The following is a 288358-nucleotide window of genomic DNA, read 5'->3' on the forward strand; positions in this document are numbered from 1 at the left end:
CAACGGTGAAATGGCCAAATGCTACTAGAAAACACAAAACGCTAACCCTAAAGAAATATAATAATATTAACAATATCACCACAAGCTCTGGTATGAAACTGAACTTAAAACAATACTGAATATACTTTTATAAAGAGGTTAAGCTAAGCCAAAAGGACAAAAGATATAATTAGACGCAGCATAAAACAAAAATTGACACCAGTTAAACTCAGAAGCATCAGAAATAGCAAAAAAACGCGATAATAGAGAGTGAAACGAAAATAGGAAAAATATAGTGATGTGGTGATGTTAACCACATATAAAACAAATATTTTTTTCTTTTAGCTAACGTAGGTACGAGGGTTCAGCACTGCTTTTTCCATGAAATAAAGGAACAACCTAATTCTTCTGTATTATAGAGCTACTGACCTGTTTTATCGGAAGAGGTATTTTGAGACTTTACCCACTTTAAAGTTTGTTCCTACGACTCTTTTGTGTATTTATTTCAACTATATTTTAGTTTTCACTTCTAATGTCGAGATTCTAAATGGAACAACCATATTCAGCTAGGAAAGTATAAAACTTCAAAGAATGAGAAGAAGGTAGCTAAACTTTTGAAGAGCTTAAAGATGGAAATAGAAGAAGTTTTTTTCAAAAAAGTACTTTTTCCTTTTGATGGTGAGAAACAGCGAAATCCAATAGTTTCAAGGACACAACAAAAACACTAGGAAAGATGGGATGCAGAAAAGGGGGTGATTATTTTATGGAACTGTTTAAAATTACTGTAGATTTACGTGAGATCAATTATGCAGTCATTTATTTTGGTTTGCCCTTTTTACAAAATAAAGCCCTTTATCTTTTCTAATTGTTTTTCAATGGTATTGTGTTTTAATACAAAATCATGATAAGTATGTTAATGAATTAGATATTCTTAGACATGCTAGTACACTTAGTAGAAGTTTTTGTATTAAATCCTTATAAATACTCAAAGAAAAAGAAAATAATGAGCCAGATCATAGCTACGGTCAGATCATTTTTGCTCTTAAAAAGGGTATTGGAAACTATGATTACCAGTCCGATGAGCCCCCTTCGAAGTTATACGACCGCACTTCCTATAAAAACATCATTTTGCCCCGAGGGCATGACTTAAAACCCCTGTCCGGAGGGCTATGGGGGGTTTGTTATCCTCAAAGACACAATTTCCGGTCCTTTCAACTACGTTGAACAAAATTTCTATTTCAAAATTTTAATCAAAAGTGTTTCTGGAAATGATGGGCTCACTGATCATATTTGACTATTAAAAAGGGTACAAGCCCTGTCAATTCAAGTCGAATGAGCGCTTTTTGAAGATTAATTTAAAAAACTTTTTCCGCAGGACAAGTTTTTTCAAAGAAAAGTAAAGAGTTCGATTAAGCAAAGAATAAGCAAAAACAAAGTCAAATAACATTCTAAGCGTAAAACTATCACAAATCACTATCAATAAATAAATGATACTCAAAACGAACAAAAACTAAAATAAATAGCCGTATCAAGCTCAAAATGAGCGAAAATTAACATAGGTAGGGCTGATGACCTTTATGCCTTCTCAAGACCAGAATACATTTTCCGCTTTACTGAAAAAAAAAAAAAACAAACAAACAAATGACCGTGGATTATCAGTTTAATTGACATATACTGAAATTTTTTCCTTAAGGTTTTGATAATTTTTCGCTTATGAAAGTAATAAAGGTGAAAACATTTCATATTATTTTATTTTTTTCAAAGTTTACGCCTGTATGTCCGCACAGTCTGTTGACCAAAAAATTGATATTTTGACAAACATTACAAAAACTTTTTTGCAAAAACACCATTCTTTATACTACAGTATATGTGAGGGAGTAAAAGATTAATAAAGTCTTTATAAGTGGCCAACAAATTCATATAAACGATTCAAAATGTAAGTTTTTAAGAATGCAGGAAAGATATAAGTTTTATTTTTATTTAAAAAAGTGTATTACTGTTGTGGAAGTGCATTAACCTGATTGTGGATGCACCTTTAGCAGCTTCTATTGAAAAGGTGTTTTACTGAGAGTCAACTGATATCTAAAGAATATAAATGTACTTTGAGGAATTTAAATTGTATTTATTATGTGTATTGTAAGATTTTAGAGAAGATAACTTGAGCGAGCAGGAAGAAACGTATTGGTACCAGCCGGCCTTAAGGTCTTAAACTGCGGGGAACACGCACCTTGAGTACTTGCATTTCCCACAAGCCAATCAAATTATGTATCATGTCTTAAACTATGTTTGAATGGTGAATTATAGTTGCAGTGTATTATTAAGTGCAGTTGGAAGCCCAAAAGCAGCATGATTAGGATTCCAGGTGCTTTTCTTAAGAAGAACATGACTGTAATGTTGGACGTACCGTTTTCGATGATGAGTTACGACCACAAATGCTACTGCTAAACAGAATTTGGGCTGTCAAGAAACACGCGAGCCTATGTTGGTAGACGTGACCTGCCCTCGAGCCAATTTTTTACTTTGTGCACTTCATATCTACTTGTACTACGTAGACTCTTATTTAACCAATTGGAAGCATGTTAATTTACGAGCTGCTAATGAGCTACTAGGAGTTCACATTGGCTACTAGGAGATCAAGTTACTGCCAGTGAAGGCTAGGCAGCGCTGAAAGGTTAAACATGGTCAACTACTGATTGTGACAAGTAAAAACTATCTAGCTGACATTCACCTTCCGTTGGTCCCGGATCGAACTGGCCTGCAATATTTCTGGTGGGTAGTTGGAAGTGGCTTCAAAATGGCCTAGGGTGACTGCAGCCTTATCATTCTGAAAAATTAGCAACATAAACTGGAGCTCCAAAAGAAAGTAACAACGCACGGATGACTTCGCGTACTGGCTCGGCTCAAGTCTGTTATGACAATTTTTGCAAAATTCTTTTGATTATTAATTGCATCCAGTCTGGTTTTCTAAGAAATTTCGACTCATATCAATACAATACTTTAATAAAGTCTATTTTATAAGCTAATGACAGAATTTTATTTCAGAAAATCAAGTCTTTTATTTTGATATTATTGAGTAAAATTATTTATCACGTTTCCTCCACGTGCTGCAATACATTTGAAAATAAAACCACCATGTTTTGGGGTATGATATACTTTTCAATTTGGAAAGTTTTCCTGACATTTTCTGTCGATTTTGCTTATACTTGACTAGAAACGTGATTATTGTATAATCCATCGTACATCTTCACACACTTGTTCTACACTGATTTAGGCTATGCAGTCCAGTGGTTTTCAAACTATGGTACATGTACCCCTCAGGGGTGCACAAAATATTTTAGAGGGTACATAGCCGAGAAACAAAAAATAAGACACCCCTTTAACTATAGGACTAACCATTTTGTTTATACTTTAGCAATAGTATACATAGTGGGCCACTGGTAACAGATAAGAGATAGGCCTACCTAAAATGTTTTGCAGCTAAAAAGGGGTAGGCCCTATAGTGTCTAAATGATTTGAGAACCACTGATTTAACCTATTAGCAAGCTTTAAACTGGCAGTTCTCAAACTTATTTAGATGCTAGGCCTACTGCTTTTACCCTCAAAACATTTTAGGTAGGCCTACTCCTTCTCAGTTGCCAGTACTTATTAACTAAATTACAAATAAAGTTGTCAGTCCTAGAGTTAAAGGTTTTTTTTTTGATTGGCTGTATACCCCCCTAAAAATTGTTCAATACCCACAAGGGGTATATGTAGCAGAGTTTGAGAACCACTGCTCTTGACTATTTCATAAGGTAGGCTAGGCTTTCCTATCTATGGCAAGCATTTTTTAATTCAGGGAATTGATCTAGCTAATTATTTTTTTCTCAGTAGAATCATAGGTAAAATTCTTGATGAGGGGTTTTGTCCATCTTGGAAAGTAGTAAAAGAAGGTGAATGAAACTCTGGAATAAATCCTGACCTTGATTCTCTGAGAAGGTATTTTGAAGTGCTTATCTGCACCTCTTCTCCCTCCAAAGAGCACTTAATTAATGTCATTTTCAATCTGTCTGCTTCAAAGAGGAATAACCTAGATGCACAGCTATAATGAGTCACAAGGAAAGTCTTTTGGGCCTCATACCTTTGCTCAATCCTGGTTATTAGGGTTGTTCAAGGCTTAAAATCTACAGTTAAGGTAAAATCTTTTTGTCAAAATTTGGTTAGGCTCTAAGTTCAGAGAATAATGAAACAGTAAAGATAGCCTAATGGCTTGATAACAGCTTCCCCATAGAATAGCCTATGTTAGGCCCAAGAATCATTCCCAAAAGCCACTAAATTAGCCAACTAGTTGGCTATTAATATCCCAGGTATATATTAGCTTTAGCCTAAAATAGCCAACTTGTGAGCTATCAATAAAGTTTGTAATACACAGTAGCCTAGAATGAGCTCACTAGTTTGGTATTAAAGTCTTGCCTATATACACATATTTAGATTAGCCAACAAGTTGGCTATTAAAAAAAAATCCTCTCTAAAAATACCCTTCCCAGTCTCTTTGCACAGCCCTTGCATTCTGGTACTAGAGGACATTCTTTGAAGCTCTCCATGCAGCATTCCACGAGTAGACATAGAAGCCACTTCTTCAGCCAAAGAATCATCAATATGTGGAACCAGCTCTCTGAAGAAACAGTTTCTGCTACTTCAATTGACATGTTCAAGTCCCACCTTGATAGGGAATGGCTCTGCCAGGAGTTCCTTTACAATTGGGAAGCTGCAGAGTCCTCCACAAGAGTCTAATCTAACAGCCACAATCTACACCAAATGAATTCTTTTTTTTCTCATGGAGCATCACAAGGATGGATAATCCTTATATTGCTCCAAGCTGCAATTTAAGGTAATTTTAAGGTTTAAGGTAATAATAGATCTAATAGTATTTGAAGTTTAGGTAAAATAGCAAAGTAGATAGCTATCTGAAGTGCCAATTAATTTAGATTTTCTTTTCCCCATAATTTTTCCATGATTGGCTAGAAGAGGTCAGAGGTGAGGATGTAGAACAGCCTGCTTTCCACTCATCATCTCTACATGATATTTATGCTACTTGGCTAATATCAAACTGCTTTATGTATAAACATCCTAAGTATAGCCAATCAGTTGGCTATTGAAGAACAGCTTAAGTATACACAAAAGTATAAAAGAGCATAATTGGTTGGCTACTGATTTGAGTATGTAAAAGTATGGAAAAGAAATTAGCAAACTAGGATTGTCTGCCAATAAGTGCTAACAATTCTTTTTGGAATTGTTAAGAATTCTTTTTGGAATTGTTAGGGGAGTGGGCAGGGACAGGGTTGTTGATTTGACTTCATTTAAGGAAACAGGGGTTAGGGAAATGGGGTTTAGAAAAGAGATGGCCAGTATTAAGAAAAAATCTGATTATTTTAGTAGAGTACAAATTATAATTGATTTGAAGTGCCCATTCACTTAGATTTTTCTTTCCCATCATTTTGCAATGATTGATCAACAGGGGTTGGGAGTAGGGATGTGGAATATCTTGCTTTTTTTCTTATCATCTCTACATAATGTTTTGACTACTTGGCTAATATAAAACTGCTTTATGTATAAATGTCATAATTATAGCCAATCACCCAGCTATTGAAAAGCAATTTGAGTCTTAACAAAAATCAATTGAGTCAGAAACAGTTTGAAATATGGAATATCTTGTGTAGTGATCAAGATAATCAATTTATTTAGCCCAGGCTCCTATAAGAAAAAAAGCAATATGTAAAGGCAAACATAGCACATGCAGCAACATACTAGAAAGTGCAAGCAAACATTCATAATTAATTACTATACTATAAATCATTACATCTTGCTTTCTTCTTTTGATTTTCTGATAATATTTATTCTATTTGGCTGATATCAAGATGGATGTCCATATTCTTTTTTATGAGGGGGGGGGGTTGACAAGTTAGCAGAATTTAGTTCTGAGAAAGAGAGCTGTAAAAGAGCATTAGCAAGCCAGGATTGCCTGCCATAAAGAGAAAATACACTTGCACATAGTTTTCTTTTTGAAGCAAATGGGGTATTTCATAGTAACCTCACTGATAAGCCACTTCCAGTACTTAAAAAATTAATTCAGCAATAAATCATCTTCAAATCTATCATGCTGGGATATGCATACTCCAAAAATGTTATTGGGGAAAATTGAATAAAAATAGATGATGCACTTTTTACTAAAAAAAAAAAAAAAAAAAACAAGAATGAACAATATTTTGAGATTCTTGCAAACAAAGAACATGTTCGGGAGCAATGAGGTAAATATTGTGCTGGTCTACCCAATTTAAAACTAAGAAAGCCAGGTAATAGTTTTTGTTATTATGTTGGAAATAGAATTGTTGAACAGAACTTTGCCAAGAACAATGTTAGCTAACAAATTCCAGAAGTGTAATAATTGCAAATAGTTTCCTCTCTAAAGGGAAGGGGTATCTGGTGGTATCCCCATTGATAAGCCACTTCCAGTACTTAAATTAATAAATTTAGCAAGAATTCATCTTCAAATCCATCATGCTGAGATATGCATAGGCTACTCTAAAAAATGTATAGGGGAGCATCAAATTAAAAATAATCAAATAAAAAACATTTTTGTTCAAACAAAACAAGAATGCACAATATTTTGAGATTCTTGCAAACAAAGAGCATGTTTGGGAGCAATGGCATAAATATTGTGCTGATCTTCTTCCATTCAGCAAAAAGAATTTGTTATTGGTAAAAAAATTTCTCTTAAATTTGGTCTTAATTTGGCAAGGTTTTTTTTTCTCCTACCCAATTTAAAAGTAAGAAAGCCAGATAATAGTTTTTGTTAATATGTTGGAAATAGGATTGTTGAACAGAACATTGCCAAGAACAATGTTAGCTAACAAATCACAGAGATGTAATAATTTGGTGGGACTTTCACAAAAACAAAGAATAAATTGTGAGATACCCAACTAGTTACCTAATTCTGCTGTAAAAAACTGTATTGACTATTGGCTAACTATTTGGCTACTTCAGGCTGAAAAGTATATGTAGGTGAGATCTTAATAGCCAATTAGTTAGCTAATTCCTCAGGTATATTAGAAATTTTAATGATTCTTGGCTATTTTGCTATTTAAACTGAACTGCTAGATTAGATTAGAACTACTATTTAAACTGAACTTAGATTAGCCAACTGGTTGGCTAATCTAAAAATGTGTATATAGCTGAGTCTTTTATAGCAAACTAGGTAGCTAATTCCACTGTGTATTACAAACTTTATTGATAGCTGACTAGTTTGCTATTTTAAACTAATGTTTATGATAGTCACCTGGTTATTAAGAGCCAACAAGTTAGCTAATGTAATAATTTAGTCTATATAATCATTTTATTAGCTGACTAGTTAACTAATTTAGGTTGACATTTACATAGAGATGAGATCTTATAGGCAACTGGTTGGCAAATTTTAAGGTTGCTATATATACACTTTCATCAATTTCAGCCACATACTGAGCCAAAAAAAAACTTTTATATAACGATTAGCTAAGGATTTTTTACTATTTTGCATTAGTTGTATTTGGACGCCCCAATGAAAAATTGATTATCATTGCTGAATCAGCTACAAACAGCAATTTTTATCAGTAGACAGTTTTTTTAGAAACATTTTTTCTAAAAAATGGGTTATGGTCAGAGTGAGTTCTTGAGCCATTTTAGCCCTTTAAGGACTAAAAACGTAATTCCCCCAGAAGCAATTATTTAATACAAAAGAGCATAAAAAACACAGGAAGTGATGTATTCACTTTCATCCTTGGTATTTATGTTGAAAACTGCATATTTACCCTAAAAAGCCCATAGTAACAAAAAGTTAAAAAAACTGATTAGTGGGAAAAAATCGCCATTTGTAGCTGATTTAAGAATAGCACTTCTTGTTTTAAATTAGTCTCTTAATAGTAAAGTGTCATTTTGAAAACAAATTTGCAGGAATTTTTTCAAAAGAGCCTTAAACCCCTCCAAAATGATTTCAATGTTTTGCTATGATGTCACCTCTGTAGTGAAGGTGATAATTGTGTCACCATGCAATTTAACCCATTACTGGGAGAAGGTTTGTAACTCATGGGACGTGTGGACACGCTGGTGGGCCCTGTTGAGTGTACATTTGAAGGGCCCTCTTCCTCCTCCACCTGTATTTATGGCCCCGGCGAGGGTGCCCCAGTTTCTATTATGGAGCCCCAAGGACAAGGTTCTCCCCTTGGTCCGTGTTTCATATGGAGGTACCCTTTATATCTGTAGGGCACTCACTCATTGCCACCAGGGGAAACTCTGAGTGGCATGGAGGAGGCCCCTAAAGAGTAGTAGACTCAAAACAGCATGTATAGGCAGAATTCACATCCAGAAAATACTTTTCTGGGCCCTACTTTGGAATTTCTGGATTTTGAATTTCTACTTTGGATTTTTTTAATATCTGGAGAAAGAGCATTGAATAGGAGACAAGGAATCAATAGGCTGGGAATTTGCCTAAAGAGGACAGAATTTAGGTACAGAGTGTTTTTTTTTTTTTATAGAAAAATGTGTTCTATGTAAGGTTTTGCTGTTGCATTTTTCAAGAAATGGAGCCACAACATACCTCTCAAGTGCCTAATTGTTTCTAACCTAGTTTTTTTTTAGAAGGAGAGGGTACTTTATACCCTCTGAAAGTTATTTGCAGGGTTCTTTTTGTATAGATTCTATTTTTTTTAAATTCCCCAGAGAGGCCAGCATGCCAACCTGGACAAGCAGATTTGAAATGAGCAAGGGCAAATCTCCAGCATTTTTATTTGGGGGTGGGGGGTTCCATATCCAGATAGTCAAGGGACATGGGATATATAATAATTTTTCTCTCCATATTATTGAGGTGCAACTGCCCCCTCCCCCCAACGACGCCCCTGGAGATGAGGGTAGAAAAAGGGAGTATAAATCTTTATTCATGAGCTTTCATAGGGATACGAGTAAGGAAATAGAGCAGGGATTTAAGAAAACAAATTGACAAAATCATGGATTTAGAGGGGTTTCCTCTCATGTCCAGAATCAAGGCATCCTTTGCAATGTCATTGAGAATGCTCTTAGGGTTATGTATTAAATTTCTATAGCAAGTTTCATTAACCCATAAGGTCATTTAAAAATTTCTATCTGGGGAAGTTATGGCTGGCCTGATATGCTGGCTAAGAGATGCTCAATTACATGCAAGACTTCCTTGCACTTTATTGCCATATAGTCACCAATTCTAGAGATTTCAATATCACTAAATATGTCTTTTGTCATAGTTTTACCAATTTGAAGATTTTCTTAAACAACCTTAAATCACACTTGCTAGCAACAGGATGGATGCTGTGTCTACCTGCTTCAGTGATGATTGTTAGTCTTCTGTGATATCCCAAGCAATGGTCCATGTTTTATTGAGCCATTCTACCACATTTCACCAGTTTTTGTTTGACAATTCCTTCTTACTTTAGATTTTAATTAAATTGAATGTTAGTAAAAGATTTCTTGTCATTTGTTGATGATTAGCACTCAGTTTATTTTATTATAGGTAGCCTAACATTATTTTGAATATTAGAGTGTAGCAAATTCTACTTGTTCTTAAACAATTAATATAAAATCTCAAAAATATTTAAGATTTTGTGGAAAGACATCTTGCATTCTATAGATTAGCTACTTTTTTAAACCCAACCCATGACCATGGTATTTTTAATATGGTATTTTTAATAAAAATACCAAACAAAGCATTTTGGGAATCTAGAGGAAAAAACCCACTGCCCTGGATTCCATCTCCTGATGACAGCACTGGATTCCAATCCTATAAATGTTCCTAATATCTAATACAACACATCTTACTGTGACCCAGTATAGTGCACTTACTTGTACTTTGTTTATGTTTGAGCCTTGTCCAGACCCATCATGGCATCCAGATTTCCCAACAAACATCCCTCCATCATTTCCTTTCAAGCACAACTGACTTAATCAACTGAATCCATTGTCTATTCCAGCATTGCCTGTGCTTCTTGAAACTTCCCATTGGCTCAAGATTGGCTTTAACTGTTGATAACCATGTCTGTTTTCTGTCCTCTGGGCTTCTTCTTTTAGTCTGTAAGGGGTTGGCAGTTTGAGCACTGTTTGCTGAACAAGTCATCTGGTCAGTGCAGTGTATGCCCAAACCACCATAGACGTCTTGGTTTGACAACATCAGAGACAAGTGGTATATCACCACATCTTCTTCTGATGACATCATTAGAGATGTGGTCAGAGAGATGCAGGCCAAGAATACAGCACAGACAACTGTGGTGGAAGACGTTCATGTCATTAGCTTCTCCAGCTCTGAGGGACCATGTTTCACAACCATGAATAAGTACAGAGAGGACCAATGCATTGTATATCTGGAGCTTTGTTTGAAGAAAGATTTTGTTTTGTAACCAGAGACACTTCCAAAATTGAGTGAATGCTGTCCAGGCTGCCAAGGTGCAGCTTAGTATTTCATTTAGAGCTTTGCCATTAGTATTTATTAGGGAGCCTAGATATTTGAAATTTTGGACCTCCCTGATTGGGATGCCATTTGATGTGATCAGAATTTCATCTAGCCGAGAGGTACACTTTGATTTTGTTTTCAGTTGGCTGATCCTTAGTCTAGTAGCATGGTATCTTGCAGCAACATCGTCTATCATGAGCTGTGCTTCTGTTACAGATTAAGCCAAGATATCTACATCATCATTATGATCAAGGTCTATTGTTGGTAGTGTTGAACTGATTGCCACATCTTTGTATTTGTTAAGGTCTTCATGATCTGGTTGATGGTAAAGTTAAATAAAATGGACAATAGGGCACAAACCTGTTGCACTCTCTTGTCAATTGATAGTCCTTTATAGATTTCTCTGTCTGCTATTACAAATGCCCTTGTTCCCATGTAATAAGCTATAATTAAACACAGTTTTTCATTCCATCCCAAGTCAAATGCTGTTACAGAGTTAATAAAGACTTGTATTGTTTCCTGCTGGTGTATTAGGCAGTATTCCAGGATCTGTCTCAGGCTAAAAATGTGATTGCAGCCTCCTGTACCAGGTCTTAATCCTGCTTGATTTGGCCTTGTCTGGTTGTTTCTAATAATTCTGAACCTGTTTAATATTATTATTGTAAAGACTTTTGCAGAAATTGGTATCAGGGAAATTCCTCTATATTTTGTATAATCTGCTCAATCCACTTTCTTAAACACAGAAATTATTACAGAGGTCATCCACTCTTCAGGAATGTATTCGTTTACCCAGACAACCATGAGCGAGTTGTGGAGCTCATTTATAGCTGCTTCTGGAAGGGCATTGAGAAGTTCAGCTGGTAATTTGTCAATGCCAGGGCTTTTTTATTTTGTATAGCTTTATGGCATGGATAACTTCTTCTCTGCTTGTAGGGGGGATATTGCAATCTTCATGCATGGATGGTGACTCAGAACTGTTGTGGGATGGAATGGGTTGGCTGTTGTCATTTTCTGGTGGGCGAAGGAGCTCCTTGAAGTGAGTACGCCATCATTTAGTATGATCTTCTTTGCTTGTGAGGAGCCTCTTGTCCTCACTCAGTAGCGTGGGGGTAGATCTTTGCTTCTTTTTCTCAGTTGATTCACCTAGGAGCTGGTAGAGCTTCCATGGATCATTGCATGCAGCAGCTTTTTCCATTTTACAGGCTACGTTGGACCAATATGCTTATTTGTGACATATATTGTCAAATTTGTGACAATCTTTGCAGAGTGCTTTAAAAGAAGCAGTGTCTATCAGTCATCTGTTTCTTCACTTGTCATTTGTTTCTATTGTATTCTGTAAAATCCATCTTTTGGGTTTTTATCCCTTGCTCTGAGATTTTTCTGTAGCTGCCTCTCTCACTTGATTTTGGAACTTGTTCCAGCACTTTTCTATGTTTAGCAATGGGTTAAAAATTTCTTTTTGGTCATGGCCCTTGTCTTAATCTGAGAAATTGCTTAATGGGTTTTAAATTCTTGGTCATTATCTTGCAATGCTGTAAAATGGTTTGTAAGTTTAAGCATAATGGTCTCTTTAATTTCAGAGAGTTTGAGTTTCTTTATGTCTAAGATGCGTCTAGATGCTGATAATTTTTTGGAGCTGAGTCTGAATCTAACTTGATGTTAGTAAAAAAAATGTCAGATCCCATTTTTGATCCAGTGTCTGCCCCTCTGTATATTCTCGAATTTTCAATCATTGATTTCCAGTGATAAGAAACAAGTCAATAGTCAATTTGGGCATGGGTTCTACCATCTTGGGACCTCCAAGTGTAAGTGTGGCGCAAACATGAGAAGTCTAACTCTGTTAATATAATGATAACCCAAACCATGGTTACCAATGGTCCATTCAGAATTGTTTAATCTCATGCCAATCCTGGCATTGAAGTCACCACTGATTACGAGGATGTCCTTGCAAGGAATTTTGTTCAGAGACAGTTGGAGGCTGCATAGAATTTGTCTTTCAAGTGCTCAGGGATGTCATGAATAGGGGCATATACAGAGAGTATTGTCAGGTTATTACTCTGACCTTTTCAACAGGCCATCACAATTTTGTCAGACACTGCTTTATAGTCTGTGAGTCCTGATGTGACCTTGGGTGTCATGATTATTCCCACTCCTGCGAGGCCAGATCTTTTGAGCCAGAATTGAGTAGAATGGCCTTTTTACCTGAAGGGGCTATTTGGTCAATTGTTGTTTATCCATTCAGTCTTGTCTCTGAAAGACAGAGTATGTTTAGGTTATATAGATAACATTTTTTTGCTATGAAGGCTTGCATAAATGAACATTTGATGGAACAGAGGTTCCAGCTACCAATATTCAGGCCTTGTCTCTTTGATAAGATGGTAGCTCGATCACTTTTTGATGAGGTTGCCAGCCTTGATGCAATGCTTAAAACCAGGAATGCCATAGCCAAATCCACTCTCATATTAGACATATTTGACATAGTTCTAGATGTTTCTTGGGTATGATACCACAGGACTCCCAGTCCTACAAGTCACCCAGAGCATGTTGGCCGTCACTTTGCTTGGCGTGAAGCTAGGTGACGTTTACACCCTCTCACCGCTATGTGGTGTGCGGGTGGATTTACTCTACTGCCTAGAGATGGAAGGGGGGGGGAGCATCCTTGCTTACAATGCCACCACTGCTGTGGCAATTTACAAGCTTAGATTCCAGCTTTACTCCCACCTAGAATCAGCTAAGCCTTAAGGAGATATTGACAGGGTATGTAAGATCAATGGTCCCACAAGATTTAGTTTATCCAAAACCTTACACTCTATAAGTACCAGTCCTGCATGATAATAACATTTCATTACTTTGACATTAATTATGGATGTCACCTTAGTATACATGATCTCATTTGAAATAAAATCATATAATGTAATTAAAAAAAAAAAAAAAAAAAAAAAAAATCAGGCCCTTGTCCCTACAGAGTTTTTGGATTCACAGGCCTCTGATGCCTAATTTGTTTAGATCTTATAGTGATTATATTTTTATAGCGATTTATATTTTATGCAAGTGCACATACAAATGTATTTATAGTGATTTTTTAAAATGTATTTAAAAAAATGCATTTTTATAGTAATTTATATTTTTATGCGACTGTATATAAAAATGTCTTTTGCATTGTCTACAAAATAAATGCTATTTTAGTACCTTAGTTAGCCTGTTTTGCTTATCAAACAATAAGATTAACCTAAAAAAACTTGCATATGAAATGTAGCCTAAATGGATGTCATAGACAAAACTATACAAGCACATCTCGTTTTTCAATTACTAAATGAAAATCAGCTAAAGAAATAATAATTAAAACAAGTCTTTCCTTGGTTTGACCCAAGTCTTACACTGTTTCTAACAGTACTTATTACCTTAAATTGCAGCTTAGAGCAATCTAAGGATTTTTCCTAAATAGTTTTCAGTGTTGTTTTCAGCAAAGTATGCTGTAACTGTATCATCCAAGAGGTTTCTTTTCTAATCATTGACAGTTCTTGAGGAAAAGAATTGAGTGGAGACTCTGGTTATATAAACTGCTTTACAAGTTTCAGCCATTGACCTCTTACCCATATAAAACAAAAGAGTATATACTATGTTCTTTATCTTTTTTTGTGCCTGTAGCAGGACAGGTTCTTTAGCTAGTATTGCATAAATAAATAAATAACTTTATTCCTCACGCCTCTCAATACAAAATTTCTATACAACTGACATATTTTAAAGAAAAATGTTATTACCTTAAATTACCTTAAATCGCATTTGCCAGCGAGATAAGGTGGTAGATCCTCCTGTAGTTCTCGCTGGTGGTGAGTGATGTAATTATGTTGGCTTAGCTTCCCAGTCCAGCCTCCACTCGGCCCTCTCCCAGTCCCTGTCGACTCCAGCCTTGAAGGAGTGGGGTGTCTCAGCTTGGATGGTAGACTCGGATAGGCTATTCCAGAGGGGGACCACCCGAATGGAAAAGAAACCACGTCGCTCCCTTCTCCGACATCCAGGCAGGTGAAGCTTAAGACTGTGACCTCTTGAATTGTTAGCCAAAGAGGGGGTGAAGATCTGGTTCAGGTGACCGGATTTGAAAGTTTTGCGTGCCATGATCACATCTCCTCTATATCTTCGATAGGTGAGGGTTGGAAGTCTCAAAGATCCTAGGCGATCCTGGTAAGGGACATTATTTAAGCCACGGACCAGTTTGGTTGCTCTCCTTTGGACACTTTCAAGGGCTCTTGTGTCCATTTTATTTTGGGGAAAGGCCAAAGTCAAGCCAAACTCAAGGTGGGGACGGACAAGGGATTTATAAAGTTTTATAACCACACATGACTTTCTGGTTACAAAAGAACGCTTAATGAGTCCGAGAGCTCGATTAGCTTTTGCAACCTGAGCCTGAGTGTGGCTGTGGAATTTTAAATCTTTGTCCACAATGACGCCTAAGTCTCTTTCCTCGGCAACTGCTTCCAACTGATCACACCCTATATGGTAGGGATGGTGGGGGTTATTGTGCCCTAAGTGCAGTACCTTGCATTTTGTTGCATTGAATTGTAGGGCCCAAGTTGATGACCAAGAGGATAGCCTGTCAAGGTCCAGCTGAATGCAGGCTCTTTCTTCTTCAGTTTCAGCAGGTCCAATGAGCTTACAGTCGTCAGCATATAATGTTAAAAGGTTGCATAGATAAGTTGTACAGTCGTTAATATATATGCTGAACAATGTTGGCCCAAGGATGGTTCCCTGTGGGACGCCGCTTATAACCGGGGAAGTGGAGGAGAAAACTGGATCGCCATTATCAGTGTAGATCATGACACGTTGAGATCTGCCAGTTAGGAATGCTCCAATCCAATCAATCACATCCTCATGCACCTGATAAGCTCTAAGCTTCAGCAACAGGTATGAGTGTTCAACTTTGTCAAAGGCTTTGGCTTGGTCAAGTAAGATAATGTCTACCGGTTTACCCATATCCAAAATTTTAGTTGCATGATCATATGATTGAATAAAGTTGGTGTCGATTGACCTGCCCCTGCGAAATCCATGTTGTCTATCGCTAATAAGTGTATTTTCTTCTAAATAATTTATAAGAGCATGGTTAATGACACCTTCCATAATCTTGCAAATGGCTGAGGTTAGGCTTATTGGTCGATAATTTCCTGGGTTATCCTTGTCGCCTTTCTTAAAAATTGGTATAATATTTGCTGTTCTCCAATCATTTGGTACTGACTTTTTGGCCAGGGACATGTTGAATATTCTGGAAAGGGGGAGGGAAATGTGAGCAGCAGATTCTATCAAAAGCCGAGGGTGGAGATTATCAGGTCCAGCAGCTTTGTTGGAGTTTAAACTTCTTAGTATTTTAAATACATCTTCTTGAGTAATGATTACAGGGGACATTGGGTTGTGTACTGTTACAGGAGGTATGGTTGGGAGTGTAATGTCAGGTGGCTTAGAGGTGAAGTTTGTGCAAAAGCTGGCATTCATGCAATCAGCGATTTCTTTCGGGTCAGTAGTACTGGAGCCATCTGATTTTTTTAGCCTGTTGGTGCGTCGACGGGAAGGGTTGTTAGCTGTAACATAGCGCCAGAACTTTTTTGGGTTTTTCTTTGACTCATTTGCGATAGATTCTTCATGGTCTTGGATAACTTTTCTTGTCATGTTTCTCAGCTTGTTTCGGAGCATGGCGAATTTGTTGTGATGGTTGTCACACTTGCATTTTAGGTATTTATTCCATGCTCTATTTTTCTTTTTGATAATTTTCTTAATATTCCTGGGAAGGTATGGAAGAGTCTTTGGTTTATCTGACCAATAAACCTTTGTATGCTTCCTACATGCACCTAGTAAAGTAGACTTAAAACGATTCCAACTAGATTCAATGTCTGTCTCATCTGATAATCCCTCATCCCAATTTATATTAGCTAGTTCTTCACGGATTAAAGCATAATTGGTAAAAGTTCTCTTAAGTTTACCATCACGACTATGGTTAATATTAATGTCATTCATTATACATATGTGGTCACTTGCACCAATAGCTGGGAGGTAACAAGTGGAAGTAATCCTCTCAGGGTCATTTGTAATAAGGAGGTCAAGTAATGATGGTTGTTGTGAATGTCTAAATCTAGTGGGTTGCATTATTATCTGAGTTAGGAAGTTGTCAGCAAGGGTTTGGATGGTTGTGTAGGAGGGGTTATTAGGGGGTGAGTACCCAATACCTTCAGACCAACGAACTTCTGGCATATTAAAATCACCATAAAGCACAAGTGATGAATTTAGATTACATAAGATCTGTATTACGTTAGAAACTGCTTGGTGAGATACTAGTTGGTTTGGAGCTGATGGGCTACGGTAAAGCACACCAATATTCACAATTTCAAATCCAATTAGAAGTCTAACTAATACATGTTCCACCCAAGTATTAGTAGGTTGAGAAATAGAAAAATCAATTTTATCTACCTTAATTCCAAGCCTAGTGTAGATAGCCACTCCTCTTCGACACAGGTTACTATCTAGGTTGCTCAGGAGTAAGTATCCAGGGATTTGAATATGTGCGTCTTCCAATTTGGTCAAAGAGTTCTTAGGACACGCCTCACAAACACAGAAAACATCTACATCCTTTTCATAAAGTAACACTTTTAGTTCTGAGAGTTTTGGCACTAAAGAATCAATGTTTGTATATAATATTCTTAGTTGCGTCCGTTTTCTTTGGCCGACTGGGCTGTTGCTAGTTCTGGCTTTTGAACTCTGATATGGATTTTCGTCGCCCGAACTAGCAGTGACGTAGTTGGTCTCAGACGAATCAGATGCAGCACTTGATGGAGAGACAGAGCTCAAAACCGAAGCCGCGGAAACAAAGGTTGAACTTATAGAAGTCTTTCTGGCTAGGCTTGATGCATTATTTACACTATTTACAAGGGATATGGGTAAGTCTAGTGAACCATCGAGCGAGGGGGGGGAAGGACTCCCTCCCCCCGGGGGATCACGTTTTTTGACACGATGGCGCCATCACGGATGACAAGGTTTTTTTCACCGGCTGCTGCACGCCTCTTTATCTCTTCAATTAGTTCTTTCCTTCTCTGGCGGTCTTCATTGGATGCATCAGCAAAGAATGAGATACTCCCCCTCCTCTCTCTTGAGGCCTTCAATATATCAATTTTTATTTTGTAATCATTTATAGAAAAAAGGATTGGGTTGGGTCTGTCTATGGTATTTGCATTCTTACCATTAGGTAGACGTTTCAAGTTTATGGAGAGTGAGCCTTCTTAGAGCTTCGTCATACGGAAGGTTTCTGAATCCTTGAAGTCCTTTTACAAAGTGTTTCTGGACCCGTTCTATTCTGTCAATATCCTTTTTGAGATATGGCGACCAGATGACAGTGGCGTATTCAAGCTGTGGCCTGACGTAGCTTGTGTATGCTGAGATCTTTGAGTGATTGTCAAGGTATCGTAGGGCTTGACTGAGTAGCCAGAGAGTATTCGACGCTTTACGCACAACCAGGCTGATATGCTTTTCTGGTTTGAGGTCCAAGCTCAGAATTACACCTAGGTCCTTTTCACAGGTAGATTTTGTCAGGTCGATACCTTTCATTTTGTATGAGTGCATAACCATATAGTTTTGCTGGATAAACTATATACTAACTTTATTTTATTATGGACTGCATTTATGCTACAGGCTTCTGGACTGCATATATGTAGTACTGCAAAACCATTAGTTTTACTAGATAAACTATGTACTAACTTTATTTTCTTATGGACTCAATATATGTTATAGACTTATGAACTGCGTATATGTAGTACTGCTTAACCATTAGTTTTCCTAAATACACTATATACTAACTTCATTTTCTTATGGACTGCATAAATGTTATGGATTTATGGACTGCATGTATGCAGTACTGCATAACCATTAGTTTAATTGGATGAAGTTTATACTAACTTTATTTTCTTATGGAGTGCATATATATAATGGGGAGGCTTTTGAAATATCTTTCAATGGCTTTTAGCCAGTTGGATTCCTTTGATTTCTTTTCTTCTCAACGTTTTGGGCTGTATTTCTGTTTTGTTTGTTAGATTGCTGTGCACTAACCCTTATGGTTTATTGCATGCGATTACATGATGATATAATTTTGCAACACTGCTGATAAATTTTCATAACTAATAGTCAAAGGAGCTATATCACATTGGAGAATAATTGAATTTTCTGAAACACACTACAAATGACTAGATTAACTACAAAAAACCCAACTAAGTACAAAGGCATATCTTAAAAGCCGCAATCTCAACTGAACAAGCAGTTTCCTCCAGGTGTTTCATATATGGGGGGGGGGGAGGGGGAATGCTCCTCTCTTGTTTTAGCCAGTTGGTAAACATTGTTAGTTGGTAAAATAGTGGCATGAAACACTGTTATTTTACTGACTCAGCCTTTTTTTTTATTAGGGTAAATAGTCTGATGGAAATACATGATGTAAAATCAGTAAATATGACCAACCAATTGGTAAAGTTCCCCCCCTCCCATTCATTTTGGCGAGTAATGCCTCTAATTTCCTCTAATAAACTACTCCAATTATTCCCAACCCTAGAGGGAAGCGAAATAGAAGCACTACTTTTCTTAGGTTTTAGTGGGTACTATGTATATTGTTATTATGATTATATAGTAGATTCCTGTAGGCGGACTCTTAAAGCTTTTAGAAAAAAGTAAATCTGAAAGTAAAGCTTTTAGAAAAAAGTAAATCTGAAAGTATTAATTTGGCTCAAAAATTAAAATAAAAAGATGGAATAAACAAATAAAAAAGGCCTTGAGATTCTGAGATGAATTAAAGTTGTTAAGGCAAAAGGAAAGGAGTTTTGATTTCAGACACTCAAGAAAGCACAAAGTTAGTTTTTAGCTTTTTCTGCTAGATGATGCTTAGAATATATTTCAGAATCAAACTTGGCTTACTCTTGCTTTCATTACTCTTATTAATTTTTTACTTACTTACTTATTCTTACTTATCTTACTAATCACTTATTCTTATTGTTACTTACTCTTATTACTTGTCTCTTTTTGTTATCTATTTTAGGAACTGTTATTGAGCCAAAAACTTTCCAAAAAATTGAGCCAAAAGAGCCAAAATATTTAAATAACAATGATTAATGGTAATTAAATAATTTAGGTGATAAATTAAAAAATAGTTAAAAATGAATAAGTAATAAATTGAAAATAATTTAATAAATGAAAATTCTGAAATAAATTAAATGAAAATAAATACAATAATGAATGAAAATAATCAAAATCACACTTATCAGAATTGTCTCTTTTTGTTCTCTATTATAGGACTTGTTATTGAGCCAAAAAAGAAGTATAGCCAGACTGTACAATCAAGTTTTCATGTGTCTGGAGCAGTTGTAGATCCTGCTTTTAAAGGAGGTATGTATTATTTCTCTAGACTTTAGAAAAGCATTATGCAACCAAACCACTATGCAACTAAAGAACCCTTATGTTCTCTTATTTTCCAATCAAAGGCAAAACCTGTAATTTATTTCCCCCTCTCATCTTATGTCACCCATTGCTTGCACTGTATATACATCAATATCTGTGTTACTACAAAAAAAAGGAAAAGAACAACATAGGCTTTCAGATACATTTTTTTAAAGTTGTCAGTTTCAATAACTCATTAAGCGCTCATGAGCTCAAATTATGCACTAAAAATGAGAAAATCGAGAAAATCTTAGACCTGTTGGGAAATTTTTTGTTTTATTCTTGTGATAAATATATCTTTTGCTCAAAATCAAGAAAATCGACCATATGATTTCTAAATTAAACAATACATCTTATTGTTTAATTCTATCCATTGTTTTATTGAATAATTTTTTATAATTTCTGAATGTCTCCACTATTACCTGTTGCCTTTTAGTCTGTCCAATCCAGATTTAGCCTGAAGCTGTTTTTGCCCCTGCTTATAAAGGAAATATGTACTTTTTTCTTGAGGCTTTTACTTGAGTGATAACATTTCTGTTGACTATAATTTCATTTGATTGAAAATTATGTCAATAAGAGACACTTATAGGAATGAGATTTGAAGAGAGGGGATTGCAGCCCTGTTTTAGTCAGCCTAAGAAGGTACTATACAGATACATTTTACAAAATAGGACATGTCCTAAACTAAGTATTAAATAAAAGCTTTAACCAGACCTCTCGTCACTTCAGCCTTGTTTCTCTTTTCTTTTTTTTTTTAAATCCATTTCAGAATTACTTTCCATGCATTTCTTGTCCAGCATTATTTTCTTCTCTAGTCTGGCCTTTTCTAATTTTATGTTTTTTCTATATTTTTATTTAAATCATTTCCTTTTAGTTTTGTTGAAGAGCTAATTCTTATTCTTGTTGCACCCAACAATTATGAGCCTGTCTATCTGTTGGGTTGGAACTATTGAGTAACAATACTGCCTTATATGTATGAGTTGAGTAAATGAATTAATAAGAGTCATTCTCAACTGAAAATTAATTGATTAAAAGTTAATTAAATTTTTGGGGGATATTGGAGTAGAATTCAACAGCAACATAACCTCTATATTATCATACGGGCATCTGTCTAAACTTGTAGAGAAGAAGATTGCTTGTATTTGAGAAAAAATTCTTGCAAACAATACTTGCTAATAGTTGGGTTGATAGAATACCTGACATTATGTTCAAGCTCCTCATCAGGCATCCACTAGTAACTGACTATGTCTGATAAAAAGGTGGTGAAACTGGGGTCACATGATTCGGATCAGATAAGGCAGACTGAATAACATGTGATGTTGGACTTTTCTGGGCCTCTGGATAGTGGTAGACAATATATCATGCTTGGTCACTGTTGAAATTGAGGCAAGAGTTGTGGCCTAAGCTGTGGCCACCGCTCAACGCTCTATGGTCTCTGGCTCAGGATCCACAGACGCGGAGATCAACCGTTGCTGCCCTTTACGCCACCAACCGTTAGAGAATGAAGTCTACATAAGATTTCATCACAAAGACATATATTTTTAATTATTAAACTCAAGTCATTAGAAACCTTTTCCCATTGTCATATGTATAATTTGCTGTGATCAGGTTGTTTTTGACAAAATAAAAAAAAGCCTACAGTGGACTGGAACAGACACACAACAAAGAACTAAGCTCAAAATTTGGAAGCATCCCAAAAAAATTGTTTTTCTACCATCATAAACAACTGGCTATGATGGCATAAACAAACTTAGCCTAACTTCCATAGACAAGAGGAATCCTTACATCAGGAATGATTCCCTTCAGTCTGAATTTGTCTTTAAATTCTCTCTTTGTATCATTGTGTTATTAACTTAAGCGTGGAAAATAAATAGCTGCAAAAGGATTTTTGCAGTATTAGAATAAGCAAGCTGATTAAATAAACGCAAAAAAAATGATGAAAATGCAGAGCAATAAGAAAACGTAGCAGGAACTTTTCTGGGTCTGGAGATATATATATATATATATATATATATATATATATATATATATATATATATATATATATATATATATATATATATATATATGTGAATATTTAATAATAATAAATAACGCTTTTAGTATAAATCTGTCTAATGACTCTGGGTGTATTTTCCAGCCAACCAGTCAGAGAATTTGAAATGTTTGATTCTTCCATTGCCTCTACCCAAAAATCCATTCTTATAACCACAAATATACAGCTATAAGGTACGTCACAATTTTATTTTTGCGATAGACCTAATCATGGTCACAGAGGTCTGGGATTAATAATACTGAAAGGATATCCATCTTAGTTTAAGCCCTGTTCATACACTATACTGCACCAACTGTTGTTGATTGTTGACCTGGTATATCTGCAATTTTCCAAAATAGAATATTCACGTTTTGAAGTGTAGAACACATTGCAGTAGTCTTCCTTTCTTGTACATGCTTCAGAACAAAACACAAATGTTGATCCTTATGCGCAACAGCCTTTTTGAGCTCTGGGTTCTTTATTTAACAATAAACCTTGTAGCAGTAGTAGCAATAGCAGCAGTATGTACGCAACACCTTTGTTTTGTTTTCAATATCCCCTTTGACACACGATGAAATTTTCAACTTGATACCATCAACCAGTCCTGAAGCATTGCTAATACATCTCCTCAATCTCCTCAACCTATGTGGGAATAGTGTGTCTCGAAAACAGAAATGTTGTTCCTTACGCGCAACACCCTTGGAATTTTGATTATTATTTTTCAATTTTAGATGAAGTCCTTACACTTTTTGTTGAAGTAGAAGATCAAAACTATGCAATAGCAAATCTAAAGAAGGGTGAGAATGTCCACCTAGATCTCAATTTTGAACAAGGGACAAAAATCAATTTTCATTCAAAAGGAAATGGAACTATCCATTTGACAGGTAAGCATTTTCTTATAATCCAGCTATCTTTAAGAGTAGTGTTTGGAACATTAGTAAAGTCTGAAGATTTGTTTCCTCTTTTTGCTTAACCTATTGGTATCTGAATCTGTTCAAAACTTTTTCTTTTTAGGAAATATTCTGTCATGCATGGCTCTGTTGAATGTAACCTCAGGTGCATGCACAGATTTTTTTTCTTTTCTTTGGAAGGGAGGAGGGGCTCAATGGAAATAAACGCAATTTTTTGATTAAAAAAAGTTAAATAAAAAAATTCCCAGGGATCAGACAAATTTAGTACTTAGGAGAATTTCAAACCCCCTTCGCCTTGCTTGCGTATATCCTTGTGTGACGTTATAGTTCATTTATTTATCCCCACCCGACTTAGAAGTAATTAGTTACAAAACAGGTTAACAGTAAGCCTAGAAAAGTAACAAATAGAATGCACCGAATAAAAATAACAATAACCAATAAAACCTCGAGTTTTTATCTCATTCTGGAAAAAAGGCTATGGACAGACGAATTCACAATTAGTGAGGTACTTCCACGTATTAGCAGAAGAGCCTCTCCAATTGTGAGTATTTTCTACTACTGTGATCTGACTTGACTCAGCAATTTGGTACTCTGGATTGAAACTATCCTTCTTCCTAATGCTCTCTCATTGAAATTATCCTATGTCCAAAATGGAAAAAAATGGATTGGTTGTTTATCTTTTGCAAAATTTCCTGCTGAATCTAAATTTGCAGCCAGAATTGGCCACCATACCGCTAGACATCTTATAAATAATCTAGTTCTTCTTATCCTATACTATCTTATTATTCTTTTCTTATCCTGAAACTATTCTTATTCGGATTTGGGATTGTTTCATAGTTAGCCAATAGTTACAAAGGTTACTCTACAGTTCGGTTGTTTACCTATGACCTCTTTTTGAAGTACTGGAAAAACAATCTTAGAAACTTCAAAGCTCGGAAAAGATTTAATTCGGAAAAATTGGAAAAAATGAGGTATTTTTAATTTACCAATGGGTGATTGGATCTTAATGAAATTTGATATTTAGAAGGTCCTCGTAACTCAGCTCTTATTTTAAATCCCGACTGGATCAGGTGACAGTGGGGGGAGCTGGAGGGGGAAACCGGAAATCTTGGAAAACGCTCAGAGTGGAGAGATCAGGATGAAACTTTGTGGGAACAACATGTCCAAAATGGAAAAAAATGGAATAGTTGTCTATCTTTTGTAAAATTTCCAGCTGAATCAGAATTTGCTGCCAAAATTGGCAACACACCGCTAGACGTCTTCTAAATAATCTTGTTCTTCTTATCCTGTTTTGCAAAGTTGCTTTTATCATACCCTGAAACTATTCTTATTTGGATTTGGGATTGTTTCATAGTTACGTAGCCGATAATTACAAAAGAAACTCTACAGTTCGGTTGTTTACGTCTTTAATCTCTTTTGAACCTAAGTTAACCTCTTTTGAAGTACGGTTGTTAACAAGGTTGTTACGGTTGTTTTTTGAAGCACTGGAAACACAATCTTAAAAACTTGAAATAACATAAAAACATGACGAGTGTTCTGCCACACAAATCTCTGTCTAAAAATTTGCTCATGGCTTTTGTTTCATGAACTATTGTCATAACTTGCATCTCACTTTCCGCACAAGGAAAAAGCTGCGTTCCAAGACTGAATTGCCAAGTCCAAAAACTGGGGAGCGAAGAAATGTACCTCTGTTGATACAAGGCTGTCAAAGACAGCTATATCTAGTTTCGCTTATGAGCTTGAATCTTATGCCATCTGTCTTAAATCAGCCTATACACATCTCTCCCCCATCATACCAGTCCCTCCTCTTGAAACACTGGAGAAACTGTCAAGAACCAACATTAGCCAATATTCCCCCATTCTGTCCGGTCCAAACAACCAACGGTTGTGAAATTTTGACGGAATCAAAGATTCACCCACAACTCAAACCCTGCTTTCCAAGTTTTCGAACTTGGAACCTACTCAGTGTGCCGGCAAGCGAATTTAACGTGACTGGCATGATATCATCTCATTGTCTGATGATGACGAATTCGGTGCGACTGGCATGATATCCTATCGTTGTCTGATGGTAACGAATTCGATGTGACTGGCATGATATCCTCTCATTGTCTGATGGTGACGAATTTGACGTGACTGGCATGATATATCTCATTGTCTGACGGTGAATCGTTTGAAAAATATTGTGAAGCTTTCCCACAAAAAAAAAAAAAGTGAAATCTAACAGAAACCACAGATTACTCAAGATATTTCGGGTCTGATAAATTGAGGAATGAATTGCATTTAATGGACCCAAGGAAGATTTCAAAAGATTAAGAAGTACAATTGTGTATAAAAATAAGATGTTCACGTAAGCAAGAGTGAAAAAAGGTTGAAGTGAGAGGCGATAATGGTAAACCCCTGCAATATTGAAGTTGATGATTTTTGGCATCTATTTGTAAAATTCATCCCCGACTAACAATCTTACCACCTAATGATTCAGTTTCAAACATCCCTATCCTAGAGATTAGTTCAGTTGCTAAAAAGTTGAAAGCACTTGATTCTCGTAAATCTAGTTATTCTATATAGATACCGAGGAAATGGATTATTGTGTGTGCTAATCTTTTATCTATTCCTTTAACGGCAATTTTTACCAATGTTTTATTGAAGGTGTTTTCCATAGTATTTTGAAACAGGCACATGTTACCCCAATCTCCAAGTGTAAGGCCGCTAAAGATATTACTGATATGAGGTCGATTTCAAAAACATCGGCTCTTTCAAAAGTATTCGTAAGTTTTATTTTTGAGTGTTTATTTGAGGACAAGAAAGATAATATAAGATTTGACCCGGGCATAGTACTGTTCTTTATTTGGTTGAATTATGAGGTTAATGTTTTTCCTTAAACATTAAAAGAATGGGGGATCTATTAATGTATTATTTGCTGATATAGTTAAGACTTTTGATAGTCTTGACCTTAATGTAGTAGTGAAAGAAGCTAAGGTTATGGGTGCCGGTCCATGTGTTGTACGTATGCTTGCTAGTTTTCCTTTTAAGATATTTGAGTGTGTCCAACTCCCTGATCATAAGCCCCCTGGATTTTTGGATATTTTTTATGGTTCGCCACAAGGGACTAAATTAGACCCACTTTCTTTTCTGATGGTTTTTAACCGTATTTTAGCAACTATTTGTGATTGTTCCAAATTTGCCGATGATTTAATTGTCTTATCACTGCGACTAAGCCCTCCGACTACCGAACAGTCTGACTTGACGAGAATCTTAAATGATCTAAAAGCTGAATTAGGAAAGGTTAAACTGAATGTCAATGAAACTAAGAGCTCATATATGACTTTTTCTTTCCTAAAGGTCGACATACACTCTTCTGTTTGGTCTTTTGAACGTTTGCTGTTTTTTTTAGCCATTTTCTTTGAATTTTTTCAAAAATTTTGAATTTTTTTATTTTGAATTTTTGAAATTTTTAGCCAAATTTTTTTATTTGGTCTTGAATTTTTTAGCCAGGGGGGGGGGGGTGTTAGTCCATAGGCTTGATTGAATCTCTGACAGTGTTTTTGTCTGGGTTATTGGGTGCTAGACTAACGTCTCGGAATCACTGTAGTACAATATCGATCCAATATTGATCCAAATTACTTGACATCTTGCAATAATAGGTTTGAGATTCAATTTCTCTTAGTATATTCCTAGCAATGGACTCCTTTCTAAAATTCTTTATCGTTTTCCTAGTGAAGGGCTTCCTCCCAGGAGAAAGCCCCAGAAATTTCAAGCTGATTGGAGGCAATGAAATTTAGGGGGAATTATCTTTTGGAGTAAATTGAAACATGAGAAATAGTCTATAAGACTAGTGTTTGTTATTTGAATTTTTAGTATTTAAATTTGTATGTAGTACCACGTAATTAGATCAAATTTCCCTTGAGATAGGGGTAGCTTCCCTGATTATGGTGGTCAGAACAGTGGTCTGTTACAATTTTTTGCTTTTTATTTGCTGAGGAGATTGTTTAGTAAGTTGTTTATCAAATGATTCTTGGTGTTTGGTGTTTTAAAAAACTCGTGGTTGAGAAACTGCTATACTTTGAGTTTCAACTAAAAGAAAAAATTGTATGCATACAGCTTTTCAAAAGACATATAAGAAACATCAAAGGTAGCACCTTTTTATAATTACAAGACACATAATTGAAACTTGTAAAGCAGCTAATTCGATTCAAATTAATAGGCTAAGTACCTTTTTAAGAGTAAAAAGAGGTTGGAGAGCAAGTAGCCTTACTCTCAAGCCCATTCATTTACCAAACGCATCCATTCAAAATTTTGAGACAACCACTTTGTTCAGCATAGTAAAATGGTCCAGCAACTGTATCGTTAGGGGTATTGGGCCTGCCAACCCCCCACAATTATGCAATTGGCCCACTATGCTTTGAAACTAAATGTCGCTTTAAATTAATTCAAAAGATATTGTGTTTATGGTTACCAATAAGACAACTCAGCAATATATCAAGAACAATTGAGGCTGAAACTTTAGGGGCTATTATTATTATTATTGCTTCTGCTCTTACAATTTAGATAAATAAGAAGAGTGTAAGTGTATCCAGGTTATCAAAGATAATAGATCAAATCTTTTGGGAATGATATTAAGTTTTAAGAAACTTGTGGTTGAGAAATCAGCACGGAAGAACCTATAGAGAAGAAGAAAAACAGTTGTTAAGAGTTAAATGCACTATTTTCATCACTGGCATTACATTTTTATTATTCATGTTTTAAATGGATGCTTAAAGAGGAAGATTCAAGGGATCGCAGTTGGAAGGGGGAGGAGCTATTGTCCCATCCTAGATTTTGGAAAATGGCTTTTTTGTATCATCATTTAACAAAAATAAAAACCCAACAAAAATGTCCCCCCTACTTAGATTTTGATAAATATCTCGTTTTGTATTTCATTAAAAAGTTGAAAAATTCTAAAAATCCACTCTCCCTCCCCCTGCATTTTCATTAATTGACGCCCCAGACGATGCATTGGACGAAGCCATCAAGAAGCCTATTTACTGAAATTGGTAGAGTATACCAACCTTTATATAAAATAGAAGCTTCTATATAAAACCTCTACAGTAAATTTTCCCTTATTGCTAAGAAAATATCGAAGAAGATAAAGGGCGTAACAATTGTAGCATTTTCTGTTGCTTCATTTCAGATACAAGATTTTGTACAAGTTTTGTCGTCAAACTGGTTTTTTCGCTGATGGGAAGCTTTTCTCTGATTACTAAGTTTAACGGAAAAGGGAACAGTTACCAAGACTGTCTCCTTATGGGTGGAAAAATTCCTGTTAGAAAATGTTGATCGCTTTGCGATTAAAGGAACCAAATCCAGTGGTTCAAAAAAACAGGCAGTGCCTCCTCGCTTTGTACAGCCAGGAGCTGTGATGAGGAATGACGGGGAACTCCGTGCCAATGGGGTGCACCCAGAGACATCTAGTCAAAAGTAAAAAATCCAGTTCAATTACTTTCATTTTATTTATGTTAAGCCAGCGTGAAACTCAAAACGAGCATTAATCTAAAAAAATCCATAGTTTGAATGATTCCGTAAAACACGACCGTATTGAATAAATAAGGCCTTTTTAAGTCGTGAACCTAGCCTTATATAAGCTTGGAAAACCTTGCCTGCCTATCCCTTGAAAACTTGTTTTTTCCTTGAGTCCAGATAGTTGTGTTTTAGAGTCCTATTCTTTTGTAGGCTATTTAATACCAGACGAGGTAGACGAGGCAGATTCTTTCCTGGACTCAGAAGCTGAAGAAGAGGAGGAAGAAAGTGCCGAAGAAGAGGAGAAAGGTTAGTTGTAAATCCTTGTTTGCCTTTTATTTTCACATCCATTTTTCTGTCGTTCAACATATGTTTATGTCGTTCAACATATGTTTATGTCGTTTAACAATATGTTTATGTTTGATGGCCTGTCAGCAGCCAAACCGGTACATTCTGCCCACGGGAAATATAAATTGTCCCAGGGCCCGCGATGCAATTTCATTCAGTAGCACCCATTCCTGAAAATGTAGAGGGGGTTAATATGTTGTATATGGATCTACGGAAGGTGGCAATTTCAAGTTTTTTGTATGTTTTCTTAGAAAATACCAGTTTTTTGAATCTAGGGAAGTGGGTGATTTGCCCCCCTCCCATTGCCGCTCCTGATTTTTGCTATTTGGGATCTAGTATTTGAAGGTCATTTTTAAGAACCTGCTTCAAAAAAACAGTTGGTCAAATTTCTCAAAATCTAGTACTCTTTTTTGTGTTTGTAGGAACAATTCAAATTTGATGGAAAATTTTAAATTGTCTCAACATAAATAGTATATAGTGTATGATATAACTATTTTTTTTTTTTGTATTTTTAGTGTTGAAAATTACTGTAGTAATAGTGAAGTATGAGACTACTATTTATTACTATGTTAATACAACAATAATAATTAATTTTTAGGGCGCCTTTTTTAAGGGTAGAGGATGGGGTCCGTCGGATCAACCGGGAAGTAATTTGGATTTTTTTTAATTCCTCCTTTGATTGTTTTCTGTCGAATACTTAGTTGTTTGTAATGCAGGTAATTGTTTAAGCTACCTTTTCTTTTATATTAAAATAATAAAGAAAGAATATAAACAAAGAAAAAAAGAGGAATAAAAAAAAGAAAAAAAAAATGAAAAATATTGAGGAAAAGAAACAAAAGGATACTCAAGCAGAAGAGAGCACTGATCAGTTGTGAAAATGACGGGTTGATTACCCAAAAGTAAAAAAACAGGCAAAGTATTTTAGAAAGATGGAAAAACACGAAAATAAATCGTAAAATCTTGATATAGAGGTTAATTTCTTGTGCTTTAACTACTAGATGACTATCTATTAGTTTAATAACGAAAAACAAAATGGATCACTTTTTGGTTTGAGTCAGTTTTTCTTCGGTTAACTTCAAGCGGTCAGTTTTTCTTTTGCACTGGTGATTGCTTGGTGGACGTTTATGCTGAAACATCTATTACCCCTACCAACAGCTCACTGCAGCACCATGCCGAATGAGGCCAACACAACTATGCACGCTCCTCCTCCATCCCAATCTATTCAAAACCCCCCTCGTTCACCCTCCCAAGAAGTTCTCATTTACCTCAAATCTCTCCTTATGATATCCTTCCATGTCATTTGGGGACGACCAGCTTTTCTTTTGGCCCTAGCTTGTTGGCTGACAAGGATGATCTCTGGCAATCTGTCATCCTTCATCCACAGAACGTGTCCTTGCCATCCCATCCTTTCTCTCATTATGGCAGGTCTTTCTTAAAGGATTTTTATAGCATGCCTCTCATTATAGCAGGGCTTCCCCTAGTGTTGTAACTGGTAAAATTGGGTATTTTATGTGTTTTACCGTAATTTCGAAGACCCATGTTAAATTGGTATTTTACCTATTTTACGTGATCTCCGTATTGTACCAGTATCTTACATGTTTTACGACGCCTTGAAATTTTCACAGCTTCAAAACATGCTATACTCTACATAAATAATTTCTCATTGACAGGTTGACAACAACAGGTTCGTATATGATTTATTGATTCTCTTTGTATTACGTCAGTTGTGTTAAAAGGTCGTTTTTGTGACTTCAACCCTTGTTATCAAAACAATAAAGTGCATTATAGATTATGTTATAATAAAGAGCATTATATGCAGAACATCATCTTCCTTATCAGTAGAAGCAATTCTTCCCTGTCCCGTACAGTTCAAAGGGCTAAAAAAGTTTTCCTTGATATTGGACTAAATCTGAATCTTGAAAAATGCGAGTATATTTGTTTTAACGGTACGTTGCCAAATACTCCTCTTCAAATTGAAAATACATCCATTCCCTATGTTGAAAATTTTGGTGGCTTGGTTTAACAATTTGCAAAAATATTTTGTCCTTCCGCCAGACTGCAGTACCTGAAGATTGTAAAAGGTCAGATTTGGATACCCTAAGATTGTGTCAAACCGGTCTAAATAATCGAAAGGATCTGGTTTCTTTGTATTCAGTTTTTTGTGATCACTCTGTACTTTATCTGTCTGGGACCTTCATTCTACTGAAAAAGAGTGACTTATGTAAACTACATAGATTTTACTATAAATACTGTAAATACCTACTTTACCTACCTCTATCCTATCGCAATCGGAGAATAATCTGAAAATACAAAGCTCCCTATGTAACTGCAAAACTACAGGAGCTTCATGATAAGTTATCGGTACAAGCATATCGATGGCTTACCCCATATCACGGGCTCATCAGTTTGTTCTGTTGACCTTTTTCCTTGTTGATTTTGTTGTACTTGTTGTGTTGTACCTTTGTTATCATCCGTTTGTTCTATTGATTTTGTTGTACTTATGTATTGTTTTCTTTTCTTGTGTTATCTTTTATGATGTTTATTTTGTTTTCTCTCTTTTTGCTCCACTATCCTCACAATGTTTTGTGCAGTGGGTAATAAATAAATTATTATTATTTTATTATTATTATAGTATAGGTAATTAGAATTTTGAAATGGTGAAGTATTAACTAAAATAAAATTATATTCTTTCTATAAGCTGCCACAGAAAAGGCCACACGCAGAATTGACATGTGGCAAACAAGAACAAAAGATTAATAGCCCTGAAAAAAGAGGGTAATTTCAGTCAGTCAAAAGTAGATATTTTGTTTGGAACTTCCACCCTGCCGTCTTCAGTGCTCAAAAAAAAAAGAAAGAAAATCAATTTTTTTGAAGAAAATCTAACAGAGCAGAAGAAAGACTGAATCAAACAAACCAAAAATCAAAGCTAGATTAAATAAAAGACCATTAGCCAACGAGATTGGGCAAGAATTTTTTTGCACTTCTTAATTAGCCAAAAAGTACTCAAATTTTGATATGTAAGATATGAGAAAATCGGTAAGAAAAGTGATGGGTGACAGAATGCACTAGTAAGTATTACGCCACTAGACCCCCGAGGTGCAAACCGGCGTTGCTGATCTCCGTTTCATGGCCCTTCAGCCAGAAAGTGCAATAATAGAGGGGGGTTAGGTGCCAGCCATCCTGTGCCTTCACACGCCCTTCCGGCTTACCTTCCCCAGACTTCTCCAAGGCACGCATTTAGATCTGGGTCGACTCTGGCTGAGCTTACAGAATCGCACCACTGACCACCGTCTCAAACCAAATAACTGGCCACACCAGGGATAAATTTCTGCTCTCCTTTTTAAGTCAGAGGTAATCTTATAGCGTTACCTATAGTAAAGACCCTAAGGGTTCAATGTAAGGGGTTCTATGTCTAATAACTTTGGAGGGGGCTCAGCCTCATTGAATTGGAAATCGAAAGTTCCGGTGCCCTTTTCTAAGACTCAGTCTGCTTTTCAACCAATTGCTATCGAATGAGTTTTTACCAACTGCAGTGTCTTTAGCAAATTCTTATTCTAGTTTTAATGTTATTAACGGGTTTTATTTCGTTTCAGTCTACATTTCTTCTAATTTTTGGCTGATTTATTTTTCTTCATTTGCGCTTGAGGGCTTCCCCTCATTATAGCAGGATAGAAAGCAGGATTTATTCACTGACTGAGAATCTTCACTTTAAATACACAATTTTTATTTACCGAGTTTGTATTTTACGGTGATTCTACAACACTGGCTTCCCCTTATTATAGGGGAAACTCGCAATCCTGCAGTATAGAAAGCAAGATTTATTCAGTGGCTGCAAATCACCTTCGTCTGGTTTTTTGTTTCTTAATTATTTTTCTTGATTCCTTTGTTAGCTACACATCATGTATAGCCACAATATATACGTTTTTATAATGATTATCTTTTTATAAAGTATTGTTCCTTTTTTCATTAAAAGATCAAAATCAAGTTCTGCTCAAACTTTTAGTTCTCTGGGGATTTTAAGATAAATTCTATCTAAATCGTTTTAAAAAGCCTATAAAATTGCTTTAGCTCAATCTAATGCCTAATGATCTATAAAGACGCGGAGTAAAGAAATGTTTTTATTTTAACAGATAGTATAATTATTTTTATTATTAAAATTTTTTGTTAAAATGTTACAAAGATATTTTTTAACAATTGCGTTTTTTGTAAATTTTGTCTAAGATTATAAAATTAAATACTGCTTAACTTGTAGGAATTCTCCCCAAACTCTAAGGATTATGTACTAAATTGTCAACCATGGTCTTCTCCTTTCTGCCATTTTGTGACGATTTTGAAAGAAAGGGCCAAGTCGTGGACAAAAACCATGTCGCTGACAGTCAACATATGTATGAAGTCTCTGCTTGAAGCGTTTCCTAGCGTGTATGTTTTTCTTTCTTAATATCTTAAAACTTGAAATAATAATTACTTATTTTAATTTTCAGTAGTTTCACCACAGAAAGATGCTGACAAAAAAAAGAAAAAAAAGAAAGCAGAAGTAGAAATGGAGAGTGATGAAGATGAAGAAGACCAGGAAGGAGAAGAAGAGGCTGGGGACGAAGAAGAAGAGGATGAAGAGGTGGAAGACGAAGAAGCTGAGGATGAAGGTATGGGGGGATAGAAGGTGATTAGTACAGCAAAAATCTAAGGGACAAATGGAAAGTAGTGTCAAATCTCGGCTATACCTATTCGAAAGCATAACTGACCCAGAATTTTGTAGATATTTCAATCAGATGGTGTAAGTGGATTTCAAGAATATCCTTGCTGTGTGCAGACATCCTCTAATTTGACTCTGGGGATAGGGGGCTTTGACCCCAAGCTTTTGTTTCAGGGAGAAGGGGGGCCATCTTCCAATTTTGTGTAGCTTTGTTTTGCATTTATTTCGATTTTTCAGAAAAGTAATCAATTTAAATAGTTACTCAAGTATGAATTACTAAGTTGTACATTGGGAATTCTCGGACAAAAAAAAGATAATGTTGACATTACATTGTATTCCGGTTGTCACAAAGCTTACCTTGTCGGTCCAGAATCATAAAACATTCCTACAGTAAAAGGACCCCTTATTGGGGAGCCTCCTTCGTTCGGTACGACTATGGCCTTCGTAGCTGAATATTTTTGGCTTAGTTTTGCGTCATACCGGCGGCATTGGTTTCTAATGCTGTATAAAAATAAATTAAAAACAGTCCTTTTTTTCTATTGGAAGTAAGGAGCAACATAAAACTTAAACGAACAGAAATTATTCTGTTTACAAGGGGTGCTTCCTCCTACTCAATCCCTCGCTCTTTACTTTAAAATTTTACTTTTTGGCTCAATCCTTGAAGAACGACTCCTGAAACACATGGGTTGTAATTGGAGTAAAAAGGTTGGATTTTAAGATAAATTCTATCTAAATCGTTTTAAAAAGCTTATAAAATTGCTTTAGCTCGATCTAATGCCTAATGATCTATAAAAACACGGAGTAAAGAAATGTTTTTATTTTAACAGATAGTATAATTATTTTCATTATTAAAATTTTTAGTAAACATATTTACTTAAAATTTCACTTTTTGGCTCAATCCTTAAAGAACGACTCCTGAAATACTTGGGTTATAATTGGAGTAAAAAGGTTTCTTAAAGCACCAAAAAACTTAAGCGTAAAGTGTTTGAGATTCAGGAAGGGGAGTTACCCCTCATATCAGTTATGGTCAGAACCTATTTTACCAACGGGCTAAAAACTTGGATTGGAACCTGATTTCATTGATTATGTTCAGCTTGTTGTCTGTCAGACCTGCCCACACGCGCAGTGGCGTAGCTAAAATATATGTATCAATGGGCATCTGAATTTAATATTTTTATTGTACAAGGAGAAACATTTAATTGCCACGAGATATTGAATGCATTTAATATATACTATAAGGAGTCTAAAGGTTTAATTATAATTTAATAAATAAAATCGAAAAAATAAAATTCTTTTTATAATAAATGTAACTGAATAAGTAAAATTTTAGGCGTAATATCTATTTTCATTTCAATGCTGTAATAACTGGAAAAGAGAATATTGTAATATAATTCGCGTTCAGTGAAGCGCCAATGACGAGGTAGGCTTTCGATTTCTTAAGTTAGGAAAGGAGGCAGTAGCTAAAACTTTGTTTGTAGTGAAACTAAATTTGTGGTGAACGGTTTTTAGAAGAAATAAGGTTAAACTAGATAGTCGACATATAATCATATGAACTGAAAAGCCCATCAGTTCAAAATTAGATTTTATTGTATTTTCATTTTTATTTGCAATGTTGTAATAAGTACGTAAGAAAATGTTTGTAATAAAGCGCCATTTTCAATAAAGCGCCAATGACGCAGTAAGTTTTATACTTTTACATTAAGGGAAGGAGGCAGTGCCCATACTCTTCTTTGAATTGATTTTTGTTCATTTCAATCTTGGTTCGCGTATTTAATTAAAACTTAAATCGAAAAAATTAGAAAAAATGAGGTTTTTTTTAAATTACGAAGGAATGATCGGATCTTGGTGAAATTTGATGTTTGGAAGGATATCGTGTTTCAGAGCTTTTATTTTAAATCCTGACTGGATCCGGTGACATTGCGGGGAATTGGGGGGGGGGGATCTAAAATCTTGGAAAACGCTTAGAGTGGAGGGATCAGGATGAAACTTGATGGGAAAAATAATCACAAGTCCTAGATACGTGATTGACATAACCGGAACGGATCCGCTCTCTTTGGGGGAGTTTGGGGGAGGAGGGTTAATTATGAAAAATTAGAAAAAAATGAGCTATTTGTAACTCACGAACGGGTGATCAGATCTTAATGAAATTTGATCTTTAGAAGGATCGTGTGCTTTAGAACTCTCGTTTAAATCTCGACCAGATCTGGTGACATGGGGGGGAGATGGAGGGGGAAACCGGAAATCTTGGAAAACGCTTAGAGTGGAGGGATCGGGATGAAACTTGATGGGAAGAATAAGCACAAGTTTTAGACACGTGATTGACATAATTGGAACGGATCCGTTCTCTTTAGGGGAGTTGGTGGTTGTTAATTTGGAAAAATTAGAAAAATTGTGGTATTTTAACTTAAGAACGGGTGACCGGATCTTAATGAAATTTAATATTTAGAAGGAACTCATGTCTCATAGCTCTTATTTCAAATACCGACCAGATCTGTTGACATTGGAGGGAGTTGGAGGGGGAAGCCGGAAATCTTGGAAAACGCATATAAATGTCGTACGTGATTTACGTTACCGGAATGGATCCGCTCTCTTTGGGGAAGGTGGGGTTCAGTGCTTTGGCGAGTTTGGTGCTTCTAGACGTGCTAGGACGATGAAAATTGGTAGGCGTATCAGGGAGCTGCACGAATTGACTTGATAAAGTTGTTTTCCTCGATTCGACCATCTGGGGGGCTGAAGGGAGAGGAAAAATCAGAAAATGTTAGGTATTTTTAACTTACGAGTGGGTGATCGGATCTTAATTTTTTTTTTATTTAGAAGGATCTCTTGACTTAGAGCACTAATTTTAAATCCCGACCGGCATTAAGCTTCTGATTTTCCTTTTAAAGTAGTCATTGATTCTTAGAATTTTGCCAGAGCTCATACCATATGAGCTCTTAGTTCTTCCGACCTCGTCACAAGTGCCATATGAGCTCTTAGCTCTTGTTAAAGCTTCTTTCGTACCCCCCTAAAACCTTTGCTATAAAACACCCTTTTGGTGCCTTTTTGGTTGGGAGCTTTTCCACCGAGAAGGGGATTACCGGCATGAGGTTAAGAACAATGAGAAAATAAACATATTTTTTCTTCACGTGAAAATGCGCTAAGAAAAATTTTTCACCCCGGATCATCTGCAAGAAATTTTCTGCGTGGAATGGTCTTGGGGGAATTCCCCTGGAAAGGGGGGAGGGTGTTTTTACGTGAAAACAACTTTCCACGGTGGATTTTTTCTGCGGGTGAAGGAATTTTGCATGGAGGGGGATCGTTTTTTCAAATGATGCCTGGAAATTAACCTCACCCCTCCACGGAAAATCCCCCCAAAAAATTCCTCCATGGAAAGCTCCCCCCGGACAATTTCATCATTGCTGAAAATTCCCCCAGAAATTCTCCTGTGGACAGTTTTGCCTGGAAAGTTCTCCTTAGCCTACTTTCAATTGAAAAAGAAACTTTTATCATTTTTTTGTGATCGTTTTTTAAATCCTGCTGGAACATCCCCTCCGTGGAAAATTTTTGAGGGAAATTCCCCTCCCCCATCGGAAAATCCCCCAGACAATTTAATCCTGCTGAAAATTTTCCCTGGACAAATCCCTCAGAACATCTCCACATGTAAAATTGAGTCGCAAAAAAGAAAGTGAGACAATTAAAGATAATTTCGTTTAGGACTTCTGCCGAATTCCCCCGTATAAAATTTTCCCTGGAAAGTTCACCCTCGGAAACTTCCCTCCCCGTGGAAAATTCTACCCGTTGAAAACACCCCCCTTCCCTGAAAAATATCTGTATTCATCCCAATAACAAATACTATATGTAAATAATCTACAAGTTTCACAACTTATATTCCTTTCCCCAGAAGCTTTAGGGGGTCATATCATCCCCAGTGGCGTATCTATTGGAACTTTCAACTATGCTTAACAAAATGGTTATCTCGAAATCTTGATTGAATGACCTTATGGAAAAGGGAAATTGGGATGGGGGGTAGTGGGGTAGTTGCCCTTCATTCTTTTTCCTCATTTAAGACGGGCAGTCAAATTTTTGATTTCCATTCGGTTGAGCCATCTCCTGATCCATCTAGGACCATTGGTTCGATACTATGACCCTTGGGAGAAAAAAAAACGACAAAAACAAACAAATAAACATGCATTTGTGGTTTTCCTTCTGGCAAAAAAAAATGCAAAATTCCACAAGTTTACAGATCGGAGCTTAAAACATCTACATCAGGGTTCTTCGACATGCTGAATCTGATGGTGTGGTTTTCATTAATATTACTGCACTTTTCGGGTAGTATTCCTCTCCCATCTTTTGAAAATTATGCAAATTCTTTTCCTGTGCTATTTGTGGCGCACAGGACATCGACGAAGCCTCTCCAGTCATCACGCTTGACTGAAGTTGCGATAATCTTGTCTTATTCAGGTATCAGTGAGGCTTCAGCCATCTTCCAATCCCGGTCTAGTGTACTGCATAGCGTATTCTCTGGAAGACACCCTCCACGCCTACCGTCGGGTTTCCAGCTGTGCTCTATGCTAGGGAGACTTTTTGTCCATCCACAGCACGCGTCCAAGATAAGACCTGCGTTTTTTTTCGATTAATGTCCGTGACAAGCGGTTGTCCAATCCTTTGACGAATCTTCTTAATTGATTTTCTGCTGCCAGTGACCCTTAAGAATGCTTCTAAGGTAGTTATTTAACAAAACTACATTTTACGAATATTCTACGAGCTTAAAATACCAATAAGTAAACAGCTATAGGTATTTAACAAGAATGGTGGTAATCAATGGTAATAGAGAAGGTGTTAATGAATTACTCTGAAGTAGACGTAAAAATGGGTTTTGCCTGCCTCAAAGAAACATTTGCTAAAGCCATGCAAAGAAGGATTTCGCAAAACAACTTGACGTTCCTAGTTAAGTTTTAATTGAATAATATTTTTGTTATTAAATACAATGCTTAGTCATTTTATTCTATTATCATATCATAAACTTGAATTTTTTGTATTATTTAATAATAACTAAAGTTGAGATCTCTAAATTATTGTAAGTCGACTAGCCAACGGAGTGGTCGGACGATGTGTATAAAAAGAAAACAAACCTTAGTGTCCTTTGAACACCAGGAAAAAAATTCTCCTTCCTACAAACTTTCAAATCTGCTTGACCCCCCCCCCAAAAAAAAAAAAACAAACTGAAAGTTGTAACTCGATTCCCCAGAAGGGAGACAAAAAAGATATATTTACCAAACTAGGCATATAATTTGTCTCTTCGTTATTTGTCACTCAATTATCAATATTCCTCGCTTGCCTTTAGGCTTTGGGTATAAATAATAAGAAAAATATACACTCTTCTGAGTACTGAAACCTTAATCTCGTATTTGTTTTCAGTTTTATGGCTGGATGGGTTTTATAAACGCTTGCCAATTAAATAAATCAAAATCCGTCTGTGAGCAAGGTTGATAGTCATATATGATTTCTTTAACTCAAAACCTGTTTCTTGGTGGAAGTTCGCTTTATTCTAGGCAGTCTGTAGTATCCTGAAGATTGTTTGCTGTAGCCCATTGGTTGCCGACTGAAATTTTAGAAAAGTGTTCTTGATGCTAGACAGGATTAGTATGCTGAAGGCCTTCCGCTGGAGCTCATTGGGTCCAGAATTATATATGCAGCCAATCTTAATTCAGCAATATTCTATTAGTTATTAAGGTAAAAAGAGTTAAAGAGCTGAAAAATTTTTTAGTCTATATTTGTTTTTTTTAACAAACAAAAATTTTTTAGTCTATATTTGTTTTTTTTAACAAACAAAAATTTTTTAGTCTATATTTGTTTTTTTTAACAAACAAAAGTTTTTTAGTCTATATTTGTTTTTTTTAACAAACAAAAATTGTTTAGTCTATATTTGTTTTTTTTAACGAACAAAATTTTTTTAGTCTATATTTGTTTTTTTTAACAAACAAAAAATTTTTAGTCTATATTTGTTTTTTTTAACAAACAAAAATTTTTTAGTCTATATTTGTTTTTTTTAACAAACAAAAATTTTTTAGTCTATATTTGTTTTTTTTAACAAACAAAAATTTTTTAGTCTATATTTGTTTTTTTTTAACACCATGCTTGCTCACTAATCGCTTTTTACACATTCGTTTCATTTTCTGTCTTCATAAACTTGATATTTTCAGAGCCAGAACCAAAGAAAAAGAAAATAGAGCCAGAACCGAAGAAAGTGAAAAAAGAGCCAAAAGTTGAGGAGGCTCAGCCTAAACTTTCAGAGAATGTAAGTTTTCTCAATTTCTGTTTCTACATTCAATTCTCTTCTATTCTATTCGATTCTATATCAATTCATTCTTATTAAGCCACACACAAGAGATCTCCGCCATACATCAAGTTGTTGTGTTCATGTAGCCACACTTTTAAGAAGAAGAAGAATAAAATTTAACTAAATGAAAAAGTCAGTATCTCAGAAACCAAGCCGAGAAAAAGCACAAATCCACCTTCAAGGTGTATTGCAGACTGACTTGAAATTTGACTAGCTGAAATAGCAACTGACTCTGAACTTACTCAAAATTCACAAAGGAAACCTGTTTTTTCGAGGAGTGCCAGGCCTCCTCGTAATCACACTTTTTAAGGGGAGTAACGAGGGGTTCAAAGAAGAAGAAGTGCATTTTTGCTGATATTTTTCAGTTTGCCGATTTTATATACTTTTCACTTCTGAAAAGCTCAGGAAATCTATAGTATTTTCATAATCTGCATATCCTGGTAACTTATTTTCATATTTCATTTTTTGGGATGGGTTAGGTAACTGGAAAAGAGATTTTTGGCTAAAGTGTTTTATTTTGACTACTTTAAATCTTGGGGAATTGTTATTCGCCTCTTTTCCAGAGAAAAACTTCCAAGAATCTACAGAAAGTAAATATTACTTGATAGCCTATATATTCAGTTAAATCACTGTATGTTATATTTTTTTACTTTGGTGGGCGAGTGTCTAAACGTAAGAAAAAGATTATTTTTGCCACTCCTTTGCTTTACCCTATTTATATATAAAAAATAGATTCAGAAAACTAAGTGAGCCTAACAACGTACGAAAATAAGTACATGGTTTGACATTGTTTCCAGATTTATTTATTATTATTTTTTATAGAATTAGGTGAGAGGGGGGGGGGGTCAGCAGATGAAAACGAATTCTTTGGCACTTTTCAAATTTTGTCTAACTTCTTCGAATAATTATGTTTTTAAGTTTCACACTCTACAATGCTATTAAATTGGTTGCTAACAAAAGCATATAAGTTGTTACAAAATAACCTCGTGTTTTGGGAATATTGTCACGTTTTTGTAGAAGTGTTTCGTTTTAAGACATCCATCTTTATCTTTCTTATATTTTTGTTTTCTTTTTTTCTCTAAGGTAATTTTCCAGTTACCTGTACCTAAAAATATTGTTTTGACTTTAAGTGACGATAGTTTGACTGACAACGTACTAAAATATATTATTGTAAAATGCACACTAAAAATTTCGAAAATGTTTACATAACCAATATTGCTGTATTATTTTTAATTGCCCGAAAGTAGATGTTTTTATTGAACCAACATTCCATAAAACAAAAGAAAAACAGCCAATAATCAACGTTAATTTGTTGATAACGGATAATAAAATGCCAATAAGATAGTGCTGGTTAAATGGTAATATACTATACCTGGTAATATACCTGGTTAACAGGTATATTATCCTTCTTTTTAGGTACCTTTATTTAATTGTAAACAACTATAATATCAAAAGCCCCATTTCCCGACTATTTTTGTGAGTTGGAAATAAGGCTAAATCCCATTTGGGTAAAAACGGAAACTTCTTCGTTATTTGAGGGCAAAGTAAGATACAAGAAAAAGGCCTAGATCAGTATATAGAGCTTTCCTAGCCTTAGGGAATATGTTATGAATTTCTTTCTTGGAAAAAGCAAATGGTAAATAACGCCCTTTGAATTACTGCAGGGACAGTATATTGGCCACTAAGCCTGGCGAGTGGCATCTTTTGTATTTAATGTATGTAAAGTAGGTTTAACAAATGCTGTTCAAGTAAAAAACCACTCAAGTTAGTGGCAACAGAAAATATTGAAGTTGATGTAATTTTTTTCGTGGATAGTAATGCGAAGAATTTATATTAATCTAAACCGTTTTTAAGTGATTTAGATCTGAAATTGAATAGAATTGTCAAATTTATGTTCATAGACTACAAATTTTAGTATTTATGGGAAGGGTATTGAAGTGCATCTCTTGGGGAGGGGGTTAACAAATGCACTTTAAGTAAAAAACCACTCAAGTCAACACAGACACTTATTCTTAAGGATTAAAACCTTTAGTTGGCAACAGAAAATATTGAAATTGTTGTCATTTTTTTTATGGGTAATAGTGCTCAGGATATTTATTAATCAGAACATCTTAAGTAATCTGGATTTGAAATCAAATAAAAACTGTTAAAATTACGTTCATAGATTGCAAATTTTAGTATTTACGAGAAGGTTATTGAAGTACATCTCGGGCGGGGGAGGGATATTATAGGAAGGGTATTGGCACCCACAACGTTATTGTGAGGGTTGAAGGTGAAAAGAGGTTTGTATGCCAGCAAAAAAATAAAAAATCAAGATGGAGGGTTTGTGAAATAGGCATCTTCTCCTTCTTTTGAGAACTCAGGAGGAGACATCAGAAGATTTTTCGCGACGACGATAGGTCCGATGCTTCGGGTATTGCTAAATTATGCATCTAAGAAAACAATTTGAGGAATTTTCCTTTTCGCTAGACCTGTACACTTATTGGGTTCTAATTTTTAGGGAAAAAAACTAACGAAGGCAGAGAAAAAGAGGCTAAAAGCTGAAAAGCTTCAAGGTGCACAACCAGAGTCCCCCAAGACTCAACAGCTGAAAATGGGCGTCAAAGTAACAGACTTGAAAGTTGGACAAGGTCAAACCGCTCAGCCCGGGAAAAGAATTGCTGTATACTATGTTGGTTAGTCTATAACCTCTTTTTTTATATATATATATATTAAGACTGAATGAGAGTGATAAACTGGTAGTGTTAGTGGCCACATGGTAATGGAAATGGTAAGTGTAATTTCAATCACTAAGGAAAATTCTTCTTTGAAATTTAATTACGAACGAGTATCCAACACAAGAATTTTAGTATTCAACCGTGGAGTATTAGTTTGCCTCATTGTTAGCCAACCGTCACTTACCCTTTCACATTTACCATCATACCCAACATGGCTAGGTGACGGCAATCTTACTTTGACCTTGTGTAAACCCGGGAAACTTAATTGTTCGCAAACTAGCTGACCAAAAAAAGATGTTTTTCAATGGGTAACGCGAGATCTGGCAGTTGATTTAAAGGATAGCAAATAGTTTAATATGTATTAAACTTTTTACCGAAAAAGGAGAACCAGTTTATAATGCTACAACCCGATTCAAAATGTCTTGAAGGTGTACCTACTCAGCAACCCAAAGCATAGTATCTTATTTGATTAATTAGGATAACATAGCTCTTTTATTCTTGGTCAATACTGATTCCAAAATTCCAGCCCAGAACAAAAGAGCAGGTTAAACAGACAGTACTCGAAGCCAGTCGATGAGCCTCAGTGCTACCTCTTCCTCCAATGATTAGACCTCTTTAAATAATAATGGAAGCAACTGGTAGTTGAAGCCAGGTCATGAGCCTCAATGCTACCTCTTGCTCCTAGTCTTAGACCTTGTTAAATAATAGCCAGGTGGTGCTATGAACCTTGTGAGTAATTATTGCATACTGCAACTACAAGTCCAATAGTTAATAAACACAGGGATACTTCTATACTAAATAATCTAAATGGTTTCATTTAATTTAATTAAAATCTTATAGCTTTTAATTTAATTTAATTTTATAGCTTATTCATTTGTAATATTTATGTATTTTTTTGTTTTTTTGTTGTTGTCTTGGGGTCACGCAAGGGAGTGTATTGTTTATGTTTTTTTTTTGTTTTTTGTTGATTTCGGTATATGGTCTCATTCTCCATATTTTCTTATTCTCCATATTGTCTCTTTATTTTCTTTGAATTTAGCACAGCCTCGCAAGCTTCGCTTATGTTGTGCTATTGATTAAGAAATGTTTATTTCTAATAAAATTGTTCTACTACTACTACTACTTAATTTAGTTGAATTTTCAGTGTTTATTTCGGTCTAAAATATTCTTAGTTTCTTTTTCCATCTCTTGACGTCATTCTAGATCTAATTAAATTGCAAAAAAAACAAGTTTTTTAAAATTGAAAGTAAGGAGCAACATTAAAACCCTAAACGAACAGAAATTGTTCCGTATATGAAGGTGTCCCCCCCCCTCAATACCTTTCTCTTCACGCTAAATTTTTTAGCACTTAAAAAAGTTTCCTACTCTAACTAAACGGCCCTTGGGTTTTCAGGAGTCGTCCTTGAAAAATGGGGACAAACTGTCAAACTTTTAGCCCCCGTATTTTTTCCGGACAATTCCATCCTCATGAAAATCCGCAAAATTTATTGCAGAAGATTCAGTCTGAAAAATTCTACTTAGAATACCTGCATTTGAAAAAGACTAAGTTCTAATCATTTTTCCGATCACTCAAGAAATCCCCCCTTCCGTGGAAATTATTTCCTATAATTCCAAACACACAGGAAATTTCCCTCGGTCTATTCCCCCGGTACATCTCCACATGCAAAAGTGAATAGCAAAAGAAAAAGTAAGACAAATAATAAAAAAAAAAAAATTCATGTCGGAATTCCGTCAAATCTCTCCAGTGTGAAATTCCAATGGAAAGTCCAGCGCCGGAAATTTCCATCCACACGGAAAATTATCCTGATGGAAATCATCCCAAGCACAAAATCCTCCCTCCCCCAAAAAATGTCTGCATACTTCACAATTACAAATTCTGTACATAAACAATGGTTAAATTTTGTAACTTAAATACCGATCCCCAAGGCTTGTGGGAAGGGTCATATTATCTCTAAAGGTATTATTTTTTGGACTTCTCAAAAAATTTTATAGGGGGGGGGGGAGGTTTGCGGAAGAAAAGTGGCTTGGGTCCTCCAATCTTGAAAAAAAGTACTATATTTTTACTGATAGGAGCTTCAAACCTCTGCCGGGTTCTCTCATAGACTGAATCTGACTGTGCGATTTTCATTAAGATTCCTTGACTTTTAGGGGGTTCCCCCCTTTTAAATTTCTCAGGCTCCTAGCCTTTTATCAGTAACGCTAATCCTAGTGAATCTTATATATTTGAAGTCAGTGTAATAAGGCGATTCTTTTGATATATTTATTGATATTAAAATTCCGTTTTTAGAGTTTCGGTTACTATTGAGTCGTGTCGCTCCTTACAGTTACCGCGAACTGTTTGAAAATAGGTCCCCCTTTTTCTCTAGCATTTTAAAAAGCATAGAATCACTTTTCGGGAAAACTTTCTTTGATATTTTAAAGAAATTAAGCTAAGCTAGATCACTGCATCTTTCAGAGCTTTTCAAGATAGATGTTTCAGCTTCTTCCTAAGTTTAATTCACCTCGCTCAACTATTTTCTTTGTTCTACTATTTTCATCGCTCTACAATTTTGTTGGCTCTACTATTTTCTTCTATCTACTATTTTCTTCGCTCTACTATTTTCTTCGCTCTACTGTTTTCTTTGCTCTACTATTTTCTTCGCTCTACTATTTTCTTTGCTCCACTATTTTCTTTGCTCCGCTATTTTCTTTGCTGTACTATTTTCTTTAAAATAGAAAGTTTTTCCCAAAAGCTGTCGTTTACGAATCGCAAGCTAAGGCCAATTTGCTAGGGATACTTTAGATTTTCAAGATTTGCTAATTAGACTTAAAAAAATGATAATAAAAAGTCGGTGTGATTAAAAATTATCATTTGGAGTCGTAACTAGGAAATAGGTCTATTAAGCCTACACAATTTACAGTTAATATGGGACATACGAAAGTAAAACAAGCTTAAAGGACAATACTTGTTCGTACGCAAATAAGCTGTATGAGAGACACAAAAATAAAGAGCATAAAGAGCATGCACTTTTCTTTCTTTAAATCAGTGATTACCAAAGCTTGCGCCAGCACCACCCTGTGGGCTCTGGAAAGCTTCAAAGGGCGGTGATGTCCATAGGTGCATTGTGATGATAATAAATAATAATAAGAAAAAATTTTTAAAATGAAGATTGAGCATGGTATTTTTTAAGGCCAGCGAAAGTTACGGTTGAACAAAGCGAATATTCCAGGAGTGGTCACCTCCCTTTTTTAGTGCTATGATCTAAATATTCCGTTTCCTTTTCTCTTGAACATCTTTATGCAAAACGTGTGTTTTCACGTAGCCCAGTATATTATATTATACATCTAACTATTAAAAATTCAATTATTAAATATTTTTTTATATTAAAAATTAAATTTTAGCTGCATACCATGTTCATCTGTTTGAACAAAATGGAACTGAAACGAAATTGACTAAATTAAAGAAGGAAATGAAAAAAAGCGAATGAAGTAACTAGGATAAAACCACACAAAGCCAAATAATGCGGAAAGCCAGTAGAAAGAAAACAGCCAAAATTGGAAAAATGTGAGTCTAAAAACAGAACAATTTGGAGAACCAACAAAAAAAACAAACAAAACAAATAAAAATTTAAAAGCCAAAAAATTCGAATTCCAAGAGCAAGTCAGTCACCAATATCTACGATTAGCAAATCCAACGCTACTCGCCAAATCCTAATAAGTGACCAGATTGGTGAAAATATTTTTATTTCCCAGGTAAGTGAACAAAATTATGTTACCTCCAAATGTTTGTTAGTTATAACCAGTGCTTCTTTTGCGTTAGTTCTTTTAGATCTTCGGATCTTCTTTTCTTTTTTTTTTTTTTATGGCAGGCCAATGTGGTTTACACAATTATCTCTGAAAATAGTATTAATTATAGAGATCTATTGGAAACAGAATATCGCGGTAAATTTGCTGATTTTTAAAGCACACTCTTTACTTTTAAAATTTTTGAAAATTTTAAAATCAAGCAGGATCTTTGAAATTTTTTGTGCTACTTTTCTATTCTGAGCTTAATAAATAGTCTTATGATTTCAAACATCGATGTCTCTAATTCAAACCTTTTTTCTTTTAAAAACTAATATTGAAAAATCCTAATATTAAATACCTGAACCTAATAGTAAAAATTAAATTTTAGCTGCACACCAGGTTCATCCTTATTAACAAAATGAAATTGATGTTGAATTTTTGGAAAATTTTGAAATCAAACAGGATCTTTGAAATTTTTTGTCCTACTTTTCTATTATGAGCTCAATAAATAAACTTGCGATTTCAAACATCGATGTCTCTAATTCAAACCTTTTCATTTTAACTATATTTTATGGAAGAAGACAGAAGTATTATTTTATATGTCTTTCTGTTTAATTGTTATTAAATTTTAAAGGAAAGAACTATTTCTAGAGGGGATATGGACTGAGAAATATTTTTCCTGAAAGGGAACGATAGACTCAATAATTTGGTTTGGAATCACTGCTTTAGATCATTCAAATTCAGTGTATTTGGTGAATAGTGTTTTCTGAAAAAAAAAACGAAGAAAAGAAACAAAAAATTTAATGTTTTTTCTAATGTGCTCAGCATCGAGTTCTGATGTCTCAGAACACTTTCCTTTACGTGAAAATTTGTCAAATTCATCTTTTTTTTTCTTTTTCTTCTGAAGTGTAATTAAAGAAAAATAAATTAATTATATAGGTTTAGTAGAGAAGTTACCTTGTTTGATTTTGGTAACTATGATATATTATTTTTTGTTTTTGTTTGAATATCTTTTTTAAAGTTAAATTATGGGGAAAATATATTATTTTGTGCTGGTCCAGGGTTTGTAATTGTTTCTAACTTAACTTGCCAATCTAGGAACAATTTGCATTGCTATATATCTTTGGAAAGGAGATCATTTATAAGGTTTTTTATGATAAGACCCTAGACGTACGTAAGAATTCAGTATCAAAGAGGAATTTTTCACCATTAGAAAAGCAAAAAGTAAAAAAAAAATTACGTTTTCGTGAAAACTTTTCAAAAATAACTCTTTTTTTACCCCGTATTGACAGTGTTCCTCTGCAACTGTTATCCTATTGATCGTAGTTACTGCAACATGTCAGGGGGAGGGGCTGCCACCAGAGGCAGTTGAAAGTTTTGAAGGTTTAAATATTTCTGTTTAATTTTTAGTTATTTCGTAATTTAGGGCGACTTCAGCACAACAACAAGCAATTTGATGCCTCACAGAAGGGACCTGGCTTTAAGTTTAAACTCGGAACAGGTGAAGTCATAAAAGGTTGGGATGTTGGAATCGTAGGGATGAAAGTTGGAGGCAAACGAAGAATTGTGTGTCCACATCAAGCGGCGTAAGTACTCAGCTTTTTATCATGGTAAAGTGAAGCGCTCATGGACCAATTTGACCAAGTAATAAACAACAAACAGTGGTGAAGTTCCATCACTGATTTGATTTTAATTCATTAGTTGTCCAGAAACTTTTTAGTATTTTCCAAACCAAAGAGAAAACATCCCAGTAGTTGTTTGTGTGTCCTTGGGCTTTGGAAGTGTTCTTAAGTATTATAAGGTTCTGAAGTTTAAGTGTTTCTAAGTATTCTGTATTTAGGGTGGGCTAGGTCAAACTGGTCTCAAATTAAGAATTACGAGAGTCAATCAGTCCGTTTGATGGTAGAATTTACAAATGTATGAACGTGAACTTGCCAAAGAGCCTCAAATTTGGTCATATTTGACCCAATCTTTAAGAAATTTTAACTCATTTACTATTTAACTGCCATCCCGTAAGGCTGACCAACCCTGAGCTTGGGTATTATCATGACAGTATTTTCACCATGCATCCATGTTTCTTGCCATTCCTCAGCATCACTGGGAAGGGTTGGACAGAAAAGTTTCCCTGCCAGCGCTTTGAAGGTCGTCCTTCATTCGAGGTCTATTTTGGGCAGTTAGGCTAGAGAAGTACGATGGATGTGTCCTAACTATCAAATCTGCTGGAACTCGGTGTTCTTGATAATGGTTTGAAGGCAATTTAAGGAGGTCCTTCTCACGTGATCAAGGCATGGAATGCCGACAAACTCTCCTAGCGATTACATTTTGAAAGCCGTCAAGACGGTGCTTGTCATTGGCTTTTAGAGATCTCTCGCGCTTTTAGCCTCCTCTCTATACTATGGCGGCTTTATCTTTATTTATTTTCATTTATTAATTTTCTAACTTCCGGGATAATGGTTTGAAGGCAATTTCGGTTGGCCAGTAGCTTCTCACGTGATCAAGGCATGTAGTGACGACAAACTCTCCTAGCGATTGCATTTTGAAAGCCGTCAAGACGATCCTTGTCTTGGCTTGTCTTTATCTAAAAGCTAGAACTCCAGCTTTTAGCCTTCGCTCCATACTTTGCAACCGGAATAACTAACGCACAGTAAAGTCGTATCTTCAAATGGAATGATAGATGTCGTATCCATCAATGGTATAGTCGGTATAGAATGATATAGTCATATCTTCAAATGGTATAAACTATTAATGATAATAGTTTATAACGACTATTAATGATAATAGTCGTATCTTCAACGGTATAGAATGAGTCGTATCTTCAAATGGTATAAACTATTAATGATAATAGTCGTATCTTCAAATGGAATGATAGAATGATATGGAATGATTTTTCGAAATGGAATATTGTGACTTGATACAGTCGGAAGCAATTGGAAAAACATAGTTTGATATATTTTGAGGAGTTGGTTTTGGTAGATAAACGTACTGATCCAGCCTCTCGGTTTCTTCACCCTAGATAATAATTTTGCTTAGAGAAGACCTGTCCCTGCCTGCCGCTCCACTGCCGCATCCCCGTAGTCTGGCTGGCGTTTAACTTCTTCGAACGAACTAGCTGCTTAGCTTATTTTGCTTTTTATTTTATTTTATTTATTTATTTATATTTATTTATTATATATTTATTTATTTTATTTATTTCATTTTATTTTATTTGCCCTGGCTTGGAGCTCTTCTATTTTCTCATTGAGACGATTAATGGCATCAGCATATGCAAGCTAACAACTTTCTACCCAAAGTTATTCCACTGTCATAAGGGAAACGTGAGACCAGCAGAAATTTGAGACGAACAGTAGCTTTATAAACGATTTTAATTAAAATGATCCAAATTAATCAAAAATTAAAATTATGTCAATTGAAAACGAACAGTAGTTAATTTGAAAACGTTTCTCCCAAAAAATATGTTTTTCAAAGAAAAGTAAAGAGCCACGTTAAAACTTAACACGAGCAGAAATTAAGATCAACGAGTGACTTTCTGTTAGTTTAAATTATTGCATAAATTTGTTTCTAGTCGTCTTAGGATTTAATATGGCTCTTTACTTTTCTTTGAAAAGCTCATTGTTGTGGAAAAGATTTTTTGTTAATACTTAAAAGGGACAGTACCAGCTAAGCGGAACGAATTCATCTTTGGTGTTGAAGCTGTCTGAATAAAGAATTTCTAATAGCTACATTGAAAAGAATTGATAAGGAAATTGACAAAAACAAGAAGGTGCATGTTTACTTTAAGGGGGGGGGGTTGGAAGACTCTGATTAAGACCTATAAAGGTTTGCCACCCCTATGGCTATCTTACTTTAAACATACTCTTCAAATTAAGGGATGTTTGCCATATTGATGCTACGAACCTCCCCAAAAACTTCGCCCAAAAAACGTACTTTTCGGGGCTTCAGGCATCGCCTTTTACCTACAAAAAGATCCCTTTAGGATCTGTTATTGCTAAATTTGCTTCAATATTATTTTTTGTAACTTCAATTTTATGCGGTTTTTTAAGTTTTTTTTTATTCTATTTTTTGAAGATTGCATAATATTATATTCTTTTTCGTATTCTACGGCAGTATCGGATAGAAATCCAGAGTGTGCCGGTTTACCTAAGAGGGGTGACAACCTAAGAACTTTCTGGGAGAGCCTGGGGTGAGGGGCTGTGCTAAAGGAAGCTATTTTAAACCGTTTGCGAAAAAGATTATGTATTTTTCTGACCTATGCTCCAGAGTTTGTATGTGTCTGCGGAAGGGGATCTTGCTAAATGCCCTTGAACAGTAGGAACACTTACTGCAATAATCACAGAACAAGAAACAGAAAATGAGGCAAAAACTAAGCGACTAAAAGATATTAAAACAAATGCAAAACATATTGGACAGCCCATTCAGTAGTAAACAGATTTATTTACAAAGGTATACGCTTAAGTACCGCGTAATACCAGCCTATGCTTAAATACCGGCTATTTTGATGATTCTATTACCTTTTATGGTAGGCTACCCTACTCTTCAACAGCCCTATTAACGCATGAGTCCTAGGCAATTGTAGTTTTTAATTTAACAGGATCGATTTTATATTTGTGTTGCTATATTGCTGGATAATGGCTGTAATTGAAAAAAAAAGAATCTGGCTTAATATCGTCAATTCCCTAGTGATTCTGTAAATATGAATTAGATTTGTGCACCTGATCGGATGCACCAGATGTGCGCCTGAATTGAATGGAAGAGACTTGGAGCCTGGATAGTCTTTGGAAGCATTGAGAATTAATTAGATAGGAATCAACTTAGTCGCCCTCCTCTGTCTTTTTTTCTACTTTTATGTTCATCTTTAATATTAGTTCGAAAAAAATTGAGGATTTGTCCTCTAAATGAGGTCTATTAACAGCTAGCTATTACACAAGTAATATAGTTCATAAATACTAATCGGATTATTTCACTTTTTTGAAACTTCTAGAATCCCTGAAGGTCTCTGAGTGAATTAAAGTTCAATGGACTGAATTAATACAAATAGTTCAAGCTGTTATAAGCTGTGTGATAGGTAGTGATAAGTAATGACTGTGTGATAAGTAAAGCTGTGTGATAAGAGGCTGTAAAATATCTAAATAATAATACATTTATATAAATAATAATAGATTAATAATAAATAATAATAATATCTAATAATAATACCTTTGTGAAATACTGGTTAAACAATATACACTGGTTTTGATCTTAACAGGTCAAAGGCAGGTGAAAGACTCCAACTTCAAAGATAAACTTCAAAGGTAATGTGGACACTTCACACCGCTTAAATCAACGCAAATTACGAAATCAGGAGAACAAGGTTATGGAAAATATTATGGGAGAAAGAAATACTTAAAAGAGCTAATATTATAATAAACGCTGACGAAATTGATGCTGAACATCATAATATCTTTTTTTGCTTTCCTGGAAGATTTTGTCATATTTTTTTAGGGGAAGAGGGGCTAGAGAAAAGATTTTTCTTATGAGCAAGAACTCAAAATCCTTGTGTTTCAATCAGTTATGGGACTTGTTTTTCCTCTTTTTAAACAAATTTGGTAAATCACAGCTGTGGGATAATTGGTAGGGGGGGGGTCTTTTATTTCCCCTAAAAATAATTTTGTACTTCTTTCCGTGAGTATAAAACGGAAAAAAGTCATGAGGCGGGATAAATTCATTTCTACGCCTACCCTGCTTATATGTAGCTCTCAAAGGGTAAACTGTAATGTTCGACATGTTTTTTTTTGTACTCCGCAAATAATTCAATAATAATAATAATAATTTATTTTTGCCTGCTCATACAAAAAAAAGAGAAAAGCAGAGTAATACAAAAGAAGAAAAGGAAAAGCAAGAAAACTTCATCAAAGAACAAAATTTAGGTAGTCACTTCTTCATTCACACTTGTAGATGAGATGTAGAGCCAACGGTACAACGACAATTGGGCCTACCATACTTTGAGATCTAAGGACGAATGTGTTGCTCTTGTAGAGCGGGTATCGAAGCAAAAACTTGGGGTGTTTGAAGTATGCAGACCGGAGTTTTAGCCTGTTAGTTTGCTTGAACCAGTCCCATAGCGGAGATGCATAAAACAGGTAAGGGAGAGCAACTGCTGAGTAAAGCTTTGCAAGAATATTCCTGTTTAAGCTAAATTTCAGAGAGACAAGCTTCCCGTATCTTCAACGAATACTCACTGTAATTTTCTCGATTATTAGTAAACGAGAACTTCTGACATCATGACCTTACGTTATTATCAGTTACTTCATGGTATTTCCAGGGAAAAAATCCATTTGTTCAACTGTCACATATGTACGGCCATTGATTCGCTGCTTGCTTGCCGAGGGACAAAATTCACCATACTCCGTCTTTAGTGCGTTGTCCCTTAGACCGATACTTTTGTAACCAGCTATCAGGCGGTCAATATTTTGTTGTAGAGAAGTAACATTGGAGCTTAACATCAGCAGGTCGTTAGCGCACCAAAGCAGGCTGAGGTCGCATAGATTTATACTAAATCCTCCAGTAACGTCTTTTGTTATTGCAGATGGCAGGGTTTTAAACAGGATGGGGCTTAACACAGATCCTTGTCGATTGACCTCGAACAAATCTATTCGATCTGCTAAGGTTACTTTAACTTTCGCAAAACTGCCCGAGTACCATAAAGATAAAAGTGCTACGACATGAGCATTCACACCACACTGGCGTATTTTGAGGAACACCTGAGACTGCACAACTGAATCGAATGCAGCTGATATGTCTACGCTGCACACGCAGAGGGAGGATCCAATTCTGTAGGCTTTGTCAATAGCTTTCTTTAAAAGCTGCAACTCAGGTGTCGGCGGAATCCAAACTGACGATAATCCAATCTACACTTTAACGAAATTTCTGGAAGGAGAGGTAGCTCGAAGACTTTACCGAGAACTCTTGAAACGGTAATTGATCTATATCCTCTGCACTGATTTTGATGTTTCCTTTTTTGGGGGATATTTGACAGAACACCAGTAAAAAATGAGCTGGGGACCATAATGCAATCGACACATTTCGAACAGAAGAGTGATATGCCGAAACAAGAGGTCAGTGCCATGCCTTAGGTTATCCGGACAAATACCGTCGAGACCAGGTGCCTTTCCGCGTTTTTATTTACATACTGTTTTAGCTACAGTCGAATTAGATATCACAAAGGTATTTCGCATTTTAATAAGGTTTCGAGTTTTTCGTTTATTCATTTATCACAATCCCGTTCAAGTGTGGGGTCTTTGGAACCAAACTCTGTAGAGTAATGCCTTAACAATCGCTCTTCCGGAATGTCATATGAGCACGTTTTCCCATTAGTCTGGGGTCTCTTGAAGAACTTCCACATTACTTTCATGTTTTTGAGGCTTGCTCTGAAACCTTATCAGCTTCTTCACTTGTCAGTTTTTCCGTTAGATATAGGTAGTCCTTCTTTGTGCTCCGAAACAGTTGGAAGATCATTCCAGACCAGGGCTTATCGAATTCCTTCCAGATATTGTACCACAACTTAGCACTTTTTTGATTGTTTGACCAGGGGACACATGTCCCAACTTAATTTTCGAGAACCAGAACAGACCTTACGACAGGGGACGGCTAACTTTCCCGTGTTTTTTTTTTTTTTTTTTTTTTTTTTTTTTTTTTTTTTTTTTTTTTTTTTTTTTTTTTTTTTTTTTTTTGCCGTGGCAAATTTCTTCACAATAGATGATTAAAGCGACGGAATCTTGGACGCTGTGCACTAGCTGGTTGAGTACTTTAACTTTGCTCAGGGTTTCGCCATAAGTGTGTTGATACAGCACTGAGTCAATTTTTTCCCACTCAGTTTTGATAAAGTATTTTTGAGTTGCGTGGGTGACAATAGATTGAAAAGTGACACTGAAAGATAGACATAAGTGGTCGCTAAAGGTATGGTCGGAGTCACCGCTTATATTTTTCATGAGTAGGAAGTTTGTTGTCACATGGTCAATACTACTCGTAGAGCCACTATTGTGTATATATGTAAACAGCTGATCATTGTCAAGAAAGGATATTTCACCCGGGAGTGCTGGTAGAAGGGTGTCTTTTAGTTTACCAGGTAATGAGGAGTTGCACTGGAAGTATCCACAATTCAGAAAGCGTCTGTTGCCAATGTTACACAAAAGTCTGCTAAATGGCTACTACACGCTTTGGCGTAGCGTTTCTCAGAACGATGGCTATTCAGTTTTGTTGGAAAATATACGTTGATCAGGAAAAGCTAGTTGGCCCAGCAAATTCCACAGAAGTATAGAAGTCGGACGAATTGTACAGCGTACAGGGGGTCTGGTCGTCAACTAGACCTGCAGTGTCGTCGCTAGATCTTCCACGCGTAAATTGTTGTTTGTCTTCATGACGCTGGTTAAAATACCCAGAGAGAAAAACCTATACTAGGGATTGGAGAAGGTCTTTCAGATACTACTTAACTAAAAATCTTTCTTAGAGTGCAGTAATTAATATGGAAATAACCTCAAAGTAATGCAAAAGCTTTATTCCATTAACAGCAAAGAATCAAACTCAGTCACAACAACTCCGGATATAACATAGGTGTTGTTTTTTCTTGTTTTTTTTTTTTTATTAATGATTTTATCCGTATATGCAACTAGCCCACCCGTCGTGTGGTGCTGCGATCTCAAAAGAAAGGAAATTCAAAAAAGATTCCTCTCCAACAATTCCCCTTGCGGAAGATTCCCCCATAAAACTTCCCTGTGGAATATTCTGCGGAGTTTTAAATGAAAAATCAACTACCTAATTAATTTACTTTAATTAAATTCGAATTAAATTCATTTTAATAGGGAAAATTCCCATTCTTTCCCCTCACGAAAAATTCCCATTATTTCCCCTCGCGGAAAATTTTCCTCTCTTGTAAAATGAGGATATTCTTAAATTTACTCTTAAATTGGTAAGTCTTCCAAATTTGTACCAAACATGGAGAGTTTACTGAAAAGGAAATTTTATGAATCTGAAAGTTTGTTAGATGACGAACTAACCCATTAATTGAATATCCAGAAAATGTGAACAATTTTGCGAGAAAAAACTGTTAAATATTTGTGTTTTGGTGTGTTTATTTCATATTTCAGACACATATAATAATAATTGCTTTTATATGTATAAATTTGTTTTTATTTTTGGATGGTTCATTTAGCACAAAATGTTCTTAGAGCTCATATGTTGTTTCTTTTGTAGGTACGGAACGAGAGGTGCACCTCCTGCAATACCTCCAAATAGCACCTTGGTCTTTGATGTAGAATTAAAAGAAGTACTATAGATAGGACCAAGTATTTTATTACTTTTTTATGAAAGAACACCTAAATAAAAGTTATTACCAATTTCCACGTGTTACTTTTTGCAAAAACGAACTTGGAAATACTGGCAAAGCTGTTTGAAGAGACGATTAATTACATTTTTTGGAATGGTCAGAGACTTCAGGTGGTAGTAGTTTAGTCTAAGTGGTTAACGGCTTTAAAAGTCGTTGCGCTGCATCTTTTGGGGCTTTGGCTGAATTCAGTCTAAGTTTATTTGAATACTTGTAGTTTAATCTAAGTGGTTGATGGCGGTTTATCGCATCTTTTTGGGGCTTTGACTGAATTTGGAGTCATTGCTTTCGCATATACAATCTCCACATATTATCTCTTCGAAACGAATGCAGAAATACTGGTATTCGTGCTTGACTAGACCATTGGTTATGTTTTTGGAATGGCCAGTGACTTGAGATGGTGGTTCTTCATTTCAAATGGTTAATGGCTTTAAAAGGCATTGCGCTTTATCTTATTCGGGCTCTGGCTGAATGTGCAGTTATTGCTACTGCTTATAAAATCTCCACGTGACATCTCTCTGAAAGCAAATGCAGAAGTACTGGCAATGTTATTTGACACCTCGTATTTGTTTATTTAAATAGCTGTAGTAGCACCCAAAAATGAGCGTCAAATTATGCTTTTTTACTATCATAAGTAAAATAGAAAAAGAGAAAATCATTTCATTTTAAAATATGCTTATAAAATATGGCACGAAGGAGTCTGTACGGTACCCAAAGGACTGCAGCTTATTGTGATGTCTAGTATTGCTGCTCATCTGTACAGATGGTGGAAGAATGGATTGGTGCTTCTTGTTTCCTAATAGGATTTTCCAAATAATCATCGCTTTATCCTTTAATTTTAAGTCATGAGGTGTCAAATCAGCAATATCAATTGAATTGGGAATTCTGGCATATTTTCAATTCCTCCTTCCTGTTAGTGCATCGATTCATCTACTTTGTAGAATTTGTTTTCTCCTGGGACTCGTTTTAATTCCCTCTGTTGCTTTTCTTCTAATGGCAGATTTCGTTTACGATTCGATGTGATCATCCCTGTCGCTTTTTTCCTAACCACGTATTTCTTTGTCCGTAATTTTCACTTGAGATTTGTTACGATGGTTTTTGGCGCATGTCTTCTAGTCGTAGATCCCGTTTGTTCTTCATTTCCATGCATCATTATCTTATTCTTTTTGCTATGCTTTTTCTTTTAGCTGTTCGGATTCATTCAAAATTAAATGCTATTCAGCATTACGTCATAGATACCGAAAAAATTTCTTTCCCAGTTTTCCCCCAGTCGTTATATTTTTGTTTAATTGCGTCGTTATATAATTCATTAACAACCAGGAATGTTCCAATACGTGTACCTTCTGAAGTATCTAAATTATGCATTGGCATAATCATCGTTTTCTTCTTTAGTTTCAACTTCTATGGTGGTAAATCACTAATTTCAGTTGAATTCCGAAATTTTACATGTTCATTTGTAATTCAATGTGATTTGCTGATGTTTCTTGTTCCTTGCCTTATTTTTAGTTGTTCAGAGTCATTTTATCATTTTGTGTAATTTTACACTCGTCACGTATACTAAAAATTGATTCCTCCTTTTTGTTTATCGATTACAGGCTCAGACACGCTAAATTAACACGTTCCTTTATTCGATTGTAATTTTGCTTTGTTTTATAACCGCGGGTTTCGCTGCGCAACATTTTCGTTTCGAATTCAATGTGAATTTTGCTCTTTCTTGTTTCATGCCCTTTTCTTTAGCTGTTCGGAGTCATTTGTCATATTTTGTAATTTTGTTCGAGTCATAGATACTAAAAATCATACGGCCATTCCATTGGGGGGGGAAACGCAATTTCCTTATGTATGTTTTTTGTTCTTTTTTGTTTTGTTTTGACTCGTTGAAATTCTTGCTGCCACTTATCTTCTAACCGCATATTTCTTTGCTCTTCAGTTTTGTTTTTGACTCGTGATTCTCGCTGTATCATGGGGTTATTATGTTGATTCCAAATATGTAAGATTCATCAAGAGGGGGGGGGAACTTCCTTTAAAAGTCAAAGAATTTTATTAAAAACAAACCATTAGATTCGGCGTATCAGAGAATCCTACTGAAGAGGATTCTAGCCCCTACCTGCAAAAGTATTATATTTTGTATTCATTTGCCTAAAGAAAAACCACGGATGCGCGTTAATTTGTTTTTTCCCATGGGCGATCGCAATGAACCAACGGTCCTAGAACATTGGAAGATGGCTTATTTGAACGGAAATAAAATTTCTGGTGTCTCTTTTTTTTACCAAAAAGATCGGACGGCTACTAGCCCTCCTCAACGTCTCTTTTCCCCAAAAATTTGTTCGGTCAAAAGTTTGAGATTGCCATTTTGTTTAGCATAGTTGAAAGGTTTTAAAACTATACATTTAGATTTAACATGACCCACGCAGCCCCTGAGAATAGGTCTGGGGACGAAATTATGCTAAGGATAATGTTGGATCTATGAAAACCAGTTTCATAGCCACAAAGACAAATAACGAGTGACAGAATGCATTGGACTTGTATAACTTAGGCTACATATTTTCAAGTTAGGGGGTGGTGGTAAGGTTATGTTACTTTACTCCCAAACATCCCTAATGTGCAAAAATACAACCCAAATTATATTATTATATAAACTAAAGTATTATATTTCCATCAAACTTTGGCATATTTCATTAGGATTAATATACCTTTACTCCTTGGGTGGTGTTCCGTGTAATTAACGAGTGCCTTTTTTTATATTAAATAAGCAACATAGATACTTATCGAAATTTCCGAAGGATAGGACACATTTTTTCCATGAAAATATAAAAAGACCTTTTTCAAAATTTTCTCTGTTGTCCCAGTAATTATACTAGCTCAACTGAAGTAAAAGAAAATAGTTTCTATATTGTTTAGAAAAAAACTAGGGTTTTCTATCGACAATAATAAAAAAAATTTAAAATTAAAAGCAAATATTTGGATTAGATCACCGATAACCTATTTTCAGTGATGAAGGTATAAGCCAAGGGCACTGATTCATGAAAATACGAGGAGGAAGCGAGGATTTTTTCTATTCTCTGCTTAAAGATGGAACAAGGCATTTTCCTAACTTTGAAGGTAATTTTCACTTGAGAAAAAACAAAACATCAATTCAAAGATCCCCCTTCTATATATCCCACAAAACATCAAAACATCCCCCTTTCCAATAGGTGTGTCTGTGTGAACCATTTTAAAGAAAAAAGATTTTGATTAAAACGATAAAGAGTATTATAATTCTAGTAACCTCTAATCAATTTAGATTAGATTTTTTTTCTAATCAATTTTTTTTTCAAGAATCTAGTGATTTTTTTTTTATCGGATAACAACCGTAAATCTGTTTCTTGTTTTTTAACAATGCTGTAATCCTAGCTACTTGAAGAGAAAGAAGAAAAACTTGATAGGAATTAGGAAGTGCCAACCCTTAAAAATAAAAATTTTATAATTCTTCAGAGGTAAATTTGGTAAAATTTTAGTGTAGTGACTTCCTGCCATCTCAGAAAGGGGTTAGGTTTGGAAAATGAAACTGTCAGGGATGGGTCTACAGACTAAAGTATGTCCTGGGAAGGTATTTTGAAGTACCTACCTCCACTCCCTCTCCTCTAGTGGGTCCTGACCTTTAAAAATATGTGTGTTATAAAATTGAAACCTTGCAAAATAGATCTTCTGCTTAATTGAAGTACAGAAAAAATAGTTTTAAGCTTCATAACTTTGCTCAATCCCAATTTATAAGGTATTAAAGATATGCAAATACATTTCCTAAATTTTGAAAAAAAAACATTGATATGGCTCAGAATTCTACTCAAATAACAGGAATTGCATTTTCAAAACTAAAGGCAGAGAAAAAGCAACTGGTAACTGAAAATTAAGGCAAAATGTTGTTTTGTCAAAATTTCAATAGGTAGGCCTATAGCCTAGACCTGTCATGTAGGTAAATTTCAAGGCCCTCTAGAGGGAGAAGGAGTGGAGGTGGGTACTTTAAAACACCTTCCCAGGATATACTTTAGCCTGTAGACCCATCCCTGAAAGTTTCATTTCCCTAACCTAGCCCCTTTCCAAGATATCAAGAAGTCACTAAACTAGAATTTTACTGTAAATTTCTTATATAAATTTTGAAAAGACTATAAATCAGTTTGGTAAAATTCTAGTTTGGCTACTTTTTGCTAAACTGGAAAGGGTTTAGGTAAGAGAAATGAAATTCAGTAAAGAATCCAGGGCCAAAACCATACTAGTCCTATGGGAAGGTATTACAAAGCTTCTAAGTTAACCCTCTTCTAATTTCCAAGTCTTACAAATTTGCCTGCTTGACAGGGAAATACCCTTGAAATTTTGACAAACAACATTTTACCTTCATTTTCAGTTATCAGTTTCTTTTTCTCTGTTTTTTGTTCTGAAAATGCAATTCTTGTTGTTTGAATAGAATCTCGGGTAACTTTATGACAGTTCATATTATTGACTTACCAATAAAGTGAATATACCACTTGATGGCTTTTTTAAACTATTTACAAATATAATAATTGCTTCTATTGCAAATTCAAATCTAAGCACTTTTTGACCTAACCTAAACTAATCTTATTATAAATAATTTTAGCACTAAGAAAATATAGGAAATATTTTTTTGAAAATGACCAAGAAAAGGTGAGACAACATTGTATTATTTTGTAAGAAAATGACAAATAACTCATACTTCCATTGAAAATTTGTCTTTTTTAAGAGCTCAAAAAGTGCTTAGAGTAAATGTTTAGTTTTGTTCCAAGTGCTCTAAAGTGTGTATTACTACATATAGCAAGATTCTGATGGTTACATATTGTTTCTTTGTCATTATTAGAGAAGTGCATCCATTTCTGGTTGGCCCTCCTCCTCCATGGGCAAACTAAAAATGCATAAAGTGTGCTTGCTTACAGGTAACATTACCTATAGAGAAATTTGCTCATGAGTCCTGTGGGCAGTAGGCTAGGTCAATATTCTATATATATTTAGATAAACCTTGTTTGAGGTTTTTTTAGTTTTATCATTCTTTATTGAATAAATATAGAGTGCAAACCTCACCCACTGCCTCCAGGGCTCATGGACTAAATACACTTTGCTCTATAGTTAATGTTACCTGTAAGCAAGCCCACTTTACACATTTTTAGTCTCATTGGAGGGAGATTTAAAAAGCAAAAAAATGGATGTGCTTCTCTAATAACAACAAAGGTACAAAATATAATCATCAGAATCTTGCTATATGCAGTAATATGCACTCTAAAGCACTTGGAACAAAACTAAACATTTACTGTGCTTAAATTTGAATTTACAATAGAAGCAATTATTATATTTGTAAAGAGCATAAAAAAAGGCTTAGTGAACATAGATTTCCTATGCCTCTAATGGGTAGACACTACAGGGCAAAGAGCAATGCTTTCCTTCTGGGTGGGTTTGGGGATGGGTGGAAATAATACCAGAAACCCAAATATCAGAAAAAACCTTAAGTGAAAACCTTCTGCACAAAGCATCCCTCCTCCCAGCCACAATGGCTTGTTTAAAATTTTGGAGAAGAAACTGGCAGGGGAGCTTGCTTGATTTACATTACTATTTAAGACCTTTTTGTACTATCTCTATTTTTTCTCTCTGTGCTTTGTGTGTTTGTGGTGCTAGGCTGGGAAAGCACACTAAATTAAGCTGTTTAGTTGCATTAAGTTAGAGATAAATTCAGGAGTTTTAAAAGTTCAACTCTTTGTAAAATTGTTAGCAGAAACTTGTGCCTGTGATGTTCCCCAAGGTGTAAGAAAGCATTAAAAGATTAGTTCTTTTCATTATATGTCTCATCTTTTGTAGGTTTTGTTTTCATTATATACCAGGACCAGACCAACCAAAAAAGGGATGGGGGACTGGATATTCTGAATCAGTCTACATTTTATTCTTTGTTTTAGTGGACTGTATTTATAGCATGGCTTAGTGAACAAAGTGGTATGTTCACTTTACTAATAAATAAACAATATGAACTGTCACAATTTTACCAAATTTTGAGCCATATCCAATGGGTTTTGGTATAAATCTAGGATTCCAGCCTTGCATAAAGAAACATGTTAAGAAAACAAATCTTGGGTATATGTGTAGTTTCATCACAAGTGCTCTAAACTGGAAACTATGCTGCTAAGTAACATAGTTTCCAGTTTAGAGCACTTAGAAATGCTAATTCTAGAAGTGCATCCATTTCTGGTTGACCCTCCTCCTCAGTGGGGAAAACTAAAATACATAATGTAGGCAGGGTCTTGAAGCCAAGGGAAATATTGGGGTTATGCAATATGAATGAAATTATATTTTAAATACTATTTCCAGTCAGCAATGGTAATTTCTGTATTACAGTAAGTCAAAAGATAATTAAAAACTTACACGCCCATTAATGCTAATTATCTACTTTCACTTTCATGTTGAAACTAGCCAGTGAATCAGAACAATTAATTAAATAGGACATTTATGCTCTGTTGATTTAAAGAAGTGCCTTCCAACACAATGGAGATTATACAGTTTTTGAGTTCAAGATTAAATTTGTTTTAAAAGATTCTTTGGCTATGGGAAGACCTTGGTTAAACAAATTTGGTTGAATAGTGATTCTCAAAAGTGAATATTACCTAAAGAACAAATTAATCCATGAGCACTGCAGGCAGTGGAGCAAGGTCTGTTTTCCATATTTATTGAATAATTATTTGGCCTGAAGCCTGAAAAAGTAAACAAAAACTAGGTCATAAATATGAACTAGCAATTCAATAAATCAGAATACAGACCTTGCCGTGCTGCCTGCAGGGCTTGTGGACTAGTTTGATTTACTCTATAGGTAATATTAACTTGCAAGAATTGCTATATGCTACAATGTTTAATTATTTATTTAAGGTATTTTTGTCAGAAGTACTTCATCTGGAAAGGGTGACTGTATAAACTTTGGAAAGATGCATTTGATTGTAAATTGGAAGTTCTAGTGCACTTTTTAAGAATCTAAAATGATCAAAGGGCAACTAGCCCTATCATACCCTCTTTTTCCCTAAATGCATCCAATTGAAACTGATTGAATCAGATCTTTAAACTATTGTTTAAAATTGTTCATAGTTTTGTACCTCTAAATCCCTAAAAATCCATAAATCGCACTTGCCAGTAATAGTGCTGAATCCTGTAGATGCTGGTAAATGATGGCAGTGTCTCGGCTTGTTGGGCATATCCCAAACTATGTGCCATGGCTTGCTGCACCAATCTTTGTCTACAGCGAGCTTAAAGATTTCAATACTAGGGGACATGACAGTTGAAGAAAAATTGGTTTCACAGCCCAGTATTAGCATTTTTATTTTTTTTGCAAAACTTCAGGTGCTGCCCTTTTTTTCTTAAAAAACTGTCTATCTAGAATAGGTTTGGGAGGTCATCATGGTTGCAGATTAATTTATATGCCATTAAAACATCCCCATGCCTATGTTGCTGTGTGAGAGATGGTACTTTGAGCCTTTAGAGCCTGGTAGAATAGGGTGATTTTTGGAAACCCCCTCTAGCCTACATTTTGTTACTTGCTGCTTCACAGATTCCAGAATTGATGTGCCCATATCAGCAATATGTATACACATAGTATATTTTGATTTAGTTCAACATTTCTCTCAATGTTTCTCAATATTTTTCTCAATATCTTCAGCCTTAGTTGAAACAGAAGTAGTTGTAGTAGTAGTAACATTCAAATATTACCCTTTTGGTCAATAGATCATCTCCCTTATCATTTCCTGAAAATTCCAAATTAATATGCTCAATCATTCCTGAGTTACACCCTTTTAACAACCCATGTACAAATAACATGTTATGATTTGTTCAACACTCCCCTCAACATTCCCTGAAGGACTTATCTTAATGCCCTTTGTATTTTGGGAAAGTAGAAGTATTGATAAATTCCAGAATTGATATGCCCATATCAGCAATCTATACACATAGTATATTTTGATTTAGTTCAACATTTCTCTCAGTGCTTCTCATATATTTTTCTCAATATCCTCAGCCTTAGTTGAAAAAGAAGTAGTTGTAGTAGTAGCAGCATGCAAATACTACCCTTTTGGTGAATAGATCATCTCCCTTATCTTTTCCTGAAAATTCCAAATTAATATACTCAGTCATTCTTGAGTTACACCGTTTTGACAACCCATATACACATAACATGTTATAATTTTGTTCAACATTCCCTGAAAGACCTATCTTAATGCCCTTTGTATTTTGGGAAAGTAGAAGTCAAACATGCATGCCTTTTCTCAATAATATATACTATATGTAAACAAATTGCATAATTTGCAGCCCTTGTCCTGAGGCCCTGGGTGGGCATCCTCAAATGTATAATTACTGAACCTTTCAGCAATGCTGAAAAATATTGATGCCTCAAAACTTTGTTTGGATGTTTGTTATGGGAAATGATGGGCATGGGGGAGGGGTTGGTGTCTTTCAAATCACTTTGATTGTGAAAAAGGGTGCTATAACTTCCAATTTAAAATCAAATGAGACCCATCTGAATTTAATACAGCCAACAATTCCATAAGAACCTTATATTCCTTCAGGGCATAACTTAAAGCCCCTGCCCCAGGGCTCTGGGTCGGGTGGGTGGCTTATTGCTCTCAAATCACTTTGACTCTTAAAATGGGCACTATAACTTCCAGTTTCAAATTGAAAAAGCCTAATCTGAAGTTTTTGTGGCTGTCCATTCCATAAGATTCTTATATCCCCTCATGGTATAACTTACAACCCTATCCCAAGGGTGCTGGGGGGTGTCAACCCTAGTGGCTTATTAAATAGCTCTTTAGACTATTTAGAACAAAATTGCTATCTCATAAATTCAATCAGAGGCGTTTGGCGAAAAGAGGGGTTCTTGTAAAAGGAGGGGTGGCTAAATGTCCTACATCACTATTCATACTTAAATAGGAGCTACAACTTCCAATTTTCAACCAAATTAGCCTCTTCTAAAGTTAAACCACTATCCCTTCAAATCTTAAATGCCCCATGGCATAACTTACAACCCTTGCCCCAAGACTCTGGTGGTTTGTATCAATTGCAAAAGCCTTGTTATACATTCTTTGGGCTATTTTGAATAAAATGATGGTCTCAAAAATTTTCATTCAGTATATTTTCGGAAAAAAAACTTAAAGCCCCTGCCCCAGGGCTCTGGGGGTTTTGCCAACCCTGGACCTGTTGTTACATGTTTTTGTACTATTTTAAACTAAATTGCCATCGCACAATTTTGATCATGTACATTTGGTAAAAAGAGGGGTTGTTGGTTGGGGGGGGGGGATGACTGCTTGACCTCCATCACTATTGACTCTTAAAAGGGAACTAGAACTTCCAATTTCAACCAAATGAGCCACTTCTAAAGTTTATACAACCAGTAGATAACTTTAGTTTTAAAAGGTTCCATCCCTATTTTTAACTGTTAAATTTTATGCAACCATCCCTTCCAGAAAAACCCTAAGTGCCCCAGGAGCATAACTTACAGCCCTCAGGTTCTGGGGGCTTGTATCAACTTAAAAAGTCTTCTTGTATGATCTTTGAATTATTTTGAGTGGAAGGACTGTCTCAAAATATCTTTTGGATGCATCTTGGGAAAACATGATGTGTGTGTGTGTGTGTGTGTATGGGGTGGGGGGGCTGCTGCATTCTGATTACTGACTCTTTAAAAGGACACTAGAACTTCTGACTACCGTTCCAATGAGTCCCATGCAAAGCATATACAATTATCCTTTCTATAAGAACCTTATAGACCCACAGGTCATAACCTACAACCCTTGCCTTGAGAGCTGTACTGGGGGTGGGGTTGTCTTCCTCACAGACATAATTTCCAAAACCTTCAACTACAGTGAACAAAATTGTTATCTCCAAATTTTGATTGGAGGTGCTGAGGAAAAGGGTGAGTATGGAGGGTGGGGTGGGTGGCTTATTGCTCTCAAATCACTTTGACTCTTAAAATGGGCACTATAACTTCCAGTTTCAAATTCAGTAAGCCTAATCTGAAGTTTATGTGACTGTCCATTCCATAAGATTCTTATATCCCCTCATGGTATAACTTACAACCCTATCCCAGGGGTGCTGGGGGGTGTCAACCCTAGTGGCTTATTAAATAGCTCTTTAGACTATTTAGAACAAAATTGCTATCTCATAAATTCAATCAGAGGCGTTTGGCGAAAAGAGGGGTTCTTGTAAAAGGAGGGGTGGCTAAATGTCCTACATCACTATTGATACTTAAATAGGAGCTACAACTTCCAATTTTCAACCAAATTAGCCTCTTCTAAAGTTAAACCACCATCCCTTCAAATCTTAAATGCCCCATGGCATAACTTACAACCCTTGCCCCAAGACTCTGGTGGTTTGTATCAATTGCAAAAGCCTTGTTATACATTCTTTGGGCTATTTTGAATAAAATGACTGTCTCAAAAATTTTTATTCAGTATATTTTCGGAAAAAATGACGTGTTGGGGGAGGGGGGGTAACTGCCTTCTGATCACTTGGACTCTTAAAAGGGCACTAGAAATTCAGATTACCAATCCAATAACTCCCTTCAAAGTATATAAATCTTTCTATAAAAACCTTGATTATACATAATTTATGGACCTTTCAACTACATTGAACAAAATGGCTGAATCAAAATGTTGATTAGAAGTGTACAGAGAAATGATGGGCAAGGGGGGGCATTCACCCTCCAGTCATTGTTTGTTTAATAGTCATTGATCATTAGTTAATGATCGTTAATAGTCATAATAGTCATTGTATGCCTGTTAATAGTCATGGTTTGACTTTTAATAGGGGCACTAGCCCTTGTGAATACCAGTCAAATGAGCCATTTTTGAAGTTCTAAATAATTGTGCCAAATAATGATGCCAATGGGAATGATATGACCCTACACAACTCCTACACAACCTTGGAGAGGAATGTCAAACACAATAAAAACATACTGTGTGCATGCTGGTTGTTAAAAGGTTATATCAACAAAATCTAAGGAATGGCTAAGGGTATGCAGTTGAAGCTTGCAGGGTATGTTGAGGGGGATGTTGAACAGTGATTAGAAGACTATGAGCTCCCTTGCCCTCTTAGGATGCCCCTCTCCTCAATATGGATTAGAATTTTGAAAAAGTGATTTTGTTCAACTTAAGCAAAAGCTCTAGTAGCTATTCATCCGGGGATGCAATGCCTTCCAAGATAAGTATCGTAAATTATACCATTTACGCTTTTTAATTACGGGACTTGTTGTTAGGAACAAGGGGAATGTTTGATTCTGATTGTGTTCAAAAAGTTATACGTATTAAGGCAAAACTTTTGGGTATTTTGAGGGGCATGTTTAAGGAAATCAATAGATACTATGTGCATCCAGTTTTCAAAAAGGTACATTTGCAATATTTTGAGATTGGTTGAAGATATTAAGTTTAAGCTTTCAGGACATGGTAAGGGGGACGTTAAAAAATGGTAGAGGCAATCAGCCCCCTCTCATGCAATTTTAGCTGTAATGCCCCCAAATATATTAGATCAAAATATTTGGATAGCCTTCTTCTTCAAAATGCTCAAAAAGTCAAATAACTATGCTTCCCAAGATGACAAAACCAGTCATGACAAGATGACAAAACATCCGAGGGGCAAGTGTTGTACATTGCATAAGTTTCCCTTTGTTTATATATAAGCGGGCATGTTTATTCTGAGTCTCCGAAAATGCTTTGGGTTTTTGAGTAAAACTTTAGAAGATATTGAAAAGTATGCCAAACATAATTAAAATATACTTTATACAGAAGGGCTGTTAAAAGGGTACAAGAGCAATATTTAAGGAATGGCTGAGGGTATTAAGTTAGAACTTCAAAATTATGTTGAGAGCAAAGTTAAAGAAAGAACAGTTGAAAGTTGACAGTTGAAATAAATAACAGTTGAAAAGTTGAAGAAAGCAACCAGACGCCCCCCCCCCCCTGTTTCCTTTTTAAATGATCTCCTCGCTAACAGAAATATTAAAAAGCCATTCTATTCAAAATAGTCACAATGTCTAATAGCTCTACCCCTGTGAATGCCATACCCCCAAGGCAAGAATTGTAAATTATCAAATTAGTCCATTTTTAACATGCAGAATTTATCATTGGGAGGGGGGAATGTTTTGTTGTTGGTGCATACAAAAGAATCAAGGGCATTGAGGTGAAATTTTTGGGAATATACAGATATGTTCAGCTAAATCAAAACACACTCCCTGTATCCAAGTTATCAAAAAGACATATATGCAATATCTTCGGTTTAAGTAATTAAGTTAAAAAAAATGACCATAGGTAGTCAGTTAAGTTAACATATACTGACATTTGTTCCTTAAGATTTTGATAATTTTTCGCTTATGAAGGTAAGAAAGGTGAAAACATTTCAAACGTATTTTATTTTCAGTAAAGCACAAATTACGTTCAGGTCTTGAGAAGGCATAGGGGATATTGGCCCTACCCATGTTAATTTTTGCTCCTTTTGAGTTTGACTTTGCTATTTATTATAGTTTCTGTTTGTTTTGAGCTTTATTTATTTATTGATTGTGATATGTGTTAGTTTTATGCTTGGAAGATTAAATGACTTTATTTTTGCTCATTCTTGGCTTAATGGAGCTCTTTACTTCTCTTTGAAAAATTTGCTCTGTTGTAAGAGTTTTTCAAATTCAATTCTGTTCGTTTTTTACTGACATAGTCTCTTTCACGGAAAAAATAATATTCTCTATTTTTTCAGTTTTCATCTATAAGAACCCATACTATGGGTTGCTATTTGTGTGTTAGAGACTTCTTCAACAGTTTTTAATCCTGAAACAAACAGTACTTTTTTATTTAATTTTATGGCTTCTGAAGTTAACCTGAAAAATAAAGCTTAATAGCATTGAAGTCTAAGTAGTAATAGTTGTACCCACAAAAGTTTCAACTTATCACCCCCAGTCGTTCTTGATATATTGCTGAGGTATCTTATTGGTAACCATAAACAAAATGGCTTTTGATTTATTTCAAAGCAACATTTAGTTTTAAAGCATAATGGACCAATTGCATAATTGTGGGGGATTGACATGCCTAGTATGCATAAAACCATAATTGCTGAACCGATCTACTATGCTGAACAAAATGGCTGTCTCAAAATTTTGACTGGATGTGTCTGGAAAATGAATGGGTTTGAGAGAAAGGCTGTTTGCCCTCCGATCTCTTGTTACTGTTAAAAAGACACCAGACACTCGCGTGCTGTAATTTGAGTGCAAAGGGAGACTTCCCCCTTCATACATCTAGTATGAAGATTTTGAACAAGTAAAAGCAAAGTGAAAACATTTTAAGTGTATTTTGTTTTCAGTAAAGTGCAAATTATGTTCTGGTCTTGAGCAGGCATGGGGGTTGTCAGCCCTACTCATGTTAATTATACTCGTTTGGAATTCGACTCATAAATTAAAAACTATTAAAACTTAAAGGAATATGTATCAGTATATATATACTAAACTGACAATCCACTGGACAATCCATTTACTTTCTGTAAATTGCAAATTATGTGTTGGTCTTGAGAAGGTATGGGGGTTGTCAAAGACATAATTTCAGACCTTTCAACTACACTGAACAAAATGACTATCTCTAAATTTCAGTTTGATGTGTTTTTGGAATTGATGGGCGTGGTGGTAGGGGCTTGTTGCCCTCCAATCACTTTTGACCATTAAAAGGTAGTAGCCCTTTCAATTTCCAATCGAATGAGCTGTTTTTGAGTTTCGAAGACAACAAATGGCTCTCTAAAAAAAAATTCAGATGCATTTGGGGAAAATATGAAGTGGGAGGGGATATATACCCTCTGATAACTCTGAATCTTAAAAATGGCACTTGAACTCATAATTATTAGTCGAATGAGCCCCCTCTAAAGTTTTTACAATCACCCGTTCTATATATCCTATATGTCCCTAGGGCATAACTTACAACCCTTGCTCTGGGAGGGGAGGGGCTGTGGGGAGTGGGTTGTCATGATGAACAAAATGGCTGTCAAAATTTTGATTGGATATGTCTGGGGAATTGGTGTGTGTGTGGGAAGGGAATTAGTTTCCCTCCAATCACTTTGGCTGTCAAAAGGGGAAAAGGGCGCTAGCAGTTTCGTTTGTTCTTCATTTTGAGATTTTTTTTTCTTTCATTGTTTTGTCATGGGTGGCCTGTTCGGCTTTACATCTTTTATTAGATTCAATAGAATAGAGCAAGTCCACCACTTTAAATACCTTGGAAGCTGGGTCACATACAAGATGAGATAAAAAGATGAATAGTTATGACAGTCCCCATCTTCTGTAAACTCAAACCAGTCTGGAGATGGAAAAAGTATTCTCTTCCCTTAAAACCGTGACTTCTTAACATCAATATTATGCCAGTTCTGTTATACGCTAGTGTGTGCGGAAAATTCAATATAGACACAGAAAATACTAACATGATTTGAAAATATGTGTTTAAGAATGCATATTAAATGTTTGCTAAATAATATATTTATCCATTATTTTTCATTGCTTGGATAATTGTATTTCTTTGTTAATTGGTATTAGTATTCTTAACTTTGATCTAAACCATCACATGAAATAATACAACTGTTTGATAAATTTGCTGTTTAAAACTGATTGAAAAACATGGATGAAAATGGAAAGAAATTATGAAATGTTCCAGAGAACAGATTCTAAAAAACCTGTCAACTGATGAAATAACAACTCCTCTTTTCCCTGAAACGTTGGCCAAGTATTAAAAAATGGTAGTCTGTTATTTTCTTCAAATTAAACTTTAAATTTAATTATGTTTATCTCCGCTGTTTAAATTACCAAGAAAAGATTTAAGGACTCAAATCAGTGCCTCCGAATACAAACGACGTCGTCTGTGAACCTACCCCAAAAACAATGGGAAAGTCTGAAATTAAATAGTGGACGTTTCAACACTATCCATGAAAAGGTTTGTCAACAGAGGACTAAGAAGAGGTTCCACAAAAAGCAACAATTGCAGTTATGCCCATGAGGGGGAGGGGGGCATAACTGTCATGGTAGCAACAATTTTGTTTAAAAATGGCTTGGAGTAGCGATAAAAGAGTACTAGTATTAGTCTTGTGTTTTTCTGAAGTATGCAACCACCTAACCCTCTTTGCCAATGACTCATTATATTTGGTGTCTTGAACAGATTATGTGTATAATCCTACCTTGATTGCATACAGGCATAAGCAGACAGGTGGCTTCTCTCCTTTAATATTTGAAAATTTGTCACCAATCCCTTTGGTCACAATAAACACAGGACCAATACAGAATGAAGGATAACCTGACATTGTCTCACATACCACTGCTGATTTGTGATGGTTTTAAAGACCTGTGAATCACTATAGATAATGTCTTAAAGCTCATGAACATTCTATGCTACTGGTCTCCAAAGCAAATTTGAGCCTTGGACTTATCAGACTGACTACAACCATGCAGTCATTTAGAATCCTCCTGAAGCTACACAAGGTACTTGCAAGCCTAGTCCTGGACTTAGGAACCTGCTTTGCAGGTCTCTTTTTTAAAAGTGAAGTACAGCTGATTGAAGGTGTCCAGGGTAGGGCTCTTAAATGTATCTCTGGACTTATTGAGGGACTATATATTGGTAGGCTGCATGTCCTAAAGCTTTGCATGTCTCTTTTGTAAAAGTGAAGTACAGCTGATTGAAGGTGTCCAGGGTTGGGCTCTTAAATGTATCTCTGGACTTATTGAGGGACTATATATTGGTAGGCTGCATGTCCTAAAGCTTTGCATGTCTCTTTTGTAAAAGTGAAGTACAGCTGATTGAAGGTGTCCAGGGTAGGGCTCTTAAATGTATCTCTGGCCTTATTGAGGGACTATATATTGGTAGGCTGCATGTCCTAAAGCTTTGCATGTCTCTTTTGTAAAAGTGAAGTACAGCTGATTGAAGGTGTCCAGGGTAGTGCTCTTAAATGTATCTCTGGACTTATTGAGGGACTATATATTGGTAGGCTGCATGTCCTAAAGCTACCATTGTTGACTTAATAATGCAGGCACAGCAACTTGCTGCTTGCGTAAGTAGTCTATGTCAACCAAAGAAAAAACAGCTCTTAATAGCTTGCCAATCAAAGACAAACTTGAGATCACTCAAAGAAGCTTCATAAGCCCTGAGTCAACCATGGAATTAGACAAATTATTTTTTTAGTCAAACACTGATTAATGATTGGAACAGTTTGAGTGAGGATACCATTTATTCAGTATCAACCAAGGCTTTCAGAAGCAGTCTGACAAAGATTGAGATACCAAACCTTCAAAATATGATTGAGATTGCCACAACTGATTTTCTTATTATTAGGATTAAAGTATGTGTGTATACATACAGGAAAGCATGTTTTTGAGCTTTAAACGTAATGATGTCATTTTTTATATGAAGTCATAGAAATAACTGCTGGTATTAACAATGGAGCTGAAAAAAAATTCATTATTAAACCTTAATTTCCCCTAAGTGTAAATTAAGGTATGCTAATTTAGGTGAAAAATCATTTCTGAAACCGTACTGGCTAATCATGACAAAACAAAAAATAGCAAAGAAGAGAGAAACGAGGAAAATAACAGCCAGAGAAAAACAGAAGAAAAAACTGCAAATATTTCGGTTGAGACCTCCACTCAACCGTTCTCAGTGCAAAATAATAATAATAAAAAAAGATGCAGATATAAGTCCAAAGGACAATATAAAAACCAAACCTACAAAAAAAAACACCACTGAAACTAAAATAAGGACCCTTCTGAAGTAACAATGAAAAAGTAACTAAATAAAAAATACAACACTGAATGGCATTCCACAATTTCATTTTATAAAGCATTCTTAAAGGCTGATCGCTTGCCCGGTAGGGTATTATCAGAGACCCTTATTAGATTGCGAAACATAATTTTGTGGACGGATATAAATATCATCGAAATTAAGAAGTTCATCATAAATGGGGCTTAGAAAAGTTTCTCCAGTGTCGCTATTGAGGGTGACCTTTAGGTGAATGTGCTTTTGTATTTCAATTGCCTCCCTAACTTGTATGAGATCTTTAACAGGGGCGAAAATGGGAGTATTATCAAACAAAATGAAATGACGTTGGTTGTCATAGACGTGTTGAGCTAAGGCGGAATCAAAAGTTCCGGGCCTTTGGCATTGCTGTATGACTTTGCTGATTGAGGACCTTTGTTTCGATAGCCTCTCCTCTTATTGCTTTCGGGTTCTACCAATATAAAAACACCCATAAGAAATGGGAATTCTATAAACAACCTACCCAGAACGGGGCTGGTTTTATCTTTGCTTTTGATAAAAAAGCTCGGTATTGTACTTGAATTTTTCAAGGTGATATAAAGTTTTTTTTTTTATGATTATAACGTTCAGTTCAGCTTAGAACTAGAAGGTAATCACAAACTGATTTTCAGTTGAAAAACATGCTTTTTGTAAAATTTAATTTGTTTTTAAACTCACCTACAAACTGCTGATAATATGTGCAATGAGTGGTATGTTTTTCTTTTAGCTAGAGAAGTAATTGAGAAACTGTAATATTTATAATTAGCTTACTAGGTCTGTTAATTTTAATAGCTCAATAAAAACTGAGTCAAGGCTCAGGTCAATCGCCTTCAGAGATGAAAAGATTCGTAATCTTTTTATTTTTTACCAAGCCCTTGAATTTTAACTGGACATACTTTTTTTAAACATTGATAAAGCATGGTCAATGTGACAGGACTCTAGAATCTACTCAATTCCGTCGTGAATTGGGGAGGGGGGGCTATTTATATTGTTGGTTAGGGTGCACTTTTCACCTACATTTACATCAATATGTCATTTGCAAAAAAAAAAATAATAAAAAAAATAAGAGAAAGATGAAATTACTGAATCTGTGCAGCAAAAACAGAAGAATTAATATCGAAATTCTTTTTAGCTACTCCTCCCCTTTTGTCAAGAATCTAGAACTCACCACTATCTTAGCTGAAAAATCTTAGCGGAATAATGGCATATTGATCTATCTTCCTCCTCTTTCCACCCCCTTGCTCTGGCAGCTGCCACGTTGCACTGTTCGGAACTAACTTAAATTTAATCCGAATTGTACTATTAAACATATTTCTTTGTAGATTTGTATATTTGCTTCCCTACAAATGTTTCTTTAATAACTAAAAAGAGTTGTTTCCAGTTTTCTCTTATTTATTTTTTTGCATTTTATTGCTGCTGTCTTGAACTCCCTGTACTTTCTTTTTGATTTATTTCTCTCTTTATGTTGCAAAGAACAGGCAGAAACCTAATATCTCTAATATCCCTGAGATTATCCCTGAGATTGGATCTAATATCTCAAAGGCTAAAAATGAACAGAAATGGTCGTTGTTATGAACATATGAACAGTATGAACAAAATATGAGGGGCAGTCACTGTCGAGCCTCCCCCCTCGCTATGGGAAACTTTTTCAATTTCAAACTGCATTGTATGTAGTTTTGCTCTTCACTTTCATTTGAAAAATTATTTTTAAATTTTTGACAAAAAAAGCAAATAGCTCACAAATAAATTTTTATGACGAATTTCACTAGCAGCAGTCAATGAATAACGAACCTTTTTTTTCTTAGAAGCCAATTTGACAAATAAAAATGGCAAAAAAGTTCTTTAAAGACAAAATTGTTATGTAACTAAGGTCAACCTTTATATTCTTTGTCAACTTTTTGTTTGCTATTCGTTTTGTTAAGTTGATTGATTTAGTAACTCAAATAGTCCTATAAAATATCTCTATATCTTTCTAGCAAGAATGGTCTGTGTTCCATGCATTGTTATTCCGTTTTTTCTGTGGATATGGCACAGATTCATTTACCCATGGTTTTCGAAAATTTGGAATCCAACGCAAAAGCAAGTGACTGCAAATGACCCCCAAAAAGATGCGATGCAGTGCCCTTTCAAGTCATCAACCAATCAAACTGACCAATCTCCACAAGACGTCTCTGAACATTCCAGAAAAGATGCACAACAGTGCCCTATCAAGCCATCTACCACTCAGGCTGAACAAGCCCCTCAAGAAGTATCTGGGCATTCCAAAAAATCGGATTGATCGTCTAGTCAAATAACGCTACCAGTATTTGTATATTTGTTTTTATGAGTTGACATACGGAGATTGTTATGAAATTTATTTGGTTTGTAATTAAAGGAAAGCAGTAATTATCGCGTCCTATTTATAGCAATGCTTTTAAATCTAGAGCAAAGAACATGGTGCCACTTAGGGGTCATATAGGGGCTCACTGTCTTCACATTAGACATTAAAGAGAAAATAAAGGCCTCAAATGGTGTCTTGTGTTTTCATCAACCAGGATGGACATGTGAGTGTTGGGTAGGGACATTGAGTAGTACAAGTATCGAATGAGCATTTTATCTTCTTTTTTGTTTGTTCTATTTTGTATTCTACTGATGAATTTCTGAGGAATTAAATCTCTGAGTGAGTGACATGATCATTATTTTAGGAGAACTAGCATCATTGCCCCCCCCCCTGAAAAACACGAAACTTGCATCGGAAAGGAACAAATAAAAGGTTAAATACAAGGCTTCAAATTTCTTGGTCAACTAGAAGATTGTCTCTTGCCCTCTCCCCTCTTCTAAACAAAGATTGAGATAATTTTCATTGTGATCTTGGTTTTATTTATTTTTTTTATTTGAAGTGTATTCTTTGTTGTGGGTGTAATAAATTTATGTTTGTCAAGGCTCAGCTTGTCGACTAAAAAACGAAAATTTTTGTAGGCTGGTGAATAGGGTTGCCAAAGCATGATAAGTTTTTGTCACATTTGGTCAACTTGTGGTACAATCTTAAATCTTTAGCATATTTTAGTATGTTTTGATTATATTTGCCATGTCAGGTTTTAGTATCGCGAAAGTCTTCAAGTTAAGTTTGAAGGTTGTAAGTAGAACCTGAAGCCGCGCCGGTTTTCTTATGAGCGGCAAGTTACTGATTCTCAAAGGAAACGGCAGCACGGCATGGCAGACCAATTGTTTTTCTCCGACCATGTGCCACTGGCTGTAGCCGATTCTTTTTTATCGGGGAGGATTTTCAAATCTATCCAAAACACCCCAAGTGCAGTGTTCGGACTCGCCTAGAAATTCCTATATTCTAATGCACTCCTATAAAATGCCTATATTTTGGCTAAAATCCTATTATTCCTATATTTTTAGCTGAAGAGCACTAAGAACATTGCTCATGATTTGCAATTTTCACTTCTCTTAAAGTAAGCCAAGATGTGCTTTTCTTTTTGCTTTTGACTCTGTTGTAGACTGTGCAGTCTTTCGGTGTAGATCGATAATTAATTACAACTGTTGAGCTGATTGAACTTAACTAGTGTTTTGTAATGGGCTTAGTAGTTGCTTCTGCCTGGGCTATGCTGTTGTGTTGACTTAGTAGCCTATGGTTTGTTTTTTGTCATGTTGGGCCTGTCCGAAATGAGGAAAGATCAGTATACAGGCTAGCAGTATCTGCTTAATGAGACTGGAGTTCTTGCGACTTATGCGTTTCCTGCCTGAAAGCTATTTTAAATGCTGATTCGAATACGGCTCAGTTTTGTACATATCCATATTTTTTCTTTTTATGGTCTTTTAATCTTGGGATGCTATTTCGTAGGTGATGCTTGGTAATTAAGTATGGGGCCTACCAAGTTTAATAGTTCATGGCTTGCTAAGACGGATTGCAGCGGTAGAAAGAATGGCGAATGGTGTAAAACTGGGAACAACTAGTACTCGTTCTTTTGCAAATTTTGCTTGAAAAATTTTGGTTGCACAGCTGGGGTTGCTCAGGGGTAAACCAACATGTGCGATCTGCAGAACACAAAGCCGTAGTTACTGCTTAACTACATCCACTATAGCTTCACCTGAATGGACAATGTCGAGTTGATGAAACAACCAAAGATAAACCGTTAGTTAGTACAAACATGTTTTGTGAGCTTGATGCAGCTTATAAAGCTGAGTTAATATGGGCATTTCAAACGGTACAAAGTTTCATGTCTCCTAACTCTTCAGATCATATTGTCGAAACCCTCCATGCGATGTTCCCCGGTAAGATCTCTGACTAAATGTCCCTATGTGTGAAGAAACTCATGGATCTGATCACCGATGCGCTGCATCCTTACTGTAAGCAAATGCTTGTGAAGGACATTCATTCATATCTTGTACTAGGATATGACGAGACAACCAACAACGCTGGTATGAAAGAGTTACAGATACGTGTTCGATATTGGTCCTCATATGGAAACGAAATCCAGAGTAGATTTTTATGCACAAGTTTTATGGGCCACGCGACATCTGTGTAGGAAGATTATGTCAGCCATTGATCAGAGTCAGGTGCCACTTGAAAAACTGGTCACGCTTGGAAGGGATGGACCAAATGCCAGCAAAAGTGTTTGGAACAATTTCAATGCCAAAAAAAAGAAAATGACGGGAAAGGGAATATTGAATATTGGTACTTGAAACATCTATATAATCCATAACGCTTTCTTGAAAGGTCTTCAGGTGTTTGGAGAAGAAAGTTCCAACTTTTTTATTCTTGTGCATTCATTTATTGACGGCTGGCCTTCACGTTGCGAAGACTATTGAAAGTGCCAAAAGAAAGTAAGAGTGCCAGAGAATGCTACCACATAGCATGTCCTAGTCCTAGTTCTAGCCTCAGCAGAACTGTTCATAAGTTTCACCCAACTGTTCCAGAAAGAAGAGCCTCTCATTCATGTTCTGAACTCAGAGATCAAAAAACTAGTTGTGACGCTTTGCGGACGGGTCTTTACTCCAGATCTCGTGACCAATATTGAAAATTTCTCACCAGAAATGTTGAACCTTGCTGAAAAATTTGCAGAAAAGCCCATAGTTTCATAAAATGCGGAACGAGCTTTCCGCGAGAAAGCAACACTGAAAGACAAGGCCATTTTCTATGTCGATGTGCGAAAACATTTTATTGCGGGCATTCGCCATATTTTGAACAAACGTTCTCTGGAAAGGATGGTTTTCTAGAGGCTTTACGCTTTTTGAGTCCGATCAACGTGAAGGATTCAAAAAGCAATGCAGACATATCGGCTGTGGCACGCGAGATTGCGATTGGAGCAAGCTCAGACGTCGCCCAGGTTGAGTGGCTGCTTTTGCGAACAGAAAATGGACCCCGTGAGGACATTCTCGGATCATTCATTTTTGGAGCCATTACTTTGGACTGGTGAATGAGCGTGGGGACAGCAAGTACCCAGAACTTACCAAGCTTATCAAAGCAATGCTGACGTTATCGCCTGGCAGCGCAGATGTTGAGCGTGGGTTCTCGCGTTCTGGTAGGACTCTCGGTGAAGACCAGGCATTAATTTCTGAACGCATTCTGGATGCGAGACTCATGGTATATGACACGTTGAGACTTTATGGAGGAAACCAGAACAGTTTGCTATTATAAAAGAACTGTTGAATCTTGCACGTTCTGCACGGTCTCGGTATCAATAATATCTGCATGAAAAGAAAAAAGAAGAGCCATTCAAGAAGGAGAAAGGAGCTTTTGAAGGGGACAACAAGTGGAAGTTGCAGGAGGTCCACGACAAAAAGAAAGAAATAGAATACTTGGAAAGCGAAAAGAAAAACTTAGAGCATCAGAGCAAAGACAAAAGAGAACAGTAGTAAATACTCTACTTCAAGAAGTGACCGATAGAATGAAGAAGTCTGTCGGGTCCAAGAATTCCATAGATATTGCCCTAGCTGTTTCTTTGCTCGAAGGTGCTATGAAGTCCAGAACAAGTGAAAGAGAGCAGATGGTGGAATCTGCAAGAATGGAGCAGTCTGTTGCAAAGAGAAAAACTGACCTCATATCGAAATTGATGCCCAAGAAGCAGTAAGAATGATTCCAGGTATTTTACCTGTATCAGTCAATCGTTGGCACAGTATGTGTATCTGATTAAAAAAAAAAAAAAAATAAATAAAAAAAAAAAAAAAAAAAATGCAGAAACTCAAGAAATGACGAATTTACGAGACCAGACATCCCACTCGATCTACCACCGATCTGATCCCGAGGACTTCCGAATCCTATATTTGGCCTATATTTAGGCTCGGGAAATCCTATATAAATAGGACAGAGCCTATAATTTGAAACGAACCAACCTGTCCGAACCCTGCAAGTGATATATCGTTCCAACTGAAATAAAAAGACAAGTCTGTTAAATCCCTTTAGAACTCCGAGGGCACATACTACGTAAATTCAAGGAGAACGTGACACAAGCAACAACACTCACAAATATGTAGTATGAAGTGTATTTTTTTAGACTTTGAGGTATCTTGCTTTTCAGTAAAAGGTAGCGTTCACTTCCTTCCGTATTTGGTTTTTTTGATACCTGATGTTGTACTCAGTAACACCCAGGAAGCATGGCATAATGCTCTTCAACCTAATGTGTCTCACGATAGTGAAGAATCTTTTTTACTTTGTGTGCAGCAGAACACAAAAGAATTTTGGATTCAGTTTGTTTGGGGCAAGAGGAAGAAAAACAACAAATAACTGCTTCTTGCTGAAACCTTATTGCATTTAAATTAGACCCATTTTGGAGGCCTTAACTAGGGTAAGATTTCAAGAAGGGATGCCGTAATGCCTGTAAAGGGAAGCTTATTTGGCTTTCCATTTGAATTTTGAACGGCTTAGGTGTCACAACGGGGGAGGCGGCTACCGAAACCTTTTTAGATGGGTGAAAAGTAGACCAAAAGTATCAGTTTACACTGAATTCAATAAAAAAAATATAGAGTAGCTGCAGTGGAATCTCAAAGAGTTCAACATTTTTATCTGATTTCAATAAAATTCCAAGATATGGTAATGATAGTCGAAAGTTCAGTAGCACAATTATAAACCGCAGAGGAGGCTTTGTAGTGATATGTCTAGTTATTAACTATAGTTGATGACGAATCAGAATCCAAAAGTGAACTGCATATAAAAAAAATTGAGGATTTGGTTGAATTTAACACTAATTTTTAATCTTCTTCTTTCCAAAATCTAGGTGAATTTTCTAAAATGGATATGGCAAAATGCGAGATCTTTTAACTTTGTATTTTCGTAGTTTTGCCAAATCGGCCTGATTTAAACTAAGAAAGTAAAATCTGACCTTAAATAAGTTATTCCCATTTACTGCTTTAACGAATTTGCTGAAATAATTTGAATTTACTACTTACAAATTAAAACTGTTATGGCTCTTACAATGCTGTCATAGACTCGAGTAGTTAAAATATTTGTTAAAACATGGCATTATTGAGGTCGCTTTGATGAAGCAAGAAAATGTTTAAATATACGCTGAAAACTGTTGCACAGGGAGGGAATGACAATTTACGGCTCTTGACGTGATATAGGTCTTAAAAGTAAATAAATAAGAAGAGACAAGTTTTTTGAATTGAAAGTAAGGAGCTGCATTATAGCTTAAAACGAAGAGAAATTACTTTGTATATTAGGAGAACTGTCTCCACTTCAATTCCCTGCTCTTCACGCTAAAGTTTTTTTTTAGTACTTTAGAAAGTTTGATATAGATCGATTTGTACAAATTTCTGCTCAGCACAATACCATACTTAACAAACTGAAATCAGTAAATCACTCCAAAACATAGGCTAGATGTAAACAAACATCAGGTGCAATACCGTATTGACGGTACTCGTAGCACGCCAGTAGAACTTCGAAATGCTTACACGTCAGTGAGTTGACGATAAATTAGCAAAGTGTCAGGGTGTAGATGTATGCAATAGAAAATATACAAACACAACATAAAAATAAAATCTACGCAATTACTGAACGAATTATTGCACAACAAATCAGCGGTCTGAATCAACTTGTGAGAGAGAAAGAAGATATGAATAAAAAAAAAAAAATTAAGATTGCTCCCTTTTAAGTTGTTCTAGTACTTTGTCCGTGAAATGGAAACTTCCAAAAGATGCTATATTTGTACCATAAGGAATTTTTGTGTTACAAATTTGGTCAGACAATTGGCTCAATCTGTCCCAAAGCCTTAGTAACGCTGCTGAAATTATGGTTGCCAATGTCTAAAGGACGCTTTTCTATTTGCCAGGAAAAAATGACCTAAAATGCCAAGCAAGTGACACATTTTAAAAATTTTGGAGACAAAATTGCAAAAAGGAACACTTTTTTTTTGCAAATTTATGTCACAAAACGAAATATTTTCCACCTGTATGTATATGCCGAGAAAAAAAAAATATCATTTTACACCAAAGCAGTTCTTTTTCTTCAATATTTTTTTTGCAACATTCAGGTATTGCCAGATATGTCTTTGGGATTTCTTCTAAAGTAAGGGAACCACATGTTTATATGAATTTCGGGCTTTTACATTAAGTGATTGTGCATAAATGTTGCACATGAATATTTTTCTTTTTTTGATGTTAACTGGCCACTTTGAAATTGACTATAAAGCGTCTTTTGGTGAATCTGGTAAAAAATTACATCTAGATTTTGAGATTTAAAAAGATGGACACATTTTATTCTTAGGTAACACATACATGGACTAGAAAGTCCGCAACCCTGCTTTAACAAAACCATCTTTTTTCGAAGGAAGAGAAGAAAAATTTTAAGAATGGTGACACTGGAAATCAACCACAGACATTTAGACAATGTTTACTTTGTCAAAGACAGTATTTGCCTGGAAATTGAAGACTGGAATCTAAGAGTTATTGAAACAAAGGCAAAGGAGCTAGCAGAAAGGGCTGGATTGGAGCATTTACTCAATGAATTAGAGCTAGGTAAGACTTCTTTGACACAGAATGTAGCCTATGTTGACTAAACTACAAGGTTGTACAGCCAGAACATTTACCTCTGGCCAAACTAGTCTAGGCAGGATCCTTAAAGACAAGCTTAAGAAGTGGCTATTAATCAACCCTGAAAATTACTTTTTGGGGCTGCACAAACAAGAAAAGCATTGCCTATTTAGCAATTTGACTATGCTTACTCATAATTACACACATTAAACATACTATTCAATTTCACAAATTTTCCAATTAACTTGTCAATGAGGTATATAGGCCTAGCCTTAAAAATTGACATAGGATAGCCTGCCTTTAGAATCAGAATTCCAATCTGTATCAAATTATAGGCTATCATTCATTTGTGTTGGAAATGAAGTTTACCACCTCTTCTGCTCTAATGCGTTAATAACTACCCCAAGTTGTATAGAATATTTAGGGTGAACTTGGGCAAGTCTGACCCCTTCTTGTTTTTTTTTTAGCTTACAACTTAATTTGGTCCCAAAATTGTTTTAGAGCTGTTGACACAATGAAAATTATTTGATGTTGCTTGATCAATATATTAGAACTAGCTTATTCTTAACAATTGAAAGTTTGCAAGATTTATTGTTTCTGTAAGCTAGGCCTACTGTATCAAAATAAACCATCTCAAGGAGGTCAGACTTAAAAGGGGGAAGGGTTAAAGTATAGTGGAATTGCAGTCAAATTTTGATAACCAGAATTGTTCTGAATATTTATGAAATAAGAATGATATAGAAAGAGGAGCTTGCATTGCTGACCTATGAATAAAGTGAAGATATCACTTTATGCCTTTTTTTATGCTCTTTCTAAATAAAATATTTGTTTTACTTAAAATTTTAATTTTAAGCCCTTTATTGACCCTTAAAGATATGAAATTTTTCTGTTATTACCTATTAGCCATAAAAAATTGTTTAAAACTTACTATTTGCTTGTAATTACATTTGGCTAAAATTATATAATTAACAGATTTTGATTCATCATGGTCCAAAAAAACTACTAGGCCTATATTTGCTATAAGCTGTTAGCATCACTCTTGTTTAAACAGTGTACCCATAAATTAAACCATCTATGACAAAATCCAGAACTAATAAAACACATGGGAAATGTGTAATTTGAGCTATATTGTAGAAGTTTAATTGTTTATTATAACCCAAGAACCTATAAAAAGAAAAAGCAATATGTACAAGCAAGCAAGCAATCACTCATACAAGGAAGAATAAATAAAACACTATAAATAAGACACTAATGCAAGCAAAGCAAGGTGAGTATTCTACATCTCCTCTTCTTTATAAGCTACTGCTTCAAAGATCCAAGGGAATGACAGGTTTGACTAACCGACCAGAACGAGTGGTATATCTGGTATCTCTCAGCATCTGGGTAGAGACATCCTCATTGCTCTGTGGAGGTACAGCTATAGGCCCTGGAGTTCTAAGGGCAAGAGGAGACGTTAATGCTTGCTCTAGAGATGACAGATCCGAGAGTACTTGTGGCAATGGTGTGGTTCCAAATGGCGAGATGTTTCCAGCTCCAAATGATGGGCCATTGAAGATGGGTCTTGGTGAGGGATGAAGAGTATTATCTGTTTTGGTCCCTAGAGGATCATCATTTGGACTCATTCGGGGCCTGATGTGTCATCGGTTCCTCCGATAAGTTGAGCCATTTTGAGTCTTCACCAGATATGAGCAGGGAGCATCTTCAAAAACTTTGATTAGCAATGCTCTTTCCCACCTCTTTTTGTCACTAAGTTTGACCCAAACTGGTTGCCCTTCCTTCAATGCAGTCAGTGATTTTGCTGTTCGGTCATGGTAAGATTTCTGAATTCCTTGTTTCTTTTGTTTGTTGAATTCAAATGACGAGTAAGGCACTATTTTTGGTTCAAGTTGTGATGAAATCACCAGTAGTATGGAACGAAGCTGACGACTCATCAGCAATTCTGCAGGTGAATGGTGACTATCATCAATTGGTGTGTTTCGATATTCAAGGATTGCTAAGTATGGATCCAATTTGTCCTCTAGTGCCTTTGACATGAGTTTTTTGGCAATTTGGACTGTCTTTTCAACAAGTCCATTAGCTTGTGGATATTTCGGACTGCTCGTTTTGTGGCTAAAGTCCCATAATTTGGCAAATTGCTCGAATTCTGATGAAAGAAAATTTGGAGCGTTATCAGATGTAAGTAATTTTGGTATTCCATGGCAACTAAATTGGCTCTTTAATTTAACAATGATAGCTGATGATGTCAATGAGTCAAGCTTATCAAGCTCAAAGAATCGACTATAGTAGTTGACAGTGATAAGATACTGGCGATTTTGCCAGTTGAAGATGTCAATGGCAATGTGTTCCCAGGGTAGCTTTGGGATCTCTGAGCATATAAGCGGCTCTTGCTGCTGCTTGTCATGAAAGGCATTACACGCATCACACTGGGATATATATGAAGTGATATCTTTTGTGATACCAGGCCAGAATACGACAGTCCTAGCGCGCTGCTTGGTTTTGGTGATGCCAAGATGTGATACATGCAATTGTTGTAGGATCTCATGCTGCATGGATGGGGGCACTACAACTCTTGTCCCCTTCAAGATTATGCCTTGGTTGACTACAAGTTCGTCTCTGTAGTTCCAGAAAGCCAAACAGCTGGAATCACACTGTTGTCGAGATGGGGGCCATCCATAAAGTATAGTCTGGCTTAATTTTCGTAATTCAGTACAGGTTGCATTCCTGATTTTTTCCATTTTCCCATTAGCTATAGGTAAGTTTTTGAAGAGTGTATGGACAAAGACTTCTACTTGTTTCTCGTTTTCATTGTCAAGGTCAGGTGTGTGCAACCTTGACAGGGTGTCAGCCACAGGTATTTCAGAACCTGGTCTGTATACAAATTTCAAACTATATGGCTGTATTGACAGCATCATGCGTTGTAGCCGTGGCGGTGCTTTGGATATCGGTTTTACAAGGATGCTTTCTAGAGGTTTGTGGTCTGTTGTTATTGTTACGGTTCTGCCATATATATACTGGTGGAAATGCTTGCATCCAAATACAACTGCCAGCAATTCCTTCTCTATTTGTGAATACTGCTGCTCGGTTTCACTCATTGAATGTGAGCCAAAGGCGACAACATTATCGTCAACTGCTAGTACTGCGCCTAGACCATGCTTTGATGCATCTACTTTTACCTCTATGTTTTCGCACTTTGGGTCAAAGTATGCTAAGTTGCTGCAAAGGGCTGACTTTATCTTTGAAAATGCCTTTTCATGAGCTGGTTTCCATTTGTACTCATCAGCCCGTGCTAGCTCTCTTAGGCTTTTGTTTAATGAGGACAAGTTTGGTATGTACCTCGACAAGTAGTTAAGCATGCCTAGAAGTTTTTGAAGCTGCTCGCTGTTTTCTGGCGGTGGCATTTCTGTAATAGCCCAAGTTTTTTCGGGGTCGGGCTTTATTCCTTCCGAGGTCAGAAGATGCCCAAAGTATGGGATGCTCTCTGCACCAAACACACATTTCTCTTGGTTAAACTTCACATTTTTCTCACGCACACGTTCTAGTGCTGCCTTCAGTCTTTCATCGTGTTCACTATCATCAGCACCACAAATGACTATGTCATCAACTATTAGGCCTAGATTGAGGTTTTCAAAGGCCTCTTCCATTTTCCTCTGGAAATCGTCTTGTGCTGAGTTTAGGCCAAAGGGGTACCTTTTGAATTTGTAACGACCATAGATGGTGTTAAAAGTTGTCAAGTCGGATGATTCATCATCAAGCATCATTGACCAGAATCCACTAGTGGCATCGAGTTTGGAGAAAATCTTAGCTCCAGCACACCTCTGGGTGATGCTCTCGAATGTTGGGATCGGATAATGTGGTCTTTTTAGGTTCTTGTTCAGGTCCACGGGGTCCAGACATATCCTTAAGTTCCCATTTGCTTTCTCCACTATTACAACAGAATTAACCCAGTCAGTAGGCTTTGTAACTTTCTCAATGATTTTCATCTGTTCCAGGCGATCGAGTTCTGCCTTTAATCTTTTCTCTAATGCAAATGGTACACGTTTTGGGGGTTGAACTGTAGGAACTGCTCCTTCCTTCAGCGTCAGCTTACACACGCCAGGAAGTTGGCCAATACCCTCAAAGACATCAGCGTATTGGTCTATCATGATCTTGATTCGATCAGGGCAAGGTTGCATTGTTTGCACATCAAATATGAATTTGACAAGACCAAGATCAACACTGATTTGCCTACTAATTATTGGCACTTTCTGAGTGTCAACCACAAAGAATTTGTGCTTCTGTCCAGGCCTATCTTTGTATTGAATTTCAGCTTCACACACTCCATATACGTTCAACTTCCCGTTGGTATAGCTTGTCAGGATACTGTTGGTTTTGTTTAGTGTGGGACGGGGACAACATCTCTCATATTCCTTAAGTGGAAGTATGTTGGCATCTGCTCCTGTATCAAGCTTGAAGCTGATGTATTTCTTTTGTGTACTGAAGTACAGATCAATGTGATGGTCTTTGGTTTGATTCATTGAATGAATTGAATCAATATACAACTCGCTTCCCGAGCAAGGGGAGAAGTCTAATGCATGTATATCCTGAGAACCAGAGCTTGTTCCTGCAATTCCTATTTGGTGAACTGTTTTACTCTTGCAAACTCTAGCATAATGGTTGATCTTACCACACTTCGAGCATGTTTTTCCTTTTGCGGGGCACTTGTGTCCACGGGAATATTGTCCACCACACATATAACATTCAGGATATTTGCTCACAACATCGACTTCTTGTTTGATAGCTGTCTTGTGCTCAGCCTCATTCATAGTTAGTAGTTGTGCTTGGGTTTCTTCCATTGCTCGGCTTGTGTTAATGGCAGTAGTTAGAGTGAGTGTTGATCCCTGTGTAAGCAACTTTTCTCTGATTCTGTCATTTCTTATACCAAAAACTAGCCTGTCCCTGACCATTTCATCTTCTGAATTCCCAAATGAGCAGTCTTTTGCTAAGATCTTGAGACTTGTTACATATTGTTCAACTGTCTCTATAACATCCTGGTTCCTTTTGTGAAATTTGTATCTGGCAAAAATGGGGTTTGCCATTGGTTCCACATAAGTGTCAAACTTTGCCAGGTATGCAGATACATTCTGTTCTGAGTCAGCAATAGTGAAGGTGTTAAATATATCCCTGCCTTTTTCACCAACCCATATGAGCAAGTATGAGCATTTCACAGTTTCTGCTTTACCACTAAGGGGGCCACTGAACATTAATTTCGCATGCTGCTTAAATCTATTCCATAAATGTTTCAAGTTTTGTGAATTCCAGTCGATCGTTGGTGTTGAGCAATGAACTGAATCCATCTTTACTTGGTTACTTCTGACACCATGTAGAAGTTTAATTGTTTATTATAACCCAAGCACCTTTAAAAAGAAAAAGCGATATGTACAAGCAAGCAAGCAATCACTCATACAAGGAAGAATAAATAAAACACTATAAATAAGACACTAATGCAAGCAAAGCAAGGTGAGTATTCTACATATATATTTGCACATTAAGGAGTAGAGTACAGTGGAATCAAAGTTGTAAGCAGTACTTACAGCAAAGTTATAAGCAAGGATGTGAGCACTTTCTTATCAAATCATAACACCTCTTGCTTGATTCTATGATGTATTTCTGCACCCAAGCTTCTTTGCTGCTCATTGATACCTTATTAAAATCATATTTGTTTTCACCAGTGCAATTTGCTTTTTATCCTCACTGAGTTTATAATATCTCATATACTGTCTTTAGAGCACAGATCAAGAAATTCTGTGTTCTATAGCAATTGCTACAGCAATTATACAAATAGTCTATTCAACTTTTTTCTTGGCAACTACTTGTGACTGATCCCCCCACTTGCCTTTTATGAAGCTCTGCGTTCTTAATTAAGTCAGTGTAAAAAAAAAAAAAAAAAAAATACTGTTGATCTTCTTTTGAGTCCTTCATTTGTAGAAAATGCAAATTAGGTCTCAAATGTGTAGTCAAGTTTAAAAATAACTTGTTCTGGTAGTGGCAATAAAAGTAGCAGCAGTAATAGAAGTTGCAAGTAACTATAGTTGCATTAACAAGGGTCACAATTGTATTTAGTAACAGTCACAGTTCCAAGTAGTTGTGCTGGCAGTCACATTCACAAGTAGTTGAACTTATAGTTATAATTAGCTACAGACATAAGTAGTTTCTATAGTTAAAGTTGTATGTACTTGTAATTACAGTTACAAGTTATTGAAGTCACAGTCATAAGTACACATTGCAGACCTATGAATAAAGTGAACATATCACTTTATGCCTTTTGTGTAATCAAGTTAAAAAAAAAAAAAAAAACAACTTGTTCTGGTAGTAACAATGAAAGTAGTTGAACTTATAGTTTGAATTAGCTGTAGATGTAAGTAGTTTCTGTAGTTAAAGTTCTATGTACTTGTAATTGGAATTACAAGTTGTAGAAGTCACAGTCACAAGTATACATTGCTGACCTATGAATAAAGTGAACATATCATTTTATGCCTTTTGTGTAATCAAGTTTAAAAATAAATTGTTCTGGTAGTAGCAATAAAAGTAGCAGCAGTAATAGAAGTTGCAAGTAGTTATAGTTGCATTAACATGGGTCACAATTGTATGTAGTAACAGTTATAGTTCCAACTAGTTGTGGTAGCTGTCATGTTCACAAGTAGTTGCATTTATAGTCATAATTAGCTGCAGACACAAGTAGTTTGTGTAGTTAAAGTTGCATGTACTTTTAATTGCAGTTACGAGTTGTTGGAGTCACAGTTACAAGTATTTGCTGGTCCAAGAAGTCACAAAGAGTAAAAACCAGTCATAGTTGTAAATAGTTGCAATTGCAGTAGTAGTTTTAATAGCCCTGAAAGGTTCAGTTTATTGCTTTTAGCTCTTCCTCAGATATTGCTGATACCTTTTGACAACCTGCATGCATAGAATGCATTTTGTTCAATGTACACTGTACCTTCCCCTGAAAGTTTCATCTTAACACCATTAGCCATCACAGATATATTACAGATAGCCATTTTAGTATCCATATATAGTTATAAACCTTCCTCAGCATGCCCTGACAGTTTCAACTTAATACCTTTATCTATTCCTAAAATGTTGCAAATATACCCTGATTATAAACATGGATGAACAGTTTCTTATGACTTAGTTCAACATCTCTCATAACAAGCTCTTAAAGTTCCAATGTAACCTTCTTGTTTTCTTGGAATATTGCACATATGCCCTATTGACAATCTGGGCATGCACAGTACCTTTGATTTAGTTTTACTTTTCCCTCAAGTTTCTCTGAAAGTTGAAACTTAATACCCTGTTCTATTCCTGATATATTTTATTTATGGTGTTTTGACAACCTGAATGCTCTTAAACCCTTTTGAAGAAAATTACCTTAAAAAAAATCATTCTCAATTTTGTAGATGGGTGTAATTTGTTATTTACAAGGACATTTCCCACTATGTGTTGTTTTTCCTGTCCCTCTTTATACCAGATGGTACCAATCTATAAAATTAAAGGTAATCCATTTTCTTCTGAACATTTTGCTACAAGATGGCTACAGAACATGAACAGATTTCTTTGCTTTTTGTTTGGTACCACAAGCACTAAATTCCACTGAACCATGAAAAGGCAAAATATTCCTTTGGGCTTTTACTCCAAACTCTGCATCAGGTTTACTCAACAACAAAAATTGTAACATACTCAAATAATTCCTCTGGAAGGTTGTTTTAAATTACCTTAAATTGCAGTTAGGAGCAATCTAAGGATTTCTCCTTATAGAGCTCTATAATGATGATTACATAAAAAAAAACTAGTTTTTTTAACTGAAAGTAAGGAGTGACATTAAAACTTAAAATGCAAAGAAATTACTCTGTATATGAAATGGGTTGTCCCCTCTACAATCCCTCGCTCTTTACGCTAAAGCTTTTAATTGTTTTAAAAAGCAGAATTGTGGCTAAGAGTCAAGCTTTAGCATAAAGAGCAAGGGATTGCAGAGGGGACAACCCATTTCATATATGGAGTAATTTCTGTTCGTAAAGAGCAATCCCTCGCTCTTTACGCTAAAGCGTTTAATTGTTTTAAAAAGCAGAATTGTGGCTAAGAGTCAAGCTTTAGCATAAAGAGCAAGGGATTGCAGAGGGGACAACCCATTTCATATATGGAGTAATTTCTGTTCGTTTTAAGTTTTAATGTCGCTCCTTACTTTCAGTTAAAAAAACTTGTTAGGACCACTTGGTCAATACAATGACCCCTGGGAAAAAAAAACAAACAAACAAATAAACATGCACCCATGATTTGTCTTCTGGCAAAAAATACGAGATTCCACATTTTTGTAGATAGGAGCTTGAAAATTTTGCTATAGGGTTTTCTGATATGCTGAATGCGATGGTGTGATTTTCATTAAGATTCTGTGACTTTTAGGGGGTGTTTTCCCCTATTTTCTAAATTAAGGTAAATTTTTTCAGGCTCGTAACTTTTGATGACAAAGACTAAATTTGATGAAACTTATATATTTAAAATCAGCATGAAAATCTGATTCTTTTGATGTATATTTCAGCATCAAAATTCCGTTTTTTAGAGTTTCGTTTACTATTGAGCTGGGTCACTCCTTACTACAGTTTGTTACCATGAACTGTTTGATCTGCAGCTCATAAGAGTATAATGGCACAAACCCTAGAGAATAGGTGTAAGTAATAACGGGAATACTTAAATTAAAAAAAAAACTTCTAATCCTTTTCAATGTCAGTTTCATAGGTTCTTAAATGCTTTTCAACTTTGAGTCTGAAGGCCCAGCCATCACTTTCCTGGGCATGAAGGAGGTGAAATTGTCGAAAACCAAAATGCCTCACTAAGTCTATCCATCCGTCTACTTGATATGACCAAGGGGATTTTGTGCGTAATACTGTAGGAAACACTTTCTAAAAGTGAAAAAATAGAAACAAACAAATCGTCCCATTTACTTTGATAATTACGTAAAAAAAACAAGTTTTTTTAACTGAAAGTAAGGAGCGACATCAAAACTTAAAACAAACAGAAATCACTCCGTTTATGAAATGAGTGAAATAAGTAAAGAGTAGCATTGAAACTTAAAACGACAGAGATTATTACGCATATGAAGGGTTCCAAAAATACTTTAGCATAAAGAGCGAGGTATTTAGGAGGATAAATACCTTGCTCTTTATGCTATAGTATTTTTAGTAATTTCAACTATTTATTCTACGGCCTTTCTGATTCAGGGGTCATTCTTAAAGAATTGGGACAAAACTTACGATTTAATGTTAAGAATGATGTGTTTACAATTAAAGAATATAAAAGTTTGTTACGTAAGTTAATTCTTAAGTTATGTATATTTTTTATTAATAAATAAATTCGTTAAAAATTAAAATTTATAGTTGCCTTTTTATGTAACCGAAAAATTGCATGGCAACTAGGCCTCCTTCCCCATCCCTTATTTCTCAAAATCGTCTGATCAAAACTAAGAGAAAGCCATTTAGCCAAAAAAGGAATTAATATGCAAATTTCATTTTAGTAATTTATGTGTGGAGAGCCAAAATCAAACATGCATTAATTCAAAAACGTTCAGAAATTACATTAAGAAAACTAGTTTTTTTTTTAACTGAAAGTAAGGAGCAACATTAAAACTTAAAACGAACAGAAATTACTCCGTATATGAAATGGGTTGTCCCCTCTGCAATCCCTCGCTCTTTACACTACAGTTTGACTCTTTGCCACAATTCTGCTTTTTAAAACAATTAAAAGCTTTAGCGTAAAGAGCGAGGGATTGCAGAGGGGAAAACCCATTTCATATACGGAGTAATTTCTGTTCGTTTTAAGTTTTAATGTTGCTCCTTACTTTCAGTTAAAAAAAACTAGTTTTTTTATGTAAATATATGTAAACACTGGTCGAAGTTTGTAACTTGCAGCCCCTCCCCCAGGGACTGTGGGGGTGTAAGTCATTCTCAAAGATATAGTTATTATGATTTTTGACTATGCAGAACAAAATGGCTATCTAAAAATTTTGATCTGTTGACTTTGGAGAAAAAATGAGCGTGGGAGGGGGCCTAGGTGCCATCCAATTTTTTTAGTCACTTAAAAAGGGCACTAGAACTTTTCATTTCCGTTAGAATGAGCCCTCTTGCGACATTTTAGGACCACTTGGTCGATATGATGACCCCTGGGAAAAAACAAAAACAAAAACAAACAAATAAACACACACCTGTTATTTGTCTTCTGGCAAAAAATACGAAGTTCCACATTTTTGTAGATAGGAGCTTGAAAATTTCGCTTTAGGGTTCTCTGATACGCCGAATGTGATGATGTAATTTTCGTTAAGATGCTGTGACTTTTAGGGGGTGTTTTCCTCTATTTTCTAAAATAAGGTAAATTTTTTCAGGCTCCTTACTACAGTTCGTTACCACGAACTGCTTGACTAGAGCTGTATCCAATGTTGTTTAGTGACCAGGTGCTGCTCCATGATCAGCAGCATCCCAATTGAGTTTACACTCTCTGGAGGACCACTCAGCATCCAGCCTTCATTTGAATACATAAATGGATTCAGCACTAACTGTTTCTCTAGATATCTTGTTCCAACTGTTGACAATTTGTAATGAAAAGAATTGGGAGCAGACTCTAGGTATGGTAGACAGTTTTACAAGTTTCAGGTGATGACCTCTAGTTCTTGAGTTGGGACCAACAGTAGGGAATAATGTTGGGAGAGTATTATCCCTCATTAACTTACAGGTTAAAATAGGACCCTCCTCTAAGAGGGAGATTCAGCTTTGATAGTCTTGCTGGGTAAAAAAGCTCCTCCAAGCCAGATATCACTTTGGTGGCATGTCTCTGCACTACTTCAAGAACTTTTACATCCTTTTTAAATATTGGGGAGCCAAGAGACATTCCAACTTTAAGCTTAGGACACATAAGTCTCAGATGTGTCCTGTGTCCATCACTGATGGACACATTATGTGTCCATCAGTCTATAGAAGACTGATGACTTTAGGGGAATAAGTGGAAAGCATATGCTTAATCAGTCCTTAATTGTTGAACTAGCACCAGCAGCAGTTAATCTTGCTTGTTAATTACAGAGGCGAGTGGGTGACCTAAGAAACAATAAGAGCAACAAGGATTCAGTTTGCCAAAGTGAATGATATGGCACTTTGTAGCATTGAATTCAAGAAGCCAAGCCTAGCCCATTGACCAAGTAGTTGACAATTATTTTGTAGAAGGGAGTGCTCTTCATAGGACAATGCTGGTCCAAGAAGCTTCAGGTTGTCTACATAGAGAGTTGATTTACTGTTGTCAGTAGAAGGAGTATCATTGATGAAATTATTAAATAGAATAGGATCCAAAATGCTTCCCTGAGGAACTCCATTCAAAACATGTACAGAGGAAGAAAGAATATGATTAACAGAGTCATGAAATGACTGAACACATTGAGACAGCAAATAAAGAAATTCATGAATCCAGAGCAGGGATTTCTCTTCAAGCTTGACTGCATGTAATTTAATTGCAAGTTGCTTGTGACAAACATCATCAAAAGCTTTAGAAACGTCAAGCAGAATCATGTCAGCAGACAACCAAATATCAAGGAACTTGGTGATGTGATCATACAATTCAAGGATATTGGTATCAAAAGATCTCCCTGAACAAAAGCTATGTTATGGGCTATGCAAAACATTATTTGCTTCAAGATGTTTAACAACTTCAGAATTGATTATTCTTTAAGAACCCTAACAACTGCTGATTTCATGCTAATGGATTGATAATTTTCTGTAAGGTACCTTTCTACCTTTTTTAAGAATAGGAATGATATATGCAGTTTCCAATCTAAAGGTAGTCTAGAAATACTTAATTATAATTATATAATGACGAAGACCACACTGCCTTTCCATAATACAACAACAAAAGAGAGAATAATGCGGACTTTTTTCCCAAGACAGCGAACCAACAAAACCTATTTGAATATTTCGGCCCTATATCTAAGGGCCGTCTTCAGCAAAGAAAAAATAAAAAACAATAAAGCACCTACAATAAAAGTTCTCAGTTAAAAATCCATTCGTTTTTATTTTAAAATAGCCTTGGCATCATTACTTCTTAATGAAAAGTTCAGTCAAGACTGTCTGATAAAAGCTAACATTTTGCAAGATAAAAAAGTTCATTCATTTCACTAACTGTATTTATTAAAAATTGGAATGATTTTAATAAATTTTCGTTTTTACCGAAACAAGTTCCAGTTGCAGACTTGGTAGCATCTTTAGAATCCTCTCTCCACAAATGTAGTGCTCTTGTTTCAAACCAGGATACAGTTAGATCTTATTTAATTAACACTCTTTACAACACCTCATTAAAACTTCCTAATTCTCCCAATAACGCAATGGAAAAATCATATGACGCTAAAGTTTTGAACAAACTCCGTAAGGATTCCTCAATAATAATCACTAAAGCCGATAAAAGCAACTCCATAGTAATTATGAATAAAACTGATTATGATGGTAAAATTCAGTCACATTTAAATGATACAACCACTTATGCTAAATCAACCCATGACCAGACTGATCAATTTGCTCAAAAAGTGATAAAAGAATTAAAAACTTTGAAAGAAAATGGCAGAATCACTCCACAGTTGTACAATAAATTCCTCCCTCGTGGTGTTTTTTGCTCAAAGTTTTATGGATTACCAAAATTGCACAAACAAGGCACTCCTCTAAGACCCATTGTAGCTAGTACAAAATCACCTGCCTCAAACATTGGAAAATGGTTATGCACTGCATTTAAACCATTGCTTCACTCCCAAAAATCTTATATAAAAAATTCAGTTGATCTTGTAGAAAAATTGAAACAAATAGACATTTCTGAAAATTCCATATTAAGCAGCTTTGACATAGTTTCTATGTATACTAGTATTGATGTTTCAAAATCTGAACAATTATTACAAAATAAACTGGAAAACAATTACCATCTAATTGAAAAGTCAGCAATAGGTCTAGACATTGATGTTCTCATGCATTTGGTTAAATTATGTAACAAATATTCCATGCACTTCCAGTTTCGAGATTCATATTACAAACAGGTAAGGGGCCTTCCTATGGGAGCACCTCTCTCAGGCCTACTTGCAAATATTTTCGTCGAGAATCTTGAAAATTGGGCCCTAGATTCGTATTTTCTTAATCATGTGTTTTGGGGACGTTTCATGGACGACGTAATTTCAGTTTGGAATTATGGCGAAAGTGAACTTAAAGGTTTTCTAGAACATTTAAAATACTTACGATAGAAACCTGCAATTCACTCTAGAGACCGAAAGAGATGGAAAAATACCTTTTTTAGATGTATTGATAATACGCAGTGTGAATAAACTTGAATTTATGGTTTACAGAAAACCTACGCATAATAATAGATACCTTCACTTCAAATCTAACCATCCTCCACAGGTTAAAAGAGGTGTGGTAATATCTCTTGTGGATAGAGTACTTAATATCTGTTCAGAGCCGTATGTTAAAAAAGAATTAAATTTTATTACAGACATACTTTTTGGCAACGGGTACCCAATTTCTCTCATAAATACTGTTATTGCTCAAAGATTAAAGATACATTCTTCTGAAGCCTTAAATCCCACACCAGTAAATGATTCAAATAAACCCACAAACACGATTTACCTACCTTATATTCCGAAAATTACTTCAAAACTGAAAAAAGTTTGTTGAAAGAACAATTTACGTGTTGTATTCACAAGCAATTTAAGTATAATGAATCTTGTCAATTCTGGTAAGGATAAAACCCCAATTACTCGTCTACGAGGGGTGTATCAAATACCATGTAGTTGTGGAAATTATTACATTGGTCGAACCCACCAAAATTTAGGAACAAGGTTGCAGCAACACAAAGAAAGTATTGAAAAAGCATTAAAATCTAAAAATAACTCCATATCTTTCGATTCAGCTTTAAGTAATCATATTTTTGAAAATCCAGACCATTATGTTCTATTTGACGAAACAATTCTAATTAGCAATAACCTAGGAATCAAACAAACTGTCCGTGAGGCAATCAAAATCAAACGAAACTTAAATAATAACACATCCCTAAATAGAGACGTGGGTGAATACACACTCAACCCTATGTACACAAAATTAATTATAGAAAATGATCTAATTCAAAATAAAACAAAAATAGGAACGAACAAAAACAAGCCCAATATCAAAAGAACTATCAGATTAGCTGCAGAGAAGGCAAATATCGCAATAAGAAATCATTCCAATTTTTAATAAATACAGTTAGTGAAATGAATGAACCTTTTTATCTTGCAAAATGTTAGCTTTTATCACACAGTCTTAGCTGAGCTTTTCGTTAAGAAGTAGTGATGCCAAGGCTATTTTAAAAAAAGAATGGATTTTTAACCGAAAACTTTTATTGTAAGTGTTTTATTGTTTATTATTTTCTTTGCTGAAGACGGCCCTTAGATATAGGGCCGAAATATTCAAATAAGTTTTGTTGGTTCACTGTCTTGGGAAAAAAGTCCTCATTATTCTCTCTTTTGTTGTTGTATTAATTATAATTTGAACAGCAGGGAAAGAGATTAGCACAAAACTGTACAATGTTCATGTAGGATACACAGGTGAATGCTGTCTGGACCAGCAAATTTATTCAGTTTGAGGGATGTAAGTCCCTTTAGAACTACTGGATCAGTAATCAGAATTGGTGCCATCTTATGTTATGCATTGTATAAAGGAGATTTAGGATAATTGCTTTAGATATATGGGATCTTGTAATACCCACTTCTTTGTTTTAAACAGGGTCTGTGGTCATGTCATAGAGTATATATATGCTCTGTCTTAGTGATAATATGGCCATAATCTTTGGAATATATTTATCATAAGCAGATTTTGGATTGTTTTGGTATAGTAAGTGCTTTATGATTTTCTTATGTATTTTATGTACTAGTTATAACTCTTGAGTTTGAGTCCAGTACTGTTGTCTGCTTAGAATTAAATAAAAGTAATCATATTATACCAAGCCTCTCTACAATGTTATTTAAGCTTCTTGTCTATCCCCAGTAGTTATGCCTTTTGTAATTAGTCAGGCCAACCCTAAGGAAATGCTACCCTAGCTTTAATCATCCTTATGACCATACCCCATACCCCCTTCAAGGGCCAGATTAACACCCTCTTTACTGAATCTGGTGGCATCTGGAAAACTGGGTCAAGAAGACTAAATAAGGTTGTAGACTAAAAACTCAAATGACTTTACCAGAAAGCAAAATAACATCCCTAACAATAGTACATGAAACTGCAAAAACTATACCAGAATATGCAGGAATTTCTGATGTTGATAAAAAATTTTGAATTTTCGACAAATTCATGGCAACATTTGATAATAAAGTCAAAGAACAATGCATAGCAGCCAGATTAAGTGGAAATGCACTGCATGATTTTGAATCAATTAGAGAAAAAGAGGCAAAATACATCAACACTAATTGAATCTTTTCAACACTAATTGAACACTTATTTTCAACACTAATTTTCAACACTAATTGAATCTTTCAAAACCAGGTTCATAGAAACAAGCCTTTCCAAGAGACAGAAAATTAAAGTAGTTACAATCAACACCTCAACCAGTATTCGGGAATATGCAGACAAGATTTGTCAGTCTGTATGCTTAAAATTGGGTAAAAGCAGAAGCAACGAGACAATAAAAAAGGTACAATTGTATACCTTTACTCAAGGGTTACCAAAAAACTGCTAATACTAATATTATTGCATTCCAGCTTTTCCCTAGAACATTGTCCCTCTTAAAAATAATTATTTGCAATTGAATTTGATCATTTTTGCTAAAAATTTATTTTTTTCAGTTCTTATTCACCATGGAAAGATTTTAAAGAAGGATGATGACATTAAACCAATCAAGCCAGGCTCAACTATTCACATACTCTTAAAACCAGTTAAAGGTTAGTTCTTTTTTTGTTTTATTTTTTAAATATTGACTAACTTATTTGTTCAAAAGGGTATGCTCTATTTTTGGGAATAGAATATGCTCTTTTTTCATGAAGTAAAAATATGTATTCTAAAAAAATATCTTATATTAAAACCAGTAAATGTCTGTAATTCCCAGCCAATGACTAATTTGGAAATTATCATGTGAGGCTGTATGATGGAACCTACAACCTCTATTTCTCTCGAGTATTTTTATAATCGGGGTCAGTAACTTTCTAATCTTCCAAAGTACATATAGATGGATGTACAGGATCATAAGCTTATATTTGCTTTCCTTCCATTTCAGCATCAATATCATGCATACAAATTTTTTTTCTCATTATAACCATAACAAGATCATTCAACACAATATTTATAATACATATCACAAAAAAATAATAATCATCTCCCCCCCCCCCACAAAAAAGTTATGTATTACTCGCCTCTCTTTACCACTTCATTAGCATATTTAGAAACCTGGATGATTGTCCTTTATCTGTTTTTTTCCTTTTTTTGCCTGATGCCTGAAGGCAAGAATTTTCTCTGATCCTCACAAAAGATTATATGCGATTATTTTCTGCGTTATTGAAAAACAGCATAAATAATAATCATCTCTCCCCCTAAAAAAAGTGTTACTCGCCTCTCTTTACCACTTCATTAGCATATTTAGAAACCTGGATGATTTTCCTTAATTTGTTTCTTTTCTTTTTTTTTAATGCCTGAAGGCAAGAATCTTTTCTCTGGTCCTCACAAAGGACTATATGCAATGATTTTTTTTGTCTGTTGTCAGATAAGTTCTTTGGAAAAACACAAAAATGTAAAAAACAAACACAAAAAATGTATTAGGTTATGTGTACTTTATGCATCAGGTGATTCTCCCTATTCTTAAGGACATGATTCTACCTATTCTTCAGGTAATTCTCCCTATTCTTAATCTTGTATCTTGAATTTCCTACTCTCCTTCTTCATCTTCCACCTCGGACAAAAAATTGATTTCTTGTGAGTAATTTAAGTGACTCTGATACAATTTCAATTTTTTTTTCTTTTTTATTACATTTCTACCTCTGATACTTTTCTTCATACTTTTATTCAACTATAAATTATTATTGTATTGATTATAAATAAGTAAATTTTATTAATTCCTAAGAACTTGATAATTGAGTTTGTTTTGTGACTCTCCATGCACTTCATAAAATATTAAAGTGAAACAGCAAGTCACAAGAAATTACTTAAAAAAAATCTCAGAGTAAAGTCATAGTCCCCAAAATAATAAAACAGAAATAACTTTTGATTCTTATGTCCTCCAGGAAAAAAATGAACGATTTAGATGCAAATAATCTGGAAGTAATCTTTTGAATATTTAGGAATTTACTATCTCCTAAATGTCTATCTAAAGCATTTTCATAACAAAGATTTTCAGTAAATAGATAACATATAATAATAAATTATATAACAATAAATAATAAATAAAAGATTATAGCATATAGCAATAAATAGTTTATAATAACACTACATATTTGTAAATATAGTTGTTGGAATTCAAGTGGTGTAATTCTAAAATTATAGTATTATTTCAAATTTAATTATAAAATTTTTATTATTATATAATTATGAAATTATTTTATGTATCTACTTACAGTTTTACTATAAGACACAAATAAAGTTAATTTAATGAAAACACCAAATTCAGATATTTTTTAAATCTAGAAGAAGAATGGGTACCTGGTACCCCTGTATAACTCCTATGTGAATATACTGCTATGTGAATATGATATGCGTATCTTTGTCGTAAGGGTGTCAAATGGATAAAGGTGCAAGTCGTTACTATATCCAGGTGTCACACTTATCCTAGAAAGGAAAAACATATTCAGTAAAAGCTGCTAAACTGACGCATAATAGTCATAAACGGTAGATAACTTTTACTCTGCTGATATATTTTCTTTAAGGTGCCTTTTTGATTTTCCCTTATTTGTGTAATTTTCTCATTGGGAACAATTTTCAAGGCAATTTTGATGGTGGTCTGAAAATGTTTCCTATGAAAGTTTCAACTTGGAATGTTACAATGTTACAGAACATCTATCATATTTACATTTTGACTGAAGAATTCAGACCTTTTGAACTGAACTTGCTAAGAGTTTCAGAAACTCATATCTCAGGGGTAGGAAACATGAAATTAGTTAATATAGAATTTATTTACTAGGACAGGAAGGATGGGGTGCATAGGCAGGGGTAGGGCTATTGATGAATAAGGAAGCTGCTAAGTCTTGCTTAGGTTGCGAAGGTTTTAATAATAGAATTTAAGAATTAATTAAAGTAGAATATGGGCTTATAGAACCAATAGATGTAGTTGTGACTTGGATGAATTTTACTTACAGCTGAAGGAGCAAAGAGACGGGATCAAACATAAGAAATATTTGTAACGCGATTTTAATGCCGAGGTTGGTAGAAATAGGGATAGATGGTACCTGACGTAGGTAAATTTGGCGTGAGAACAGAAAACAGTAATGGTTATTGACGGCTGCAATTTTGTTATAACAATATTATTATTATAACAATATTATTATTATTATTATTATTATTATTATTATTATTAATTATTATCAATTACTATTAAATAATTATTAAAGAATAATTAATATCAATAATATTATAACAATCTTATTATAACCAATACATTATTTGCTCATAAAGTTGCCTGTAAGTTAACATAGTGTTCACGTGATGATAAGACAACAGACCTAATTGATTTATATTATTGTAAACCAAAGACTGGGTGGATCGATTCAAGATACTATGGTATATAGGATAACAGCTGTTAACATGCTGTTATTGATGTAGAAAGTAAAGACCACTAAACTTTGAACTAAGGAGGCTTATATAGAGACTATGTATATTATATAGATATATATATCTATTATATATCTATATTATATAGATACTATGGTATATAGGAATGCTGTTATTGATGTAGAAAGTAAAGACCACTAAACTTTGAACTAAGGAGGCTTATATAGAGACTATGTATATTATATAGATATATATATCTATTATATATCTATATTATATAGATACTATGGTATATAGGAATGCTGTTATTGATGTAGAAAGTAAAGACCACTAAACTTTGAACTAAGGAGGCTTATATAGAGACTATGTATATTATATAGATATATATATCTATTATATATCTATATTATATAGATACTATGGTATATAGGAATGCTGTTATTGATGTAGAAAGTAAAGACCACTAAACTTTGAACTAAGGAGGCTTATATAGAGACTATGTATATTATATAGATATATATATCTATTATATATCTATATTATATAGATACTATGGTATATAGGAATGCTGTTTTTGATGTAGAAAGTACAGACCACTAAACTTTGAACTAAGGAGGCTTATATAGAGGTCATATATAAAGTTCCTGAAGATCTGAAAGATGCGACCACATGGCATAATAATAAAATGTTGTACTGGCCTGTTAATAAATGGAGAGGGAATAGTCAGCCTGGACTTGTCCCAGTTAAAGACATGAATGGGGCCACAATTAGAGATAAGAAAAGAGTTTACAAGATAGAACATATTAAGAATGTGCTAAACCGTGATGAAGCTATAGGGATGATTTAGAAAAGAATGAAAAGGATGAATCTTATACTTTGGAAGCAAAGGAATATTTATTTTTTGAGGAAGAAAAGGATTTAAGAATAAAAGGATAATCGAATTTAAAAAATAAAAGGATTTGAGAATTAAAAGGATAAAAAATTTAAATCCTAAAAGGGTTTAAGAATAATGACGCCCTAGGAGCTTTTAGTGTAGTAAATGAGCTATTTAAATATGCTTGCTGTGGAGTTGGAGGTAAATTACTGAAGATCATGAATAGTTATTTTAAAAAAAAGGGATTTACCTAGTGATTTTAGTAAACCTTTTAGGAAATTATTAAGTAAACCTCTATAAGAAAGGCGATGAAAGTGAGTTTGGGTTAATATAGAGGCACTGGCTTGGTTTCTGTAGGAAGCAAATTACTAAATATGATGATACTTTTTAGACTTAAAGCTGCTGTAGATAAAATAATAAGAGAAGAACAGGGTGATTTTAAGAAGTCTGATTTTAGGAGAGGGATGTTTCACTTTTTGACCGAATTTTCACTCTTAGACTTAAATTTGAGAAAAACCTTAGTTATCAAACCCCTTTAGTCTTTAGTTCTATAGATTATGAGCAGGCATTTGATTCAACCAATAGAAGAGCTTTAGCAAAGGTTCTAAGCTTGTGTGGTATACCATATACATATCGCAAAGTGATCAGAGCTATGTCAGGGATTAATATTGTTGCAGTTAAGGTATCAAATGGGGTTAGTAGCTGGTTCTATGTTCAATTAAATAAAAAAAAACAAGTTTTTTTTTAACTGAAAGTAAGGAGCGATATTAAAACTTAAAACGAACAGAAATTACTCCGTATATGAAAGAGGCTGTTCCCTCCTCAACGCCCCGCTCTTTACGCTAAAGTTTGACTCTTTCTTTCAATTCTACTTTTAAAACAGTACACAAATTTTCAAATGTCAAATTGTCAACAGTTCGCAAACGACACAAATTGTGATGTAAAAAAGTGTGAATATATACTAAGAAATATAATATAAAAGTATTTGTATTTCAGGGTTTATTCGTTGCTTACAGGGAGAATGCAATTCTCTGTAGTTTTGATGTTTTATCTACGACACAAATTGTGATGTAAAAAAGTGTGAATATATACTAAGAAATATAATATAAAAGTATTTGTATTTCAGGGTTTATTCGTTGCTTACAGGGAGAATGCAATTCTCTGTAGTTTTGATGTTTTATCTACGACACAAATTGTGATGTAAAAAAGTGTGAATATATACTAAGAAATATAATATAAAAGTATTTGTATTTCAGGGTTTATTCGTTGCTTACAGGGAGAATGCAATTCTCTGTAGTTTTGATGTTTTATCTACGACACAAATTGTGATGTAAAAAAGTGTGAATATATACTAAGAAATATAATATAAAAGTATTTGGATTGTTACAGGATGAAACTTTAGTAAGCATGGCTATTGATATTATAATAAAATGTGGGACTTTGGTTAACACTTTTTATTTCAGTTTTAGAGGAGAGTTTTTGTAACTGGCTTTTGGTTTACCTATGAGTGCTCCCCGAAGTCCTTTTTTGGGATTTAATTGAAACATCCATTATTCAGAGTTTCCGACTGGCTCTCTGTTTCTGGGGTAGATTCATGGACGACATTTTATGATTTTGGAAACGGAGTTAATTCCTTACGTCTCCTTCTTGATGGTTTAAATAGATATGATAAAAATATCAATAAATCTACAGTAGAATTTGAAGAAAAGAACTACCTTTAATGGATATTGTGTCAACAAAAAGAGATAAGTGACTGCTTTTCCGAATATATAGAAAACCTACAGATGACCGATATCTAAATTTTCACTTAAACCACCCGGTTTCAGTGAAAAGAGGAGTGGTTATTTGATTGGTTGATAGTGTTTTTAGAATTTTCTCTCCACAGTATCTTGATTCTGATCTGTTGTATGTGAGGTATATCCTATTTTGTAGTGAGCATGTAATTTAATTTATAAATCCGAAATAATAAAATCCAGGCAAAATAAACAAATCAAAAAAAAAAAAAAAAAAAAAAAAACACGAAGAACCACAATCTTCTGACACTAAAATTTCAAATAGCTGTATCTCTAGAACTGAAGTGAATCATACTTAAATATAGTATTGAAACTTCTTCGAATTGATTAGACATTTGAGCAGCTTTCTAAATTTTGGGAAAGATAAGACTTACGGCAATTTAGGGAGCAGAGTTCACAGCGCTCCCTTCTCTTTTGTAAACCTTGTATTGGCCGAACTCACCAACAGTTTGCGGGATGCTTTATCGATCACCACTATTCCATTGATGATTTAGAAAGCCTCCTGAAACTTTTGTTCCGGCTTCAGCAGAATGTATTTTTTCCCATCCTGACTGGTTGTCCCACAAATGGGTTGTCCCCTCCGCAATCCCTCGCTCTTTACGCTAAAGTTTGACTCTTTGCCACAGTTCTACTTTTTAAAACAATTAAAAATTTAAAACAATTAAAACGATTATTTTATTGTTTTAAAAAGTAGAACTGTGGCAAAGAGTCAAACTTTAGCGTAAAGAGCAAGGGATTGCAGAGGGGACAAACCATTTCATATACGGAGTAATTTCTGTTCGTTTTAAGTTTTAATGTCGTTCCTTACTTTCAGTTAAAAAAACTAGTTTTTTTATTTAATCTATTAAAAGCTGTACTTTATCCTGAAAAGGGGGGATAAACGCCCTAATATCAAGGATAATTCCATTTCGCTGTGGAAAGCGAACTGTGTTTACAAAAAAAAAATAATAATAACAGTACAATTGCTAATTAATTCAAAGAGGGTAAAACGTTAGACAGAAAAGGGGTTAATAATTGGGCAGTGACTTGACCGGATAATTGAATGCTGTAAAATCCCCCCAAAAAGGCTTCACACATAACTAGATTCTTAATAAGTGTCCTACTTTTGCCAGAAATCCCAAGAAACCATGGGAAATTAAACAGTTCACAAAGTTTCGGGGGGGGGCGGTTCGAAGGCCCCCCTGCGTAATTGCCAGTTTGTATCCATTTTCGTTACGTTTTTACAAGTCAGACAAACGTTCCGGGGTGGTAGGTACAACCCCCTACCCCCCCCCCCCCTCTGGATACGGTCTTGCCCAGCAGAATAATTAATTTTATGGTCAGTTTATTTTCTTATTTCTGCCCAGTTGCTTTTGTGTTTTCATAAGAGGTAACTTGCTTGTTGTATTTACTACTCCTGTGTCTGTCATGGAGTAGCAGTTATACAATTGTTTTTATTTTAAATTTTATTCTTTTTGTTTTTGAATTTCTCTCTATAATTGTTATATTTTTAATTATTTCCGCTTGTTTCGCAATACATTTGGAAATGTAGCCCATGTTCTTTTTGATCTTTGAAATGAAGCTATAATCGCATTTGTGATCCAAAGCAAATTATATATCATAATACCTTTGTAAATGTAGCGGTAATCTATTTCCTGCTTTATCTTTAAATTTGTGCTAAAATTAAATCTGTGGTCTGAAGCGAAAGACATATCACAATCTCTTTAGAAATGTGTCATGATTTTCCTTAAATATATGCTGTAAATAGACTTGTGATGTTAAGCAAATGAAATATCATAATACCTTTGGAAATGTACCATAAGTCCTGCTTTATTGTGTGTATATCCTGCTTGGTTAAATTTATGATTTGAGCTAAATGATAAATTGCAACACAAAGTGATTTATACTGTTTTCTCCTTAAGGTTGTGCTATAATTAAATTTGGAATTGAATGCCAATGGTATATTATCATATTTTTGGAAATGTCGTCTGTTTCCTGTTTTTTCTTTAAGTTTGTGCTAACATTAAATCTGTGGTCTAATGTTAACAATACATCACAATGACTTTAGAAGTTTAGTCAGTTTCCTGTTTTTCCTTAAGTATATGCTAAGTTTTGAGATGTGAGGCAAATGATATATTCTAATACATATGAATATGTAGTCTTTTTCCATCTTTATTTAAAAATTAATGTTTTAATCACATTGCGTGATCTGAGGCAATGCCTTGAGAAATGTAGACTAGTTACTGCATGATCTTTTGATTTTTCCTAGAGGTGACAATGTTTTTTCCCTTTAGAACCAGAGATTCCAAGAATATTGAACAGAGCAGAAATCGGTCAGTTAGTATTTGCCATTCGAACAGCTGTACTTGGATCCAAGTTTCGCTCTGGTCTCCAGGTAAGGATTAAAGTTTACAACCTATTTTAATTCTACACCTTATTGCTCCTTGGACCTTAAATACATCCATTTTAATTTTGTTTGCTATTCTTAATTTATTTAAATCCATTTTAAATTTATTTGTCATTTATTTGCAATAATATTTAAGTTAGTATTTGCCATTCGAACAGCTGTACTTGGATCCAAGTTTCCTTTTAAAATTTGCACCTTATTGCTCCTTGCACCTTAAATACATCCATTTTAGTTTTAATTGCCATTCGCAATTTACTTAAATTCATTTTAAATTTATTTGCCATTTATTTGCCATAATTTTTAAGTTAATATTTGCCATTGGAACAGCTGTATTTGGATCCAAGTTTCGCTCTGGTCTCCAGGTAAGGCTTAAAGTTTACACCATATTTTAATTCTACACCTTATTGCTCCTTGGACCTTAAATACATCCATTTTAATTTTGTTTGCCATTCTCAATTGATTTTAATACATTTTAAATTTATTTATCCTTGCACCTAAAATACATCCATTTTAATTTTATTTGCCATTCGCAATTTGTTTAAATTCATTTTAAATTTATTTGTCATTTATTTGAAATAATTTTTAAGTTAGTATTTGCTATTCGAACAGCTGTACTTGGATCCAAGTTTCGCTCTGGTCTCCGGGTAAGGCTGCTTTTAAAATTTGCTCCTTTTTTAAATTTTGCATCTTATTGCTCCTTGCACCTTTAATACATCCATTTTAATTTTATTTGCCATTTGCAATTTGTTTAAATTCATTTTAAATTTATTTGTCATTTATTTGCAATAATTTTTAAGTTAGTATTTGCTATTCGAACAGCTGTACTTGGATCCAAGTTTCGCTCTGGTCTCCGGGTAAGGCTGCTTTTAAAATTTGCTCCTTTTTTTAATTTTGCACCTTATTGCTCCGTGCACCTTAAATACATCCATTTTAATTTTGTTTGCCATTCTCAATTTATTTTAATACATTTTAAATTTATTTATCCTTGCACCTAAAATACATCCATTTTAATTTTATTTGCTATTCGCAATTTGTTTAAATTCATTTTAAATTTATTTGTCATTTATTTGCAATAATTTTTAAGTTAGTATTTGCTATTCGAACAGCTTTACTTGGATCCAAGTTTCGCTCTGGTCTCCGGGTAAGGCTGCTTTTAAAATTTGCTCCTTTTTTTAATTTTGCATCTTATTGCTCCTTGGACCTTAAATACATCCATTTTAATTTTATTTGCCATTAGCAATTTATTTAAATTCATTTTAAATTTATTTGCCATTTATTTGCCATAATTTTTAAGTTAGTATTTGCTATTCGAACAGCTGTACTTGGATCCAAGTTTCGCTCTGGTCTCCGGGTAAGGCTGCTTTTAAAATTTGCTCCTTTTTTTAATTTTGCATCTTATTGCTCCTTGGACCTTAAATACATCCATTTTAATTTTTAGCATGAAGTAAACTGTTATTTCTTACAATTTTTGATTTGTTAAAAAGGATTGTGTGATAATAATTGAAACGAAAAGTATAAAAAATTAAAATGAAAAACCTTGTTCAAATGGAACACTATTGGTATTATTATGTGAGATGATATAAAGACAGTAGTTTTTATTTGTGTGATTTCAGGATGTTAGTGAGTAAAATGGGAAAAAGGGAACATACATTAAAAGGAGTGGTTTTGGAGGTTGTATTTTTCCAATTTTTGTGTCACCATGGAAGGATGGTATATGACGTAAGGTTCCCCTGGAAAATGGCTTGGCAGATGCTATATTCTTTGTATTTGCAGAAAGAACAAATGTAGTCTGGCAGTACCGCCAGTTTCCTAAAACATAATTAGTACATAAAATATAATTAAAGACACTTACATTGGCTGGGGAGACTATCTAGGTTTTGACAGGAATTGGATCACATGTCGGCCGCCATGAAATAGTGCCCTCATGTGAGCGATTATTCGATTCGTTTTCGGATAAGAGTTAAAAATAATTGTCTTTCCAGCCGAAAAAGTTATGTTTAAAATAAATAAAAGCTTCTTGTTTAGTCTAGTGGCTTAGTTTTGTAAAGATCCTTGAGAGGGTGGAGAGGCAAAGTTGGAACCAATTTTCCCAAATCAAGTGAAAATGACGGTGAAAACTGAAAAATTAGCCATATGGTATCACAAAGGTAAACATATACTAAAGAAAACCGACTCATTTCGGTGGATGCTTGAGTTATGTAGACTTATCTTAGTTTTGACAAGATTTTTGAAGATTTAAATTTCAGGGGGGGGGGGCAAACTGGGTTTGGAGGTGAACCGATATCTAGAGAGGCAGTCCCCCGTGCCCCATAGAAAATTACGCCCCTGGTTTATTCACTGATAAAATGTGCTATTGGTGCTATTCTTTATAAATGTATCTAAAATTCCTACCTCTTTTAGATAGGAACCTAAAAACCTCTTTTAGTCTTGGTATTTAAAGACACTGAAACGTCCAATAATATGCATGTCAACTTTTCCTTCTCTTTTAAGATCGTTTTCTTAAGTTTACAAGAAGCTAAAAACCTGTTTTAGATAGGGACCTAAAAACCTCTTTTAGAGAAGGACTTAAAAAACTCTTTTATATAGGGACCAAGAAACCTCTTTTAGTCTTGGTATTTATTTAGAGAATGAAATTTTCGATAATATGCATGTCAAATTTTCCTTCTCTTTTAAAATCGTTTTCTAAGGTTTACAATAAGCCAAAAACCTATTTTAGATAGGGACCTAAAAACCTCTTTTAGAGAAGGACCTAAAAACCTCTTTTATATAGGGACCAAGAAACCTCTTTTAGTCTTGGTATTTATTTAGAGAATGAAATTTCCAATAATATGCATGTCAAATTTTCCTTCTCTTTAAAATTGTTTTCTAAGGTTTACAATAAAGGTAAAAACCTCTTTTAGTCTTGGTGTTTAAAGAGACTAAAATGTCCAGTAATATCATGTCAAGTTTTCCTTTCTTTTAAAATCGTTTTCTAAGGTTTACAATAAAGCAAAAAAACCTCTTTTAGATAGAGACCTAAAAACTTCTCTTAGTCTGGGTATTTAAAGAGACTGAAATGTCCAATAATATGCATGTCATCTTTTCCTTCCCTTTTAAAATTGTTTTCTAAGATTTACAATAATGCTAAAAAACCTCTTTTAGATAGAGACCTAAAAACTTCTCTTAGTCTTGGTATTTAAAGAGACTAAAATGTCCAATAATGTCATAATGTCAACTTTTCCTGCTCTTCTAAAATCATTTTCTAAGGTTTACAATAAAGCTAAAAAACCTCCTTTAGATAGAGACCTAAAAACCTCTCTTAGTCTTGGTATTTAAAGAGACTAAAATGTCCAATAATATCATGTCAACTTTTCCTGCTCTTTTAAAATCGCTTTCTAAGATTATAATAAAGCTAGTAACCTCTTTTAGATATGGACCTAAAAACCTCCATTAGTCTTGGTATTTAAAGAGACTAAAATGTCAAATAATATCATGACAACTTTTCTTTCTCTTTTAAAATCGCTTTCCAAGGTTTACAATAAAGCTAAATACCTCTTTTAGATAGGGATCTAAATACCTCTTTTAGTCTTAGTTTTTAAAGAGACTGAAATGTCCAATAATATGCATGTCAACTTTTCCTTCTCTTTTAAAATCGCTTTCTAAAGTTTATAATAAAGCTAATAACCTCTTTCAGATATGGACCTAAAAACCTCTTTTAGTCTTGGTTTTTAAAAAGACTAAAATGTCCAATAATATCATGACAACTTTTCCTGCTCTTTTAAAATCGCTTTCCAAGGTTTACAATAAAGCTAAATACCTCTTTTAGATAGGGACCTAAAAACCTCTTTTAGTCTTAGTATTTAAAGAGACTAAAATGTCCAATAATATGCATGTCAACTTTTCCTTCCCTTCTAAAATCGTTTTCTAAGGTTTACAATAAAGCTAAAAAACCTCTTCTAGATAGAGACCTAAAAACTTCTCTTAGTCTTGGTATTTAAAGAGACTGAAATGTCCAATAATATGCATGTCAACTTTTCCTTCTCTTTTAAAATCGCTTTCTAAAGTTTATAATAAAGCTAATAACCTCTTTCAGATGTGGACCTAAAAACCTCTTTTAGTCTTGGTTTTTAAAGAGACTAAAATATCCAATAATATCATGTCAACTTTTTCTTCTCTTTTAAAATCACTTTCTAAGGTTTACAATAAAGCTAAAAAACCTCTTTTAGATAGGGACCTAAAAACCTCTCTTAGTCTTGGTATTTAAAGAGACTAAAATGTCCAATAATATCATGTCAACTTTTCCTGCTCTTTTAAAATCGCTTTCTAGGATTATAATAAAGCTAGTAACCTCTTTTAGATATGGACCTAAAAACCCCTTTTAGTGTTGGTATTTAAAGAGACTGAAATGTCCAATAATATGCATGTCAACTTTTCCTTCCCTTTTAAAGTCGTTTTCTAAGGTTTACAATAAAGCTAAAAAACCTCTTTTAGATAGAGACCTAAAAACCTCTCTTAGTCTTGGTATTTAAAGAGACTGAAATGTCCAATAATATGCATGTCAACTTTTCCTTCTCTTTTAAAATCGCTTTCTAAAGTTTATAATAAATCTAATAACCTCTTTCAGATATGGACCTAAAAACCTCTTTTAGTCTTGGTTTTTAAAGAGACTAAAATATCCAATAATATCATGTCAATTTTTTCTTCTCTTTTAAAATCACTTTCTAAGGTTTACAATAAAGCTAAATACCTCTTTTAGATAGGGATCTAAAAACCTCTTTTAGTCTTGGTATTTAAAGAGACTGAAATGTTCTATAATATGCATGTCAACTTTTCCTTCCCTTTTAAAATTGTTTTTTAAAGTTTACAATAAAGCTAAAAAGCTCTTTTAGATATGGACCTAAAAACCTCTCTTAGTCTTGGTATTTAAAGAGACTGAAATGTCCAATAATATGCATATCAACTTTTCCTTCCCTTTTAAAATCGTTTTCTAAAGTTTACAATAAAGCTAAAATGCTCTTTTGGATATGGACCTAAAAACCTTTCTTAGTCTTGATATTTAAAGAGACTGAAATGTCCAATAATATCATGTCAACTTTCCGTTCTCTTTTAAAATCGCTTTCTAAGGTTTAAAATATAGCTTTAAACCTCATATAAGGAACTGATCGTTCTCGAGATCGATTCTCTTAATCGATCTCGAGTCACTGTATATTCTTTCATGTGTATGTTTAACTTTTTCTCAACTTCAAAGTTATCCCCTCCAATGCCTAAGTGTTGCAACGTTTTTTATATTTGATCAAATCAATTATCTTCTTTGCTGTAGAAAAATTCTTATTCAAATTCTTTTTTCTGTAAGGTTAGGCTTCAGTTCTGTAATGGTGAGACATATTGTGTGGAGTAAGATGCCTGAATCAGCTCGAAGGTACCACTCTTTTTGTTTGTTCAAAACAATTTTGTTCAATTTTTGGCTTCTTAAACGTATTTATTTCTTATAGGCTTTTTGCGCCGGATTCACTGGAGTCCATTTAATTTATTTAATCTATCTAATTTTTTATGTTCAACAATCTTCTTTTTCTCTTCTCTCCGTAAATTACTTTTGTGACTGACTCATATGTCTTCCCATGGCCAAGGATCCTTTGGGGGTATAGTGTAGTGTAGTATTGTCTGTGCATTTAATCATGAATAAATATTATCTTACCTTGGTGGAATAAGGATGAAGATCTTCCTGAGCCATTGATGGCGCATAGCATATGGTCTTTGAAGTATTTAAAAAAATGGTTATCTCTAAATTTTTATCGAATGTATTTGGGGGAAAAAGGGCGCGGATGAGGAGGGGCTAGTTGCCTTCCGATCTCTTTTAACTCTTAAAAAGTGAACTTTAATTTTCCAATCAAATGAGCCCTCTCTGGAGTTTATAGGGGTATACCTTCAACAAGAATCATATATTATCCCAGAGCATAACTTACAACACCTTCCCCCGTGCTCTGGGGGGTTGTGTTGACACCGGAGTTTTTACTATATGAACTTTGATCTATTTTTAACAAAATGGCTATTTCAAATTTTTTATCAAATGCATTTGAAGAAAAAAGGGCGCGGGGCTAGTTGCCCTCCGATCACTTTTGACTCTTAGAAAGGGTACTAGAACTTCCGATTTCCAATCGAATGATCCCCCTCCAAAGTTTATACGACGACCCCTTCTATAAGTAGTGCCTGTGGAAAAAAACAACATTGGAGCCGTATGGGTTTTACTATAGGCAACGCTATAGCGCTGGCTTTAATTCCTGAAAAAGGCTTATACCAGCTTCGCTCCTCACTCTAACTATCTGTCTTGGCTTTTTCTCCAATTAGCCATGGATTCATGGCAACGAAATCGATCAAGCGACATCTGGGGAAATTATTAGGAAATACGGTGAATGCAGTGAAGAAATAAACTGCAGAATAGTCAAGGTGCAGTGTAAGTCACGATAATGAAAGCTGTTTAGTTTGGCTTTGAAACGTGGGCACTTTGAAAGACTGAGGAAGATTTGTTAAATGCTTTCCGGGTGAACTATTTAAGGATAGCCTTAGGTACTCGGTTGACTTGCTTGACTTAAGGTTCCTGCCGCTTGATATGTGGGGTAGAGAACGTAGTAACTTTGCTCCTCCACGTGGACCGATATGCTGCTGTAAGGGGGGCCTCGTCATCAGAAATTTTGGGTATGCTGAGAAATTTCTGTAGGCTGTCCTTCCACCTGGTCCGAATCCGACCTGTCAGGTATTGGATTTTTGAATTGAAATCAACTTGGTGAAAGTGATGAAAAACTTGAAGTGAAGAGCCTAAATTTCAAGTGAAGAGCCATGGCTAATTATAGTAAAGTTAAGACAGATAGTCTCTGTGAGAGGGAATGCTGGCAAAACTTTTTTCAGAATTATCTAAGGATAGCCTTAGGTACTCGTTTGATTTAGTTTACTTGACTTAAGGCTCCTGCCGCATGATATTTGGCGTAGAGAACGTAGTAACTTTGCTCCTCCAGGTGGACCGATCTGCTGCTATGAGGGGAGTCTTGTCAGCAGAAATTTCGACTATGTTGAGAAAATTCTCTAGGCTGTCCTTCCACCTGGTCCAAAGTCTACCTGTTGGGTATTTGATTTTTGAATTAAAATCAGTTTGGTGAAAGTGATGAAAAACTTGAAGTGAAGAGCCTAAAATTCAAGTGAAGAGCCATGGCTAATTATAAGAAAGTCAAGATAAATAGTCTCTGTGAGAGGCAAAGCTGACAAAAATTTTAAGAATTATTTAAGGACAGCAGTAGGTATTCCTTTTACTTAATTGACTTGACATAAGGTTCCTGCCGCACGATATGTGGCGGAAAGAGCGTAGTAACTTCGGTCCCTCAGGTGAACCGATCTTATGAAATGAGGGGCCATCGTCAGCAGCAATTTCGACCATGTTGAGAAACTTCTGTAGACTATCCTTCCATTTGGTCCAGGTTCTATGCCTTGGGTTCGACTAACCATGGAACGGGGGTCAAAATTATATGTAATTCAAGCAGGGGCTCTCGGTGGCATCCGAAGGGGGTGCCCAAACCATCTGAGAGTTCACCGGGCAATTTTAGTTGAGAATGGAATTTGTAAGTAAGGGCAATGGTCCTTCATTACTCAGAAAATCGTCCCGTCGGAGCCCCTCCGTTCAACGGAGTTCCCAGTCGTTTAACTGATCGCAAATGAAGCAGTAACTTGTATGGATAAATCTTTCTTATCCATTTTCATGGGCTGTAATGAAAGAAAGACAAAGATGGCTCGGTCATGTTTTACGGATGTAGGATGGCGAGATTGTGCTCTTTGGCCATCCATCAGGGGCCAAATAAAAAGCACTCTTTCCCCAAATGGGGAGGAAGAGATCACTATAAAAGGTATTAAAGGGATATTACGGCCGTGTTGGCCTCAGATGGCTTTGGGCTACTTAGTAGTAGTTTGGTAGTTCTTAGTAGTAGGAGTAGTTTGTAACTTCCAATCAGCTCAGTGTTCTTATTATTCCTGTTTTATTTCTAGAAAATTGGAGCTCCAGAGAACATTGAGAGACTTTTTGCAGCAACACCAGGTCTGCGAGAAGACCCTATAGCTCTTGCTTTTCTACATGACCATGAGCTACTCTTTCAATTTTCAAATCCTGAGGTTGCTAAGAAGTAAGAGTATTAAATTTTCTTTTTTTTCATGTATAAAGGGAGGTGAAGAAGGTGGTTTTGGATAGATTAGGATGGAGAAGAAGCGTGCGTAGCTGTGTTGGCCTTAGGCGACCTAGTGCTGCGGCGAGTTATTAGTAGTAAGAGCAGTAGTATTCCAATTTGATATTATTTTTTGTTGCATTTTAGTCATGTTTTAAATTATCGTTGTGTTTTCATTTAAACACTTAATAAAAAACTAAATGTTTCATTTAAACACCTACGCTTAATCCCCAGGAATAGAGAGGGGACAGGAAAAATTATATTACTAACACGCAGATTCTAAGCTTTTTTTGGGATTACGATCTTATCCTTCAATTATCAAGTTTTAAGCTTGTAAAAAATCAAAAATACTACAGCTTTTTCTACTTGAGCAAAGTATTGAAAGTCAAAATACCCATGACATTAGAAAAAAAAAACGATTATCTCATCCTTTGTGAGTGGCCCATAGAAGTAGTCCTTTACCACTCCTTTACTGATTAACTCACCCTTTAGAAGTGGTCATGAGACCATGAAGTTGTGAGCATATGAGTTATATCATATACGTTGACAACAACTAATTTAATTTAAAAACCATACATTTTTGGGTAAACGGGGAAGGGGGTATAAACCCAATGCAAAATACAGCATGAAATTGGGAAATTTTTTTTACTAATACTACCCCTTTCCACATTTTAATACTCTTCTTGAAAAAATCTTTTGAAAACTTCCCCCCAAGACTGAGGCCTTTTATTTAGTATTTTTCACCGTCTCAGTCTGTTGCTAGTTTAATAAATATGTTTCATTTTGAGCATCAAACGAGAATTTTGCTAAATTTTAGCAAATTTTTCTCCTGTAGAAAAAAGAAGTTGGTCTAAAGCCCCTCCTCCCATCTCATAAATTTAAATTTCTACGATTATGCTATAACCACTCCTGTTTTCTGTAATTTGCCTTTTTGGGTTTAATAAGTTTAATAATCTGTAACTATCGTTTGGTGCAGAGAAGATATCTCGTTAGATGTATTATTTCCAAAGAGGGAAACGTCTCTCTTCTATTAAAAAAAGTAATTTGAATTAGAAAAAAATGATTTATATAGGGCAGAAGTTTGGGAAAATTTGCCGCAAGCCTCAATTTTGGGCAAAATATTTATCTTAGGTAACTGTAACAAACTTAGAAGGGTTTTAAAATAACTTATAATGTGTTGGTTTTTCTTGATCTTAATGACGATTTTGATTATTCTTCGAGGTTTACGCGAAAAGCTGTAAGCTATGATTTTAAACTCTCCTCAAAGTAATTTTACTCCTTTTGTTTTTATAAGTTATCACAATAAAGTAATTTGAGGAGAAGGATTACCGCAACATTTTTCGACGCAGAGGACATTAATTAAAATTATTCTCCTTTTCTCTAAATTTAAACAAATAGATAAAATAAAGACAAAATATATCTCTAAAGATAAAAAATATTCTCCACTGCGTAAGTTCCCAGAACAAAATTATTTGAACATGTCGATAGCCTATAACCTTACTCGTTGCAGAGACGATTTTTTGTAATTTATCTGTAAAATATTCCCTAGGAAAATCTGGTAGACATTGTGGAAAAACCCTTTCTTCTACGGGAAAAGAGGTCCTGCAACCCCAGAGAAAGGAAGCACAATTTGTCATCTTCCCTTGAAATTGTAGGTTTATTTTCTCGCCTGAAAGCAGTTTCCAATTTTATTTATTCTCAACATATTCGATGAGACACCAGAAAACAAACCAATTATCAACTGTCTACTTTTGGAGTTAATCGTTGATTCTATTGAGCGCGTGTTGAGTGGACGTATCGGGCATTGGAAAATGATAGGCAGTATAGCCTTTTGACGTGCCTGAGACCCGAATAGTCAATACCTAAAATGACCATTGAAGGTGATTCCTTTGTCTCTTTTGCCTGGGGGCATGGTGCCCCTTGGCCATGGCTCACCCAGCTGCTGTTGATAATTGAAACCGGATTTTCGATGTCATAATCGAGGCCAAAAACACCACATAGGAATTGAATCTTTTGCGTAGGAACTTTTTAGAGATTTTGTTCGTGTTTTTTTTTCATGTAACGAAACCATATTTCTGGTGTGGATAAAGTATTTACTATGTCCTAAAAATGGTTAGGTTGATTGACTATCCATCAAGTTTTTTTCTTAATATTTAGCGGGAAAAAAAGAAAAAACCTATGCTCATCAATCAATTCAGATTATGAAGAGGAATCTTTAAGCGCCACCCCAACACCTAGTTGGTGGGGGCGCTTCGCCCCCCCCCCCGCGCGCGTAAGTCGTTACGCGCCATGTTACACGCCATTGTAGTTGTGTCCCTGTGTCCCACCTGTGAATATAGATATATATATATATATATATATATATATATATATATATATATATATATATATATATATATGTTTTTAACTACGTAAAACTTGCGAATATACAACATTCTTCGCTGTCCCATTGTCTGTGCATATAAATAGATTGTCAGGTTTACCGACTCTTGAACATGCAACATATAATTGTGCATGGGAAAACAATCCGTATTCAGATCTATACCTCATGATTCTAATGATTGCCCTTAAACTTTGTTGATGGTGATTGCTAATCGACCATTCCCTGTGTCGCCGTCGTCATTTATATATCCCCCTGTGCCCCCCGGCGTCCCCGTTGTAGTTGTGTCCCTGTGTCCCGGTCGTCATTTATATTCCCTGTGTCCCGGTCGTCATTTGTGTCCCGGTGTCCCGGTCTGTATAAACATTCGTTTTTGAATTGGTATATGATGAAATAAATTTTTGTGTTTTTCTCCTTTTTTTCGTTTTAGTTTTTTTTTGGTTTTTACTTTTTTTTTAGTTTTTTTTTCTTTTTTCTTTTTAGTTTTTTTTTGTATGCTTTGTTGATGGTGACTGCTAATCGAACATTCCTTGTGTCCCGGTCGCTTTCTCTTTGAGTGTCCCGGTCGTCATTTATATTCCCTATGTCCCGGTGTCCCGGTCGTCATTTGTGTCCCGATGTCCCGGTCTGTAATTTCGTCAGTCGAAAACATGACGTCAGTCGACACACGAACATGACGTCACTCGACAGACGCACACACACACACACACAGACAACTTATTTTTATATATATATATATATATATATATATATATATATATATATATATATATATATATATATATATATATATATATATATATATAAATATATATATATATATATATATGCAACAGCACAAACACAAAAAAAAGAAAAAAAAAGAGAGACAGTAGGAGAAGAGGAAGACTGTTTTCCTAAATTAGTGATTAATATAGACCAGCACTTGAATGAGGCCTTAACCCTACTCATCCATACAATCACATAGGTCAAACAGCATAGCCATACACAATCAACCATAAAGAATAATCCATGGACAGGCAGTCATGTCGTCAATAAGTATAAGTCGTCATTTACCAAACAATAGAAAAAATAATAAAGACAAATAATTCAGAGGCAACAACTCAACACAAGGGCTCATCAGGAGAATACACTGGCCTATATAGGGTTTCGCCACTTTAAATTCTCTACCCAACCAAGTGTTGTGGCTACCACAGAATATCCATGGCATCCCTGTGTCAGGTATCACCCCCAAAATACATGCCTATGAAAGAAAAAAAAAACAGCAAAAAAAAACAACCAAGTAACACCAAAACAAGCTTATCCTGTTAATATATCCCTCTTTTTAGCAAGAATAGGTAAACTAAATATAATAAATTTTACCAAATCACAAATATTAACACATTGCAAAAAACCTGAATGAACTAAACAATTATATATATATATATATATATATATATATATATATATATATATATATATATATATATATATATATATATATATATGTATATATATATATGTATATATATATATATATATATATATATATGTATGTATATATATATATATATATATATATATATATATATATATATATATATATATATATATATATATATATATATATATATATATATATATATATATATATATATATATATATGTTTTATTTACTTTATGTATATTTTTTTTTCTGTGCTGAAGATGCCTTTTTGTATACGAGCGAAATATTTGTTTGATTCTTGTTCTCTTCGTTTCGTTCTATTGGCCAAAGACCCTTTTTTCATTTCCAGAATCATTTCTTTGTTTGTCATTGCTGGCCAGTTTGACTTCAGATCTTTTATTCAACAGAAAATTTTCTAAGCTTTATCTCAAAATTATTCCTATCAAAATTTATACAGAGCAAAAATCCTTCTTTCCAGGCGTGCCCGCAGGTTTTTTTTTTGGTTGGATAAGGGGGTTAAGAACCGCAGAAAGGGGCATGTGGTACCAAAATAAAGGTAGCCATGGGTTAAATCATTAAAATCTGGAAAGTACTCTTTCCCATGTATGTGCCAGACTCCACACTTAACTATTCCCACCCCACTTAAGGTGTATCCTCTAGTCTGGGCAGATTCAGGCCCTATTAGTAAAGATTATGTGCAAAAATGAAAAATAAAAAGCCTTGTCTCAAATCTTAAGTTTTTTTTTATATAAAAATATAGCCGTTGCACTTGAGAATATACACTTAAAAATACAGTAAAACATATTCTCATTTGGTTTTCACCAATAGTTTGTTCAATTGGCAAAATTTATTCTTATGTCTTTTGCTTTAGGATAGCGGAAAAATGTCCAGCACTAGCTGACGCAGCTACTCAGATTGCGGGAGGTTCCCTCATGCCCAATGAGGGAGCCTCCAATTTTTTAGATCCTGAAATGCTGATGTCTCTACGTGAAACTCAGAGAGATGATGATGATACTGATGAAGATGAAATGATGCTGGACACTGAAATGAATATAAGGGTAAGAGTTGGAATTCAACTGACTTTTGTGCTAAAGGAAACAAAAGTATTGACGGTGGTTCAGGAGGAAGCACTTGCCCCGGGCGCATAAATTTTAGGGGGTGAAAAATTTCAAATAAATAATCTAAAGGTTAGTAAATTATTAATTAAATAATAAATGAAAAATTTATTAAAAAATAATTAAACAATTACATTCAAATTAAAATAATAATTAAAAAATGTTAATTCAGGAATGGAAATACTACGGTATGACAGCTACACATGGCATGCTAAACTTTTTCCAGTTATAAAGTTGTTATTTCAAGATATTAAACAAAATTCATTGCTTGCTTAATTATAACCTTTTCATTTGGGTTATCTTTAATGTTCTTTGAACCTAACTGACGTCAATCTGACCAAACATACGTATTAATTAAACATGTTACTAATTAATAATTAATTAATCGATAAATAATTTCTGAAACAATATTTGTTAGGCTTGATAAAACGAGAACGCAGGATGACAAAGAAAAACGGTTAAATAAAACCCCAAAAAAAGAAGATGAAAATCTAAATATTTTTCCGCTACTGTATACGGTATACTGTTCCGCTCCGCTTAAATATAAAATCGAAAAATTTTTTATAAATATTTTTCTAAATAGACTTCCGCTCAGCCGTATACAGCGCATGAAACTGCCTTTTCACCGTTGCTTGAGAAAGGGAATCTTCTATTTTTTTTTCTAATGTTTGTATTTTATTTGTATTGTTCGCTTTTATCTATATCTTTTTATCTTATTTTTTTATTATTCTTATTATCTTATTTCTTATTTTTTTCTTATTGCTATTCTTATTTCTTTTTCTTTTTTTTTCTTCGTTTCTTATTCTTTTACTATTCCAGAATATATAATTTTGAGCAGTGTCTTCAAAAACCAATTTTTTTTCTGTTGAAATAAGTGTCGACATGGTTGAAATCAGGGTACGAGTTCCTTTGTGATATCTGAGATTTGTCTCATTTTTCGTTGGATTCTCTTGTCCCAGTGCCTAGACCTGCAATGTGAATATGTTGACAAAAATGGATCAGGGTTTAATATTTAACTTTCGTTTTATTCTAGCCTTCCAACACATCTAGACAACGTAGCATTACCCCAGGCCCTAGAGGACCTCCAGAACAAGGTGGGATAACACCCAGTTATCTTGCTGCTGCTCTTTGGTCTGCAAGAAGTAAGTTTGATTTCTGTAAGCTTTAGTGATGTAGTATATACATTAAGGTCAACCCAGACTTCTATTTCTAAAAATGAACGTCTGGCTAGGCACGTGTGCTGATATGGAAGTATTTTCAGACGTGCCCATGAACGTTACATTTAAGAAAAGATGATAAAGTAGCGCTCACATGAAGATCTAGCTAGACTTTTATATCTAAAGATAAACGTGTGCACGTGTGTTTGAATGGAAGTATTGTCAGACACGCCCGTGGACATTACATTTAAGAAAAGATGATAAAGTAGCGTTCACATGAAGATCTAGCTAGACTTTTATATCTAAAGCTAAATGTCTGGCTAGGCACGTGTGCTTAAATAGAAGTATTGTCAGACATACCCGTGGACGTCATATTTATTAGAAGTTGATAAAACAGCGTTTACATGAAGATCTAGCTAGTCTTTTATTTCTAAAGCTAAACGTCTGGCTAGACACGTGTGTATGAATTGAAGTATTGTTAGACATGCCCGTGGACGGTAAATTAAAGCAAAGATGATAAATATTTTCACAAAAGAAAGCTTCCTGATCTTTATAGTTTGAGGTGCTAAATATAGATATAGTGCTGAAGTGCGAGATGTGAAGTTGATGTGATGTTGATGTAAATTAATATGCTGGATGTGAAATTGCAGACCCTAGAACTTGCTGCTTGACCGTTACTTGTTTTAGCCAAGTACTAAATTTTATGGCAGCTGCCTAATTGTACTTATTTCACGTAGCTTCACGTAGATTTGTGTGGTGCTCAAGATTCAGTAGCGTTTTTTTTGCTGCAGGAGAGTTTGTCTGCAGTCGATGCCTTGACGATTGACAACTAGTCTTGATCCCATTGTCTTTAATTTTTCCTGGACCCACCGAGCGTCTTCTATGTTTTCTTTCATCGGCTAGCTTTCTCCGTGACGGTAATGGAGACCAAAGACGCTGCTCCAATATTGGTTTGTCTGGCTGAACCAGCGGAGACGTTTACAATAGGAGCTGTCTGTACATATACGTCCTACCAGATATATTTCTAGACATCAAAGTCAAGCCATGCAATGGAACATCGCTTAAATTTCATTTGCTTAAATACTGATTAAGTTTACTTACTAAATTAGCCTACTTACCATGTACTTACTCACCAAATTAGTAAGAAATTCGTTCAGTAATTTTAGTAAGTTAATTCTAGCGAATTTTAGAGAAGAGGCGTTCATTTGAATGTCTTGCTAGACCCCTGTGTCTAAATATCTAGGTTTGGATAGGCACGTTTTCGTATCATACTAAGCACAGATGATAAATATGAGACCAAAAATAAAAATCTCTGATTGGCAGAATTAAAGATCCTGGAGACAGAGCTGTATACTCTGGAACTAGGTCCTTGGCACCAACTGTTCAGCTTAACAACTGATTGACATGTAAAGGTAAGCTGTCTGGACAAAGACGTCTTATCTGGCTCTTTTCTAGGCATCAGAGTCTAACTAGCATTTGATTGCAGAGAAGTTTACTTATTTAATTACTTATGTACTTACCTAATTACTTAATTATTGCTAAATTTGTTCAAGAACCTTTTTAAGTTAAGTCTATACAAAATATGTAGTGCTACTTTATTTGAGGCACAAGCTTGCAAGATATTGAATATTGGTCCTTTTTTTATTTTCTTCTTTTTTAAGATAAAATTTGGCTAAAATATGCTGGTAAAAATTTCCTTAACGTGTCCGATCAATATTCCATTATGGACCCAGAGACGGTCTAGTGCTAGCGAGCTTTGTCATTTGTGTGTTTTTTTTTTTGGTAAGCCTTACCAAAATAAAATACCCAAAGTGTTCCCTCCCAAGAATCTATTTCATTTCTATTTTGAAGACCACCTTGAGAATATGCAACCGATGTATTCATGATTGGTTTCCCATATAACTGGCTTTTGTTTGATTATCATAAATCAATGATTGAACGATAAAGTCAACTATGCTAAAATTGTCTTAAATTAGGATTGAAATGGCCTAAGCCAAGATATTTAGACCATACAAATACGTCATACGTCAGCTATATTTCATACGAAAAGGCCCTTGAATTACTGGGACTTGAGTCACTCCACAACTGCCGCCAAAATCTTATAATCAAATTTGGACAATACATTCTAAAAAGCTCAAAACACATGTTTAACCTCCACCGAACGCACCTCTGAAGACTCTCACCAGAAGACAGAACAAGTGGGAACCGGTTTACTGCCTCACAACGAAGTATCATCATTTTTATGTTCCTTTTTCATGGGTCTGTTGAACAGCATAAAGTAACCGTAGTTTGTGTTTGTGCACTTTTTATGTACCTTGTAAACAGCTCAGAATTTGTGCTTCTTAGTGCTATGTCAGGTTTGTCAATAAAGGCTTGACAATTGTCAGGCTTGACAATAAACGTGTCAGGGTTTGAGCGTCTTGTCAGGCTTTTTGTCAGGCTTGACAATAAACGTGTCTATGTCTTTCTCTATCTTCAAACTTGGGCCCCCCCTAAGCGTAAAACTACCTAACTGCATAAGGTGCTTTTTTGTCAAAATTTGATTTCCGTTTGCTTTTTTTTTCATTTTTGAAGAGGTATTTCGTTATTTTAGTTTCCATTTAACAAACTTAAAGAATCAGATTTCATTTTAGTGTCCGTAGTACTTTAAACATACTATATTCCATGCTTGTTCGCAGAAAAATTCTTGCATTTTTGACGAGGAATCGCCATCAATCTTAATCTTAAATAACTGATTTCTCATTTCAGATCAACCAAATTCACAGCCCTCAACTAGTCAAGGAACGTCAAGAAGTTCTTCTTCCGTAGCTCTTGCTCCACCGGTTGTTACTCCTGAAATGATGCAAGATGCTATTCGTGCTGCGTTCAGTGGTTCTCAGACTCGGACACCGTCTCCGGTTAGGCGACCAGCAGAAAATTCGGTAATTTAAATTAGAGCGTTAGTTAAACTAACGAAATTTGAGTTAAAGTTTAAGTTTAAATTAATAGCTTAAGGTAAGCTGCTTAAGTTCAAAGTTCAAGTTTTAACTATTTAAAGTTGAAATTACTGTTGAGTTAGAGCATTGGTACTCGGATGCCATCTCTTGCACATTCTGTATCCCCTTTCTCGACCAGCGGAATATTTAGTTAAGGTTGAGTATTGGTACACTGATGCCATCTATTTCGCCATTCTCCTTAGGTGGGTCAGCAGAATCTTTGTGAAGCTAAATTAGAGCAATGCCTTGGCTTAGGTCACATTTTTTATTCTATATTTATGTTTATACTATTTAACAAGAGCAAGGTAATTGAATAATCCATGTCATTAAACACAAAATCGTGAGTGAACATATATAATACTAGACTTGTAATTGCACCTTGGACAGAAATATGAGTTTTCTCATGTAAAAGAATGATGTTCAGTGTTCTATATCCTCAAACCAGTTTCAAAACCTGTATTCTCAAGTTTGAACCAACCCCTACCCCCAAATTTTTTTTTCGAATAATAAAATAGCAGCAAAATACATATACACAGATTTTTGTTGCTTTTTGTAAAATATTTTATGTAATTCAACCTGAAAAATAATAGTGAAGTTAAATTAATTTGAAGTAATTGAAGTAAAATTTTCTTATTGTGTATTTGTGTTCAGGCTTTTTATGGTGAAAACAGAGCTTTTTATACGAAAATTTTTCCTTTTCAGATACGTTTTGTGTAGAGATCAAAAAGTGATACAGAAATATACTCAGATTTATAATTATCAAAAGAGTTCACCGTCAGTTATGACTAACGGTTCATCACGTTACCTCCGTGGCTTTATTTCATCCAAAACTTTCGCTTAGGCAGAGAGGTGGTTTCATAACCCTTGAATAAATATTCTTGAATAATTTTTTTTTGTTAATTTCAAGAGTTTCGTGAAAATTTTTCTTTAAATCCCAGTCCCTAGAAATCAAAGGGACAAGGGAGTTTTTATGCTCCCTTAGAGATCAAAGGGAGTCTTTATGCTGCAGTAATGTCATATCCAAATTCTGACTAGTATGTCCCACATATGAGTTTCCGCAAGAACATGGGATCTGATAGAGCCCACATTGTTGTCCCCCATGAAGTTAGATCCTTCCCAGAATTTGGAAAACCACCCAAAGTATTGCTACTCTTGAAATCTACCTTTAACCCATTACTCTGTAAAAATTCTTTTAAGTTTTTCACTTAGCCCGGGTACATATGGTAAGGAACAAAAAACATCCTTCTCCTGAGCTGTCTCCAAGACTTTCTTAGAAATCTCTGGAAACTTTTTCTTCTTTTTGAAAAAGTCTGGTTAATTAACCTCTCTGGATACATGTTACTTATTTGTATTTTTCTTAGGAAAGACAACTCCTCAAAAATTTTCGGATAGCAAAGACTAAAGATTCGGTAACTTAAAAAAATGGTCGAACTTGGTGACCGTGACCGGAGCCAAACGACAAAGTCTATTGTTATTAGTTGGTTTTATATAAATTTTAAAATCCAGACTATTTTCATTTTTTAAAGAAGAACATCAAGAAAAGGAAGTGTTTCTCTTCTAATTCTCTTCTAATCCAACTTCTGCTCTTCTTCTTCTAATTCTCGTCTTCTAATTCAACAGTAAACTTTGAATCATCCCCAAACTGTAGAGATGTTCCAAAGATCCTCTAATTCTTCTTCCCCATAATTTTGTACTGAAATTATGTCATTCATATACCGGCCCCCAAAAGTTATGATTTAAAAATATAAATCTAACGCAGTTGTTTCAATATTCTGCACAAAAATAGCTAATAATAGAATTAAAAGGGCCCCCATAGGTAAGCCATTTACTTGTTTGAAAAATTCATTTCTGAATTGAAAAATTAAGAGAATTTATTGCACAACCTTACTCAATACATAATTACAGAGACTTCCAAATCTGTTTTACCACTAATCAAGTCCATTTTTTTAACAGCTGTCTTTCTAGAAGTACACATTGTACACATGTCTTTCTAGAAGTCTTTCAATGTACACATATGTGTACATTGATGCAATGTCGAAACTTAAAAACGAAGGACTTGAAGAAATTTCCACTTTTTTTAGTTTTTCACCAAATTCGAAGAATTCTTAATAAAAGAAATTTGTGTGGACCATAGTGGTTTACAGATTGACACTAACCACTTGCTGTCTGTGACCTTGTACTTGACGGAATTGGTCGTAATGGTAGGTTTGGCTTATGGATTTTGGGAAGTCCATGTAATTTAGGACACAAGGAACTGCGTGGCAGGCATTTGAAATTAAGCTGAGTTGTAATTTTCCTTCGTCCTTCAAACACATTAATTCGTTCTTAAACTTATTTTTATAAGAGTGTCGGATTATATGAAAGCTTTTTGTAGGTTTTTTCAGCATGTAACAAAACCCTTAATTTTGATTCATAGTCCTCAGTATTCATCACAACTAGTTACCCTAGTGTTACCACAACTAGTGTTAACTAGTCCTCAGTATTCGTAACAACTAAAGTGTTACTCTTATCCGCTTTTTTTAATAGTAATTGAACCATCTTTTTTAAGTTTTTTAGAATCATTATGTCTTTGATGGGGTGTACTAGGGAATTCCGGTTTCAATACAAAATTTGAAAGGGTTTCCACGGTAAGTTCTTACTAATCTAACATCTTTTATAAGGCTTGAGTTTTTATTCAATTCAATCATATATATTTAAACCAAAACACATAATTACATGTACATAATCTGCCAGGAAAGCACAAAAGTGCTTGACTAGGGCAGAAACTTAACTAAAGAATAATTAAACAATCAACTAACAGAAACAACTAATCAACTGGATTTATAAAAAAAAAGAAAAAAAGAGAAAAAAAGGGGGTGACGAAGAGAAAGAAAAGAAAAAAAATAAAAAGAAAAGAAAAGAAAAAGACCGAAAAGAGGAGGACTGCACGATATTCAAATCTAAACAGGATTTCTCTAACGATCCTTCACTGCTCGCTTGAAGGTAATAAGGTTATTTGAGTTCCGGATAGCTGGTGCAAAAAAAAAAAAAAAAAAAAAAAAAAATCAAAGATGTTCCTATTGCAGAGATAATATCTTCCACCGGGACTTTATTTGTTGATAATTTCGGAAACTTTTTTTTTAGCAATCTTTCTCTGGAAAGGCAAAAGTCATAATTGAAGTGATTTTTTTGCTGTATGTTGAATAAAACAAAAGTCACTTACACTAACCTTTTGTTGATATAAGATTTTACAGGGAAAGTTTATCTCTCACTTAAAGCTATTTTCGACTTTATCCATAATAATGTGATTTAGAGTATTAGAATGTAAACTTTGTTCAAACTTTTCTTCCTTGAAAGTGCCTAAATGTAGATTGAATTTTAGCGAAGATGGCACAATTTTCATCTTTCTACATTATAGAAGAAAATCATGTTGGTTGATGATATTAGCATGTTTTTTTGGGGGGGATGGGTGTGTTTATATATTTATCATCTTCTTTGGTCAAAATATCCCCATAAATACGGCGCGGATAATTTTGAAGACTACATTGTCTTTTCATGACGGTAAATAAAAGTTCATATAGGGATAAAATTGTTTTAATAGACAGAGATAAATTTCACAAAAATACTAGATATTTCGGTCACATATGCATTGACCGTTATCAGTAGCAATACTAAACTAAAACAATTAAAAACAATAATTTATCTATAAAATAAAATAAACTACACGTTGTTTAGTAATCTTATTCTTTCCAAAGCAAAAACGGAAGGGAAGAAGTCCTGGTTGAACTTCGCTGAAGTAAGGATGCTGGGACTGTACAGCCTTTACTTGAGTATTACTGAGATACAGTTGTACTTCTATTGTACTTCTGTAAAATTACAATTTTTAACTGTTTATTTCGTATATGATCCTTGAGAGATCATAGGTTATAAAGCTGGATCTTGGAAAAAGGCGTGGCGCTTTACTGCACTTTTAACAAATAAAACTAATAAAACTATTAAACTATTTTTCTTTTTTGTTCTTGCCTTTACTTGGACTATTAAACTACTAAAACTATTAAAATAATTGAAACTATATATCTCTGCCATTTGTTCGCTCTTCTTTTTATTTTCAATTCTTCACAGTAATGTTTTGCAGGTAGTAAGCCATTAAATGATACATATGTATATATAACGTTTCTATAATCAGTCCACCTTTTATATGGAAGACCAACAATATACTGAAAGCACCCTAGCATTCTGTGGGGGTGGAGAAATTTTTTTTTGGTGAGGGGAAGCCTTTATTTGACTTTCTTCATTTATCAAAATCTTAGTTTTGTTATTTATTGTAAGTTTTTAGTTTGATCGATGTCCTTTTGATTTTTATTTTTTGAATTTTATTTCCAATTTTAATTTTGTCTAAAATGTTTTTTTAAGTGTTTTAATATGTAACGTTAAGATATTATTAAATAATATTATGATATATATGCTATTCATGTAATTTTACACCAGTGTTAATTTAGTAGTGTTTTAATTACTTAAAATGTATTTTAAACAAAGCTAAAATACTTTAAACTTAATAATAAACTACGATTAAGATATTGATTTTGTTTTTCAGGGTGGCAGAACCCCAGTAGCCACTTTACGTGAGAGGTATAGACAAGAGCTGTCGCAAATGCAAGAACTTGGCCTATTCAATGAAGAACTAGTCCTCCGAGCCTTAGATGCAACATCGGGTGACGTCACTGCTGCTGCTAATCTGATTTTTGCAGGGATGATGGACTAATTAAAAAAAAATTTTTTTCGTTATTATTTATGTAAAGCGGACTATACGTGTAATTTGGTGAGACTTCAATAAAGCCAGAAATCATTTTAATTTCTTTCTTTAGGGTTTTAGGTACAAAGGTCCTTGTGTAAACTCTTGTATCTATAAGAGTATAAAACCATGTTCATGGTATGGTTCAAGCGCCAAACATTTAATGAGAATGAAGTGTAAAATTTGCTTTTTCAGTTAGTTTTAGTCTTTGGATATGAAGCATGCTTTAAAACCTTCTCCATACCCAAAGTTACTTCTATGCTCTCCTTACATGGCATGTTATGGTTCAGGTTTTAATCTAATTTATTGAAAGTAAACTGTTTCATATTTTAAAAACCTGTGAAACCGGGAATCAGCTTTAATTTCTTCCTTAAGGGTTGCAACTACAAAGGTCGCTTTATAAGGTCGTGTAATAAAAAGAGTATATACCCTAAGGGCTTCAAAATAGGTTCAAACCATGGAAAAAGAGCAATTTGGCTCTTATGGTAACTATGGAAAAAGAGCGATTCCAGAACTTTGATTGTTTTTCATAATTTATTTTGAAGTAGATCCTCTAGTCCTAATAAAAATTTTTAGGTTCCTTGAGAATCGTTTTGAATTCCTTCTATAAGAACCGTAACTATATAGTAAATAATTTCTGAGACCACACTGGCTAATCATGATAAAACAAAATCGTAAAGAAAGGAAGAAAATGAGGACAATTTTCAAGCCGGTGAAAAAATGTAAAAACTATGCGAATATTTCGGTGACGACCTCCGCTTGGCCGTCCTCAGTGCAGAATAAAACTGATAAAAATATAAAAAACCAAACCTTAAAACAAAACTAAAATTTGATGACCCATTCTTAGTAACGGTGAACTAAGAGACTTGAACTTTTAAGTTCGAGAATCATTTTGAATTCCTTCCGTTAGAACCATAACTATATAGTTCCTATTTAATAATCTGCTCATCGCAAAAATATAAAATCTATAGTTCCCTAAGGGCTTTAAAATAGGTGGTAACGGTGGACATTTGGAACAAATCCTGGCGAATCCAACAAATTCCAAAATTCAATTCAATTGCTTGGAATTCCTTCCTATATTCTAAAGTATTCTTAAGTATACTATCCTATATTCTAAAACTTGGTCTCACCTTGTGAAACAAGAATCTTCTTGAATTCTGTTCCTACGCGTAGTAACAAAATATAATCTCTGTATTCCTGTAGCTATAAAAGTTAAAAACCTTTTTGTAGTCTTTAAGGGCTTTAAAATAGTTCTACACTTAAAAAAATATAAAGAATTACCGTAGAATTTGGCTCGAATTCTGCAATTTTTTTTAGTTATTTTTTATTTAGAGTAGATTATTTCTTATTCTGAAAATTCAGCGACGAAAGTTGGTGAAACTGGGAATCATTTTAAACAAATTCCTCAAGAGCCGTAAACATAGGGCCGAAATATTCATTCTAATTTGTTTCCAACTGTCTTAAGAAATTAACCTATTGTTCTTCTTGTTTTTGGTGTTTGTACTACATTTTCCAAACGAAGGTATCTTATTTGTTTCAGAATGTTGTATATTTAAGAATATCCTATTTTATTTTCGAAATATTTCGAAATTTATTTATTTAGCTCCTTTTGCTAGGTTGCTCCTACTTTGGCAACAATAATAAAGCTAAGAAAAAATCGAAAGGCTTACTCCTACTATAGGCTATTTAATCGATTATATTATGAAATTTCCGACTTTCCTACAGTGTTTTCCGTACTATTTTACAACTATGTTTGTAATTCACTATTTTTTAGAATATATTACCATACGGTAGCACACCTGTCTTTAAAGTTTTCATACCTGCTTTGCTGTTGATTACGCCATCAATCCAATAAACATTCTATTCTCTCCTTTTTTTATTAATTCCAATCCTATATCCTAAACATACACAATGTCTTGGATATACAGTTGTATTGACATCAGGAATAAGCTATTTGAACCTCCACAAACACTGCATGGTATCTAAACTATGCCTGTTTAACTTTATCGCTCGGAATTAAGGCTTCGGAATTATCGCTTCGGAATCGGCTGGCTTTCAGCCAGCAGAGCCACTCGAATCTCTCCAACTTCACAGTTTTACACGAGATTTTGTTGCGCAAAATTCTACTCATATTATGATTTTCAAAAAGGATCTTGGACTTTAGGGAAAGGGACCTTAAAATGCCAGGAAAATCAACATAAATAAGAACTACCCGCATGAACCATCTTAAGTCTAGTTATACCTAAACCCGCGATTTTCTAAAGTTTTCTTTTGGTTGTTTCCAAGTTAAAGCTGTTAGTGCAGTACCACATTTTGTCAGTGCTGCCACGTTAAACTGTGAAAACAGATAAACAAAACGTTAGTTAGTTAAAAGTTAGTTAGTTTAGTTAAAAGCTAGTTAATCTTGATGACACTAGTCGTCAGTGAAATTCAAACGTCAACAATCTGTTAGTTCTCAAAGCAAAATTTCACCTTTAAAGGAAAGAGACACCTTCTTAATGCCTTTGGTGCCATATTTTCTATCCTAAGTTTTCACCCGCGTTTATTTGTTTTAAAAATTTGGCTCCTTGTGACTATCAAATTTGACTACAAAAAATTGCAAAACTATATCCGGACTTTTTTTTTCATTAAAATAGAATTTTTTTTCCAATTGATTAACGTAGATGGTTTTTTAAGTTTCAACTTAACCAATTCAAACAATCAGGCCTTATATTCTCTGTTATTTATACTTTAAACTAAAAAAAAAAAAAAAAAAAAAAAAAAAAAAAAAAAAAAAAAAAAAAAAATCTGAAGTTTATCAAAGTTTTGTTGAAGCTCCTAGACTTCCCCAGAACAGAATAGGATGGAGCAGCGTATCAAGATATTCTTCTTTTGTTGTAATTAAATATAAAAAAACAAGTTTTTTTCAATTAAAAGTAAGGAGCGCAATTAAAACTTAAAAGGAAAAGAATTTATTCTGTATATGAAAGGGGCTGTCCCCACCTCAACGTCCCACACCTCACGCTAAACTTTGAATCTTTGTCACAGTTCTATTTTTTAAAACAGTACAGAACTTTAGCGTAAAGAGTGGGTCGTTGAGGAGGGGATAGCCCCTTTCATACACGGAATAATTTCTGTTCGTTTTAAGTCTAATTTAATTTTTAGAGTTTCGGTTACTATTGAGCCGGGTCGCTCCTTACTACAGTTCGTTACCACGAGCTGTTTGACAACAGAACATGGCCGGCTGAAATCAAAAGATTGCAACAAAATCAAAATGATTTTTATCGGTAATAGATTGTGTAGTTCTTGAGAGAAAGCAAAATGATCAGATAACCAGGAAAAAGATATTCAATGAATCGAGTGCAAGATTCGAAAAGAAGAAGCATAATCATGGGAATAAATTCGAGACAAACATCGGTGCCTTAGTTTGTATAAGGGTGTAAAAGAAACTGTCGACGCAAGTTTTAGTTTAAGTTAGAATTAATTAGTTAATTAATTTAATTAACTAATATTTAATCAAATATTGAATTAATTAGACGTAAGTTTAATGTAAAGTACCTTAGGGTAATTAGGCACTAATTGTCTGCCACTTCGTGGTAAGGATGCTGTAAAAACAAGGGAAAATCAGGAAGTCAAGATTACGTACCTGAGATGTGTGGAGAAGGACCATGATTTGGGACATTTTGTCTCCTCGATTAAGGAGCTTTCTCATTTGCGAGGCTCTTGTTGACGGGGAAGATAGTCGGTCGACTTCCCGGGACAATGATATCTAGATCTATTCGCTATAAAGTGGCAGTAGCAAACTCTGTACTAAAGGTAATGATGTAGTAAAAGTATGGAATGCAATTTACTTTATATTAGTGTATCGCATTTTCTGGACAAGACCTTTACAAAAGTTTTTAATATAGATTATTATTAATATCATGATAGATAATTTCGATGACCGCACTGCCTTTCCAAGACGAAAATATAACAGTTCAAAGTAGGGATGAAGCCTTTTAACTGAGAGTGAAACAAATATAAAGTTTTTTAACTGGATATTTCGAACACATATACAGTGTCCATCATCAGCATTAAAACGCCATCGGTTTACTTCGTCAGCAGCTTTAGCATCGCCAGCAGTTATCTCTTAGTTTTAATGCTGATGATGGACACTGTAAATTTGTTCGAAATACCCAGTTAAAAATTATAACAATATAAGTTGTATATATAATAATATTAAATTATAACAATAAGTTATAAATTATTAATTTATAACAACTAATAACATTAATTATCAAATATTTTAATTATTAAATATTAATTAATTATTAAATAAATTAAAATTAGTAATTTATAACAATTTATAAATTATTAATATATAACCTTAAATTATAACAATGAGTAATTTTTTAAAAGTGCCAAAAATTTTAGTGTGAAAAGCGAGGTGTTGAGGAAGGGGAAACCTCCCTCATATACGCAGTAATTTCTGTTCGTTTTAAGTTTTAATGTTGCTCCTTACTTTGAGCTGAAAAAACCTTTTTTTTTATTTGATTGGTCTTAACTTTGTAAATTTTGATCTTATAGTTTTACCATGTTTAAAATAAGTAAAAATGGTGTTTTCTTTAAATTTCTGGCAATTTGGTCTCAAGCCCCTTTTACATAAGGAAGAGCAAGATAAACTACACTGTCCTTTTTATTCCCAACTATCTTCGTCTATTCTTGTAGCTCTTCATCTATTAACTAACATCCGATCTCAATAATGAATTGGGTAATTGAAAAGCATATTAAATAGTTTACCAGGATAGATGAAGATAGTTCAGAAAAAAGGACAGTTTAGTTTATTTTGGTCTTCCTTCGGAGGGTTTTGGAACAAATTGCCAAAAATCTCAAGAAAAATTATATTTTTGTTTTTTTTTCCAACCTGGGAAAACTATATAATTGAAAATTTGTCAAAGTAAAGACCCCATCCCTAGATTCAATAATTCCAGTTTGCGTGCTTTAATTAAAATTGAACATAATTCTCTATGTACTATATGTAATAATAAAATAAAATGTAATAAAGTTCTAAATGTCTCTATGTACTATGTAATAGCAAAACTATAAAATTGAAAATTTGTCAATGCAAAGACCCCATCCCTTAGTTCAATTATTCCGGTTTGCAAGCTTTAATTAAAATTGAACAATATTGACATAATTCTCTGCTTTGTTATTTCATTCCACTCGAGAAACTTAGTCGCTTGTTTAAAAAAAATAAGTTTTTTTTAATGAAAGTAAGGAGCGACATTAAAACTTAGAACAAACAGAAATTACTTTGCATATGAAAGGGACTGCTCCCTCATTAACGCCCAGCTCTTTACGCTAAAGTTTGACTCTTTCTCTCAACTCTACTTTTTAAAACTGTAAACAACTTTAGCGTAAAGAGCTGGGCGTTAATGAGGGAGCAGCCCCTTTCATATACGAAGTAATTTCTGTTCGTTTTAAGTATTAATGTCGCTCCTTACTTTCAGTTAAAAAAGGAAAGGAAGGTCTAATTTTTTCGGCAGCTTCTGTCTCCATCGGAGCCTTTAAGACTCCGATGGAGACAGCAATTTTCTCCGATAGAGAAAAGCATTAAAATGCGATTCTTTTGATGTAACTATTCGTATCAAAATTCTGTTTTTTAGAGTTTCGGTTACTATTGAGCCGGGTCGCTCCTTATTTACAGTTCGTTACCACGAACTGTTTGATAATGTCGAAATTTCGTTTCTCCGGCCCGCAAAATTGAGTTTATAATAAATAAACGCTTCTTGGGTATGGGCAAGTAAGCTATTCTTGTTTAGATGAGTATTTAAGAGAGTGATTATTCTGAAAAATTCTCATGGGAAACTAGAAAGTTTCTCTTTCAGTGATAGTTAATAGCCAAATTCTTCTTAGTTAAATCACTTGACTGGTTTTATAAAAACCTTTGAGTCGTAAAATTCTTAGAAACAGTTTTTATCTGTTAAAAACGTGTTTTAGGTTGCTACAAGTAGTCTCTCTGTTTCTCTGTTAAAAACCTGTTTTTTTTCAACTCAATGTGTTTAATGTTTAATCCAGTTGAAGTGATGAAAATTTTGATTTACAAGGCTTTTCAAAAGTAGTCTCTCTCTTTCCCTGTGGCTTTTGCTTATGAAATTTTCTGGCTTCAGTCTAAATTTAGCTTCATAAAGCACAGGGGCAGTATGCCACAAAAATGTAGGAGGACAAGGATGTGTTTCAATTTTTATTTTCATGAAGATACCCACAAATTAATTGGCAAAATATGAGCGAGGGAGAGTAATAATTGTATTTTTGTTTTATTTTTTCAATGAAAGTACCATTAAAAGGTATTTTTGATCATTTTTTTTAAAGATACTCCGGAGGGGTACAAAAATGTCACGTAATACTTTATTAATTAACACAGGCGGGCTGTGTGAATCAATATTCCATCACAAGAAGAAATTCAAACCAATAATCTCAGGGTATTAATTTTGTGAGGGTTTGAATATGAATCATTTGACTCTGCATCTGACAAATGCAAATATTTTATTTTGCTACTCAGTACCAAAAATACTGAAATTTGAGATAAAAACGTGTACTATGTGGCTTAGAAGTATTTGACCGTCTGTTTCAAAAACCAGTGACAAATGAGAAAATAATGACGCACAATTCTTCCTAGCTCTGTTAAATAATGCGAAACCCAATGATTGAAATGCTTGAACCAGATACCAGTTGAAAAAAAGAGTATAATCAGAGTGAACCATACGAATGTGCCCCATCGATATTAAGGATTTTGTTCTCAAACGTTCCTAATCTCAGAAGTTAAAGCTAAATAATGGTAAATAGTTTGAGAGTATATTTAATTAAAACATAGTTCAGTAAGAAATTATTTATATTACGAGACAAACACAGTTTCCCATTTGATTAATAAAACCCGCAATCGTATCTTGACTATGCAACCCCTCTTAGTCCGCAGCCTGGAACATTGTAGTCAAAGTCACAACCTCCAATGTCAGGATTTACAGCTGTGCCTGGGGGGCAGGTGAAGTAGGAAATTTGATATGCGCCATTGGGTTGTAGCTGACAATAATAGTAGTTGGTGCAATCAATTGCAAAATATCCTTCATGTGGACATTTTTCGTTAGATGCTGGAGTAGACGTTGGGACCTAAAAATAACAGCTTTTAGGTATGTCACAAAGAAAAAGAGAGACTACTACTATAATTTCATGGTAAAAATGGGTCTTAATTTAATTGGTTTGCACCTGAAACGTAGTCAGTTGGATTGTTCTTGATTTGTGGAGAGACAAAAAGCACCGCCTTTTTGAAACTTGAGTAGTTTCAAGCCTTTCGTGTTGAGCTCCAAGGTTGTAAAAGACAATCACCTGATGGTAGTCTTAAAAAATTAATCTACCAGTGTATGTCTTTCAAAGATGCGATCTAAACCTAAATCCACGTGAATGGTTCGTCATGGTATGGTTCGTCCACGTGAATGGTTCGTCATGGCTGGGTGTTAGTTGCTATTTGTTGTATGACCAACCGGGTCCCTTTTTGTAAAAAGAATAGCCTGTTTTTCATTTTTCTTAAATGCATACCTTAATATATATATTAATGACTGTTGTCTAAAAGTAAGGTGTGTCTCTGTTCTCTTAACAAGACAAATTCAATCTTGCCGAGAAAACGCTTTGAAATCTGACCTTTGTTTGACTGTTTAAAGAATTTTTCAAATCTTTTTTATATACGTATTTTTACAATAGCAATGCTGTTATTTTCATTCATTTTCAGAAATAAATTCGTTTCCCAGATGTTTGAAAAATATTATTTGTTGATTACTTTATTCTATATAAACATGCAAAATGCCCGGAAGGGGGCCATAAAGCCTTTTTGTCTCTGATCAACTTGAAACTTTCAACCATTAGGTTAACCTTGGGTTAAGCGGAGCCTAGTGTACCAAAAAAGTTCTTGGACACAGCCCGCTTCCATAAAAAAGGGACTCAGGAAAGAGCCAAAACCCATTTTTTGTATGGAGGACCACTAAATAGAGAAGTGTGCTCACCTCAAGACATTAGCTTACTAAATTCTAACTTTCATGTTACTATTTTATTCATTTTCTACGAGCTTAGTTTTTAAAAACATTGCGTGAAAAATTTCTGCCCAGTTAAAAGAAAGAAAAAAGTGGTGGGCCATATGGGGGAATTCATATTTTTTTTTAAATTCTTAATGATTTTGCCAAAAATCATGAATTTTGAACTTGATTAAAGACGTCTAAAAGGATTTGGTTGTTACAGAGATCTGTTTGTTATTGCGTTTATGTTTCGACTGGGAGGGCCGAAATTGTAATCACCTAAATCTTTTACTAACCATTGTTACCGACATTTTAGGGCAATCTTAAATGCTTTTAGAGATAATTATAGAAGGATTTTGAATGTAAATTAAGCAAATTCAACAACAAAAATAAAAAGCAAATTTCTTCATTTAAGACATAACAGTGGATACATTTTGTCTTTTTCAATTTTCCTTTGAATATATTACTTGTTTTGAAGATTGATGAGATGCTGCAAATTTTTATTTACAGAGAAAGATCCCATTTTTGAATTTCCCTTCAAATAATACGTTTCTGCGAATCATTTGCAGAAGATTCTTCGCAAGCTAAGAGAAATTTTCCATCAGCAATTATGGGAGCTGAAAACAAGGCTTTAGATCTACTCCTTATAGCCATAAATATGCTAAGAAACTATTTAATATAAGTGTGGTACAATAAGTAATTAAAACAAATAGTGATAGATAAACATTCATTCCCATTCGAATAATAAAACTCGTGAATTTTTTTCAGACTATACAACCCCTCTTAGTCCACAACCTGGAACATTGTAGTCATGATCGCAACCTCCAATGTCAACATTTATAGCTGTTCCGGGGGGACATGTGAAGTATGAAATTTGGTATCCACCATCAGGTACTAACTGACAATAATAGTAGTTGGTGCAATCAATTGCAAAATATCCTTCGTGTGGGCACTGTTCGTTAGTTGGTGGAGCAGAAGTCGGAACCTAAAAGTAACAGGGTTTGTATTTAATTTCAAACTCAAAACTGTAAAATTTTAGCTGCCGCTTTTGTTGTTGATGACGGACCAGGCTACTCTGTGATATTTTTTTTTTAACCAGCCTGTTCTTAGTTTTCCGTAGATTTGGGGGATCCAAGTGGTATGGCAATACAGAGTTTCAGAAGCGTCGGAAAATCGTGGTGCTTCGTGCCACGATTGTACCAATTCATTTTTTTAACGAGTGACTGTAAACATTGGGGGAGGCCCCTCCCCCCCCATACGTGCCGTTCCTGAGTTTTTTCGTCTCGATAACATAATCAATGGGTATTAATCAATTAATTTATCACTTATTTTGTTATCTGTTAAGATTGCCTTACATATTAGTATCAATTCTGTATATAATGCCTGATATCATAGGCAGCGCAATAGCACTGCCTAAGTAAAGAACGGTGTTGGTACAATGTGTTGTTATCATTATTATTTTCTTTTAGACGAGGGCACTTCGTATCGAAGGAGTTGTCGAAGAAGCTTCTGAATGGGCTCATTCGATTGGAAATTGAAAGGGCTAGTGCCTTTTTCAATTTTCAAAAGTGATTGGAAGACAACTAAAACACCTCCCACAACCAGTTTTTCCCCAAACTCATTCGATAAAAAGTTTGAGATAGCCATTTTGTTCATAATAGTTGAAAAATTCGGAAATTATGTCTTTGAGGATGACAACTCCGTCACAGTCTTCAGGGCAAGGGTTGTAATTAATGCCCTGAGGCATATAAAGTTTATAAAGAACGGGTGATTGCATAAACTTTAGAGGGGGCTCATTGGATTGGTAGTCAGAAGTTCTAGAGCCTTTTTAAGATCTAGAGTGATTGGAGGGCCGCTAACCACCCACGCATGTCGTAATTTCCCGTTATGTATACAATTGAAATTTCAGATAGCAATTTTATTTAAAATAGTCCATAGATCATATAACAAGGGGTGGAAACAAACTCCCAGAGTCTGGAGGCAAGGGTATTGAGCTATGCCCCGGAGGTTTTTACTTTTATTGAAGGGATGGTTGTACAAACTTTAGAGGAGTCTCATTTGGTTGATAATTTGAGGCCTATAGTTCCCTTTTAAGAGTCAAAAGTAATGGAGGGCAACTATCCCCCCCCCCCGAATTCCCCTTTCTTCTACCAAACGCATCTGATTGAAGTTGTGAGATAGCTATTTTGTTCAAAATAGTCCAAAGAACATATAACAATGCCTCTAGGGTTGATAAAACCCCCTAGAGCCCTAGGGCAAGGGTTGTAAGTTATGTCCATTGGGCATATAAGGGTCTTATGAAATGGCTGTTGGTATAGACTTCAGGTGGGGCTCATTTGATTTGAAAACAGAAGTTACAGTGCCTTTTTTAAGAGTCAAAAATTATTTGACAGCAATCAGGCCCCCTCTCCAAGCCCATCATTACCCCCAACACAATCAATCAAAATTTTAAGATTAAATTTGTTCAGCGTAGTTGAAGGGTCCAGACTTTTTGTTTTTGAGGATGAAAACTACCCTACAGCCCTTAGGGCAAGGGTTGTAAGCTGTGCCCATGGGCATTTAAGGTTTCATAGAAAGAGTGGTCGTATATACTTCAGAGGGGTCTCATTGGAAAGGTAATAAGAAGTTTTAATGCGATATTCAAGATTCAAAGTGATCAGAGGGCAGCTACCCCCCTCCACGTCGTCTTTTCCCGAAAAGGAGACAATAGAAATTTTGAGATAGCCATTTTATTCAAAATAGTGCAACGTCTTTTGGGTTTTTTACAAATCACCAGTGTCTTGGATCAGGGGTTGTAAGTTATGTTTGGAGGTATTTAAGGTTTTTTTTTATGGAATGAATGGTTGTATAAACTTTAGAGGTCGCTCATTTGTTTGAAAATAGGAAGTTCTAGTTTCTCTTTGAGACTCAAAAGTGATGGAGGTCAACTATTCCCTCCCTAACTACCCCTCTCTCATCAAGCGCATCTGATTGAAATTGTGAGATATCCATTCTAAAATAAAATATTCCAAAGAACATATAAAAATGCATCCAGCGTTGATACAAACCCCAAGAGCCCTGGGGCAAGGACTGTAAGTTATACCCTTGGGGCATATAACGTTTTCATGAAATGCACTGTCGTATAAACTTTAGATGAGACTCATCTGATTTGAAATTGAAAATTCAAAAGTAATTTTACAGCAACCAGCCCCCCCCCCCCAACGCCTATCATATCCCAAAAAGAAACATCCAACAATGTTTTGAGACTATTTTTCTCAGCATTGCTGAAAAGTCTTGTAATTATGTGTTTGGGGATGTCAACTCCTCAGCCCCGAGGCCTCTGGGCAAAGTATATATATATATATATATATATATATATATATATATATATATATATATATATATATATATATATATATATATATATATATATATATATATATATATATATATATATATACCACATATAGCATATGTTATTTGGAAAAGGTGTTCATGTTTGACTACTACTTTCTTAAAACACAAAGGGTATTAAGGTGAGTCTCCAAGGAATATTGAACTAAATCAAAACATTTTATGTGTATACGGGTCTTCAAAAGAGCGTAACTCAGGAATGACTTGAGTATATTAATTTTGAAGTTTCGGGAAATGATATGGGAGATGATCAATTGGCGAAAAAGGCACCATTGCTAGCATCACAACTCCCATTGCTTCAACTGTTTCCACAACTACTACTACCAATACTATCACAAGAACTACTACTTCTGTAGCGGGTACTACTAAGGCTCAGGATGTTGAAATAAATATCTGAGGAAACGTTGAACTAAATCAAAACATATTATGTGCATATAGATTAATAATACAGGCGTATCTGCAATTTTTAAAACGGATTATCATATCAAGAAGAAACTTCACGGATATCCTGAGTGTGATATTCATATTACCAAAAGGCAAAATGAACACGCTACTTCTTTCATTAATACTGCTACTACCACTGTTACTACTACTAATAATAATACACTATTAATGCTACTGCTGTTCCTACTACTACCACTACTGCCATGATGCTACTACAATTAAGGCTAATCGTTTGAAGTTGAAAATTTTACAGAATATTGTGGGGGAGTATGAACTAAATCGAAACATATTATATGCATGTTGATTGTCTCATGTAGAGATCTCAAGAATTGATTTGGGTATTAAGTTCGAACTTTCCGAAAATACTAATAGGGGAGGATTAATTGAAAAAAAGGCATTATATGCATGTCACTACAAACACTACTGCTACTTTTATTAATACTGTTGCTGCTGCTAAACAACTTCAACTACTACTTTAATTGAAAAAAAAACTTTTAAGGCTTAGAGTATTAAGATGAAAAAGGCGTCAAAAAGGGGTCAAAAGCACTCATCACCGATATTTTTGGAACGGTTTACCGTGCCAAGATGAAACTTCTGGGGCATCATAAGAGGGATGTTCCACTGATCAAAGGGCAAGATGTATATGCTACTACCGCTATTAATACTTCTGTTACTACTTTTATTACTACTACTGATGCAACACTAACGCAGCAACTGCTTCTCCTACTGCCACCACAACTAATGTGATACTATTGCTTCAAGGCTAAGTCTATGAAGGTAAAATTTGAGAGAATATTAATAGGAAATTTGAACTAAAAAAATACACTATGTACACTTGAACTATCAAAAGAACGTGTCTTAAGAATTGATTTGTGTATTAAGTTGGAACACCGGGTGTCAAAGGGTATGTTGAAATAAAACCAAAGATGATACGTGCATACTACTACTAATGCTACTACTGCCACTAAAACTATTACTGCTACACAATCTAAGGGTATTAAGATGATGCTTTCAAGGAATGTTTAGGCAAATGTTGGACTAAATGAAAATAAACGATGATCATGTAGATTGTCAAAAGGGTGAAAAAGCAATATCATAACAACGGCTTACCTCATTAAGTTAGACCCTTCAGGGTAAGTTGAGGAGGATTTTGAAGTAGCCAGAAGACACTATGTATACTTTTAATGCTATTTTTACGGCTGCCGTAACTAATGACACTAAGGGCAATACATTTGGCTAATTCAGCTAGTCAAATTTCGCTTGTGATAGCCATTTAGAAATATAAGAAAACTTATACTAACCTGTTATATCCACAAGGGCCGGGAATTATAAGTACTAATCTCAAAAGTAAATTTGTCCATAATATTACTTACTGTACAGTCTACACAAGGAGCAACTTCACCATTCAAATCCTCCCAAACGTGATGTAGGAGGGGAAAGCGTCTAGAATGACAGTTTCCACGGAAGTCATCGGTCTCAATTGACCAAACCATGGCACCTCCTAGGTCGTATGCTATAACAAACTTGAGCTGCAATTAAAGATGTAGAATAGCTTTAATAAAGTGATGGAAAATAATTATTATGCACGAGCTTATATGCTTACAACTAAAACAATAAGAGGTGTAATGAAAACAGATCAACTAAACGGGCTACGACTTAGAGTAAAGTGATTCTTAAATTCTAGAGTGTCACTATGTAGCCTGACTGCCTGAGTACAGAAAAAAGCCCTCTTGGTTTTTGATTACCTTACCACCCCCCACTCTCCCACTCCCACTAAAATAAGGATATAAATAAAAATATTGCGTCATTCCTGACAAAACACAAAAATAAGACTTAGCCAGTTATTTTTTAAGTTGGATAGAAGTTACACGACAACTTTTTTATTTCTTTCAGTATTTTTTTTTTCGACAGTTTACTGATTATTTGTTTTTTTAAGGTCTGCTTTGTTTTTAGATTTTCATTTTTTTTTTTTTGCTTCCATTGGGGACAGTACGTAGGTGGTAAAATATTCTTGATATATATTTTCTTCATTTACTTCACAGAGTAAAAGTCAAATTCTTCTTTATTTCTATTTATTTTTTTTTATTTTTTTACTTTTGCCAATATTGTACTTGTGAATATGTTGTAAAGTGAACGCTGTTTTTGAATATTCTGAATAAAAGATAGTAACCTATGATTATGTCTTGGAGCCAAGTTTTAGCCGGTATTTTAAGTTATTTTGACGCAGAAGCAGTTTTACTCAAAACAGACGGATAAATATAGACTTATCAATAGACTTATCTTTTAACAAATGAACTAACGTCATTTTTATACAATCCTAATAAAGGGGTTAATGCCAGATTTGCCTCTCACTCCATCGGACTATCTGTCTTGGCTCTTCTACAATTACCCATCTATTTTCATCTGAATTTAAATTGAATAGTTGTGGGCAACAAGCCGTGGCTTATAGTAGAAAAAGCCAAGACAGATAGTCTGATTGAGTAAGAGGCAGATCTGGCATGAACCCCCTTATTATGATTGTATGAAAATTTTGTTACTTTATTTGTTAATAGACAAGTCTATATATTATCCGTCCATGGGTCATTCCTAGGGCAGAAGAACTAAGGTAGATAGTCATAGAGCTAAGATAGTCATAGAACTTATTGTTTTCCAAGTGGTTGGTTAAATTGCATGGGTAAACAGCGGGATTAATTATGGGTATTAATTATGGGATTAATTATGGATAAACAGCGGGATATTTTAAAAGCCAAGACAGATAGTCTGATTGAGTAAGAGGCATATCCGGCATGAACCCCCTTATTAGGATTGTATGAAAATGATGTTAGTTTATTTGCTAATAGACAAGTCTATATATTATGCGTCCATGCGTCATTCCTAGGGCAGAAGAACTAAGGTAGATAGTCATAGACCTGAGATAGTCATAGAACTTATGTTTTCCAAGTGGTTGGTTAAATTGCATGGGTAAACAGCGGGATTAATTATGCCTCTCTTATTGAACCAATACTTATTTGTTATCTTGTAGCAAGGCACGCCCGCCTAGAGTCTCAGGCAAGTTCACCAAGAGTTTACAAATGACTTAGGACCGTTAGATTGCCTGGAATGAGAGGTAAACAAGGCACACCTACATATGGTCTTAGGCAGGCTGAACCAAGAATTTAGAATTGACACATGACCGTTCATTTGTGTGAAATGACCGGCAAACAAGCGTTAAAAAAAAAGAACCTTGGTCTAAAGTGAAATTGGACCCATCTACAAAGGCTGTGAGGCATGGCAATTGATTCAATTTACAAACTTAGACATTTGCACTAATGAAAAACTTAATTTAATGTTAGTTGATCAACAAGTTGACTGGAATTGCAGGGGGAATAAGCTTCCAAAGCCCAAAAGGGCCTGTCTGCCTAGAGTGTTAGGCAAGTGAAGCCAATTATAAGCTAAGACAGTTGGGATAAAGAAAAATAAAATAAAATATTGGTTAACCAGTATCTAGTTTAACGTCTGTGTTTGTGTCTTGGGTTTGACTGTCTAGGCTTGTCATAAACTCAGGGAGTTGTACCAACAAAAATGCCCAGATAATCAGTAAAATAGTATTACCCCAGACTAGACAGCTGAGGATCCTGTTGGACTCTAATAAATGGATCAAAGATTTTACTATGCTATTCTTTTGTATGCTGTGATAATAAGAGTTTAGTTGGCATATTTATCTCTTTTATATCTTCAGGACAGCAACCTCTTGGGCTATTCCAACCTCTTGCACACTTGCCCGACCTTCTTGGGAGAGAGTGTGGTGTGAATTTGATCAAGAAAGATGACTGGGAGCTATGGCAATGGTTGACTGGCTGGAGAGGGGAACACAAGGGCTGATAGCTGATGCCATCTATGCAACAAAAGAGTTGTCAACAACATTTCAATCTGCTTTTTCATACTGGGAATGGTAATCCCAGTCCATAATTCCTGGATTAGCTTTTGAGCTTCCTTTCCCCCATCACCCGCTCGTTAAAGCCTTGACATGCCATCGCCATTTTTAAAGACCACACATGGTCGCGGTTTTACTTCAAAGTTGGACTCTTAAAGACATAGCGCCGTGATGATTATCACGTTTCATATTATGTAACCGCTTCTACAGGCTATGATAGTTTAAAAATATAAAATTTTGCCCATATAGGTAACAATGATGTTTTCTTTTTTTAACTGCCACACAATCGTTAAAACACTCTTTCCCAATAATACAATAGTTTACTTCGGGTGGTGATAATTTCTAGCAAGTATAAAAAATAGAGTGATCGCCATTCTCAAAAGTTTCGCATAACATCACCTCTACTAAATAATCCAAGCAAGCGGTTTTAAGAACCAGTGGTAATAAAAATCAGAATTCCGAAGCATCTGATTGCTGCGTGAGGTTTCTTATGAAATGTGAAATATTGTTCACTCTCAATTTTCCCGATTCTCGGGGTCTGGTACTCCTTTTCTTGTTGAGTCTTGTTGAATCTCAGTTTACACTAATTCAGCCAACATTGTTTTATATTTAAATTCCCCATAACCCTCCGGAATATCACTAAGATTTCTTTTGCATGGCCCACCTGCTCCTTTAAGGAATCCAAAAAATAAGATCACCAAGGTAGGCTTTAGAACTTTTTGATACATGCAGCGTACTAACAGATGAAAAGTAGCTGTTATCTCTTTTAAGACAAAAGGTGTATGTATATTTAAACTGGTGTAGCCTCAAACAGCACAGCGAGGGCGTTTTTTTTCTGCGTGTTGAATCTCTATCTGTCAAGAACCCCATCAAAATCCTTATATCGAAGTGAATTTGGTCGAGCTCACCAACTCCCCTGATTAATTAATTTTGTGCATTAGATGCATGTCTTCCTCGGAAATAGAATTAAGCTATCTGTAATCCAAACAGAATTATATGGATCCACATTTTTTTAAACCTGGACAACTGGCACTGCATACTATGTGCTGGATGGCTCTATTATGGAGCCTTTAGCCTTCTTGGGACTTTCATTTGAACTTCGGTAAGATCTATACCCCTAGAAATTTTTGACGGCTTGCGCACATATTTTAGTCAGGTACATAGTTATTAGGGGAGCCTTATCATCATCATTATCATTCGAAGTCAAAACCAGCAAAAAATAAACCTTAAAATTTTTCATTGTTCAAATCCTTGATCCCTCGATTGGGCCTTTTCAGCAGATTGATGTGATAAATCCTCATTTTCTTCCTACTATTGCCCAACTTAATCAAGCAATTGACATCGCTCAACCTTTTCTTTTGGCTTGATAGGGTCTCTTTCTTCTGAATTCCAGCTTATTAATAACTTCCAGAAATAAAATAAGGTTCCGCTTGTTCTCCCTCCTTACGTTCGCGCTTGTGAGCTTACTTACCGTACGATGTCTTTGGTTTCTTGGCAAATTCCGTATGAGCCTGGCAATTAAGTTTGTGATGTTTAAAAAACTTTTTCTAAGACTTAACAAATGTGCTAAAACAGTCTGGATACCGGACTTTCCATCTTTATAGGACACTTTCTGATGAAATGGACTTTGTTAACGGTTCTTCGTCGTCGATCGATGATCTCAAATGACTCACAGGAAATTGGCATATTTTTCATTAAGACGCTTTCTGTAGGTGTCTTCTTTGATGCCATTTGGAAACTCTCGCATGATTCAACAACCACTTTTTCCAGCCCTCAACATAATAAGTGTTGGACACTACTATTAGCTGTATGGCATGGCCCAAAGTGGCCTTCCATAGTGCCCAAACTGTGTGATCCTGTGGATAAGTTTCTTTGGTATAAATAATAAGTTTGGATAAGTTTTTATCATGGCGATGCCTAAATCTTTACTAACTTTATGAGTAAAGTGGTTTAGTAGCTTTTGAACTGTAATGCGCCCTTTGTGTGCCTGGAACATCAGAACACGCTAAAAACAGCTTGAAAAAAAATTAAAATAGAAAACTCGCCATTGAGGGTCTCTGATTAAGATAGATACCATCTCTATCTCTGTTCATTTTTAACAACAAGTAATTAAAAACCAGTCTATGGAAACTGGTAATGTAAATATTGAATTGATAGCTTACCTTTTCTGTGAGTGAATCGTAATCATCATAACCGATCCAGTAGCGATCTTTAAAAGTGTATGGAGCCTTATAGTATTCGTTCCTAACCACTGTCCATCCAGTTTCAGTTGTTTGTTTTTCACATATTTCGTTGTATCCCCAGAATCCTTCTGTTCTTGAATATGGGCCAGGTTCAAGGGGCTCACTGGCTGGGGCATAAGGTCCATTTTCCAGAGGATCGTCCAGCATAAAACCGCGACCATAAAATGGCATACCAAGATGAATTTTTGAGGGTGGAGCGCCATTGCTTATCCAATGATTGAGTGTAAAGTTCTTAAAGAATTACTTACTATTAGAATAAAAATAATAATGTCTAAATTATAAAGCACTAAATACTTTTATAGTTTCAAATCAGAGCCAACGCACTATCATTAACTTGGAGAATAATAAGGTGTCTCTCGTGTATCCTCCCCCTTGGCCTCGTACCAAAAGGCCGGTCATAGAACACTAGATTGGTACTTATTTGATCGGAAATGAAAGCTCTTGTACCCTCTATTAGGGCCAGAAATGGTCTCTCTAGGACTGAAATCATTTCAAAATAGAAATGTTTCAATTAATTCCCATATGCATGATTAAAGGTACAAATTGGTCCTTGACACCTCCTAGTATATCATATCCCCTCATTCTCAGTCTTCATAATTTTGCAGGAAGATGTGCATGTTTTACCCTGTTTAAACTGAAATTGAGCATGAATTACTATCAGGGCAAAAGCAAGTCACAGATTGACTCAGTGCAAAACCCAAAGTCATGACCCAGAACTAACAAGAGTTGGCTCCTGACCCGGCAAAAAAACTATCCTGACGGGAAAATTAGTCATGACTCAGAGCTAACAGGAGTTGGTTCCTGACTCGACACTAAAATTAGGTAAGTCTTGACAGGAATAGTGGAAAAATTAGCTAATTGCTCTTTTGTTTTAAGCCCAAGCTGAGTCCAATGTGTGTACTGAGTCGGTACGAAATTGACCTTAGGCCTGATTCAACGCCAGACTAAGCTAAGTCCTAACTTGTTACGAACACAAGCAAAGATCAACATGGGAAGCTCCACTGACGTGTCGAAAAAACAGATCCTTGAATGAATTTTGAATGAATGTGAAAATGAGCCATTCCAGGCCGTGAACTGAAGCGATGGCATCAATTTTCAAAAGTTTTAATTACTATCTGTAATTGGTATACTATATAAAATCTATGTAATTACTATTCTTGTATGCTTAAAAAACGGTTTTAAATAACGGTAAAGACGTAATTTAGCCGCCTTTCACACAAAATTCTGAATATGTTCATACTTTATTATTGACAAATTCCCTCATTTAACATGATGGTAGGTTGGATTTAGAAATGGAAACAATTATTTACAAATACAAATAGGTATCCAATTTACATTATTGTTGAAAATCTAAGTACTAATTATAAGAGAAATTATTTGCCCTTTAGTTTTGAAAATGTAGAAGTTTAAATCGGATTTTTTTTTTTTATATTTTAATTTAATAAGAAGGGCTTGTTGCACCTCTAGATGATTTAAGATTCCCAGTAAATCAATCTTTTCAATTTGTTTACAAGTATATTTTACGGACATATATAATCGATAACTCCTATTAACAGACTTAGTAGGTCTTATCAGACATACTGTGAATTAAAATAAATTGTGCTTTTTCAGAATGTTCCTTGACAGAGAAACATAAAAAGATATTAAAAAAAAAAAAATGAAAAAGTTCGTGACACCTTGGATGGGAACGAAGAATTATTTTTTGAGGAAGAATTAGGGACAGTACTAAAAAGATAAAAAAATAATAAGGCCGCAGATGCTGATAGTGTCGTAAATTAATATTTTAAATATGGTGGATTTGAGGTTATAAATAAGTTACTGGAGGTTATGAATATTATTTTTGAAAAAGAAAAGCACCTAGAATTTTAGGAAGACTGTAATTGAACTCCTCCATAAAAAAAGGTTATAAGAGAAAGTGTGATAACTATAAAGGCGTTAGCATGGTTTCTATAGGTAGCAAAATACTTAGTATGATAATAGTTTTCACACTTTGAGATACTGTAGATAAAGTTTTAAGAGGGGGACAGCGTGTTTATGGGAAGGGTTGAGGATGTGTCGACAGAACTTCCACTTTTAGATTAATTAAATAAGAAAGAAACTAGTTTTTTTTTTAACTGAAAGCAAGGAGTGACATCAAAGATTAAAACGAACAGAAATTACTCCGTGTATGAAAGGGGCTGTTCCCTTCTCAACGCCCCGCTCTTTACGCTAAAGTTTGACTCTTTCTCTCAATTCTACTTTATTAAACAGTAAAAAAACTTTAAGGTAAAGAGCGGGGCGTTGAGAAGGGAACAGCCCCTTTCATACACGGAGTAATTTCTGCTCGTTTTAAGTTTTAATGTCACTCGTTACTTTCAGTTAAAAAAAAAACTGTTTTTTTTTTATTTAATTTCTGAACGTTTTTGAATTAATGCATGTTTGATTTTGGCTCTCCGCACATAAATTATTAAAATTAAATTTCCATATTAATCCTTTTTTTGGCTAAATGGCTTTCTGTTAGTTTTGATCAGACGATTTTGAGAAAAAAGGGATGGGGAAGGAGGCCTAGTTGCCCTCCAATTTTTTGGTTACTTGAAAAGGCAACTAGAACTTTTAATTTTTAACGAACGTTTTTATTAGTAAAAATATACGAAACTTAAGAATTAACTTACGTAACGAACTTTTATATTCTTATATTTTTATTATGTATATGAGGGGTTTTTCCCTTCATTAATACCTCACTCTTTACAACAAAGCTTAAATTTTGTCTCAACTCTTTAAGAATGACCCTGAATCAAAAAGGCCGCAAAATAAATAGTTGAAATTACTAAAAATACTTTAGCGTAAAGAGCGAGGTATTTAGGAGGATATGAACCCCTCATATGCGTAATAATCTCTGTTCGTTTTAAGTTTTAATGCTGCTCCTTACTTTCAGTTGAAAAAACTTTTTCATATTTATTTTTTCATTGTTTTTTTATAATAATGCTAGAAAATCCTACGGATCTTTCCAAGGAAAGATCCTCCCACATAGCACATTCTATGATTTTTTGGGGGTGTTTCCCCCTATTTTCCAAAATAAGGCAAATTTTCTCAGGCCCGTAACTTTTGATGACAAAGACCAAATTTAATGAAACTTATATATTTAAAATTAGCATAAAAATCCAATTTTTTTTATGTATCCGTTTTTTAGAGTTTCTTTTACTATTGAGCCGGGTCGCTCCTTACTACAGTTCGTTATCACGAACTGTTTGATAAATGAGAAGCACAAGGGTCATCAAAAATTGTCAGTTTTATAGATTATGTGCAAGCGTCTGATTCAGCTGATAGATGAGCTGTAGTGAAGGTTTTATCCTTGTACTGTAGGCAAGACAAGCACATTAAATTTATTAGGGCTATGCATGGGAATAACATTGCTGCTGTTAAGGTAGGAAATGAGGATAGTAGCTAATTTCATATTAAGTCAAGCAGGATTGCAATCTGTTACAGTCTATATGGATCATTTTGACGGACTTTGCATTAAGAAGCACAACAAAAACGGGAGAACATGGAATTAAACAGGGAAGTAAAACTCTCTTAACGATTTAAACATCCTATATGTGAGTGTTAGCAAGAAGAATGAGCTTTTAGAGTCTTTGCAAGTTCAGGTTGCAAGAATAGATTTTAAAATTAATCTTAGAAGAATAAGGGGCTAAGGCTGAGAATAAGTGAATATGAAAATATTATCTTTGGTAACCAGAATATCGATCAAGATGACAGCATTAACTTACCTAAGTAGTATTAACTGTACAGACAGTAGATGTAGCAAAGATGTTAAAAATAGAATGACCAAAGCCAAGGGTGTTTTTTCACAGTTGTAAAGAGTTTGGAAGAATAGGAAGATTAGCATAACTGTGATCGAAAAAAATTCTCATTCAAATTCAATTCTAGAATATTACATAATAATTTAAGATGTAAGTAATTGTGAAAATTTCTCTGAATTTGATTCAAACCTCAGATTTTGTTTTTACTCTCCTTGGTGTTTCGAAGATGACAAAAAAAGAAGAAAAAAACTGGTAGATTGAACATAATTATTTAACAATAATATACCATTAATATACCATATACAATAAATGTTTAACATGTTCTAAGCCTTAAAAAGAAGACTGTTTTGGTTCTAGAGTTAGTTTTCGATTTTTAGTTTTTATTTCAAGTTCTAATTGCAATTGACAATTTTTGTTCCATCAATTTAGTCATTAAATGCGGTCAGTCATTTTATTATAATTAATAAGCGTATACTAAATTTCTTCAAGTATTTTTAAGATTATAAAATAGTGGAGCTTAAGATCGACTCCTTCATAAATTATTTAATTCATTATACTAACCACATTGAAATTGGTGACGTTGCCATCATCAAGAGGATGAGCGAAGAGTGGTGCATTATGACCAGTCCATTGTTCCCAAGCACCATGGTAATCGTAAGTCATGAGGTTGATTATATCCAATAGTCTGCAATTTTGATTAAATATAGCCACAGAAATGGAGTTAAAAAATGAACCAGGAAGTCCTCAAATTTATATGCTAGAAAACTTCAATGGTACATTACATTATGAAAGTTTTGTATATGGAGAGGATCTTAAGCTATTTAGTCAGAAATTCACATCTAATGCCTTCTCACATGTAATAAAAATTTACTATTTATCGCAATTTCAAATATTAAAAAAATACTGTGTGAAATTAACAAGATCAACAGTTTTCTGAAAATACTGCTATTTCAATTATATAATAGTCCTAACACTGGAATGATGAAAGTGATTACGTGTAAGCTAAGACATTGAAGTAAAACGAAAACACCTGAAGTTTCAGAATATATATTCTGAATATTTTCCAAAAATTTTATTGCATATTATGATGAAAGTGATTACATGTAAGCTAAGACATTGAAGTAAAACGAAAACACCTGAAGTTTCAGAATATATATACCAGGTATATTTTCCCAAAAATTTTATTGCATATTATCTTACAAGAATACGTTTTTTAGAGAGGGGGAGTGGAGCAAACTTAAATATTTCCTCTCATATAGCAATACGACTTATACCATCCCATAAACTATAAAGCTACATCGTATGATGGACAATCTTGATGGACAATATGTGTGGGTTCTGGCAGATTGAATGGACTCCTGTTAGTTCGAAAACACGGGCTCCTGCGATAACAGGAAAGCTTCTGCTCAAAGATCGTCACCTCAGATTTAATTACTCTGTACTTGAAACCACAGATTATACCATGATTACTGACTCTGACTGTTTTGTATCAAGAAAAATTTCATTTATCATCTGGTGTTGTCAGGTATGATTAATGGTTTAATTAAACTGAATACGATCTACTGGTGAATATTGACCTTCAAACTAATGCCGATTCCGAGCAAATTTCGGTTAATAGAGCTATGGACATTTCACGGAATTTTTAATTTTGGACCTGGGAAATATAGCTCAAGTTTCAATAGCTTAAACTGCAAGCTTTGAATAATACTTGATAATAAAAAAATTAGTTTTTCAAATGATATTAAAGATCGATCATAAACCAGAATGAACTAAATCATTTTGTATTGAGGGGAGCCAACAAAAACCCTAGTCTCCCAATATTTAAGCTAAAGTATTATTAGTGCTTAACGGGGAGCTTTTCTGAGCGCAACAAATGTTACTATTCGATAATTGCAATCGTCTTATCTAAATATTATTATTCAGAAAATACAAGATAATATTTGCATTTGTTTGAAAAACAATTTTTTTTTGTTAATACTGTCACACTTCGTATATTTCCCAAGAAACTCAATTCATAGCCACCACGCTTTCCAAGTAAAGAAAATTGTACGCTTCTTTAATTATTCCATCATCAATTCATCCCGAAGTAGATCAGATAAAGCTAGTTTCAGCCCGGGTATAGACTGCATTGATCAGACCATCAGACTTAGTTATATTAAGAATGTAGTTGCATACATCAAAAGGTGACAATTTAATTATTATTTTTTTTATTGAATAACAACCTTATACTTCCTGCACTTGAACAATATATCGAACACAGACATCCAAGACGGGGCCCATGTTTCTCCCAAAATTACAACTGTGGTTTTAATTTTAATCTTCGAATTTCCTATTATCTATCTCTCTTTGCACTGTCTAAAAATATTCTCTGATGTCACTTCTAGAGCACCTTCGATTGGCCTATTAATTAGCCTATATCTAGTATGGATGTATGGTGGGAAATTGGAAGTTTCAAAGGCGGTATATTTTCATTAATGCTAATCTGGAACATATTAGGAACTCTAGTGAATGACTCCTTTGTGTTTTTTTATTAATTAGCTTCCTGTATGATTTATTCGATTGGATCAAGAATTGGCACTGTACATCGTGAAAAGTCACTATATTTAAGAAACATATCCAGTTTTTAACAAAATCACTATGAATCAGTAGCTCGAACAAAATCACTAGAAATAGTGATAAATCATAAGGGGTGGCAACCCTGATTAGCCATTGAAGAGTAAATCAGTGTCTACGTGCAAAATGATTGACATCCAGCTCTACTTTACAGAAAGATGATTCAAGACGAGCAGCCCTTCAAATACCTGGAATCGGTTGACAATAACCATGGTGAATTATCTGAAGAAGTTAATTGTCATCTTTTGTCCCTATGGTTAATGTTCTGCCTACTTTAAAGATGTATTAGACATGGAGGGATATTTTGTATTAGTTAGGTTTGAGTTTACAGTCGAATGGTTCAGCTGAATCTATGGTCGTGAAACCTAGTCATTGTTAGCTTTAAGTGCATGACCGAAATAGTTTCGTGCAAAGTTGTCTGCAATACACATATTAGGTCCTCGTTTATCAGACCAGACATCCAAAGATGTAGCCAGAAGAAGACTTCAGGATCAACCACTTGTCTCCAATGCTATCGAAAAGAGGTGTCTTAGATAGTTTGGCCTCTTTATACACAGAGCTAACTTTGCTATTTACAAGGAATACCTGAATTGCCAGTCTCTGCTTTCTTAAAAGAATGGAAGTGGTGGACAAAAGAAGAAACCTGTCAGTGAGTGGGTGTCACGATGAAATCAGACTTAGAGTCTATAGGGGCTTCTATAGACATGTAATGAAATGGAACCGAACTAGGATTTTGCTCACTAGGCCGATTTTTTATGGTTTTAACTGTTTAACAGAGAGTTGCAGATGTGTACTCAATGCCCGGGGGTAATCTATGAACTTTTGCCTTTCTGGAGTTTGCCCTTCTCACTAGCACATTTACTATAAATTCAAGCTATTTATCTTATTGGTTAATACTATGAATGAAAGAGTTACATTCCTCTCTGGTTTGAAGTAGAGAATCACCTTAAAGAAATGCAAACAGCTGACAAAGTAGCTTTTCACCGGATTATTAGGTGACCATATATGTTTAAATGTCAATTAAACCCTATAAGGTCAAGTTTTAAATGTCAAGATTAATCTAAAATGTTTTTATCAGAAAAACATTTTATCACAATGTTTTTATCACAGGGGCTATTTTTCACGGGATTATTAGGTGACCATATATGTTTAAATGTCCATTAAAGCCTATAAGGTCAAGTTTTAAATGTCAAAATCAATCTAAAATGTTTTTATCAGAAAAACATTTTATCACAATGTTTTTATCACAGGGGCTATTTTTCACGGGATTATTAGGTGACCATATATGTTTAAATGTCAATTAAAGCCTATAAGGTCAAGTTTTAAATGTCAAAATCAATCTAAAATGTTTTTATCAGAAAAACATTTTATCACAATGTTTTTATCACAGGGGCTATTTTTCACGGGATTATTAGGTGACCATATATGTTTAAATGTCAATTAAAGCCTATAAGGTCAAGTTTTAAATGTCAAGATTAATCTAAAATGTTTTTATCAGAAAAACATTTTATCACAATGTTTTTATCACAGGGGCTATTTTTCACGGGATTATTAGGTGACCATATATGTTTAAATGTCCATTAAAGCCTATAAGGTCAAGTTTTAAATGTCAAAATCAATCTAAAATGTTTTTATCAGAAAAACATTTTATCACAATGTTTTTATCACAGGGGCTATTTTTCACGGGATTATTAGGTGACCATATATGTTTAAATGTCAATTAAAGCCTATAAGGTCAAGTTTTAAATGTCAAAATCAATCTAAAATGTTTTTATCAGAAAAACATTTTATCACAATGTTTTTATCACAGGGGCTATTTTTCACGGGATTATTAGGTGACCATATATGTTTAAATGTCAATTAAAGCCTATAAGGTCAAGTTTTAAATGTCAAAATCAATCTAAAATGTTTTTATCAGAAAAACATTTTATCACAATGTTTTTATCACAGGGGCTATTTTTCACGGGATTATTAGGTGACCATATATGTTTAAATGTCAATTAAACCCTATAAGGTCAAGTTTTAAATGTCAAGATTAATCTAAAATGTTTTTATAAGAAAAACATTTTATCACAATGTTTTTATCACAGGGGCTATTTTTCACGAGATTATTAGGTGACCATATATGTTTAAATGTCAATTAAAGCCTATAAGATCAAGTTTTAAATGTCAAAATCAATCTAAAATGTTTTCATCAGAAAAACATTTTATCACAATGTTTTTATCACAGGGGCTATTTTTCACGGGATTATTAGGTGACCATATATGTTTAAATGTCAATTAAAGCCTATAAGGTCAAGTTTTAAATGTCAAAATCAATCTAAAATGTTTTTATCAGAAAAACATTTTATCACAATATTTTTATCACAGGGGCTATTTTTCACGGGATTATTAGGTGACCATATATGTTTAAATGTCAATTAAACCCTATAAGGTCAAGTTTTAAATGTCAAGATTAATCTAAAATGTTTTTATCAGAAAAACATTTTATCACAATGTTTTTATCACAGGGGCTATTTTTCACGGGATTATTAGGTGACCATATATGTTTAAATGTCAATTAAAGCCTATAAGGTCAAGTTTTAAATGTCAAAATCAATCAAAAATGTTTTTATCAGAAAAACATTTTATCACAATGTTTTTATCACAGGGGCTATTTTTCACGGGATTATTAGGTGACCATATATGTTTAAATGTCAATTAAAGCCTATAAGGTCAAGTTTTAAATGTCGAAATCAATCTAAAATGTTTTTATCAGAAAAACATTTTATCACAATGTTTTTATCACAGGGGCTATTTTTCACGGGATTATCAGGTGACCATATATGTTTAAATGTCAATTAAAGCCTATAAGGTCAAGTTTTAAATGTCAGAATCAATCTAAAATGTTTTTATCAGAAAAACATTTTATCACAATGTTTTTATCACAGGGGCTATTTTTCACGGGATTATTAGCTGACCATATATGTTTAAATGTCAATTAAAGCCTATAAGGTCAAGTTTTAAATGTCGAAATCAATCTAAAATGTTTTTATCAGAAAAACATTTTATCACAATGTTTTTATCACAGGGGCTATTTTTCACGGGATTATTAGGTGACCATATATGTTTAAATGTCAATTAAACCCTATAAGGTCAAGTTTTAAATGTCAAGATTAATCTAAAATGTTTTTATCAGAAAAACATTTTATCACAATGTTTTTATCACAGGGGCTATTTTTCACGGGATTATTAGGTGACCATATATGTTTAAATGTCAATTAAAGCCTATAAGGTCAAGTTTTAAATGTCAAAATCAATCAAAAATGTTTTTATCAGAAAAACATTTTATCACAATGTTTTTATCACAGGGGCTATTTTCCACGGGATTATTAGGTGACCATATATGTTTAAATGTCAATTAAAGCCTATAAGGTCAAGTTTTAAATTTCAAAATCAATTTAAAATGTTTTTATCAGAAAAACATTTTATCACAATGTTTTTATCACAGGGGCTATTTTTCACGGGATTATTAGGTGACCGTATATGTTTAAATGTCAATTAAAGCCTATAAGGTCAAGTTTTAAATGTCAGAATCAATCTAAAATGTTTTTATCAGAAAAACATTTTATCACAATGTTTTTATCACAGGGGCTATTTTTCACGGGATTATTAGCTGACCATATATGTTTAAATGTCAATTAAAGCCTATAAGATCAAGTTTTAAATGTCAAAATCAATCTAAAATGTTTTTATCACAAAAATACTGATAAAGCCAATAATAAAAATTAAAATTACAGTTATTGTAGGGTGGTATTATTGGTCCTTCAAAGGGACAGATAGAAGATGGTTATCCCACTGATTGTATTTATCTGTCTCTTTACAAATTTTAGAGAACACAGTAAACACACCGGTTTATTTCAATTTATAAAAAAACATGAAGTATTTTATTGATAAGAAGAAAACCGTTGTTTACTTGTCAACTTATTTGAGAATGTCAGATAGCAGATCATATGTATACATTGACCGTACGATGTTCATATTGTTCGGAATGCGTTTTTTGTCTTGTTTTCGGTAAGGAATTAAAAGAGAGATGACCTTTTGATTGTGAAATGGGGATTAATTACATGAAAACACTCTCTTTAGCTTCATTATCATTATTTATAAGACCATTTGTGGCATCTTCCATGAATAATACCAAGCTTTAAAATTGTTTTTACGGCGATTTTTAGATTTTTTTTTTTGTGTACGATATTCCTTGTCTTACACTGAAAGGTCCAGAAATCATTACAAACAATTAAAAACGCTCTAAAAATTATGATTAGATTTAAAAATTAAGCTTGATTAATGTTTTGAATGCTTTCCTAGACAATTAAATGTCATGTCAGTCCTTAGCACTATAATTGTGTGGCAAACCAGCTTAAAAATATTGTTGCGTAGAAACCAAGTGTGATCAAAAAGTTCTGAAGATGGACTTGTATTAGCACATAATTTCTATTAAAAGCACGCATAAGTTTAATATTTTTTGCAAAACTGGACAGTTATTCTGGAAACTGGGTAGTCGCCAACACTACGCATAAGTTTGGTGGTCTTTTTTTTGCAAAATTGGACCGGTATTCTGGGATCCGGGTAGTCACTCACACAAGGAAAAACAACGTTGAGCTTAAAACTTCTGAAGGTGGACTTGGATTAACAAACGATTTCTATTAAAAGTACACATAAATTTTGTGTTTTTGCCGAACTGTACTGGTATTCTAGGAACCGGGTAGTCACTTACACTACGCGTAACTTTGGTGCTTTTTTGCAAAACTGGACCGGTAATCTGGGAGCCGGGTAGTCGCTCACACTAGCAAAAACAAAATTGAGCTTAAAAGATCGAAGTGCAGCAGCTTGATTTAGTCATAAGAGCATTGACATTGAATAAATCCTTAGATGCTTCATTTTGTTACTGCGTTTAACTAATAAAGAAAGCAAAGTTAATCAGGTGTTGAAACAGCATCAATAAAACAGAGGAGGTTTAATGCTAGACTTATTGGATATTTTTCTAAGAAAAAAAGTAATCTGAGTGAAAGGATAAGCGAACAAAGAATGAGTAGAGAAACATATATAAAACAAGAGAGATGAATATAAATGAAGGGAGGGGAAGAGTGAAGCTAAACGTGAAAACACAGCCTCAATTATTCATACTAGAGGAACTAGAGGAACTAATGTCCGTATTATTTACAAAACGAGGATAACTTACTCTGATACTATAGGAATATCGTAAGCTTCATCAATGACCTGTTCCCCAGGAGAAACCGCTGCCGTCAGAAGTAGACCGTAGGGGGCAAAAGCTGCTTTTAGCTCCCTAAGAAGTTCAATGAAGTTCTCCTGGAAGAAGAATTGCAAATGCGAAAAGTTATAGGGCATGCGTAAAGTAAGTTTCTCACTTTGAGAAAACACATAAATTAAGTTTTTTTTTTTTGGGGGGGGGATAAGAAATCGTTCTTCATAGCTTATTTGAAAAAGTATCTTGTATACACATTCAACAAACCTTTCTGGCTTTATAAGGGCGCAGATTTCCCTTATACTTCCTCTCTGTTTTGGGCCTAATTTCCCTAGATTTATATACACCTCTATCTTGCGTTGAAGGGAGCCACCCCAATGTTTGGTCCTGGATGGTCTTGGTGAATATAAGCATATGTGAAAATGGAATAAGTAAAAATCCTGATATTCGATAGTTTTTGGACTTGTTATTGCCATCTATTTACCCCCATTGTCCTTTATTACATTTATTATTAAATATTTTTTTCATATTTATATTTTTTTTATTTCTGCTATCAAAACTTGTATGAGATGTCCATCTTGTTTCAGCTTGGGCTCAGTTCCGAATCCAATCTTTGTAGTGGTGTAGCAAAGAATCGCAATAGTAAGCAAAAACCATAGAAATGGACTTAAAATAAAGATCGAAGAGAGATATTTAATTTTAAATCATCCTTTAATTTTGAGTATTGAAATTTGAATTTTATTTTTAAGTGTAGCCCCTGCATGTATGTCATTACATACTTATTAGAAATGAAAGAAAAAAGCTTTTATTTCAGCTTTGTGTTTTGCAGAATGAATTAAAAAATCTTAAACCTTAAATCTTTTCTTATTAAGAAAAATAAAATAAAAAAGTGACAAACAGGACATAAATACTAAGCTATTTTTTTTGCATAATACTTTAATATACTTTTTGTATTTTTAAATTTGGAAGGTAAGGCAGCTACCTCTGCAACCCTTCTAGCAGCTATTGGCACATAAAGGATTAAACGATGCCCCATTATAGCCCCATTATAGCCTGCTAAATAGCATATATTGATATATTTTCATTTTGATGCATTAGATTTTTAAGGAGGTAAGTACGTAGCCCTTGTTTTGGGGGAGGGGAATGTGCCAGAATTATATGGAATATGTGGAAAGTATAAAACAGATTGGGGCAAACATTAAAAAAACTGATTCTAGAAAATATTCTCTTTTATAATTTACTGAAATTGACTTAGCCAGGAAAATGAAGGCTTCACCAATCAGCTCAAATGCCAATTTCTGAAAATACCTACGTGCTATAATTAAGGCCTACTAACACTACCCTAGATTAAGCTTTTGGCTTACCCTATCTTCAGCCACACCTCCCCTTTGAGTAGGATACTCCCAGTCCATATCAAGGCCATCAAATCCGTATCGCTGTAAGAAAGGTACAACGCTGTCGACAAAGCCTTTTCTTCTTTCTGGTGAAGCAGCCATCTAAAATAAAAAAAGGAAAAAAAGGATAAAAAATGAAAAAGGGAAAAAATAAAAAAAGGAAAAAAAGGAAGAAATAGAGGAAAAAGTGATCATTTGGTTAAGGAACATTTCAATTTGCATTTGTTTTTGTATGCAACATGTTTGAAAAGGATATGAATTGTAGGAGCCTATGATAAAAAAAAACTAGATAGGAGCTCATTCAAATGGAAGTTCCAAATTTTTTTTTAGCAACCAAAGATATCAGAAATCAGGGGGTAGAAATCTCCTTTACACCCTTTTTTGTCACAAAATCATAATTTTTGTTTTATTAGAAGAGAATCCTAGGGTGGCCAATCACCACACAAGTATCAGAAACTGTTATTTTGTTTCACGTGATTTTAGTGATCTGCAGCTTCGTGCAGCACGTGTACATGTGCTACGTGCACGTATAATGTCTCTGGGTGTTTAAATTGAGTATATCAAAATTAAACTTCCATTGGTTGCTATTGCTAGTCAGGGGGATGGGGTTCAGGAATTTTATCCCCTTTCTTTCATTCAAACCCAACTCTCTTGAGAACCCCTCCCCTAGGATGTTTCAAGCTATTTCTCAAACCAATTCTACTTAGAAAATTCTTTGGAAAATTCCCTGTTCGTTTAAGGTGTTGAAATTGAACTATTTTTCTTATTAAATAAAAAATCAGTTGAAAGCAAGGAGTAACACTAAAATTAAAATGAACAGACATTATTAATTATATGAGGGGGCTACTCTCTTCTTAATGGCTTGCCCTTTACGATAAGGTTCTTCTGAACTTAAAAAAAACCTTATTATTCTGATCAAACGGTCCTTGTGTTTTAGGAGTCTTTCTTAAAGAATCGGTACAAAAAGTAAAACCTTAGCGTAAAGAGTGAGATATTGAGAAGAGGGCAGGCCCTTGTATAATTAATAATTTCTGTTCGCTTTAAGCTTTGATGTTGCTTCTTAATTTCAGTTAAAAAAAAAACTTTTTTTAGTTAACCACTGATCGTTTTCAAATAATGCCAGGAAATTCGGGTCCCACCTTCATGGAAATTTCCTTCTCCCCACGAACAATCCCTCCATGGAAAGTTACTCTCCCGTAAAATCCCCGCCCCTCGCTAGGAAAATTCTTCCCAGACAATTTTCTTCTAGCTGAAAATTCTCCCCCAAAAAGTTCTTGCAGACTGTTCCAGGATAAGAATTATTCCTGGCGTATTTTCATTTCGAAAAGATTTTCGTTTGAAAATATTATCTTTAAATCATTTCTGAATCTCCCCCTGCAAGTAGAAAGTTTGGCCGCAAATACCCCGCCTCCTAGTAGAAAGTTGCTCCTGCATAAAATTCCCCCTGGAGATTTTATCCCGTAGAAAACTCCCCGTGGTAGATTTCTCCTGTGAAAGATCCCCCCTGCTACGAAAAGAAATTCCAAACCGGTAAAAATTTATCCCCAGACAATTCCCCTTAACATCTCCACATGTAAAATTGACTTGGCAAAGAGAAAGTAGGACTAATAAAAAAAAAATCGTATAGGTATTCTGGCAAGTTCTCCCAGTGTAAAATTTCCCCTGTAAAGTTCACCTCCCCAGGAACTTCTTTCCTGATGGAAAACTCACTCCTTGAAAAACTTTCCTGGCAGATAATTGCCCACCCCCTCCACCCAAAAATGTATACATATTACCCAATAAAAAATACCAAACGTAAGCAATGTACAAATTTTACAATTTAAAGACCTTTCCCCAGGGGCTGTGGGGGGGCCATGATATCTCCAAAGGCATAGTTATAGAAATTTTCAGCTATGCTGAACAGTTGTAACAGCTAGGCTATCACAAAGCTTTGATTTGACGACTTTGAGAAAATAATGGGGGTGGGAGGGGGTCTAGTTGCCCTCCAATTTTTTTGCCATTTAGATGGGCATTAGAACTTTTAATTTCTGTTTGAATGAGCCCTTTTCAGATATTCTAGAGCTATTGGTTCAATTTGATAACCTCTGGGAATGAATTTAAGATCCCCTAACTTTGAGAGGGTTTCCCTCTCTTTTTCGAAAATCAGGCGAATTTTCTCAAGCATGTAGCTTTGTTGGGTAATACTAAACTTAATGAATTTTATATATTTGGAATCAGTATAACAAGCCATATTATTTTATATACGTATTGATCTAATTCAGTTTATAGAATTTCGGTTACTATTGAGACGTGTCGTTCCTTACTTACAGTTCGTTAAAACAAACTTTTTGATAAAAATATATTTCTTAATTCAGATAGAAATAAGTACGTGTTTTTTCAAATAAGAATTAAATGTGACAATAGCTCATAAAACAAAGAGAAATCATATCTACATGAAGAGGGATAGTTACCCCCTTAGCCCTCCTACATTTACAGCAAAGTTTGACAAATACATTCCTAAATACATTCCAAAATACAGCAAAATATATATTTTGTGTTTTAAAACATTTTAACTCCAAATTAACACTGTTTAAAGCAAATTTAGGTTTGATTTCTCGAATTAATTGGGGTCCAACTAGTGGTGGACACCTAATCAAGACTATTCTAAATTGTTCATGATGTACTTTTTATTTAAATAATGAGAGATTGCTTTAGTGGGAGACATTTGAGCAATTAAATAAAAAAAAGTTATTGACTAATGTTATAATTAGACTAGCTAAGGAGATTATAGCACAAGATGAATATAAAAGAAAGAAAATCACAGTGTGTTAAGTATAGTGAAGACCAGAAGAAATATTTTGAATCCTCCTCCCCCCCCCAAAAAAAAACAGAAGAAAAAGAAATTAATGTTTCAAGTCAACCCCTTTGTCACCAAAAAACAAACAGAATCTGATAGGAACCCAAAGTAATCTGCAGGAACCTCAGCTACCGATTTTGTAACCCCACAATGGGGTGCCTGTTAATAGATAAATGTCAACTTTGTAATAGTACAGCCTTTGAAAGACGGTTGTAATAATACAACCCTCACATATGACGGCTGCAAAAGATGGTAAGTATCAAAAGACCCTCATCAGTAGGGGTAATAGCAGCCTTGAAATTTTGATCGGGCGATTTTGACAAAAGAGAGGAGTGGGGGAAGAGGCCTAGTTGCCCTCCAATTTTTTGTTACTTAAAAAGGCAACTGGAACTTTTTTTTAAAGAACGTTATTATTAGTAATAAATATACTTAACTTGCGAATTATCTTACGTAACTAACTTCTATATTTGTATACTTTTATTACGTATGTGAGGGGGTTCGCCCCCTCGTCAATACCTCGCTCATTACACTAAAGCTTGAATTTTGTCCCAATTTAAGAATGACCCTGGAATCACAAAGGCCGTATAATAGATAGCTGAAATTACTAAGAATACTTTAGCGTAAAGAGCAAAGTATTGTGGAGGGGACAAACTCCCTGGTATACGTAATAATTTCTGTTCATTTTAGGTTTTAATGCTGCTCCTTACTTCCAGCTGAAACAAAAAACTTTTTTTCATTTACTTCATGGAAATTCTCTTCCCTCATGATAAATTCCTCCATGGGAATACCTTGCAAAGAATACCCTTCCCAATTTTATAAAGTAAGGAGATGTTTCATAGTTGCTTTCCTCTGTGGAATTTATTTGATTATACACTACCCTAATCTCCATTAAGCCATTTCATTTTGCCTAATTATTCTTCTATTTAGTGGTAGTTTGAAAAATGTTTCAATTATTATTACTCTGGTTTATACCCTACACTAGTGTACATCCTGTAATTAATTGAAGGAACAATGCAATCCTCAAATAAGACCTCCATTTGAAATAAGATTAAGGGGAAAGTTTTCTGCTGTAACATTGCTGATGTCTCGGGTTAACTTCATGAAAAAGTGATCTTATTCAATTTTTAATGTTCCTGTTTGTTGTTTAGAACCAACGTAGTGGAGAACACATACCCAAACTTATTCTAAATGCTTTCAAATGTTGGCACCACTTGCCACTATGGGAGTTCTAGCAGTGTATTGTGCTTAGACATTCTGAGAGTCATTATTGGTCCGGGAACTTTGGGAATTTCCGCAAAGAATAGCATAGACAATCATCATTATGTGGGTGCTAAAATATTATGGGTCATTTATTTGAGTCTTTTCCCCAAAATAGTATGTTTTTTTCTTTTTTTCGTAAAATAATTGTTTTTATAAATCTTATTTTTTAAAATTTAATTTCCATTAAAATCACAAGTCAACTTCAATTGTAAAATTTTTGTCTGTCAACATTAATTGGAAGGCTTGGTCATGGGGTCGCAGATGATGTTCAAAACATCCAGAAGACAACTTCTTAGCATTGACCTTCAGGAAGAAGGAAGAAAGGCAGTCACGAAGACACTTCATATCGATAGTACTAACTAAGCTTTCGGACTCTTAGAACGTCCCTGCAGCTATATTAGAAGGATGTAAGAAAAAACTTGGAAGCAAAAATAAGAACTAAACAAATAGATTTTTAGGTCAGGGGAAGTCACAGGAGAAGATATTGCGGATATTTCGGGGTCTCTACAAAGGCCGTCAATATACAGCTTACAAGCCGTCAAAAAGGCTTTTCTGTGAGATTTGTTCCGATTGCAGCATCATTAAACAAAACGACGAAACGACTTTAGGGTCTTATCTATCAACAAATCAACATAAAAAAAAATGACTCCATGAATACGAGTTTAAAGGTTTGGCATTTCTAATAGTGTTCTTTATGGTTGATTGTGTATGGCTATGCTGTTTTACCTATGTGATTGTATGGATGAGTAGGGTTAAGGCCTCATTCAAATGCTGATCTATATTAATCACTAATGTAGGAAAACAGTCTTCCTTTTCTCCTTCTGTCTTTTTTTTTTAATGTGTTTGTGCTGTTGCACTGGTGATTTCTCTTCTCATTATAAATAAGTCCCTCGTTCTCGAAGGCAAAACGAGCCATTTCTTCTTGTTGCCTTATAAATAAAGGGAGACTTGAGGCCACTTTCATATATGAATATATCAGGCTATATATTTACGGAGACTTCAAATGCAAAATTTGGAAACGATTCAGCGTCCTATATAAATGACGAAGCCACAAAGGAATCAACTTAGTCAAATGAAGCTTAGAAATAATTATCTATAAGAATTGGTCATTTTATAAGGACTACATCTATATTAGAAATAAGTGAACCACCTGATGGCACTGTTGGTCTCTGGAACCAGACAGCTAGCTTTTAGTTAGGTTTTAAAGTGATTGAATGTCCTAAAATTTTTACCTGAAAATATTTTGACTCTGGTTGGGTCGACTTTGTTATTTAGCGCCTCGCAAATACTGGAATCGGCAATTGTCTGTGGAATCATGTTTTTTATCATATTTTTTTGCTGGGTGATTAAATTTGTTTGATAGTGCTCTATTTCGATGTAGATTCGTTGTAGATTTATTAAGACTATCGAATTTATATTCGGCTATCTGGCTTTTATAAGTTTTTTTTGGGGGGGGCCGGTAATTTTTCTCTTATTTGTGGTAATTGCTGTTTGTTTTAAGTTTGACAAGATTTATTAATTTGGCTTTTGTTCAATGAAAGAATACTTTTCATTTATCAACTTTATTCACTGGATTCGAGGATCTGTAGAAACTTCATTTGATAGAATTGATAAATAGCTTTTATTGAATAGTTCACTTAGACAAATGACTCCAGATAGATATACACTGCCAAAAAAAGGTTTTCACGAGTTACAACGAGTTACAACTCTACAACGACTAATATAATTTTGATGTTTAACTTTAAACCAAACTTTAGATAATTTGTAACTCCTATAAAAATCGTTTTTCTGATATTGTTTTTATCAGAGTTCAAAATTGGGAACACTAAAACTGAAAATGTACAGAGATTGTTCTTTATGTGGGGGACTACTTCCCCCTCAGTCCTTCACTCTTTAAGCAAGAGTTTGAATAGAACTTAACGGAAAGCAGTGTAAAGTGAAAGCAGTGTAAAGTCGGAAAGCAGTGTAAAGTGAAAGCAGAATAAAGTGAATTTCAACACCCAATTGCCTTACAAAATACTTGAAATGAAAATTATATTGTTTAGATGAAATACAAATAAATTGACATCTCTATTGTCGAGGAACTGCAAAATTATATATTCGTACATATATACCCATACCATGCTTATTACAATAAATAGCTCTAAAACCCAATGTCGCTGTAAAGAGGGTGCTACTCGAGATGCTTCTTCTGACAGACATTTTATTAGAATCCAATACGCTTAAGGCCCAACATTGTGCAAATGAATCGGCCCAGTCGTGGTAAAATACTTACATACGAATACTTGACAGAGCCTTCATTCCATCCACCTATCGCAAGTATCGCTTTAGCTCGGGGGTTTTGATTTTTCAGAGCAACAAATCTCTCATAAGCACCTAAATATAATAAAGAAAGTAATAAATAAAGGGAGGTTGAAAATATAAAATAAAGAAAATATAAATATGACAAGAAAATATAATACCCCACTGACATATGTAAACCAATCATTTGCGCTTAAGAATTTTCAGCTGGGGGTGATCCAACAGAGTTTTTCAGGGGGAGGGGCTGAATAAAGTTTTCTTTATTTAACGTCCCTCGAGAACTTGCAGAATTCATCAAGGATAAATAGCTAAGTCAAAGCAAGTTGAGAACAAAGCTAAATTAGGGTTTGGTTAAAATGTAATAGTTTATTGCCATGTTACAAACTAAAATTTTACAATTTATTTAAAATTTTTAACAAATTATGAAAAAAATATTTAACTAATAATTTAAAAAATATCTAAATTTAATTTTTAAATTTTACAAATTTACAGAAGCGCCATTTGAAAGAGGGCCATAGAGTGCCATTTGATATGGCCTCTCTGAGGTTCAAAATTGCATAATATGCACTGCCCAGGGTACAGCTTCTTGAAATAAAATGTATTTAAGCCTTATTGTAAAGATTTGACGTTTTAGTAGAACGCCAAAGCTTGTAACTATCGTCCACTCTAGTCGGTCCCATTCTCTTTCTAAAGAAAAAATGACATCTATATCGAAAAATCTATAAAAGTTCATACATCAACAACAAAATTTTCCTCTGATTATCTTACTTACTTACTGATTCATGACAATTTCATTTTCTTTGTTTTGTCTTGGGCTGGTGTTGCTATTGATGCAAAAGGCTAGGTTTGGAAAAGCGTTATGGAATTAATTGAATTCCAAAAATTAGGAATTTACAAAATTCATTATTATTTTTTTATTTCTAAAACAGTAGATCCCTAAAATTCCGCTTTTCTTACTAACAATCAGTATCATACAGTTTCTAACAAGGATAAAACAATAGAGTTAAGACCATTAAGAAACATGGTAAGTTATGGTAAAAGAGCATGGATTTGGGCAGTGACAATTATGCAGTGCAGAGGGATGACATGTGCTAGAAAGTTAAAACATATTGCGGTTACTAGAATACAAAACTTTTTGGGCTGAATGTGAAGAACTGTGTAAAAAAAGAAAACAAATAAATTGTCTTATAAAAGGGACTTTTATATAGAAAAAAATTGCAAAGAAGAGAGAAACGAGGACAATAACAATAACAGAGAGCGTAAAACAGAAGAAAAAATTATGCAAATTTTTCGGCTCAGACCTCTGCTCAACCGTCCTCAGTGCAAAATAATAATAATAAAAAAACAGAACAAATAAAAGTCTAAAAGACAATATTAAAACCAAACCTAAAACAAACACCGAAACTGAAACAGAACCCTTTCCAAGCAACGATGAAAGGGTAACTGAATAAAAAATATTATACTGAATGGCATTTCACAATGTCGTTTTATGTAAAGCAGTCTTAAGCGCTTACCTGGTCTCAAAAATTACTTGGAATAATATTTTATCTAAGACACAGGGAATTTACATTACCAGTTAGCGAAGGTATAAGCCTAGATAAATTAAAGATGCCTGACATTTATCCCCAAAAGACCAGTACAACTGATACTTAAATTTAGGAATTGTCTTCTCTTTTATGTTAAAGACTTGTTCACTTGGAGCCTCCCACAAGCAACCCATATCTCTGGCAAGAACTTTGTTTGAAGATCAAATGTCCAAGCTCAGATGAGCTTAGGATCACATATCTAGAGGAACTTTCATTTTTTTTTTCAATTGAATCATAGATTCAGCTTCTGCTAATTTAAGAGACCGGACAATATTCTTTTAGCTAGTGTTTAACAGTTTCCGCGTGTCGTCCACAACATAAGCGATGATAAGAACCTGAAAAGGCAAAGAAAATATTGGGTAAAAGGACCTGTCGTATTAGGTAAATGGACAAATTTGTGTTATATTCATTCATTTTGTAGGCTTGACAGAGATTTTGACTTGCCGTGACTAAGATTTAAGCTAATTTGAATTTAAAACAGCAGATATTAGTCAGCATAGTCACGATCATATATATCTTAGGATTAGTACATCTTGGGATTAGTACTAAACCGAGTACGATCGGCAATTTGTCTCAGGAAGTTAATACTAATTCATGTTTTTACAGAAATAAGACAAAGAAATTCTTTTTTTCTTCGGAGTGTAAAAACAAAGAGACAGGTTCATTCAGCGGTAAATATATGACTGTTCATATTATTGACTTACCAACATTTTGATTTAACCTAACCTAAACTAACTTTATTATAAATAATTTTGGCGCTGAGTAAATATAGTATCATTTTGTCGAAAAAGATCAAGAAAACGGCGCTGCGAAAACGTATATTTTGTCGGAAAACGAACCATAACTCATACTTTAATCGAAAATTCGTCATTTATAAGAGTTCAAAAAGTGCTTAAATTTAAATTTGCAATAGAAGTGATTATTATCAAACAGTTCGTGGTAACGAACTGTAGTAAGGAGCGACCTAGCTCAATAGTAACCAAAACTCTAAAAAGTGGAATTTTGATACCAATAGTTACATCAGAAGAATTTCATTTTAATGCTGATTTTAAGTATATAAGTTTCATCAAGTTTAGTCTTACCCATCAAAAGTTACGAGCCTCAGAAAATTTGCCTTATTTTTGAAAATAGGGGGAAATACCCCTTAAAGGTAATGCAATCTTAACGAAAATCACACCATCAGATTCAGCGTATCAGAGAATTCTATTGTAGAAGTTTCAAGCTCTTATCTATAAAAATGTGGAATTTCGCATTTTTTGCCAGAAGAAAGATCACGGATGCGTGTTTATTTGTTTTTTTTTCCCCAGGGGTGATCGTATCGACTCGGTGGTCCTAGAATGTCTTGTTGGGGTTCATTTTCAAGGAAATTAAAAGTTCTGGTGCCCTTTTTAAGTGACCAAAAAAATTGGAGGGCACCTAGGCCCCCTCCCACGCTCATTTTCCCCCAAAGTCACCGGATCAAAATTCTGAGAGGGCCATTTTACTCACCATAGTCGAAAAACCTAAAATTATTTATGTGCGGAGAGCAAAAATCAAAACATGCATTAATTCAAAAAACCTTCAGAAATTAAATAAAATACAAGTTTTTTAACTGAAAACAAGGAGCGACATTAAAACTTAAAACGAACAGAAATTACTCCATATATGAAAGGGGCTTTTCCTCCTCTACGCTCCGCTCTTTACGCTAAAGTTTTTTACTGTTTTAAAAAGTAGAATTAAGAAAAAGAGTCAAACTTTAGCGTAAAGAGCGGGGCGCGGAGGAGGAAAAGCCCCTTTCATATACGGAATAATAGCTGTTCGCTTTAAGTTTTAATGTCGCTCCTTACTTTCAGTTAAAAAACTTGTTTTTTAATTTAATAATTGTAAAGGGCATAATAAAGGCATCGAGTGGTATGTTCACTTTATTGGTAAGTCAATGATATGAAAAGTCATATATTTACCCATTTAGCCAAGTTACCTGCTGCAGGATTAACATGGGCTAGCAGTTTTAGACGGTACGAACTAAAACTACCTGGTCACCACCGCAATTTGTGCACTTTAAGGGGTTTCGAGAGGTGAGTCTTTTGTCTGTTGGTGTAGATAAGAGTACTTCCAGTATTTGAAAACTGCACTTAAGCAATTACCTATAAGATGGCCAGGAGCTTGGTAATTTATGCAGCACTGGGGTCGGCTCGGTATCCAAAAATCCGGAAAAGTTTTTAATCAATCTTTAAGACAAGCCTGCGACATATCAATGCAGCAATCTTTGCACTGCAGGAAAAATACACAACAATTGGTGCATCGTATAAGGTTAATGTAATCCGCGCAGTGTAGGCATAAAAATCCAGAGGACTCCTCTTTTTAAAATTTCTCCTCTGATTTTTGGGCTCGTTTCGAATATAACGCAGCAACTTTTTCCTACAACACTTGAGCATAATCTAAATTGCGATCGATGAAAAGATTCGGCAATTCTTTCAAGATACCGAAGAAAAAATCCTGCTCAACAACCTTCACGTTAGATCCGCAATAGATCAAGCTGTATTGTACAGTCGACCTAAGCTAAAGCGCTAAGTTGAGTAGCTACAATAGTCCATAAATAGCTAAATTGGGAACAAACCTGATTTAGTAGTGACTTTAAGAAAAAATCTGACCTATAATAATAAGTATATTTGATTCCCGATATTGATTTTTTTTATTATAAATACCTTTTATCAAAAAGGTATTTCATTGAAAAACAACCTAAAAACAAGGTGAAAATTCACCCACCTCTTCCTCCATCAGCATAAAGGTCATTCCAAGGGTCAAAAGCCACTATTTTGTATGTCTGGTTGTCCAGTGCTGCAAATCCAAACATTAAATGTGTGCAAATAGTTGGATCTATATCTTCAACATCAAATTTTCCGTCACCTGGCCTGTATACAGCCCAGCTACCGTAGTAACATACTACATTGCGCTTTGCTAAAAATACATCATTTATTATGTCACTATTACATACATGGCCATATCCAGGTGGGGGGTTAGCGGTATCGACCCTCATGGATGTTTTCTCCGACTCATAAAATAGTAAACAAAAATGCATATAAACTTTTTTTAATGTATTTTGTAAAGTTTTTTTTTGTAATCCCCCCAGATAAAATTCTGAAAAGGGCCTTGATTATATAGTTACTACTAAATTACTAAATTACAAACACTATAGCACAACAATTTTTAGGGGAAAACTATTAATATTACAATTTATTTTTAATTTATTTAACCTATTTTGTATCGAATAGTGATGGAAAACTTGACATAACCACACTACTTAGAAATTTCAGCGCATGATGTGGAGGAAGGATGAACGAAGAAATCCGAAAAAAAGGAAACATACATTAAAGGATAAAAAAAAGCGTAACTACAGAATCGTATCAAGGGGTGGGGACTAAGGGGTTATTTTGATTCGTAAAAATGTAACAAAACTTATATAAACGAACTTTTGAAGCATTATTTTGTAAACAACCCCCCTCCCTCCCCAAAAATAAATCCAGGATATAACCCTAATCGTCTTACACAATGTGTCAATATTACGATAGAAGTAGTCAACAATTGAATATTTTAGGAAGAAAAGCAATTTCCATCCAAAACCAAATGTCATTGAAACTAGGACTGGTTAAACGTACACAGTAATTAATTATCATATCAATAGTAATAACAATTAATAAAAAAATAATTATCAGTCACGTTTATACAAGGCTGTTGTGACAAAAAAAAGTTATGCATTGAACATTAAAAATGCAATATTCTGGACAATTACGGATATCCAGATATAAATATATTTCATTGATTAAATAAAGAGAAATAATAACGATAAAAAATAATAATAAAGAGAATAATAATAAATAATAATAAAAATAATAATAAATAATAATAAATAATAAAATAATAATAAATAATAAAGAGAATAATAAGAAAGTCATCAAAATAACAACGATAAACAAAATAATAGTAACATAACATTTGTAATGTTATTAACATAACTAATATAAGGTTATTAACATAACCAAAATAACATAACTATTGTAATACATATTTAAAAATCAATTAACTAAGTAGTGATGCCTCAATGGTTCTAACAAGGCCCATAGAGCGTAAATATGGAGCTTCTAGTCCCTCAAAGTGTCATTACACACACCTGAGTCTGACACAATAGCGCACATGTAACGGTATAGTACACCTACATAATAGGAATGATTTCTAGGATATGCAGGTGTCTTTTACGTCATATGGAATATTTGCTTCAGCATTAAGATTAACAAGAAGAACATGTTTTACTTGAGTGTTATTAGGACTATTCGCCTTTTTCATATTAACATCCAAAAGCTAGGAACCGTTATTGCTGTTATTCATCAATAAAGGCAGCACCAATTAAAAGGGGCTTTAATATAAGTAAATAACGGATTTGAATTTTTCACTTTTTTTCGCTCTCTTTTAAAATTTGTGTTCTAATATAGACTCTTTTGAGAACCAATCTGCTTTAGAAGCAGTGTCATTCGGATTTTCCCGTAAAGGCTAACAAGGTGAATAGTTTTTGAGGTAAACATTTCATCCATGATTGAACCTTGAGATAACGGATAAATCTTAATATAACAGATATAGGAAATAAAGGGCCGAATTATTACAAAAATGGGAGAATAAAAAAAAAAGACTTTTCAACACCGTGCAAGTTTAATCCAGGTGTCAATGGTTGATGACACATTTGATCTAAGGGTGTCACTTGCAAGATATCAAGTCGGATCAACATGTATAAAGAGGTGTCAATTCTTGATCAAAATAACAGTTGCATGATAATTGCTTTATAACCTTTGCAACCGAAATTTGGGTCATAAAAATGAAAGAATATTTGTTTCGTTGTTTATATTTATAGAAACCCCCCCTCCCCCAACGAAAAAACCCAACTGAAATGGAAATCAAAAAGCCATATTAAAGCATAAAACGTGCTGAAATAAACTCACATAGTAATTCAAGCGTGAAAAGAAATAGAAATTACTCTTAATGAACAAATAAGACTCTAAACGACCAGAAATTATAATGAATGATCATATCATAGGCAGTGCAATAGTGCTACCTAAGTAAAAAGTGAAGTGGGGTCTACGTGTTATTTTTTTTCACCTGGCCAATTCATGCGGAAGGAGTTGTAATAACTTCGGATGGGTTCATTCGGTTGGAAATTCAAAGTTTTAGTGTTTTTAATAATACAAGGTGATTGGAGGGCAACCAGCCCCCTTCTGCAGTGGCATTGTTTAGGAAGCACAGGGGGTAGTTGCCCTTCCCCTAATACTTTCGATAAAAATTACTTTATAGTCCACGCCCCTTGACTCTCCAGATGTAGCCCCCTCTTGCCAGTCCCCAATAAACATGTTGGAGTTACGTCCCTGCCCTCCAGCACCCTTTTTAGTTGCACCTCACCCAAGACTTTCCAAAGATTTTGATTTTTAAATTAAAATCAAGTTGCCAGCATTCCATGGCTAATTGGAGAAAGAACTAAGACAGAGAGTCTGACTGAGAGGCACGGCTGGTATTAGCCTTTTTCAGGAATTTATAAAAATGGTGTCATTTTAAAAAATTTATGATGAATAAAAATGGTGTCCTTGTTGATAGATAGTCTATCATTCATCCATCCATCTTAGGGAACACTACTAAGGTTGAGAGTCATATAGATTAAGGGATGATCTTGAATTTCGGGTTGACTCATGACGGACAATGTCGATTGGACTTGTATGCAAAAGAGGGGACTGAATTTGCTTGGACTCAAAGGCAGACAAGTGACATAAGCCTAAAAGGCTTGCCTGCTTTGAGTCTCAGGTAGACTGACGTTTATTAGGATTTACATATGACCGACAAGTCCTCTGGACAAGCAGGCGAACGGGGGGATATATAACATTCCAAGTATTTTTTGAAACGGTACTGGTAAACGGCAGAATTAGCTATTAGAGAACAATCTTAAGGTGCCATAGCTTTGCCTCCAAGGACGAAATTTCACTTGGACAAGGTCTGTAAATAATGCAATTTGACAATTGTTCACATATTGGTTCTTAGCATCTGGAAAGGGGGTATGTTTGACCCTGGTTCTTCAAAAATGCTGAAGGTATTAAGGTGTAGCTTTCAGGGAATGTTAAAGGGTATGTTGAATTTAATCAAAAGACCCTATGTACATTAAGGCTGTCAAAAGGGAGTATTTGGAGAGTCTTAGAAAAGGCTGAGGTTACTAGGTCAAACTTCTGGGGTATATTAAGGGGGGTGTTGAACTGGATGAGAAGGCCTTATCTGCACCTAGGTTGTCAGAAGAGCGTATCCCCACCATCGAAGGAGTGACTAGTGGTATTAAATGGATTTTCTTCAGGGCAAGCTAAAGGGGACAGGAAAATAAATCAAAATACACTATGTACATCTATATTGCCAAAGGGCGTATCTACAACATATTGGGTAAAGCTGAAAGTTTTAAGTTTGAATTTCCAGGAAATTTTAACTGGGGTGTTGAACTTGATCAAAAGACACAATGTGCATCTAGGTTTCAAAATAGCGTAACTCTGATATCTCAGGAACGGCAAAGGGTTTGAAATTTAAACTTTAAGTGGGTATGGAAGTGGAGTTCGAGCTAGAGCACAAGACATTAACTGTATCCAGGTTGACAAAAAGACGCATTTTCAAAATCTCAAGAACAGTTATGGGTTCTAAGTTGAAACTATTAGAGAATGTTAGGGAATTATGAGTTAAATCAAATGTCACTACATGCCACATTTTTGTCAAAAGGGTATGTATACAATATATAAAGAACAACTAAGGAAATTAAGTTGAAGTTTTCAGGGAAGCATAAGGGAAATTTTGAAATAAAATAAAAATACACTGTTTTCATAGAGTTTATCGAAATTATGTGTCTGCAACATCCCAGGATTTTGTATAAAGTTATTATTGCATTAAGATGAAACTTTTTGGAACAATGAGGGAGAGGTTGAAGTTCATTTTCAGTTTTTGCCTCCCCCAAAACACCTAAAGTAAGATTAATAAATTGTATTGGCTCCCCCGCTACTCGCAGAATGTTTCAAGTCGATCACCCAAGTTGTTCCTAGGACATTTCAGATATATATTTTGATGCTATGAGCGCACATCAAGCACTTCCCATTGAAAAAGAATTGAAACCCTCTTGCACCTCTTATTCGATCCAACCGCTCCAAAATTTTTAACTTAATCACCAAGCTGTTCCTGGAACCAAGTAGACATATTATCCTGACAACTTAGGCGCATTTAGCGTCTTTTAATTTATTTCTCTCCCTAAACTAATTCACTTTGTTCCCCCTACAAAACTCACAAAAGCTTTCAAAATTGGTCTCCCAAATTATTCGTGAGATATTGCAAATATACAATTTTAATAACCTTGCATCATATAGTTTCTTTTTACTTAACTTCCTAAGAAACAAGCAAAGTACTTTCAGTCGTGTTCAGAGTGGAAGCAAAACATCCTTAGTCCCTTACATTTCAGGCACAAAGTTTAAATACCCCTCACCTCCTTTTCTCTTTCCTAAACACTGCCTGAAAGTTTGAACTCCTGCGCTTAAGCTATTTCTGAAATATGCACTCCCAAGTTGCAAAATTTGAGATTTGAAAATTTGAGATCTACATGAATCCCCCACTACCTTATATTTCTTGACAGCATTATCTATTTCCTCAAGCCATTTTTGTGATATTACAGATGAGGTATTCTCAAACTTCGGGTGCTCATAATGCCTTTTTATTTATTACCTATGCGTGCGTTGCAGAGGAGCCTTTGGAATCATATTCCCTGTGTGGTGCACACCTGTCGAAAATTCCATAAACTTTTGCCAATAATTTTTTTTTATTAACTACATTAGTGTTTTTGTCATTCAAACTGTTTGTTCATATCATTGATTAGGTAATTGATATTTCAAGGTCATTTATTGATACTCCTCTTTTTGGGAGTGCCACTTATACGACTATTAATATTACTACTAACTCACTGCAGCACCAAGTCACCTAAAGTCAACACAGCTGCGCACGCTCTTCCTCTATTCCAATCTATTCAAAGTCACCCTCTTTAAAAGCTCCCAAGAAGTTTATGTTTCCCTTAAATCTTTCCTTGTGACATCCTCCTAACCCATCCGAGGATGACCTGCTTTTTTTTTGGCCCTAGACGGTTCGCTGACAAGGACAATCTTTCGCAATCTGTCATGCTTTATCCACAGAACGTTTCCTAGTCATCTCATTTTTTTTTTTTTTGCATTATAGCCCCTGAAAGCAAAAACAACATTTTCGTACAGCCGATTTAGATACGGTCAGTCAGTAGGATACCCAAAGCAATCTGTATGCGATTTCTCTGGAAAACATTCAGCAAATCGTCCTCAGTTTTTCGGAGCACCCACGCTTCAGAACCATCCTTGACCACTGTCATCACTTTAGCTTCTGATATTCCAGCCTTGGTTCGTATTCTTATCTTTGTGTTCTTCCAAAAAAAATTTCGACTGTGAAAATACACCCTGGGCCTTTGCTATCCTACTTTTAACATCTTGACTCAACCCACCATATTTATAAATAATACATCCTAGGTAAGTGAAGCCATTAACTTGATCGATCTTCTCATCACCCAAATTCAGCTCAAACTTATTCTAGCACCCTAAACTCGCAAAACCTCTAATAGTTCATTCATTTTGCTAAAATTATCATTTGAAATGCTTAAACCGTCAGCATAATCTAAATCTAAAAGAATTTTAATTCCCCATTTGATTTAATGTTCTTCCAATGCCTTTACTCTACTTTTTAGGAAAAAGTCCCTCAGAAAGATCCATATAAACGAGGATAGCACCCAATCCTACTTAACTCCAGATTTAATAAGAAACCAACTACTAACCTCATTTTCTACCTTAACCGCAGCAATGTTATTCTCGTACATGACACTAATGGCTTTAATATATTTGTCTGGTATACAATACAAGGATATGATTCGAATTAAAATCGAGTTGTCATCAAGCCATGGCTAATTGTATAAAAAGCCAAGACCGATAGTCTGAGTGAGGGGCAAAGCTGGCATGAACCTTTTTCAGGAATGTATAAAAAATGATATCATCCATCCTGGGGCAGAAATAAAGTAGAATCAAACGGTAAAATTTTGAGCTGAATCAGTTACTTATAATCTGATTATAATCCCTCATATATCTACTTTTAAATTTTATTCACAACTAGCAGTTGGGGTGGCGCTTCGCGCCACCCCAACACCTAGTTGGTGGGGGCGCTTCGCGCCCCCCAAGGCCCCCCCCCCCGCGTGCGTAAGTCGTTACGTGCCATTGTAGTTGTGTCCCTGTGTCCCACCTGTAAATATAGATAAAAGAGAAAATATTTCTCTTTTTGTTATAGATATATATATGTTTTTAACTACGTAAAACTTGCAAATATACAACATTCTTCGATGTCCCATTGTCTGTGCATATAAATAGATTGTCAGGTTTACCGACTCTTGAACATGAAACATAAAATTATCCATGGGAAAAACAATCCGTATTCAAATCTATACCTCATTATTCTAATGATTGCCCTTGAGCTTTGTTGATGGTGATTGCTAATCGAACATTCCCTGTGTCCCGGTCGTCATTTATATTCCCAGTATCCCGGTCGTCATTTGTGTCCTAGTGTCCCAGTCTGTAATTTCTCTTTGAGCGTCCCGTTCGTCATTTATATTCCCTGTGTCCCGGTGTCCCGGTCTGTAATTTATCTTTGAGTGTCCCGGTCGTCATTTGTATCTCCCGGTCGTTATTTGTGTCCCAGTGTCCCAGTCTGTAATTTCTCTTTGAGTGTCCCGGTCGTCATTTATATTCCCTGTGTCCCGGCTTTTAGTTTTCTTTTTCTCCTTTATTTTTCAGTTTTTTTCCTTTTTTTAGTTTTTTTTCTTTTTCAGTTTTTAGTTTTTTTTTAGTTTTTTTATTAGTTTTTAGTTTTTTTTTCTTTTTAGTTTTTTTTTGTAGTTTTTACCTTTTTTTTAGTTTTTAGTTTTTTTTTCTTTTTTAGTTTTTAGTTTTTTAATTTTTTTTAGTTTTTTAGCTTTTTTAATTTTTTTAGTATTTTCTTTTTAGTTTTTTTTGTAGTTTTTACCTTTTTTAGTTTTTTTCTTCTTTTGTATTAATGCTAAAGCCAAGGTTCAAACCTGGAGCCTCTCGGACCTAGAACCTGAAACATAACGCTTTACCAACTCAGCTACTTCGGCTTGAATACATTTGTTTTGAGCAGCTTCCTCGGGTGTTGCCAGGTTAGGTTCTTCGGTCATTTTACAATTAGAAATTTCTCTTTCAACGATCTTCTTACAATTAAAAATTTGTCTGTGAACGATATTCTTAAATACCTGTGTCCTGGTCGTCATTTCAGTCTAGTGTTAGTCCCATTCAGCGTATTTGGGGTATCGATGATCTTCTGTAATATCAGTGATAGTGATAATCGTTTTCATTTCCGTTCATTTTTTTTCTTTTTCTTGTTGGAGTTTAGAATATTTTTTGTTTTTTCGTTATCCCTCTTCTGTATATTTCCTTTAAAGGACGTTATTAAGGGCTCTTTTAACTTTCATTCGTCCCGGGATTTACTGAGAAGAATAATATTGGATAGTTATAATGATTTTTTCTCACTTGACCAGTACCGTTTAAATGATTTTGAAAATGGTTGTAGATTTTGATAGATTGTGTCCACTTGAGAATAGTCCACTTAATTTGGCTCATTTGGAGCTAATAGATGAAAGTAGAGGGATTGATGATTTTGTTGTAGAGGAAAGTAAAATAGCAGTACGCTATATTAGCCCGGTTGATATTTCTGAATCGATGCCTAATGACTCTCTTACGGTTTTCCACTTGAATGTCGGGGACTGCAAAGCAGTGTAACATATTTAAATGAACTATGTATGTTTTCTGGAATTCAAATATTAGCTCTAACTGAAACTTGGTTACAGAATCATAATTCTAGTTTATTAGAAATAGGTAATTATCGATTGTGTCTTAAGAATAGGGAGACTCGTCAGCATGGTGGACTGGGTGCTTAAATTAGAAAAGACTTGCTAGTTATAGAAAGAGATGATTTAAGGGTTAATAGAGAAATGGTATTTGAGAGCTTGGTATTAGAGGTTAGCAAGAAATCCAAGGTGGTTGTTGTTTATAGACCTCCGTCGAGTAATATTAATGAATTTTTTATGTTACTAGAAGAACAGTTGGACATGATTAGGAGTAGAAACTTACCTATATTTGTGTGTGGTGATTTCAATATTGACCTAATGAATTTGTTTATTAATACAGAAGTTAGCCAGTTTATAAATATTATGCTGAGTTATGGATTGAAGCCTACGATTACAGTCCCAACTAGGGTTACTATGAATTCAGCATCGTTGATTGATAATATTTTTGCTAATGTCAGTTATTATAATGCAAGTGTAATAATAAATGAAGTATCTGACCATTTTGGGATATTTTTGAGTGTTCAAATTTTTTTTAGTAAAGGTACCAGGCTTAACTCAAATTCACAAAATAGATATAAAAAAGTGATCATTGATAATAATGTGCTCATTCTTTATAAAGTAATGTTAGAGAAATGTAATTTTGAATTTTTAAATAGTAATGAACTAGATATTAATGCTAAATTTAAAAACTGGTATTCAATTATAAATAGTTTATTGATTGATTGTAGTATTTGTAAAAATGCAACTCGTCGTAGAGAAACTCCAAAGGAACTATGGATCACCCGAGCTCTTTTAAAGGCTATTATTAGAAGAAGATATTTGTTTAAAATGTGTGCGGCTAGTAATAGTGTAAGTGATAAAACAGAATACAAGATTTATAGTAATTAGTTAAATACACTACTTCGTAAAGCCAAAGCTGATTACTATCGTAATAAATTTAACTCTTGTGAAGGTAACCCTAGAAAAACATGGGAAATTATAAAATCCGTCGTAAGTCCTAATAATGATGGTATATTTCCTGACGGTATACATAATGATAGTACAACTGCTGATAGAATATGCCGTCATTTTGCTAATGTGGGAAAGGATTTGGTCCAATGTATAGTTATTTCTGAGCATGAAGGTAGTTTTAAGAAATATTTATCGAATGCAAGTGATGTTTCAGCATATTTGAAACCAATCAACGCTTCTGAGCTTTCTGAAACATTGGAAAAATTAAAAATTGGAGCTTCAGGCTCTGATTTTGTAACAGTTAAAACTTTAAAGTATATTTACCCTGTTATTTCCGGTCATTTAGTGTATTTATTTAATGAATGTTTAAGGACTGGAGTGTTTCCAAGTTGTTTTAAAATTGCAAAAGTTATTCCTGTCTATAAAGGATGAGATAAAAATGTACTAGGAAACTATAGGCCCATTTCTTTATTACCAGTAGTATCTAGATTGTTTGAAAAATTGATAGTTAAAAGAATGGTTGAATTTTTGGAGAGTAAATCATTTTTTAATCCAAATCAATTTGGTTTTCGGAAGGGTTTATCTACTGAGCATGCTGTTTTATTTTTGACAACTTTTGTGACTGATGCGTTGGATAATGGTATGAAAGTCGCTTCTGTTTTTCTTGATATTGTAAAAGCTTTTGACTGCGTTGACCACTTTATACTCATTGCCAAATTAGAAAATTACGGTTTTAGAGGACCATTTCTTGAATTACTGTCCTCGTTTTTAAAAGAACGAACTCAATATGTACAACTAGGAGATAATGTTTCTTCAGTCAGTAGAGTTAAGTTTGGAGTACCTCAAGGATCTGTTCTTGGTCCCCTGTTATTTCTAATTTTTATAAATGATTTATGTAGAGCTTTTAATATGATTTCGTATGATCTTGACATTGGATGTGACGGGGAAAAAGTAATTGTTCCTAGCTTTGCGGATGACACTCATATAACTGTGGCTGCACGAACAGGAATTCAGCTGTTGAGTCGTATTAGTTCTTGTCTGGAGTTTGTACAAAATTGGATGAAGCTTAATAAGTTAAATTTGAATTATAGTAAATCTTGCTTTTTATTGTATGGTAGGAGCTCAAATTATTACCCTTGGATAGACAGACTTAATATTGCTGATATGAGTATTTTAAGAATAAATTGTACAAAATATCTAGGAGTTTTAATTGATGAATGTCTCGGCTTTAGAGAATATATAGATTATATTAGTCTTAAACTCGCTAGGAATGTTGGCATTTTAAGAAAGTTGCAGTATATTTTCCCAAGAGATATTTTAAGAACTATATATTATTCCTTAATTCATCCTTATCTGCTATATTGTTGCAATGTTTGGGGTAGTACATTTCCTTCTCATCTCCATCGTGTTCGAGTTTTGCAGAATAAAGCGCTTCGAGTGTTATGTGGTGTAGGTTTTAAAGACTCGGTACAAAAGAGGTATATAGAATGCAAAATCTTGCCTTTAGCAGGACTTATTATTTTTTATCGAAGCCTGTTTATATATAAATATTTTCAAAATTGTTTACCAATATGTTTTAAAAGTATGTTTGAATTAGGAAGCGATATTCATACACATTCTACGAGACAGTCCGATATAATTCGTCGTCCACTTGCTATTACCCGTAGATTTCAATTCTCTATTCGGCATCTAGGACCCCATGCATGGAATTGTTTACCTACGACTTTGAGAAACATGGATAGTTTTTTTGAATTTCGGCGGGAATTAAAGCTATTTTGCCTTAATATTTATGGTTTTGACAGTTGAGTGGACCTCAAGTGGAGCCAAGATGTTGGTTTTTATTTTGGCGATACTGGTGAAGTGGTTATAGTTTCTTTTTGTTTTGTCTCTTTTGAAGTGTAAATCCGTTTCGATTGAAATGCAGGGTAATTGATTTTTTTCTTCTTCTTTCTTTTCCTTTTCTTTTCTTTTTGTTTTTTCTTCTTTTTCGTATTGTTTTATTTGTATGTGCATTCGGGTTGTAAGCCCAAACAAGCTTTGCTTCGGGCCATTTACTTGTTTTGTTTTGTTATTTATATTAATAAACCCATCTTTCTCTCTCTCTCTCTCTCTCCCGGTCGTCATTTGTGTCCCAGTATCCCAGTCTGTAATTTCTCTTTGAGTGTCCCGGTCGTCATATATATTCCCTCTGTCCCGGTCGTCATTTGTGTCCCGGTCTGTAATTTCTCTTTGAGTGTTTTTTCCTTTTATTTTTTTTAGTTTTATATATTTACAGGTCTAGCGGAATACCCTTTCAGGAATGTATAAAAAATGATGTCATTTTCACTCGTTGATAAATAGTCGATCATCCATCCATCCTGAGGCAGAACTAAAGTGGAATAAAACTGTAAAATTATGAGCTGAATCAAACAGTTACTCATAATCTGCTTTTATTCCCTCATATATCTACTTTTAAATTTTATACACAATATATATTTACAGGTCTAGGGGAATACCCTTCACCCATACTAGTCTTTTAAAGAAACACAGTCACATGGAAATGGTTTTTTTGAAGGATAGAGAAACTCGGGTAATTTGGAGGTAAGAGCAAATTTATATGGAGGAGAAAGCAGCTATATTTGAGGAATAAATACAAGGAATAGGATGAAAATGGTAATATTAGTGGTTTTGTTGGAGGGGCTTTGGGTCTGAAGCCAACATATTTTTTTCCACGCCTGGTCCGTTAAACCGAAAAAAACTTTCTTGAAAGTCATTTTCTTTTGTGGCTGCTTATGAAATACCATCGAATTTTAAAACATCCCTATTTTTGATTTGATGAAGTTTCGAGTATCTATCATATTGTCTTTTTTATTTGCTACAACGTACCGTTTCAATTTTCAATGCAAACCCGAACTTGAAAAATGAAAAATAGACAATTTTTAAATGTAAATTCAAAGTTGCTGTAAACAGCTTCAAACAGTAGAAGATTAAATATAAAATGTCATACTCGAAGTATCAGTGACTGTTTCTGCTATAATTTACCAATACTTTAACAGGTTGTCTGCTTCAGTTTTCTACACTATTTTAAATTAAACAGTTGTCTACATGACTGTTTCAATGGAACTACTCCTAAGTTAGTGAATAGTGAGAAAAGGGCAGATATCAACATTAGATGTTTGGTGCAAAGCGTTTGGAATTCAGATTCAGAGTGTATTGGAGAGGTAGAGCTCCAGCAGTTATTTAAAATAGTTAAAATTGTGGCTCCCTAGAAAGAGAACCGTAATTTAGAGATAAAAGGTACTTTTGTGTTTTTTAATTATTATTAATATATATTTTACTATATTTATATTTCTTTCAATATGTGTTTCATTTTTATTATTATTGGTTACGATGTTTTTTCCTTTACTGACGAGTTTGGCAGTGAATTGAATAATATAGATTTAAAAGTTGCACAGTGGTATAACTGTATCCGACTTGTGGCAGTACAAGTGGTATTATGTGTTCTCAGAAGTGGCTAAAATTAATTCAATCCCATACATATTCAAAATATTACCTGCTTCTATTGCTGCAAAAGCAGTAACACAAAGCAAAACAGATGTCCAAAATCCTAATAAGTTTCTCATTTTTGTCTCAAACAAGGATTAGAATTGAGTAAAAATACTTTTTAGATAGAATAAATAGACGTTTCAAATAACATATAGTTATCTTTTGTTTGTATAAGCTATTTGTTTGTATAAGATGACAAGCTGTTTTTGAAGCCAATGCCTAATAAATTTTGATCTCTGTTCATCAAATTATTAAATTAGAGCATGAATAAAATTTAACAGCCTAGTCTTAAAGAAATTTAATTCTGAGAATTAGCCTAGGGTTTTTCAAAACTATTTACTGGTAAATTTTGTAATCTTATTGTTGCATTTATTTTGTTTCCAAAAACACATCTTTTTTTACAAAAATCATTATTATTCCTAAAATTCATTCCTAAATTATTTATTTATTACTTATTCCTATTCCTAAAATTATTTATTTATTATTTATTCATATTCCTAAAATTATTTATTATCATAAATTACTAGCTGTTGGGGTGGCGCTTCGCGCCAAACCAACACATAGTTGATGGGGGATGCTTCGCGCCCCCCAAGCCCCCCCCCCCGCGCGCGTAAGTCGTTACGCGCCATATTAGTTACGCGCCATTGTAGTTGTGTCCCTGTGTCCCACCTGTGAATATAGATAGATATATTTATATATGTTTTTAATTACGTAAAACTTGCGAATATACAACATTCTTCGCTGTCCCATTGTCTGTGCATATAAATAGATTGTCAGGTTTACCTACTCTTGAACATGCAACATATAATTGTCCATGGGAAAAACAATCCGTATTCAGATCTATACCTCATTATTCTAATGATTGCCCTTGAGCTTTGTTGATGGTGATTTCTAATCGAACATTCCCTGTGTCCCCGTCGTCATTTATATATCCCCCCTGTGCCCCCCGGCGTCCCTGCTGTAGTTGTGTCCCTGTGTCCCGGTCGTCATTTATATTTCCTGTGTCCTGGTCGTCATTTGTGTCCCGGTGTCCCAGTCTGTAATTTCTCTTTGAGTGTCCCGGTCGTCATTTATATTCCCTGTGTCCCGGTCGTCATTTGTGTCCCGGTCTCCCGGTCTGTAATTTCGTCAGTCGAAAAACATGACGTCAGTCGACAGACAGATAAACAAACAGCTTATTTTTATATATAGATAAATTATTTATTCCTAAAAAAATATTCCTAAATTATTTATTTATCATTTATTCCTATTCCTAAAATTATTTATTGCTATAAATTATAAATTATTCAATCCTAAGAGATTATTCCAAAATTATTCCCAAAATTTGTACCGCTATCTCACACTTTCACTTCTTTTGATTCCATTTTCCTTTGGGGTAGTTTGATTCGCAGATAGTGGATAGATCAGACCGTGAAAATATTTTTAGTTTCCTAAGATGACAAATAGTTTTATCTCTAGCATTGCTCGTCAAACGAACCATATCCTAAAATCATTGACCATGCATTTAACCATATTCCAGATCACTACACGATGTGGATGAATTTGTTTAAGGCCCCTTATTCTCGCTAATATTATTGGTTACAAAACTCACCCAAAATAATTCTCAGGTCATACTTTTTTTGGCCAGATCGGTTCAGACGAATCTGGACCGATCTGAGAAAAAAAGTTATACGTGAAAAAAAGGCAAATACTGCTATGCCCATCGAAAAGGCTAGTTCCAAAATTGACTGCCTTATACCCTTTTTGGCACGGCCTGTCTTAAGCATAGCAGCCAGCACTCACTTCTTTAACCAAGAAGTGACATGCGGGCTTTTTGGGGTTATTTATTAATTATTTATTTTTAATAATTTTCATGTATTAATTATTTTTTTAAAATAATAACTTTCTTCTTTATTCATTTCGGTCATTACAATTAGAAGAAAAGTCAAAGTGAAAGATTGGACGTGTTTTGATTGTATGTGGTAGAGTCAAAGATCATAAGATACGTTTGAAATTGACACATTCAATAATGACACTGTAAGTATCACTACAGCTACTCACTACTTTGAACTGCAATTGCTTTGCACAAAAATTGCATACTGCTTTACAATTGGTATAGGAGTAATTACAGTGTGCTTTAGTTTTTGAACAGTGTGCTTTAGTTTGAACACTGTGCTTGAACAGTGTGCACAGTTTGAACAGTTAGTTTGAACATTGTGCTTAGTTTGAACATTGTGCTTGAACAGTGTGCTTTAAGTTTTTCAAAACATCGACGAAAAAAAAAAAAATCACTATAATAATCAAGATGACTAGAAAGAACTAAACAAAGATATTAATTCCTTAGATCTCAGTAATTTTAAGTTTTATCCCATAGAATTTTTTTTTATTTTTTAGTGTTATAAATATAAAAAAGTGATAATATTTTTGGTTTTTAATAAGGCGCAAAAGATGCAATGGCTATAGAACTTTCACGGTTAGGGAAGGGGGAAATGGGCAGCACTAAAACTCCTGTTTGCAGTAATTTTTGTTCGTTTTAAGTTTGATTTAAGCATTCATTTAAGTTTTACTCGTTTTAAGATTTATTAGTCCTCTATATTAGTATTTGTTATGGTTATGTTTTGTACAATTATTTATTTTAATTTCTGTTCGTTTGGGGTTTCATTTATTCTTTGATAGTAATTTCTTTTTGTTTTAGTTTTAATTATTACAAGACATATTTCTGATGCTCTTAAGTTTAATATGGCTCTGCACTTTTCTTTCAAATACTTCTTTTTCGGGAAGTTTTTTTTAATAATTAATTTATAGCCAATGTTCTATTTTTGCTTAATATAATGAACATTTCTCCAGTTTTTCACGTCTGCAGCTTAAGAATCACAATATATAATTTTAATTAATTAATTCTAATTACTGTCTTCTGGTTTATTTTAACATACCCTTCAACATTCTCTGAAAGATTCAACTAAATAATAATCATAACTTATTTTATCCTCTGTACAAACATTACAAATGCTCAGATCAGTAAATGAGAAAAAAAGAAATTACACAAACAAAAATACGACCTAAGAAGTAAGGAACACCGAAAAATGAACTTACATAACATTCAAACAAATCTACAACTAGGAAATTAATAAGTGACTATTTAAACGTTAGTACATACTTAAACATTACTTAATCACGGACAAAATTCAGAGGAAAATAAATTAAACGTTCTTTACGATTTTGGAATCTTAACAAGAGTTTGTCATTTCACCGTGATTTCAAAAACCCTGTGTTTTTAGTGATATAAGTATTCCTGGACCAAAGAGGAAGGCCAAGAAAAAATTACATTATTTAAAGAATTGCCATAAGCCATTTCTGAGATATTGTATGTACGCTTGGTTGAGTTCAATATCCCCCTCAACATTCTCTGAAAGTTTCCAATTTATACCCTTAACTCTTCCTGAGATACTGTATACAAAATTTTAACAAGCTAGATATACATAGTATTCTTCGGTTTATTTTAATATTCCCTGAAAGTTTTAACTAAATACCATTAGCAGATCGCGAGATATTGCAGATATGCCCTTTTGACGACCGGGATGCACATAGTTGTATTTTTATTAAGTTCTACATCCTCCTCAAAATTTCATGAAAGATTCAGCTTAATACCCTTAATTTTTCCGGAGAAAAATTAAATTAGATTTTTCCTGAAATAAAATTATTGTAGTTATGCTATTTTGACAGCCAGGATGTACATGGTAGCTCTTAATTCAGCTCAAAATGCCCATAAAAATTTTCTAAAAGTTTCAAATTGCATTCATATTCGTAGTCGCAATTCGTTGTAGTCGTAGTCTTAAGTTATGATAGTCACAGGTAGTTGCAGTCACAAGTATTCGCAGCCTTAACTAGACGTAGTCACAAGTAGTTAGACTCGCAATCGGAAGTAGCCTTAATTGCAGCAGCAGTCACAATTAGTCACGGTCAATAGTATTCACGATCCCTAGCTTCAAATCAACTTTCAGCGTTTTCGTGCAATATTTTATGTGCATTACCGAGGGGAAAAAACGACAAGGGGAACAAGTTTCAACGGCTTTCAGATATGGGAGGTAAGGGATTCACTATCCCCTTCCCACCTCTATTCTTAGAACTGGGCTATTTTGTCAAGACCAATGTGCGGTTGAGGCTGTTAATTGTATCTGCTCATGGTTATGTCTAAAACCGAGTCATTTTTGCCCTATTAAATTTTAATCTAAAAAAGCAAAAAACTTTCTAAAACGGAGACCTGAATGACGGTTGAGGTGCATATGATTCAGTTGAATGAGGTTGAGTTGAACTGGGGTTGAGTCACACAAAGGCTCAGTTAAATGGTGTAAAAGTCTAAGAAGGTTCAGTTAAAAAGGGTTTAGTTGCACGAAGACTCGGTTGCACGAAGTTCAGTTAACTGAGGGATTATTTGCGGAGGTTAAGTTTAATGAGGGTTCAGTTGAATAGGACTGAATACAAGTGGGGTTCATTAGCACGAATGTTCAGTTACACGAAGTTTGATTGCACTGGGCTTAAGCTACATTGGAGTTCAGTCGGCCGAGGGTTTAGTTGCACGAAAGTTCAGTTAAATGGGTTCAATTGCACAAATTTCCAGTTACATCAAGCAAATGTTGGGCTTCATTAAGCAACAGCAAAACTTTTGAATTAGGTTGTCGGACACCGATATATTTGACACCTGTAGACTCTGTAGTTATAAAAAGTGAAGAATTTTCAATGTAGTTTGTTCAAAGTAAGGAATTAAAAAAAAGATTAAGAAACGTCAAATTGGAATTTCTAGCGCTGAGTGTCATTGAGTAGCGCTGTAAAAGCTGGACATTTTTTTTTTTTATACAGGCTTCACGACTCCGTCAAAAGCAATGATATGCTACTAGTCATGGTAATTACCACGCTAATTACTATTAAGGTGTTTAGAACACCTTCTCTTGAAAGCCTCAAGAGATGAATTATCTGGGGTTATCCCTACTAGGAAACCATTCGATGTGGCAACGGATCATCGAGCGAAAGTTGTCTTCAAGAATTCTTGGCGGAGTGTGCCCTGTACAAGGTAGACACGTCTAGGTGTACTTTGGTGAGTTGATCACAAAGTCTTTAGTTTATCTGGAGCAAAATTTGATACCTCCACAGATGGAGGGGAATTCATGTGTTTGCAGAACACTGACATTGAAGCCATGTCAAATCGATCTTGGATCAACTTCAGGGGTTTGGCATACTAGCTGCTAGAAATCAGTCCTTGAAGTGCTCGATTTTAGAACCCTTGATAAGGAGTGATGTGGCTAGTTGGAGCACCATCAAAGAAAATACATACATATTTCATGACGGGTCTAACACATGAAGTAAATTATGCAAAATAGACTCGTCAGGGAGGAGGCCTTTGCATCTTAGGATGACTCCTTGTTTCCGAGAGCAGGAGGATCTCACTTTGCTGAGGCCTTCCGCCCACATGAAATCCGACGAGAAATGGGCTCCAAGAAGGCGTAGCGTGTCAACTCATGTTATTGTCTCTCCTTTAAAAATGGAAGCAGGGTGATCCTTTTCGTTCCACGCCTTCAAAATTAAGAACTCTTTTGTTTTTGATGCTTTGAAACTGACAAGCCATTTATCTTTCTTCCCACTTCTCAATCTTTTCATGTGGGCCTGAAGCTCCTTATGAGGATTTCTGGGATCTTCATCTTTCGCAATGCAGATCTTTGTCGTTGCTATCAACAAAACGATGACGTTTTTCACAAGGCTATCCCCTATTACTTATCACATATGAAACGAGGAAAAGAGTCGGCCTAAGAATGCTTCCTTTGGATACTCCAGCTAAAACCAAGCATCCTTTTGAAATGAAGTTGTCAAGGACGATCCTTATTGATCACTTGCAAGGCAAATCAGCAAGCATCTCAAATACACAACCATTAAGCACATTTGCTTTCAATCTGCATAGAAGGCTTTCATGCCACATGCGACAAAAGGCTTTTGTGATGTCAAAGAAGAGAAGGCGAATGTCCTGTCCCTGAGACCAAGACCAAGTCCCTGAAGAGCTCAACATACTCTTGCTACTTTGCAATTAAACAGTCTAGAGTAGACCGTTTTCTATGAAAACCTATTGTGTGTCTGCCAATAAGCGGTGCGACTCAAGGTATTGATAAAGGACCTTGTTGATGACACTCTCATAGACTTTTCCCGCGCAGGACAGCATACTGATTGGCCGATAAGATCCTACATTATTAGAGTCGCCATTTCATTAGGGGCTTGGACTACATGAGTAACTTTTCATGCTTTTGGAAAATACTTCTGCAGCAAAGCAACTTCGAAACAGAGATACGAGAGGACCACCGAGTTCAGGGGCACACCCTTTGATGGTAATATTAGATTCCGTATCAGGCCCTGAACCTGTGGTGACATCCAGTTGACTGAGTGCTCTTAAGACCTTGCTACTATTCATGTCTAAACTGGGGGTTTTTGCGTCTGTTCGTTTGGAATGGGGAAAGGAAGACTCTGGGTCATCATGCTGAGATACATTTTCCAAAGCTTTTGGAAGAGTATCCACCTTTTCTCGGCCAGAATGCATCATCATCCCTTCCACATAAAGTGATGGAATTGAACTAGGTTCTGATAGGGTAGGAATTCTTCGACCGTCCTTCACCATTGTTTTACAGAGGCACTTCTTAGCTTTACTTCAAATTTGCCTTTGTAGTCAGTTCAAGATTCTTGCATCCCGATCCTCGTCCAATTCTATTAGACGCCAATTTTTGTGGGCATTCTGTCGTTCCCTAACTGCCTTTCTACAGGCAGCATTGAACTATAGCTTCACTCGATAAGAGACTTGAATTCTTTTTTATGGGACACGTTACTCAATAGCATCTTTAATCGATTTTTCATAGAGTGACGCTGTTTTATCTGGGTTCTCTTTTGTATATTTACGTTATGGCATTACCGATGAGCATTTTTGCAGTTCATCCCAGTCTGCTTGATGATACTACCTTATGGTTCGATCGTGCTTTACAGGTGGAGGTATTTTCAGATATTGCAGATACGTCGTTTTAAACATTTGGATGCATATAGTTTCAGCTGATTTAGCTCAACATGTACTAAAAGTTTCAACTTAATAGTCTATATTTAGAAGTTTCTAAGATATTGCAGATCCACCCTTTTGACAACATGGATGCACATATTTTATTTAGTTCAGTATCCCCTTCAATATGCCCTGGAAATTCCAACTTTATAGATTTAGCCGCCCCTTAAATGTTTTTGATGCGCCCTTGCACGACCTTGAATGCACATATTGTCTTTTGATTTAGTTTTACATCGCCATTAACTGATTATGAAAGTTTCAAACTAATATCCTATTTTATTACTGAAACGTGGCACCTATACCCCATTTTGACAAACCTGGATACCCTTAAATCTTTTTACTTACTTCAATAGTAGGAGCTGTAGTAGGGATTCTTACTAGTAGTTGCACCAGTATTCATACCAATAGAAGTAGCAATAGGAGTCATAGACATAGACGCAATCGTAGTAATATTAGTAATATTGATAGCTGTAGGTAGTTGCAGTCCTTAGCAGCTGTAGTCGCAATAGTAGCAGTCACAGACAAAGGTTGAAAGAGTCGCAAGTAGCCACAGTCGCAGCTTTAAGTCGTCGTCGTTACAAGTTAACGCTACTTTATTAACGTATATTCACCATTCTTTTATTACATAGTAGTAGTAGCAGTAACCGTAGTAGTAGTAGTAATAGCAATAGTAGTATTAGCAGTAGTAGTAGTAGTAGTAGCAGTAGTGCTGGCATTAGTAGTAGTACTATTAGTAGTAGTAGTAGTAGTAGTAGTAGCAGTATTAGCAGCAGTAGTAATTGTAGCAGTAGTAGCAGTAGTAGTAGCATGCACATAGTCTATTTTGATTTAGTCCAAGATTCCCCCAACATTTCTTGAAAGCTTCACCTTAACATCTTTACCCTTAGTAGCACTATTAGTCGTAGTAGTATTAGTCAGGGGTTAGCTACGGAATTTTCATTGGGAGATAAGAGGGGGTGATATTGAAATATGTGCTATTCTAGCTCTAGTGAAGAAAAGTAACTAATTAAAAACACACAACTTGGTGAATTCAAAAACATTACGCAATACATTATAAACAATTAATACACATTAAACAATTGTAAATTTAGTTGGTGGCACTTGTCTTTTTTTTTTAATTGTCTACAATGAGCTGCTACAGACGATAGTAGTATCGCGTAAACAAGCGTTCGGGTGGGCCAAGATAAATGTCGTATATACTCGGCTTTTTTCAGCCAGATTCACCACTAATACTGCAGTAAATATCCTTCTCCACTTTCCCCAGCCCCCACACCCAGCACAGGATGCTCAATCTCATAATCAAACTCTATTCAAATAGCCCCGGGTATTGCGCTATTCATTTGCTCGTAATTTTGAATGGATTTTGACTTTTTATTATTTAATTTGTTGTGCTAAACTTTTGAAATGCGTGATTTATTGAAATTTTTCTTATAACTTTTTTCTAAACTCGATTTTTTTGTGGGTTTGCAGATTTACATTAATAAATAACATTGATATCAGCGGGCCATAAAAAGTGGAATAAAAAACATAGGTAGCGCAATAGCGCGTTCTAAGCAAAGATATAGGATAAGTCAAAGTATTACCACAGATTGTGCAACATTATATTGTGACATATTCGCCACACTTAAATAGCGATCGTATTTCAAATTTGAAACCATTCGAAAATTACAGTTAGAATTATTAAGTTATCAGTTGGGCATTGTTTGACAAAGAATATACAAAAAACCTGAATAATTTTTAGCATCATTACGGCAGAAACCTTAAATTAATTAAAAATAGCCAGGGAAAGGAAATTTGACTCCTAGAGTCCGAAAATTACCTTCTCTTTTGCATCTTGTAAAAAAAAAGCGGATTCCATAAAAATTACACAAAAGTTTTTCTTGTGTAAATTAGGGTATGGGGGGTATACATTTCTAGAGGGGGTTATACTGAATATCGTTTTATGTTTATAAATCCCTTCACAAGCAAAGGTGAGTGCAAAAAGTAGAAAAAGAGAATGGGTTGGTACTACTCTATATGTGCACACAAATTTAATAAATTGTGAGAAAAATAAATAAATAAATAAATATATATATATATATATATATATATATATATATATATATATATATATATATATATATATATATATATATATATATATATATATATATATATATATATATATATATATATATATATATATTAGCGCTGGCGTTGTGTGAAATGCGACTAACTGCAATTATAATCCTTAGAACATATATGTCAATCCGCTTTTTGGAGCTGGTTAAAAGAAATATTTAGAAAAGCGAAAATAGTGAGAAGACAGCATGGTATTGTATATATAGGCAATTCAACATTTATATGTTAGTATGTGAATCCAAAACGCAAGTAACAGGACATTGTCAGCGTCCGTTAATCGTTTCAATGACAAATAAGAGAATAGGAGTTTAAATTAAATGCTGGGAATAAAATTAAAACAATTAAATGTTTTCTTTAGCGGAAGCCCTTCTACCAAATTCTATGACCAAAGCACAACCGATTTGCCCTATCTAGTTATAGTACAAATATCATCCTGAAAAGAAGTAAGCATTATTTTCTTTTCCACTGATTTCTTTTTCATTTAGGAAATCATATTTACTGTATGTCTACATTCGTGTTCTTCAAGGATTCCATTTCTGCCCTAGTTGCAGATATAGAGTGTGTATTCATTTCCACTTTTGATAGTTTTTAAATCAAGAGAATCTAATCATGAACTGACAGATTTTAGGAAGTAAAAGCACCTTAAATATCAGGGGGAAAAATTGGCCTGAGCAAATGTGGAGAAACAGGAAGCATAGAAAATTATTCAATTATGCAATTAATTAGGCTCACATTTTTACTTGATGATAGGTTTTCAAAGACAGTATATTTAGAAAAATATTAATACGGTACATATTATGGTAATAGACCCCTATTTCTCTCATTCTCTTTATATCAAAACGAGCAAGGACTTAAAAAAAGTTATCTACTCAAAGTAAACAGCAAATTTGACACTTAAAACCAGTAACAGTTAAAAAGCTGCTTAATAAATTATAGTTTTTTTAACTTATTGGGAGGTAACTGCCCCTTTGCCCCCCCCTCAATGACGCCACTGGCAGTAGTAGTGGTAGTTGTAGTAGTAGTAGAAGTAGTCATAGTATTAGTTTTAGTAGTGACCCTTTACGTTTCAATTGAATATCATCCATTGTTCCTGAGATATTTCTGATACGCCCTTTTGACAACCTGAATGCACATAATGTATTTTGAATTAGTTCAACATGCCTCTCAACACTCCATAAAAACTAACAAATACAACGTAGAGACAATAGGGAAAATTTCAAATTTTTATATATATATATATAGAGAAACTATATATATACTAGCTGTTGGGGTGGCGCTTCGCGCCACCCCAACACCTAGTTGGTGGGGGCGCTTCGCGCCCCCCCCAAGCCCCCCCGCGCGCGTAAGTCGTTACGCGCCATAATAGTTACGCGCCATTGTAGTTGTGTCCCTATGTCCCACCTGTGAATATAGATAGATATATATATATGGTTTTAACTACGTAAAACTTGCGAATATACAACATTCTTTGCTGTCCCATTGTCTTTGCATATAAATAGATTGTCAGGTTTACCGACTCTTGAACATGCAACATATAATGGTCCATGGGAAAACAATCTGTATTCAGATCTATACCTCATGATTCTAATGATTGCCCTTGAGCTTTGTTGATGGTGATTGCTAATCGACCATTCCCTGTCCCGGTGTCCCGGTCGTCATTTACATCCCCCTGTTTCCCCCGGTGTCCCCGTTGTAGTTGTGTCCCTGTGTCCCGGTCGTCATTTATATTCCCTGTGTCCCGGGTCCCGGTCGTCATTTGTATCCCGGTGTCCCGGTCTGTATATACATTCGTTTTTTAGTTTTGTTTTTCTCCTTTATTTTTTTCCTTTTTTTTTCTTTTTTAGCTTATTTAGATTTTTAGATTTTTTAGTTTTTTTATTAGTTTTTAGTTTTTTTTTCTTTTTAGTTTTTTTGTCCCGGTCGTCATTTATATCCCCCTGTTTCCCCCGGTGTCCCCGTTTCCTTTTTTTTTCTTTTTTAGCTTATTTAGATTTTTAGATTTTTTAGTTTTTTTATTAGTTTTTAGTTTTTTTTTCTTTTTAGTTTTTTTGTCCCGGTCGTCATTTATATCCCCCTGTTTCCCCCGGTGTCCCCGTTGTAGTTGTGTCCCTGTGTCCCGGTCGTCATTTATATTCCCTGTGTCCCGGTCGTCATTTGTATCCCGGTGTACCGGTCTGTATATACATTCGTTTTTTAGTTTTGTTTTTCTCCTTTATTTTTTTCCTTTTTTTTTCTTTTTTAGTTTATTTAGATTTTTAGATTTTTTAGTTTTTTTATTAGTTTTTAGTTTTTTTTTCTTTATAGTTTTTTTGTAGTTTTTACCTTCTTTTTAGTTTTGTTAATTTTTTTTTTACTTGTGTCCTGGTCGTCATTTATACTCCCTGTGTCCCGGTGCTTTGTTGATTGCTAATCGAACATTCCTTTTGTCCTGGTCGCTTTCTCTTTGAGTGTCGTCATTTATTTTTTTCTTTTTTAGTTCTTCCCTGTGTCCCGGTGCTTTGTTGATTGCTAATCGAACATTCCTTTTGTCCTGGTCGCTTTCTCTTTGAGTGTCGTCATTTATTTTTTTCTTTTTTAGTTCTTTTAGTTTTTACCTTTTTTAGTTTTTTTTAGTTTTTAGTTTTTTTAGTTTTTTACCTTTTTTTAGTTTTTTTAGTTTTTTTAGTTTTTTAGCTTTTTTATTTTTTTTATTAGTTTTTAGTTTTTTTGTAGTTTTTGCCTTTTTTTTTCCCTTTTTTTTAGTTTTTTTTTATTTTTTATTTTTTTTAGTTTTTTACCTTTTTTTAGTTTTTTTAGTTTTTTTAGTTTTTTAGCTTTTTTACTTTTTTTATTAGTTTTTAGTTTTTTTTTGTAGTTTTTGCCTTTTTTTAGTTTTTTCAGTTTTTTTTTTAGTTTTTTATTGGTTTTTACCTTTATAGTTTTTTTAGTTTTTTAGCTTTTTTATTTTTTTTATTAGTTTTTAGTTTTTTTTGTAGTTTTTGCCTTTTTTAGTTTTTTCAGTTTTGACGTCACCTGATCCAGTTTTTTCAGGTGACGTCACCTGACACATCCATCCACACATCCATCCACACATCCACAGACAGACAACTTATTTTTATATATATAGATATATATAAAAGAACTTACATCAAATTGTGAGGATTAAAACTAAATAATTAAAAAAAAAAAAAAACACTTTTTAAAACTTTTTTTAAAAATAGCCCTAGCATCCTTACTTCAACGAAGTTCAACCAGGACTCCTGGTTGAGTCCTGGTTAAACTTCGTTGAAGTAAGGATGCTAGGGCTATTTTTAAAAAAAGTTTTAAAAAGTGTTTTTTTTTTAATTATTCAGTTTTAATCCTCACAATTTGATGTAAGTTCTTTTATATATATATATATAGTTTCTCTCTTATTCTTGTATTGTGCTGAAGACGGCCCTTGGACATAGGGCCGAAATATCTACAGAAATAATTTCCACTGTCTTGAAATTTTCCCTATTGTCTCTACGTTGTATTTGTTTGTTATGGAAAGGCAGTGTGGTCTTCGTCGCTATTTCCATAAAAACTATACCTTAGCACCCTTAACCTTTTTTCTGAACTTAGGATATAAAATGTCCCCTCCCCTTCTTCGCAGTAACAAGTCCTATGTGTAAAGGATGGGTAAATTGCGTAACTTACTGTCCTTGTCTCAAGGGCTGTAGTGTCTCGGGTCATCCTCTAAGGCGCAGTTATTGAACCTTTCAACTCTGTTGAGCTAAATGGCTGTCTAAAAGTTATGACAGAATGTTCAATGTGGTGGGGGTATGTGGAAAAAAGGATGTTGGAGGAGATCTGGTCATCTCTTAAAAGGTCCTATAATTTTCACTCTTAAAAGGGGTATTAGAACTTGCGATTTAGAATCGATTGAGATTCCTCCAAATTTATATGATAATTCCTATCATAACAAGTTGCTTTGTGAAAAAAAAAATATAAGACATAGACATAGATATAGACATAGGGTACGCTAATGAGCTGCCTATGAAACTGCTAATGTATTTTTGTATATAATTTTCTTTTTATTTTATTACGGTTCGCTTTATTTTTAATGTTTATATACTGCTGGAAAAAACAGACTTGAAAAAGGGTATGATTTTTTAATGCAAATATATAATGGAAAAACATATCGTAAGGGCATATAAAAAAGCAAAAAAAAACGCTATTTTTAATAATGACGAAACTTACGAAATGTGTATAAAAGATTTCTATATTAGCATAGCAAAAAACTGTCAATTTTCTTATACTTGCATTGACAATCAATCATATTTATCAGAGTACTAACAGCGTTGAGATAAGCTCACCTAAAATAATTCTTGGTAATTTATATTTCCAAAGAAACTGGCAATTTCGGAACAAACAAATAGATAAGGAGTTTACAATCAGAAATGTTGTCATTTGAACTTTCAAGCCAAATGTTCACGTTTCTTGCTTGTCTACCCCCTGTTTTGATTTATATTACACTGTAAAAAGTAGTGGCAACGAAAGTTGTTCAGATTAGGTACAACATTAACACTCATCAATACTACTACTACTACTACTAATAACTCACAGCAGCACCAAGCCGCCCGAGGCCAACACAGCTACGCACGCTCCTCATCCAACCTAATCTATTTAAAGCCCCCCTCTTTACACCCTTCCAGGAAGTTCCCATTTCCTTTAAATCTTTATTTATGACATCCACTCAACCCAGACCCCTCAGATGGTTCAAATTTTTTAATATTCTGTTGCAATGGTATTCTTGCAACCCCTTCTAATCGTTTTTGTGATGAAAATAATTCCAAAAATAAATTTGTATAGCCCTGAAGCAGATTGAGGATATATCACATTAACGTAATAGTGGTGACTTAGAAAAGAGCAATACATTTTTATATTATTTTTTTACAATGGAGACATAATTTATTTACAAGAAAAGTCAACAAAGGAAAGCATGAAGCCGAGCAACTTGGCTTCTGAAACTGACAATCTGAAAAAGGCACTAATTTACATCAGTGCATTCAGGTTTCCGCTTCATAACAAGACAAAAAATACATAAGAAAAATAACAAACATATAGAACTTCTTGAAAAAAAAATAACAATTCATAAATATGCAGGCAATGGTGTCTCAATTGCTTACGGAGGCCAGACAACATCCCTAATTGTAGATGGCGTCTGAGATTACACCACCGGAAGAATATGATGACCTGATAAAGTAGACCTCGCAAAAGCTCTAATCGGCCTTCTATACGCACCAACCTGTCTCGTTAGATGCCTATGACATCAGCTGTTATCTTAAAGACGCAGTGGAGCCATATTATTAAAAATATCATACATTAAATGAAGCTTATAAAATAAGTACAGCCATGCAAACGGTAAAATATGGATTCGCAGATAAATGTTTCTAACTGAGGCAAGTCAATCGATTCCATAAATAGCACGCACAAATAAATCTGGGAGAACACACAAAAGTTTCAGGTGATCATAAAACGTTCCACGTACTATCGTTGTGCACTACATTACTATGTATAATTAATTGTTTTTTTCCAGGCCAAATTACGTAGAACCAATAGTCACAGAAACTTGGAAAAAGACTCATTTGATTATGATTTGCAAGTTTTAGCAGAGTCAAAAGTGATTGAAGGGCTCCAATTTGAGCCCTTTTACCTATCTAATACCTCCAGCAGATCCAGATAGTAGTTGGTTAATATTTCATGACAGCCACTATAATTAGAAAATGATCAAAAGGTTCAATTTTTTTCCCCCAAGGATACATAGGCAAACTAAAAGGCCCGATAATGAAAGCTTTTAATTCTGGACTTCTCCAACTCCTCCTTATCCTTAAAGTAACGGAAACGGATATGTCGTACTCCTTTGATATATTACTCCCTAATTATCTTTAAAAATCTTAGCCTAATAATCTTATCCTAATAATCTTAAAAATTGTCTTAAAGTTTTTTCTTTAAAATAGCTGAGAAAAATCGTTCATCTGTCAAATATAAATGGAAACTAAGGTAATTTCTTACAAATAATGTTCAATTTTTATGGAATAATGGTTTTCCATCTTGCTGATTACAAATATGTGACTTATATTGAAAACAAGACGTCAAGAATCAAAATAATGATGAGTAAATGAATTAATGCGTTCCTCAGGGATCTCTTTTAGGGCATGGGTTATTTTTTGTTAATATAAGTGATCTTTTTGTTTACGTAAAAATGAATCATAATTCTTTTTAAATATAGCAAATTTGTCTTAGAGAGTAATTATTCGGTTTTATGCATACTATCTTGCCATAAATATTTCTAAGTTAAGTATTTTTTACTTTCTCATGGGTTTCTCAGATTTTTTTTACAAATTTTTTTCATGTATCAAATAGTTACTAGAAGTTCAGTATAATCAAATTTTCTTGCTAGTAGAACTTAAAATCAGTATATTTTATTTGTCAGTATATTTATTGATGAAATCTTTCAGTTGTCATGTTGGTTTGATTATAGAAAAGATGTACTTGAGTTTTCGAATTTTACAAAGCTTAAGTAAACTTTTCAGGATCAACTTGAAAGCTATTCTCACTGCTTGATCCCATCTTTTGTTTGCTAGTGTCCAATAATATGGAGATCGACTATTCCTTCTCCTTTAAAACTACTTCCCAAGGCTTATAATAAATCTATATGCCTCATTTAGGAAACAATTTGTTCAGGAATTACCCTTTTGCTTTATCCTTTTATCTTTTCTCTTGTTCAAGCTCTTGTTCCCAGTTTCAAGGTGTCCTCTCTCAGCCTTTTAGTGTTCCATCATCTATTGCCTTTGACCAAATTAATTATCTACTTTATAAATCAAATCATGTTCAAATTATCCCTCTGTAATTATCCCTCTGTAAGGCAAGGCTTAAATCATGTAACGGCAAGTCACATGGTGTGGATTAAGATGCTTGAATCAGGTTGAAGGTACCACTCTTTAAGCTTGATTTAAGCTGTTAAAAAAGATTTAAGTTGTTAAGATTAAGTTGATTTAAGTTGTTTAAGCTTTAAGTTGTTAAAACAATTTTCGGCTTCTTAGATGTTTTTTTTTTTGTGTAGAATTGACTGGAGTCCATTTAGTTTAACTCATTTCATCAAGTCCCTTTTCTCCTTTACTTTTTTTTGCTGATTGATCTTGTAATATTTAAAATCTTTTTTTTCTTTCTTTCTCTGAATTAACGCTTAAATGACCTGTATGTTATTCCTCCTTAACAGGCCAAGACTTTGCGGGGGAAACCGTGCACATTTATTGTATATTTATTTCATTACGAACTAATCGTTTTTGATCATAAATTCTCATATTTCACAAATGGCATCTTGTAGAAATTAGGGTCATGCAAGGATTTATAATTTTTGTTACTGAAGGATCTTAAGCAAGGCTCCTTGACCATCACACCCTGTCAAAATCCCAATTTTGTACAAATGGTTGTACATTACCTCTTTTGACTCATGATAATTAAGGAACTACTAAGGAAATGGTCCTAAAGTGCTAAATGCAAATCATTGAGGTGCTCTCATGACATCTGAAAGTGGTTATTTCTGGTTCTTTTGAATTATTCTTGAAGAGAAATCACAGATTGCAATCCAAATGAAGGCATTAAAAGTTAAGATTGCTAAGAATATGGGCATCCGACGCCAGCTTAAGCATACTTTTTTTGAATTATGGCAGTCACTCCTTTTTTTCACCTTTAATCAGTCACATGTTTCTTGTTGATCTACTATAGGGATGTCTGTATTTACCGAATGAGGAGTATAGCGTCTCTTCATGAGAAGCTAGACAAGTTAAAAGGTTGCAAACTCACCTTCTGTTAAACCCTCCTTAAATCTTGGTTCTGGCTAAGCGTATGAAGGTGAAAATTTGAGAGAATGTCGAGGGGAAATTGGAACTATAACTAAACACACTATGTGCAAGCAGATTGGCAAAACGGCGTAAAACAAGAACAGATTGGTGTATTATCTCTATTTGATGCGGCACTACTGTGGAGTGCCGCATCGCCTGATTTGAGTAGTAGGCTTTGTCACACTTAGATAAACTCTGACTCTCTTTGTCTCTTTCTCTCCCTACCTCTCTCCTATTGCATTTTTGTCCACTTTTATGAATAATATTTTAAACAATATGTATTTTAACGTTTAGTAGTTTAACGTTCTAGTAGTTTAATGATTGTCAAAAGGGCGTATCAAGAATGGTTTTGGGTTGTAAGCTAGAATTAGGACATAATGGCAGTATGTGCAATGCACTAATGGTGCTACTACATCTACTACTATTACAACTGCTACTACTAATACTACTTCTAGTACTACTACTAAATTACTCCAACCGCCACTTCTATTGAAAGATACTAGTAATGCTAAGAGTATTAATATGAAAAGGACGTCAAAAGGGGTCAAAAGTGTCAACGTATCTCTTGAAATGGCTTACCATATCAGGATGAAACTTTTGGGGTATCATCAGTGGGTGGTCAACTGACCTAAAGGCAACATGTGTATGCTACTACTACTATTAATATTACTGTTACTAATACTACTAATGTAACACTACTACTGCTACTATTTTTCCTACTACTGCTAGTATTACTATGATTTCCAGAATTATTAAGGATATGCCTATGAAGCTAAAAATTTGAGCGTATATTAAAGGGAAACTTTAACCAAATTAAACCGCAATATTGCATGCAGATTGTCAAAAGGGCGTATCTCAAGAATGGATTTGGGTATTACGTTGGAACTTTCAGAGAATGCTTAAAGGAGAACATAAATTGACCAAAAGGCAATATATGCACTGTAATACACCCTATCACACAAAAACCAAAGAAAGCATTTGCATAAGTAAAAAAATCCTATTATGTAAGAACCAAAACAAAACAACTCCTATTACACAACAGGCACCTGCATCTCGAAGGAAACTAATAACACATCTGTCTTGAGGAGGTTTCTTAAAAAAAGTGTCGGGACTGGGATTTGAAGAGGGTACTACGTCTTTAAAGGTATTGATGGGATACTACTGATTTGCTAATAAAGTTAAGAATTGGCTGCTTGAGAAAGCCCGTCGTAAAAAATAAGATAAACTATATATTTCTTTTGTATTACTTGATAACTTTTAAGTATTTACTTATTTTATTCACTTACTTAATTAATTAAATAAAAAAACAAGTTTTTTAAATGAAAGTAAGGAGCGACATTAAAACTTAAAACGAACAGAAATTACTCCGTATATGAAAGGGGCTTTTCCTTCTCAACCCCCCGCTCTTGACGCTAATTTTGACTCTTTCTCTTAACTCTACATTTTAAAACAGTAAAAAAAACTTTAGCGTAAAGAGCGGGGCGTTGAGAAGGAAAAGCTCCTTTCATATACGGAGTAATTTCTGTTCGTTTTAAGTTTTAATGTCGCTCCTTACTTTCATTTAAAAAACTTGTTTTTTTTATTTGATTTCTGAACGTTTTTGAATCAATGCATGTTTTGATTTTGGCTCTCCGCAGAGGAATAATTAAGACGAAATTTGTATATTTATTTTTTTTTTGGCTAAATAGCTTTCTCATAATTTTGATCGAATGATTTTGAGAAAAAAAGAGTGGGGGAGGAAGCCTAGTTGCCCTCCTATTTTCGGTTAATTAAAAAGGCAACTAGAACTTTTAATTTTTTACGAATCTTTTTATAAGTAAAAGCTATACGTAACTTATAAATTAACTTACGTAAAGAACTTTTGTATTCTTATGTTTTTATTACATATATGAGGGGGTTCGCCCCCCCGTCAGTACCTCGCTCTTTACACTAAAGCTTAAATTTTGTCCCAATTCATTAAGAATGACCCCTGAATCACAAATTGCCGCAGAATAAATAGTTGAAATTACTAAAAATAGTTTAGTGTAAAGAGCGAGGTATTAGGAGGAGGTGAGCCCCTCATATGGGTAATAATCTCTGTTTGTTTTAAGTTTTAATGCTGCTGCTTACTTCCAGGTGAAAAAAAAAACTTTTTCATTGTTTTTTTTAAGTAATGCTAGTAAATCCTGCGCTCCCTTTATGGAAAATTTCTTCCCCCATGACAAATTCCTCGATGAAAAGTTCCCCAGCATATCCTCCTCTTCTCAACCCCTGCCTCCAACAAAAAAATCCTCCTGAAAACGCCTGTACACTTCCCAATAACCATTACTATATGTAAGCACTGGTCAAAGTTTTGAACTTGCAACCCCTCTCACGGGGACTGTGAGGGAGTAAGTCGTCCCCAAAGACATAGTTATGAGGTTTTTCGACTACGTTGAATAAAATGGCTATCTCAGAATTTTGATCCGTTGACTTTTGGAAAATAATTAGCGTGGGAGGGGGCCTAGGTGCCCTCCAATTTTTTTGGTCACTTAAAAAGGGCACTAGAACTTTTCATTTCCGTTAGAATGAGCCCTCTTGCAACATTCTAGGACAACTGGGTCGATAAGATGACCCCTGGGAAAAAAAACAAACAAACAAATAAACACACGTCCGTGATCTGCCTTCTGGCAAAAAATATAAAATTCCACATTTTTGTAGATAGGAGCTTGAAACTTCTACAGTAGGGTTCTCTAATATGCTGAATTTTCGTTAAGATTCTGTGACTTTTAGGGGGTGTTTTCCCCCTATTTTCTAAAATAACGCAAATTTTCTCAGGCTCGTAACTTTTGATGGGTACGACTAAACCTGATCAAACTTATATATCTAAAATCAGCATTAAAATGCAATTCTTTTGATGTAGCTATTGGTACCAAAATTCCATCTTTTAGACTTTTGGTTACTATTGAGCCGGGTCGCTCCTTACTACAGTTCGTTACCACGAACTGTTTGATATCGCTTATACGATTAGTAACTTATACAATATCTTTATATAATTGCAAAGTTATTTTCATTTAAACTACTTCTTCTATTCTCAACTTATTTTGAATTATTTTCCTTTTCAAAGAGATTTGCTAATAAAGTTAAAAATTGTTTGCATAAAAACCTCGTCCTAAAAAAAAATTGATATACATGCACATGACCATCCAAGTACAGTTTTTGTAACTTCTCTTATCTAAATTATAGAGTACAGCATAAATATGTATATAAAAGATCGGCCTGAGCAGATTAGATTAATATATAGATAAATCTTCTTTCCAATTCTTTTTTAATTTTTAGTTTAGATTATTAACTACTATGAGAAGTATATTAGTACTTGGAATATTAGTTTTTCTAGCCAGCACTGGCTTTGAAGCTGTTACTGCAGGTAGGGGTTTAAGACCCATGTTTTGCACGAAACAGCATTTATTAAAAATATTATTACATATTATTATTATTAAAGATTACTAGCATTTATTATTTAAGCCATAGAAAAACAAATTCGACTAGGTCCTTCTTTGATAAATTAGTGTGAAGTCAATTAATTAGCTTGAAATACTTGCATCTAAAACCTAAATCCATTTGGTTTTCTATTTTAAGCTTGATGAAAATTTTAGTGTGAAAAAATTTTCTCTTTAAGAAAGAGCCATAAGGCTTTAATAAAATATTATTTATTTATTTTATCCCAGAACCACTTCATATAGAAGGGATAGTCCTAATGACTTTGGGGGGGGGGGTGTAACTTGATGGGAAATCCACCTGGGAGAAGGTTCAAAATATTAAATGTTAATGAGTTTGGGAGAAAAGAATAAATATAAATCAGATGCATTATTTGTCCCTATTGAATCCAACATTACTCTCAACATTCCCTGAAATTACGAACATATTGGCCTGGGTGCTCTTGATGTATTTCTACATATACCATATTGACTACCTGGATGCACAGATTACCTTTTCATTGAGTTCCACACCCCCCTGAACATTCTCTGACAGTTTCAACTTAATACTCTCAACTGTTAATTTATTTTTACGGTATTTTACGGTATTTACACGGTATTTAAACAGTATTTTGACACTCTGGATACACAAAGCGTCTTGATATAATCCAATATCCCAATAGATTTTTTCTAAAAGTTTCATCTTGATACTCATAGCAACTCCTTGAATCAATATAGATGCGCCCAAATACACCTTTTCAACCACCCTGATGCACTTGTCTTTTGATTTAGCGCAACATCCCCCTCAATATTCTTTGAAAATTTCAACTTAATGCCCTTAGTAATTTCTGAGATATTGCGGATACGTTCCTTTAAGCTCTTGGATGAATATAGAGTCATAGGTTTAGTACAGCATACCCCATGCATATGATAAATGAAAGGTCAAAGTTCAAAATAGGAACTAATTTGGCAAATCAAAAGTGATGATTTGGTATTAACAAGGAATTGAAAAAATTAAGTATGCTCCTCCTTAGGTGGTTTCTATTTGTTTAAAATAACTTGATTATATGTTATAATTTCTGTCTACTTTAAGTTACAGTCGTTTATTAATAGTGATATATAATCCTTTTGTGCTCAATGTACTGTTTGACTTTATTTCCGTTCGTCTTAAGTTTAATATAGCTCTTTGCTTTTATTTCAAACTTCATCACTCAAAAATGTCTTTCTAAACTATCAGAATAATATGGCAAATTTTTAATTTTTAATTAACTGCTTTTTCTTCAGCAAAGCGTAACGTAGTTTGTTACTACGGTAGCTGGGCTGTGTACAGGCCTGGTGATGGAAAATTTGATGTAGAAGATATAGACCCGACTATTTGCACACACCTGATTTTTGGATTTGCAGCATTGGACAACCAGACGTACAAAATAGTGGCTTTTGACCCTTGGAATGACCTTTATGATGATGGTGGAAGAGGTGAGTAGGGGTGTAATTTGCTATATGGCAGGGGGGAATGTCCCTCCCAGACCTCGTTTTGCTCCCCCAGACTCCAGTTTGCCCCCAAGCTGAAATTTAGTTTCTTCCAAAATCTTGTCAAAACTAAGATAAATCTGCAGAATTCAAGCATCAACAGAAAAAGATGTTTTTTTAGTTTATATTTATTTATATAGTTCTACAAAGTACTTTTATAGTGCTTTAATAGTACTAAATAGTACCAAATGGCTTATTTTTTTTATTTTTTACTCTCATTTTCATTTGATTTTGGAAAATTGGCTTCAATTTCCCTTCCCTCAGGATTTTGATGAAATTACGTCACTGGAGGTGAGTGATCCTTAACTCGGGATTTAATATGTCATTTGAAATATGAGACTCGATATACTATCTAATAAACTTATTTTTAAATGTGTTTTCTTATTCTAAAAACTCGTTATGGAAAGTACGATTATTGTAGTTGTTGAACGGTATATCTTGTTTCCTTGTTTAATAGGTTCATTGTTCAAAATTATGAGTGATCATACTTCAACTCATTAGCTTCACTTTGTGCTCGCTATTACTTGAAGCGGTTTTGAGGTTTGTGCACTGGATATTTCAAAGCATTTGATTCAATATGTTATAGCCGCCTTTAGCATTCTTTAATCCAACTTGGTATTAATGTGTTTATTATCAACTCTTCATTTTTGGTATGCTAATTCATATGTTCGACTCAAGTCAGTTGACTGTTACATTGGTAATATCCCTATCCTTTCTGGTCTTAGGCAAAAAGGAGTCCTATCCCCGTATCTTTTTAATGCTTGTCTTTATTCTGTTTTGCCACGTATCAATCCATCATGTTTTTCAGGCCTAACAAATTTGTTGTATGTTGCATATGCAGATTATTTACTTTTGATTAGCCCCACTAAATCTAGCCTAATAAGCTCAACGTAGCTTTTTCTAATTCTTTTGAGGAAATCGGCCTCAAAGTTAATACTGAAAAATGTGAATATTTAGTTTTTAATGCTTAAAATCAAAGTAGTTATCTTACTTGTGGTTCTTTTTCAGTTAAGCGTGCTTCTTCCATTCGGTGGATTGGTATTAGTATTTGTTCATCTTTATCGGTTTTTCGATCTTGTTGGCTCAATGATATTAAAAGTAAACTTAAAATTAGGTATGCGAAAATTGTCCCGAACCGAGGCAGATTTTCACGAAAGGCTTTATCCAGACTTTATTCTACACATTGCGATCACTTTAAATTGTTTCTCTCCGCTTTGCTCCCGTTTTTTATTAATCAAGATTCACAAAATATAAGAGTTCTGTATTTTCGTTATTGCACATATTTATGTATTTACTGCGTTCTTATAGAAATCGGAAGATTATTACAAGATTTTGTTTCACTGATATTATCTTTGTTTATTAAAAAACTTTATGCTAGATTAGGTGCTAATGCCTGTCAACACTTAGGTCCTTACCACTCTTTGATTAGATTGTATTAATTGTATTGTCTGTGTTATTTTGTTTTTCTTTCCTTTAGTGTTTTTACTCCGCTTTAATTGTTAAAACAAGCGGGTAATAAATAAATTATAATTATTATTATTATTAATTCGGCTCATTTTTGGAATTTCTTTTCCGTTTATTCCTATTTTCTATGTTTTCAGCTTGTGCTTCGAACTAATTTTTCCAGGCTCTTAAATTCGCTTTATATGCGGTGGTGTGGCAACGTTACCCTTTTCTGAAAACACAGAACTATTTTGTTTTCCTTATAAACATAAATGTTTCTTATTTTGCTTGATAACAAGTAAGAACACTTTTTCCCAGCCTAGAATTTGCCTATAGAAAGATGACTATAGTTGCCTTTGATCCAAGGAATTACTTATATTACATGGAGAAGAGTTCCTTTCCATCAGTATGTTCTTCGTCTCAAAACATCACTTATATGAATTACTATTCAAAATTCTATCAGTAAGTTGATTGGTCCTAAAAATGTCCAGAAGTCTTTTATTTCTGCAAAACTTGTAACATAATATTTCATCACCGGCAGAAATTGCTGGATAACCCATCAAGATATGCATTGCCAAGATGACAGTTGAAGCATCTTCTATGTTTGAAAATCAAGACAGGCATCCCTCAGAAATAAACTATTAGTTAAAATAGTTGCAAAATAATTGTGTGGATATTAGAAACAGCATAAAAATATTCACCGGGGCTGTTTGCCTTTGTCAATATTAAATAAAAAAAAACTAATTTTTTTAGCTGAAAGTAAGGAGCGACATTAAAACTTAAAACGAACAGAAATTACTCCGTATATGAAATGGGTTATCCCCTCCGCAATCCCTCGCTCTTTACGCTAAAGCTTTTAATTGTTTTAAAAAGTAGAATTGTGGCAAAGAGTCAAACTTTAGCGTAAAGAGCGAGGGATTGCGGAGGGGACAACCCATTTTATATACGGAGTAATTTCTGTTCGTTTTAAGTTTTAATGTCGCTCCTTACTTTCAGCTAAAAAATTAGTTTTTTTTATTTAATTTCTGAACGTTTTTGAATTAATGCAAGTTTGGTTTTGGCTCTCCGCACATAAATTATTAAAATGAAATTTGTGTATTAATTCTTTTTTTGGCTAAATGGCTTTCTCTTAGTTTTGATCAGACGATTTTAAGAAATAAGGGGCGGAGAAGGATGCCTAGTTGCCCTTCAATTTTTCGGTTGCTTAAAAAGGCAACTAGAACTTTTAATTATTAACGAACGTTTTTATTGGTAAAAAATATACGTAACTTATAGATTAGCAACTTACGTAACAAACTTTCATAATCTTATTTCTTTATTATGTATACAAGGGGGTTTGCATCCTCGTTAGTACCTCGCTCTTTACACTAAATCTTAAGTTTTGTCCCAATTCTTTAAGAATGACTCCTGAATCAGAAAGGCCGTAGAATAAATAGTTGAAATTACTAAAAATACTTTAGCATAAAGAGCGAGGTATTTATCTCCTCCTAAATACCTCTCTCTTTATGCTAAAGTATTTTTAGAACCCCTCATATGCGTAATAATCTCTGTTCGTTTTAAGTTTCAATGCTACTCCTTCCTTTCATTTGAAAAAACGTTTTCATGTTTGTTTTTCATTGTTTTCTTATAGTAATGCTAGAAAATCATGCGCCCTTTTCCTTGAATTTTTCTTCCCCCATGACAGATTCCTCCAAGGAAAGATCCTCCAACATAGTCCCCTCCCCTCAGCCCCTCCCCCCAAACAAAATAAAATCCCCCTGAAAACGTCTGTACTTTTCCCAATAACCATTACTATATGTAAACACTGGTCAAAGTTTGTAACTTGCAGCCCCTCCCCCAGGGATTGTGGGGGAGTAAATCATCCCCAAATACATAGTTATTATGATTTTTGACTATGCTGAACAAAATGGCTATCTCAAAGTTTTGATCCGTTTACTTTGGGAAAAAAATGAGCGTGGGAGGGGGCCTAGATGCCCTCCATTTTTTTTGGTCACTTAAAAAGGGCAATAGAACTTTTCATTTCCGTTAGAATGAGCCCTCTTGCGACATTCTAGGACCACTTGGTCGATACGATGACCCCTGGGGAAAAGAAAAAAACAAAACAAAAACAAACAAACAAATAAACACGCACCCGTGATTTGTCTTCTGGCAAAAAATACAAAATTCCACATTTTTGTAGATAGGAGCTTGAAACTTCTACAGTAGGGCTCTCTGATACGCTGAATCTGATGGTGTGATTTTTGTTAAGATTCTATGACTTTTAGGGGGTGTTTCCCCCTATTTTCTTAAATAAGGCAAATTTTCTCAGGCTCGTAACTTTTGATGGGTAAGACTAAACTTGATGAAACTTATATATTTAAAATCAGCATTAAAATGCGATTCTTTTGATGCAGCTATTGATATCAAAATTCAAGTTTTTAGAGTTTTGGTTACTATTGAGCCGGGTCGCTCCTTACTACAGTTCGTTACCACGAACTGTTTGATTTTTTATTTACTTTTCTGTTTTGTAAGATTCTTGTTACCACCTAGTATGATCTTCTCACATTTATGTTTTAACCTAAGCAAATTTAATTTCAATGAATGCACATACAATTCTAGCTTAAGCTCAGAAAAAATTTGTTCTACCTATTTTTTTATAGACATGAACATGGGCGTGGCTAACAATTTTATTTGGGCCGGAAGACTGAGGCCCAAAGCTCTTCATCACATTCATTATAGCTCATTCTAATTAATTGCAGCTATGAATTGAACAAGTGCAATTATTATGATTTAATAAACACCGTTCGGATGGCAAAATTATTTTTAAGCAAAAATTTGAAAATAAGAATAAATTATTAAGCGTAGTTAGTGGTCTAAATTTCCGTCTGAATACTCCCATGTTGCTCCTATTGTGACCAAAATCATGGTTGAAATGAATAACACCCTTAGAGTTAAAACCTTTGCAGCTTCATAGCCCCTTTAAAGAAAGGTTCACACACGGAAATTTTTACTAGTCTGATAGATAAATACACCAAAAATTTTTGACAAATAAAATAATATTATATAGCTTATTAAGCGCTGGCACACAATAACCAAACAATTAAGTTAATAGGCTTCAATGCTCAGTAGCGAACGCCATAATAATAAAAATACCTTTTGAACCCCAAACCTGGGAAACTTTATTTGCTTTAAGCTTATTAAACTCAGGGCTTATTGGAGAAGGAGGGATCTAAGATTTTGAAAAAAAAAATCTTCTTATCACGAAAAAGTGAAAAAATTCGTTACAAAAATGTACTTTTTAAAGTTGAAAATTTGTCCTACAGCAACAACGATAATTATAACCTTTTTTTCTGGAGTATAGAAGAAAAATGTTAACATAACGGTCTCCTGATCGGATAAAGAGCTGTACAAATTTAAGCTGTCGTCACCAAGAAAAGAGTGAAAAATAAAAAGTTACAAAATTGTCGCAAGTAATGACTTGTGATGAAGACAATAAATATCGAGATTACAACCATACATGTATATAAAATTTTTATTTAGCTTCTTATTCACAGGTGCCTATGAAAGATTTGTTGCATTGAAAAACAAAAATCCCGAGGCCAAGGCTCTTCTGGCGATAGGTGGGTGGAACGAAGGATCTGTTAAGTATTCATACGTAAGTTTTAAGTGTATTATTTCTCGGAATATCCTTATTTCTCTAAATATGTCAATATACAACATTTTTCTGAATATCCTTAATCTTTTTAAATATGTAGATATATATCATTTCTCTGAATATCCTTAATCTCTCTAAATATGTATATATATATATATATATATATATATATATATATATATATATATATATACATATATATATATATATATATATATATATATATATATATATATATATATATATATATATATATATATCATTTCTCTGAATATCCTTAATCTTTCTAAACATGTAAATATATCATTTCTCTGAATGTCCCTAATTTAATGTGTTCTTTTAACTTCACTTCACTTGTGGCGGGAGTCAGGCGTTTCCGCCTCTTCCGGCGTCCAGGATCCTTGTAACCTCTTTGGACCAGGTTTTACTATCTGCTGCCAATTACTGTACGAACGGGAGCCACTGGGCCGACCATCTATGTCCAAATTTCTTAAAGCCACCAATGGGATCCAGGTTAGACTTGATCAGGGTCCACCAGTTTTTCTTTTATCCTCCTTGACGCCTCTTCCAAGAGTCGTAGGGCTCAACTAGAAAGATGCGACGGGGGAGGTATTCTGGTGGTCTCCACAGGACGTGACCCAGCCATTCTAAGCGGTGCTTTTTAACGGTGGTAGCGATATCTCTTCTAATCTGGCTGAGTTGGTGCATATCGGAGTTAGATATACAATCTTACCAGCGAATTCTAAGTATTTTGCGTAAGCATCGATGTCCAAAGGCAGCTAGTGCTCTCTCGTGTTGAAGCTTCAAGGACCATGTTTCGCATCCATAGGCCGTATAGATTCGGACCATGGCCGTATAGATTCGACTCTTAATCGGAATAGAGATTTTTTGGTGGTCCCAAAGGGGTTTTCAAAGGGATGTGAAAGCAATCAGTGCAAAGTATGGAGCCTAGGTAGGTAAAACACTCGACTCTTTCTAGCCGAGTTACGTTTATGCTAAAAGATATTTGAGTAGGATAATACATGATCATGAATTTAGTTTTCTCTGCGCATACTAAGTCCAATCAGATTTGACCATTCCACAATGTCATCTAGCAGCTTTTGAGCTTGTTCTGGGTCAGAGAAGAGTTCGACATCATCAGCGCAATCCAAGTCAGTCAAGGACAAATGTTTTCCAATTTGGGCACCATTGTGTTGCATAACGAAATTTTCTAGCACCCAGTCTATTCAGTAGTTAAACAGGATTGGAGAGTGAATACAGGCTTGCTTTACTCAACTTTCGACTAGGAGATCTTCAGTTTTCTCGCCATAGATTCTTATTCGGCTTGTGGACTCTGAGTAGCATGCCTGAATAAGTTCAATAAATTTTACAGGCATGCCATCTATCTCTAGGATTATCCAGAGGCTGTGACAAGTAACGGAGTCGAAAGCCGTGGTGTAGTTGAGGAATATTAAAACTAGAGGTATGTTAGTTATATGTTTGGGACTGTTGGATAACAAGTCGGGTGGTGAAAATATTATCAATACAGCCTCTGCCTGGTCTGAAGTCAGCTTGATTTTCGCGTGTATTTTTCTCCCGGGCACTTTGAAACGATTCAAGAGAATTAGCCCTATTATTTTTACCCCGATTTCTATGAGACTTATTCCTCGGTAATTTCTACATTCAGTCTTGTCTCCTTTCTTATAAAAGGGTAATATAATTGAAGTTCTCCAGTCCTTTTGGAAGAAATTAGTTTTTCATGTGTCTTGAAAGATAACATGGATCTGTTCAGCTGTTACTTCGTGGCATTTCTTGTATAGTTTAGGAGGAAGGCCATCTTCATCAGGGGATTAATGATTCTTCAGTGGTCCTTCAGTTGAGGTCGTGGCTTCTTCCCACATCTGTTGACGATCACGTTGTGACGAGCATTTTATTTGTTTAAGGTCTTTGATTGCTTCTACGGGGCCGATCGGATTCCTCCTTTGTTCAACTAAGGAAAGAGTTTTGGCAGAGATCCAGTGTTGTCGTTTCGCTTTTGTGTTCCCTAGAAACTTCCCAGCTGTCACCGACATAATTTTCTTGAAGGATCCCCATATATCCTCAAGGTTTAACGAATCACAATCTAGTGCATCAAAGCGGTTAGTCAGTTCTAAGCTGAAGGCATGTTTGACAGTTTCATCCATGAGTTTACTGCTGTCAATGCGATATTTTGTTTTATGCTTTCTGCGTGCTGCAAGACGAAGGATTATTTTTGTCATGATCAGCTTATGATCTGACCAAGACCTCGATCCAGTATCCGCTCCCTTATAAGAACGTGAATCTTGAACAGACCTTCTCCACCGCTATCGGATGAGTACATAGTCAATTTCGGCTTTGGTAACACCATCGTTGGAATACCAAGTTAATGGGTGGACTGGCTTATGCTGAAAAAGAATATTGGAAACAGTGAGTTGATTCATTAGGGCATAATTGACAAGCCTTTAACCATTTTCGCAAGGTAGACCTAATCCTAAGTTACCAAGCACTTTGCTAGTGGTTTGGTCCTTAGGTCCCACCCTAGCATTGAAGTCTCGTTTTTTGTTTTGTCTAATGCATCACGCGTAGGAGCAAAGGCTGATAGTAGAGATATGTTAGCTGGGCTACCCTTGAATCTAATCTGGTCTAGGCGGGGGAAACTGGTTCCCATTCTGAAAGAGCATTCCTGGCTCTTTGGCTTAGTAGAAATCCTACACCGTGAAGTCCCGAGTTGTTCTCTACTCCTGAATAGAAGAGATAGAGCTGTTGGAGTAAATCAGGGGCAGTAATGACAGAGGGCAAACTATGGCAGCTAGAGCCACATATTATTGTTTCGGATAGGCAGAGTACATCGATTCTGTAGCTAAGCATTTCGTGCGCGAGGAGGACTTGAGTAGTTTCATCTTTAGCAGATCACTTCAGGTCAGTTTTAATTGAGTCTACCCAATAGTGGTAAAGGGTTTATCTACAGTTACGGCTCGCTTATTTTTCAACTTCAGCACCATGCTCGAAGTCGTGTCAACTGCCGAGAAAGCCGTAGCATGATTGGCTAGCTTATTCTCGACATCCACACCAATATGGGGCCGCGTTGCATACCGGGGACGCTGTAGCCACATTCAAATTTTTAATACCCCCATATTAGTTTGAAGCCTTATCTTCTTATTGTCCTTCTTTATTTTACAGTTGAAAAGAACACTCCTCTGCTAAGACGCCTTGGCTATTCAACTTTTTAGATTTTCACTGTACCTTCAATGTGTACTAATAATAATGCCCTCTTAAGTGAGGCCATCCTCTTGATTGACATCCTCGTTACGGGAATTCACCTCTTTGTCACACTTTATTTTTACTTTGAGTTACTTGGTCTTCCCAACTTTTATTTTCAAATTCTCGCGTGCCGAATTCCCAGAAACTCCAAATATTCATTGATTTCTTTAAAATTTATATCTAGGACAATGCCATATCCAAGGGTGTGATAGGGTTTGACCCCCTCCCCCTGGAAATGTTTGTCCGACCGGTAAAAAGATAACAAAACTGAATATAAACAAATTTTGACGTGTTTTTAAAGTTCTTTTTGTAAACTCCCTCCCCACCCAAAAGAAACCCTATCGAAAATCCCTTCCCCCCAGAAAAAAAAAATCCTAGGACAAATCTAGAATCTAGGACATTCAAATTTTGTGCATTATGTGTTTCAAAGAGAGTTTTTCTATCCAATCTGAGAACATATTCTCCCATAGCCTTTACTGTTTTCCTTGGGTTAAATCCTTTGAAATATTCCACAGAAGCAAGGATAAGGTACAACCCTGCTTAACTTCTTAATCAACACCCATCTAGCTACTAACCTCGCTTTCTACCTTAATTTGAGAAATATTATTCTCATACATAGTACTAATCACTTGGATGTGCTTAATACTATATAAGGATAGGGCCCACAATAAAGCTTACCTATCAGCTGATTCAAATGTCTGTTCATATCTGTTATACTTATCGTAGTGCTTTTAGCGTAGTAAAGAGTGAACAGTGGCCCATAGTAACTGAAATTAGTAAAAAGACTCTTAAGAAAACAGGGTAGCGAAACAAAACTACAGTACAATCGGTATATAAGTTGAATATGTATTTAATTTTAACTATTTAAATTTACTATTCAAATTTAATATTTATGTCTTGTGAAAAATAGTAATTAATAACTTAAAAATTAGACAGAAGGTTAAAACTGAAACGCCGAGGCCAGTGGAAGACTGCCCAATATTCAAGGTAATTTCTCTTTGTTTTAAGCTTTAGTGTAGTTCTTTCCTTTAATATCAAAAAAAATCTTTTCAACGGTATAGTTTCGGTCATTATAGTCTTATACTTAAGAAAAGTAATCACTAAGAACTCGTCACTCTGGCAAAACTGTCTTTCTAAAGTTTTGTTTATATTTAAAGCTTGTGGTAAACAACATTATGTTGCGCCCCTTTACCCCATTTTTTTATATGATTTTTAACTTTTACAATGAAAAAAAAACAACAAAAAACCCTAATGATTTCGATCACAAACACAGTGACCGTCATCAACATACATGCTGCTGATATATCTGCTGATGACGGCCACTCTATACATGACCGAAACATTCAGATGTTTTTGTCATTGTTTTTCACTGTCAAATAAAAGGATTTATTCCGACTTGAACTCTTATGTGTACATAATGCAAAGGCATCGTGGTCTTCAAAAACACCTAAACAGTTTAAAGTTGAGAGGAAAAACAAATAAAAAAAAACAACAAATTCGTTCGATTTTTATTTATGCTTTTGATTTAACTCTCACTTTGAAGCTAAAACAATAATCAGTTAAATTAAAGATGATTAAACCAGAAGATCTACGAAGATTTATAGCTAGGCTTGTGTATATGGTAAATAAGCCATGGGGATATCCCTTTACCCCATAGACCCTTACATAGGGATTTTATTCGTTATTGTTTAATGCAACCAATTTTACTTTGACATTTGGATTAAAAGAAATACAGGTTAAATTTGATTTTAGATGGCATCCCAACCAGAAAGAAGGCGTGGTTTTGTTGATAGTGTAGTGCCTTTCTTGCAAAAATATGGCTTTGATGGCTTCGACATGGATTGGGAGTATCCAACGCAAAGAGGGGGTGTTGCAGAGGACAGGGTGAGTGAAGCTTCTTTTAGCTTTATATAACTAAGAATTTGGGTGTATTTCCACTTACTGTCAGTTAAAAAAATAAAGTGGCAAAGCTCTAGATAAAATTAAAGCCGATAATACTATTTGAAATGGTTCATAATTTTGATAATAACTAAAGCGTTGTTATACGAATGCTAAACTTGAATTTAATACTGGTGTTGAGGAAGATAGCTTCAATCTCATTAAAGAGCACACCGGGTCGAACAGTTTATAGTGATAAACTGCACACAAAGAAGAAAGAAGGACACTTGGCAATAGAAACCAGAGCTTTAAAAAACGGTGTTCTCGGTACAATAAATGTATTTACATAATCTACAACTTATGCTGATCTTCAATTTGAAAATTCATAGGTTTTAAATTTGCCCATTAAAAGCGATTAGCATACAAAAATGCAGATAAATTTAGAAAAAAAAGGTTAAATTCAGCCAAAACAATGTACAGCCTTGATTAAAATTACACATTCAAAATTAATAAGTATGAGATCTCTATAGCCACTATATAAAAAAAACTAGAGATTTTTGTTCGCGAGAAGGGCCGTCACTTTTTCGTAAAGGGCAAAAGAAGGGCAAGTCGGTGTTTTTTATAGCAATCTATCAAACTAGCAGTCGTATATTATCAAAAGAGGGCATAAATCAAACAAAAACTTATGGGTCTATTGCCCTTTTTAAGCAACAAAAGAAACAGAGTGCCAATTTTTGTTAATTTGCAAAAAAAAATTGATTTTTCTTACCCGCTTGTCTCTCTTGTATTTGACGAGCCATGCAGCATAGTTTCTAATAAAATAATTTCCCTTCTAGTCGCAGAAAAAATGGTCTATTTTAGAATACTTCCTTTTAATGTAAAAAAAGTGAGTCATTTTCCTTGAAGAATCATAATTTGAAAGTTAAACTTAAATGGATAGAATTAGTCTTTACATGGGGTAGTAGCACCCATTAATAATGAGGGAAATCATTGGTGTGATACTAAAAACAAGCAAAGAATAAATAAAAAAGCTTATTTCAATTGAAGTTAAAGCGTGAGATTAAAACACAAAAACAGATAGAAATTAGAGACTGCTCCACTTAACCCTCCTCCCTCTTAACAAAACAATTTTAATTTCTTCTTCAAGGCTTCAAGAACAAACGTTCTAACAAAAGGGCAATTGTACTAGGATAAGTAGTATTTTCGTCATGCCTCAAGAACAAAAGTATTCTAGATCAATCTTTGGAAAGGCATTTGGTACGTTAAAAGCTTGAAATTAAAAATTGCCTGTGTTTGTTACGCTCAAAAATTCTTCCCATAAAATACTCGTAGAACTTCAGCGTGAAGAGCAGGGCCTTTGACGAGGGCAACTATCTATAAAGGATTAGCTGAAAAAACTTTTCTGCAAAATAAGTATTTTAAAGAAACGTAAAAAAATCCATTAAACAAAAAATAAGCAAACATAGAATCAAATAATCTACCTAGCTTGAAATCACCACAAATCAGCATCGATTAATAAATTAAACCGAAAACGAACAGAAATTACAATAAATATCCAATTCAAACTCGAAACGAGCAGAAAGTAACATGAGTAGGGCTCAAAACCCCCTATGTCTTCCCAAGGCCAGAACATAACTTGCCCTTTACTGAAAAATACAAATGAATTTGCATTGTCAGTTTAATGTACATATGATTATATTTATTCCTTTAAATGCTAAAAATATTTGATTTATTAAAGTTATAAAAGTGAAAACATTTAAAATTTGTATTTTTAAAACTGTTCATGGTGTTCGAACAGGTGTTTGTATTTTTGAAACTGTTCGTTTCCCTTCCTCAATGTCTGGCTCTTTACGCTAAAGTTTGACTCTTTCTCACAACTCCACTTTTAAAACAATAAAAAACTTTAGCATAAGGAGCCATGCATTGAGGAGGGGACAACCCCTTTTCATACACAGAATAATTTCTGTTCGCTTTAGATTTTAATGTCGCTCCTTACTTGCAGTTAAAAAAAAACTTTTTTAAAATTTAATTTCTTAACGTTTTTGAATTAATGCATGTTTTAATTTTGGCTTACCGCACATGAATAATTAAAACGAAATTTACATATTAATTTTTTTGCTAAATGGCTTTCTCATAGTTTTGATTGGACGGTTTAGATGAAAAAGACCGGGTGAGGAAGGAGGCCTAGTTGCCCTCCAATTTTTAATTACTTAAAAGTGCAACTAGATTTCTTTTACGAATGTGTATGCTAGTAATAAGCATACGTACCTTACGATTTAACTCAGGTAACGAACTTCTATATTTGTGTATTTTCATTACATATATTAGGGGTTTCACCCCCTACTCAATATATGAGCAATACCTTGCTCATTACATTAGAGCTTGAATTTTGTCCCAAATCCTTAAGAATGACCGCTGAATCACAAATGCCGTAGAATAAATAGTTTAAATTACTAAAAATGCTTTAGCGTAAAGAGCAAATAAATGGAGAAGACGAACCCCCTTATATACGCAATATGTTATGTTGGTTTTAAGCTTTAATGCTACTCATTACCTCCAGTTGAAAAAATTTATATATTTTCTCATTTTTTTTAAAATAATGCTAGAAAATCCTCCCTTCATAGAAATTCTCTTCCATCATGATAAATCCGTCCATGGAAAGATACTCCCGCGTAACCCCCCCCCCCCCCTCCGACTCGCTCCTACCCCAACGTGAAAAAGTCCCCCTGAAAACGTCTGTACACTTCATAATAACCATTGCTATACGTAAACAATGGTCAAAGTTTGTACCTTGCAACCCCTCCCAAGCGGACTATGGGGGATTAAATCGTCCTCAAAGAAATATTTAATAGGTTTTCGACTACGCTGAATAGACTACGCTGTAATCAAACTACATATACTATAATTAAATATATTTTAATCATAATTAATACATTTTGCAGATCAGTTTTTGCTTTTATATATATTGTAATCAAAGTTTTGCGTTCTTAGAGTTCCAGGTTCTGCTAGAAACAGTTGCTCTTTGCTTAAATTTTATGCAAACGAACTGCTTGATCCAAGACTCTCTTACATGATTAATAATATGATTAGTCCTGGTTGGACTTCGTTGAAGCAATGATGCTAGGGCTTTTTTAATAGTTCTGAGAAATATTTATAGTTTTAAAGTTTGCATTTTAATGTAAGCCACATATATATATATATATATATATATATATATATATATATATATATATATATATATATATATATATATATATATATATATATATATATATATATATATATATATATATATACATATATCGATCGCTTGCTTAATTGCATCTTTCAAACAGTTCGTGGTAACGAACTGCAGTAAGGAGTTCGGCTCATTAGTAACCGAAACTCTAAGAAATTGAATTTTAATACCAATAGTTACATCTAAAGAATTGCATTTTAATGCTGATTTTAAATATATAAGTTTCATCAAGTTTAGTTTTACCCATCAAAAGCTAAGAGCCTGAAAATAATTTGTCTTATTTTAGAAAATAGGGGGAAAGACCCCTTAAAATTCATACAATTTTAACGTAGGTCACACCATCACATTCAGCGTATCAGAGAACCCCAATGTAGAATTTTTAAGCTCCTATCTACAAAAATGTGGATATTCACATTTTTTGCCAGAAAACTGATCACGGGTGCGTGTTTATTTGTTTGTTTGTTGTTTTTTTTCTTTTTCCCATGGGTGATCGTGTCGAGTCAATAATCCTAGAATGTTACAAGAGGGCTCATTCTAACGGGAATTAAAAGTTCTATTGCCTTTTTTAAGTGACCAGAAAATTGGAGGGCGACTAGGCCCCTCTATTATGGAGGAATTTGTCATGGGGGAAGAGACTTTCAATGAAGGGGGCACAGGATTTTCTATCATTATTAAAAAAACAATGAACAATAAATGTGAGAAGTTTTTCCAACTGAAAATAAGGAGCAGAATTAAAACTTAAAACAAACAGAAATTATTACGCATATGAGGGGCTCACCTCCACGTACTACCTCGCTCTTTACGCTAAAGTATCTATAAGTAGTTTCAACTATTTATTCTACAGCCTTTGTGATTCAGGGGCCGTCCTTAAGGAATTGGGAGAAAATTTAAGCTTTAGTGTAAAGATTGAGGTATTGAGGAGGGTATGAATCCCCTCATATACGTAATAAAACATACGAATATAGAAGTGCGTTACGTAAATTAATTCGTAAGTTACGTATATTTTTTTACCAATGAAAACGTTCGTAAAAAATTATAAGTTCTAGTTGCCTTTTTAAGTAATCAAAAAATTAGAGGGCAACTAGGCCTTCTCCCCCGTTCCTTTTTTCTCAAAATCTTCCGATTAAAACTAGGAGAAAGCCATTTTAGCCCAAAATAATTGATATCAAAATGTCATTTTAATTATTTATGTGAGGAGAGCTAAAAATCAAAACATGTGTAGCAATTCAAAAACGTTCAGAAATCAAATAAAAAAATAATTTTTTTAACTGAAAGTAAGGAGCGACATTAAAACTTAAAACGAATAGAAATTACTCCGTATATGAAATAGGCTTTTCCTCCTCAAAACACCGCTAAAGTTTTTTAGTGTTTTAAAAAGTAGAGTTAAGAGAAAGAGTCAAACTTTAGCATAAAGAGCAGGGTGTTGAGGAGGAAAAGCCTATTTCATATACGGAGTAATTTCTGTTCGTTTTAACTTTTAATGTCGCTCCTTACTTTCAGCTAAAAAAAACCTGTTTTTTTTTATTTAATTACAAAAGGCTTCGCAATAATTTGAATGATTGAGTCCTCATCTTTTTCTGTATGCCGCTGCAAAAAGTTCGACACCGGATTCACAAAAATAGAATCTATCATTGCTTAATTACCATGGAGCCAGCTCTCACTTCACAATCGAAAACCATAGTTCAAGCCACTATTATTCTTATTCCAAAATGATATAAATCTTAACATAAAAACCTACTAAATTAAAAATATCCGTGCAATATCTTAAATATGTAGGTCATTAAGTATATATAGGGATGATACGTTACTATAATCCCTATTGCGAATTTTTTTTGTTTCTTCACATAAAACTTACTGAATTAATAATGTCCATGCAATATCCAATTTAGATGTTGACACTCTGAATTGTAACTCTGAATATATATATATATATATATATATATATATATATATATATATATATATATATATATATATATATATATATATATATATATATATATATATATATATATATATATATATATTTATATTTACATATTTCTTATTTGTAGGAGAATTTTATCGAACTACTTCGTGAATTGAAGGCAGCTTTGTCACCACATGGACTACTTTTAACTTGTGCTGTATCTCCGGGTGAGCAAGTTATTGATGAAGCTTATGACATACCAATTGTAGCTGAGTAAGTCTATGCTCTTTGTTTTTTGTTTTTTTTTTCTTGCTACTTGGTCTGTAAGTTTGGTGGTATATTGAAATGTCTAACTTAGTAGTAATAGTAGTACGTGCAATATTTGCGTTGAAGCCAGCGGTGAATGCACAGTTTCTACTTTGGGGTTGCTTCATATAGGTATCAGATCCTCAAAAGATAGAGAGAGAGTTAGAGATAAAGATTGAGGGAGAGAGTGAGAGAGAGAGTTCGGGTCTTGAAATAGAGGGTAGAAGATTGAGAGACAGAGAAAGCGAGAGTGATATTAGAAATTCGTTGTAAATAAGATTAAAACTTTTTGCACACCTTCTCAACTGGCTATGAAACGTCTTAGCAAATATTGTTTTATGTGAAAATGAAAATTGGTTTTTTAAGTGGTGAAAATACTACTACTACTACTTCTACTACTACTAATAACTCACTGCAGCACCAAGCCGCCTGAGGCCAACACAGCTACGCACGCTCCTTCTCCAACCTAATCTATTTAAAGCCTCCCTCTTTACACCCTCCCAGGAAGTTCCCATTTCCTTTAAATCTTTATTTATGACATCCTCCCAACCCAGACAAGGACGACCTGCTTTCCATGTAGCCCCAGACGGTTGGCCAAAAAGGACAATCTTCGGTAATCTGTCATCCTTCATCCGTAGAACGTGGCCTAGCCATCTCAACCTTTCTTTCATTATAGCCCCAGGAAGAGGGATTGAACCACACTTTTCGTACAACCTACTGTTTGAAATACGGTCAGTCAGCCGGGTACCCAGAACAATCCGTAGGCAATTTCTCTGGAAAACATCTAGTAAATTTTCATCTGCTTTTCGGAGTACCCATGCTTCAGAGTCATATTTGACCACTGTCATCACTGTAGCTTTCAATATTCTAATCTTGGTTTGTAGACTTATCTTTCTATTCTTCCAATTTTTTTTTAATTGTGAAAAAACACCCTGAGCCTTAGCTATTCTACTTTTAACATCTTCACTGCTCCCACCATCTTTACTAATAATACTACCAAGGTAACTGAAGCTCCCAACCTGATCAATCTTTTCGTTACCTAATGTCACCTGTTCATCTTCACTTATTCCTAGCCTTAGTGACTTAGTCTTCTTCGTATTAATTTTCAAGCCTATTCTAGCACCCTGAACTCGTAAAACCTCTAAAAATTCATTCATTTTGCTCACACTTTCATCTAATATGCTTAAATCATCAGCATAATCTGAGTCCAGGAGCGTTCTTCCTCCCCATTTGATTCCATGGTCTCCAATTGCCTTTCCTGTGCTCCTTAAGACGAAGTCCATCAAAATGATCCATATAAAGGGGGATAGAACACAACCCTGCTTAACTCCTGATTTAATACAAAACCAGTTGCTAACCTCATTTCCTACCTTAACCGCAGCAGTATTATTATCGTACATAGCGCAAATCACTTTAATGTATTTTTCTTGTATACCATATAACGATAAGACCTTTGTTAACGCTCTTCTATCAACAGAATCGAAAGCTTGCTCATAATCGATAAAACTGAGGACCAAAGGTGTTTGACAACGAAGGGACTTCTCAATTATTAACCTAAGAGTGAAAACATGGTCGACACATCCTCTACCTTTTCTAAAACCGCATTGTTCTTCCCTTAAAACTTTGTCTACAGCATCTCTCAGTCTATTTTTGTTTTAGGCTGCTAGACTATATCAACCTCATGGCTTATGACTATCATGGCGCTTGGGAGCAATTTACTGGGCATAATGCACCGCTGTATCCCCACCCGCTTGATGATGGAAACGTAACTAACTTCAATGTGGTAAATTTATTATATTATCAGCATTAACCAATCATAACGGAATATATTATAATGGTAATAAATGTAACATAAATGAAAGAAAACCCGAAAATGGAAAGAACGAACTAAAAACTTCCATAAAAAACGTTCAGGGTTCAGTTGAAAAGGTATGTATTATTTATAAACGAAATTTTAGGGACCATGTATCTTTTTTGGAAATTTGATTTGGACAATATTAAAATGAACATCCCAAAGAAAAATAAAGAGAGATTTTGTTGAAACGTATAACAAAAAGGAATAAAGTCACATAATAAGTCAAACTTACATCAGATAGAAGCTGATACTATTGAACAAACGGCACATGAAACAAGCAGAAATTAAAATGAATAATCGCATCAAATTAAAAATATGTAGCCGATAAATAAACACACCCTAAAAGAGACAGAAGGTAAAGAAAACATTTTTTTTTATTAACTTTATTATAATCAAGTCAAACATAATGCGACCAGACGTTACCACAAGTAAAAGTAATGCTACCACTCGCTTTAGTTCTCTAAAGGTTGGTTCTCTAAATCCTGTAATATGAAGTTGCCAGAAATAATAGTACTATAGTAACACTTTGATTTTTACTAAGCTAATGGTAGCATCTGGGCTGTGATTGGCTAGTTAAAATTTAAATATTAGTAAAAGCAAAAAAAAAAAAAAAAATTAAATAAAAAAGCTTTGCACCAAAGTCTTTGTCTTATAGAAAATGATAGTTACTAGCTATATATTCTAACTCTCTTTTTTCTAGCTATATCAATATCTATCTGGCTATCTATACCTAGATAATTCAAAGATATATGTTCCTACAACCAGTACCTTAATTAAACTCAAAAGTGGATTGTTTTTAAGTTAACATTAAATTACTATAGACAGAAAGATTTAATCTGCTCGTTTGAATTGGTCAAGTGGAAACTTACATAATATTCATGCATTAGGAGATTTGGAAAAATGCCAAATAATAATAAAAAAAACGTGTTGAAAAATAAATTAAATGTTTAGGACCAGAAAGCATAGCAAGATGTAGTTTTCTCATGAAGGGCAGGTTTGTCTTGGGAATCAACAGATTGTTAATATTTGAATTTTTACGGGCAAAAACCGTCGACCAAATTTAATTGTTGAATTTTGCGTATTTATTTTTGCAGTTCAGTGTGGCAGCACTGACAAAAATATACTGCTGCTTTAGAGAAGTCCATAATTCGAACCAGCCAAAAATATTTTTTTTTTTGGAAAATCGTAGTTTTCCAGGATAAATAAATCTAAAATGGATCCAGGGGATGAAAAATGTTTTATTTTGATGTCGTTGGTACTTCAATGAATGACATACTTAATCTTAATTAATTAGCCCATAATTTATGGATATTTCACTTCAATGATTGTATTTTAGATTTTTTGTAGCTTAGAGGTACAGGATTGTACCATTGAATTTGTTTATGTGTTATCGTGAATGTCCAAGAATTGGGGAATTTAGACATTCACCGGTGAATGCCAGAAATAACTTTTTTTTCTCCTTGGAAGTAATCAGCATTGCCAGGCAACTTTTTCAATTTAATTCGAGATTTGGTGATAATAGGTCAAGCTGGTTTAGGTTTGGCTAGGAGAGGTTGGGTTAGGTCTGGTTGGGGTTTTAACCCATTTCTGGTGTTTGTAACCAAATTTAACTTAATCTAATCCAACCTAACCTAAAGTAACATAATGTAACCTAACTTAACTTTAACTTTTACGATCATAGCTTGTATAAGATAAGAAAGCTGACTCGCAAAGCCAATTGAATCCAAGCAGAGAAAAATGAATTTTAGTTATTCACTGGCGAATTTAAACATTAACCAGATTTCGGACATTCACGGTAACAAATACACGCCAAAGGGTACGAAATAACAGAATATAAAATTATTGTACCAGAAATCTATGTTCAGGTTTTTATTTATAGAATTATAAAAACCAAAACGAGTAAATTCGAAGAAACTTCCGTAAAATTAGCAAAAGTTCGAGATTTTACGCATAAAATCCCTTTCCTCCATATGTGTCTGATGGCGAACAAACCTTTTACTTAAGCAATATGGGAAACTTTAGTTCAGTTTACTACAGAACAAGCATTACGTAGTGTCATCATTCTGATATTTCAGCTATTTATATATTTTACCTTCCTTCATTTTCCACTTATTTTCATGTCATATACACATTTTTTGCAACTATGGTTTAGAATTGGCTGGTTTTTTTTTTAAGAATTTTTGTGAAAAAGTCATTTGCATTTTAGCCTCTCATTTTATTGCTTAAACATGATGTTGTACCAAAAATATATTAACGAAATACACTCACCCGAGTTGATTTGCATTGATTTATTTGTTCTATCACAGTGTTAGGAAAACCTAAATAGCCATTGTTACACGGAAGAGACCTAAAACAGCTTTGAATGTCAACCCCTTTGCCAATGAGCATTAAAATATTTAGGAACAAACTATTTATAAGATCTGAGAAAAGTGGTTCCACAGCCTCAAAGACCAGTGACGGGTGATATAATGCATTAGACCATATTTGGACATTAGGAAATTAGGGGGTCTAATAATTTGTAGACCCCCTTATAATAATTATATAATTTGGACATTAGGGGGGGGGGGTGTGTGTGTAAAGTATAGCCGGTCTGCATGCAAAATGTGTTAGCATTCTAACTTCATGTTGTCCAATCCTTGTCCAAATACCCACGCCGTCCACATACCCCCTCCCCCCTAATGTGCAAATATATAGTCCGAGAGATGATTTAATCTGTTCCTTTAAATTGGTTAAGTGGAAATGTACATATTCTTGTATTAATAAGAACTTGAGTGTGTTCTGAATGACCAACAAGTACCCATTCTTAAAAAATCATTTTCTTATTCATATTGTTTTCCATGCTTTTACTAGTTTTTATAACTTTCTTGACAAAATTGAGATACCTGAGATTAGAGAGTTTTGGGATGGCGCGAGATATGCTGCACCACTTAATTCTATCGGTTAATCATTACAATTGACCTGGATAGAAACTATTGCGATTTTCTTTCATCCCAGATCTTATAAATGAAAGCTGATGGCTGCAATCACAGGTCAAACAATGAAACTTTGTCTAGTGACAATTTTTTTTTTCTTTTTTTTTACAATGACAGATAAAAGAATGATACTTTGCCCGAAAAAAGAAAAACAAAGTAAACAGTCCTTTGTAATAACATGTTTATAAATGGCCAAAAACATTGTAGTTGTATTGCAAACTGTCTAGACAGCTTAAATTTTTTGTTAGCTCATTTTTTTTTAGCCCAGCTGTCTTAGCTTTTTTCTTAGCTGTCTTAGCTAAATGGGCTCACTCGCCGAACACTCCAGGCAGACTAGCCCTTTTAGGCTTTGGACGCTCATTCCCCTTGCAATACCAGTCAACTTGTTGGTTAACTAACAATAAATTAACCTGCAATCGGCTCTAGTGACCACAATTGTGTTATGTTTTCGGTACTGGTTTCCGCTAGGCCAAGTAATATGAAAAAAAGATCTTATACAGATTATGATAAAATCAGAGAACACTTGTCTGAAGTTGATTGGCAATCTTTGATTGTTAGTGATAATGTGGATGATTCATGGTTCAATTTTCAGTCATGCTTGCTTGCAGTTGAGAAGCAATTTACTTCCATAACATACACAGAAAAAACCAAAACATTGCCATTTCTCACTAAAGAGGTAAGAGAAGGCATTAAGAGTAAGAATAAGGCATGTAAGAAATACAAGAAATCAAAACGGGAGAATCATCTTGCTGATTTCAAGAAATGCCGTAACAAGATGAGAAATCTCACGCGTAAAATCATAAGTGATTATGAAGTAAATACAGCCCTTAGTGCAAAAACAAACCCTAAAAAGTTTTGAAAGTATGTTTCCAGCTTAAATCCTAATAGACGTAGAATATGCCAGCATATACGTTCTGATACTACTGTGCTTGATTCCCCCACAGACATCGCAAATTGTTTAATTGCCGTATTTGCCATTAATTTCTCTCATTCAGTTTTAGTATCGCCTCCTCCCCCTTTCCCAAAAAGATTATGATTGATGCGGATGATATTCTCAAGCGCCTGAATAAGTTGGATCCGGGCTATGCCAGATTTGTGTCTCACTCAATCGGACTCTCCGTCTTGGCTTTTTCTACAATTAGCCATGGCTTCTTGATTTTAATTCAATTTTTATACAATCCTTATAAGGGAGTTATGCTAGATTTGCCTCTTACTCAACCGGACAATCTGTCTTGGCTTTTTCTATAATTAGCCATGGCTTGATGCCCAAAACTACAGGGAATTTTTAATTCAATTTTTTTTATATAAAAAGTCCTTTGCTTTTGAATCAATGTCTGAATCAACCCCCAAGTCTAGAATGCAGAAAGGGTTGAACCTAGGTTAGGTCTTTAATAATAGAATGATTTTTAGAGCAGCGAGAGATTTTTGCACTAGGACCCCATCTACTGCATAAAAATCAATGATTACTAAAACCTGAAATTATTTTCTTTCAGAACTATTCACTGAACTACTGGATAAGCAATGGTGCACCACCTTCGAAAATTAACCTAGGCCTACCATTCTATGGTCGAGGTTTTATGCTCGACGATCCTTTGGAAAATGGGCCTTATGCTCCAGCCAGTAAACCTATTGTGCCAGGGCCATATTCAAGAACTGAAGGGTTTTGGGGATACAATGAAATTTGTATTAACCAAACTTTTGGAACTGGCTGGACAGTGGTTAGAAATGAGTACTACCAGGCTCCTTACGCTTTTAAAGACGAATATTGGATTGGCTATGATGATTATGACTCACTTACAGAAAAGGTACTCTATTAAAATTTTAATTTTAAAGTAAAATAGAGATGATAATTGAAACATTGAAACAGCATTTTTTTTTTTACAATGTCTCTTCTTTGTTTCGATTAAATAAAAAAAAACAAGTTTTTTGAAATGAAAGTAAGGAGCGACATTAGAACTTAAAACGAACAGAAATTACTCCGTATGTGAAAGGGGAGTAAAAAAAAACCCAATTTTCAAGCGTCACAAGCCGATGTGACCAAATTAGTTTCAAATTTGCTTCCTGCCAAGGGGTCCATCTTCCAAAGAAGCATATTAGTGTCATTTCAAAGCCGACTGGAGAGACAAGATTTAAGGTTCCGTTTTTACCACCCTTTACTCTTTTGGTCTGGAATGATAACAAACTTAAATTGCCCTTACCCCTCTATCCTAAATGAAACAATCCCAAAATTTGTAGCTCTATACCCCCTCCTCCTTGTCACTCGATTTCATGCTAAGCTCACCGAAAGTCCAGCCTGTGGCCCATGTCACGTCGATATAAAAGTCTATGCATCTGACCATTATCCGATTTTGAATACTTTTCAATTCACCCGTGTACTACCTGACAATCCTCCTAGTGCAAGGAAGTGATTGTCAAGACTGACTGGAATAAAATCGATGCGTGTGCTTAACATGCAGTATTATACGGGATTCCTGCCAAGATTAAAAGATTCCTGCCAAGATTCCTGCCAAGATACGGGATTCCTTTCCAATTATTTCAGCAGAATGCACTGATTCCAGAAGAAGAAGAAAAAAAAATATGTCTTGAACATATATTGCACGAAAATTTCACGTGAAATTTTCACGTGAAAGCGGAGACAAACGTGTGCGGAGACAGCTGCTGTACCTAGTCGGGAAGTTAGAGTCAGTGCGGAAGTCCCAAAGTGGTCTCAAAATCCTGCTCTTGGTGACGCATGTCCAAGTACAAAATTCTGGAATCAGCTTTGGATTGAGTGTGATCGTCCAAAATTTGATATCTTAAATAAAGTTCGCTTATTTGTTAAGCATAAGTTTGCCAAAGCCCTATCTAAGCATAAATGTGAAGTGATCGATCAGCAAAGTAAATTAGTTAATAATGATCCAAATCTAATGTGAAGATTTCTTAAGCGTAGGAGGAATTGTGGTGTTTCCGAAGCCACGGTCTCAGAGACGGAGTGGATGTCCCATTTTACTTCTGATTTTTCCCATCCTGATAAACAACTTGAAGAAAAATTCAATAAAGAACTAGATAAAGGTCTAAAGTTACCTGGCTGTAATGTTGGCTACGTAATAACCACCAAAACTGTCGCCATCCATAAGCTAAAAAAAAAGATCAATCGCGTCGTCTTGGTGGTCTCTGTGGTTTACACCTTACATATAGAAGTGACTATCTTTGGTGTCATCTTGAACTTTTGTTTCAGATTATTTTTAATATTGGTCCCGTACCTGATATTTTTTGTACCGGTATTATTATTCCTGTGTATAAAAAAGGAGAAAATCTTGGCAGATTGCGTGTCTTACCGTGCTATAACTGCCCACCTGTTCTGTGTAAGCCAATGGAAATGCTCGTTATTGATGATATTTCAAGTATATGTCTTAATCTTGATAACGAGATTGGTTTTAAAAAAGGTATCGGTCACGAGCACATCCATTATATTCTAGTGAATATGCTAATAGAAGCTGATGCGTTAAATGAGTGTATTTTCCTGGCAGACCATCATATCCGTATGGGATTCGACTCCGGAATACATACCCAGATATTACTTGCAGCACACAAAAACGTGGCGTGGACTGGTCGATTATTTTGCCTTTTCATAATATGTATAGTAAACTTTCTATCCGACTTAAAGTGCCTTCTAGAAGTGGACAAAATTATTCTGCGCAACTCAGTCCCAGTGAGGAAGGGGATCCGACAGGGTGCTATTTTGTCACCACTGTTGTATAATGATAGTGTCATTGAGAGCCAGAATTCAGTAACAATGAATTTTATTTTTCGGGGAATGGATCTCTCACTGTGAAATGATGTGGATGATATTTTAAACACGAACCGTTGCCTTTCTAGAATTGAAAAAAATTTCGATATACAAATATATATATAATATAACATATACATCGATATATATAATATATCGATATATATAATATTATATATATTATATATGTATTATATTATATATATATATTATATTATATATTAATATTATATATTATAATATTATATATTATATATACGATATATATATATATAATATATATTATATATATATCGATATATATAATATATTATATATATATATATATATATAATATACATCGATATATCAAAAGATCAGTCTCACATTTAATACTAACAAAAGTGATATTGTTGCGTTTTGCAGAAAAGGAGCGAATTTATGGGACCGTGTTGTCAAGTTTGGTGATGAAAGTGTTGTTTTATTCAATTCTATTGTTTATTTAAGAATGCCTGTTGGGTCGAGTAGGGTTTTTTCCCGTTCCCTACAGATAAATCATTTTGGAGAAAAGGCGAAAAAAGCTTATGGTGTTCTATCACCAACAAAAAAAATTATAACCGACAGATTCGAGCCCGCTTATACAATGCTTTGGTTCCATCATTTTCTAGCTATATCTCATTTTGGACTATCTTTTCCGAAAGTGACAAAAACAGCTGTGCTCAAATTATTATAAATATGCAAAATTTCTGTTCAACTTAAGACCGTGGACAAGGACTGCGTCGGTGTCGCGTCTGTTCGGTGTTGCAGATCCCATTGCAGCTCTTATTAGGCATCAGACGGAATTTTTAAAGTCAACTGGGTCCTGTAGCCTTGTCACCGTGATTCATCCTTAAGTGTCTTTGTGTATTTTTGTAGTACCTGAATTTCTGTTCTTTTTTGTTTATTTATTTACTCCATTTGTGGTCTTGTAAAGTTTTTCGACTTGACTTGACTTTATTAAACAAGAAACTATATACATGCATAAATCTTATACAAAGGAGACAGGGAGGCAACTTGTTTTGTCTTCTTTAACAATAGAGAGAGAGAGAAAAAATAAGAAGGAATTACACCTCAATAGCTCACACGGAGTACATAAAAAAGAGAGAAAGAGAGAGAGAGAGAGAAGAAGTGGAAAAAAATCAAAAAAAAAAAAATCGAAAGGGCAATAAATTTATCTATCTATCTATTACAGTTGATTTGAAAGCTTGGATGCATTTAGAATGTTTTATTTTCTCAGTTTCGCGTATCGTATTAAACTCAGAGGAAACTCGGAGTTTCCTCTGCAGAAACAAACGTAGATGGGAGGCTGGTTACCTCCTTATTACTTTTGTTACATTAAAAAGGCACTAGAACTTTCAACTTCTAATCAAATGAGCCCCCATTCAAGTTTTTACGACCAGTGTCTTCATACGAATTAAATAAAGAAAAACAAATTTGCTTAAACTGAAAATAAAGAGCAGCATAAGGAGCAGCAAAGTGTTTGCCCCCTCGTTATTACCTCGCTCTTTATGCTAAAGTTTGAATTTTATTCCAACTCTTTAAGAATGACCCCTGAATTACAAAGGCCGCTTAATTAGAATAAATAGCACTTTTGAAAATACTAAAAAAGTTTTAGTGTAAAGAGCAAGGTATTGACGGGGGGGGAGAACCCCCTCATATACGTAATAGTTTCCGTTCATTTCAAGTTTTAATGTTGCTCCTTACTTTCAGTTGAAAAAAACTTGTTTTTTGTTTAATTTCTCATCGTTTTTTAAATAATTCTGGGAAATACGACGCCCCCTTCTTGGAAAATTCCCTTTCCCTATGAAAAACTCCTCCCTGGAAGGATCCTCCCAAATAAAATCCTCCGCCCGAACTTCCCCTCCCCAATCAACAAAACAATCCCTCCTGAAAACGTCTGTTAGCTTTGCAATAGCCTGTACTATACAATGGGCAAAGCTTATAACAATGGGCATGTATATAACAATGGGCAAAGCTTACAACTTGCAGCCCTTTCCCCAAGGACTGTGGAGGACTAAGTCATCCTCAAAGACATTCCTGTTTGACTTTTCGACTAAGCTGAACAAAAGGGCTATCTAAAAATTTCGATCGGGTGACTTGGGGAAAAAGCATCCTAGTTGCATTCTAATTTTTTCGTTACTTAAAAAAGGGATCTAAAACTTTTAATTTCCATTCGAATGAGTCCTTTTTCAATATTTTAGGACCACTGGGTTCGATACGGTCACCCTTGGGGAAATAGACAAACACATTAACACGGATCCTTGATCTTTCTTTGGCAAAAACTATAAAATTCCACATTTTTGCAGATAGGAGCATTTCATTTTAATGCAGAGTTCACTGATACACTAAATCTGATGGTGTAATTTTCATTAAGATTCAATGACTTTTAGGGGGTGTTTTCCCCTTGTCTCAAAAATAAGGCAAATTTTCTCAGGCTCTTAACTTATGATGGGTATAATAAGCTTGATAAAACTTATATAGTTTCAATCAGCATAAAAATCTGATTCTTTTGAGAAATTCATTGATATCGAAATTCCATTTTTATAGTTTCGGTTACTATTGAGCCGAGTTGCTCCTTACTTACAGTTTGTTACCACGAACTGTTTGAAACGGCTGGGGTAAAAAATAATACATTGACCTTGAATGGCCCTTTACTTAGCCAGCACTACAGCGCTTACTCTAAAAACCTTCTTGTTCTGTTTTCTTTTTGCTTACTATAAAATCAAATTGTCTTCTTTAACGATGAATGAAAATAAAATTATCTTTATATTATAGCTTAAGTTGATTAATATGTATGATCTGGCCGGTGCAATGGTTTGGTCTATTGAAACTGATGACTTCCGTCACAAGTGCCATTCCAGGCCATTTCCCCTCCTTCATCATGTTTGGGAAGAACTAAATGGAGAAGTTGTTCCATGTGTAGATTGCAACGTAAGTAAATCCAGGCTAATCCTTTGGCTAATCCAGGCTAAAAATATAAGCTGTTTCCTTATTCTATTTAGGTATTTCATGGTATAAGTTCCAACGACTTGGTTGAAATTGTTCAGACTGGACATATGGGATATGCAAAGTATTGACTAGAATTCGCACAGTTTCCGAGCACAATGGACTAATCTTCCACTCGTTAAAACTGTCCATCATCACTATTAATGCATTTTCAAGTTTGGCTTCGATTGTTGATTACGCTGTACTACAGCTACAGCACAACAAAGCCAATGGGAGAACACGGAAAAAAATGAGAAGTAAACCTGAACTTGGATTAATTCAATTCAATTCAGTTTATTAAAAAAAAAAAAAAAAAAACATAACACCAATAATAATAAAGATCCTGGAAGCGAACTTATTGAGGACCATAACAAACAAAAGTTGAAAATGAAGAAGAGAGAAAAAAGAAAAGAGAAAACATGGGTAATTAAAGCAAATTGAATAAGAATTCAGAGAATTATAATATCAAAATTGTAGTACATCGTTATATTGCGTGCGAAAACTTGTGGATAGCTCGACACTGGAGGGTATTATATTCCATTGAAGTATAGATTTATAAATGGAGGATCGCTGGGCGGAACTACAGACACACTTGGGGACAATGAAGGAACGGTTAGATGAACGGAGACAGAGGCCTTCAGAATTATTGCTATTAAAATAAGATAATAATTGGGGAGGAAGATTTTTATGGTAAGCGGAGTATGCCAGGGATAGATTTAATTTTTTGATGATTTGTTAAAAAGGGATAATACCAAAATCGGAGCACAAGTCCTGGGTGGGATATAGTCGGGGAAGCCGAAAAACTGCTTTGACGGCACGGTTTTGGGCAAATCTTAATTTATTGGTAACTGAAGAATAAGTGTTCCCCAAACAAAGTCCGCAGTATGAGATATATGGGTAAATAAAAGAGTAATATAGGGTGACAAGAATATCAAAAGGAAGAAAATAATTCACACGATTAATCATACTTACCTGTGGCAAAATTATGGCTCTGATGTAGGAAACATGTGTTGCAAATGATAGGAAGGAGTCTATGTGGTCACCAAGAAACTTAGCAACTTCGACCTGTGGGAGGAGATTGGTAGAATAATTTAGGCCACGTGCATGCTGAGCTTCATTTTTTTGTAAGAGGTTCGAAATAATACAACCTGACTTTTCTTGCTGTTAATGGTCATGCAGTTAACGAGACACCACTCCTGTATTCTATTCAGAAGGGTTTGAGTAGAGGCAACGACGGATGGTAAATTAGGACCGGTGATGAAAAAGTTGCTATCGTCAGCAAAAAGTACTGGGTGCACTGATGGACCCACGTCCGTAACCAAATCATTAATATAAAGGAGAAAAGGCATTGGACCAGGAACAGAGCCCTGTGGGAAGTCCTTCCGGACAGGTAGGGGATGTGAAGTCGGCCCACCCAGACTCACACTCTGTACTCTACCAGAGAGATAAGAGCCAAACCATGAGATGGGGACTCCACGAATCCCTGAGTTGTTGAGTTTACTTAATAAAACACTGTGATCAACCATATCAAAGGCCTTAGACAAATCCAGAAATAAGCCCAATACAGTATTTTTAAGGTTAAGTTGGGAAAGTATAAACTATGTGGCGTCTATTAGTGCATTAGCAGTTTGAAAATTTGGAACGGATAATGAGGAGAAATCAAGAATCTGAAGAATGAATCCCAAATAAAAAGGGAGAAAGACGTTGGAATATAATTCTCTCGAGCACTTTAGATATAACTGGGAGAAGTGAGATTGGACGATAATTACTTATCTCAGACGGATCGCCTTTTTTATGAATCGGGATAACAATTGCTGATTTAAATATTTCTGGGAAGACTCCATTGGTCATAGACAGGTTTGCTATGTGCGCAATGGGTTCACAAACATAGGATGGTACGGTTATAAGAAGCTCATTACTTATGCCAAAGAAGTCAGGTGTAGGCCTACTACTATTAGAGAGACATTTGATAACTTGAAACACCTCTTTACGATCAGTTGGAGAGAAAAACATGGATCCGGGATTTTTGCTAGGGTGTACTGACTGGGAGAAGGAACAGGAGTTAGCATTTGGAATATTAGTGAAATAATTATTAAAAGCATCCGGTACCGAAATTGGGTCAATTAATCTGCTACTGATGTCCTTAAGGTTAATAGGTACAGATCTTTAATTCCTTTTTTTTAAAGAATTTCATTTATTGTGAACCAAATTTTTTGCTAGTTCCCTTTGCAGTGAGAGATTTGTGAATAATAATAATCTTTTTTTGCTTCCCGGACAAGTTTGGTATATAAGTTTTTGTACTTTTTATAATTAGTCAGGTTGATAACGTTACTGGTTTTACAAGCTAACTTATATAGGTCATTTTTTCGGTATGAAGAGATTATTAGGCTATTGGACATCCAGGGGCGTATATGGGTAGTTTTTCGGTTTGATTTACGAACTAGAAAGGTTGAACTGATAAGATCACTCAGTTCCTGTGTAAAACCATTTGTGGCTGAATTAACATCCTGACAATCTAAAACGTTGGACCAGTCGAAGGATTTCAAACGATCCGTGAACCGGTTCATAGCCACAGTATTATATATTCTATTATACGTAGGGATATTAGTTCTAGAGGATTGAGTAGCTGGAAGGGAGGGTAGGGAGAGATAGATTGGAAAGTGATCTGACAGGTCAGAAAATAATATTTTGGAGGACAGGTGGTTTCCCAGGGAAGTGGATACAAAAATGTTGTCACTTGCAGTAGCTGTAGACCTCATAGGATCAACTCTAGTAGGAAAAAGGATTGTGGGAAGACGACCACTTGAGGTGAACGTTTCAAAGAAGGTGTCACAATCATTATTATTGCTAACATTTAGTAAATTACAATTGAAGTCCCCAAAAACTATTGCCTTCTTTTGTGGTAAATTAATAAAACTAGAAGAATCATAAACAGATTACAAGAGAAAGGGGTCGGAAATGAGGGGGGTTTATAAAATAATGAAAAAATAAAATAATTTTCGTCAACACTTATGTCTACGACTATTAAATAAATACATCTATTATCTATAGGTTGCTAGAATAAGGATTCATAGTCTAATAGCCTGGTGAATTTTAGACTTGACCGGATGTAAAGAGAAATGGCGCCAGAGGATTTGGTTAATTTTCTTTCAATATGAATAGCTTGAAAGGCAGGAAGGGAAAATTCATTAGTATCATCAATTTCTTAAAGCCACGTTTCCTTTATTCCAATTATGTCGAAAGGGTAGTAACCATTAATTAAAATTAAGTCTTTAAAATTAGCCCACTTATCCCGTATACTTCTGATGTTAAAGCAAATTACATTAAGTTTGGTCTCTTCCATTAGCTTAGGTTTCACATTTTTCAAAAACTCAAAAGTGTCGGGATATTCACAGTTAATTTGGTTTAAAGGGCTATCGGGGCTGGTGGGCAAATTATTCTGGTCATCGTAATAATTAAAAACAACATTATTGCACAGTGATAAATTCATGAGAAACGTAAAATCTTGTATAGTACACATTTAAATATCCGTTGTGGTCTCAGTTTCATCGTTTCCTTGATTAGAATATTGGAAATCTTCTTCAGCCGACGAAATATCACAGGTGGTAATTTTGGAATGGGATGGAAAGTTTGCCGTTTTTTCTTAAATTTCTTGCCTTTGACTAGGGCAGTGGCACCGACTACCGTCTTGGGGGTTGTGGCATTGTCAGAGCCTGTATTAATTTGATTTGCAGTTGAGTCTACAGTTTTAACTAGCTTTGATGTGGAATCTATGTCCTTTTTCATGGAGGATAATTGACCTATAGCTGTTTGTAAGATGTCATCACCTAGGAGTTTAGTGATAGCTTTCTTCTTGAGAATATTTTTGGTTTCCTCAGCTTCATTACTAGCCTCAATTAAGTGATTGACTTTTAGATAAGTTTAAAGCCTTTTCCATTCTTGGCTACTTTTAGATGGATCTTCTGGAGGGCAGGATGTTGAAGCAAACTTAGGTAAGGGATGGGGAGACTGACTAGAACCTTGAGCATGAACATTATATGCCTGTTTTGGAAATGATACTGTCTTTGCATATTCTACAGCAACTGTTGCTTGTCTTCTACTGGGCCAATGGGGTGTGGGTTGCCAAGGGATTCTTGCAGCTACAACTGAGTAGGGTAGGTTCATTTTATCAGATATTCTAAGGATTACGACTCGCTTTTGGTGAGCTGGGCAAGATTATTTTTGGAGGGCTGTGTGTCCCTTACGATTACAATTTCTGCAGAAAGGGTCTGACTCAGGGCATTTACTAATTACGCGGCCTGTTTTCCCACACTTAAGGCAAGACGGAGGGAACAGTTTGCAGTGTTTTTTGCTGTGGCCGTGGGCCAGACAAGTGGAGCATTGTAGGGGCTTGGGCTTATAAATCTTGTAAAAAAGGGACATACCGTACAAGAATATTTCTCTACTTAGCTCAACTTTGCAGGAAATGAGGATTAAACGGCTTGGGTGAAGAAAACTTTCTTTGTTTAAACTTAACCTTATAGCAGTTGAAGGATTGATGAAAAGGCCTGAAGAATCTATTAGTTCAGTTTGTATTTTCTCCACTTTTACACTGGTATTAACACCATACAGCACATACTTGTGTAACTTTTCCATATCTTTTTTTGTGGCTAAAATTTTTGAGTCATCAAGAATTATTTCTTTGGATTTTGACAGGACATGGGCTGGCGCCTGAGAAGACGTAAAGTAAATATCAATAGACTCGTCCTGCTTGAAAACAAGTTCAAAATTTACCTTCGTGATCAGAAAGACAGCTTTCCTAATTTGCATTATTCGATCTTCTCAAAAGGGTTGGCCATTAGTTTTCTTGATTGAGACAGTATAATAATTGGGCCAACCGTTAGCACTAGTTTCTGGGACACTTGAAGAGAGGGGTTGCACCATCACTGGCGAACGAGTTTCATCCTTTTTCTTCTTTTTGCCAGGCGTCTCACCTCTTTCATCAGAGTTAGTTTCGGCTAAGGTCTGAATTCCTGACAAGTGACTAACTGTTTTGGTTCGCGTAGTTAGGGGGGGGGGGGGTTCTAAGAAAAGTTTTAGAGGTAGGTTGGAATGGCGACTGGCTAAGGGTTTCAGTGGGAGTATCCTTCTCGGGTGGTAGCCTTAGGGCCTTTTTTCCCGTCGTTTATTCCGACAAGACACTCACGAACTGTTAATCAGTCTTAATTCAAGGTTACTTGACCAGAAGTAAATATGACAGTTTTCAATCAGCGAATAACTAAGTTTAGTTATTTTATGCTGAATGTTTTCCACCATTTTCTTTTTTGTTTGGTGATATGTTCGACAAGTAATCTAAGGTGTGCTCTAAAACTCAATATCCCAACCGATTATTAATTACTTATTATGGTTAGCAATATTATTGTTGCAAGCACACATATGAAATAAGTATTGCTAAAAATTTATTATTATTACTGTTCTAGTACAGTACGTAGCATAGAATATTTCCGACAGTTCCAAGCACTATGCAGCACTATAGGTTATATGACACTTTCTATTAAAGTGAAATTAATAAATCGCCATATTAAATGAAATACGTGTGATAAATTAGTTCTATCTCCTTTACACTGCCTAAGGCTATATCCAGAGGCAAGGGTTAGGGGGTTTGAACCCCCCCCCTACCCCAACTTTTTTGAATCGTAAAAAGTAACAAATAGTCATTTAGCCAAATTTTGATGCGCTATTTCAGGTTTTTCTATTCAAAAATTCTGGACACGTCCTTGACAATACCTTTTTCATTTCTTAGGATAATCCAAATTATTCTTTTTTTTTAAATTCGTTTTTTCAAATGTTCACGTATTGGAGTTCTTTTTTATTTTTATTTATCTTATCCTAAAAGCCAAACATAGAACATCAGACAAAGACCTCTTGTAGAATCAAATGCTCTATAATAAAAATAAATAACCCAAATCGTTTTTTTTTTAATATTTTCAGTGTCATGTAAAATTCATAGTGCCTAGAATACTGCCTTTGGAATTACTGCAGCAGAAATGAATTAGCATAGAACCCATTCAGTTTTACATAATAATTTATCTGCTGCTATAATTTATCAGACATTAAAATTTATTTGTACATAGTATAAAATAAATATAAATACGTTAAAAAAGCATTAAAAGAAATAAAATAAAATTTATATGTGCCTAGCATGAGACACGAAATATCCAAAAGAAAATATTATATCAATGCCATTAAATTTTACATAAAATGGTCAGTATGTTATTGTTATTTATCAGAAATTTTATTTACATTTATTTATCTACATGTGAAATTTATATTGATTCACAAAAAATACACTAAGGTGAAATAAAATAAATAGTTAAATAAAATGAATGAAGCTACTATGAATGAATCAATGAATAGCCCAGACGAATATCAACTATTATGCCTAAAGTTATTCACAAATTGTATCAAATCTATATAAATACGCTAACATACATTAAAAAAGAACAATTATAAAACAAATAGATGCATTAAATGACTCATGTCCATAGATTATATAAGCTGTACATGACTATTATTTAATATGCCCATTCTATGACAGTAACATCCAGTTTATATAATATACTAGCTGTTGGGGTGGCGCTTCGCGCCACCCCAACACCTAGTTGGTGGGGCGCTTCGCGCCCCCCAAGCCCCCCCGCGCGCGTAAGTCGTTACGCGCCATATTAGTTACGCGCCATTGTAGTTGTGTCCCTGTGTCCCACCTGTGAATATAAATAGATTTATATATGTGTTTCAAACTACGTAAAAATTGCGAATATACAACATTTTTGGCTTTCCCACTACTGGGAGCTTTCCGTTTCCAATTGCCAGCAATTGATCTGAAAATGTTTGACCAGAGTCATCGTTTTGCAATCGGACACGCATATTTGTAGTTAATTTTAATATTTGTACGTGTGCCCATAAATTAGAATTTTTCAGGCAAGCATTCATTTCGTCTGCAGGAGTTAAACTACGTAAAAATTGCGAATATACAACATTCTTGGCTTTCCCATTGTCTGTGCATATACAAAGCCGTATGTACTAATAATGACGTCATATGCAAACGCTCTTTTTACAAACAAACATGCATACACACAACTCGTTTTTATATAGATAGATAGATAGATAGATACAATACAAATTAACTGCGTAAAACTTGCGAATATACAACATTTTTCGCTGTCCAATTGTCGCTGCATATAAATAGATTGTCAGGTTTACCGACCCTCGAACATGCAACGCACAATTGTCCATGGGAAAAACAATCAGTATTAAGATCTATACCACATTTTTCTAATGATTGACCTTGAGCTTTGTTAATGGTGATTGCAAATACTAATCGAATTGGGAATTGCAATCTTTTAAATTGAAAAGGCAGATCCGTTGGAATCACGGGAATGCGAGGAATAAGAACAGCCTCACCCTCAAAAGGCCCTGTCAAGATATTTGCCTGATTTTTTAAAAAGGGGGAAAACACCCTCTATAAACACCTTAGTGAAAGTCTTATTACCATATTCGGTGCATCCAGGAAGCCTACTGTAGAAGTTTCAAACTTACGTCTGCGGAAATGTGGAATTTTGTATTTCTTGCCAGAAGAAAGATCACGGATGCGTGTTTATTTGTTTTCTGGTTTGTTCGGTTATTTTGTTTGTTTTCGCTAGGGGTTATCCCATCGGACCAATAGTCCTAAAATATTGAAAAAGGGCTCATTCAAACGAAAACTAACAGTTTTCGAAAAAAATATTTCGAAAAATATCAAAAAATATTGGAGGGCAACACGTCCCCCTTCCACCCTCTTTTATCCTAAAAGTTGTCTAATCAAAAGTTTAAGATAGCCATTTTATTCAGGATAGTTGAAAAGTCAGGTAACTACACCTCTTGGGATGCTATGACCCCCCACAGCCCCTGTTGAATGGTTTTTAAGTCGTGAAATTGGCCAATTGTTTACGTATAGTATTTGTTATTGGGAAGTATACAGACATTTTTTCAGCGTGGAGAGGGGGTGAATTTTATGCTGGGGAAATTTTCACGGGGATAATTTTCCTTAGGGAAGGAAGTTTTTGGGGTTGAACTTTTCAAGGGAAATTTTATGCTAACCTAAGGGAATTTGCCAAAATTCCTATACGAAATTCTTTTTACTTGTCTTAATTTCTCTTTATCAACTCAATTTTACATGTCGAGATATTAAGGAGAATCGCCTGGAGGGACCTCTGTCAGGTGGGAATTGTATAGAGTATCTTTCCATGGAGGGGATTTTCCACGGGAGGAATTTTCAAAGGGGTAGTTTCCCACGGGATTATCTACCAGAGGGAACTTTCTGTGGGAGTAACTTTCTGAGGGAGCAACTTTTTGCTAGTGGGTGGGGGTAAGTTTCGTGAAAGAATTTTTTACGGATGGCGGTGGGGTCAAATGAGTGTGAAAATAAAAAAAATTCAGTCGGAATTTTCCATTAGAAATTTTTAGCTAGAATGGAATTATCCGGGGGGAATTTTCCTAGTAGCGGGTATTTTACGTAGGAAGAACTTTCCATGGAGTGATTTTCCGTGAAGGGAAGTAATTTGCCAAAGACAAAGAGACAGCTTTCCCGGCAATATTTAAAACGATCAGAAATTAAAAAAGTTTTTTTTCAAGTGAAAGTAAGGAGCAAGGTTAAAACTTAAAACGAACAGAAATTATTGCGTATATGAGAGGGGTCGCCTCTTCCACAATATCTTGCTCTTTACACTAAATTGTTTTTCGACTTTCAAAAGGCTTGTAATTCTAATTAAACGGCCCTTGTGTTTTAGGAGTCGTTTTTAAAGGATTGGGACAAAAAGACAAACTTTAGCGTAAAGAGCGAGATATTGAGGGGACGGTAGTCCCCTAGTATACGTAATAGTTTCTGTTTGTTTTAAGTTTTGATGTTTCCCCTCGTTTTCAGTAAAACAAAAATTAGTGTTTTTATGTAACTTGTATTTAGGAATAGGCCTTGTAATATTCTTTTTTTGTTTTTAGACACCAACTGCGTATCCACCAGGCAACGAAAAATGCCCGCATGAAGGATACTTTGCGATTGATTGTACCCACTATTACCTCTGCCAACTTGGACCTGACGGTGAATGGATAGTTTCTGACTTTTCATGTCCCCCTGGCACTGCAATTAATATAGATACTCAACAGTGTGATCATGATTACAATGTGTCAGGATGTGGTGCTTAATTTTTGTAAACATGGCTAACATATAGATAAGTTTTAGTCTTTATTTTCATAAATGTAGGAGGTAATGTAATAAAAATATTAAGCGTTGTTAAGTGTTAAATATGTACACCTCAAATATGTACCTGTTCTATAATGCACAGTGACAGGGTAGCTTCGATTTAGTGTAAAAGTTTAACGTACGGCTTACTTTTGTCTTTAAGTTCGTAAATGTAAGACCCTGGCCAACCGTCTGGGGCTACATGGAAAAAAAAATATCAGGGAGTAATTAAAAGAGTCTGGTAAGGTTTAATCTTCCAAAAATACTAAAATATAGTATCTAGAGCCTACTGATAACAAGTGGTAACTCACAGTGGCAAAAGGTAAAAGGATGTAATATAGTCATGGTCTTCAAAAAGTGAAAACATATGTGTCGGGTCATATGTCTACTATTGTTACCGCTGTGGATAGAAATACATAGATATTCTGCCTTTTTCTTCTTTATGTCTATATGAAATTTAGTAACGGCCAAAGTTCAATGTCTTTCAGAGGTTTGTATATTTACCGCTCATGCTTGGGTTTGTATCTTACTGCAGTATACCCGTATATTCAATCTCTAAAATGCAACAAACTGTACATATGTTTTGACATCTAGGTGACGTAATATTCATTTAACATCTATATTTATAAAAATAAGTTGTCTGTGTGTGTGTGTCGAGTGACGTCATGTTTGTGTGTCGACTGATGTCATGTTTGTCGACTACAACGGGGACGCCGGGGGGCACAGGGGGATATATAAATGACGACGGGGACACAGGGAATGTTCGATTAGCAATCGCCATCAACAAAGCTCAAGGGCAATCATTAGAATCATGAGGTATAACTAAAAAAACTAAAAAAAAGGTAAAAAAACTAAAAACTAAAAAAAAGCCCTATTCAAAAACGAATGTATATACAGACCGGGACACCGGGACACAAATGACGACCGGGACACAGGGAATATAAATGACGACCGGGACACAACTACAACGGGGACGCCGGGGGGCACAGGGGGATATATAAATGACGACGGCGTCACGGAATGGTTGATTAGCAATCACCATCAACAAACCTCAAGGGCAATCATTAGAATCATGAGGTATAGATCTGAATACGGATTGTTTTCCCATGGACAATTATATGTTGCATGTTCAAGAGTCGGTAAACCTGACAATCTATTTATATGCACAGATAATGGGACAGCGAAGAATGTTGTATATTCGCAAGTTTTACGTAGTTAAAAACATAAATTTATATCTATCTATATTCACAGGTGGGACACAGGGACACAACTACAATGGCACGTAACGACTTACGCGCACGGGGGGGCTTGGGGGGGGGCACGAAGTGCCCCCACCAACTAGGTGTTGGGCCCCCACCCAACAGCTAGTATATGATAATTTATCTATATATATATATATATATATATATATATATATATATATATATATATATATATATATATATATATATATATATATATATATATATGCTGTATGTTTGTGTGTTTGTCCGCATATGACGACATTATGCTTGCGTCTCAAAGAAAAATTTCCAACAATGTGAAAACAGGCTTGCGGCTCAAAGATAAATTAACAAAAAAAAGTGCCGAGGAATCACAAGAACAACGTGAAAACAGGCTCGCAGCTCAAAGAAAAATTACCAAAAGAAAGCGTGCCGAGGAATCATAAGAGCAACCTGAAAATTTTCGCATGGTATTCAGGTACAGCCCAGTTGATGATTATAGCTTGAGTAGATGTGTTCAAATCGGGACCATGTCTAAAATGTGTCCCTATTGTAAGGCCTTGAAATTTAATGGTGAAACAATGGGAATGTGTTGCGCCTCAGGAAAAGTTAAACTTCCTCAACTGGCTGCACCACCAGAGCCATTGAAGACTTTATGATGTTACAGACCGGGACACAAGGAATATAAATGACGACCGGGACACTCAAAGAGAAATTACAGACCGGGACACCGGGACACAAATGACGATCGGGACACAGGGAATATAAATGACGACCGGGACACTCAAAGAGAAATTATAGACCGGGACACCGGGACACAAATGACGACCGGGACACAGGGAATATAAATGACGACTGGGACACAGGGACATAACTACATCGGGACGCCGGAAGGGCACAGGGGGGATACATAAATGACGACGGGGACACAGGGAATATTTGATTAGCAATCACCATCAACAAAGCTCAAGGGCAATCATTAGAAAAATGCAGTATAGATCTGAATACGTATTGTTTTCCCATGGACAATTATACGTTGCATGTTCAAGAGTCGGTAAACCTGACAATCTATTTATATGCACAGACAATGGGACAGCAAAGAATGTTGTATATTCGCAATTTTTACGTAGTTAAAAACATTGCCACTGTATATCCGAATTACCAGTATATCCTTGTATATCCTGAATTACCAGTTGTATATCCGCAATTTTTACGCAGTTAAAAATTAACACCTTCCACACATGTTGCTGGGGCTCGTTCCGAAAAAAAAACTAAAAAATAAAGAAGAAAAAGAAAGAAAAAAAACTAAAAAAAACCCTAAAAACAGGTAATTAAATATAAAGGCTCCCCGAGAAAAATGTCTTGAAAGAAAATGAAATCTTTTAAAGTATTATGTAACATCCCAGTGTACATCGTCACCTATAAATAATAATTTATTTGTGACCCAGTTGAAACAGCGAAGTATAAAAACAAACACACAGAAAAAAAAACAAAAAAACAACTTCTGACAACACATTAAATTACCGTAGAAAACATTTTAGAAGATCATGAAAAGGGTTAATAGAAAAATGTATCGAGTCGGATAGTTTCTGGTGTAGCACTTTAAGTCTATTTAATAAATCTGGAGCCCCGAAATTTGTTACCATATCAATGTTCTTGTACCAGGGAGGAAGATACCACAAAAAACGGAGGAAACGAAAATAAGATGACTTGAGAGCCTTTAAATCTTTTCTTTTTAAAACAGGATACAATCCAGAAAGATATAAAACCGAGTGATCACAAAAGCAAGAATAAATCTGTGAAAGGGCTTTGCGGTTGTATTTCCCTTTGTTCGCAATAATTTTAGAATAACCCACTTGAAGTTTAACCTCAGCATCAGAAACAATTTTATTACGAAAAGGGACTAAATTGTTAGTAAGGGCCTTAGAGAAGTCACGCACGGAATGTAAATTCAGAACAATTAAGTCTGGAAGATTGGTTAGGAGAAGGACCAAAATGAAGGAATTCACATTTATCAGGGTTAAGGGTTTAGACCTACATTCGAGAAAGCAGTAGAGATAGAACGAACAGAACCCGAAAGCCCAGATTTAGTTCTACTAATGAGAAGAATTTCGTCTGCATAAGCAAGACATGAGACATTTGAACTACCTAAAAGGTAAGTTGTTGGAAGACTATTTAAAATATCAGCAATACAAATTTTGAAAATTGATGGAGAATAAACTCCACCTTGTCTTACGGAGATCTTTAACATAGAAAGATCAAAAGGAGAATATTTAACATGAAGGAAAGAATGACCATACCAAAATTTTAATAAAGAAACAATAGGACGAACAGAAGCCGAAAGCCAAGATTTAGTTCTACTAATGAGAAGAATATCGTCTGCATAAGCAAGATATGAGACATTTGAACTACCTAAAAGGTAAGTTGTTGGAAAACTATTTAAAATATCAGAAATACAAATTTTGAAAATTGATGGAGATAAAACTCCACCTTGTCTTACGGAGATCTTTAACATAGAAAGATCAGAAGGAGAAGATTTAACATGAAGGAAAGAATGACCATACCAGAATTTTAATAAAGAAACAATAGAAACATTCACTCCACATTTAAACAAAGAAAACAGGGCTTGGGAGTGAACTACAGAATCAAAAGCCTTAGATAGATCTAAAGAACAAAAACAAAGATAAAAAATAAAGATCATAGCCCTTCCCGGAAGCATCAGAAAGCAGAGTAGAAAGAACTTTATGGGCATGCTGACATCCCAGACCACGCTGAAAACCAAACTGGTTAACTCCAAAATTTATATTATCTGTTATAGAAGGGAGAAGTAAAAACTCAAGGACTTTGCTTAAGGTACAAGAAACGGTGATAGGACGATAAGATGAAAATGAAAATGGATCTTTCCCCTTTTTTAAAATAGAAGTAACTGTGCCACACAAGAAATTGTCTGGCACGACAGAACAACGCAAACACATTTGAAAAAGTAGTTGTAAATGCGATATTAAAGGGGGGCAATCAGGTTTTAAATGATTCATGTCAATGGCAGTGTGCGCTGCCATTGCGTCATTCCCAATAAATCTACCAATTCACGTAAGATTACTTTACCCTAAATAAATACAACAGCTCACGCAGACTCTGACCTGTGTTTGCATATAGTAATGGTTACTGGGAAGTGTGCAGACGTTTTCAGGGGGACTTTTTGGTTTGGGAGGGAGATTTGAGGGGGGGGGGTTACGTGGGAGGATCTTTCTTTGGAAAAACTTCTCACGGGGGAAGAGATTTTTAATGAAGTTTTTTTTTACTGTTTTAAGAAGTAAAGTTAAGAAAAAGAGTCAAAGTTTAGCGTAAAGAGCGAGGCGTTGAGGAGGAAAAGCCCCTTTCACATACGGAGTAATTTCTGTTCGTTTTAAGTTTTAATGTCGCTCCCTAATTTCATTTTAAAAACTTAAATTTCATTTTAAAAACTTAATTGTAGATAAGAGCTTGAAACTTCTACAGTAGGGTTCTCTGATACGTTGAATACGATGGTGTGATTTTCGTTAAGATTTTATGACTTTTAGGGGGTGTTTCTTCCTATCTTTTCAAAATAAAGCAAATTTTCTTAGGCTCGTAACTTTTGATAGGTAAGACTAAATTTGATGAGACTTATATATTTAAAATCAACATAAAAATCCAATGCTTTTGAAGTATCTATTAGTATCAAAATTCCATTTCTAAAAGATGTTTCGTTTACCGTTGGGCCGGGTTGCTCCTTACTACAGTTCGTTACCACGAACTGTTTGATGACCTAAGCATGAAGCAAGTAGTTCGAGAAGCAACTGAAATCCGACTTAAGATCAATAATAATATTTCCTTAAATAGGGACTTGGGATAATTTTCACTAAATACTCTATAGAAAAATTTAATTAAAAATGACCATACGAAATACTATAAAAAACCAATAGATATTAACACAGAACCTGTCACAAATAAACCTATGAGATCAGCAGCCAAACAGCAAGGTTGGCATTAAAAACCGGTTTTTAAATCATTCTCTTTCATTTCGATGAAATGCCTCGTTTCATCACATTTTATTTATCAGCCCTGGTTGAAGTTCGCTGAGGTAAAGGTGCTGAGACTGTTTTGAAAAATTTTTCATTTTAGTTTTATTGATTTTATCCTTTTGTAAGTTTTTTCTTCTTATATATTTTTGTATTGCTTTGGACGGCCCTTGGACATAGGGCCGAAATATTCATTCTAATTTGTTTTTACAGTCTTGAGAAATTCTCTATTGTTCTTTGCATATATATATATATATATATATATATATATATATATATATATATATATATATATATATATATATATATATATATATATATATATCTATCTTCTATCTATATATATAAAAATAAGTTGTCTGTCTGTCTGTGGATGGATCAGGTGACGTCACCTGAAAAAACTGGATCAGGTGACGTCAAAACTGAAAAAACTAAAAAAAGGCAAAAACTACAAAAAAAACTAAAAACTAATAAAAAAGATAAAAAAGCTAAAAAACTAAAAAAACTAAAAAAAGGCAAAAACTACAAAAAAAACTAAAAACTAATAAAAAAGCTAAAAAACTAAAAAAACTAAAAAAAGGCAAAAACTACAAAAAAAACTAAAAACTAATAAAAAAAATAAAAAAGCTAAAAAACTAAAAAAACTAAAAAAACTAAAAAAGGTAAAAAACTAAAAAAACTAAAAACTAAAAAAAACTAAAAAAAAAGGAAAAAACTGAAAAATAAGCTAAAATAAAGGTAAAAACCAATAAAAAACTAAAAAAAAACTGAAAAAACTAAAAAAAGGCAAAAACTACAAAAAAAAACTAAAAACTAATAAAAAAAGTAAAAAAGCTAAAAAACTAAAAAAACTAAAAAAACTAAAAAAAGGTAAAAAACTAAAAAAAAATAAAAAATAAAAAAAAAAATAAAAAAAAGGAAAAAACTGAAAAATAAGCTAAAATAAAGGTAAAAACCAATAAAAAACTAAAAAGAAAAAAAGGAAAAAACTAAAAAAAATTTTCATCTAAAAAACTAAAAAAAACTAAAAAAGGTAAAAACTAAAAGAACTAAAAAAGAAAAAAATAAATGACGAAACTCAAAGAGAAAGCGACCAGGACAAAAGGAATGTTCGATTAGCAATCAACAAAGCACCGGGACACAGGGAGTATAAATGACGACCAGGACATAAGTAAAAAAAAAAACTATCTATATATATAAAAATAAGTTGTCTGTGGATCTGTGGATCGTGGATCAGGTGACGTCACCTGAAAAAACTGGATCAGGTGACGTCAAAACTGAAAAAACTAAAAAAAGGCAAAAACTACAAAAAAAACTAAAAACTAATAAAAAAAATAAAAAAGCTAAAAAACTAAAAAAACTAAAAAAAGGCAAAAACTACAAAAAAAAATAAAAACTAATAAAAAAGCTAAAAAACTAAAAAAACTAAAAAAAAGGCAAAAACTACAAAAAAAACTAAAAACTAATAAAAAAATAAAAAAGCTAAAAAACTAAAAAAACTAAAAAAACTAAAAAAAAGGTAAAAAACTAAAAAAACTAAAAACTAAAAAAAAGGAATGTTCGATTAGCAATCAACAAAGCACCGGGACACAGGGAGTATAAATGACGACCAGGACATAAGTAAAAAAAAAAACTATATATATATATAAAAATAAGTTGTCTGTGGATCTGTGGATCGTGGATCAGGTGACGTCACCTGAAAAAACTGGATCAGGTGACGTCAAAACTGAAAAAACTAAAAAAAGGCAAAAACTACAAAAAAAAACTAAAAACTAATAAAAAAAATAAAAAAGGTAAAAAACTAAAAAAACTAAAAAAAAGGCAAAAACTACAAAAAAAAACTAAAAACTAATAAAAAAGCTAAAAAACTAAAAAAACTAAAAAAAAGGCAAAAACTACAAAAAAAACTAAAAACTAATAAAAAAAATAAAAAAGCTAAAAAACTAAAAAAACTAAAAAAACTAAAAAAACTAAAAAAAGGTAAAAAACTAAAAAAACTAAAAACTAAAAAAAACTTAAAAAAGGAAAAAACTGAAAAATAAGCTAAAATAAAGGTAAAAACCAATAAAAAACTAAAAAAAAACTGAAAAAACTAAAAAAGGCAAAAACTACAAAAAAAATAAAAACTAATAAAAAAAGTAAAAAAGCTAAAAAACTAAAAAAACTAAAAAAACTAAAAAAACTAAAAAAAGGTAAAAAACTAAAAAAAATAAAAACTAAAAAAAAACTAAAAAAAAGGAAAAAACTGAAAAATAAGCTAACATAAAGGTAAAAACCAATAAAAAACTAAAAAGAAAAAAAGGAAAAAACTAAAAAAAAATTTCATCTAAAAAACTAAAAAAACTAAAAAAGGTAAAAACTAAAAGAACTAAAAAAGAAAAAAATAAATGACGACACTCAAAGAGAAAGCGACCAGGACAAAAGGAATGTTCGATTAGCAATCAACAAAGCACCGGGACACAGGGAGTATAAATGACGACCAGGACATAAGTAAAAAAAAAAATTAACAAAACTAAAAAGAAGGTAAAAACTACAAAAAAACTAAAAAGAAAAAAAAACTAAAAACTAATAAAAAAACTAAAAAATCTAAAAATCTAAATAAACTAAAAAAGAAAAAAAAAAGGAAAAAAATAAAGGAGAAAAACAAAACTAAAAAACGAATGTATATACAGACCGGTACACCGGGATACAAATGACGACCGGGACACAGGGAATATAAATGACGACCGGGACACAGGGACACAACTACAACAGGGACACCGGGGGAAACAGGGGGATATAAATGACGACCAGGACAAAAAAACTCAAAAGAAAAAAAAACTAAAAACTAATAAAAAAACTAAAAAATCTAAAAATCTAAATAAGCTAAAAAAGAAAAAAAAGGAAAAAAATAAAGGAGAAAAACAAAACTAAAAAACGAATGTATATACAGACCGGGACACCGGGATACAAATGACGACCGGGACACAGGGAATATAAATGACGACCGGGACACAGGGACACAACTGCAACAGGGACACCGGGGGAAACAGGGGGATGTAAATGACGACCGGGACACCGGGACAGGGAATGGTCGATTAGCAATCACCATCAACAAAGCTCAAGGGCAATCATTAGAATCATGAGGTATAGATCTGAATACAGATTGTTTTCCCATGGACCATTATATGTTGCATGTTCAAGAGTCGGTAAACCTGACAATCTATTTATATGCAAAGACAATGGGACAGCAAAGAATGTTGTATATTCGCAAGTTTTACGTAGTTAAAACCATATATATATATATATATATATATATATATATATATATATATATATATATATATATATATATATATATATATATATATATATATATATATATATATATATATATACATATATATATATATATATATATATATATATATATATATATATATATATATATATATATATATATATATATATATATATATATATATATATATATATATATATATATATATATATATATATATATATATATATATATATATATATATATATATATATATATATATATATATATATATATATATATATATATATATATATCTATATTCACAGGTGGGACATAGGGACACAACTACAATGGCGCGTAACTATTATGGCGCGTAACGACTTACGTGCGCGGGGGGGCTTGGGGGGGGGCGCGAAGCGCCCCCACCAACTAGGTGTTGGGGTGGCGCGAAGCGCCACCCCAACAGCTAGTATATATATAAAAATAAGTTGTCTGTCTGTCTGTGGATGGATCAGGTGACGTCACCTGAAAAAACTGGATCAGGTGACGTCAAAACTGAAAAAACTAAAAAAGGCAAAAACTACAAAAAAAACTAAAAACTAATAAAAAAAATAAAAAAGCTAAAAAACTAAAAAACTAAAAAAAAGGCAAAAACTACAAAAAAAACTAAAAACTAATAAAAAAGCTAAAAAACTAAAAAAACTAAAAAAAGGCAAAACTACAAAAAAAACTAAAAACTAATAAAAAAAATAAAAAAGCTAAAAAACTAAAAAAACTAAAAAAACTAAAAAAAAGGTAAAAAACGAAAAAAACTAAAAACTAAAAAAAAACTAAAAAAAAAGGAAAAAACTGAAAAATAAGCTAAAATAAAGGTAAAAACCAATAAAAAACTAAAAAAAAACTGAAAAAACTAAAAAAAGGCAAAAACTACAAAAAAAAACTAAAAACTAATAAAAAAAAGTAAAAAAGCTAAAAAACTAAAAAACTAAAAAAACTAAAAAAAGGTAAAAAACTAAAAAAAATAAAAAATAAAAAAAAACTAAAAAAAAGGAAAAAACTGAAAAATAAGCTAAAATAAAGGTAAAAACCAATAAAAAACTAAAGAAAAAAAGGAAAAAACTAAAAAAAATTTTCATCTAAAAAACTAAAAAAAACTAAAAAAGGTAAAAACTAAAAGAACTAAAAAAGAAAAAAATAAATGACGAAACTCAAAGAGAAAGCGACCAGGACAAAAGGAATGTTCGATTAGCAATCAACAAAGCACCGGGACACAGGGAGTATAAATGACGACCAGGACATAAGTAAAAAAAAAACTATCTATATATATAAAAATAAGTTGTCTTTGGATCTGTGGATCGTGGATCAGGTGACGTCACCTGAAAAAACTGGATCAGGTGACGTCAAAACTGAAAAAACTAAAAAAAAGGCAAAAACTACAAAAAAAAATAAAAACTAATTAAAAAAAATAAAAAAGCTAAAAAACTAAAAAAACTAAAAAATGGCAAAAACTACAAAAAAACTAAAAACTAATAAAAAAGCTAAAAAACTAAAAAAACCAAAAAAAGGCAAAAACTACAAAAAAAACTAAAAACTAATAAAAAAAATAAAAAAGCTAAAAAACTAAAAAAACTAAAAAAACTAAAAAAAGGTAAAAAACTAAAAAAACTAAAAGCTAAAAAAGAAAAAAAAAGGAAAAAAATAAAGGAGAAAAACAAAACTAAAAAACGAATGTATATACAGACCGGGACACCGGGATACAAATGACGACCGGGACACAGGGACACAACTACAACGGGGACACCGGGGGAAACAGGGGGATGTAAATGACGACCGGGACACCGGGACAGGGAATGGTCGATTAGCAATCACCATCAACAAAGCTCAAGGGCAATCATTAGAATCATGAGGTATAGATCTGAATACAGATTGTTTTCCCATGGACCATTATATGTTGCATGTTCAAGAGTCGGTAAACCTGACAATCTATTTATATGCAAAGACAATGGGACAGCAAAGAATGTTGTATATTCGCAAGTTTTACGTAGTTAAAACCATATATATATATATATATATATATATATATATATATATATATATATATATATATATATATATATATATATATATATATATATATCTATCTATATTCACAGGTGGGACATAGGGACACAACTACAATGGCGCGTAACTATTATGGCGCGTAACGACTTACGCACGGGCTTGGGGGGGGCGCGAAGCGCCCCCACCAACTAGGTGTTGGGGTGGCGCGAAGCGCCACCCCAACAGCTAGTATATATATATATATATATCATGAAAAGAAAAATCACCATTGCCCAAACACACACACAAAAAAAAAAAAAAAAAAAAAAAAAAAAAAAAAAAAAAAAAAAAAAAAAGAGACAGAAGGAGAAAAGGAAGACTGTTTTCCTAAATTAGTGATTAATATAGACCAGCACTTAAATGAGGCCTTAACCCTACGCATCCATACAATCACAAAGGTCAAACAGCATAGCCATACACAATCAACCATAAAGAATAATCCATGGACAGGCAGTCATGACGTCAATAAGTATAAGTCGTCATTTACCAAACAATAGAAAAAAAAATAATAAAGACAAATAATTCAGAGGCAACAACCCAACACAAGGGCTCATCAGGAGAATACACTGGCCTATATAGGGTTTCGCCACTTTAAATTCTCTACCCCAGCCGAGTGTTGTGGCTACCACAGAATATCCATGGCATCCCCGTGTCAGGTATCACCCCCAAAATCCATGTCTATGAAAGAAAAAAAAATCAAAAAAAAAACCAGCAAATGTAAAACAACCAAGTAACACCAAAACAAGCTTATCCTGTTAATATATCCCTCTTTTTAGCAACAATAGGTAAACTAAATATAATAAATTTTACCAAATCACAAATATTAACACATTGCAAAAAACCTGAATGAACTAAACAATTATAGAATTCATCTTTACCATATATATATATATATATATATATATATATATATATATATATATATATATATATATATATATATATATATATACTAGCTGTTGGGGTGGCGCTTCGCGCCACCCCAACACCTAGTTGGTGGGGGCGCTTCGCGCCCCCCCAAGCCCCCCCGCGTGCGTAAGTCGTATCGCGCCATAATAGTTACGCGCCATTGTAGTTGTGTCCCTATGTCCCACCTGTGAATATAGATATATATATATATATATATATACATATATATATATATATATATATATATATATATATATATATATATATATATATATATATATATATATATATATATATATATATATATATATATATATATATATATATATATGGTTTTAACTACGTAAAACTTGCGAATATACAACATTCTTTGCTGTCCCATTGTCTTTGCATATAAATAGATTGTCAGGTTTACCGACTCTTGAACATGCAACATATAATGGTCCATGGGAAAACAATCTGTATTCAGATCTATACCTCATGATTCTAATGATTGCCCTTGAGCTTTGTTGATGGTGATTGCTAATCGACCATTCCCTGTCCCGGTGTCCTGGTCGTCATTTACATCCCCCTGTTTCCCCCGGTGTCCCCGTTGTAGTTGTGTCCCTGTGTCCCGGTCGTCATTTATATTCCCTGTGTCCCGGTCGTCATTTGTATCTCGGTGTCCCGGTCTGTATATACATTCGTTTTTTAATTTTGTTTTTCTCCTTTATTTTTTTCCTTTTTTTTCTTTTTTAGCTTATTTAGATTTTTAGATTTTTTAGTTTTTTTATTAGTTTTTAGTTTTTTTTTCTTTTTAGTTTTTTTGTCCCGGTCGTCATTTATATCCCCCTGTTTCCCCCGGTGTCCCCGTTGTAGTTGTGTCCCTGTGTCCCGGTCGTCATTTATATTCCCTGTGTCCCGGTCGTCATTTGTATCCCGGTGTACCGGTCTGTATATACATTCGTTTTTTAGTTTTGTTTTTCTCCTTTATTTTTTTCCTTTTTTTTTCTTTTTTAGTTTATTTAGATTTTTAGATTTTTTAGTTTTTTTATTAGTTTTTAGTTTTTTTTTCTTTTTAGTTTTTTTGTAGTTTTTACCTTCTTTTTAGTTTTGTTAATTTTTTTTTTTACTTATGTCCTGGTCGTCATTTATACTCCCTGTGTCCCGGGGCTTTGTTGATTGCTAATCGAACATTCCTTTTGTCCTGGTCGCTTTCTCTTTGAGTGTCGTCATTTATTTTTTTCTTTTTTAGTTCTTTTAGTTTTTTTGACCTTTTTTAGTTTTTTTTAGTTTTTTAGATGAAAATTTTTTTTAGTTTTTTCCTTTTTTTCTTTTTAGTTTTTTATTGGTTTTTACCTTTATGTTAGCTTATTTTTCAGTTTTTTCCTTTTTTTTAGTTTTTTTTATTTTTTATTTTTTTTAGTTTTTTACCTTTTTTAGTTTTTTTAGTTTTTTTAGTTTTTTTAGTTTTTTAGCTTTTTTACTTTTTTTAGTAGTTTTTAGTTTTTTTGTAGTTTTTGCCTTTTTTTAGTTTTTTCAGTTTTTTTTTTAGTTTTTTATTGGTTTTTACCTTTGTTTTAGCTTATTTTTCAGTTTTTTCCTTTTTTTTAGTTTTTTTTAGTTTTTAGTTTTTTTAGTTTTTTACCTTTTTTTAGTTTTTTTAGTTTTTTAGCTTTTTTATTTTTTTTATTAGTTTTTAGTTTTTTTTGTAGTTTTTGCCTTTTTTTTAGTTTTTTTAGTTTTTTAGCTTTTTTATTAGTTTTTAGTTTTTTTTGTAGTTTTTGCCTTTTTTTAGTTTTTTTAGTTTTTTAGCTTTTTTATTTTTTTTATTAGTTTTTAGTATTTTTTGTAGTTTTTGCCTTTTTTTTAGTTTTTTCAGTTTTGACGTCACCTGATCCAGTTTTTTCAGGTGACGTCACCTGATCCACGATCCACAGATCCACAGACAACTTATTTTTATATATATAGATATATATATATATATATATATATATATATATATATATATACATATATATATATATATATATATATATATATATATATATATATATATATATATATATACATATATATATATATATATATATATATATATATATATATATATATATATATATATATATATATATATATATATATATATATATATATATATATATATATATATATATATACTAGCTGTTGGGGTGGCGCGAAAACAATCCGTATTCAGATCTATACCTCATGATTCTAATGATTGCCCTTGAGCTTTGTTGATGGTGATTGCTAATCGACCATTCCCTGAGTCGCCATCGTCATTTATATATCCCCCTGTGCACCCCGGCGTCCCCTTTGTAGTTATGTCCCTGTGTCCCGGTCGTCATTTATATTCCCTGTGTCCCGGTCGTCATTTGTGTCCCGGTGTCCCAGTCTCTGATTTCTCTTTGAGTGTCCCGGGCGTCATTTATATTCCTTGTGTCCCGGTGTCCCGGTCGTCATTTCCTTTTTTTAGTTTTTTTTTTCTTTTTAGTTCTTTTAGTTTTTACCTTTTTTAGTTTTTTTAGTTTTTTAGATGAAAATTTTTTTAGTTTTATTCCTTTTTTTCTTTTCAGATATTTATTGGTTTTTACCTATGCCAAAAAACTTGCTGCTGATAGAGAAAGTCAGAAAAGAAAGCGTGCCGAGGAACTATCAGCAGCAAGTTTTTTGGCATAGACTCTTTGAGCATCTTCATCAGTCATTGTAAACTTAAACATTAATAGATTTCTACGTGAACATATGTCTTATATAACTTGAATGACGTCACCGTCAAAGCAAAAATGACGACAACTAATTTCATGACGTCAGCCGGCACAGAAACATGACATCACCTGACAACTAATTTCATGACGTCAGCCGACACAGAAACATGACGTCACCTGATCCACAGATCCACAGACAGACAACTTATTTTTATATATATATATATATATATATATATATATATATATATATATATATATATATATATATATATATATATATATATATATATATATATATATATATATATATATATATATATATATATATATATATATATATATATGTAACGCTTGATCTGAGTCTACCGTAAAAAGATTTTTTTTAGCAGCAAACAAAATATACCATTGGGAACAAAAATTTAAACTTTAATAATAAGAACGAGGGATTGGGGAAGGGGTAGCCTCTCAAAAACAAAATATATTCTGTTCATTTTAAGTTGTAATGTCGCTCTTTACTTTCGAGGAAAAACTTTTTTTTTTTGGTTTAATGTCCATCAGAAACTACATTCGCGCCTTAATAATTTTTATTGATATTGTTATCATTATTTTTATTACTAAGCCATTCTTTATTTTGTGTTCTGTAGTTTATAAGGGAATTAATTAATAAAGCAAAATATTTGGAAAGTGCAGAATAAAGAGAGATAAAGTTTAGTTTTCAAGGCCGAAGCTTTGTATCTTAGAATCAATAAAGCTCCTAGCTACCTTCCTTTGTTCCCCTGTCTTCCTAATTGTGTCGTGGTTTTTCTCCCATAACAGGCAGATAGTTTATCTGCTTGATTTAGGTCCTTTAAAAAATTTTCTTGATGACACATGCGCAGGGAGAGAGATAGTCCCTCAGCTCCCCAAATAATTTCCTCACCTGCTCCTTCAACAGGTAGTATTAGTGGCCATTCAGATGTGATTGGGAAAAGTTAGTTGAATTGAAGGGTAAGCGAAGATATCTTGTTTTTGTTGTTATTGGTGTTTCATTATATATTTGTCAAAAACATACCAATTAAACCTTATAAACACAAAACGAATGATGGGACATCACAAAAAAAGTAGTAATACGTTTACAAGACTGTAGATGCAGTTTCTTATTGATACTAACTTTTTTTCTGAAGCTTGCGTTGACGAGAATATGATTTTTCTTATGGATAACTATATTTTCTATCCCCAAACCCGTCATTTACGTTCATACGACATTCGTTTTTCTATTAAACTAGGGAGAAAGTCTGACGACAAGCAGATATAAAAAAGAAAACAAGAATGTAAATTATGAATAAATATGAAAAACACAAAACAACAAGTTCCCCCCCCCCAAAAAAAAGAAAAGTTCAGATAACACTAACTCGATTTTCCAACCGTGAAATGAAAAATGGCATATGCGCTTGTGACGACCAGAAATCAACCCGAATCTGATTTAAAGATTTCTCTCGAGAAATGCTGCCTTCAATTGCCCATTACATAAATTACGTAATTGGCTATGTTTACTGATACTCACCAAAAACAATTTTTATACAACACTGCCTTTCAATTTAATTTACTTACCAATAACATACCAATTCTATAAAGTAAGATTAGATGCCTTTATGATTTTCTGAAGTGTATGTGTCTAGAATTTCCCAATTTCTGAGTGATGTTTTGGCTCTTAATAGAGAATAGAACGATCTTTTAAATAAATTAAAAAAAACAGTTTTTTAAATGAAAGTAAGGAGCGACATTAAAACTTAAAAAGAACAGAAATTATCCCATATATAAAAGGGGCTTTTCCTCCTCAACGCCCCACTCTTCACGCTAAAGTTTGACTCTTTCTCTTACCTCTACTTTTTAAAACAGTAAAAAACTTTAGCGTAAAGAGTGGGCCGTTGAGGAGGAAAAGCCCTTTCATATACGGAGTAATTTCTGTTCGTTTTAAGTTTTAATGTCGCTCCGTACTTTCATTTAAAAAAACTTGTTTTTTATTTAATTTATGGATGTTTTTGAATTGATACATGTTTTGATCTTGGCTCTCCGCACATAAATAGTTTAAAAAATTTGCATAATAATTTTTTTTTTGGCTAAATGGCTTTCTCAGCCAGTGAGGAGGCCTAGATGCCCTCCAATTTCTTGATTACTTAAAAAGGCAATTAGAACTTTTAATTTTTTACGAACGTTTTCATTAGTAAAAAATAAAAATAACTTACGAATTAACTTACGTAACGAACTTCTATATTCGTATGTTTTTATTGCGTATATAAGGGGGTTCACCCCTCGTCGATTCCTCACTCTTTACACTAAAGGTTGAATTTTATCCCAATTCCTTAAGAATGATCCCTGAATCACAAAGGCAGTAGAATAAATAGTTGAAATTACTAAAAATACTTTAGCGTAAAGAGTGAGGTATCACGATGGGGTAAACCCCTCATATGCGTAATAATTTCTGATCATTTTAAGTCTTAATGCTGCTTCTCACTTTCAGTAGAAAAAAACTTTTCATATTTATTTTTTCATTGTCATTTTAAATAATGCTAGAAAATTATGCGCCCCCTTCATTGAAAGTCTCTTCCCCCATGAGAAGTTTCTCCATGGAAAGATCCTCCCACGTAACCCCCCTCAAATGTCCCCCACAAACCAAAAAAATAACCCTAAGTACACTTCCCAGTAACCGTTACTATATGTAAACACAGGTCAAAGTTTGTAAGTTGGAGCCCCTCCGACGGGGACTGCAGGGGAGTAAGTCGTCCCCAAAGATATAGTTTTTATGTTTTTCGACTTGTGAATAAAATGGCTATCTCAAAATTTTGATTCGGAGACTTTGGGGAAAAACGAGTGTGGGAGGGGGCCTAGGTGCCCTCCAATTTTTTGGTCACTTAACAAGGGCACTAGAACTTTTAATTTCCGTTAGAATGAGCCCTCTTGCAATATTTCAGGACCACTGAGTCGATACGATCACCCCTGGGAAAAAAACAACAAAAACTAAAAAATACGCATCTATGATTTGTCTTCTGGCAAAAAATGCGAAATGCGAAAAAATGCGATAGGAGCTTGAAACTTCTACAGTAAGGCTCTCTGATATGATGAATCTGCTGGTGTAATATTCGTTAAGATTGTATGACTTTTTGGGGGTGTTTCCCCCCTATTTTCTAAAATGAGGCAAATTTTCTCAGGCTCGTAATATTTGATGGGTAAGACTAATTGATGAAGCTTATATGTTTAAGATCAGCATTTAAACGCGTTTCTTTTGATGTAACTATTGGTATCAAAATTCCATTTTTTAGAGTTTCGTTTACTATTCAGCCGGGTCGCTCCTTACTACAGTTCGTTACCACGAACTGTTTGAAAAGACAATTTTGATACTATAACACTAAATTTTTACATACCCTTAATCAAAATTAAGAACTTTCATATATCTATATATATAAAATATTATATATATATATATATATATATATATATATATATATATATATATATATATATATATATATACATATATATGTATATATATATATATATATATATATATATATATATATATATATATATATATATATATATATATATATATATATATATATATAGATATATACTAGCTGTTGAGGTGGCGCTTCGCGCCACCCCAACACCTAGTTGGTGGGGGCGCTTCGCGCCCCCCCCAAGCCCCTCCGCGCACGTAAGTCGTTACGCGCCATATTAGTTACGCGCCATTGTAGTTGTGTCCCTATGTCCCACCTGTGAATATAGATATATATATATATATATATATATATATATATATATATATATATATATATATATATATATATATATATATATATATATATATATATATATATATATATATATATATATATATATATATATATATATATATATATATATGTTTTTAACTACGTAAAACTTGCGAATATACAACATTCTTTGCTGTCCCATTGTCTGTGCATATAAATAGATTGTCAGGTTTACCGACTCTTGAACATGCAACATATAATGGTCCATGGGAAAACAATCCGTATTCAGATCTATACCTCATGATTCTAATGATTGCCCTTGAGCTTTGTTGATGGTGATTGCTAATCGACCATTCCCTGAGTCGCCATCGTCATTTATATATCCCCCTGTGCACCCCGGCTTCCCCTTTGTAGTTATGTCCCTGTGTCCCGGTCGTCATTTATATTCCCTGTGTCCCGGTCGTCATTTGTGTCCCGGTATCCAGTCTGTGATTTCTCTTTGAGTGTCCCGGGCGTCATTTATAGTCCTTGTGTCCCGGTGTCCCGGTCGTCATTTATATCCCCCTGTGCCCCCCGGCGTCCCCATTGTAGTTGTGTCCCTGTGTCCCGGTCGTCATTTATATTCCCTGTGTCCCGGTCGTCATTTGTATCCCGGTGTCCCGGTCTGTATATACATTCGTTTTTTAGTTTTGTTTTTCTCCTTTATTTTTTTCCTTTTTTCTTTTTTTTCTTTTTTAGTTTATTTAGATTTTTAGATTTTTTAGTTTTTTTATTAGTTTTTAGTTTTTTGTAGTTTTTACCATTTTTTTAGTTTTTTTAGTTTTTTTTTTTTTTACTTATGTCCTGGTCGTCATTTATACTCCCTGTGTCCCGGTCGTCATTTGTGTCTCGGTGCTTTGTTGATTGCTAATTTATATTATATTTATATTTATATTTTTTATATTTATTAATATTTTTTTAGTTTTCTTTTTCTCTTATTTTTCAGTTTTTTCCTTTTTTTTAGTTTTTTCTTTTTTAGTTTTTAGTTTTTTTTTGTTTTTTACCTTTTTTTAGTTTTTTTAGTTTTTTAGCTTTTTTAGTTTTTTTATTAGTTTTTAGTTTTTTTTAGTTTTTGCCTTTTTTTAGTTTTTTCAGTTTTTTTAGTTTTTAGTTTTTTACCTTTTTTTAGTTTTTTTTTAGTTTTTTAGCTTTTTTAGTTTTTTTTCTTTTTAGTTTTTTTTTGTAGTTTTTACCTTTTTTAGTTTTTTTTCTTCTTTTGTATTAGTGTGAAATAATTCAGACGTCATATGCGGATAAACACGACGTCACTCGACAGACAGACAGACAGACATAACCTACAAACAACTTATTTTTATATATATTTATTCATATTTTTATAGTTTTCTTTTTCTCTTTTATTTTTCAGTTTTTTCCTTTTTTTTAGTTTTTTTCTTTTTTAGTTTTTAGTTTTTTTTTAGTTTTTTACCTTTTTTTAGTTTTTTTTAGTTTTTTTAGTTTTTTAGCTTTTTTAGTTTTTTTATTAGTTTTTATTTTTTTTGTAGTTTTTGCCTTTTTTTATTTTTTTCAGTTTTTTTTTAGTTATTAGATTTTTACCTTTTTTTAGTTTTTTTTTAGTTTTTTAGCTTTTTTAGTTTTTTTTTCTTTTTAGTTTTTTTTGTAGTTTTTACCTTTTTTAGTTTTTTTCTTCTTTTGTATTATTGTGAAATAATTCAGACGTCATATGCGGACAAACATGACGTCACCTGATCCATCCACAGATCCACACACAGACAACTTATTTTTATATATATAGATATATGTATATATACATATATATATATATATATATATATATATATATATATATATATATATATATATATATATATATATATATATATATAAGTTGTTTGCTTGTGTGTCTGTCGACTGATGTCATTATAAGGATTGAGCTGTATGTCGTCATAAGGTTGTTTATGGACTGATGTCATGTTTGTCGACTGACGAAATTACAGACCGGGACACAAATAACGACCGGGACACTCAAAGAGAAATTACAGACTGGGACACCGGGACACAAATAACGACCGGGACACAGGGAATACAGACCGGTACACCGGGATACAAATGACGACCGGGACACAGGGAATATAAATGACGACCGGGACACAGGGACACAACTACAACGGGGACACCGGGGGAAACAGGGGGATATAAATGACGACCGGGACAAAAAAACTAAAAAGAAAAAAAAACTAAAAACTAATAAAAAAACTAAAAAATCTAAAAATCTAAATAAGCTAAAAAAGAAAAAAAAGGAAAAAAATAAAGGAGAAAAACAAAACTAAAAAACGAATGTATATACAGACCGGGACACCGGGATACAAATGACGACCGGGACACAGGGAATATAAATGACGACCGGGACACAGGGACACAACTACAACGGGGACACCGGGGGAAACAGGGGGATGTAAATGACGACCGGGACACCGGGACAGGGAATGGTCGATTAGCAATCACCATCAACAAAGCTCAAGGGCAATCATTAGAATCATGAGGTATAGATCTGAATACAGATTGTTTTCCCATGGACCATTATATGTTGCATGTTCAAGAGTCGGTAAACCTGACAATCTATTTATATGCAAAGACAATGGGACAGCAAAGAATGTTGTATATTCGCAAGTTTTACGTAGTTAAAACCATATATATATATATATATATATATATATATATATATATATATATATATCTATCTATATTCACAGGTGGGACATAGGGACACAACTACAATGGCGCGTAACTATTATGGCGCGTAACGACTTACGCGCGCGGGGGGGCTTGGGGGGGGCGCGAAGCGCCCCCACCAACTAGGTGTTGGGGTGGCGCGAAGCGCCACCCCAACAGCTAGTATATATATATAAGTTGTTTGCTTGTGTGTCTGTCGACTGATGTCATTATAAGGATTGAGCTGTATGTCGTCATAAGGTTGTTTATGGACTGATGTCATGTTTGTCGACTGACGAAATTACAGACCGGGACACAAATAACGACCGGGACACTCAAAGAGAAATTACAGACTGGGACACCGGGACACAAATAACGACCGGGACACAGGGAATATAGATGACGACCGGGACACAGGGAATGTTCAATTAGCAATCACCATCAACAAAGCTCAAGGGCAATCATTATAATACTGAGGTATAAATCTGAATACGGATTGTTTTCCCCATGGACTAATATATGTTGCATGTTCAAGAGTCGATAAACCTGACAATCTATTTATATGCACAGACAATGGGACAGCGAAGAATGTTGTATATTCTCATGTTTTACAAACATATATATTCTATCTATATTCACAGGTGGGACACAGGGACACAACTATAATGGCGGGCAAATAAAATGGAGCGAAAAAGGCTAAAAAAAGAAAAAACCTAAAAAGAAAAACTTAAAAAAAGGAAAAAAATAAAAAAGGTAAAAAACTAAAAAGAAAAAAAACTAAACACCGGGACACAAATGACGACCGGGAAACAGGGAACATAACTGACGACCGGGACACAGGAAAAAAACTACAACGGGGATGTCAGGGGGCACAGGGGGATTTATAAATGACGACGGGGATACGCAATGGGACAGCGAAGAATGTTGTATATTCGCAAGTTTTACGTAGTGGGGGGGGGGCACTACGTAAGCGCCCCCACTAACTAGGTGTTGGGGTGGCGACTGATGTTATGTTTGTCGACTGACGTCATTGTAAGGATTGAGCTGTATGTCGTCATGAAGTTGTTTGTCGACTGACGTCATGTTTGTCGACTGACGAAATTACAGACCGGGACACCAGGACACAAATGACGACCGGGACACTCAAAGAGAAATTACAGACAGGGACACCGGGACACAGGGAATATAAATAACGACCGGGACATAGGGACACAACTAAAACTGGGACGCCTGGAGGGGGTACAGGGAGGATATATAAATGACGACGGGGACACAGGGAGTGTTCGATTAGCAATCACCATCAGCAAAGCTCCAGGGCAATCATTAGAATAATAAGGTATAGATCTGAATACGGATTTTTTTTTCCCATGGACAATTATATGTTGCATGTTCAAGAGTCAGTAAACCTGAAAATCTATTTATATGCACAATGGGACAGCGAAGAATGTGGTATATTCGCAAGTTTTATGTAGTAAAAACACACACACACACACACACACACACACATATATATATATATATATATATATATATATATATATATATATATATATATATATATATATATATATATATATATATATATATATATATATATATATATATATATGTATATATATATATATATATATATATATATATATATATATATATATATATATATATATATATATATATATATATATATATATATATATATATATATATATATATATATATATATATATGTATATATATATATATATATATATATATATATATATATATATATATATATATATATATATATATATATATATATATATATATATATATATATATATATCTATTTATATTCACAGGTGGGATACAGGGACATAGCTACAATGGCGTGTAACGACTTACGCGCGCGGGGGGGGGCTTGGGGGGGCGAAGTGTCCCCACCAGCTAGGTGTTTGGGTGGCGCGAAACGCAACCCTAACAGCTAGTGTATATATATATATATATATATATATATATATATATATATATATATATATATATATATATATATATATATATATATATATATATATATATATATATATATATATATATATATATATATATATATATATATACTATATTTATCATTTTCCCATTTTATTCCTATCGATACCTGTAAAAGGTTCTATAAGACAAACGGTGTTAGGACTTGGATACCCAAACAAAGATCAAATTTAAACTGGGTAAGTAGATCCTTTAAATTCGTCCTTATCTATTTCTAAATATACAAATGAAAATTCTCTAAAATTTAATAAAAAAATGTTGATAAATAATAAAATATATCCATATATACATTAAAAAACAAACATTCTAATTTCATTACTTATATTACCTGCCAGAAGATAGGTGATTATACTTCACCATTGTCAATTATCTGGCCTATTTAGCATCTATAGCCCTCGCTCAATTTCCCAAGAACACAGAAACTGCAAAAGAATCAAATGGTGGCTCTTGTTAGCTCTCAATAATAACATTTTTATTCGCTTAATTTTCTTGAGTTTATTGGCTCTTATTGTGTTTAAATATATATTTCTATTAAACATCAACTAAAACACTTTAAAGCCATTTTAAACTTTACCTTAGGTTAATTACTTTAGGTTGTATAACTTTTCATTTTTGGTAATGTTTTATTATATCAATCTTTTATAATTGTTGTATTTCCAAGATGTTAACAAATTTTTCATTACTTTGTGTGTGTATGTGTGTGCTGTTTTCAAATTAATTTTGTGAGATATTGCACAAGTCGAGATAATATATATAATGAAATAGATAATATATTGATAGAAGATATTATAAGAAGTGGGAATATTATGAGAATTTTTATTTCGATGGGCAAGGCAGTACTATATAGTAAACTTGTATAGGCTTAGCTTAGTGGCCCATACGTGAAGCTTGTGGGAACTACCAATTACAAACCAGAAGAATACTTATAAATCACATTTTGACTTGAAAACTTGGCGTTCTTTTAATTGGCTTAAAATTTCACACAGGTAAACCGACTGGATAGGCTGCCAAAAAATTTCAGACAGTAAGTGCTAAGACGAACCATGCTTAAGAGCACGGTTTCTTCTCTTTTTAGAAGTTAAGAAATAGTGGAATTGGCTAATGAAAATGTTTCGTAGATGTAAGCCGATTAAATTAAAGTGCACTTTTTACAATGGAATTGTCAGATTACTGGTTTTTTTTTCCTGGGTTCTACTCCCAGTAGTTCTGCAAGAGTTTGATCCTTTTTTTTTTTAGTAGTAGTATTAATTTATTAACCAAAAGAAATAACACAGACAAAATCAATCGGTAGCACACCAAAAGCGTTGCTTGCGAGAGTGTGTTACTAACAAAAAAGAACAAAAAATAGAAGAGAAAAAAAAACAAAAAACCATGAGCTAATCTAAAATGAGCAGAAAGGTGAAACCGTGTACCGAGAAAAAAAATTACACAAATAATTCATACACAATCAAACAACATAATATCATGATCCCAAAGCAAAAAAAAAAGAAAAGAAAAAAACAGAAAAAAAAAACCCAATAATTTCCAATATTAAATCAATCAATCTCAATCTAATTCAAAGGTATACCTACCAGGAAACCCCACACGCAGCACGGCTTTAAATTGATTAATGGGCAATTCTTTGATACTTGGAACAAGCTTATTCCATAGCTTAGCCCCTCTATAAATAATTGAAAAAGCAGTCCTACTTGAAAATAGGCGAGGAACCTCAATATCTCCACTTGTTCGAGTTCTGTGATCATGAATATTAGATCTATCCCGAAAATTCCTGTAAAACATTCTGGAACGCACCCATAATGGTACTTATACATAAAAACCAGTGTATAAAAATCACGCAATCCGGCTGCAGGCATTATATTTATCATACTGTACGTTGACCTGACCGAATCCTGGTTCCCTATTCCACAAAGTGATCTAATGGCATTATTCTGCAGTACGCGGATTGGGCGAAGTATTGAGGGGAATGTCCCAAGCCATACAGACGAGCAATACAAAATATGCGGATGAATCAGAGAAACATATAATAACCGTATAACATTTGAAGGAAATAAATGTTTTAGTTTACGGATAATCCCTAAATTCCGCGATAATATTCTACTTATAGCTTTTACACGGCACTTAAATGATAAAATTTCGTCAATAATAATCCCAAGGTACTTAACGGAATTTGACCGCTTAACAATTCCCTTCGGTATAGCTATTTCCGTAATCCAAGGATAATAATTTGGGGACCGTGAAAAGATAACGAAATTTGACTTATTTATATTTAGGTCAAGCCGGTTTATCTTCAACCAAAGACATGTCATAGTCATTGCTGCATTAATTGTTGAGGTAAGTTGTTGTTCAGTTGAAGCAACACACATCAATGTCGCATCATCAGCAAATAAGGGTGTAGTGATCCTGGCTCCCGAAGGTGCGGTATCCCCTATTCTAGAAGCAGCTGAAACAGCATTTGGCAGATAATTGATAAAAATCAAATAAAGAGTAGGACCTAACACAGAACCCTGGGGGATACCAAATTTAACCAGACTCTTACTTGAAGAAAATCCATTAATGTGAACATAATGCTTTCTGTTTTGGAGATAATCACAAAGCAAAGCTAAAGTAGCCCCTCTTAGTCCATAAAATTCACACTTTCGAAGTAGTAATTGGTGGTCAACAGCGTCAAATGCCTTAACCAAATCAAAAAACAGACCAGCTACTCTAAGCTTATTATCAAGAGCTCCATTGATTACCGAAGTTATATATGATAATGCCATCTCTGTGGTTCTCCCCTTCCTGAAGCCAAATTGAATTGGATTTAACAGATTATGCAGTTCCAAATTATAATAAACTCTAGTGTTAATACACTTTTCTAGCACACGAGAAATAACAGGTAAGACTGAGATAGGCCGATAATTTCCAAGATCATTCTTATTACCGCCTTTAAAAACAGAAGTAATCTTAGCAATTTTCAATCAATCAGGAAACGTTCCCCGTTTCAAGCACAAATTAATGAGGGAAGTAAGAATATCAGCAACATAAGGAAACGCTATTTTTAACACCAGAAGATTGAGTGAATCACTACCTGCCGATGTATTTTTCATCCCAAAGATAATTTTCTCCTTCATCACGAGAGAAGGGTCTCATATACATAAAAATATCAATTGGAGTCTTCATAAAAAATTCCAAGGGAGGATCATCATCAGAAGATACTATACGGGAAGATAAATCTACGCCAATATTAGCAAAATGTTTGGAAACAGCATTACATTTCTCTTCGGGTTTCTTCGTTGGTAAGCCATTCTGCATTACTACTTCATCGGGAATAATAGAGTTCTCTGTCGATATTACACTTTTAATTATTTTCCATGTTTTTGCAGGGTTACCACAAGTCTCAGTGAATTTTGTTACGAAATATTTTTTTTTACATTTCTTAGTAATTTGTTCAGGGCTTTTCTATAATTTTTATAAATTCTTAAGCAAATTGGATCATTTACATTATTTATGGAATTCTTATAAAGTTTATCTCTTTTATTAACACAGCGCGACAAGCTAGGCGACATCCATGGTTTCTTAGGATTATTAAAACCTTGATGGCGAACGAACCATTATACATGTTTTTGTCACTAACAAAATTAGCTTATCGTAAAATCTTTGAAAACTCGTATTTATATCATCCGTAAGGTCTATTAAATTATTCCAATCAACTTCTGCAATTGCCTGCTTAAATTTTTGAAGGTTACTCTGGCTAAACACATGCATTGGACTCTAGGAATTATTGGTGCTGGCTTTTGGGGAATACAGAGATCAAATCTTGTTGAAATCCCAAAATGATCGGATACTTCTGTAATAATAACTCTTGGAGCTGAAAAAAACAAGTTTGAAAAAAATATTGTCAATTAGCTTTGATGATGAGGTGGTTACTCGTGTGTATATATTTATAGTTGGAAACAAACCATAGGACGTACAAAACTGCAAAAAATCCATAAAAACACTCGCATCAGGCTTATTAGGGTCAATATTAAAATCTTCGAGCATCATAAATGGATGTGAACTAGTTGCTAGTTTCTCCAGCTGCTTATCCAAAAGATCCATAAAAATTGGTATGAAGCCAGATGGCGGCCTATACATTATAATAACAAATGCATCTTTAGGTTTCAGCCTAAGCTGAAGAATAAATGGTTCAAAAACCATTTCCTGGTATACTACTAAGTCATTTCTTACCAAAACCTCAATATCGCTTCGAATATATGCACCGTTTCCTCCATGTTGCCTGAACTGTCGATTCCTATTGTAGAATTTATATCCTGGTATATTTAAAGAGCGGATTTGTGGTCATTCAGACAGGTTTCAGTAAGACCGATAACCTGAAAAACCGAAAGATCACATACTTCATTTAAAAAATTAAACGAAGAATTTAGCCCTTGGCAGTTAAGATGGAAAACATTGAGGCCTCTCGCATCTCCATACTCAGATTGGATTCCATCTTTAAATAAATATTTTGAACTGATAGATTTATAATGCCCTGCTACCCCATTGTCATAACTCCGAGTCAGCTGCTCCGTAAATATACCCCCAAAATCTACATTAGAAGCTTCCAAAGTATTAAGACAGCTACTGCTCCGGGAATCACGATCATAATTATCCATTGTCATTAAAAAAAAAATAAACCTCGGTACATGGTTTGTACCGAGGTGTATGGTTTGTCCTTAAAAAAATAAAATATTTAAAAATGTTGCACTACTGAATAACTCACTAATATTCAATATTTTTATAGTTCATACGTCTTACAGATGAAAAATGTTTTACTTGAGCATGAATATTTATGAATATAAAATCCAATAAAAAACAAATAGCTCGAATCTTTTCTGTTTTTGCCACCCATATTCAGAGAAAAGAGGCCTTTCACTCATACTTCCCATAAAGGATAAATTTGCAACTCATATTCTGTGTACTGTGTACTGTGTACTGTCATATTCTTGTATCAAATATACTGTATCTAAATGTCCTCCTCATTTGGCTTTTCAATGGGAACATAAAATACATTTTAGTAAATCAAGTTATTTTAAATATTGAACCTAGAAAGTGACATGGGTATAATTTTTTTTTACAAAGGGTGTAATTTAAATAAAAGCAAAAAACAAAACAAAACACAAAAATGGCTATTAGAAAAAAGGAAATACGGCGACAATGCCAAGAATTTTGAGAGTGTTGGCTAAAAGTTCCAGCTTCTTTTACTTATGTGGACACTATTAGATACAATAAATTTTTGGGGTACATTTTGGCTTTACTTGCTCCTTTTTAACTCTTATTAGCTACAAAAAAATCTTTTTTAAAAATCAGCTTTTGAAGGCTGCTATGAACCAGTCTCAAAACGACCAGAAATTACTATGAAAGAATAACTGAAACCCAAAAACAAACATAAATTAAATAAACAGCCATAGCAAACAAGCATACAAAAGGTGCTAATATAAATTAATATAAATATAAGTGAATAAATGAATCTCAAAATGTGTAAAACTTGCAAAGGTTGAATATGCAAATCAAGCTGAAAACGGATAAAATCACCACTAACAAGAGTTGGCCTACCGTCTCCTGCCCTAACTATAAAAGTCTAAAGCCCACAGTGTAACTGGCGCTTTACTGAAAAAAGTTTTTTCAACTGCAAGTAAAGAGCGACCTTCAAACTTAAAACGAACAGAAATTACTCCGGATATGAAATGGGTGGTCCCCTACTCAACGCCCACTCTTTATGCTAAATTTTGACTCTTTGTCGCAACTCTAACTTTTAAAACAATAAAAAAAATTAGTGTAAAGAGCGAGGCGTTGAGGAGGGTAAACCTCTTTCGTGTACGGAATAATTTCTGTTCGTTTTAATTTTGGATGTTGCTCCTTACTTGCAGTTAAAAGAAACTTGTTTTTTTTTTTAATTTTTAAACGTATTTGAATTAATGCATGTTTTGATTTTTGCTCACCGCACTGAAATAATTAAAATGAAATTTGCATATTTAATTTTTTGTCCTTATGGCTTTCTCATACTTTTGATCTGAAAATTTTGATAAAAAAAGGTAGAGGAGGAGGCCTAGTTGCCCTCAGCATTGTGGCGTATTGTGGTGGAGACGAACCCCCTAATATACGTAATAATTTCTGTTCGTTTTAGGTTTTAATGCTGCTCCTTACGTCCAGATGAAAAAAACTTTTTTTTATTTATTCTCTCAATGTTTTTTTTTAAATAATTCTAGAAAATCCTGCAGCCCCTTCTTCGAAATTCTGTTCCCTCGTGATACATTCCTCCAGGGAACCCCCCTCCCCACAACCTCCCCCCCCCTTAACGCGAAAAAGTACGCCTGAAAATGCCTGTACGCTTCCCAATAACCAATACATTATGTAAACAATGGTCCAAGTTTGTAACTTGCAGCCCCTCCCCCGGGGTTATGGTGGATTAAGTCGTCCCGAAAGACATAATTATTAGGTTTTCTTTTACTATGCTTAACAAAACGGCTATCTTAGAGTTTTGGTCTAGTGATTTTGGGGAAAAAATGAACGTGGGAGGGGACCTAGGTGCCCTCCAATTTTTTTGTTCTCTTAAAAAGGACACTAGAACTTTTAATTCCCGTTAGAATGAACCCTCTCGTGAACTTCTAGGACCATTGGATCGATATGATCACTCCTGGGGAGAAAAAAAACAAATGAACACGCATCCGTGATGTGTATTCTGGCAAAGATACAAAAATCCACATTTTTGTACATAGGAGCTTGAAACTTCTACAGTAGGGCTCTCAGATACGCTATGATTCTATGACGTTTAGAGGGTGCTTCCCCCTATTTTCTAAAATAAGGCAAATTTTCTCAGGCTCTTAACTTTTAATGGGTAAGACTAAACTTGATGAAACTTATATATTTAAAATCAGCATATTGACTATTGGTATATATTTGAAATAGTAACTATTGGTATCAAAATTTGATGTTTTAGAGTTTCGGTTACTATTAAGCCGGGTAGCTCCCTACCACAGTTTGTTACCACGAACTGTTTGAAACGAACTATATTACAAATATTTCTTTTTTAGTTTTTACAAGCTTTTAAATTAATTCCATTACTTCTTTCTAGACTGTTCAAGACACGTTTAATTTTCAGTAAAGCGCCAATGAAAAAGTAGGCTTTAAACTTGAATAGTTCGGAAGGGGGTAGTAGCTAAACATTTGTTTGTAGTGATTTTGCTTTGTTTTCAGCTTGATTTGCGTATTTAACCTAGTTTTTCACGTTTAAGTCTTCATAGATTTTGCAATAGAATTCATAACCTGTTGTTTTCGTACATGGAGCAAAGAGACTGTTACTTCAGATGCAGTACCAACTACTTTTCGTCAAATAAAATTGGACAGAACAAGTTGTAGCTTTATATCAATCTTAACATTGGGAGGTAATCATTGAGATATATTAAATATTTCATATTTTTCCCCCAACCAAGTTTAATTCTTTAGTTGTCGCATCTGTAAGTACGTTGGTACTGTCAGTGTAAGTTTTATATTCATATCCAACAGCCATACCTCTCAAAAGCTTATAGGAAATTAGAGTCATCCACATGAATTGTATATAACTTGCATAATTTGTTATATTATTGTTTGTGAGTACCATTGTTTCATCTATGTAGACACTGATTTGATTTGATTGACTGATGTAGACACTGATGAGACACTGAGAGGATAACCTCTCGGCTGCACTTGGTTTTTAATTGTTAGATTTTTTGACAATCGCATGTAAATCTATAAATATAGAAGTTAAATCTATGGAATAATGTTCACTAGTATAAATTTGAAAATATAAGCTTTCAGAAAGCGGTTGCTGTGGATAACATTTTTCAAAGTAACCATAGTTTATGCTCACATCAACATTTTCTGCGTTTAATAGATTTAGAAAGGAGTTGACTGAAGGATGATATTATTTATGTGGTAGATATCTTGAGTCTAGGAAAAAATTCTTTTCAATTCAATAATTTTTACTTTTGGTTTCGTTTTCTTCTTTAGCAAGGTAGATATTTTACGCTTCTGGCCTGAGTTGAGACTGATGAGTGATGAGGCTTTTCTCACCCTTTTTAAACTTTTTCCGTTTTTTCGCCGTTGTTCGCGAAGGAATTGCACAACGGACATGATATTTTGCGAAACAATTTATTTAAAATCCCATCCAGAGCCCCAATCATTCAGCATAAGGGGCGCAAAATCCGCAGCAACCGGTGCAATACATTTTTTAGCCAGGGATTGAGCAGAGCGGAACAACTTAGCAAACCAATTGCCAAGAGCTTAACCGGATATTGACAAACGAACCCCGTAATAAATAATTCCATAGCCCAATATTGTGGTCGAATAATGGCAATGCAACAATCATCATCGGGACAAACAAAAGTAATTTTTTTTATTAGCCATTTCGCTGAATGGGTCAAAAATGACAAGTAATCAAAGCCAAACTTTTTGTTATTGCTAAAAGATCGCCCAATTCACTTCTTAATGTTAACTGACAGAGCTCCATATAGGAAGTGTTGACTGGAATATAATAAAGGTGCTTTTATATTGTAGTGATGAATGTCCTCTTGAGTGGATTTTTGTTCAAGAATACGTATAAAGGGGACATTGGTACTACTAACTCTCTATGTATCCCAAAGGATGCGTAAAGAAATATACAATGCTTGATGAGAAACCGGTTGTATAGTCTGTATTGATAATATGATCCTTGTCACTGAAATATTTGCTTTAATAATGAGATCTTTAAAACCAAGAACCTCACGTAAATCCTCGTTGAGGAAAACTCTTTCATTCTCAAATGGATTGGTAATGTAAATTCTCCCCGTTTCTGTCGAATAGTTGAATGTGAAACCACCCTTTTTTTGACTCGCAATTTTTTGTTATTAACTCGAAACGGCTCATGCCTATTCTTGTATTGCTCATAGGTTATGGTAGCACAGGGATAATTATCAGAGCCAAAATTTGCACCAGACTCTTGTCAGAGAATGTAAAATGGTGTTACTTTAATCTCATACGTACGATATTTTCTCGGGATATCCAATGTAATTTTAAGAATACAATTAACAAGAGCAAATTCATACATTCACTTGAATTTGATGGCTGGGCAGAGTTTTATCCAAAAATCGCTTGTTTTGTTCAAATCGTCATAGAGTGGGTCAAAGACATTGGACATGAATTTCACATAGATATCATTAGACATTATGAACGTCTTCAGCAACAATCCAACATCAAAATCAGAGTTGTATCCTACCCAATGAACAAGCAACTGCATCTTACCCTTGCGAGTTTGACTCTTTGATATCTTTTCAATTCGATACATTCCATTATTTTTAACTTTTTGTAGCTTATAATAGTAAAAAATACAAAGAATCTCGTCATCTTTCATATCACGTAGATGATACGTTACAGCTTTAGTGTCAAATACTTTTAACACTTTAAAAGGGTCAGTGGACCACACGTAATTCCACTTTTCAAAAATATTACTGATTCGACTGATTCGAGCTGTATCACCAACATTATTCTTGTGAAACTTTCAGTAAATGCCACCTTGATTGGGCTATGACTAAGATAGAGGACAATAAATTTGAATAATAACTTTTTTACCAGCAGATTAACAAATTTACTTCCCCGATCTGTTTGGATTTTTCTACATGAATCTTGTGCAAAGATAGGTTGAAGGGCTCTAGCATTTTCATCGCCTCTATTTGAACGCAAGAGAACGGCATATGCATAGCAACTAAAAGCACCAATTCCAAGCAAAATATACTTGTACTGTCTATTATGACGTCTTTGAACTTCGTCTAGAGTCAAAAGATACCCTTGTAAAAGATACAAGTGAGAAAAGGCTTTAGTTTTCCGATAATCATTACCCCGACCTCTATAATTTTGACTAAGGGCGTAACTGGGTTCATTCTGTAAATATTCAGTCGCCAACTTCTATTCAACTTCAGCGACTCGGGCAAGTGCAGTGAGAGAGCTTAAACGTCCTGTTTCACCAATATTCCCATAAATTCTTTTCAAAACAAGCCATTTTGAGCGTAAACGCGGCGTGAAGTATGCACTTATCTTTTGCATACTAAATGTGGTGGAAAGACACTTTCGTTTAGTAGTTTTTAAATCATCACCATTACTTCACGTGCCTTCTGAAAATTTATCTTTTGGCATTGCTCGAAATTCCCTTTATAATTTTAAAACATGTTCATTAGCAATAAGACTTTTTTTTAAAATTTTATGACTTTAAAAGTTGATACAAATAACCTTCAAATAATACAAATGTTTTACGTTTTGTAATCTAATCTTATACAAAATCAATTAAATTGTAACTCTTGCCCTGGATTATAAATTCATTCTTTTTGTCATACATTTGTGCATGTTGCTTTTGAGCGAGATAAGTACAGTGTCTTTTACTTTGCTCACGATACGAATGACGCCTTAAGTCTACAACACTTGACGAAACTTTAAATAATTCTTCAACTTGTTTTGGCTTTTTCAAAGTTTCATAATTTTCAGAAGTTGGAGGTTGATCAATGAAATTTACTTTGAGGGGTTTTTCATGGTAGGGTTTGTGCCTATTGACACGTCGAAAGGCAATTTGAAGTAAAATTAATTTTTCATCGTCGGCAAGTTGTTCATTGTTAGTAGATTTATTAATATTATTTTTAAAGTGCTCTTTTGGTGAAAGAGTGAGTTCAATTGGCGTCAATTTGTCAGGTTTAGCCGTTTCAAGAGAATAGCGGGTACAAGCCCTGCAATGATTGGCCATAAAAATGAAAAGAAACTACCGCCTGCTTTTCTTTTCAAGCGGATATTTTTCAAGCCGAAAAATATCCGTGACCTCACTTATCTCTTCGGGCGTGTTTTGATTGAGAACCATTAGGATATGCCCTTAAGGTTTTTTATTAGATTGATTGTAGGCCGAGAGTAAAAATTCCGGTTCACCAAAATATATTTGCTTTTTTAAAGTAACAAGAGATATTGCTTTACGAACAATTCTATAGATAACTAGCTGGGTCCCCGTGGCTTCGCCGCCGTCGAGGCTGATGTCTCTGGGGAAGCTATATTCATCAAAGTTTGGGGAAAGTATACTAATAGAGCTCACCCCACACTATAATTCTCCTCATGATCACTTTCCATTGGGGTAAGTCATGAATTTTCACGGAATTAGGGTTGTAGCTACAATACGTTCTCAATGTACGCCCCTGGTGTAAGTGGTAATTCCGGTATGTGAGCCTTGACAATAATCAGGTATTATTAGCTCGTTGAAACACTCTTGATTTCATCTTGTGAAAGAATTCAAATTGGCCTTAAAGATAATACATTTTGCTTAAGAGTGACCCTTTGGATGCATTGAGGCCACATAACCAGTTAAGAATTTAATGACCATACATGGAATCAAAAAGTAACCTTTATGGCCCAGAGTGACCCATTCTACTAGTTATAAGTTTGATTACCAGAAATTACCACATAATTGTAGGGTGTAGCGTGCCCTCTTTACGTTTCAGGTACTATAATGTTCCAGAGAGTCTTAAAATCTAATAGAGGGGGAGGTTATTTCCATTGATGGGGGCTCTTTAACAAAGAAGTCCGTCAGCAGATCGTCGATCCAAGCTAGTATTTTTGGCACAGCCTGAGAAAATAATAAAATTTCCAATTCCCATTTAAGCATTTAAGATTTTAAGCTGTGTTTTAGGATAAGGTAATACCATTAAACCCTTCTCTCAGAGGCAGCGAGCCAGACCTCCTACATCCTAGCTGTTTCTCCATTTGTTAGTCTGAACAAAATTACACATTAGTTAGAAAAAGCGAAAGTTTTTTTTTACCTGGAATAAATAAGCTTTACGAAATAATATCAACAATTTTACTTAAATTAAAATCAATATCTTGCAAGACTTCCACCCATGCTTGGAAACCGAAGGGGGTGCAATCTTGCCTAGCATGGGGAGAATAGAAGGCCCGTTAGCTTCACTGGCATGGGGCTTGGGAGCCGACGGAGTAGCATCGCAGTCGTGCAGGAGAAGCATAGGCCCCAATTGGGTGGCAGCTTCGCTTACTTGGGGCTTGAGAGGCTCAGATGGACCTGAATCATCGCATTGAGTTGTTGGATCAACAGATGTTATCGTCTTGTTTTTGGGTTATATTGGCCAGGGTTTTCCTTAAAATGAAACAAAATTTTACGTTTCCATGTAGTGACAAAATACATCCTATGGAAATTAATTTTTATAAAAAGGACATATATGGTTAGGAATTACCAGAAATAACCTCATTGCCCCACTTCAACCTTGACGGTGGTACATGCTTCAAATTACCTTCCCAAAACAAGCCTGTAGACCCCATCTCACATTCCTAACCTAACCCCCCTTTTCAAGATAGTGAAAAATAGAATTTTCGGAGACTTAGGGCACTCTGTTTATGAGAAATGCATACAATAGAGGACTGTAGAGGGAAAAAGCTAGGATAATCACTAAGCTTTAGGGTTGCATCTACCCCTATCCCGTCGGCAGGGTCTTCTCAAATAATTTCATTTTATTTTCAAAAATGGACGCTTGTTTGCCATTTTTTATTACTATAATGAAACAGTATTATTCACACCTTTAAGTTAGCGCATAGATAAGTTTCATTTTTCGGAGCACTTCACACTAAAATCAAGGATTATGGGTAACCATAACACCCCAATTTGTGATTCGCATGTAATATCCTAGTCTTCAAATCTACCGGCTGGTAAGAACCCTTTCACGCATTTAACAAAAGAGCAGCTCTTTGGTAGAAACTATCTTTTACATGATGGAAGCCACATTAACGGTTTAACATATGCAGGTGCTTATGTCTTTTTTTTGCCAACGTGCTTGAATATGCTTCTATTAGCGGAAGAGTGCAGCGAAATGGAGGAAGGGGGGAGCAAAGTGTATATTATGCGAGAAAAAAGATTAATTTATCATTCTTAGAATCGTTCAATAGCGAGAGGGAGGGGGATTTAGATGGTTATCTAATATAGATAATTATGCTAGGTTAAATTTGGGTATGCTCATTTTTTTGGTAGGGGTGGTTACAGAACGAGAGGCTCACAAACATACAAGCAGAGGTTCAATTGTATTTAAATTTCTATGGGAATCCATTTTTTAAAGGGTGTGTCACGTCCAAAATCTTGTGTGAAACTGATGGAGAATTCCCTTCTAGTGCCCGTTTTTATAACCCCCAGAGTCAATATAAAATTACTCAGTTCCCCGCTCAAATAATATTAGATGACGGTTCTGTTTCCTGGAAATAGCGAGATGCCAAGAAGCCTTTGTTAGTAGGAAAATTAATAGTATCTCTAGCGGTTCTGATTGCACAAAATGGCGACAAAAATCCCTTGTTTATTTTTTACACGGAATGGCGGAAAAGCACGAACATATTGGAAGGATGTAAGGACCATGCCCATACGTGTAAGGACCCTGAAGGTTTTTGAACAGCCAAAGAAATCTAGATTTGACTGTAGTCTCGCATTTTTTTGAAACAGAAATTATTAGGAAATAGTCTTAGAAATCCTGGAATAAAGAGACCTTTGAAGGTAAGAATCAAAGAAACTATTAGGTAGCGCTTGCATCTTGACTAGCGGATCCTGAAGGTTTTTCCCTGGCCCTCGTAAGGTTTTTTAGGAAAATACGCTCTCTATTAGGTAGCAAGCAAAAGTAAACATTCCCTATGACATAGTAGACACTGCCTCTTGAATAGTTTAAAAAAGTGTCAGGATTCGGATTTGAAGGGGTTACTGTCCCGTTAAATTGCCTACGGCCTCACTACTTGAACAATACTCTAAAAAGATGAAACTTAGCCTTCAACATAAGACGGAAATGTTAAAAATAATTCAGTGCTGAGGTTAAGGTTTACCAATCTACCACATTACAGCGTTGTCAATGTGGTAAAACTGTACTGGTTTTGGTACAATTTAGAGGTCCTGGTTAACTTACAAATTTGTCGTTACTATAAAATTATCTGGGACAATTTCGTTTTGCTAGCTCGTTTTTGACACATATATCTGATCCAAATTCTAGTTATTGAAAATTTTCTTCTGGTTAAAGCAAATTTTTCGCCCACTGTTCAGGTGGTACAAATTAATATCATCCAGTACAGCTTAAGTCGGAAAATGGTACAGTTTATTTCAAAGGGTAGCCAACGTAGCCGAATTGCATTTTATAAACCTGCCTCGCATCTTAGATTGAACGATACACTGGAACTAGGCAAAAACAATCAAAATTATGAAAATTATTTGTATAAGTTTTCTTTTATAGTTGTGATTTTATCAACATAGAAAATCTCCGTTTGACTAAATTTAGAATTGTCTACCATTTGAAGAAAGCCAACCCTAAAGCCTCCTAGATTTTCAAAGTGGCTGAAAACCAGGAAGAGTATATCACAATTCAGGGGAACAGCAAAATGCTGAGTCCTAAAATGCAAAGGCCAATTAAGGTCACGGAAAGTCAGCTGTTAATGCTAGCAGAGCGAGCACGATATGACGCTGCTTTGGCAGGTCCTCTTTACAAGAGAACTGCAGATGGAACCAAGTGGCAGTCAAAGTGGTTTACGCTGTATCAAGTAAGAATTTTGTTTTTTATCACTGAAGAAATTTTAGGACTAACTTTGCCTCATTTGACTTTTGAGCTAGTTATTACTTAATTTTTATTATTGTTATTTGTCTATGATTATGATTATTTTTTATTAATATTTTACTTAATATTAAATTAATGTTAAGTTGATATTTAATCAAAACACATATAATTAATTGATCTTAATTTATTTATTAATTTTTAAAAATCTTTTATTTATAATTAACATTTTTCACTTTGTTTATTATTATTATAACTTATTAATTAGTTTTCCCCCGCTTTCCTTTGAAGCTAGTTATTACTGAATTGCCGCAATTAGTAATAACAATTTCTTTAGCACAGATAAGAAAGCTAGTCTGAGAATTTCAAAATAGTATATGTCTATCTTATAAGCATCAGGGACATTAAAATAAAAGAGTTTTTACCATTTGGACCCATCTTAGGTGTATTCAAACCTGATAACGCTTATTTTTGAAGATTTTTCTAAGGAGTGTTTCAAAATTATTAAGTTATTAGGATAGTACTCCATTTTTGTCAATGTTGCCAAAGCAAAGCCGTGAAAATCAATAAGCGTGCTAATTAATTAGATTTGGCAATGTATCGTCAGTAGAAAATTTTATATTAATAATCTGTTGATTCAAAAAGATAATTACATCATCAAATGATATATTACTACATCCTCTCAAGTCGGGCTATTTTTGCAGGGGAATGCTTTAGGAATAAATGATAAGCTCCACAACTCAAATAAAATATCTCAACTCAACTCAAATCCACAACTCAAATGTCAGGTTGTGGTCAAATGTGTGAAAATGCCTTAGGAATTATATTCTGTGTCACATGGATTAGACGTGGTTGTAGTATAAACTTCAAAAAGAGCTCATTCGATTGGAAATTGAGAGGGCTAGTGCCTCTTCTAATAGTCGATAGTTATTGGAGGGCAGCCAGCCTCCCCCAAGAAACCAAAATTATATTTTTGAGGATAATTTGCCCTCCCCCCACAACCCTCAGGGCAAGTGTTATAAGTTATGCCCAAGGGGCATATACAGTTTTTAAGGAAAGGGTAGTTCATGTAAAATTCGGAGAGGGCTCACTGCATTGGTAATCGGAATTTCTATGGCTCTTTTAAGATTTAAAGTGATTGGAGGAGAGCTACCCCTTTCCCTTTTTTCGGTTTTAGACCAGGGCATTTTGTGTAAAAGGAGTTGTTGTAGAAACTTCGAAAGAGGCTTACACGATTAGAAATTGCAACGTCTATTGCTGTTTTTAACAGTCAAAAGTAATTGGAAGGCAGCTAGTCTCCCTCCACCCCCTCGCTACACCCATCATTTCCCCAAATTCATCGAATCAAAATTTTAAGACAGCCATTTTGTTCACCGTAGTTGAAAGGTCCAGTAAACACATCTTTGAAGATGAAAACTCCCCACAGCCCTTAGGGCAAGGGTTATAAGTTGTGCCCCGGGGATATATCACATTTTTTGCAAAGGTTGGTCACATTAAATTTTTGAGGGGGCCCATTGATTGGAAATCATAAGTTCTATTGCCTTTTTAAAAGTCAAAGTGTCTGAGAGTAACAAGCCCTCCTTACGGTCTATTTTCCCTAAATACATCCGATAGATATTTTGAGAATGCAATTTGTTCCAAAACAGTTCAAAAATCACATAACAAGCCTTTGGGGCTGTCAATCCCCCCCCCCAGAGTCTAATGGCAAGGATTGTAAGTTGTACCCTTGGGGCAAATAAGCTTTTATGGAAGGGGTGGTTGTGTGAACTTTAGAGGAGGCTTCTTTGATTTGAACTTTGAAGTGCTAGTTTCCTTAAGAGTCAAAAGCAATGGAGGGCAACCAGCCCTTCCCCCTACTTGACAACCTCTTTTCCCCACACCCATCCGACCAAAATTTTGAGGTAGCCATTTTGTTCACAACAGCCCAAAAAACATATAACAATGCCTTCAGGCTGAATACAACCCTTAAGAGCACAGTGGAAACGGTTGTAAGTTATGCTCCAGCCATATAAAGGTTTTGTGGAATGAATGACCGTGTAAATTTCGAACCGAATCAGCTCATTTCATTGGAAGTCGGAAGGTCTAGTGTCCTTTGTAAGAGCAAAAGTGAATGGAGGACAACCCGCCCTCCATGTGCATACTTGACTTACTTGACTTAAGTCTCCTGCCGGGCACTGCTCGGCGTAGAGAGTGACGTCTGGTTGATGTCCAAAGACATGGTTAGCTGTGAATAACCCTCTTAAAGTGCAGAGGACAGAAAAAAAGAAATCTGATTGCTTTAATTGGTTAAGTAGAAACTTACAGAGCCACAATTACCTTACAAAATCACCAAACACTGAATATATAATATATATATATATATATATATATATATATATATATATATATATATATATATATATATATATATATATATATATATATATATATATATATATATATATATATATATATATATATATATATATATATATATATATATATATATACATATATATATATATATATATATATATATATATATATATATATATATATATATATATATATATATATATATATATATATATATATATATATACACGCAAAAAAAATCAACTAAAAACAAGCTATCACCAGTTTTGGTCTGGTTCCTCCATCCACTTCGGTCCATGGCTAATATTTGCTCTTAGCCCTGTCTGATGTTTGCCATCGTCCAGAACTCGGACAGGCTGTCGGACCAGCGTTTCTTCGGTCGACCACGAGGTCGCTTCCAACCAACTTTGATAGGATCGAAGTCATAGATCATCTTTGGGGGTAGATGTGGTGGCATTCGAAGCAGACGCCCAAACAAGCGCAAGGTTCGCTCCGCTGCTTGAGTCGAAAACCAAGACTGCTTTGTGAGCTGCAGAAGATTCTCATTGCCGACGAAGTCGAACCATCGTAGGCCCTCAATCCTCCTCAGGCTCTTCGCATGAAATAGGTCTATTTTCTTGAGGGTTTCAGCGCTTCTAGCAGCTGCTCCATGGAGTCCGCCAGAATGGCCAAGTCATCGGCAAAATCAACATGATCAACGGTATGATCTCCGAGTTTGAGCCCAAAGCTGAGACGTGAAGTGGTTTGTTTCATAACGTAATCTATCATGACATTGAAGAGCTCTGGGGCCATTGCACATCCTTGGCGCACCCCTGTCGTGATTTGAAAGAACGGGCTGCGGCAACCATTTACTTGTACACAGCTCTCCGTCCCATGGTGCAGCGCCTTGAGAAGTCTGAAATATTTCTCGGGTAGGCCAGTCAACTCTAGAATCCACCAAAAAGCTTTTCGATCGAATGAGTCAAATGCAGCACGAAAGTCAACGAAGGAAATAAATGCTTTCTGTCGGAACTCTGTGGTCTTCCCTACTATTTGTCGAATCGTGAAAATCTGCTCGATGGTTGAACGATCCGACATAAAACCAGCTTGCTCCGGTCGCCAGATTTTCGAATGATGTTCTGACATCGATCCAGCAGGACGATTGAAAACAGTTTGCCAGGGACTGACCGTAGGGTTATTCCCCGGTAGTTGGAGTAGTCGCTTCTTGAGCCTTTTCTCTTCCATAAGGGGATGATGACATCCTTCCGCCAATCCTCGGGAATTATCTCCGTTTGCCATACTGTAGAGAACAGGGTGTGTAGAAACAGGAGCATTGCAGGACCTCCATATTTTAGCAGCTCTGAGTTTAAGCCGCAGATACCAGCAGCTTTATTATTCTTGAGCCTTTTTACTGCATGTCCAATTTCTGAGGGGCTGAAAGGCTCATATGGAGGAGCATCTGCTCCAGGTCTTTGACCGCAAGGTTGGCTGGGACTATCATTAGGAGGCGCAAACGGACTAGTATTGTTAAGGAGCGAACAGAAGTGGTCCTTCCTTTGCTCAAGACAAGAACTTTCATCAGAAAGAAGTGCACCATCCCTGGACAGGACAGGACCCAAGGTGGGAGTTTTATTTTCAGTGAGATCTCGGAGATGCTTGTATAGGCTGCCAAAGTCTTTCTTTTTTGCAGCTAGCTCAATTTCATAGGTTTTCCTTGCAACAAACTGGGTTCTATCCCGGTGAATGAGTCTGTTCCGCTCTCTATTGAGCCTTCGATATGCGGTCATGTCCCCAAAAAGTCTTGCCTTCCGTCTTTGCTCTATGACTTGCAGTTTTTCATTAGTTAGCCACAATTTCTTTGGGTAGCTCCTCTTGCCAAGCACTAGTTGTGCTGCTTCGTTGGTGTACGATTTAAAATGCTTCCAGAGATCATCACTGCTAATAAGTGAGCCAAGGGCCTCGAAGCAATTCGATATATCGATACTGTACTTCTGGCGAATATCTGGTTCCTTTAGTTTCCCAATATCTGCAGCGACGGGTTTTCTTTCTGATCGTTGTGCATGGAGGCGAAGCCGAAGATTGGCGCACACAAGCCTATGGTCTGCGTTTCCAAGCTCTGCTGATCTGTAAGTTCTGCAGTTCCTCACCAATGATCTCCAGCGTTTGGCAATAATGACGTAGTCAATCATCTTCTTTGTATGACCGTCGTTACTATACCACGTGCTATTTTGAGATATGAAATTATTTTGAGTTATGAATTTATGTTGTTGCACTACTTGTATGTTTGTTTTCCTCTTTGCATTTTATAGTCAAAAATGTCAGTTTCTTTCATGTTTATCTCTTTCTTTTTCCTTCTTCTTTCTGCCTATCAGACTTTTTTTTCGTGTCAAATAGTCACCTTAAATGAGCGTGAACAGATATGATGACGCTTTGAATGAATTTGAACAAAACCGGTTTATTCTTGGAAGCCAAGCTCGTGACACACTTGCGGGGTATGATGAATGCATCGATAACTTTTCGTTGAATTATCGCCCAAGTAATTATGTGAATCCGAATTATCTTTATGAGTATTCAAAACCTGTGAGTGCAGATGAAAGAGCGATCGTTTTCTGGAATTGTCAAGGTCTAAGAACGGCATATTCTCCTTTATGTAAGATTTTAAGTTTACTAGATAAGAAACCGTACATTGTAAGCCTATGTGAGACATTTGTTTCTAGCAAGTCACTGCCCTGGGATTTTTCTTTTCCGGGATATGTTTGCGAGCGAAGAGAACGGACCACCATGGAGCGGGGCGGTCTATGTATTTTGATTAATGAAAGTACCCAATATTGGGTTAGGGATGACCTCTCCCTGTGGCTTGAAGGTAGGATCGAGACCCTTTTCATCGAAATAAAAAATGAAGGGAAAAAAAATTTGATTTTGGGACTAATTTACAAAAATCCGTCATGTGAAATTCGTTTTTTTATTGATGAATTTGAATTGTTATTAGATAATATTAACAATGAAAATAAGAATAAATTTATGATGGGAGATTTTAATATTGATTTACTAAAAAAAAGCAAATAGCTCAGATTTTGTTAATATGATGGTGTCACATGATAGTTTTCCTCTTGTAACTATTCCAACTCGGATTTCGCATCTTTCGGTGTCCTTAATTGATAATTTCTTCGTTAATGGTGGATTACTTGAAAGATTCCAAGCAGATGTTATTGTGTCCGACGGGTCGGATCACCTTGTTTTAATAAGTAAAATAAAGCTGAATTAGTCAAAGGAAAATAAACGGTGTGCAAGGGCATCGTTTTACCGTTAAATGAAAAGCAAAAAGCCTAAACAGTTTTGCAAATAAGATGGATGCAACGAATTTTTCGCGTTTAATAGAGGAAGTGTCCAAATGCAGCATATGACCTCTTCAGTGAGATAGTGACTAATGTAATGAATGAAACATGTTCCTTACGAAGAATCAACCCTAATAGAAATTTTCCTAAGAAACCATGGATAACAAAAGCCATTCTAGTTTCAATAAAGCAGAAAAACCAACTTTATGTGAATTATTTAAAGGATCGTTCAAATGATAATTTTATAAAATTCAAAAAATTTCGGAATATTTTAAATTCAGTAAAACGGAAAGCTCAGAAACTTCATTTCTAAAATGAATTTCACGAAAATCAAGGGAATTTGAAAAATACATGAAAAACAATAAATAAACTTTTGGGTAATTTTCACAGTAGGGAGGAGGTGAGAGCCATGGAGACGACGGAAGGTCGTCATACTGATTCTCAGCACATAGCTGAATTTCAGTGTGATTATTTTGCAAATGAAGGAAAAAGACTTTGCGATCAAGCGCGGGCTAGCTTACGCACATCCGTGAGTTTTGGATCTGTCTCTAAAAGACACCTGCAAGTGAGAATTTCTTTGAATTTGCAAAATGTTGGGAATGGGAAGTGGCACAATTCCTGGCTACGATGAAATCGAGTTTTAGTGGGATGGATGAGTTTTCGCTGAAACTCATAAAAGCCGCAAAAACGAGTGTCTTACCTGTCTTGACGCACCTCATCAACCTTTCTCTAGATCATGGGGTCTTTCCGCAAGCACTAAAAATTATCTATTTTTACCTATATCTATTCTCCCATTTTTCTCTAAGTTATTTGAGAAAGCTGTACATGCCCAGTTAAGTTAATATATTGAAAAGAATAAAATTATAATGGAAAACCAATTTGGGTTCAGAAAAGAACTATCTACAGATATGACAGCTCTGAAATTGGTTAATTGGATTAATGATGGATTTGAAGCTGGTCTTATACCTACAGCTGTGTTTTTGGATATGAGAAAAGCGTTCGATACGGTGGACCACCCAGGGCTTATTCAAGTTCTTGTCTCGATCGGGGTGAGGGGTTCAAGCCTTGATTGGTTTTCATCATATCTACACGACTGGTATCAGATAGTACAGAATGGATCATTTTTATCTTAAAAAAAGAAAATACAGTGCGGGGCCCACAAGGGTCAATCCTGGGACCCCTCCTTTTCATCATTTTTATTGATCGAATGAAGCATTACCTGTCGGAGGCTGGTGTCATCTTATTTGCAGATGACACTTTACTCTTTCTAGCTGCGCTTTCGCTTGATGTTTTGTATAATAAAATTCATAATGCTGTCTCTGAATTTCTAACCTTTTCTCAACAAAATTTGTTAACCCTAAGCTTTTCTAAAACTTTTTTCATGATATTCTCTGGACTTTCGTCAAGTGTTGGCAATGATCAAATCATGGTTCTAGGAAATGTGATAAAAAGAGTAGCAACAACAAAATATTTGGGGTTTTTAATTGATGAAAACCTGTCGTAGAAAAACCATTCAAATGCTATAGCTGAAAAATTAAGCATAGGTCTTGGGGTGGTGCGAAGAATTTAAAATCTAGTCCCAAAAAAGATTCTAAAAATGATTTATTTTTCTATATTTTGTCCATATATTAGCTACGGATGCTGAATACGGGCAAGTAATTTTGTAACATGTTTCAAAAGAGTACAAAAACTTCAGAATAGAGCTGTAAAATTATTATCAGAATTTTATGATTCTGATGATGTTCCTGCTCATGAGCATTTTAAAAAGAAAAAGTTGATGGATGTATCCCAAATTCGAGATTACCAAGTTGCGATTTTCTCATATAAATATTTGAATCGCCTGCTCACCCCTGCTTTTGAAAATCTTTTTACTTTTAATAGAGACCGTTATGATCATAATACAACAAAAGCTGATAACTTAACTCATGAGTATAGGAGTACTACTCGGGCATATTTTGTGATTCGCCATTATGGTCCCCATGTTAGGAATATTTTGCCCGAGGGTGTGAAAAATGTGCCTAGTCTTCTGGCTTTCAAGTCACGGGTAAAGAAGTTTCTTTTATCTCGTGAGTAATTTTGATGTACGGCCCGTTCCAGGTTGTCATTCTAATCAAGGCATTTCCCTGATTTACTTGCTGTTAACTTTTTTCTGTTAAAATTTTTTTCTGTATTCTTCTTGTCTTTTTCCTCTTTCTTTTATTTTTCCTTTCTTCCTTCATCAGTTGAGTTTCTTTTGTATTGAGTAGCGTGATATGAATGTGGTTTTAATTATCTGAGGGTGCTAACCTCGCTTCCCTTACAAGCTTATTGCCTTTCTTGGCAGGCAAATGGCGAATAGTGTTTGTTTTCTTTCCTTAACTGATGAATTAACTGATGTACTGATGAATAGTTTTGCGTTGGAAGTAGGTGTTTGCAATGTAAAGGTCGTGAGATCGGCACAGTTAAAGTGGGTGGAGCCCATTGTCGTTAAGTGGGTCCGGGGATACAGGACCAACTGTGCCACGCCATTCATCCATATCATTGCACACTGTCGCATTAAAGTAGCCAAGGAGAACAGTTATATCATGGGGGGAGTAATGTAGCAAGGCATCTGGACAAAGCAGAGTAGAAATCATCCTTAGTCACATCATCAGAATCGTTGATCAGGGCATAGCATACGATGACAGTCATCTTGCCATGCTTGTGTCCAAAGCGGGCCTTCATTAATCTGTCAGATACAGCTTCGTGTAAAAGTAAGGCCTTTCTTGTAAGGCTATTTAGCGCAAGGCCAACGCCATTCCTTCTCGAGCTTCCTCCAGATCGGAGCAATGAGTCACTGTTACCTACTCGCTCTATCCGCTTCCGGTAAGACGGGTTTCTGTAAGAACTTCAATTAACACTTTGTTCTTGCGAAGTTCTTCAGAGAGTAGGTTCTTTGACGCAGGTGTATTCAGAGTCAATACATTCCAGGTGGCTGTTCGTAGCTCCCTTCTGTCCATAAGGTTTAGTCTGTCAGTCTTTCTGACGTCGTCAGCATGTCCATTGACGCGCAATGGTCAAGGTCTTAAAAGGGAATCCGGGTCTGAGGCTATATTGTCACTTTTCGTAGCACTTAATTTTTGGGTGGAGGGTCGCTAGCCCAACCGACCCTAGGCCTGGAATCTGATTAGAGCTAGGTTTAACCTAGGTTCTGAGATTCCTGGGGTGGGCTCCACCCGCCACATGAGGTTGCGCCCGTCCTGATCGGAATGTTTATTTAGGGGAGAAGCCCCATATACTTATATACCATATACCATATACCCCATATACTATACACCCCATAATTTTTAGGAAATGATAGGGGAAGTGATCAAAAAGGGAATATTTTCATGCTACAACTACCACCAAAATACTAAAACTACCACTACTACTTCTATTGCTACCACTACCGGACTTCTCCATTTATAATATTGAGGGAAAATTTAACTAAATCAAAGATGTTATGTGCATGCACATTATCAAAAGAGCGTATCTCAAGAATTGATTTGGTTATTAAGTTGGAGCTTTCAGAGAATGCTAAGTGGGGAATATCAACTAACTAAAAAACAATTTTAGGCATGCTGCTGTAGGAGCAATACTTCTATTGCTGCTACACTTACTACCATTAATACTACTTCAAGTACAACTTCTATTGCAACTTCTTAAATACGCAGTACGTTGATTCTGCAGCTACAACTAGTGATACCACTATTACTAATAATACTACGACTAGTAATACAAACACTACTGCTATGACTACTATCACAATTATGCCTTAGGGTATGAAGGTGAAATCTTCAAGGATTTTGTTTTTTTGGGGGGGAGGGGTGAACTGAATCACAGCACTTCGTCGGTATGCAGGTTGTCAAAAGACTCTAACTACAATATCTTCGGAACAGTTTGGCGTCTGAAGTTGAAACTAACAGTGAGTTGAAACTGATGGGTTTGTTTTCGGGGATGTTGAACTAACCAAAAGAAAATATTTACATCCTATTTCTACGGCTTCTACTCATTCTACTACTTCTACTGCTACTATTATTACTACTTCTACTACTACTGCTGGCACTAAAGCTGAGGCTACTACTATTAATTCTGATGCTACTACTACTGCTGTTGCTACTAAAACTAAGGGCATTAAGGCAAAGAAATTGGGAAATTTTGAAACTTTATGGAGCTGAATCAAATCATATTATGGTCACATAGGTTATTTTGAGGACGTATAAGAAATACTTTAGGAACGGTTCATAATATCAAGTTTAAACTTTCGGCGTGTGTAGCAGGGGATTTCGAAGAAACCAAGAATGCTATGCGTATACTGCTACTACTGCTGCTACAATTATTGTTACCACATAACCTAAGAGCATTAAGGTGAAGATTTCAAGCAATATTTTGGCGGGCTTTAAACTAAATCGACAAGCTCTAGTGCCATTTTTAAGAGTCAAAAGAGATTGGAGGTCATGCAGCCCTCCTCCCAAACACATTCATTTTCCAAACACATTTTGTCAAAATTTTTGACAGTTATTTTGTTCAGCATAGTAGAAAGGTCCAGTAACTATGCCTCTATGGATATTGGGTATGTCAGCCCCCTCCCCACAATTATGTATTCGGTTCATTACACTTTTAAATTAAATGTTGCTTTAAAATTAAATTATAAGGAACTGTTTATATGGTTGCCAATAAACACCTCAGTAATACATCGAGAACGACTGGGAGTATTATGTTGAAACTTTAGAGACTACTACATTTACTATTATTGAAAAACATCAAAACAAACATAATTGCACTTAACTAAAACAAAAAAATTTAATTGTTCTAGCTTTTTTTAGTTAAAAAAATTGAAACTATAAGGAAAAATTATCAGTACATGTATATTAAACTGACAATCCATGGTCATTTTTTTAGTAAAGTGCAAATTATGTTCTGGTCTTGAGAAGGCTTCGGATTGTCAACACTACTTATGTTAATTTTTGATCGTTTTGGGTTTGACTCGGTCATTTATTGTAACTTCGGTTCGTGTTGGGATTCATTTTCTTATTGATCGTGATTTGTGGTATTTTTAAGCTTTCAAGATTATTTGACTTTATTTTTGTTTATTTTGGGTTTAATGGAGCTCAATACGTTTCTTTGAAAAACCTGTTCTGTGGAAAAAAAATTTCTGAACTAATTTAAATAAAGATAGTATCATGAACTTTAAAAACGACGTAACTATTCGATGTCAATCATCTTACAAGTTGATTGCATAAGTTTTAATTTATTTCAATTTGATTTATGTTTAATGAAATGTAATTCCTAGCCCTCTATATTAAGAATTT

At 34.5% G+C, this 288358-nt stretch overlaps 5 protein-coding genes and 2 long non-coding RNA genes across 11 annotated transcripts in view; 5 read left to right on the forward strand and 2 right to left on the reverse strand.

Moving 5' to 3' along the window:
* The first annotated feature begins 3028 nt into the window (after positions 1 to 3028).
* On the forward strand, positions 3029 to 55563 carry LOC136038238 (46 kDa FK506-binding nuclear protein-like). Of its 2 annotated transcripts, none has more exons than XM_065721344.1 (9): positions 3029 to 3121; positions 19769 to 19861; positions 22679 to 22831; positions 28565 to 28660; positions 33181 to 33342; positions 39575 to 39669; positions 42212 to 42386; positions 47620 to 47779; positions 55419 to 55563. In XM_065721344.1, the coding sequence occupies exons 1-9, from the start codon at positions 3112 to 3114 to the stop codon at positions 55498 to 55500; spliced, it is 1026 nt and encodes a 341-aa protein (XP_065577416.1). In that variant the 5' UTR covers positions 3029 to 3111; the 3' UTR covers positions 55501 to 55563. The 2 variants fall into 2 exon arrangements, with proteins under 2 accessions (XP_065577416.1, XP_065577417.1); XM_065721345.1 differs by having other exon boundaries at positions 33184 to 33342.
* Positions 55564 to 58950: 3387 nt separating this feature from the next.
* LOC136038240 (uncharacterized) lies at positions 58951 to 75002 on the forward strand. Its single transcript, XR_010620159.1, has 2 exons — positions 58951 to 59021; positions 74312 to 75002. It is a non-coding gene; the product is annotated as an uncharacterized LOC136038240 (long non-coding RNA).
* Positions 75003 to 81047: 6045 nt separating this feature from the next.
* Positions 81048 to 127165, forward strand: LOC136038239 (ubiquitin-like protein 7). Its single transcript, XM_065721346.1, has 8 exons — positions 81048 to 81275; positions 97141 to 97236; positions 104989 to 105089; positions 113109 to 113242; positions 117959 to 118145; positions 119236 to 119344; positions 122108 to 122280; positions 126908 to 127165. Exons 1-8 carry the CDS (start codon positions 81110 to 81112, stop codon positions 127073 to 127075), a joined length of 1134 nt encoding a protein of 377 aa, XP_065577418.1. The 5' UTR covers positions 81048 to 81109; the 3' UTR covers positions 127076 to 127165.
* Positions 127166 to 133904: 6739 nt separating this feature from the next.
* Positions 133905 to 181692, reverse strand: LOC136038241 (acidic mammalian chitinase-like). Of its 2 annotated transcripts, none has more exons than XM_065721347.1 (9): positions 181568 to 181692; positions 168879 to 169070; positions 164522 to 164622; positions 158121 to 158252; positions 156733 to 156860; positions 149460 to 149583; positions 145039 to 145350; positions 140337 to 140492; positions 133905 to 134230 (listed from the first exon to the last, which is right to left on the reverse strand). In XM_065721347.1, exons 1-9 carry the CDS (start codon positions 181635 to 181637, stop codon positions 134015 to 134017), a joined length of 1431 nt encoding a protein of 476 aa, XP_065577419.1. In that variant the 5' UTR covers positions 181638 to 181692; the 3' UTR covers positions 133905 to 134014. The 2 variants fall into 2 exon arrangements, with proteins under 2 accessions (XP_065577419.1, XP_065577420.1); XM_065721348.1 differs by lacking the exon at positions 133905 to 134230 and adding an exon at positions 135784 to 136111.
* Positions 181693 to 201847: 20155 nt separating this feature from the next.
* LOC136038242 (chitinase-3-like protein 1) lies at positions 201848 to 240120 on the forward strand. The gene is made up of 9 exons (XM_065721350.1): positions 201848 to 201973; positions 203307 to 203498; positions 208529 to 208629; positions 213640 to 213771; positions 219058 to 219185; positions 220878 to 221001; positions 225539 to 225850; positions 230608 to 230763; positions 239830 to 240120. Exons 1-9 carry the CDS (start codon positions 201904 to 201906, stop codon positions 240031 to 240033), a joined length of 1419 nt encoding a protein of 472 aa, XP_065577422.1. The 5' UTR covers positions 201848 to 201903; the 3' UTR covers positions 240034 to 240120.
* Positions 240121 to 255254: 15134 nt separating this feature from the next.
* LOC136038243 (ras-specific guanine nucleotide-releasing factor 2-like) overlaps positions 255255 to 288358 on the forward strand; it is a 296269-nt gene continuing 263165 nt past the window's right edge. For 2 of the 3 annotated variants that reach the window (XM_065721353.1, XM_065721352.1), the window contains exons 1-2: positions 255255 to 255299; positions 277066 to 277369. In XM_065721353.1, the coding sequence (XP_065577425.1) occupies positions 277211 to 277369 (159 nt within the window). In that variant the 5' untranslated portion in view covers positions 255255 to 255299; positions 277066 to 277210. Of the gene's footprint in view, positions 255300 to 277065; positions 277370 to 288358 lie in introns of those variants that run through there. The other variant, XM_065721351.1, reaches the window with a different exon arrangement.
* LOC136038244 (uncharacterized) overlaps positions 274832 to 288358 on the reverse strand; it is a 111055-nt gene continuing 97528 nt past the window's right edge. Inside the window, exon 3 of the long non-coding RNA XR_010620160.1 lies at positions 274832 to 274949. This is a non-coding gene — a long non-coding RNA (uncharacterized LOC136038244). The remainder of the gene's footprint in view (positions 274950 to 288358) is intronic.

The sequence above is a fragment of the Artemia franciscana genome, chromosome 17 (genome assembly GCF_032884065.1).
Source record: "Artemia franciscana chromosome 17, ASM3288406v1, whole genome shotgun sequence".
NCBI lineage: Eukaryota > Metazoa > Arthropoda > Branchiopoda > Anostraca > Artemiidae > Artemia > Artemia franciscana.

Bases quoted from the DNA above. Each gene is read 5' to 3' on its own strand.
- LOC136038238 (XM_065721344.1), top strand. The intron at 28,661-33,180 runs GTTAGTTGTAAA...TTTAATTTTCAG, and splicing joins TGCCGAAGAAGAGGAGAAAG to TAGTTTCACCACAGAAAGAT. The intron at 47,780-55,418 runs GTAAGTACTCAG...TTTCTTTTGTAG, and splicing joins GTGTGTCCACATCAAGCGGC to GTACGGAACGAGAGGTGCAC.
- LOC136038239 (XM_065721346.1), top strand. From the start codon at position 81,110: ATGGTGACACTGGAAATCAACCACAGACATTTAGACAATGTTTACTTT. The intron at 81,276-97,140 runs GTAAGACTTCTT...TATTTTTTTCAG, and splicing joins ACTCAATGAATTAGAGCTAG to TTCTTATTCACCATGGAAAG. The intron at 113,243-117,958 runs GTAAGAGTATTA...CTTTTGCTTTAG, and splicing joins AATCCTGAGGTTGCTAAGAA to GATAGCGGAAAAATGTCCAG.
- LOC136038242 (XM_065721350.1), top strand. From the start codon at position 201,904: ATGAGAAGTATATTAGTACTTGGAATATTAGTTTTTCTAGCCAGCACT. The intron at 219,186-220,877 runs GTAAGTCTATGC...TTTTTGTTTTAG, and splicing joins GACATACCAATTGTAGCTGA to GCTGCTAGACTATATCAACC. The intron at 225,851-230,607 runs GTACTCTATTAA...TTTATATTATAG, and splicing joins ATGACTCACTTACAGAAAAG to CTTAAGTTGATTAATATGTA.
- LOC136038241 (XM_065721347.1), bottom strand. From the start codon at position 181,637: ATGAGAAACTTATTAGGATTTTGGACATCTGTTTTGCTTTGTGTTACT. The intron at 169,071-181,567 runs GTAATATTTTGA...ATGTATTTTTAG, and splicing joins TTTTGCAGCAATAGAAGCAG to CAAAGCGCAATGTAGTATGT. The intron at 145,351-149,459 runs GTTAGTATAATG...TAATTCTTTAAG, and splicing joins ACGTCACCAATTTCAATGTG to AACTTTACACTCAATCATTG.